Source organism: Pinus tabuliformis, chromosome X (assembly GCF_031772625.1).
Source record: "Pinus tabuliformis cultivar Carrire ecotype Pingquan chromosome X, CPIR1, whole genome shotgun sequence".
NCBI lineage: Eukaryota > Viridiplantae > Streptophyta > Pinopsida > Pinales > Pinaceae > Pinus > Pinus tabuliformis.
This window is the reverse complement of record NC_142308.1, coordinates 1,145,711,752-1,146,000,109: the sequence shown is the minus strand read 5'-3', so window position 1 is coordinate 1,146,000,109 and position 288,358 is coordinate 1,145,711,752. Positions and strand designations below refer to the sequence as shown.

Here is a 288,358-nt window from a genome sequence, read left to right as displayed (position 1 = left end):
TTTTTCTTTCAAGCTTGTGTAAAAATGAAACTGAATCGAAGCATAGTTTTTCATTTCAAGCTTGCGTAAACATGAAAGTGAATCCAAGCATAGTTTCCTATGGTTCAAGCTTGTGTAAAAATGAACCCATCTCCATTTTAACCCTCGTGATTGCCATTCTATCAGTCTCTTCCATCAGATGATCCTTGGTTTTTCTTCTTCCATCGTCACTATCTGCTTGGATGATCATATGCTTTCACTTGATTGTTTTACCCTTTTTGAGGAAACGTTGCAATGAGTGGTCTTATTAGCCAACCTCTTCATGTAAATCAACATGTTTTGAGAAGTTCCAACATCACTAGAACCAGTCGCTATCCTATACACCACTCGTTCCTCAAAGTAGAGTCCTCTTTAAGCTCTTTTCAGACTCGAAATATGAAAAGATTTTTGAGCGCTTGTCCTTTTCAGCTCGTTAACAGATTGGAAACGACATCTAATCAGTATAATTTTAACCCTTTTCCGAATTGAGATAGATTACTCACGAAAAAGGAATATGTTGATCGAACATGGTTAATAGGTTATCTCTTGTATTGTTTTACGCTTTTTCGGACTTGAGATACAAATATATGAAAAAGAACTTGTGGAGTTTTCTTTTTGTCCCTTTTCAAACTCTCTAAACATGAAAAGGACCGAATTATCATTGTCGTTAGACTCGTTAAAACATCAAATAGCGAAAAACTTGTCTATCATGACAAGACCGAGTTTCACCTTCGCTAGACTCGTTAAAACATCACATAGTGATGGATTCACCCAAAGGGTGGAATTATACAACAAGCATATGTTATCCTCCTCAATCTTGATAAAAATAAAGAGGTATTGGTCAGCAATGACTGGGGAAAATGGGAAAAGGGGTAAACCACTTTATGGCAGCAAGTCGCTCTTGAACATGACACTTCATCACTGTGACTATTTGGGTTGGGTAATCTGCTTGATGGTCATCGTACCTTGGCCTATCATACCATCCATTACTTTGGTTTTGGGTCAATGTTGCCAATCCATTTAGCGTCGCCAACATGTTCAAGAGAAGTCACTCAGTTAAAATTCATCCTTTGCAATACTCATAAACCTTCATTTTCATGATTTTCATTCCTGAACCTTGTTTTGTCAGTCACATTCTATCTCCAAAATAATTACACTCATTTTGTGTCGTTGATGTGGGATACATCAAGGCCCTCCTACAACAAGTCACTTCTTGTCGACATCAACACATTATCCAAGAAGTTGACTTAGAAACACACTTTTAGTACCTTGAGGTTTGCATACATCAATGGTATGTTTCTCACTTTTGATGATAGGTTGACATCACTGGCATTCAACCGAAAGACTTTGTATGGTGTTCGACATCAAAAACTCCATTCACACCATGCAGAATGTACTGCAATACCTTTAGGATCATTATAATTATTGGTGATTTCTCTCGCGTCTGTTAACAATTTACATCATTGGCTAGTAATCAGATGGTGTCTTCCCATGTTCAACTTCAAATCACATATTTTCATGGTTAGACTCATACTTGAGAAAACGATTGAACGAGATAGAAGACCCTAGATCTAGTTTCATCCATCTGGGCTGTGATTTTAGGAAATGTACCAAATCATCTATACAATGGATTTACATTGATGGTCATCCTATGATGGGTCTATATTTGTAGACGACTATCTTTGTACTTGTAATGAAAGGGTATACCTTCCCTCAGAAATTCATGAGAAAAAATAAAAATATCATGATATTATGTATTGTAATCGATGCAGGTCACCATCCACTTAGAAACCTCCTCATGGCATCATAAAGCATATCACTTGACATTAAAATTTTTGACTTCATGCTTTAGGGGGCAACTATTATAGATCCATTTGGGCACATCACTCTCATCATTCGGATTGGTACTTTTAGGGCTCATCAAACCCTAATTCAATTGCTACATGCCCTAGACAGGTCATCACCTTGAATGCCTCCTTCCCTGAGAGTTTCTTGGCATGAAGCCCTCCAAGGGACCAGCGTAGCCTTGGTCAGGGATAAGTGCACTTCAGTGTAGGTAGGCCCATGTTAGGGTGCTTTCCAAAGCACTTAGGCCCACTTTAACCTACGTTGGGCGAGATTGAGCGAAATCATCATAGGGTTCTGGGAATATTCTTATCTTTTGGACCCATCTAGAAGATTCCCACATTATAATATCCTATGAGCTCGAAATTGGATAGGGAATGAGTTAAGTAACCTCTTATCTCTCATCCCTTCCTCCATGGAAACTAACTCTAAGTTTGGAAGGCTATTCAATACCCTCATTTATGACCAAACCACCATCATTTTCCTATAAATTGAGCACTCATCTAAGTGATCAGGGGGCTATACTTTTATAATTTGTAAGGAGATACTATTGGTGTGAGGTTTGAGATTGAAAGCAAGTATTCTTATGCTACTGAAGTGTTGTGCTTTTGATGTGATGTTGGTTGGAACCCAAGCTGAAAGAGTGACAATGGATCGGACTTCATGGTTGTAATTCTTCCTTCTACTTAATAAAGTTTTTTACACCTTTTCCCATATTCTTTTATTTGTGTATGATGATTACATGTGTAAATGATTTCGATTCCATTTGCTTATAGTAGATAGATCTCTTGCTTTGATTGGTTTTTGTCCTCTATTTATGATTGCAGGTACTTGCCGAGCGGATTACGTTCGAGAAGGAGTGACGGTAGCCAAAAAAAGGAGACAAAGGGAAAGTGAAAGATAACAAGTAGGTCCCTTGTCTTATTTATCTTCTATAGAAAAAGGTTAAGCGCTTTAAATCTTTTGTTCTAGGTGTAGCTACCCACCTAGGGAAATTGTGTTTACCCATAGATGCAAAATTCCACATAACACTTTGTTATAGGTCAAATATACTACCCAGATTTACATATTTTTTTGTATAGTGAGGTTCAATACTACTTTGTCTCAATGGATATTATATATACCATTATAGTATGCATCATAATGTATGCTCTAATAAGAACTGAAGATGCTTCAAAGAGTAGCGCATAAAAATGCCTTCTAAAATGTTCTTCCAATTACCATAACTTAGCCTTTAATCTCTCAAAAGAGAATCCACTAATTCTAAAAAGATGTCTTTGAATTGACTTAAGACGTGCCAAGTAAAGGTGTTGTTTTCCCTTAGAACAAACTTTTAATGGTAACATATATCCTAAGTTTACCTCAAAATAGACCACAAAAGTTAATCCTCGGATCAAAACAAAACTATGAAATTTCTTCAGAAACTCAAGAAGATCGATCCTCATATATTTTTGTTATATGCGGTTGAGTGTAGTATGCAATCAGCCTTCATCTGTCTCTCAGCAATATTCCTTTATCAGGTCTAAAATGTGTCTAGTTCTTCCCTAATCTCAGAGATCTGAGAATACACTTCAGACAACCTTAAATTACCTCAAAATAGGCCTTATGCTGACATATGTGTCCATAGAAAATTATAAATATCAAGCCTAGAAATAAATGAATATCCTTAACAATAAACCTTGGAATTTTCCTCAAAAGAACCTCAAGAATAATCTTGGTCTATTTAAAAATCATATCATATCAGCCTTAGATATCAATGAATTTCCCCATAGTTGCCCTCTAAAATGATCCCCCCCAACACGACTCAGTAGGCCTCTGACATGCCAACAAATTTTAGCCTTACAATTAAATGTTATTAGGTCTCACCAATAGATGTTTCAAGTGGCTCATACTAGGGTTTAAAATTTTCCTCAGACATCTACTAAATTGATGTCAAAATAACTTCAAATTGTCAATGAATATGACACAAAATTATGTGTATAAGCCTCTCAAATTGTACCAAAATATCTTTGTTAATCTTCAAAATCGAGCCTTCAAAAAGGTGATGAAATACCTTAGATAAAGGTTATAAAAGGATCCAACTACCTCAGATAACTATGTATATGATGTGAGCCCTTGGAGGACTGAGGATGCCACATAGCTTATCCAAGTTGTCACTAATATAACCATATAGTGCCTCATAGAATGTACCAGATATACCTCAGAAAAGATTGAATGGCCTCAGAAACTGCTCAAAACCTAGTGAAGAACCATAACCAGGAACCATAAAAATTAAACCCAAAAAACTATTCTCCAATTTCAACCTCCTCTTTATCTCTGTATGGCTACTCAAGGTTGTAGACCACCTCAAAAAAAATTCACATTCAATGCTTGATATTCGTGCCAAATGGTAGGGAAGACAATTTTCTTTATATAGAGGTCATGGAGGCTTCTAAGAGGGAGCTAAGCTAATCAAGTATTGGGGGAATCTAACCTTAAATTTCAAATTTCAAATTTAATTTTGGAGCCAAAAACATATTCTTCTTTAAGGCCAACTTAATTTGGTGGCTGAATTTAAAAAGTAGACCCGTGATAATTAAATAACCCTTGAACATTTTTTTTTTCAAGCGGGATTGATTAGGATAAGCCCATCATTAACTTGAAATTAATTTTGAAATAAAGATGCCAAAAATGATCCAAACTAAGGGTTTCTTACCACATCATCTTTGGGGCTTCTTGACAACAAAAAGGTGCTCCAACTTTGATCGAGCATATCTCCTCAACCATGAGGAGTTATAAGGTGTGCCATATACACTTGGAATCAACGTGACTATGAGAATAAAATGATGATGGTCTCATGATCAAAAGCATTGTCCTTTACATCCATTTTCCTCAACAAGTGCGGGGAAAATAGGGCTTCCCTTCCTCTCTTCCAAGGCTTCTTTTCATTTGGAGCTTCCAATCAATGCAAACTAGACAAATATTAAGAGCATTCGAGGACCAATGTTTGCATCAATGACAAAATCTTTCAACAAGATGTAACATATGGGAATGGCTAGTTGAATCTTATAAGGGTTGTTATTTGAATACAAAGTAGAGAATCCATGTTCAATACTTGAACTTGATGAGTTCAAAGGAAAAGAAATAGACCTTGTAGATAAAGGATTTGTAGTTCTGCTAAAGAGTGATGTGCTTTGACAATTGCTTGATTGTGTCGGTTGTAGCACTACAATTGGTGATGGGGTATGTTGATTCTTTCTTGTGCAAGTGGTTGTTGGGTATAAAACTATGATTGAACAATTATGTATTGATTGTAAGATTTCCAACATATACATGATACATGTCATAAATGTGAAAATTATAAATTATAAAAATGGCATATGCATATATGTTAAATGGATTCTCATTGACCTTTGAGATTGAAAATGCTTTGTTGTTGTTGCCCTTAGTAAAGAGGCTACTTGTAATTTATGTTGATAGTTTTTGTAAAAGACCAATTTTTAGACCTGTGAAGCATGATTATCAAGGAACTGATATGCTCATATGCATGAAAACTCTGATTTTTTAAAAATTATTCTGAGATATAAAATATGCACATTTATGTCTTGGATTTTGGGACATGTGACTAATGAATAAAATGAGATATGTGTGTAGTTGCACAAAAACATGCTTGGTATAGAAAGGTATGGAAGAAACCAATATGTATTTTAAATTAATGACACTAAAATTTGAATGTAAATGGTAGTGCATAAATAGATTGGTAGAACAAGAAAAGAGTAGCTGGTAAGAGCTCTCAGAAACTTGAGACGGCAAGGTATAATGCTGGAAGAAAAGGAAGAGGAGTGGGAATTCCCTCATGACCCACTAATAAGCATTGAAGGATTCCTCTCGGGAAAAATTGGAGGGAAAAAACAAGTTCAAAAGGCTACCATGAAATCTTGAAAAATACTCAGGCTAAGATTTTATTCATGAACCGTTGGAAACAACAAAACTCATGGGAATTGAGTTGTTGTGGTTGTTGAATATTTTATGTTTTTCGTTCCTTGATTGATTTTATGTTTGATTTTCATTTTGACTATTGATTTATGCATGATCATGCTACCATGTATATGGCTTGTATTTTTGTTATGAATTTTTACAATTTTTCATTTTTCTTTTATTCTCGCCTTCTATGTCTTGGGGAAGAGTCTTGGGAAAATTGTTGGGTTTGGAAGCAAGGTGATATTGGAGCTCTAGAAAAGAGTTGTGTGGAATCCAAAAAGAGAAGTAAAGACTCAAATGAAGCATGGTACATGAATGAAGGGTAATGGAAGGAAGGAAGAATAAGTATAATTGTCAAGTGTGTTGGTTGGGTCCTCTTACCCACCATTTTGTGGGTGATATCCCTAGGAGAAACAATTACTCCAAGATAGTCCTCAACCAGTAACCAGTAGCCCCTTGTAGCCACCAACTAGCTCATTGTGCCATTTCTTTGCCACCTAAGCTAGCTAAGGAAAATTTTAGGGCCTAATATCTGCAGGTGAGCTAATATTCCATGCTTTTTCCAAAAACAAGATTCGCCAATTTCCATTTTTCTAAAAATGAATTCGCACAAATTTTATAGTATAAAAATTTTTTACCTTAAAAATCACCAATATTATATATTTTGTAATATAAAATAATTAGAAATGTAAACATTTTTACAAAATTATCATCAAACATTTTAAGATATGAATATTAGGGACTATTAAGATTCGCCAAATTTGCTAAAATTTAAGATAAATTTCCATTGTTAAAATTTTCCCTAGAGCCATTTGTGTGGTCCCTCGCCCATACTCCATGATCGTATGTTTGAAGGTGGGCCTCTCAAACCTAAAGGTATGCCTTGTCATTTGGTAATTGAGTATCGTAGTTTTTTTATCATGGACATTTATGGGCATAGATTAATGGGGGAATTCGGTGGAAGTAATGGGCTAGGTCTATGCTCTTATCCCCTAAACCCTTTTTCTATGTTAACCTTGGATTCTAATCTTGTGGGATCTCTTTTACTTAACCTTTGGGCATTAGGGATGGTACTTCATGCGGAACCCTGATTTTGGTTGTCTGGTCTCTCTCCGTCATCCACATATATTTCCCCCTTTCCACTCATTATGACCACAATCATCATTTATCCCACCTAGGTCCACATTCCTCCACTAGGTCCACATAGGGTTATCTTTCCCCTTTCCCACACCTTAGTTCAGGCTTGGAATGATGCCCTAGAGGTTGATGCAACTAAAAAGAAAAGTAAAAGCATAATTGGCCACATTCGACAGGAAATGTACCACAAAATGCAAAATATGGTCGGGACAAACACATTTATCACATGGGAAAAATCCAATACATGAGCTCTACCCCATCATCATGGTCATCACCCTAGTTCCTACAAGCTTTATGAGCCTCTTTTATCATTTAGGAACCCATGATTGTCCCAACCCCTCATGGGCAAAGAACCACCCTACCTTGAAAGGGCTTCACACATTAGGCTCTTACCCCTTGAGCCTCAAGCAATTAATTAAAGAAAATATAAATAAGGGTGGAAAAATCAAGTTCAGGGCACCTCATGTACCATGATTGCTCCCTCCTATACATTATATACCCAAGTGTGGGCTTCTCTTTTACTAACTAACCTTGTACCCCAACATGTGACCTAGGGTTGCCCCTTTTCACCACCGACTCCATTCATCTCTTTATCAAATGCCACCACCTTTTAAAGGATGTACCTTGGATATATTATCCCCTTTAGAATCAAAAACCACCTAATGGTATACTGGGTTAACCCCATTTTCAGCCTAGAGACATTAGCACATGCTAAAGCCCATTATGGAAGGGCATGCCATCATGAAGTCCCCACCTATTTTCCATGGTTTGTAATCTCTTTTACTCAATTCCCTTGATGAATTTTTGTATTGGAAAAATAGGGGACACATTGGATCTTATGTAGGATTGTAGATGGTCTCCATCTTGGGTTTGGTCTCTCTATACAGAGTCCTAACCCTCCAGAGGGTTACATTGGAACATGTAGGGTGTGTGTTGAGAGCCATGGGCCTTAAAAGAAATAGACAACACTGCATGGATCCCCATATATGTTCATATATTGCTCGAGATTCACCTATTGGATGAGGAAGATGCACCTGGTTCACCTTTGCCTAGCCAGCCCCATAGTTTTTCCATACACTTGGCAAATGACCCAAGACATGCATGCTTATGTGGAATCACTTACACCATCATTTGAGCCCTTAAATATGGCCTATAGGCATATTTGACTTATTTGGAGACCCATGAGGTCACTTGTGTGCCCTCACATCCATTTTGAGCACCACAGGTTTATTACGTGGAGATCAAGGGGCCAACCCTTTTTCCATTTATTTTGGAAGTGCAATTCATCATTTTGGAACTTATGGACTTCATCAGGGCTCCTAGAGAGCCCAACAACATCCATTATTGATTATCCGTCCTCTTGGGAGGCTTATTATGTTGTTTATGAGCTAGTTTGGTGGGCATGTCACCAAAAGATAGTTATTTGCACATTATTTTATTTGATGGGCTAATGTAGCCTTAAATTAGGTAATTAGAACTCCTAATGAGTGTATAAATAGGAGATAGATGAATTCATTTTGTATCATCACGTGGATTGGATCATTCTCTCTCTTGAGAATTTCACATTTCCTTCTTGGTGGGATGAAATTGGAGGATGGATGAATTTTGATGTTTGGATTGAATTTTCTTATCTTCGAGCTTCTTAATTGGAAGTTGTATTGATGGCTGGATATATTCTCTTACATGTAAGTAAAAATTTGATGTTATTTTCTTTTACTTTTTCATATACATTGATCATGGTATTTTCCCTATTTTAGGGCTAACTGATACATGCATTTATTGCTTCATTACAGAATTATGTTTCTATATAGCATATCTCTATGTATGGGCCATGTTTGTTGAATGAATATTCCTAGAGATAAAATTTATCTTGATAAGCCATCTTGATTTGCAAACGAAGTATAAATGCTTTAAGGTCACTCTCTTTCTTTGCCCTAACGCTAAACGAAGTCTCCCTTAAAGCCTCCTTGAACTAGAAAAGAGATTCATTCTCATCATTCTTCTTGAATCTATATCCCCAATGGAATTAGGCATTGATTCGCCATAAAGTGATCACCTTAAAAACTCATTTTCTTCATATTTTCCACTTCTCTTCTAGGTCTATCCATGCTAGGCCACCTAGGGCATCATTGTCTTGACAAAGTAGCCATAGAAAAATTTCAATCGCTTTGACTCTACTGCATTGGTGTGTCCTCAAGGTCTCCTCCAAATTTGAAGAAATTATGATGGTGGGATTGCGATATATCCCAAGTCCTAGCGTTGAGACTGAAATTTTCCCTAGTGTTCCCTAAGCTAGTACCTCATAGGATCAATTTTGCACCTTTAAGTGTAAACTCTTATTTTGATCATTTCCCCTTCCTTTTTTAGGTTAATATCATCATTGGCTACTAAACTCCATCCCCTTAACCTAGGCTAGGTCCACTTGGCCCCGTGTAGTCCCATTTCTCGTCAAAGACAATTTTCCCAAGGCAACGCAGGAATCCAAGTTTTGCAAGGATTTTAGGGATTCGAAAACTCCTTTACAAGTCATATTCCCTTTAATTAGCCCTTAAATCCTCACCTCGTTCTCCTATAAATCATTGTACCTTGCTTAAAGAGCAATAAAGTTCCATTCTTAACCTCCTTCTAGGGAAAGGATCATCAAGGTCACTTCACATTCATTTGTTGATTCATCCTTCACAAGTGACTTTCTATATACCGAGGCTCCTCCAATTGGTGAAAGTCTGTAAATAATAGGGAGTCTTAGTTGAGGTGATAGTGGGCTAAGTCTCCATCGTTTCCCTTGATCTAGCAGTTGTCCCTTTAGGCCCCCCTTGTAGGCCCCCTGTTAGTTTGAGCAGTAACATTTTGGCATTGTTGTCGGGGAGGGAGCAGGTCTACCTCCCTAGTGAATCATTGAGGAATTGATTCATTAAAGAAAATTAAATTATTCGTCTAGAGACTCCACAACCTCTTTCCTAGATGGAAAACCTTGATATTATGACTTACCATTGAAGAAGATATGATGAACCCCCTATTCCATTCTTTAAAGAAAGATCAATCAGTTGAGAAGGAAACACAAGATCTTTAGACCTCTAAATCTCTATAATATGGTCGAGACTCTCTTTGTTTCCATACTCGAGGGCCCTAATAAGCTTGTGTTCATAGGGGAAGAATACCCCCAAGAGCATCTTATGAAATTTAAGTATTGAACATGTGGTGAATTATACAATGAGTATAGACGAATGATTTCATTTTCCACAACCTTGATAGGAAATGCCCGGAAATGGTATTTTAACCCTTCCCCATCTTCCATCTCTACATGGGAGGGATTCATCCAAACCATTAAAATAAGGTAGTTTCCCAAAAGGGACATGATCCAAATATATAAATGCCTCTTATCTAGCGAAATAAGGCAGGATGAAACCATTGTTGAATTCAACCAAAGATTCAATAATATTATCCGTTCTCTACCTCAAGAGTTGTCTCCCCTAGAGGAAGTAGATATGGCTACTTATCTCAATGCCTTCAAAGGGAAGTTAATCTTTGATTTCCAGAATAATAATCCCCCTAGTCTCTTCCAAGCTCAAATTATGATGTTTGACCTTGACAAAGCTATGAGGCACAATTCCATCAACATGCTTCAAATGGAAGATGATTCCACCCCTTCAACTAATGAAGATATATCCCCTCACAAATATGATATGACACATGAAATCAACAATAAAGCAAATAAACCTCCTGACCTCGCCACAAGAATTCCCCTAATATTTATTCTAAGCATGACTGGCCCTTTCTATGTGACCCTTGGGATAAACGGGCACACTTTGAGAAATTGCATCCTAAACTCCAGGAGCCCTATCCATATCATGCCCTTGAGTATTATGAGAAAGATTGGAATCACCTTATCAAGGAAGTTCTTGGGCAAGATGATCCTAAACTATGAAGAAATTAGGGTGTATGGGTTGGTATAAAATAGAAGGATCTTTTTCCATACATATCCCGAGAGAGAATTCTCTATAAACATTTTCATAGTCGAAACGGATCCAATATGGGGTATGATTTTATCTAAACAACTGATTGAATATCTAAACTTTTCCATCAATTAAGATAGTTCCACTATATACATCCCTTGGAAATAAAACTCCTAGGTATCCATCCCTAGAAAAGAATTCTCTTCCCTAATGAGTTTTTCCTCCCAAGGATCTAATAACGACTTAGAAGAGGAGAATAATAAACTTGGGGAATGGAGGATTTTCAAAATGAACATATCAGTACCCCCCCTCTCCATGGGATTTGGCTAATGTATTTTGATGGAGCTCACTTTAAGGTTGTATCAGGGGTTGGAATTATCATCATATCCCCTTCTGAAGAGTACCTACTATTTTCTTTAATACTCCAATTCACTTGCACCAATAATATCGCTAAGTATGAGGCCCTCTTATTAGGACTTGAGGTGGCCCAATTAAGGAAGATTCAACAATTAGTAATAATTGGGGACTCTGATATTTTTGTCTCGCAAATAAGGGGAACTTTTGACACTATTAGTTTCAGTACTTGCAGCCTTCCACCAGTGATCAAACATGCTCTTACAAAGTGGTCTTAGGGTGTCAAAGTCAATTTTTTTCATTTCAGTGAGTCTTCAAGTAAAACTTTGGTCACTGGGTATTAGTTCTAGGACTGTTTTCACTCCTTCCAAAGTTTTCCAAGTACTGGTCCATGTCACCCCTCAGCTGAGTGTATCATAATTAAAAGAGTTTTCATCATTATTACAGGTTCCAAACTATCATTTTTAAGTGAGTGGGTCATCTTATACCTTGTTGCCTCAGTTGTGCTTTTAAGGCTCATTTCCCTCTCCTAGGGTTTTGAGGGCATTTTTCTTGGTTCCATGAATCCCATGATCAAAAAATAAACAAAACTTATATCCTAATGCTCATATACCTTCTCCTACCCTTCATATACCTTCTTAAACACTTCCCATCACTTATATCCCTCAAATTCACCATTTTCCCACAAACCCTAGCCTATTGTTACAATTTGACACTTTTTTAGGCTAGGCCTGTGTTTTTCCCTTTTGGACCCCTTACCCTCACTCAATATTTGAAATTACACTTTCTCCTATTTCTTGACATCCCTCCCTACCTCCCAAAATTTTCCTAAGAATTTAGAATCCCATATCCCCTTCATTTCCCTTCATTTCTACAAATCCCCTATTTTCCCTTCACTAAACCCTAATTTCCTCTCCCACTGAGCTAGGGCTTGCCATGTAATTAGAGATATCTAAGTAGAGGATGCATAAGGGATATCAGCAAGTATGATGCCATTTCATATCATCAACATCAGGTTTCCATCATTTGTCAAGAAGTCATTCCAAGGGACGAGTCATTCACCACACATAAGGGCCAATTTTTCTTCAAACTATGTTTCATACTAAACAGGGATGAATTTGGCAAAAGTGAGAGATATTTTTGTCCATAATAGGCCAAGAATGAAAAAAATCCTTCACTTTTTACACAGGTGTCATGGTTTTAGAGAAATTTCAAAAATACAGTTGCTACAAGAGAGTTGTTGCACTTTTGGAGTGACTTTGGAAAAATCGCTTTTTCCTCTATCTGGATTATTCAAATGACTTTCTTGATGAGTCAAATGATAGATAGACAAAAATATCTTTCCAATGAGCTATCATGCACTCAATTTGGAGTTGAGAAAGACCTCCAAACGTTTCTTGCAAGAGAACACTTCATTTTTTCACCCTCATTCTGCACTTTTTGACCAGTCTTGGGAGAATTGACTTTTCAGGGGCTATAATTGATCATTTTAAGTGCTTGATAGGCACATTATCTAGCCAAGAGAGAGACCTTTCCAACAAGCTATCATGGGCACAACTTGGACACCGGAAAAGCCTCCAAATGTGTCCTGAAAAAGGCATTGTGCATAGAGCCTGTGTGCCAGTGCATTTTTGCACGACGTTGTGCATACAACCAGAGCGCTGCACACCTGTACAAGGCACTATGCATAGGGCCATCAAACACCAAAACTACCCTAACAACCATCTAAATCACTCTTTTTTCTACCTAGAGCCTCTAAGCAAGGTTTCTAAAGCTTCAAACTCAAACATGGATAAAGAGGATAAAGATTATGAGGAGGAGGAAAACAGTGGTAGTGAAAGCATGGAAGATGAACCTCAGCATTAGAGAAAACCACATAAGGGAGGTAGAATTATCAGAGAGGGGCTAGAAAGTTGTTTTCAGTGGATAGGCAAGTGTTTACTCCACTTGATGTGGAAGGGGCCTTGCCTTCTTCATCAACTCATAGGCAAATGCTTGCTCCACAAACTGTGGAAGGGACTTTGCCTTATTCATCAACACAACAAGTACAACAGGTGCAGTAGGTGCATAAAGGGAAAGAAAAGATGTTGGAGGAAAGCCTCAATGATGAAGAGGAAAGGGAATTTGATTTTATGGAACATGATGGATCAGAACAGCCACACATTCATCATGGCATTGAGATAGTTGACTTGGAGGCTCAAGATGAGGCAACAAATGAAAATATAACCATAAGGGAAAAAGATGCACAGATCCAAGCACTAATGGACAACTTGGCGAGAGCTAAGTATGTCATTTCATACATTGAGCAAGAGAACAAGTAGCTAACTGAAAAACAAGTCCTTATGGAGCTGGAGCTTCTCAAAGCAAAGACGCAAGGTGACAAAGGCAAGTCAGTAATGCAAGAGGAAGAAACCCCAGCCACCTTGACTACAAAACAAAGGCTTGAAAAGGAGATTGAGGAGGATAGAGAAACATGGCTTGACAGGGTCAATTTTCATTTGGAGAAGTTGCTACAAAGGGCCAACAGGGACAATCAAATCATTAGGCACATGGCTCACCATTACAGGACCCAGAACAAGATTTGCAACATAAGAGTCAAGCAAATGAAGACAAGGCTAAAACAAGCACTCAAAGGAAAAATGGAGGGTCATAGGCTTATTTTCTTACTGAAGCTTCCTTGGTTAACCTAGACACTTGATGGTGGTTTTCTCCACAAATTTTGAGTAGGTTTTGAGAATTTTTTCCTTTTTGAAGAATTTTGCAATTTTTTACTCGGAAAAATTGGCTCAGTGGCGCTACACTTTTTCTAGGGGCATCCAAATAGGAAATGGTCAGCATTTTTGGGTTCCAAATGATTATTAGATGCACCCTATGCATTTTCTAATATTTTGGAGCAAAATTGGTCAACCAAAAGGTCAAAAAACACCCAAAAATGACCTTTCTGCCCTCTTTTTGAGCCACAGAAGCAGTCTTGGGAGAATCGATGTTTTAGGGGTCAAATCAACTCCAAATGGGAAAATAAAGGCGGATTTGGAAATTAGACAAGACAGGCTTTCCAATGAACTATCATGATCTCAATTTGGACACCGGAAAGGACTCCAAAATGGTATTGCAAAAAGTGTTGCGCATAGGACAATTTTATGTTGAATTTTCACTTCACTATGCCAATGACTATAATTTTGGGTTTTCGCTCATGAATGATGTTATTACTGATGTAAATGGTGACTAGGCATCTAAATATGATGGATAATAGTTACTAGAAGGTAGATTCATTAGATCAAAAATTATCTTAAGGACAAATGAATCAATTTCCTCCCTTTTAGACGCAAGTTGTTAGGGTTGCCTAGATTCCAGTTTCCTGTTCAGCTTTTGATGGATTAGTTCCTCATCTTAGGGATTTAACCCCTGATGATGGAAGGAGGTTGAGGTTTGTATCTTCTTTTTATTTCTCATTGTAAAGGTTTGGAATCAGTTGGATGCTTATGCTTTGAGCATACATCATTTTGTATCAGTTTCAGCAAGAGATTAATGAAAAATTGCAGCTATTTCTTTCGGATCCATGTGGTATGATGTTCAGTTCAGTTTTCTCTATTGTGATCATATTTTAAAAAAAAAAAATTGCTTCATCAATCATGTCATTGCTTTAAGTGGATGTTTTCAAGTTGATAGGCAAAACCCATAATATTTATGCTCTGTTTTGGGAAAATACTCACAGTTAATGTTTTCTTCAGTTTAGGAAGAATCCATGTTGATGACATGCTCTTTCTAACTCCTCACCTGTCTTGAATCACCCCACCCATAAAAATATAGAGTGTTGAGCATTGTGCCTACCTTTCCCCATCAAATACCCTGCAATTTTGACCTAATTTCCTTGCCCTAACTGTTTGGTTCCTCCTGATCCAGCAAAACCCTTCAAAATCAAATCAAACCTTGTGCTACTATACCTAGCCTAATATCATTTTATTGATCCAGTCATCTTGGTTGAGATCCTTACGAAGAGAGCCCTCTCCTAGCCTAGTAGGGATAGCTACTTGGCTAAGCGTGGTTTTTGGTTACCCTGGCATTGCCTTCCTTCAGCCTAAGGTTCAATCCAGGTGATAATAGACACAAAGGATGAAAATTTGAAACCTTATATGGAAAGAATCATTCACATGATCAAGGGATTTAAAGAACTACACTTCAAGGCTCTAGATTGATGCCTCAATGACATGGCTAATGCCTTATCCATAGCTTCATCCACATCCTCAATCATTCATAGTGATATCGCTAATAAAGGGAAGTGTATAGTTGAAACAATCCACAAACCTTCCATCCCTGACTATGAGGATCATTGGCCTATTTTCAAAGATGTCAAGACATAGCCAAATTCCTTCGAGACCATGAGGATCCCAACAGGAAAATTAAATATTTAGTAAATGAACATTATTTTTATAGTAATGACATTAGTATAGACAAACATGATGACCAAGAATCACCTGATACGTTGGACCTCAATCTTGGATTTGAGACCTCTCCCCAAATGATCAAAATAGGGAAAAAATTATCTAAAGAAGAAAGAAATGAGCTCGAAAAATTATTAAGGGAATTCAAGGATGTTTTTGCTTGGTCCTATGATGATTTGAAAGCCTATAGCCCTGAGGTCATCCAACATACCATTCCTCTCAAGGAAGGTGTGAAGCCTGTTAAGAAAAAATTAAGAAGAATAAATCCCAAACTTGCACCTTTGGTCAAGGATGAACTTCAAAGAATGGTTGATGCAGGGATAATTTCCCCTACATGACATTCATCTTGGATCTCTAATCCAGTGATCACTCGTAAAAAGACTGGTAACATTAGGATGTGCATTGACTTTAGTTATATCAATCATGTGTGTCTAAATTACAATTACCCCTTACCCAACATGGAGAATCTCCTGCAAAGGATAACAGGATCCCAAATGATGTCATTCCTTGATGGTTCTTTTGGGTATAATAAATTCATTGTAAAAGAAGAAGATCACCTAAAAACTGACTTCGCCACACCATGGGGAACATACATTTATCTTAGGATGCCTTTTGGTCTCCTCAATGTTGGATCCACCTTCGAAAGGGCCATAGATTTTTATTTTAGAGACCTCATTGGGAAAATCATGGAGATCCATCAATATGACTTGATTGTCACCTCTAAAGAAATACATGATCATTTCAAACACCTAAGAAAATTATTTGAGAATTGTAGGCAATATATCATCTCCATAAATCCTAAGAAACAAATATGGCCTTCAAAGAAATTAAGGAAATAATTTCCTTTGCCCCTATCCTCATTAGCCCCGATTACACTAAGGATTTTATCATATACACCTTCACATCTAAAGACACTATCGTTGGCATCCTCACGCAAAAGGACAATGAAGGAATGGATAGGCATGTAGCCTTCATGAGTAAGCCTCTCAGGGATGTGGAAACAAGATATACTATCACTGAAAAACAAGCATACGTTCTTGTCAAATCTCTTAATTACTTTAGGGATTATGTGGGGCATAACAAGATATATTCATATATTCCTTACCCCATCGTGAGAGATGTACTATCACAATATGATTGCCTCAGCTCTAATGGGTTTCCAAAATCCAAGAATATGACCTTGATGTCTGTCCTAAGAAGGTCGTCAAGGGACAAGGCTTAGCTGAAATGCTTATCGAAAGTAACAACAAATCCATTAAGGAAGGAGAGGAGGATCAGTTATGTGACACATCCACCAAACTCAAAAACGATGACTGATACACATACATTTTTTATTACTTATGCAATTTATCTTCCCTCCTCACCTCATTGATCACAAAAGAAGGGCCTTGATACTAAAAGCATCTAAGTTTTTCTTGACCCAAGATGGCCTTGGATGGATGAGCCTTGATGGGGTGATCCTCCAATGGGCTAGTAGGGAAGAGTCTGATAAGTTGATGAATGAATTCCATGATGGTTTTTGTGGTAGTCATTATGCTGCCCAAACCACTACTCATAATATTTTGAGGGTGGGTTATTAATGGCTTGCCATCTTTGCTAACACCTTGAAGTTTGTAAAACGATGTCAACCTTTCCAACTATTCACTGGAAAGAAACACCTTGCATCTATGACATTAAAAAAAGTTGTCATTGATGCAACTTTCCAACAATGGGGTTTAGACTTTATTGGTGAAGTCAAAGACAATTCTAGCAATGGGCATAGATGGATCCTCACAATGATTGATTATTTCACCAAGTGGGTTGAAGAAATACCAACCAAGAAATAAATTGATCATGTAGTTATGGTTTCCTTGAGGATAACATTATTACCAGGTTTGGTGTTCCTGCCAAGATTATCATTGATGATGCCAAAGATTTTGACTCCGTGGATCTGACATTCCTGTGTAATAAGTACGGCATAATCTTATCACGTTCTTCTAACTATTACCCTCAAGGAAACAAACAAGATGAGTCAAGCAATAAAAACCTCATAAAAATTATCAAAAGAACTATCGGTAATAATAACAAGGATTGGGATAACAAGATCAAATATGCCCTATGGGCTGACCGAACAACTGTAAAAGCTTCCACTAGTTTTATCCCGTTCTAATTAGTCTATGGTTCTGAGGCCAAGCTACTTATAAAAATGTAGTTACCCCTTCTTGAATGTCTCAAAGCTTTCCCCAATCAAAAAAATGCCATACAGTCTCGTATTGATTAAATAATTGAAAATGATGAGAATAGGATAGCTTTTGACCAAATTGGTCGTAGTCATGATAAAATGAAAGTTACCTTTAAGAATAAACACTACAAATAATTCAAACCCGGCGATATTATACTCATGTGGGACAAAAGAAGATAAAATCCCGACATGCAGAAAAAGTAGGACAACGTTTGGATATGTTCGTTCAGGATAAGTGATGTGGCGGGAATAAACTCATACCACTTAGAGACCCCTGATGGAGAGTCTGTTCCCCTCCCTATAAATGGACAACTCCTAAAGGAGTATTAACCTAAGGTAACTTGATATTGTATCATATGCATGGTAGAGTAGGATGCATCGCATATTTGGTTTTCATTAGAACTATTATCATATGATATTTCTCATGGTAGATTAGCTGCATTTAAATTAAAATTTGAATATTTTATTTTTCTATTGATTTTACGGCCTAACCAAAGCATGGGTGATCATAAGAAAATATGAAAAACATGCTTCCTGATGGGTTTAGTCATTGATATGTGTACGTAACAGGTCTACGGTAACCAAGATATTGTTGGATTTCTCGTGACCTCCCATTCGAGTAACTTCGTCCACTTCTTCGAGAGATAATGTCCCAGTTGGAGCAAGATTTTACCCACCATTTTGCGGGTGAAATCCCTAGGAGAAAAAATTATCCAAGATGGCCTCAGCCATAAGCCCCTTGCATCCACCAACTAGCTCATTGTCCCATTTCTCCGCCACCTGAGCTAGTCATGTGGTCCCTCACCCATCTTCCATGATCGTATGTTTGAAGGTCGGCCTCCTGAACCTAAAGGCATGCCTTCTCATTTGGCAATTGAGTATTGTATTTTGCTTATCATGGAAACTTTTGGGCATATATTAATGGGGGGATGCGGCATAAATAATGGGCTAGGTCTGTGCTCTTGTCCCCTAGACCCTTTTTGGATGTTAACCATGGATCCTAGTCTCGTGGGATCTCTTTTTCTGACCCTTTGGGATTTATGGATGGTACTTCATGGGGAACCCTGATTTTGGTTGCATGGTCTCGCTCCCTCATCCACATATATTTCCCCCTTTCCACTCATTATGACCCCATTCATAATTTCTTTCACATGGGTCCACATTCCTCCACCAGTTCCCCATAGGTTTAGCTTTCCCCTTCCCCTTTCCCACACCTTGGGTTAGGCCTGGAATGACGTCCTGGAGGTTGATGCAACTAAAAAGAAAAGTAAAAGCATAATTGACCACATTCAATAGGAAATGTACCACAAAATGCAAAATATGGTCGGGACAAATGCATTTAGCACGTGGGAAAAATCTAATACATGAGCTCTACCCCCATCATCATGGTCATCACCCTGGTTCCTATAGGCTCTATGAGCCTCCTTTATCATTTAGGAACATGTGATTGTCCCAACCCTTGGTGGAAAATGAACCACCCTACCTTAAAAGGGTGTATTTACTGCTATATCTCACACATCATGCTCTTACCCCTTGAGCCCCGAGAAGTTATTTAAAGAAAAATCATAAAAGGAAAAAGGCATATAAAGAAGGGTGAAGAAATCAATGTCGAGGCACCTGATGTACCATGATTGCTCCCTCGTCTACATTATATACCCAAGTATGGGTTTCCCTTTTACTAGCTACCCTTGTACCCTATAATGTGACCTATGGATTCCCCTTTTCACCCTCGACTCCATTCATCTCTTTATCAGTGTTTTAAAAAATGGTCAGTTTGAACCGGTAACTAGTCAAACCAGTTGGTTCATTAGTCGATCGGGTCAAACCGACATAAAATCTAGGTTTAACCAACCTCTTGGACAAAAAAACACATAAACCGATGCTAACCAACCAATTTAGGATGGAAGTAGCCTGTTTATGGTCAAACTAGTCAGTTCGCTGCCAAGGCCAAGGAGGACCCACACAACACAGTTTAAAAATGCTCCAAGGTGTTTTGGATGGAAAATAAGGGTTGTTTCCCTCCAAAAACACCCTCTCCAAGCCTTTAAAAGGATCTCACCCCCTCATTTGCCTCACACATCTCATTTGGAGTTTTTGAGAGTTTGATTGGGAGCTTGGAGAGTGTTGAGTTTTTGCTGGAGTATTAGAACAAAAAATATTTTGAGCTAAGTAGTAGTCATCGTGCCTCAAAAACACAAGGATATTTCATGGGTTCATTGTGATATGATTGATGTTAAAATGATCTGCAAAGGTTGCCAAAAATCTATTGGAAGGGGGTATTAACAAGTTCAAGTAACGCTTGGTTGGGATAAGAGGCCATGTAAAGCCATGTGGAGCACCAAATGAAGTAATAGGGCATATTAGGGCAGAATACCTTCAGAAGTTTGAGACTCAAGTCACTGAACCAATAGAGAAGTTTGTGACTCAAGCAGTTGCAAAGTTTGGGAGTCGAGACTCAACCAACTGAGTTTGATCATGATGAATCATGAGAAGTTTCAAGTGATAATGTTGATCACTATTATCATATATGTATACTTGTAGTAGGCCATTGGCCCCATAATTTTTAGGCATTTTTTTACACTCTAGAGGCCATTTAGAGCCTCATTGATTATATATTTTGTTGTTGATATGTATTGCACTTGGTGCCATTTTGATATATTCACCTTTACATGGTATATATATGAGCAAACTTTGCCTATTTTGTGTCTATTGGTTTGGAATCATGGTTTTAAATCTTAAAAATAGTTGTTTTCATTAGAAACTAATTATTTAATGTATTTTTTTAAAGACCAGTTCATTTAGACCTGACCAATCCTGGTTTGATTGGTTCTGGTTTGAAACCTGATTTATTAGGTGGACCAGTCCGGTCATCGATTCTGGTTTTTAAAACTATGCTCTTTATCACATTCCAACACCTTTTAAAGGATATACCTTAGACAGATTATCTCCTTTAGAAGTACAAACCACCTAATGGGATACTTGGTTAACTCCATTTGGAGCCCAAAGACATTAGCACGTGCCAAAGCCCATTATGGAAGGGCATGCCATTATGAAGTCCCCACCTATTTTCCATAGTTTGTAAGCTCCTTTACCTGATTCCCTTGATCACTTGTTGTACTGGAAGACTAGGGGACGAATTGTATCTTATGCATGATTGCATATGGTCTCCATCTTGGGTTTGGTCTCCCTATACAGGGTCCTAACCCTCTGGATCGCTACATTGGCACATGTACGATGTGCGTTGAGATATATGGGCCTCCATAGTAGTAGAAAACACTCCATGGATCCCTAGATATATTCATACATTGCTCGATATTCACCTATTGGATGAGGAAGATGCACCTAGTTAACCTTTGCCCAGTTAGCCCCACAATTGTACCATGCACTTACAATATGAACCGAGACTTTTATGTTGATGTGGAATCACTTATACCATCATTTTATCCCTTACATATGATCTACAGACATCTTCAACTTACATGGAGACCCATGAGGTCACTTGTGTGCCCTAACATCCATTGGGAGAACCACAAGTTTATTATGTGGAGAAAAAGGGGCCAACGCCTTTTCCATTTCTTTTGGAAGTCCAATTCATCATTTTGGAACTTATGGACTTCATGAGGCCTCCTAGAGATCTAAATGACATCTATTACTGATTATTTGACCTCTTGGGAGGCTTATTATGTTGTTTATGAGCTAGCTTGGTGGGCTTGTCACCAAAAGATATTTATTTTCACATTATTTTAGATGATGGGCTAATGGAAGCTCAAATTAGGTAATTCAAACACCTAATGAGTGTATAAATAGGAAAAAAAATGAATTCATTGTGTATAATCACTTGGATTGGATCATTCTCTCTTTATAATTTTGCATTTCTTTCTTTGTGGGACGAAATTGGAGGATGGATGAATTTTGACATTTGGATTGCATCTTCTTATCTTGGATATTCTTAATTGGAAAACATATTGATGTTTGGTTATATTCTCTTACATGTAAGTACAAATTTTATGTTATTTTATTTTACTTTTTAACATACATTGATCATGGGATTTTCGCTATTTTAGGGCTAATTGTTGCATGCATTTATTGCTCCATTGTGGAATTATGTTTCTATATATCATATCCCTATGTATGGGCCATGTTTGTTGAGCGAATTTTCCTATAGATCAAATTTATCTTGATAAACCATCTTTATTAGGAAACAAATTATAAATTCTTTAATGTCACTCTCTTTCTTTGCCCTAAAGCTAAACGAAGTTGCCCTTAAAGCCTCCTTGAACTAGAAACGAGATCCATTCTCATAATTCTTCCTAACTCCATATCCCCAAGGGAATCAGGCACTAATCCACCATAAGTGTTGTAAAATCAAAGTAATTGTATTAGGGTTTGATTCTCCTTTCTTGGTAATTACTTGTGAGTGTGTTGGCTTCTTTTATTTCTTTATTATCTTATCTTTCATCAAGAAATTACCAAATTATGTGTGTATGAAGTTCACAAAACAAGAGACATAAGATATAGGCACATGCCAGGGAAAAACCACCCTCAAGGGGAAAAACCAGTCGAGATAATTCTTCCTTCCAATAGTATTCTTTGAGACTCTTTACCCTAGACCAAGACCAAACTTTCCCTCCACACCAAGTCAGCCTCCCAGATCTTCGACCCCTTCCAGCAACTTCAACTAGGTAGCAGCTTCCAGCAACACGCATCTTCCGGCAACAGGGAAATCTTTTAAGACTTAGATCTCCCAATCCAAACCACGAAATAGAGAGAGAGAGGGAGAGAGAGATGTAACAAAATATCAATTTTCTTCCTCTCTATAGACTTCCCCAAACTCACACTTATTTTGACCTCCTGGCAACAGACTTCTCACTTCTCTAGCTCTTCTTGAGATATCGAACTTACTTGAGCGTGAATTTTCCAAATGACTTTGACCTCCTTCTATATATAGGCTTCTTGTGGGTCAAATTAGGTTCCTTAGGCCAACTTGATCTCTCTTAGGCCGACATGATGTGGAGGGTACATAATTCATATTTGACTTGATACAAAACCTTTTTAAATGATTCAAAAGCCCAAGAAGGGTCTCTTTGAATTTACAATGAATTCATAAACTTAATATTAATCCTAGGAGTCCACAATGGGGAATTTTACTAATATAATGATGACTCAAGCTTGAAACCCATGCTTTAATAAGGCATTGTTATGATAATAAAAATTATTTTCCTTTATTCTTTTGACAAGTACATTACATAATGACTCAAGTACATTATTGAAGACCAAACATAGTTACATTTTCTAATAATCCCTCTTAACTAGGGAGTTATTCATAATTTACACATACAGGGGAAGATCTCAAACTATATGAAACATGAAGAACTTTTAGGCACCGTAATGCCATGGACTAGATTCTTAACCAGGGTAATCTATCCAATCAATCACTCAAAGTCTAGGCACCACAATGCCATGGACTAGATTCCTGACCAAGGAAATATATCTAAGTTGGAATAAGGTGGACTCAATACTTTAGCCCCTCTAAGTACCATCGAGCTTACTTGCTAACCACCAACCCAAAAATACAAGTGTGTATCCAAAACAGAGCTCAATAATCAACACCATCTTTTCAACTTCGGGATCCAGAAATCAAAACAGAGTGTCGTTCAAATGTCTCCCAAGGCGATTCTTCACTCACAAAGCCTCAACAAATCTCTTTCATTTCCTTATCATCAATACAATCACCCGATATCTACCAAATCCTGCAGGTTCTTAGATATTTGAACTTCTTATTAGGAAGAGCCTTTGTTAGTATGTCTGGTACATGTTTATCTGTCGGGGCATACTCTAACTTCATGATCCCATCCTGCACCAAGTTCCTAATCAAGTGGAACTTATTATTGATATGTTCCATCCTTGAATGAAACTCGAGATCTCTAGACATCTCAATACAACTTTGATTTTCACAATTAATCACAGTAGGACCTAGAGACTTCTCGAACAAATCTGTCAGAAGCTTCCTTAACCAAACAACCTCTTTTTTACTTCACATACAACCACATATTCTGCCTCGGCACTACTCAACACAAAGGGATCTTTCTTCCTACTCGTCCATGAGATCATAGAAGCCCCCAGACTAAAACATCCTCCAGTAGTGCTCCTTCCATCGGTCTCACTGTCACCCCAATCAGAGTATGTGAAGCCAATTAGCTTAACTTCCTTACTATCATACTTTAGGAAGTGATGTATAGTGCCATGAAGATACCTCAATATATGTTTGGCAGCTATCCAGTTATCATGACAAGGCTCCAACTGAAACTCACTAAGAATGTTCATTGAAAAACATATATCTAGCCTAGTATTCACCAGATACATCAGGGAACCCACCAAATGATGATATGAGGTAGGATCCACGAGACTAGAGTTAGAGCTCCTCAACTTCTTGAGGTTGGTGATCATAGGTACCATCAGTATTACTTGCTAACCACCAACCCAAACATACAGGTGTGTATCCAAAACAGAGCTCAATAATCAACACCATCTTTTAAACTTCGAGATCCAAACATCAACACAGAGTATCAGTCAAATTTATCCCCAAGTGATGCTTCACTCGCAAAGCCTCAACAAATCTCTCCCATTTCCTTATCATCAATACAATCACCTAGTATCTACCAAAGCCAGCAGGTTTCTTAGATATTTTAACTTCTTATTAGGAAAAGCCTTTGTTAGTATGTCTGCTACATGTTTATCTGTTGGGACATACTCTAACTTCATGATCCCATCCTGCACCAAGTGCCTAATAAAGTGGAACTTATTATTGGTATGTTTCGTCCTTGAATGAAACTCAGGATCTCTAGACATCTTGATACAACTTTGATTTTTACAATTAATCATAGTAGGACCCAGAGACTTCTCAAACAAATATGTCAGAAGCATCCTTAACCAAACATTCTCTTTTCCTACTTCACATACAACCACATATTCTGCCTCAGCACTACTCAACACAAAGGGATCTTTCTTCATACTCATCCATGAGATCATAGAAGCCCCCGGACTAAAACATCCTCCAGTAGTGCTCCTTCCATCAGTCTCACTGTCACCCCAATCAGAGTATGTGAAACCAATTAGCTTGACTTCTTTACTATCATACTTTAGGCAGTGATGTATAGTGCCACGAAGATACCTCAATATATGTTTGGCAGCTATCTAGTGATCATGATGAGGCTCCAACTAAAACTCACTAAGAATGTTCACTGCAAAACATATATCTAGCCTAGTATTCACTAGATACATCAGGGAACCCACCAACTAATGATATGAGGTAGGATCCATGAGACTAGAGTTAGAGCTCCTCAAATTCTTGAGGTTAGTGATCATAGGTACCATCAGGCTTACTTGCTAACCACCAACCCAAACATACAAGTGTGTATCCAAAACAGAGCTCAATAATCAACACCATCTTTTCAACTTCGAGATCCAGAGATCAAATGTCTCCTCAGGTGATGCTTCACTCGCAAAGCCTCAAAAAATATCTTATATTTCCTTATCATCAATGCAATCACCCGGTATCTACCAAAGCCAGCAGGTTTCTTAGATATTTTAACTTCTTATTAGGAAGAGCCTTTGTTAGTATTTCTGCTACATGTTTATCTATCGGTACATACTCTAACTTCATGATCCCATCTTGCACCAAGTTCCTAATAAAGTGTAACTTATTATTGATATGTTACATCCTTGAATGAAACTCAGGAACTCTAGGCATCTTGATACAACTTTTATTTTCACAATTAATCATAGTAGGACCTAGAGACTTCTCGAACAAATCTGTCAGAAGCTTCCTTAACCAAACAACGTATTTTCCTAGTTCACATACAACCACATATTCTGCCTCGACACTACTCAACACAAATGGATCTTGCTTCCTACTCATCCATGATATCATAGAAGCCCCCAGACTAAAGCATCCTCAATAGTGCTCCTTCTATCGGTCTCACTGTCACCCCAATCAAAGTATGTGAAGCCAATTAGATTGACTTCCTTACTATCATACTTTAGGAAGTGATGTATAGTTCCACGAAGAAACCTCAATATATGTTTGGCATCTATCTAGTGATCATGACGAGGCTCCAACTGAAAATCACTAAGAATGTTCAATACAAAACACTAGTATTCACTAGATACATCGAGGAACCCACCAACTGATGATATGAGGTAGGATCCACGATACTAGAGTTAGAGCTCCTCAACTTCTAGAGGTTGGTGATCATAGGAATAGTCATCGGCTTGGAACCCATCACCCTGAATTTCTACAATAACTTGATGATGTACTTTCCTTACCCCAAATATATCTCCCCAAGTCTCTGCCATACCTCTAGACCTAGGTAATAGTGCATCAGTCCTAGATCCTTTATTTCAAATTCAGATACCAACATCTTCTTGCTTTCTTGAATTCTTCCCTCTACACCTATGATGAATAGATCATCCACATATAATAGAATAATGACGAGCTCATTATTCATGACCTTGGTGTATAGATTCGGATCAACATAACTCTTCACAAACCCAATTCTAAGTAGATATGCATCCACTCTTGCACACCATGCCCTCAGTTCTTACTTTAAACCATATAGGGCCTTCTTGAGTCTGCAAACATGAGATTCCATGTTATTCACTTCAAATCCCTCAGGTTGTTCGATGTACACTCTCTCATCAATGGTCCCATTTATAAATGCAGTCTTAACATCCATTTGATGTATATTTCAACCCATTGTAGCATCCAATGAAATTAACAATCTAATGGTAGTGTACCTTATTGTAGGTGCAAAGGTTTCTTCATAGTCAATACCTTCCTTTTGGGAGAAACCCCTTGCGATGAACCTTGCTTTTTATTTGTCTATACTTACATCAATAGCATGTTTGATATTATATATCCAATTTGATGTGACAACTGATTTGTCATTAGGTTTAGGAATGATCTCCCAAACCCCATTCTTCATGATGGATTGATATTCTTCCTACATAGCTTTATTCCAAACCTCTTCATTCTCATCTTCCTTGAATGTATATGGTTCAGCTCCAATTAAATTTGTGATATATGCAGCATAGTCATAATATCTCTTTGGTTTCTTACATTCCCATGGAGGAAAATTTCGCAGCTTCATGTCCTTCAGCATCTTCTAATGTATTTTTCAACCAATTTGGACTCTTCCATTTGGTTGGGACAACCACCGATTGAATAGGCTCACTTGGTCCTTCTTCTTCAACATTTGTAGTAGAGTTTTCATGATGCACTTCTTCTTCTTCAAATATGGGAACTTCTTCGTCATCAAAATCAATAGGAATAACCTTTGATTTCTTGTAAGCTTGATTTTCATCAAATACGACATCCCTTCTTACTTCAATGTGTATTCCTTCCTTTATGTAAATTCTATATGCTTTTGAGGAAAGACTATAACCAACAAATGTTCCCTTGATACTTGTTGAGTCCAACTTCTTTCGCTTGTATTTCAGAACATGGATATATGTTGGACTTCCAAAGATTCAAAGATGATCCACACTCGGCTTCTTCCCTGTGAATACTTCTTCAGGTGTAGTACTATCAAGACTCTTATGGGGACTTCTATTTTGAATGTATACGGCAGTCATCGTTGCTTCACCCCATAAGAACTTAGATAGATCTTGATCAAGGAGCATAATTTGAATGCCTTCTTCAATTGACCTATTATTTCTTTCAACCAATCCATTTTCTTTGGGATAGTATGGAACAATGATCTCCCTCTCAATACATGTGTCCTTACAGTATGCAATCAATTATTTAGAAGTGTATTCCCCACCATTGTCATACCTCAGAGTTTTTATCTTTATCTCAGTTAGGGTTTCCACTTCAACGCTAAACTCCTTGAATTTATAAAATACTTCATCTTTAGTTTTGAGTAAGTAGATCCATTTCTTCCTAGAATGGTTATCAATGAATGTTACATAGTAGAGATGACCTCCAAGTGATTTTTCATACATGGGCCCACACACATCAAAATGATGAGGTATAATATTTCTTTAGACCTAGTTTTACTATTATGAAACAAATTTCTAGTATGTTTCCCCAAAGAGAATCCCTTGCACACACCTTCATGATCTAACTTCATATTAGGAATACCATGAACTAGTTGACTAAGAGTAGGAATGACCTTTTAATGAAGATGACCATACCTTATATGCCATAGCTCAATGGGACTTATTTCCATATGAACCAAATCTTGAGGAGATTGTGTAATGACCTAGTAAATACTTCCTTCGTGAACTCTAATAATCCTAGCTTTATCAATGCTAGAGTCTTCTTCCCAAACCAATACTTTTCCATCAAAAAAAGAAATTATTTTCCCTTTATATTCTAAACAAGAAATAGAAAGTAAATTCTTTTTCAAACCTGGAACATAGAGATTGTTGTTAAGATGCAACTTTGGTCCATTATCTAGCTTCAATGATGTTGATCACGGGCCTCTAACAACATAGCTTTTGTTGTTACCCAATTCCATTGCATGAGAGGATGGATCCTTTGATAGTGTGTGAAGTTTCTTGCTTTCACCTGTCATCTGTCTCGATGCTCCACTATCAATGATCCATGCATTGTCATCAGTGAGAGAACCTGTAAGTGAAGCAAAGAATCCTTGACTCTTAACCTTTTTGAACAAATAGTAGATGACCTTCTTGATCCATCTTCTAGCAATATTCTAACACAATATTATGTAGTTCAACATAGAGGGAGAATCCATGCCAACAAAGTGATATTTGACTTCTCTTGACCTTAGCTATGATACCATGTTGGAAAATCAAAGTAAGTATATTAGGGTTTGATTCTCCTTTCTTGATAATTACTTGTGAGTGTGTTGGCTTCTTTTATCTTTCATTAAGAAATTACAATATTATGTGTGTATGAAGATCAAAAAATAAGAGACACAAGATATAGGCACAGGCCAGGGAAAAACCCCCCTCGAGGGGAAATCCTAGTCAAGATAATTCTTCCTTTCAAGAGTATTCTTTGAGACTATTTAATCTAGACCAAGACCAGACTTTCTCTCCACACCATGTCAGCCTCCCAGATCTTCGTCCCCTTCCAAAAACTTCGACCAGGAAGCAGCTTCCAGAAACAATGAAATCTTAGGAGACTTCAATCTCCCAACCCAAACCATGAAACAGAGAAAGAGAGGTACAAAAATCTTGATTTTCTTCCTCTATAGACTTCCCCAAACTCACTTATTTTGACCTCCCGGCAATAAACTTCACACTTATCCAGCTCTTCTTGAGATATCAAACTTTCTTGAGAGTCAATGCTCCGAATGAATTCGACCTCCTTGTATATATAGGCTTCTTATGGGTTGAATTAGGGTCCTTAGGCCAGCATGGTGTGGAGGGTACATAATTCATATTTGATTTGATACAAAACATTTTTACATGATTCAAAATTCAAAGAAGGTTCTCTTTGAATGTACAATGACTCTATAAAATCAATATTAATCCTAGGAGTCCACAATGGGGACTTTGACTAATATAATGATGACCCAAGCATGAAACCCATGCTTTAATATGGCATTGTTACAATAATAAAAAATTGTTTTCTTTATTATTTTGACAAGTACATTATATAATGACTCAATTACATTATTGAAGATCGAACATAGTTATATTTTCTAATAGTGATCACCTTAAAAACATATTTTCTTCATATTTTCCCCTTCTCTTCTAGGTCTAGCCACGTTGGACCACCTAGGGCATCATTTTCCTGAAAAAGCAGCCATAGAAAAAGGTTGATCTCCTGGCCTCTATTGTTTTGGTGTGTCCTCGAGGTCTCCTCCAAATTTAAAGAAATTTTGACAGTGGGATTGCGAGATATCCCAAGCCCTAGCCCTGAGACCGAACTTTGCCTTGGTGTTACCTCAAAGAATTATTTTTGCACCTTTAAGTGGAAAATCTTGTTTTGATCCTTTGCCCTTCCTTGTTTAGGATAATATAATAATTGGTTGCTAAACTCCATCCCCTTAACATAGGTTGGTCCACTTGGCCTCGTGTGGTCCCATTTCTCAAAAGATATTTTTTCTGAGACAACTATGAAATCCAAGTTTTGCGAGGATTTTAGGGATTGGGAAACTCCTCTACAGGTCATATTCCCTTAATCTAGCCCTTAAATCCTCACCTCCTTCTCCTAGAAAACTTTGTACCTTGCTTAAAGGGCAAGCAAGCTCCATTCTTAACCTCCTTCTAGGGAAAGGATCATTAAGGTCACTTCACATTCATTTGTTGATTCCTTTCTATATACCGAGGCTCCTCCCATTGGTCAAAGTACTTAAAGAGTAGGGAGTCTTAGCGCAAGTGACAATGGACTAAGTCTCCATCATTGCCCTTGATTTGGCAGTTGTTCCTTTAGGCCCCCCTTGTAGGCCCCATGCTTGTTTGAGCAGTAACAGGTCCATGGGAATCAATGGACAAAGAAAAAACAATCATGAGAATGGTGTAGAAAGAGGGAAGTTTCCTAAAATTTATAAATTTATAAATATGTGTGCAAATGTATTCTTGTATTTGGATGCAGTAAAGGAACAATGATGTTGCTTGGCATGATAGGATTATGGTATTGAACCATCATAGTAGCAGGATAAACAAGTTATCATTAAAAAATATGACTATGTGGGTGGAAGGAATTGCAATTGGCATGTTTAAGTAACCTAATAAAGCTACCCTATGTGTCCTAGGCAACTTGGAATAGGAAAGTGGGTTGGTTTAGTCCATTGAATAATATATGATGATATGGTGGCCATGAGAATGGCACAAGGGATGTTCTCTCAACCTTAACCATATTGACATATGTAGATATGTGTTAAGTCTATGAACATGCTAATGAATAAATGGTTTTTTAAAACACTAATGTGATTAGAGGTTATTATCAAGGATTATTCTCATGAAAGAATGAATGATCATGCTTCTAAGTCATATTGCAGGGACTAGCTTCGTGCAAAAATTGATTCATGAGAGTATGTTACTTTCATTGCAACTTTTATTATGATGAATCACATGAGAGGTATTATGTTATGATGCAAGAAGGACACTGGACTACCTAAATTTTGTCAAAAATAAGAACAACAACCACTTGAAGATAGTAGAGTGCACAACAAAAGCACTAGAGAACTGCTAAAGAACCACTAAAAGATGATTGATTTACTAGGTTCTATATCCATTTAGTTGTTGGGAAAACAATTTTGTATGTGAAAACTGAATATAAATTAGCTATAAATATAAACCTCACTTTCATTATGCTTGGGTTAAGCATGTTTTTCTTTTGCGTTGGGAATCAGAACACTGAGGATGGTGTTCCTCCAAGGGGGTCGGGATTGTGACATCCCATGTGGATTAATTCCCCTTGTAAAAATTTCCTTTTAATTATGTAACCATAAATTAAATGGCTAAGAGAAAGGGAAACAAATTCCATTGCTTCAGGAGGGAGATTACTTGAGGAAGTTGATTGTTTTAAATATCAGTCATGGGCTGACTGAGTGGGTTTTAATGGGATGATTGTGCATTAAATTTAGCTCGAAATGAATGACATGCCTATGTTATCTTTGAGAAATAGTTACAAGAAAACAAAATGACAAAAATTAATGAAGGAGTATTGGATTCAATTTCCATGAGGAGGGCATGCACGGACCCATGAAAATATGGTTAACGATTGGTCGGTTGGAAAGAAGTGGAGATCGAGAGCCTCCTAGGGAATATTTATCATTAAAGATTCATACACATAGGAAGAGGAGGGGAACAAGGGAAAAAGCGGAGGTCAAGAGGCTCCCGGTGATCAATCTTATTCACTGAGAGGGCGGAGAAGGATATAAGAACTGGGAGAATTAAGGAGAAGAGAAGATTTGGTCATATCAAAATTGAGAAACCCATGAGGCTTGCTAGTTGATAATCACAAAGAATCCCTGATAGTAGCACAACTAAGAAACCTATAAGGTTTGTTGGCTAATAATCATAAAGCAGCTTTGATGATATCACAAGAAAGAAACCCACGAGGCTTTATGGTTGACAATCACAAAGTGAGATCAGTTGATAGTCTAGATGAGAAACACAAAAGGCTTGCTAGATGATAATCACATAGTAGTGGTTATACCTTACCGAGCTAATAAATCCACTAGTGACAGTGTTGGTTGAAAACTTCTAAGAGGTGGAGGCACTGAGGGATGGTGGGAAGTCAACAATTGATGGTAGTTACATGGGGTTGGGCTAAGAACATAGGTAGAAGTTCCATTGAGAAGTTGCTAGAGAGTGCACTCTTATTCCTTCAGAGGTAACATAGTTGATAAAACCCCCTTATTGTTAACTATATCTCTCTCTCCACATCTGAATTGAGACTCTTTATGTATAAATCCCAAAGATGTTGGGATGTTGTATTATAAATCCCTATATATAAAAGGAAGAGTTCCCTGCTTCGTGTGAAATTATTGTATAGTTGGTGGGTGGAGGCAAGGTAGCCTCAAGACACCCTGTTCATAGCTAATGATTTCAGTTTTTTTCAAATTACCTAATTTGATTAGCTGGTGGGTAAACGTGATCTACCTTTGGAAAAATTGTTTTTGTTGGAAGTATTGTCCTTACCTCATTAAACGCCCCTCCTCGAAGTCTAGAATCTGGCTTGGGGGTAACAACTGCAAGAAAGACTTTGTTGAAACTTCTTTGTGGTTGGGTGAAGAGCCGAAGTCCCAATATCAATTTTCAGATTATCCATTATAAGATAAGTGTTCATCTAGTTGTATCTACATGTTTTGTGATGTAAATGTTCACTGTGTATTAACTGCATATTTTGTGATAAGTTCTTTCCTTTGTGATGCTAAACAATGGTTTAACTCCTTTGTTTTTGTGTAATAGAGTATATTATGCTTGAAGTGCAAGTGAGATTTTATATATATATATATATATATAGGCTATGTTTTTCAATTCCATTGTGGATATGAGGGATGTTCATTCTCTGTATTATAAGAATATGACTCCTGCATGGAAATGGGGTGTTTATCCCTATGTAAATATCATGGGAGTGCTTTAGCTCCTGAGTGCTTGGTGCAATAAATATTTACTTAAGTTTCTTATACTGGATAAACATGTTATTGTATTGATTAAATGTTTATGTGATATTAAAGAATGCATTTTTTGTGTGGAAGAGGGTTTTTGATCCATTGTATAAATTTATGAGGAATGATTGAGTTCCCGAATATGTTGAGAATTAGAGTCATGAGGACATGGTGAATCACTATGTTTATTTCCTTGAATTGATGAATATGTTTAGCTCGCATGTATTGTTTTTAATTCCATTCTTCACATTGTGTTTGCAAGTTGTGTTTCCTGGAAATAAATTCATGATTATGTTATGGTTGGGGAACTGGATTGAATTCCCTATCATTCTGAGAAGTTCACCTAGAGGAACATGCTTCGTGTGTTTCATGGGTATGTTAATGGTCGGAGTTCTATATTCATCCTAGCCAATTTTGGGAGTAATATGTTTGTGTAGTTTAACGAATTTTAGATGATGTTGCGAATGCACTGACTCATGGCTTCCAATTCCACAGTACGCTAAAAAGGAAATTGAAATATCTTGGATACTCGATCTCGTTGGAAGAAAGTCAATCTTCAATAGGCGGTTGAGTCAAGAAGGCTTCATCTTAGGAAAACTTCGCAAGAAAGTTGAAAAGTTTCTAAGCGTAAAGGGCTCACATAATAGTTTAAATTCACCTATGGAACCTGCCAAGCCAGGGGTCAAGTAGGTTAGTTGAAAGAGGGAACTCAAGATGATTTTGATCCCAACAAATTGATGCAAGTTGAGTAGCCAGGTGGGGCCCTAGTCGGGAGTCGAGCTAGTTAGCTCGAAAGCCAGTGTTCACATGGAGTAGCACTCAAATATGAGTTGTGGTAAAGTAGTATGGACTGACCTCTAGATCATGGTTCGAGGTAGTTGACTAGGCCAAGCAAGTCATGGGTTTGAAGAAAGTAGGAATAGGTTCAAAGCCTTCGAGACCATGGGAAATACCAGAGGTTGGGACCCTGGGCATTAGCATAGATCGACGACTGTGATGGGCCATTGATCAGATGGTGCATATGAAATACAAACCCACCCATCCAATCAAAGCGTTGGGGGTCCACACTAAACCTTAAATAAAGAATCAATTTAGGTGACGTCACGAGGACAGATGTCGTTAGGTGAAGAAGGTGGAGCCGTGTTCTAGAAATAAAAACGTGTAACCCCATATGACGTTGCAGAGATGAAAGGGGGAGGGGGGTCCACATTGCACCTCCACCATTAACTGCCACATATGTTGGATGAAATATGGTGAGCTAGTCAAGGTCGGGTGAATCGACTAGGTCCCAAAAAAATTTATAGCGAGAAATTACCATTTACGAGGACGAAAGTTTAGTGGGGACCATGGTCACATGGCGAATGTGGAGCAACAATGCTCAGTAACGAACATAAACATATATAAATTTTATTTATAATTTGAATGATGATTAAAAATGTGGGAGGCCCCTAGCTTAAATACTGTCTTGGCTGCCCCTTGGTGAATGGGAATGATATTTGATCATTCCCTTTTGCCTAATTAATTAATAATTACATATTTGATTATTTTTTATATAAGATTGTCTTCCTCTTGAAAAGATTTTTTTTCCTCAAAGCATACGTAACGACGGGTGTTGTCGAAGAAATGCTTTTGTCTCCCAAGAAGCTTCTTCTTCTGGTAAGTCTTTCAACTTGATCAGGTATTCTTTGATTACTCATGATCGCAACTTATTTTCCCTGATGGATATGATACCTTCTAGTTCTAGAATGACCCTTCCTTCGTCATCTAAAGTCAGAAATTTTGTTTGTGTTGATTGATGTTCGCCAAGTGCCTTTTTAAGGAAGAATACATGGAAAACGTTGTGAACACAACTTTTATCAGGAAGGTTTAGATTGTATGCTACTTGGCTGATCTTTTTGTTGATATGGTACGGTCCATAAAACCTTAGTGCCAATTTGTTCTTTCCCTTCTGTTTTAAGGGGGATTGCTTGTAAGGCTGAAGTTTATCAAATACCCATTCAACAACTTCAAATTCTCTCTCTGTTTTGTTTCGGTCAACTTGTTGCTTCATATGATTTCTTGCATAATTTAGAATTTCTTTTAGAGTTTGGACGAATTTTTGGGTTTTTTCTAACTGGTCTTTAACAGCTGGAAGTTTCATCTCGATGATAACAAATTCCTTCCATTTCGGAGGTTCACAATTGTATAGAGCTTGAAATGGGGTCATTTTCGTTAACATGTGGTAAGTAGAATTGTACCACCATTCAACGAGATGTAACCACTAAGCCCACTTATTTTCTTTAACAATATAGGTAGGTTTCTAAACATTTATTGACAAACTCTATTTGGCCATGTTTTTGAGGATGGTAGGCTGAACTCATGTTGAGGTAGGTTACTATATATTTGAAAAATTCCTTCCAAAAAATATTGTTGAATTTAGCATCTCTATCACTCATAATGACCTTGGGAAATCAATGTAATTTGTAAACATTTTTGCAAAATATCTCAGTAATTTGTTTTGTTGACTTTGATTTCCTCATTCCAATAAAGTGGGCATATTTGGTGAGTCTGTCGACTACTACAATAATTTTATCCTTATCATCAAACACAAGTAAACCTTCGATAAAGTCCATTGATATTTCCTCTCATTTCTGATTCGATATATTTAAAGGATGGATTTGTTCAGGCATCATAATATTTTCATTTTTATTCCTCTGGAATTTATCGCATTCTACTACATTTTAATATCATTAGTCATTCCCTTCCGAAAGAATGATTGGTGTGCATTATAGTATGTTTTAAATAATCCTACATGTTTGGATGACAGTGAATCATGTGACTCTTTGAGAATCTTGGATTTAAATTTGGAATTTAAACTCAGATAAATTCTTCCCTTGTACCATAGAATATAATTTTTCCATTCAAATTTTGAATTCTGAGGAAGGTTATTGATTATAGCACTTGTTTCTAGATCTTTTGCATATTCACTTCGAATCTCATTAAGCCATTCGGGAACAACAATTGAAATTGCAAGTAACGATGTTTCTTCATATTTCCTGGACAAAGCATCAGCTACTATGTTATCTTTCCCCTTCTTATGTAATATATCAATGTCGAAGGCAACAATTTTTTCAATCCATTTTTGTTGTTTTGTGCATAGCGTTTTTTTGTTGAAGGAGATGTTGAAGACTATTATGATCTGTTTGTATTAAAAACTTGCTTCCCAATAGATAGTGTCTCCATTTTGCTACTGTGTTCATAATAGCAAGCATTTCCTTATTGTATGTAGACTTGAGACATTCTTTCTTATTGAGCTTCCTACTTTAAAACATGATTGGGTGACCATCCTACATTAGTACTACTCCTATGCCAAAACCTGAAACATCGCACTCAATTACAAATGGTTTTGAGAAGTCTGGAGTTGCCAATACAAGGGAATTAGACATAACTTTCTTCAAGTCTTCAAAACACTTTTTTTCTTCATCATTCCATTGAAATGAGTTCTTCTTTAGAAGGTTCGTTAGGGGTACAATTATATGGGCATAGCTTTTAATAAATCTTCGATGATACCCAGTCAATCCTAGGAATCCTCTTAGCTTGGAGATATTAATTGGTTTGGGCCATTCCTTTATAGCCTTGATCTTATTAGGATCTACTTTTACTCCTTCGTATATTATATGTCTGAGATACTCTACTTCTTCTTTCCCAAAAGTGCATTTTGGCATCTTGGCATAGAACTGATGTTCTTCAGTAAGAACTTGCTCCAAATGTTGTAGATGCTCCTTCCATGTTTTACTATAAATTAAAATGTCATCAAAGAACACTAACACAAACTTCCTCAGATATGGATGGAATAGCTCGTTCATAGTAGCTTGGAATGCTGTTGGTGCATTGGTTAAACCAAAAGGCATTATGTTAAACTCTTAATGACCTTCATGTGTTCGAAACACAATTTTCTCTTGTCTTCCAACCTTATTTTGATTTGATAATACCCTAACCTTAAGTCCAATTTTGAAAAGTATTTAGCTCCATGTAGTTCATCCAATATTTCATCGATAAAAGGGATTGGAAACTTGTTTTTAATTGTTATTTTGTTTAATCCTCAATAATCAACTCATAATTTGAACAATCCATCTTTCTTTCGAACTAATACAATTGGAGTAGCATACGAACTTCTACTTTTTGTGATAATGTCTCATTTTAAAAGATCCTGGACTGATCTTTCAATTTCGTTTTTTATGATGTGGATATCGATACGGTTTAATGTTGATGGGATTTTATCCTAATTTGACTTCAATTGTATGCTTGATTTCTCTTTTAAACAATGTAACTTTGAAACGGGAACTGATATTGTTACCCATTTTGTAGAGATAGCAAAAAAGTGACCCGATTTTGAAAAGGGGCAATGCAGAACACACATTTTTTTAGAGCATAGTTTTTGGCACTTTAAATTTTTTATGTACATTACGTTTTAGAACGTTAGTGATTTGCATGCTGATTTTAAAAAGTGGTGATTCTGCATCAGGCCCTTTTTTTAAAGACCTATTTTTTGACTTTAAATTTTCTAATGCATGAAATGTAAATAATTATTTTCTAAATTTAACTATTTTTTAAGTGGTCTTCTTCTTTATATTTTCTTGTTTTTATTTTAATTTCTTTTTTTGTAGTGAGGTTTTTTTTTCATATTTAAAGAAGAAGGTCGATATTTTAAAGTTTCAATATTCTACATATTTATACATCGTTAATTAATTTTTCAATGAACATGAAATAATTGTCTGTAAAAAACAATAATTTTTAACAATTGACATAAAAATAAGCATTTTCAACATAAATATAACTAAAAAATTACACATCTTAATAATTTTTTGCTAGAAATGACATGTCAAAATCACAATTTTTGTAGGAAAATTTTAACTAAAAATGATTAAATAATAGTTTTTTTATGAATTTCATGTCAAAAATAATAATAATCACTGTTTTCTTCAAAAAATAATGATTAACATAAAAATTCATGCAAAAATCACACAATACAAATATTGAACACATAACAACATTAATTGAATATTTATTCTTCTCATAAAATTTCAAAGTCAAAACATTATAAGTATAACTAATTAATAGTTACAAAAAATGAGCTTGATTTCCAAGCTTAACTTAAATTTAATCAACAATATCACGTAATCCAAACTCTTCATTCTCTAGAGTTTCATCATTGTCTTCTTCCACAATATTTTCTCCTTCATTTTGTTCATTTTCCTCTTCTAATGGATATTTGATATCTATGAATTTCCCAATCTATGCCTTTCCAATCACTCCATGTAATAGTGGTTGAGGTTTCTTTGCCTTTTTTGCCACACGTGATTCACAAAAGTCCTCTTTTTTCAACCCAATTTCTTGCATTTCATCTAGAAGAAATTAAAGAGCATTAATTCTTTGCTGAATAAAATTGCATTGTATTAGATCTTTTTCAATGCCAATGCAATTTCTTCCTTTTTGAAGGCAACATGCTAGTGTTGTAACTAATTATCAAAAACAAAATAAATAATGAAGTAAATTAATACAATGACATATAAATTAAGAAAGAAGATATTGAAATTCAATTCCATGTAATAAAACTTACATGAATCAAAAAATAAATCCAGAACCCAATCTCCTTCATTTGAACATATGTATATAAGATAGTTAATCAATCACTGTGGTTTTTCATAAATGTTAATTATCTCTCATTTTGCTTCTTTGTCTTCATATGTTAGTTCTCTCACAACAGCATTATAAGCCAGTACTTGGCTATGACTCTTTCCATCTACTTGATTAAAAATCATAGACATATAGCTATCATCTTTTGCCCAACTATCAATATGGATGAACTCACAATCATTTATAAATAGTTGATCTTCACGGTTAAGAATATTTGACTTTTGCCTGTAACATGAAATAGTAAAATTTCAATTAACTTGTACATAAATGAATTTTTTAACATTAATCAAATATACATTTTTAACATCTTACCATGTAAGCTACATCCTTAAATTTGTTTTCCCCTTGAAGCTTGACAATAACATTGTCAATTGTGTGTCTGAATAAAATGTCACAAATCTCCATAATGGCAATGATGTGACTTCTAGAAATCTTGCAACCACCTTACTAAAAGCTTGATAAGTATAAGGGTCACTATCATAGGCAATGTTTGGGATATTGAAACCATGGGGAATATCTACAATAACTAGGGCATAATCCCTTTTAGGTATGAGTTTAGCAATGTCTTCACAGTCGCCTTGTATTACTTGATATTGAATAGTGTCAACCTGTTCCAAATGAAATGAGTAAGAGTTGGATCAAGTTCAACATTCTTAAGACGTTGCTTCTTCAATCTTTCGATCTTAATTTTTTCAATAAAGGTTCTGAAACTATCTGGTGCTCCATTTGCATCCTTCCTCATATTTAATAAAATAAACAAATATATGTATAAGTTATAAAATAAAAATAGTATACATATGAATAAATGAATGTATAAATCAACATACCTTTTTAAATTCGAGATAAAAAAAATAATGTTGATGTAGAAATTGAATCTGGATAGTTGCGTATAACATCATTCCAACTATCTTCATTCAACAATTTAAGCATTTGTTCTTGTATTTTAACGTAAACTTTTTGACTGCATAGATAAACTAAAAAAGTTAATATAATGATATGTATAAAAAATACTACCAAAAACAATATGTTATATTTAAAAGAAAATTATAATCTAGAAATAAGTAAAAATAATTCAACAAACTTACTTTTGAAATTCCTCATGACTGTAAATAAATTAAACAACTGCAGCTATTGTAAAGACTGAGAATAATTTTAAAGAGCTATTGTAAAGACTGTAAATGATTTTTTTTTAAATCAATATGAACCTGTTCTAAAATTACACAAAATTTACTCTGAACAGCATAAGAAATTTTCATGAACCTGCTCTGAAATTTAACAATAAATTTCATATATCAAATTGAATGATTTGATGAGAAGTACCTACCTGATTTCCTGCGAATGAAGAGACTTCAGATTTGCTTCAGCTTTCGCTCCCGTTACCAAAAGACCGAAACCACCCAGCCAAACTGAGCAGAACCTCGCTTACTCAGTCCAGTAAGCTTCTCAGTTGAAGCAGACAGTTCCCCCGTGAGACATTTCCTCCAATGATAATTCCCCTGACCTCACACGAGATAATATTGCTTTTACAAGTTTTTCATCATTCACTTCTTGCAATGCTCTCCAAGGTGTGATAGTCATATCTTCTAGAAACTGCTTCACTTCAGGACATGGTTTACTGTTGCTACATATTAATGGTTTAGACCTTTTGACCTTCTGATTTTTAATGACAATATTCTCCCACATGCTAAAAATCTCATTAATCAATTCTCATATCTCTCCAGTTCTAAATTCCAACAAGAAAATGTTATCAATACCTTTGAATAAATCAGTATTTACTCTGCCGCTTTTTGAATTGATTTTATCCTCAATTTAATAGCATGTTTCCAGACAACATTCCTTTTGGAAATCTACAATAACATTTATCTTATCCCCACCACATTTTTCTTCAAATTCACTATGAATAAATCTAACCCTTTGGATGAAATTCATAGACATCTTATATTCATTATCTGAATTATGATCCCATGCCACTAATTTTGCTTTTGTATCTGATAAACCAACATAAATGATACATTTCATTGTTTCAAAACGTGGATTATTGGGATATTCCTTCATCAATTTTCTTTGAGCTTCTATAGAATGGTTCCCCCCAAGCACATAATAATCGTATTCAAAACATTCTAACTTATCAAATGCTTCTTTGTTGGGAACTTGAACTGGATCAACAAGAAGCACATAATTAACCACATGAGCATATGTATTGTACCTCATCAATGTCTTTAAGTTGTGAACATGCAGGTGGTGTGGCTTTCTGATTTGATATTTACATTGCCCTTCACTTGCCGTATAGATTTGTCTCACATTAAGCTGAAATGTACAACCACCCTCAATTAAGTTTCTCTTTGTCAAGTTCTTTCGAATGACATTTTGTTTTTTTTAGTAATGTCATCCTCTAAATCAGTGCCTAGTGTAATGATTTCTCTACTTTCTTTTGAAGTTTCACTAGGATCTTCACTGTTGGTAATGACTACTTGAGAATGATCAACTTTACTTTTCTTCCTCATAACATTCTCATCATTAACTAGAACATATTGATTCTTGAGCATTGTTACTTTTGGTTTTTTATGGCTCTTTTCCTTTCTAACATCAGTTCCAATGTCATCCTCGGTAACGACAACATATTTTTCAATGTCAGTTTCAACTTCTTCATCTTCAAAAGTAACCTGTCTACCTTTGCTATATTTATCCACTACAGGCATTTTTTTCTGATCCCTTGGATGTAGTTTTGTAGAATCATGAATTACTACCTTTTGCTTGTTTTCCATATCTTCTTCTGACACTGAGTAGAAATTGTTGACAACTTTCATAATATCATGCTCTATGAAATGAATGCCTCCCAACATAGTTGAAACGCTTTCAACAAAATTATGTCAAACAAAATAACATATGTCAATAAAAACAAAGTTATAAAAATATAATGAGACAATTACAATAACGCAAAACACAAATATAAATAACAATACTTGTGATATTTTTTGTCATCTCATTTACGATTTGTTTACGCAACTTTGTAGATACCTCTCTCGTGTCATACAATGAATATAATAACTGATATTTAATCATTTCATGTGACTTGGGAAGTTTTGTAAGTATGTAAACAACTTCATTGTCTGGTACCGAACACATGTCTATGACCTTTCACATCACATCATAAATTCCATTATTGTTAGGTATATCAACATATAGATATATCTGCACATATACGCTTTCTTTTTCTTTCACATACCAGAGATTTGCTAGAAGATTCACTTCTTTTGATTTCTTCCAGTATGAAATCATCTTCTTATCATTTGAGGCACTTGAAAGATTTGTATATATCAGCTCAAGCTTGGTTTGTTCAACAATGTTTTTTGAAGATCCACCTTTAATAGTGTTTGGTCCAAAAAAATCCACAGAAATCTTCTTTGATACAATTTTCCTGAAAAAAAAGAAAAAACAAAACAAAACAAAACAAACAAAAAAAAACAAAAAACACATATATAAATTAGTAAATTACAAAAAAAATAACAGCTTAAATTAACAAACACAATGATAAATGATAATTAATTTTGTAAAACATAACAATTTAAAAAAAAATATTAAAAAATACAGCGCCCTGCCGCCCCACCCCAGAAATTGGCCGGCCACCCGAGTCGGCAATTGGGCCTAGCACCCCTACCCCACCTTGGTGGCCCAACCACTACCCCTCCCTACCAACCCACAGCCCCTCCTGGCCCCCTACCCCACCCTGGTGGGCCATTGGGCCATTGGGGTGGGGCGAAGGGCTGGTCGTCAGCCCCCCCACCCCAACTCGGCGGCCCAACAGCCTGCCCCCTGGTCGGTCGTTGGTCCGTCGGGGTGGTGGGGTGTTGGGTATCAAACCCCGCTGCCCCTCACCCATGGGCCCGTTGGGCCTGCCAGGAGCATGAGCGGGCCCACCACACCCACTGCCAATGTAGTGGGTAAATCTGATCCACCAAAATTTTTAATTTCTAAAAAAAAAAAAAAATCAGTAAACTTATTTAATTTTAAAATCTACACAGCAGAAAAATTAACTAACCTTTAAAATGCGATAATCCTCTGTTGAATATGTTGTTGATAGCAATGTAGTTGCTCCACAAATTCGCCCCAAGTCTTTTAACAAACCTCGAAAAACCTTGATGTGATGTAGGAATAGTGATAATGAAATTTATTATATAGGGGAAATTACGGAATTGTTTTACTGTACGGTTAATGTGGGATTAATTTGTTTTTATAACATGTAAATTTTGTTATGGCGATATAGGAAACTATGATAAAGTGAACATTACGGAATTGTTTTACAGCACGATGAATGTGGGATTAATTTGTTTTAGAAGGTATAATAAAAATAAAAAAAAATAAAAATAAAAATACAAAAACAAAAAAAAAAACATTCAATTGTCTAGTAAATATTATATAGTTTAAGTAATAAATTAATTTAGGTAAAAGATTTAGTTTACAATTTTAATTTTATATATATATATATATCTATAGTTAAAATTTTTCAATAAATTGTAGAAGTAAATAATGGAGGAAAATACATGAAACGAAATTTTTGGAGGGAAAAATTTTGGCGAAAATTTTTCCAGGGAAATTTTCATTCTTTAAGCTATATATTATCATTAGGAGAGTCTACATTTGGATCATTCAACCTCTTCTATTTGAAAAGAATGGATTATTCTGATAATGAAGTTTTGCTTTGTGAAGCATCAACATCTTCATCGTGTAGCAACTCTATTCATATCGATGAATATAATGGAAATTCTTCCACTATGAATAGAGAGTCAATTCTTCCACTTAGTCCTAATCCTACGGACAATGAGAGCAGCATTGATGAAAAATGGGATGAAGAATTTCAAATAAATAAAGAGCCACGGTTTTCACTTAGTCATAATCATATGGACTATGAAAGCAGCAGTGATGAAGAACATGATGAAGAATTTCAAAAGAATGAAGTGGCACGGTGTCCACTTAGTCCTACTCCTACGGACTATGAGAGCAGCAGTGATGAAGAGCATGATGACGAATTTCAAAAGAATGGAGTGTCACGGTGTCCACTTAGTCCTAATCCTATGGACTATGAAAGCAGTAGTGATGAAGAGCATGATGACGAATTTCAAAACAATGGAGTGTCACGGTGTCCACTTAGTCATAATCCTATGGACTATGAGAGCAACAGTGATGAAGAGCATGATGATGAATTTCAAAAGAATGGAGTGTCACAGTGTCCACTTAGTCCTAATCCTATGGAATATGAGAGCAGCAGTGATGAAGAGCATGATGAAGAATTTCAAAAGAATGAAGTGTCACGTGTCCACATAGTCCTAATCTTATGGACTATGAGAGCAGTGGTGATGAAGAGCATGATGAAGAACTTCAACTGAATAGAGTGTCACAATGTCCACTTAGTCCTAATCCTATGGACTATGAAAGCAGCAGTGATGAAGAACATGATGAAGAATTTCAAAAGAATGAAGTGTCACAGTGTCCACTTAGTCCTAATCATATGGACTATGAGAGCAGCAGTGATGAAGATCATGATGAATAATTTCAAATGAATAGAATGTCACAGTGTCCACTTAGTCCTAATCCTATGGACTATGAAAGCAGCAGTGATGAAGAACATGGTGAAGAATTTCAAATGAATAGAGTGTCGCGGTGTCCACTTAGTCCTAATCCTATTGACTATGAGAGCAGCAATGATGAAGAACATGATGCAAATTTTCAAATAAATAAAGATTCACAGTTTCCACAAAGTCCTAATCCTAAGGACTATGAGAGCAGTAGTGACGAAGGACAGTATGAAGCACTTAGTCTTAATCCTAAGGACTATGAGAGTAGCAGTGACAAAGGACAAGATGTAGAATTTTCAGTAAGTAAATAGTCACATTTTTGACGTAGTCCTAATCCTATGGACTATGAGAGCAGCACTAACAATTCAGATGAGGAAGAATATCCAATAAACATCGAGTCAAATTTTCAATTTAGTCCTAATTCTAAGGACTATGACAGTAGCATTGAAGAAGGGGAAGATGAATAATTTCCTCCAAGTCAGTGTTTCAAAAGCACAACTGATTATAGTGAGGATAACATTCCTCAAAATGATGATGAAAATGCTTATGCAAATGATGATCCAGTGATGGAGATGTTTCCAAGAAATATTGTATCGAGGATTAGGAGCAAACCTTTTCGTATCAATCCAAGATGTTCTAGTTATACAAGGGGTAGAGAATAATATCAGACGAGAAGAAGTTATATCAGGGCTCTCATTTCAAGTGAATGTTGTCAAAAAGATTGCTTGAAACATACAAATTTCAAGTTTTCATTAAAGAAAAGGAAGAGATATTTATCAATGAATAAAAGCATGCAAAATTCATATTTAGTTGGGTGCCTGCAATCTACATTGTCAGGTTATGATTATCATATTGGGTCTTTATTTATCTGTAGAAAGGCTTTCAAAAATTTTCATTCGATGGGTAATTTTTGTCTCTCAAGAATCCAAGAAAAATTGGAAAAAGATCCCACATTTTATTCAGAAGTACGTCATAAACAACAGTTTGGGCCATTATCAAATACTGCAATGTTATGGATGAAAGGTTTCTTTTCAAAGCATGGAGAGTGTATGCCAAATAGAGAGACAATACATATTCCAGATGTTTTTTCAAGACGGGAAATCTACAACTTATACAAAGAATATGCAGAAGGTTCTGAGGGACATAGTCGATTAATTACATATCAATATTTTGTGAAGGTATGGAAGAAAGAATTCAACAATGTTTGTATTCCTAAGAAGACAAGGATGGGGATTTGCAATACATGTGCTTCTCTTAAATCAAAAAGGGATAAATGTGAAGGGTCAGAAAGAGGTAAGCATTCATAACTTTAACTTTTAAAATTGTATAGTCATCAACTATAAAAACGTATTTCTTAATGATTTTCTTTTATGTTGTGTAGATTCTATTGTCAAAGAACTTCAGGAGCATCGCGAACAACAAACAAGTGAAAGGAAAAAGTTGTACAAGAATCGAAAGAAGTGTTATGATAATCCGAATAAATTTTTGGATTTGATAATTGATGGTATGGACCAGAGGAAAACACTTTTACCACATTTTGTTCGCACACCCAAAAATTTACAAGAGGAAAATTTTATTCAGTATCACTTGGTGGGTTGTATGGTCTTCAATGGGAAAATGTTGCTAAGGGTGTACTTCACAACTCCGAATATTCATAATGATGCAAATATGACAATAACCATAATTCATTATGTGCTTTCTCATTGGTCTGGTAATCTTCCTAAAGTTTTGTATCTACAATTGGACAACACTTGCTGTGAAAACAAAAATCAAGTTGTTTTTGGATATCTAAACATGCGTGTTGAATTGAGAATTTTTCAAAAGGTAAAGGTTGGTTTCCTTCTTGTTGGGCACACTCATAACCATATTAATCAAATGTTCAGTCATTTTTCAGTCACATTGAGGAGGAAGGAAGTTGGGAGCTTGCCATTATTAATTGAATGTATTAAGAAATCATACATGTCAGAGCCTACTTTTGATGTGTTGGAAGAAACTGTTGACATGCGAAGGTTTATTCTAGGATCACATGGTGAGGAGAAATGCATTGAACAACTTAATGGCATTAGCTTCCAACAGCAAATTCGTATCATTGATGTGAAAACACTAATATGGGGCAAGAAGTATTCAACAACTGTAGAATGGGCATCATCATCAAGTTTGGAATTTTTTAAGTTCATTCCATATCATCCAATATTTGCATCAAATATATTGTTATTACAATCAGTAGGTGAAGTTCATAATGCACGTAGACAAAATATAGATATACATTATTCTAATTGCCTAGAAGAAATTAAAAAATGTATTAGATATACATGAGTACTTTGACATTGTTGATTTATTTTGGTGGGAGTCATTTTTCAATAATCAAAGTGATATTATTTCAAGAACAACAAATGAAGATATACCTTTGAAAAATCCATTTATTTGGCCACAAAATGTGTCAAATGAACATGAAGAAAGAAACATTGTTGAACATTAACAATCTCAAGGTATTAGTAATTCTTCAAAGGCAGAGGAAAGAGAGATGTATATTGGTTCTAGAAGATATCATGCACAATGTGGAGCCATGGAAGACCTTTACAGGGGTTCAGTACAGGATATTAAGGAGGGTTGCATGATCGCAGTGCTAGCAGATGGAGATCCCAATGGCTATCCATTATGGGTTGCTAAGGTTATGAAGGTCTTTATATAAAATGAATATCTTATAGGTGTTGAAATACATTGGTATACCACAAATACACACCCATTCAATTGTGTGTATAAGCCAGAGATAGTAGTTGATAAAAAAATTGGCAAAAAGAGAAAAAGAAAGAGTACAAATATAAATCGTCATCGCACAAACCTCTTAAAATTGGAGGATGTTGACATACTTGTTTATGACTTCAATTTAACAAAGAGAGGAACTCATTGCTTCAAGACGATAGATATTTTGAAAAGGTTGTTACCAAAAGGAACAGTGTTGAGATGGGATTCTGCTGAAACCAGTTGTGGATCCAAAAGAATTTTGAAACCTAAAATGGTGGGCATGCATGTGGACTCAGATGGGGCACTAGTTGATGAAAGAGAAGAATATGGAACATCTTCGTCTGCATCCAGTCATTCATCTGAAGGCAAGAAAATATGAGTGATTTTGAATAGTTGTCTAAGACGGTTTATATAATTGATGTTTGCATCGTATCTTGAAATAAAAATTTTGATTTCCATATGGTGTTAAATCAGAAGTTATAAGTCATTTTTATGTTGTTGGATTGTATGTTTTAATTATGATGATTTTTATTGTTTAGAATATCTACAATACAACAATAAATTAGAGATGTAATGTATGTTTCATTCAATCTACAAATAATGACATTTTGATTAATTTAGTCATGTAATTTGTTCATAATGTCATGGTTCTTAATTTTATGGTTGAAAGATTTCCAAATTTTTTTGTATCTTTAATGTTATGGTTGAAAACAATTAGAATTTTAGCAATCTTTAGTGTGATGCTATTATATGTTTAACAACATGGATGAAAACTAATAGAATTTTAATGCGTTTCAGATCCCATTATTTTATCTTTATCGTCATTACTAAAACATGTTGAAATTATACGTAGAAAAGAAAAATGTTATTCTACCAAAAACATTAGTGTGTTTTTTTCCTCAAAAACAGTGTTTGTTTTGCACATAAAAATTCAGTTTTACTAGCATTTTTTAAAAATGTTGAAAATTGACCCTAAAAAAAACCATCGTTCCAGTATCAACACTTTTCGTTTTCAGGGTGTTTTTTGCACAATTGTTGCACAAAAATTCGTTTTCGCTGCCATTTTTAAAACATGTTCAAAATTGGCGCTAAAAAAAACCATCATTCAAGTATACACACTTTTCGCTTTTAGCACTGTTTCTGATGTTTTTTCAGGATTTTTTTGCTAGAGTTTCCGTTTTGAGTTTATAGTTCATGTTTCAAAGTTTACATTGTTTTTAGAAGGCAACTTCATTGGAACGTCTTGGAACACATTTTCGTGCTTTTAAATTAGTTCTTGAACTTCGAGTGACTTTCGTTAATCATAATTGAAGTTAGCATTTCTAATTAATGACATTGTACTAAATAAGTTGGTGCTCCCTTCCAAATCATTTTCAAATGATGATACAATTTGATTCTCAAGGGGCTGGGACCCATATAACTGTTATTTATGCCCTTCAAATTTAAATATTATAAATTGCTTATGATGGTTGGCAGAGTAAGTAACCACATCCACTCCTCCTAATCGTACAATGTAGAACAGAGATTCTAGATTATAGTCTTGAATCTCTAATTTGACTTTATGGCATTTCCCTACCTTTTCAATTTTCTTACCGGCTACCATAACTTTCATGTTGGGCATGGGAAATGTGAAAATGTTGAGTCCAAAAAGTTATGTGTGCTTTCAGTATTGATTAGAACCATTACGTTTCTCTTTTTGATGTGTCATTTTAACTTTAATGTATGGGGTTGAGATATACCTGTCATGGTCGATAATGACACTTACAGAATATTCTAGTTATCTTCTACGTCTAATTCTTCATTGTCTGAATCATTAGTTGCTTCACATTTATACAGGTTCTTGGTTTCTTTTCCTTTAGCACATCTATGTTTAGGGTCACACTTTTCGCCACAATATTTGCATGTGTCCTCTTTCATTCTTTGCATTTCCACGTTAGTTTTTTCTCCTTCACGAAGATGTGGTGAAACATATTTTGTGTTATCTGTGTTCGCAGCTTGGGTAAATATTTGTCTCAAATATCCTCTTTCAACTTTTGGCCACTGCATCTTTTCATGCTTCTTTTCAGCGTTTTTTGCCTTTTGTCTTGCTACTTCTATAAAAGTGATGTCATGAAGCTCAAGCTTAGCTTGGAGATGGGGTTTAAGTCCTGTGGTGTATGATTGAATGAGGTGAGTTTGTAATAACCTAGGTACTCGTGTAGTTAAAGTTTCCCATTCTTGAGTGTATTCGTCCACATCTCCTTTTTTTTTGCAGTCTGGTGAGTGTTGAGAAGAACTCTTCTTCCTTGACACCTTGAAACCTTTTAAATAATTTCCTTCAACTGATAGCAAGTGTCATATTTTTCCACCACATATACCAAATATATGCTTCGCCTTCCATTTGCATGGGTGCATGCCTGGTCTTTTCGTCATCATTGTCAATACCGTAAATCTCGAAATATTCTTTTGCTTTATTGAACCATGCAACACTGCACTTCTCGTTAGCATCAAATTTGGAGGCCTTAAGCTTTGCTCTTCGTTGGTATGTAGCAAATGTTGTAGTGAAGAAGGGGTATTGATTCGCGAGTTTCATATTTGAGTATTGATTCCAGAGCTGCATATTTTGAAAATTCGTGTTACTATTTTGTTGATGGGGCATAAACGATGCTTTTGGAGACTGTAGTTCTCATGTGAGTTTGACAAGTTTGATGTATTTGGAGAATTGAGATGTTGAGTAGCTTCATTATTCTGGGGTGTTTAATCAGGTGTTATCTTCAATTTGTCACAAATACAAGTCAACGTCACCATTGCTTGATCATGATTTCGATTCACCATATTTGAAAGGATTGCATGATCCTTTTCAAATTCATTATGGTTATGCTTGAGTTAACTCTCTATTCTCTTTCATGTATCCTGGAGTGCCTCGATTTGTCTGCCATGTCCAGTCACCTTAGTCTGAAGGTCTATCAATATTTTATTGAAATCGGCCATTGAAATTGACGAAGTCATTGCTCGAGTATGTGGTGGTGTATATTTATCCAGCGTAACCCTTTTTCTTAACTTGACCCTATTTTTTTTAACTATATATATATATATATATATATATATATATATATATATATATATATATATATATAAACTAACGATATGATAAATCGTGGGGGACAGAGGCGACCCTAGCCGACAATATATATATAAACTAACAATATGAAAAATCATGGGGGACAGAGGCGACCCTAGCCAACATATAAAAAAAAAAAAGGAGAATATAGTACGAGGAATTGTTTTCAATGCGAACAAGTGCATCCAGAATGTGGTCAGAATAGGTCGGACGATTGAGTTGCAGGAGAACTGCACACGAGAGCAATATAGTAGCGTCGAAGTCAATGGTCGGAATGATGTGCGACCAACATAGCGAGACAACAAACGCGGAATACGACAGTGGAGGTGGATAAGGTCACAGGGTTATAGACTGTTAGGAACAGGGAACAGTGGTCAACCGGATTTGTGGGTTTCACATAGCAACAAAGAAAAACAAAATTGGACAACAAATGGTAACTTGACACAGTCAAACAGGATGAAGGAAAAACAAATGGAGAGCACTGCGGTATGAACGTTGTACAGATTGACAGGCGAAGGATGCAGAACTGCTCTGATACCAGATGGAGCAACAATGCTCAGTAATGAACACACACACACAGATATATATATATATATATATATATATATATATATATATATATATATATATATATATATATTGAATGATGATTACAAATGTGGGAGGCCCTAGCTTAAATACTGCCTTGGGTGCCTCTTGGTGAATGGGCATGATCTTTGATCATGCCCTTTTGCCTAATTAATTAATAATTACATATTTGATTAATTTTTACATAACATAATGACATGTGCGAAGGGGTGATGTGGCACCACTGTGGCATGTCAAATGCCACATGGAAAATGATTTTTTAAAGGGCCCAGGGGAGGCCTTTCTCAGGTGACATGCGGCATTCCCAGAGGAGACCACGTGGATCGAGTGCCAACAAACAAAAAATTTATGCAACAATTGTCGGGATATCACTGAGCATTGCGCTGAAGGGCATGGGGCATTGGAGATAGTTAGGAAAGTTAGAAACAGACAAAATTTGGGATGAAGATTATCTTTGATAGGTGACAGCAAGGTTGTCATCCTGAAGTGCCAAGTAACTGGTGGAAAACACGAATGTGTGCAAAGTGTTTGTCGACGATGATGAGGTCGGTAAACAAAAGTATTGACAGTAAATGATGGGTATTCATCAAATTTTCAGCCACTGGGAAGATTCAATGTTATGTTAAGGTGCAAAGGATCAGGGTTCCGGTGGTGACAGACCCAGATTAACGAAAAACCCCCCATTTGTTAATGTAAATAAATTGTCATCCCGCTCTCTTGGACCACCAGTGAGATTCACATAGAGGTGTTAGGAGGAATGCATGGGAATTTAAACTAGGGTTGTGTGCCAACTCATGGTGGAAGCCACATAAGAATGATGGGGTGCTCATCTGGACGACCACGTGGGGATTGCATGGGTGCCACGTAGTAGTCAAGAAGTCATGACCAAGTCTAAGAGGCCAAATTTTAAATGGTCATGATTCTTAGTATGGAATGTGGATCAAGGAAAATTTTATATCATTGAAAAGGTCTTGATGATACAAGCACAATAGCGTTAATTTTCTTGGACTTTGAAGAGTTTGAAAAAAGTCAAAATTTTAGACCCCATCTCCATAATTGTACCTTGGAGGTTGGATCAGTGTAGTCATTGCCTCATTCTACCCTTAGCATGGGCTAGGGATAGTATGGTGTATGTTACAAATTCTCTATTATTAATAAATTCATTTAATAAGTAGAGCTCTGAAATTTTAACCTTATGAATGAATAAGCATGCTAATAGTTAATGACGTGATTGTTATTTTATTCTAATAATTGTATAATGGTTATTAATTCTAAGGAGCCTTCTCATTCTGATGAAATCTTGTCTATTAGGAAGATGCCCTTCTCTTGTCCAACTTCTAGGAAATTGCAAGAAGAGATGGAGGCTAAAATCACCACCTTAATTTATTGGAGGCAAAGTGGAATGAGCCATCCATAGTTGATCATTCATATCACCATAACATAATTAGGAATTTTGACCAGATTAGACTCACGAACATTTGCATGTATATTGCACTACAACTCACAAGTTCGTGTAACCCTTGGCTAACAATTTAAAATGAACCATGGAATTTAGTATATATTGTTGTAATTTTGTAACCTGACACATTTTATCATTGTTGCTAGGCCGGTTGCTAAAAATTACATTAGGATCATCTATTTTTTTTGTTAAAAAATACACAAATATTAGATTCATAAATAGGTTGCATGCATCAATGTAGGGATCAATTCGGATTTTTTCTATCATATACCCATATTTCTAGTGAAAATCAAGTAGGAACCAATGGCCAATCACAACAACAAGAAGATTTTGAAGGCACTTTAAGGCAACATGTTGAAGAAAATCTAATAGGTTATTAAAGAGTTTGATGAAGGAAAGCGCAATGTTGGAAAGGTTTTTACCAGTCCTTTTTACTATGATATACACATTGTAGTTAGAGAAAATCAGCATCCTTGGATATCATGGAAAAGAAGACCATCAAATGGTGTTCAATTTCCAATTCAAAAAACTAAAGAGGAAACAAGAAGGAAGATCATAAATCATTGGGTTCTTTCCCATTTCCATGGTTTGACTAATGATGAGATGGATACCTTTCTCTGAGTTTGAAATTCTTTATAGAAATTACGAATACAAAAGTTGAGACTCTTCCCTTCACAAAAGGAAGTAACTTTAAAGTGGTTCATGAATTTGGATGGAAATAGAATCAACAATTAGGATAAAATGAGGGATACTTTCTTCAACAAGAACAAATATTATTGTCAAGCCTAAGAAACTAAGGATAATATATTTCAAATGGGGCAATACTAGAAAGAATCTTTAAAGGATTATGAAAACAAGTTCCAAATCAACTACAAGAGACCTAACACCTATACATTGGTTCTAGAATCCCATCAATGGAGGTGTGAGAGAGGAATTAATGGAAACCTTAAACCTCCTTGCAAATGATGATATCTTTAAGATGTCTTATGAGAATATAAACCAATTTTTCAAAAACTACTCTAGAGTATAAGAAAAAAGAACAAAGGATGCATAATTGTTTTTGCATAGTCATCAAGGGAGGCAACAACAAGTCTCACAGAGTCTGAAATTGAGACCTAATTAGAGGACATAAAAATGCTAGTCATGTAATTAGATATTATGTAGGTGACAAGAAAACATGAAAAGGTTGAAAATGCTTTTATTGTTTTCCTAATTAAATGTGCAAGGAAGGATGCCAAGAATGAGTTTATGTTAAAAACAATATAAGTCTATGGAATTAGTGAAGACAATCATCAAGAAAAGCAATGTTCATCTGTACCTATTCTAAAGGATATGCACTAAGGAGCAGAGGAGAATATAGAGCAATTGTACTTCATCAATCAAAAGCAAACATCACCTAGATTATTCCCACCATGTATGCTTTATTCACATCCTCAATATTTCAATTATGGTTATAATAGGCAAATGTTTACTTACCCCGACGTTTGGTACCCCGCTAACCAATTGGATTAGCAAGTGAAAAATCAAATACTTCAACAATGATAACATCCTCCTCAACCTCAACATTTTCCATTTCATCCTTCACAATGGTTTCAAGGTCGATAGCCTAATTATCTATAGTCTTGGAGAGATCAAGGACAATAGCAATAAGCATTATTTCCAACTCCGCAAATCACAATCCACCAAGCTCCTAAAAAACCATTAATCCCTTCCAAACCAACACCAAACCCCAACAAAAACAAATCCAACCACTTTATAATGACAAAGTGACAAACTATCCAACTCATTCATTAAATCCATTGAAATTAAATGAGTTAAATCTTCACTCTCGAAAAGCAGTGGAAGCCCATTAGCCTCCTCTCATTCTTGAACCTATAAAAGATAGATGCCCCGAAGAGAAAAAGGTCTAGAATATAACCCATATTGGGTGTTTATATGATGTTATAGGTCTGTTTTTTACTATGAAAGTAGGAAGATGTAACCACATATATATGAAAGAGCTCAAACATAGTTGAGAAAAGTCAAATACCATAAATGTGTGGTTGTATGAATACCCAACACAAATCCAGCCAAGAGAACATGATTGAAAAAAACACTCAATTATAGGTTCATAATTTGAACACAATTGAGACAACGGAAATATAGCAGGGTTCTAGGTAGGTAATTTACCCAACACAAATGCACCTAAGAGAGCATAACTCGAAAGGAAGGTCAAATTCCAGATGAGAGGGAAATTATAAATATTCAACACCTTATGAAGGTGGCCATGGCCAAAACAAACAAGAGAGTAGGTTTGTGAATGACCAACTCAAATATATTTAGAAGTCATGACTACTAAAATACAAGTGAGTTGGTGCAGAATAAATACCCCTCTTAACAAGGGTAAACCCTATACACAACATCATTACTAAAAATGGATAGGGGTGAGGAAGAGAAAGTATAGGATTACATGTTCCCCCTTTAATTTGAAGATCTTCAACTTGAATATAGAAGCTCCCTAAAACACCATAGTACCAAAACAAACATAGTTCCACAACCTAGTATAAGGGGCTTCTTACGGAAATCTAAAAGTAGAATCCATGAAGTATGCTAGTCACCTAAAGGAGCACCAAGGAGCACAATATGTTGATGACATTAAAGGAGACATTTAAAGCGCATCTAAGAAGAAACAAGATCACAATGGAGAAAGAAAATATCCATGTGAAACAATAATAATCATGCATATAGTATGTACAACTTCATAGTGTGGAAAACAAACATCCTCACAAACAAGTTGATCCACTAAAAGAAGCTAAGAATCATCTGTATTGTCATAAATATAATAGAGTGACAGTGACAGATCCTACAAACATATAAGTGAAAAATGCATCAAAGGCACATAGAAGGGTCTCCTTCTACAAAGAAACAACCATAGGTTTGTTGAAGTCATTGTGAATCATTGCCACAAGTTGAAGAGTAGGCATTAACAATGGCATCCAATAGAAAGATAACAACACTTGAAATACGAAGGATGTCTCTTTGATAAGGTGGAGGCAATATCAAGAATATTAACCTTCAAATCCAATACAAGCCCATCTATAAAGTGCATCTCCATATGTGTGGCATAGAAAGTGTATATGCTTGAGCATAGGTTAGTATATGAACTTCTAAAGAAATCGCTAAAGGGGTAAATATTATCCAAAATCCCTAGTTCCATAGCCCTTAGAGAAAATATCACTAGTTAATAGTCTCACAAATCCATTATATAACCCCAAAATTTCTACCACCAAGCATTCTTCCAAATCAAATATGAAGGTGGGCCCCATTAGAAGCCTTAAGAAGGAATTTGATAAGTCTTAGATCCACAACCCTTTAGGGAAATTGCCTCTCATATCTCTTGTGAATGAATAACTTTAAACTCCCCTTAGTTATGTATCAGTGATGTCACTAGAAAAAATTTCAAAAAAAAAAAAAACCTAAAAACAAGAGAAATCCACACAATGCTAACGTAATTTTGAAACACAATATTGATTTTTGACTGAAATAGAGAGCAAAATGTATGTTGCCTTAGAATATGACTAATTTGCAAAAGGAGTCACTCAAATTAGCTAAAAATGCCAAAAACACAACAAAAGCAGACAACACTAGTGGTGGAAAGGGAAAAACATCCCTTAAAATTTGTTGTCTTGAAACAATGGCAAAATAAACCATAGTTTTAGACCTATAACACTAACCAATATTATTTTGAATGAAAATTGAAAAAACATTACATTGCCTTAAAATAGGGGACAACTCTGCAAAAGTTCCACGTAAACCCACCAAAAACCCAAAAGATGTCAAAGGAAGAGGCTGTTGTTGGAGAGTGTAAGAAAACCCTTGAAATCTCATCCTAAAAAAATGTTTAAAAACTTTGGTTTTAGCCCTAAAATAATGTTAGAATGGCACTTACGGAGAAGAAAGATTCCACACCATAAAATTGTAAGACAAGATATTGTAGCACAATAGTGATTTATTTGTAAATGCTTAAGAAAATAATAGATAAACTTCACTTGTATTTATACACATTATGGGCTGGGTGTCTAGGCTGACATAATTGTCTAGGTCAGCCTCGAGAACCTTGACTAATATAAAATATTGTTGACTAGGTAAACTATTAAATCATAACTTAATATTAATATCAACCTTAATGTTGAGTAACAATTACTGAAGATTACTCATCTCAACATAGCCAAGTTCATTGGCCAATGTTGTGCGTACACATTACATATAAACTAATTGCATACTTCATGTACAGTGTGCTCTTTTGCAATTTATTCAAAACCTAACTTATTTCATATTGTTTATCACAGTGTAGATTGAATTTGGATATGCAAATCAAAAGAAGCAAAATTTGTTTAGTGTGTTTCAAAAGAAGTTTCTTCCTACATCTATGTAAATATATATGTCACAATAACACTAACTTGCATTTTTCGCATTTGAAGAAGTTGATTTTTAGGTAGGGTGTGGGAGGTGCTCCCCAACTACACAAAGTCAGCTCATGAAAGAAAATTAACGAAAGAAAAAAAAAAAAAAATTTGAATTGATCAAGTCGGCCCCAAAAGTTTAGGTCGGCCCAACAAAGGGCATGCTCTTTGGGCACCTCATGAAGACCATATATAGGCATTTGACCTCCTCACTTGGACTCTCACTCATCACTCACATATTTTTCTCTCACATGTGGGAAGTAATATGAGGAAGAGGGTGAAGTTCTAAGGAGCTGAATTTCTGAAACTTGACCAACATTTGACCAACATTGACCAAAATTTATCGATACTTTCCAACATCTATTTCGACCAACTTTGACCAATATATTTGAGGTTCGTTTGACATGCGTTGACCAAGCTTCTTTGTGATTTTCTTAACCTATGATTGCCTAAGCTTGACCTCGCATGTGAGGGCCGCATTGTTTACTTGTTTGACTGAGCATTTCTAGGTAGTTTGACCAAGTTGATCTATTATTGCAGAAGGCCAAATTTTGGCTTGTTTGACTAAATTTGACCAGGGATGTGATTTGGTCTAGGTTGACCAAGTTTGACTTGAAAATATCATATTGTACTTTTGTTGAACTGAACAATTTTCCCTAGAAAAGATTGTTGGATTTTCTGTCGAGTTTGGATTTCCCAAGGCAAGATTTTGGTGTCAGTTGTGCATGGTTGTTCTGCTATGATCTTTACTGTTTCTATTGCATTTACAATTGAATTTTCTAAGCGTAATTTCTTAATGATATTCTGAGGTGTGCTAAAATAATATCTTATATCATTGGAATTAATTATCAGCGATAGAAAATTGTGCGTGTCGGATTAGCACTAGAAAACCACCATCATATCATAGACAACGTGAAGAAAGGTCGTTGGGATCACTCCTTGCAGACACATTCTACAATCTAATATGTGACCAAATCCCTTGGCCAGATGTCTCACTATATCAAGCCTGAAGATAGATTGGAAAGTGCAACAAATTTTAGAGCTTGGAGGACCAAAATGGATCTCATTCTTGAAGAGAATGATACAATGGAATTGGATAAAAAGGAAAGATAGTTGAACCTCAAGATGATGAAGGAAAAGCCAAGTATAAGAAAAATTGGGCCTATTCTCCAAAGCCATAGGGAGTTAAGAAGAAAGCCTCCCTCACCTACTTTTTTTATAAAGCAATAAATTCCATTGATGAGATTCATAAGCAGTCAATGATCTTCAAGGGTTTCAAAGGATATGATCGCACCCTATAATGGACAACATCAAATTGTTTTCAAGAGAATATGATTGGTTCCATGAGTATAGCATGATAATTTGCAGATGACAAGTTTGTTGTACTTGCAAAGGGTGTCCACAAAATTAGAAAGTATTAGGGTTTGTAAACCCTAGAATTCTAGAAGGATATGACTTGTGTTGAAGTCTTGGTCCCAAGGGTTTTTTAAAACCTAGAACGAGACCTAAAGTTTCGAATGTCAGTGGAGTCTATACTTGGTTCATCTTCTTGTTAGCATGAACATGTCTTAGCTTGTAGTTGAACCTTTGGTGTGGTTGAATAACTCAAGTATTAAGAAACCCTTGCTCACACAAGCAAGGAACGAAAGGAGAGCAACATACATTAGTAGCTAACGATGAGGACAAGGATGCACATTTCTAGCTTGATGAGATTGCAAATGGATTTTAGTGATCTCTGCAACAAGACAAGGATCAAAAGGAAGTTGACAATTCCCTACAATCCTTAGATCAAAAGATAAATACATCATATCTTTCTTCCTTAATTATTATTAGTTTACTTTTGGTCAACCTCTTGTCTTTGTATCTTTCGCTTGGTTATAATCATTTCTTCCATGGCCTCCTAATGAAGTTAGCAAGGACATTGTGAAGGCCACCAAGGCAATGAGTCTATCAACAAATGGAAGCATCAGAAACAACAAAGCAAAGTTTGTGGCAAGAGGATTCTCTTCGAATCAAGCATAAATTGAAAAAGATTGATTTGTGTTTCAAAGGGAGATTGTACAGACATCTAGAACTGTGCCAAATGACCGAAAGAGCTTCTAGTTCAGAGGGAGCAGACAGTCAAGTAGAGTGGATGAATGCAACTTACTGGAGATCCAAAGGGTCTCTCATGATGATGAGTAGGAGGCAACCAAGGATGTGGGTTCAGGTCCTTTTGTACCTATGGAACATCCTTTAGATCATCACGGACACATAGAGCTAGTGGACCCACTTAGGGTCGTTGTTCCACGAGTTCAAAAGGAGGTTGGCATGGCTTCAATGCAAAGGCACATGCAACTACCTATGGCACTTTCAGGGAAAGCAAACGCCCTAAGAACACTCAAGATATGCAGCATTGATGATTCATATCATTGATTCTGAGTCATCAAACTATGAAGAGGCAGCAAGCCAAAAAGTTTGGAAGGATGCCATGATGGAGAAATATTAGTCGATCATGCAAAATGATGTGTGGGAGATTGTGTTGAGACCTTAGGGGAAGTCAATGGTGACTTCCGAGTGGATCTACATGATCAAGCATGTGGTAGATGGTAGCATAGATAAGTAAAAAGCAAAATTCGTGGCAAGAGGGTTTCTCCAGAAAAAGGGAGAGGACTATGAAGAGACATTTGCTCCAATCACTAAGTACGCTTCTATTAGAACGATATATATATATATTCTATTATGGGTTGGAGATTACATTAGATGGATGGGAAAAATGCTTTCCTCAATGGAGTGATTGAGGAAGAAGTGTCCATAGAGCAAGCTCGAGTATTTGAGGTGCACAAGGAGTCATCTCATGTTTACAAATTGAAGAAGGATTTGTATGGACTCAAGCGAGCACCTAGGGCTTGGTATTCTCAGATTGATGGATACTTAACGAGACTTGGTTTCACCGAGAGTGATGTTAATCCAAACCTTTACTACAAGGTTGTTAAATGTGAGCCTGTGATCTTGTTGTTACATGTCGATGACTTGTTTTCTACAAAGGCAGAAAATTTCATTGATCAATGTAAGAGGGAGTTGACCCTTGAGTTTAAGATGAAGGATCTAGGTTTGATGCATTACTTCTTGGGATTAAAAATGTGGCAAAACCCAGGTGAGGCTTTCTTTGGTCAAGGGAAGTATATTATTAAAATGCTTCAAATATTTGGGATGATGGACTACAAGTCCATGCCCACTACCGTGGTGACCAAGATGAAGAAGTTGAGAGACTCTTACTCAAATTTAGTGGCTCTCTATGTATCGATGATTGATCAGATCCTTCATGTATCTAGTCAATGCCATACCTAATATTTGCTTTGTAGTGAACATGTTGAGTTAGTTCATGGTGGAACTGAGGCATGGACAATGGATTGTGGTAAAGCATGTCTTGAGGTATTTGTGTGGTATAGTCAATTGTGGATTGAGATATGTCTCAATGGTGAAGTACAATAGCAGGGATACACATATTACGATTGGGCAAATGTCGAAGACAAGAAGAGCACATTAGGATGTTGCTTCAGTTTAGGTTTTGTTATGATATCCTAGATGAGTAGGAAGCAAATCTATCACACTCAGCACTGTAGAGGTTGAGTATATTGCAACTAGTATGAGGAGTTGTGAAGCAATGTGGCTTCGAAAGCTACTCGCAGGATTGTTTGATCAAGTGTTGGAGACAATCGCGATACATTGTGACAATCAATGTTGTGTGAAGATTTTGAAAAATCCAATTTTCCATGACAAAGTGAAGCACATTGAGATACAATACCATTACATCTGAGACATAGTACAGAAGGGGCTAATGAGCCTTCAATACATTTCTACAAACGAGTAGATTGTTCACATTCTCACAAAGCCTATGTACCAGATGAAATTTCTACACTTTAGGAACCAGCTTGGAGTGGTCGAGAATGCCTCCCTCGTTGAGATGGAGTGTTGACATTGTAGCATCAAGGCAAACATTCTCCCTAAGTCAAGGGTATTCATTGAGTGCCATGTAATGTGGCTAGGGAGAATGACAAAAATAGCAACAAGGCTCAAAGTGCCCTCCCGGTCAAAAGATTATGACCATATTACCAAGGGTTATTTGGCTAGTGGGTAGTGTGAGTGCCTCAAAGCATCAAGAAAGCATTTTTACCATTCAAGTGTCGTGTAACGACATGGGGGAATGGTAACTAGGCCCAGGGCTTCACCAATGGTCAGGAAGAATTGACCTAGTTCCAAGCGATGACTTTGTTAGTTGGTGACCTAGGACTAGCTTTGCTTTTATGCTACGATCAAGGGGTACCTGACCATATCACCAAAGGGTATTCGGCTAGTGGGTAACTAGATCCTTTCCACAATGTTGATGCATGATGTTTTCCACATCGTTATAGGATAGAACATTTAGTGGATGGATACATTAACATAGCAAGCTAAGTCAATCTTTTCATCAGATGGAGAAATTTTTAGCAAAACTGGAGATTTGAGGAAGTCAAGGTGAACACTTTCTTAGCTAAGAGGGAGTGTTGATTTTTGGGTAGCCACAGAAGGTATTCCCCAGCTACACAAAGTCGGTTGATGAAAGAAAATTAAAAGAAAGAAAAATTAAGTTTGAATTGCTCAAGTTAGCCCCAAAAGTATAGGTCGACCTAGCAAAGGGATGTGCCCCTTGGGCACCTCATGAACACTATATATAGGCATTTGACCTCCTCACTTGGACTCTAACTCATCACTCACATGTTTTTCTCTCCCATATGGGAAGCAATCTAAGAAAGAGGTTAAAGTTCTAAGGAGACAAATTTCTGAAGTTTGACCAACATTTGGCGAGTGTTAACTAGTGTTCTCTGAGACCTTCTGATATATGTTTTGACCACCTTTGGCCAAGTTTTCTAAGTTACGTTTGACCTACGTTGACCGAGCTGCTCTGTGATCTATTTAACCTGTGGTTGAGAGAGTTTGACCTCGTGTGGGTCACATTGTTTGATTGTTTAGTAGAGCATTTATGAGCAGTTTGACCAAACATATCTAGGAAATTTGACTGAGCTAATATGTTGTTACAGAAGGCCGAATTTCAGCCTGTTTGACCAAGTTTGACCAGTGTTGTGATTTTGGTCTAAGTTGACCAAGCTTGACTTGAAAATATCATATTGTACTTTTGTTGAACTAAACAATTTCTCCTAGAAGAGATTGTTATGTTTTGTCTCGAGTTTGGATTTCCTAGGAAAAATTTTGGTGTCTACTGTGTGTTTATTCTACTATGATATTTAATTTTTTTTATTGTATTTGCAATTGAATTTTCTTTGTAATTGCTTAATGATGTTCTGGGGTGTGCTAAAATAATATTATATATCATTGGGCGTAATTGTCAATTGCAGAAAGATATGCTTGTTTAATTAGCACTAGAAAATCAATAGAAAATTCTGCCTTTCCCAAGTTCTTATCATTTTTTTTCCAATGGTTCAATTCTCCTTTGACATGTTTTGCTGTGTAATTTCATAACTTAGCCCATACAAACAGTGCCTTCTTTTTTGGCCTTATATCAGTCTCGACTTGACCTTGTATTGTCTACTTTCTTTAGTGAGCTCCACCCTCCTATATTTTCCCCTAGCTTAGGTCATTTGAGCATTCATTTTTCTTGTGGAATTTTTAATTTGACGCAGGCCGGTATGATTTTTTAGTTCAAGATCAGCACCCTCCATGCACTGTTTCTTTCAACAAACTGTACCTCATAATATGCAGCATTCTCCTTCTTCTATGTAACAATTTAGCCTCTATTGTTTATCACACCTGATACCCATAGTTTGATATGGTAGTCAATTCTTTGGGCACTAATATTGGCATGTACCAATGCAGTATCATATTTTGCAAGTAATTTTGTGTACTAAAGCAATTTTAATTTTCTACTAGCTCTTTTCTCTAGTTCATTGACTTCTTGATTCCATGCCTTTCTTTAGGTTTCTAGTTGGTATTTCTTGTATTCATTTCTTCTTGTTCACTATCTACCATTACTGTCAATTTCTTCATTTCTTGAATTGTTTTAAAAACTCTTAATAGTTTGTTTTTCTTAACTGCTGGGGAAGGTTAACAAGATCGATCATCCTACAGTGGGGGCTGGAATTGTGTTACAGGTTCGTTTCATACTACTAAAGTGCCATTGTCCTTTATTCTGCAATTTATTAAATCCTAACTCATGTGACGTTACTTAATGTAGTGGAGATTGAAATGCAGAGGCATATGAGAAAAATCAACATTAATTAACGGGATTTGCAAGATCTTCTGTACTACTGTTACGTATGAATTTAGTGCAGTGGAAGCATTACGGGATACCTTGTTTCGGTAAGTAGACAGAATGTTTTTAAGTAGAATGAAAGGCATTCGAGATTTCGCAAAAGAGCACTTGCGCAAAATAGATTCAACCCCAAATATTTGTTCGAATATAAATTGCATTAACTTCAAGTACAAAATAATTGAAAAAAATCCTCTTCATGTTGTACTATGTTGTAAACTCACTTGCATACAGGTGTCAAAAATTTAATGTCAACATCCCACATAGCATAAAAAATTTCAAAATTATCCAAAACAGATATAAGCATGAAGAGTACTGCAAAAGAGTTATCTTTTTGGTTCTTGATTAAAATTAAAAGATTATGTACAAACGCAGAACTAGCCAAGAAAACAGTACCTGCTATATTCTCCAATAACAAATCGTGCAATTATAATATTGTCTCACTAGACAATGGATGAAACCACTATATAAGCATATATCAATAGGAATGCAGCTAACACAGCAACAGAAATGATAGAATCAACTTCAAAGATGTGATATAAATAATCAATACGATTTGGACCTAAACAGACCACAATTGTAGCCTGTATATGCTTAAAATCATGATAGTCGCAAAAAAAGCAATTGCAAGTACATCAAATAATAAAAACGTGTTAACAATGGAAACAACACACTGCAATTGCAGTGAAATATATTTACATAAGCCACAACATAAAAAGATTATTTTCGTTTGACATTAGCTCTATAAAGAATATACATTTTCTCCTCCGCTCCCGCAGACAACAACATTGGTTATCAGGCTTCCCCTTCGTCACACAGACTTGCTCTACATTAGTGTAATTGAAACTGCTAATACTGACATCTGCTCTTTATCAACAAGAAGAAATTTAGGATAAGAAACCATAGGATAAGAAATTTAGTAGACTAGTTGGTATTTGTTGTATTCATATCCAGAAGATTTGCAACGCTCACTCGTAGTCTCCCAAAATTGCATTATAATTTTCAGTATCAACATCATTGTTATACTCAAGATCATAACTTTTCTAATGGCAGTTCAATTTGAAAAGTCATAACCAAGAACCGTTGATAATTGCACTTCTTACCACTTCAATCGTGAGGCTACCTCACCCAATAGGCTATTCAACTACCAGCCATCTACTAGCAGTCAGCACTAGTTTGCAGTTTGCACAGCCTTGGGCCCAAATGAAGGCTATAAATTCAAAGGAATTGTAGCCAAGCTTAGGAATGATCTACATGGATAAAGAAATCAGAAGGTTTTGAAGCAATTGCAAAAGAAAACCAATTAGGCCAAACAGGAAAGAGGTCCCTTGTGGCCCAAGAAAATCTCTCTTTAGGAAAAACTAGGATACAAGGAGTAATACTAGGGCATATATAAGGGCATCTAAGATACAGTTAGTGTGGTTAAAGTGGTAAAGACTTGTCTGGAGAAATGAGATCTTCCCATCAAATAAATTCAGAAAATGAAAACTGACCTCCTTGTCACATGTGAAAACTACGAAGTAGTTAAGATGACAAATTGTGAAGTTGACTTGGGATACCAAATTCGAACAAAAGTTTGACAAGGACAAGACAAGCCAGTAATCAAATAAACTTTGCGACCCTAGCCTGAGCATGCCACAGCATTAGTTATACTTTGGGGATTTCAGAAGATGAACAGTCTTAACAAGACCAGTACCCACGTTGGAAACCTCCTCCAATATATTTCTCACATCAAAAATTGTTGGATCAGGTTCTTTTCGTTTTCTCTTTTGGGCCGCATCCTGCACATACACACTCTATTGTCATATACAAATAAGATATTTAATAAACAATAAACATCACGAACTGAAAGCTCTTGATTTGGCAAGTAATTAAAAATGTAACATTACTAGAATATGTCAAGCTTAAAACATGATCCAATACTTTAAGTATGTCAAGCTTTATTGGAAGTTTTATCAATAACTGAGAAATTGACAATCTCATAAACATCTTGACTTTGTTAAATTGAGACTTCTGTGATCCTGTTAAGAGCTTCGGCGTAAATCACATATAGAAAGAGATCTTTGTCGACGCGTTTCGAGCCAGCAAGTGTGGCTCATCGTCAGGACAAGTTGAAGAAACAGATCCAGCTTTGCAAGTTAAATAGTCTGAGCAGGGCCTCCAACAGCTATCTAGAACAACGGTCAAATCTAGCCGTTGTTCTAGATAGCTGTTGGAGGCCCTGCTCAGACTATTTAACTTGCAAAGCTGGATCTGTTTCTTCAACTTGCCCTGACAATGAGCCACACTTGCTGGCTCGAAACGCGTCGACAAAGATCTCTTTCTATATGTGATTTACGCCGAAGCTCTTCTTACAATCTTGACTTTGCTCAAGCCATCAAATTGTATAAAAAGTTTTGCATGTCACATGTATCACTCTGCTTTTGTGTACTCAAAAACTAAATTTGATATCCTATGGTTGTCTACTAATTCTAGTCATGATAGCAATGGGTGTTGCTAGTGGAATGTGTAATCTTGACCTCTGGCCCTTATATGGGTGTTTTATAGTCCTCAGTCATGTATGGGTTATGTATGTACATTGTAACCCTTAGTGGTCAGCTTGTGACCACATTGGTTATTAGTAGGTGATCCTAGTTGTCCCTATTATTAGGGTTAAGGGTAGGTAACCCACGTCCAACACCTATATATATATATATAGAGTATCGTACTCAATTATAATTACTCTTGTGCATTCATTCGTTGATATACACTTCATATTTAGGAAACAAGGATACATGCATAATATTGTGTATTCAGCTTTCTTATGCCCTTTGTGTGAAGTTTCTTATCAATTCTCATGTCTCGCTTCTAACTTCAATATGATATCAATGGTAAGGGATTAGACTCCCTAATACTGACAGGTCCTTCATCAAGGTCACTGCTGGAGGTATTTTGTGCCTTATCGCTACAAAGATGATCATGAACCGTCGTCAGACTTCCAGAAGTTATCAGTCCAAACTCCAATGAGGATGTCCCCATTTATGAGTTTGACGACACTTTATTGAGGTTGTATTTACAGCATTTTATTTCTCATTCAAAGGATAGATGTTTATTTATGCACTTTGTATTATTGTACGTAATGTTTGCTGGGATATTTTTGCAACCTTTTTACGAGGCAAGGACCCCGAACAATGCCTCAAACCTCTTCCTGAAAGATAGTTTCTAATCAGATATCAGTTGTGCCCCAGGATGATTTTACTTTGAGTGGAGTTTTGGACATGCGTTTGGCACAATTACAGGTGTAGCTCAGATCACTGCTCGTGTTTGAACAATTCAGAGAGTAGCAGCTGACCTTACTATAGTGCATCTTTTCTACACATTTTATTGTTATATGGGCATGTTCTCACTGATTGAACTGGTCAACCCCAAAACTGGGAGATGGAAGAAAAATTGAACCAAAAAACCATTTTTGGGTCAACTGGTCTTTCTGGTCCAATTTCTGCATTTCTTTCTAACACGACCCTCAAACTCTGTATGCCTGATTGGACTCTTGTTGCGGACTTGGTTTTGCATGTTCTCTTTGAAGTTTGAAGCATTATTTTTCTCAGATTTAATCGTTGGGTCCATAAACACAGATTTCAAGTTTACATGTTGTAACTACCAAAAGTGGAAGCAAAGAAAGGAAGATGTGATTCATAGTTGTAACTTGTGGTGAATCACTAGGGGTAATGAAAAGGAAACTACCAATGACAATAAGAAGAAATAACAGCTTAATAAGTCAAATGAAGGTTGAGGTCTTATAGCACCCATGTTGCAGGTGAGCTGCAGTTCAATATTGAAATGCAGGAATCTCCTACAAATGGATGGAGCACTCTTTCAAGGATAATCCCAAACCTAATGAGGCATGAGTTATTTCAATTTGCTTGGAAACTAGTTGATGCATCTGGATTCGTAGGAATTTGATTGCATTAAAATTACTTGGCTCACGTCAAGGACCCATCAGTACAATTCAAGGAATCAGAAACCATCATCGAAAAAGGGGTTAGGCCAGTGTATTCAAATCATTCCCAATAAACATCATGTTCCATACAAGGTATTTGTTTCCAAATATTGCTCTACAAAGAATTCGCTTGGTAATAATGCTCCAGTTTGGGTTTCAAAAGCTTATATATTGCATTTTGATTGATAAACACAGAATGTTATAATCTGGAAAGATTGATCCCAAGCAAAAGACTCATGCAGACAAAAGGAAACAGCAGAGGCAACATTATAAGAGGCATTCTAAAAGACGCAATATGGGTTCTTAGCTCAAAAGCAACCAAAGTATCAAGGAAAGAAGTTGGGAAACAAACCATGTATGTATTGTATCAACCAGGGCATCCACAAATGAAATGCCATAAGAAACTGGCACGCCTTAATCTGAAATTTGAAAATCTGCAAAAGCAGCAAAACCATCCTAAAAGTAATGGTACAGACCTTTCTAAGGCCACTTGTAAACCGTTGCATGCTCATACTTCCTCCAATGATTGGATCATAGACTCTAGTTGTCAGTTTTTGTAGCATCAAAGTTGTTCTAGTCTCGAAACTTTGTGGAGAGGCTAAAACACAGGAGTTCTCCATAACCATGAAATCGTTTCTGGAAATTCCACCTAGAAGTGTCTCAATTAGATTATTAGCCTATTTTTTAATATTTCCTAGGTCTAAACTTAGGAAATCTAGTTAATTAATTAGTATTAATTGAGAAAGGTGTGAATCATCTAGAAACTCACACAGATCGATCCAGATATAATCTCAATCATCGATTATGTTTTAATCTTGATCGTTCGCATCCCAACTGGAGATTATAAGAAGAGGTCGATGGGTAGATGGAGGACACACACTTGAGATCGATTCCCTTGGGTAGTTCAATTTTCCAAAGAGCAGCAGCAGTTGCCGGAAGAGTTTGAGCTACAGAAGGGAAGCAGAGACAGTGAGTCCAGGGGAATTTTTTCAGTCTCGGAGAGTTAGAAAGAGAAGGCCGAAGTTTTCTCCAGGAGGTTGTGCAGAGACAACACAGAGCCTCAAATCCATCAGACTATTTCTCATGTGTAAATCCATAACAAATCATCCAAAGGCTGATCATACACCGTGTACCCCACCTCTCATGAAGCAACCCTAAACACGGTGTAAACACTTTTGGCGTAACCCTGAAAGCTAACAAAAATTTCTAAACTCTAGCAGAGAAAACTGTATTGAGAAAATTTCCTAGATGGCAAAAAGCCTTTTACCAAAAAAAATTATTAACTCATGCCCAGTGGAAAAGATTGTAGTTGGGCTGACTTCCCAGCAAGTGTGATGTCAGACTGGTACAACTGCCCACAAAAATCAGATTACCTAATGAGATGAACATCTATTTTTCTGATTCATTCCATTTCATTGCTTCTATCTACAAATTGGAAAATGTGTCATGTTGAACTAGGGTGTCACAAACTGATCACAACAGGAAACTCTGCAAATAAGCTTATTATTGCATAGGAAATTAGTTGTATCTACAGCCCTTTGACATAAAACACGCTACATTCTCAGAATTATTTCTACAATCTAATGTTCTCAGAATCAAAATATCAGACATTTAAAAGGCTTCGGCTTCAAGGAAATTATTTTACAATAACAATATTTTCTGGCCATTGTTTTCCAATAAGATTTGAAGAAAAAAATTACCAGACCTTTGAAAAGGGAGCTTCCTTGTTCCATGTTAGGCCAATAACCTCACTTCCAAAAGCATCATGCCAGATATTAAAAACTTTTGGCATGTCAGTCTGCAAATTCGCATCAAATCAGTAAGACAATGCAATAAACAAGAGAATAAGTAAAACCAAAATTTCATTGCATACATTTTGAGTGTTATTAAAAGATTGTATGGAAAAATATCAGAAACCTTCAGGTCATGCAGGAAATATTTCACTGGATCAAAGCCAACTAGCAAGTGGTTCCTGGCTTCCTGAAATCCCTTCCTAATCACCAACGGGGAAAGATATGGGAAAAAATCCATGCTTGCTTCCTGGGTGGTCACAGGCAGTGATCCTGCATGGCACTCGTACCCATGTTCAATCAAGATAAACCAGAAGAAACACTTTGGATTATGACAAAAAACTGGGCAAATATTTTATAAAAGAGAAATCTCTCTGGCCATAGTATACATGTTTTCCTAAACATGTGACCAATGTTGTCAGTGACCAACCTTGCTTAATATCAGCATTAAACAAAATTTGACTTGGATAGGCCAATTTATCTCTGTGAAGTAGAATCAAGGCATCATAGCACTGTAAAGGTGTACGAAACAAGGACTGAAAACAATGAAAATATCGAATACATTAGTAAGGAGCATTCAAAAAACTTCAAAGAATAAATTACAGCTGATGTATGCAACTGCTAGACATAATTGCAAATAAGGAATTATAAAATCAGCGCATTGATCAGAATACCTTCCACCCTTCCAGCACCTCCCCTCCAACAAGGCGAGTTAAAAGTTCAGCACTGCTTCTCGCATATGCAATAAGCCTTTTAAGACTCTGGAATTCATTTCCAGCCGCCAAATATTTGTATCGTCAGTAATTTAGCATGTAACTAATTAGTATTTACATAAAGAATCATTCAGATGAACACATAAAACATATAAAAGCTTAAATCCTGAAATAAATAACAATAAGCAAGGAGTGTTTTTCATAATAGGAATCAACCACCAACAAAATAACAAGTATTAGAACAAGAAACTTTGATTAGACTACCAAGATATTTTTGAAAACTTTGATTAGACTATCAAGATATTTTTAACAAATGTCGTTCTTTTGTAGGCCTCAAGCACTGTAAGATAAATTATTGTGCCAGCAGTATTAAAGATGCAAAAACCCAGGCGTAGGTAGATAGCACAGAACAAAATTAAGAACAGAGGAAGAAATATCTTCCTGTGAAAATATTTGCAATTCTTCCTACTGTATTTCCAATTCCGTGTTATGCTGTGTGTTCCAAAGAGGAAGGCTTCTTTGAAGAGAATGTATGAAGCCTGTGGGGCAAAACAGAATTGGTGACTTTTTTGCAGACATAGTCCTAACTTTTGCTACAAGCATTATACAATTTGAACTATTGAATATATGCAACAACTATAATTCAGCAATGACTATCTGAGACTATCCTAGTTCTACTGATTTCCTTGTATTATGCATAAATTTTCAGCCATTGAAATAAGTTGCAGTTTGATTCTGTGAATGATTCAAGCACCTAATAGTGATTGCAGGAAGTTGCATTCTAAGATTGCAATTTGTTAAATTTTATAGTATGTTCTATGCTTGCAACAATCACTTCAATGTCTTATCATCATTAACAGTAACTGTAGATAGAATATCAACAATACGTACAAGAAGATATGAGATGATTTCATTACAACTAAGGGTCCCAATTATATACCTAGGTAGGTACCCATTCACGAATGGTCATGTCCTTGGAGACATGACTCTTCAACGCTAATTATTAGTTATTCATTATTTATGATTGCTATTATTTATAGTTATTTATATTATTTCTATATATATTTTATTCATAACAAGCTTCTAGGAAGGGGAATTAGCCCCTAGTTGCACTCTTTAACACTCCCTCTCAACTAGGGAGGAATTCCACCTGTCAACATCCATCCACTTCTATGCCATTGTGTCCATCATGTGCCATCTCTGCAACTTGTCTCATCTCTACTAAAGATTTGATATCATAGTCCACTAAGAAAGAATTGAAAGAGGGTGGGTCACAAGACCCTACTATCCACACCAAAAATGACAGAGGGAAGTCCTAATGTCCACCAAAAATGATAGAGGCAAGTCCTTATGTCCAGGGATAGAACCCCTACTAGGCATGATCTTAGTTATCAAGTTGTTGAACATCATGCATCCTAGTCATAGGGAATACAATAGTACCTGATGCATTCGTCAGTAGTACTAATTAACCCTAACCACTTTTCCCAAGTCATTGGCCAGATGAGAGGTACTTCCCGAGAGTCTTAGGCAGCAAGGGTAGCATGTATGCTAGGGTATCCACCAATGTTTTTAAAACCGGAACCGGTGACCGGACCGGTCCACCTAATGAACCGGTTTACCGACCGGAACCGGTCTAACCGGGACTGGTTTGGTCTAAACGAACCGGTTTTAAAAAAATACATTAAATAATTAATTTTTAATGAAACAAAACTATTTTTAAGATGTAAAACCATGATTCCAAGCCAATAGAGACAAAATATGCAAAGTTTGCTCATTTATATACCATGTAAAGGTGAATATATCAAAATGGCACCGAGTACAATACATATCATCGACAAAATAGCAAAATACATAAGAAATGAGGCTCTAAATGGCCTATAAAGTCCAAAAACAATGCGGCAAGCTATGAGGCCATTGACCTACTACAAGTCTACAGTGTACACATGATCAATCATCAAGTTCATCACCACTACTAGACACAGGATCATCATCAGGAGCTACATAGAGTCATAGACATCATCTGGTTCAGAGTCTGAGGATGCCTCAGCCTGATCTGCAACCTCAGTATTAATGCCACCAATGACAATAGAAGTGGACCTAATGGAAGCACGAGTTTGTCGACCTGCATGACTAGTGCCTTCCATTGGTTCTTTGCCTTTCCTTGATGCCGCTATTGATCCTAGTTCTGATGCCACCACATAATCTGTATCATCCCCCGCTAAAGCCATGTCGATATCAAAATCAGCCTCAAACACAGGTTCTTCAGTCTCCTCCACCCATTCTGATGTTGGATCAATATTGTCCAACACAATGGCATCTAGATCAGGAGTTTTGCTCATCATTTGGAGCTCCGATTGCATTTATTGTTTAGCCCCAAACCATGAAATCCTGAAAACCATTAAGTCTGCTGAATTTTGAGTGAAATCTAAAATTCTAGTTTCTCCATATGAAATCCAATGAGGTCGAAACCACTCTCAAACATCCTGAGTCATTTCATGGTAATGTTAAAAATTTAAGTAAAAGGATGAAAATGAAAATTAAAGGAAATGTCACTTTTACTTTAAGAATTTAACATTACCATTAATTGCTAACATTGTTAGGGTTGAAACACCCTTAATTTCCCCCCAAAACCCCTGAAACACAGTGAAAAATATGATTTTTAAACTTTATGGTGGGCGTGCCTAAAACCGGCCGGTTCTGTCCTAAACAGGCCGGTTTTCACCGGTTAGGGCCAAAAAAAGGTGAAATGCCAAGTCAAACCGGGTTTTTTGGCCGGTTCGGACCGGCAGCCTTGCTAACCGGCCGGTTTGACCGGTAACCGGTTTTTGAAAACGGTTTTAAAAACACTGGTATCCACAGGGGAAGGTGGACCATTCATCCTGTTCTCATATAGCGTACTCTAGAGGGGAAGGTGAACCACTCACCCTACTCCACGTGAGAAGGTGAACCACTCACCCTATGTTCACATGTTGGGGTATGTACTCCATAGGGAAAGGTGAACCACTCACCCCGTGCTCATATAGCTCCAAGTAGTACCCCGAGCCCCTAGGAGCTCCCAGAGCTCAATGTTCAACTTAATCAAGATCCCTCCATATAGGGAATGTTGCTCTCTGAAGGCTAAGAACTTTGTCTTCCCCAAGGCTTTGTGAGGATATTAGCAACCTAACCATCCATCCATGGGAGCCTCAGTGCTCCTCCCAGCAGCATATAGATGTATGATGGCACACAACTCACTAAAGAGCCTCTTCAAAATACACTGCCTTACAGCTAGCCATTCTAGCAGCAATGATTTTAGCAATCCTTTGTTTCTTGTATATCCAGGATACCAAATCAAAATCATGTTAAAGAAAATACTTAACAAACCTTACTCCTTCTCAATCAGGGAGACCACAAGCCTAAGCTTGTTTAATTCATGAAGGTGCCACAGTGCCTGTTATGCACAATCAGACCCTCTCTAGTTTAAGGTGCATGATGTAATACAAAGGATACTTCAAACAAGATTGTAGTGATGATGCATAGCTCTCATTCCAATGATTCGAGAAGTCATCAATATTTAAACTTAGTTCTCACATTATAGTATGTTATGCATGGAAACCTTTATCAAGCTAGGAACCAAGTAATATGTCAAGCTGAAAGCTCTTCAATCTTGTCACCTTTTTATTGCCTATGTCACTTAAGGTTTATGAAAGAGGGTTTTAACCAATCTTATTTGAGCAAACTAACTTCAAAAGACATATGCTTGAATCATAGACTTTCACTTATGCCTTATTTCATATTGACAGTCTTCAAGAGCGTTCAAACCAAAATTACTATTAGCAGATATATACTTTATATTTCAATAATTAGACATATTTACCAATAGTTACTACCCACCATAATTTATGGAATTCTTTGCATTCTTTATATTTTGGTAATTAGACATATTTACCAAGAATTACTGCCCACCATAATTTATGGAATTCTTTGTATTCTTTATGTAGGAGTAAAAATTAAATATGGTGTACGTAAAAATTGTAACACCCCCAAAATTTTAACACTCTGTTGAGGCCTTTCTCCACCAAAGCTCTGATACCATGATAATTTTTATGGTATGTTCTATGCTTGCAACAATTACTTCAATGTTTTATCATCATTAACAGTAATTGTCGATAGAACATCAACAATGCATACAAGAAGATATGAAATGATTTGATTACCACTGAGGTTCCCAATTATATACCTAGGTAGGTACCCATTCACGAACGGTCATGTCCTTGGAGACATGACTCTTTAACACTAATTATTAATTATTTATTTATTATTTATGATTGTTATTATTTACAGTTATTTATATTATTTCTGTATATATTTTATTCATAACAAGCTTCTAGGAAGGGGAATTAGCCCCTAGGAAATTTTGGGACTGTTTTTGTGGCAATTTGACCAGCTAAGCAGGCCGCATTCTTTGACTATTGACCGAGTTCATTTGGAGGATTGTTGACCATTGACTACTTGCTATTGTTGTTGCAATTGACTTTGACCAAATTTGACTATTGGCTCTTGTTTTAGATTTTGGTTGGTTGTGTTCTTGGACAAGTCAAAAGCTAGATTTTGACTCTTGTTTATGTATTTGGATTATTGTAATCTTTGTTGAACATTTAATGACAATCTAATAAGAAGAAGAATTTGAAAGGATTTTCCCCCTTGTGGGGTTTTTCCCTAGTCTTTGACCAAATTCGTGTCTCTTGTTGATGCTCTTGATTATCTCCAATTGTCATTTCATTTACTGTTCCATCTTCGATTATTGTTGATTATTGGAAGAATTAATTGTCACTGAAAAGATTGCTTTTTGAAGAATTTATTTCGGCTAAAGTAATTGACATAGCATTAGAACAGTGGAAAATTAACATGGAACTAGAGCTAAGGTGAAGGACAAACCCAAAGGCGACAATAGCTAGAGAAATTTGTTGAAATTTCGATGCTCTATGCTATTACAATCACTTAAATCCAGAACTTCTTTATGCTGCAGAATAAGTTAAGTAATTGTAGATAGAACATAAACCATATAAACCATATGCACAATTGAAGACAGGCAAGAACTCAATGAGACACAGAGAAGTTAGGTCAATGGCCAAGGAAAAACCCACAAGGGGAAAACACAACCAGATTCTTCTTCTATTACAAATAAATTGTTCAGCAGAGATACAAAGTAAAATGAGAGAATGAAGAAGTTCACCCAAATCTGAAGAAGATCTCCGACAGCAGTGGCTGATGCAAACATTAAATCACTTTGGCTCTCCAAGATTTGCTCTTGCTCTTCAAGACTCTTTCTCTCTCTCTCAATCTTCCTCTAGACTCTCCAACTCTCTCTTTCTCAAGTTCGAATTCTCCTCTCACAAGCACAAGTAAGTGTGTCAAGTGAGGATGAGAGGCACAAATATATAAGAAGAGCAAGGAGGTCGAATTCATGAGGGAGTAACTCCTATGCCTTGAGGAGAAGTCACATATGCCAAAATAGGAGTGTAACTTATGCATTTAGAAGGGAAGTGTAACTTTGCATTAAAGAGATGTAAGAGGAATCTTTTTATGACAAGTCCTTAAATTGTGTAACGGAGTGTAAGAGGTGGATAAGAGCATTAAAGAGAGAGACGAATGAATCCATTAAGAGAGAGAGAGAGTAACATATGCATTAATTGAGGGGAGTTACATATGACATGATTCAGTCTCATGATTGAGAGACTTAATTTCTTTATAATAATAATATAATAATATCATAAAGAGGATAATAGTAGTAATAATAATAATTTTGATGATTAAGTTAAAAATTAAACAATCGAGATCGATTCGGGACAAGTTAAGTGATTTTCCATCGTATATTTATGATTATGAATTGATGGAAAGTGATTTACTATTTTTGAAAAGTCATGGTTGCAAAGATAGACATGACTTTCTATTTTTAGAAAGTTACTTTAGAAAGGTTAGAAATGCAATTTTATTCAAGGAAATTCATCCCATAGTAGTCAATTTTCAACACAATCATCTTTGGAAAAGTTGAAGGAATCTATCTAAATAGGTCAAGATGACTCCCTCAATACTTCAAGGAAGCTGAGTGTTGAAATATGTAACTAGGTTCGATCATCATAATATTCTATGCACTTTGATTTTATGTATTTGATGTAAAGAGAAAAGAAAATTTATTATTGTTAAACTTATTTTATAGCACGGGTTTCATGCTCAAGGTCAATTCGTTTTAGGTCAAGTACCCATTGTGTGCTTCTAGGATTTGTCATAGAGTCAAAGAAGTCAAAGAGTCATTGTCATATGTACTAAGACCCTATTGGGCATTTTGTATCAAGTCAAAGAATTTATTTAGAGTCAAAAAGTTTCATAGTCTCCCTCCAAGACCAAGTCGGCCTACAAGAGAACAAGTCAGGCTACAGAGATAAAGACGGCCTCGTTAAGGGCTATTCGAGCCTCACGGAAAGGGTATATATAAGAAGCATTCGACCTCACTTGGAGAGACAATCAATCAAGTTCATTGAAGCACACACAAGGACAAAAAGGACTAGCGAAGAAGAGGAGAACAAAAGGAAGAAAGATCGAAGTTTTGAAGTCTGATTTTTGGCCACATTATCTCACACATGCGAAGAAATTAGAGCACACACTGCAGCTACAAGACCGAAATTACAATCATCTAAAGAAGCTGAAGTTTGGTGTCATAAGGATCAAGTTTGAAAGTCAAGTTACTAAGGAGAAAGGAGGACCCTAAGCGAAGGAAGAAGGAGACCTATTTTACCATATTACTCCCACACATGCGAAGTTGCGGGTATCGCAGGAAGGCCGAAAATTGTAGCTCTGAAGAAAGAAGCGAAAAAGTGTTGCAGAGGCTAAATTTGAGGACTTAGAGAAGTTTGACTATAAGTTGACTTTGTTGAAGCAGAAGTACATCCAAGAGAAAGGTTGACTTGGTCTTGGAGGGATCTTGGTCTTTGGTCTAAAGGTTTTGGAATTCATCATTTAAAGATTCTATAAGAAGAGATGAATTACTTGTGGGTTCTCCTCTCTAGGAGAGGTTTTGACCTTGGCTAGCAGCCTATATCTAATGTCTATGGTGTTCTATTGATCTTCATCTGTTTGGTAGTTGTTTGATGAGTAGAAAACAATAATAATCAAGAAAAGAAGAAGCTAATAATAATAAGAACTACAAGTTGAAGAAAGGAATATCACAAGCAGTGATCAAAGTAGAGAGAAATCACACCAAATCTAGCTGCCCTATATTTCTCAACACTGAGAAGCTAGGAGACTCATCAAATTTTGTTACTTGGAAGATAAGGTTGGAAATGATATCCGATGACAATGATGTCTTGGAGTACATTAAAGGAAATGTTCCTAAGCCCCTGCAAAATGCTCCCACTACTGCCAAGAACAAGTACAAGAAAAGTGAGTTAAAAGCAAAGAAAATTATTGTTGATGATTTGCAATATCATTTACTTTTCTATGTTGGAAATTTGAAGAAATATAAGGATATGTATGATAAGCTAGTCGGCATATATGAAGTCAACAATTTGAATGAAATCATCTCCTTGAAAGATCAACTCAAAGATACGAAAATGAATAAAGGAGAACAAGTGCAATCCTATATCATGAGGATATCTTGTCTTAGAGATCAACTGCCTAGAGTTGAGGAAGTTGTACCTGACAGGGAGTTGGTGTTGGTAACCCTTAGAGGTCTCCCTCCTATCTGGGAAATCTTGATTACCACCATAAGCAATAACAACAGTTTCCCGTCATTTGATGAGCTTGTTGGAAAATGCACTCAAGAAGAATCCAGGATGATTTCAAGAGGTAAGATTCAAAAGAAGGAAGGAGAGCCATCAACACTTGTCACTCAAGGAAAGAAAAGCAGTGTTCCACGGGGACGCGTCCCCCAGGGTGGGGTGCGCGCACCCCTCGCACCCCACGCACCCGGGACGGGGAGACTCTCGGGGGTGCGTTTCCCCACGTCCCCCTTTTGGGGAGACGCAAGGGGGTGCGTTTCCCCAATGTGGGAGACTCGACTCCCCGAAAGGGGTACTTCTGGGCGTCCCCCCCAAAAATGGGGTTCTTCTGGGCGTCCCCCCGAAAATGGGGTTCTTCTGGGCGTCCCCCCGAAAATGGGGTTCTTCTGGGCGTCCCCCCTTCATTTTTGTCTAATTACCCTTTATAAACCAAAAAAAAAATAAAAAAAATGAAAATTAATTTATTAAAAAAACATAAAAAATAAAAATAAACTAAATTAACAATTACAAATAAAAAATTACATGAACAAGTTAGGGTTAACTCCACTTTTCAAGTTTTCATTCTGCCGCCATTCATTATGCTCTTACCTCAACGCATTTTTTTCTTCCATCTGCTCTCACTGCGCCCACGAGAGCTTCAGCGCATCCTCACGCAGCGGCTTGTTGTTAGCACTTAGCAGTCGTTGCCCAACAGGTGTTGGCAAAACAGAAGTAGCTAAGGCTCTTGCATCCTATTTATTTAATACTGATGAAGCTCTAGTGAGTATTGGCATGAGTGAATACATGGAGAAGCATGCAGTTTCAAGGCTGATTGGAGCACCACCAGGGTATGTGGGTTATGAAGAAGGGGAACAGTTGACTGAGTCTATACGTAGAAAGCCTTATGCAGTTATTCTGTTTGATGAAATTGAGAATGCACATACAGATGCCTTCAATATTCTACTTCAGATTTTAGATGACGGAAGGGTCACTGATTCTCAGGGTCGAACTGTAAGCTTCACCAACACTGTCATTATTATGACTTCAAACATTGGTTCTCAGTACATTCTAAGTAGGCTTGATGATGAACCTGGCTCAAAAGAGGAACTGTATGAGAGAATGAAGAACAGGGTTATGGAAGTGGCTCAAACGACATTCCGCCCTAAGTTCATGAATCGCATTGATGAGTATATTGTTTTCCAACCTCTAGACTGTGAACAAATTAAGAGCATTGTAAGATTACAGGTATGTGGTTCATCTATCGTCATTCTTTTAGTGAAAACCAAAGCGAAATAGCGGAGGTTGGTCAGATACATTAGAAGTTAGAATTTATTTATAACTTTTTGATTTAATCATATAGAAACAACTGTTTGGAATATATGTTAGTTTCAGTTATTATTTTGGTTTTCAATGTAAATTATAGAATGATGATTGATGAATGATATGGATCAATGTACATTGTATTTGAATATTTGAATTTCATATTGAATTTTATTATTGAATCTTATGGTATTGAATCTTGATGAATTAGCATTATTGAACAATGAATATGAACATGAAAATTTCAAAATTATATACATATATATATAAATTTATAATATATATAATTAAAAATTATATTATATATACCTCGACGTCTCCCCGTCTCCCCGTCTCCCCTAAATTTCCCTAAAATTTCAGGGTTCTCCCACGCGTCCCCTTTGTGCGTCTCCCCGCACCCGCGTCTCCCCGTCCCGGAGACTTGGTGGAACATTGAAGAAAAGGAAGAAAAGAGGAGGTCCATCTAATTCAAGAAAGTTTGCTCCAACTCCCCGAGACTCGAATAGAAGGAAATCAAAAAGGAACAAAGACATGTAAAAGTACATGATTTGTGTTTTATTATTGTCACAAGTTTGGCCATTATGCTCAAGATTTCCGAGCAGGGAAGGATGCTCCAAGGTTAAGGAATAACAACAATTGCGTCTTCAACAATAGTTGATTCAATAGAAGAAGAGATGATTGAAGAAGAAGAGATGATCGAAGAGGAAGAGATGATAGAAGAAGAAATAGATTCTCCATATGATCGAGAAGAAGAAGGCCATCATCCTCAAAAGAAGTCAAGGAATTCCAGGTATGAAAGTAATGCAACTACTAGTCAATCTAAATATATTCTCATTTCTTCCCTCTCTAGTTCTTCTCCTCCATATTCATATGATAGTTGGCTAGTAGATAGTGGGGCCTCTCGACACTTCTCTGATACAAGGAGGTCCTCTCAAATCTAGTTGAGAGGGAGACAAGTTTGAAGATTATTCTTGGAGACAATACTAAATATCCTATAAAGGGCTTTGGATCTGTTAAATTTGATTTGAACTCTGGGAATCCGTTATTCTTCATGAAGTGATGTATGTTCTAAAACTAAAGAAGAACTTAGTATCTATTTCTGCCTTGGAAGACAAAGGAATGAGAGTAGCCTTCATCAAAGGAAAAGTCCTAACCTAGCCAAAGAATCCCGAATGAAAGATGCCTTTACATTGGGATCTAGAGTAGAAGGACTCTATAGAGTCACTGGAAAACCCCTTCTAGCAATGGTCCATGACACTAATCATCAAAGCGAGCTATGGCATCGAATATTGGCAAATCTACATTATGAAGATCTTCCAAAACTATAGAAGTTGGTCTCTCGAATCCATGATGTTCAAGCTCAACATGATGAAGTTTGTCTAGGATGTGCCAGTGGAAATTAGACAAGGGGGCCATTCCCCTCTAGCAAGAATAAGACTAATGACATCCTCCAACTCATTCATTCTTACATATGTGGACTGATGCCCATGCATTCTCTTGGTGGCCATCTCTACTACATAACTTTCATTGATGATTTATCCAGGAAAACATGGATATATTACTTAAAGCATAAGGATGAGGCCTTTGATATGTTCAAGGACTTCAAGGCTTTGATTGAAAATCAAACAAGGAAGAAAATTAAAGTCTTCATATCTGACAAATAGAGAAGAGTACATTTTGAATGAGTTCATAAACTTTTGCAAGAAGGAAGGTATCAAGAAGGAGACTATTGTGCCCTATAATCCCGAACAAAATGGAGTGGTTGAGAGAAAGAACAGGTCTATTGTGGAAGTTGCCCGAGCTATGCTCCATGATCAAAAGTTGTCGAAGTTCCTTTGGGGAGAAGCAACAAATACAACAGTATATGTTCAAAATAGGGTTCTTCATCAAGCATTGGACAACAAGACTCCCGAAGAAGTATTCACAGGTGTCAAGCCCAACATTGGGCATCTCAGGATATTTGGTTGCCCCATATATTTCCATGTGTCGAAAGACAAAAGGAACAAGCTGGAAGCCACCGGAAGGAAAGGTACATTTGTTGGGCATTGTGAAGATTCTAAAGCATTTAGACTATATATTCAAAGGAAGGTTGATATTAGCAGGGATGTAACATTCAATAAAAAAGTCGCCTTTGGAAAAGAAAGGGACCTTCCTCTGCCTCCTCCTCCTAAGAAGAAAAATGATGATATGGATATTTTAGAAGGTCCTTCTGTGTCAGAATTTGTGAGAGACATTGTTAATAATCCCATGGAGCCCTTGGATCCTCCTCCAAGTGATCCTCCTACCAGGAAAAGACCATTGTGGCTTCGAGATACATTACAAGATGTTGAGAGAGACATTCCCGCTAGAGGGACCTTTAGAGAGAGTAAGAAGCCATGCCAATATCAGAGATACCTTCTTGCCATGAGTACAATCATTCAAGCTCAGCCACCTACCTTTGAAGAAGTTGTGAAAGAACAAGTTTGGAAAGATACTATGGCCAAAGAATATGAATCTATTATGAAGTATGATGTATGGGATGTCATTCCAAGACCAAAAGGAAAATCATTGGTGACCTCAAAACAACTATGTAAAACCAATCATGGGGTTGATGGAAGCATCGAGAAATACAAGGCAAGGTTCGTGGCCCAAGGATTCTCCCAAAAAGAGGGAGAAGATTATGATGACATATTTTCTCTCGTTACTTGCTATACAACCATTAGATCTATCATTGCCCTTGATGCTAGTCAAGGATGGTCTCTTCATCAGATGGACATGAAGACTGCATTCCTTCATGGCATGTTACACGAAGAAGTTTACGTTGAGCAGCCACAAAGATTTGAAGTGAAGGATCGAAAGACATATGTTTGTAGGTTGAAGAAAGCATTATATGGTTTGAAGCACGCCCCCAGAGCATCGTATGCCCATATTGACAGTTACCTAGTAGAGCATGGATTCAAAGGGAGCAGCGACGATCCCAACCTCTACTTCAAAGTGGTCCAAGTTATGCCTTTGATTTAGTTCTATATGTTAAATGATCTATTCTTGACACGTAGTGAGCCCTTGATGATTGAATGTAAGAGAGAGTTGGCCTCTAAGTTTGAAATGAAGGATCTTGGATGCACTATTTCTTGGGATTAGATGTCTGACAGAGAACTAGAGAGATTTTCCTATCTCAAGGAAAATATGTTGTGAAGTTGTTGGAGAGATTTGGAATGACAGAGTGTAAATCCTTGGCCACCCCGATGGAGATGAATTTCAAGAAGTTGTGTGGAGATGTTGTCGGACCTGACCTAGCTAATCCTTCTGAGTATAGACAACTGATTGGGGCATTGATGTTCCTTGTGAACACTCGTCCAAACATATGCTTTGCAGTGAACACCTTGAGTCAATTTATGACTGAGCCCCTCCATGCACATTGGGTTGTTGCCAAACACATTCTGAGATATTTGCATGGGACTATTAACCTTGGTTTAAGATATTACGCCTAAGATGTACGACTGCATGGATATATTGATGTTGATTGGGTTGGAAATGTTGTTGGCAGGAAGAGCAAATCAATGTGCTACTTTAGCTTGGGATCCGCTATGATATCTTGGATGACCAAGAAAAAGAAAGTCTTATCTTTAAGCACGGCTAAGGCAGAATACATTGTTGCTAGCATGGCTAGTTGTGAGGTAGTCTAGTTGAGAAAGCTCTTTGGAGAGCTATTTGAGCAGGTCCTAGATACTACTGTGATATATTGCAACAACAAGAGTGGGATCCGAATTGCAGAGAATCTTGTATTTTATGACAAGTCCAAGCACATTGAGATCAAATACCACTACATTCAAGACATTGTACATAGAGGAGCCTTAAGACCATCACATATCGACAGATGAGCAGATAGCGGATATTCTCACAAGGGCTTTACTGAAAGGGAAGTTCTTGGTCTTCAGAGAGCAACTTGGACTGATTGATGCAACCCTCCCAAGTAAAGGTCGCGGTCAATTGAGAACACTGAGTGTAGCTCTTCCCCCTTGTTTGAGCTCCCTAGGAAGGAATTGAGCATTGAGGGCTCCTAGGGTTGAGGTATCTTTGGACAATAGGATTGGTGTGATCCTTACCCTTTGTGGTAAGTGGATCTCACCTATTGTCACCATAGGGTGTGCATGATCTTTGTCATTCATGACAAGTTGTGTATCTCTCCCTATCATGATTGACAGACTATACCTAGTATGCATCCTACCTATTGATCTACATTGTCATTGATGTCAATATGGCAATATTTTGGGATACCAAATGATGATGTGAAGCCAAGGAGAAGCAGATCCATGAAGCAAAAAGACCAAGAAGCCAAGGAGGAAAGCCATCAAGGAAGCCATTGAAGTCAAGGACAAGAGCAGTCAAAGAAGAGTTATCGGAGGTCACAGGAAGATAAGCCACAGGAGCAAAGAAGAACACTTCATCGAAAGAAGAGCTATCAGAAGAGCGGAAGAGTAAAAAGAAATCACAGAGAAGTCACAAGAGCGAGAATCCAAGAGTAAGAGGAAGAAGTCGTTGGAAACCCTTCAAAATGCATATGCCCAAGAGGAAGAGCCGAGAGGAGTTAACATATCAGCAGTATATTATATCGACGACTTTATTACGTGTCACATTGAAAACCTACGATTGCGATACGTGTATTGTGGACCCGCCGGACCATTACAATACTCCTTAAAGAAATATCGTATCCATCGAATCGGAAGTTTCCTATCGCAAGTCTTAAAGGGTTGTCACCGCGTAAAACCCTGATTGTGATATTACTACGGACCCGAATTAGGTTATGCTAACAACCCTATACAATATTGCATCCGCTGCATAATCGCAAGTCCTTTTAAAACTATTGTCACGTTAAAACCCCAATTGTGATATAAGGTGCGGACCCAATCGCTCCATTATAACACGCCCTAAAGAAACATCACATCCATTGTATCGGAACTTTCATATCACAAGACTTAAAAGGATGTAATGTTAAAACGTCGATTGTGATATAATATGCGGACCCTACAGCTCCATTAGAATATACCTTTATGTAATATCGCATCCGCCTCGTCGACAGTCACATTGCAAATCTTAAAGATTGACACAGCCAAACAGCCGATTGCGATAAAGGTTGTGGACCCGACAGATTTATTAACGATTGTTTAATATTATATCGCATCCACTCCGTTGGCAATAGGGCAATCGACTATGTTATGAGCATGCTTGTAAGAGACCTCCAAAATTTGCAATTGCGAGATTTCGGAAAATTGCGATTGCAATTAATAACGTGGCATGTGGGACCTCCATGTGGGCCTTGGATGAATATTAAAAAGGGCCTCTCCGATATATTGTAGTAAGAAACCTCTGAAAGTTGTGATTGTGATTAGCAGTGACGTGGCAGGTGGGGACCGCCATACTTCTATTATAATATGGTTATAGCCTCTCTGGTTTCTCCGTAAATAAACAAGTCGGCCTCCTCCAATAAATGTGTCTCTCAGTTATTGGTAAACCTCGTATAAAAACGAGTTAAAACGCTTCACTTCTAAGCATCGATCGGGCATCGGACAGAGAGAAGAATTAAAAAGTTCACAACTCGTGAACTTGAAGAGACAGAGGAAGCCAAAGGTTGAGAAGCCGAAGGTCTAGCAGACGACAAAGTGTAGCAAAAGTCGAAGGCCGAGCGAAGAAGGAAGCAGAAGACAGAGCGGGATGACAATCTTTTGACCTGATTGATCTTGGAAGGTTCGGACCCAAAGTGAAGCCATAGCGTAGACAGTGAACTGTTGCAAAGACTACAAGGACAGGATTTTGTAAAGAAGTCCTTGGAAGCAGTATATTACAATCAAACATTTCTTGACAGAGTAAATCTATAGGGTCGAAGCCCTTGGGGTTGGTGCCTCAAAATTGGAAGGATTGGTGTCCTTGGAGTTGGTGCTCCTAAATTCAAGGTTGGTGCCTTGGTAAGATAGGGTCGGAGCCCTAGAGGTTGGAGCCTCATCAAAGTCCAAGTTGGTGCTTGGCAAAATTCATCAGATATTGTATTCAATCTTTTTCTATATTTAATAAAATCATTTCTTTGATTAAAATTGTAAAGAATCTAAACTGGTAATAATAACAATTGAAAAGAAATATTGATTCACCCCCCTCTCAATATTTCCAACAATTGGTATCAGAGCCAGCTTCTTCAGAATCAGCCTAACAGCTGGAAGAAGGATTCTTAGTTACAATGAAGAATCAAGAAATGACAGGAAGGCTTCCCTTGTTCGATGGTACTAATTTTGGTTTTTGGAAAAAGAGAATGTCTTACTACTTAATGTCCCTTGGACCTGAAGTTTGGAACGCTGTTTTGAATGGGTACAATGCCCCTCCCACTCTTCCTACTAATCAAGATGAAAGGAAAGTGTACATTGCAAATGCCAAAGCTCTAAATTCCATTACCGGTGGAATTATTGCTTCTAAGTTTACGAAAGTCTTGAATTGTGACTTGGCCAAAGAAGTATGGGATAAGCTGGTTAGCTTATATGATGGGGACTCCAAGGTTAAGAAGGCAAAGCTTCAAACTCATAGGAGGTAGTTTGAAAGTCTAAAAATGGATGATGAAGAAGATATTGCATCATACTTCCTCCGAGTAGCTGAAGTAGTCAACTCTCTTAAAGGAATGGGAGAAAAGCTTGAAAAAAGCATTGTTGTTCAAAAGGTCTTAAGATCTCTCCCAGACAGATTTGACTCCAAAATAAGTGCTATAGAAGAAATGAAGGAACTAGACACTCTCAAAATGGATGAACTTCATGGAATACTCACTTGCCTATGAGATGAGAAAAGGAATCCCAAGTTCCAAAGATGCAGCATTCAAGGCCTCAAAATCAAAAAAGGGAAAAGGATGGAATACCAGCAGTGATGACTCCAACGTTGAATACGACTTGGTGCAATTTGTACGAAGACTAAAGAAAGAATCCAAGCTAAAAGGTAAGCATCCTCTTATTTGTTTCAACTGTGGAAGAATAGGTCATTACAATGCAAAATGTCCTCATAAGCATGACAGTGATAATGAGGAAGGAAGGATATACAAAAAGAAAGGATTTAGGAAGAAGAATTTCCTCTCTAAACAAGATGAATCTGACGAGGATGAATATGTGGTCATCAAGAAGAAACCATCCAAAGATATCTTCCATCACAAAGAAAGTAATGATGAATCAGATGAAGAGAATGACTATGCTGGAAGCAAGGAAGTACTATTTATGTCATTCACTGAAGATGATGAACCAAGACAGGAAAACGAAGAAAATACAAATGAATTACTTATAAGTACCATTGAAGAAAATGAGGAGTTACGAAAGAAGGTTATCTCTCTTAAAACAAACAAAGAGGAAGCTAAAAGAAGGGAGGACATTATATGTGAAAGACATGAAGCTGAAATAGTATCTCTCAAAAAGGAAGTGGAACAAATCAAAAGAATTTGGCAAAGTTCTCAAACACTTGATCACATTCTCAACACTCAAAAATCTCAAAGTGACAAGTCCGAGATCGATTTTTCATCAAGTGCTAAGGATAATACAAGAAGCTATGCCAACGTACTTTGCAGCAATCCAAAAGAAGAAAATTCATCTCATCAAAGGCCCGACTCAAATCCAAAGAATGAAGAAAGAGCAACTCCAAGAAAGAAGGTTTATTCAAATCATGGCAATTATAACAGGGACCAAACTATTTTTCTTTGACATTGTTATTATTGTAAAAAAATTGGTCATCAAGCTAAACATTGCATGGCTCATAAGAATGAAGCACCAAGATTGAAGGATCAGACAAACAAACCATGTAGTCTCAAAGGGCAAGGACAAATCAAGACCTTCAACTCGTTTGATCCTTTGGCCAAATTTGATCCAATTTGCTCATTATGTAATGATAATGGACATAGCGAACAAAATTGCCCCCTCAAAAGTAGAGAAGCAAAAGATGAAAATCCCAATATGGATAAATGTGGTCTAGCTTTATGTGCTCACAGTGAGGAAAATCTTTGGTTTGTGGATAGTGGGTGCTCCAGACATATGACAAGTGACAAAAGGAAGTTTGTCTCATTAAACAAAAAGGAAGGAAATGTATCCTTTGGGAGTGGGTCTACCAAAATTGTTGGAAAAGAGACCGTTACCCTTATTAATGGAAAAGGAAAGGCTCAAAATTCTTTGTTGGTAGATGGGCTCAAACACAATCTCTTAAGTGTTAGCCAAATCTATGATCAAGGACATAATGTTGTCTTCGGCACTAAAAATTGTGAAATAAGGAACTCTTGCTCATGAGAACTTGTGGCGAAAGGAGTTAGAACATCATATAACGTCTACATTCTGAACAAAATTCAAGAAGATAAATGTTATCTAAGTCAAACAGGTGAGAGTTGGTTGTGGCATAAACAAATGGGGCATACAAGTTTTGATAACTTGATCAATATCAGTAAAATCAATGCAATAAGGGACATTCCAAAGATGTCCAAACCAGAACAAGTTGTCTGTGGCCCATGTCAACATGGCAAGAAAACTAGAACCAAGCACAACACTAAGGAGTTCTCTACTTCAAAACCTCTAGAGATCATTCATGCAGATTTATGTGGGCCAACCAGAACTCCAGCACTCCACGGAGAAAGGTATTTTTCTTTATTTGTTGATGACTATACTAGAATGATGTGGGTATATTTCATAAAATATAAATCTGAAGCATTTGAATGTTTTAAGAATCTTAAAGCTCTTGTATAAAATGAAAAGGACTCCAAAATTAAATGTCTTAGAACGGATAGAGGAGGAGAATTCACATCAAAAGAATTTGATGAATTCTGTAAAGAACATGGAATCAAAACAGAGCTCTCCGTTGTTAGAACACCTAAGCAAAATGGGGTAGTTGAAAGGAGAAACTGAACTGTTCAAGAAATGGCAAGAACTATGTTACTAGCAGCTGACTTGCAGCCAAAATTTTGGAAGGAAGCAGTCGGGACAGCAGTTTATACCTTGAATCGAACTCAACTAAGACGAAATAATGAGAAGACTCCTTATGAATTATGGAAAGAAAGATCGGCTTCAGTAAAATACTTCAGGATTTTTGGAAGCAAATGCTTCATAAAGATCAATGATGGCTCACCAGGAAAATTTGATTCTCAGGTTGACGAAGTAATATTTCTTGGGTATTCTACCAAAAGCAAAGCTTACAAGGGCCTCCAGAAAAGAAAATTGAAGATCATGAAGTTGACCCCTTTATTGAAGAAAGCGAAGAAGAACCTGAAAAGGAAGAAAAAGATCAAGAAAAACAAAAAGAAAAAGAACCATCTCAAACTCCTTCAAAAGTGAAATTCCTCCAAAAACATCACCCGGAAGAGCAAATTATTGGCAATGTAGATGAAGGAATACAAACCCGAAGAAGGATGACAAGTACAACAAAGAAATGATGTTGCTCTCCTATCTATGATAGAACCAAAAACTTTTACTCAAGCAAGTAAGGATCCTCATTGGGTGGAAGCCATGGAAGAAGAAATGTCTCAAATCAAGAAAAATGAGACATGGGAGCTAGTACCTCGTCCAAAGGATAAAAATATAATTGGAACTAAGTGGGTGTTCAAAAACAAAATGAATGAAGATGGACAAATCATCAGAAATAAGGCAAGACTTGTCTGTAAAGGTTATTCACAAATTGAAGGAATCGATTTTGAAGAAACCTTTGCACCGGTAGCTCGTATGGAAGCTATAAGGATGTTCTTGGCATTTGCATGCTCAAAAGGATTCAAAGTCTATCAAATGGACGTAAAATCAGCATTTCTGAATGGGAAACTCAAGGAAGAAGTCTACATGAAGCAACCAGAACGTTTTGATCTAGCAAAAGGAAAAGACTTTGTATGTAAGTTGAAAAAGGCATTATATGGCTTGAAACAAACTCCTAGAGCGTGGTACACAAGAGTTGATCACTATCTACAACAACAAAACTTCAAAAAGGGGGTGGCAAGAAGTAATCTCTACATGAAGATGGATGAGGATAAATTACTAATCACCCTTGTATATGTTGATGATATGATTTTTGCTAGCAATAATGATGAAATGAGCCATGAGTTTGCTCAAAATATGTCAAAAGAATTTGAAATGTCAATGATTGGTGAGATATCCTACTTCCTTGGACTACAAGTATCGCAAACCACAGCAGGCATGTTTATCTCTCAAACAAAATATCTCAAAGATATGCTTAAAAGATATGGAATGGAAGAATGTGCACCTATGAGCACATCGATGACCACAAACTGCAAATTAAGCAAAGATGATGAATCCCCCCCAGTAGATGCAACTCTTTACAGGTCAATAATTGGAGCTTTCTTATACTTAACTACTACAAGCCCCGACATTATGCAAGCAGTGGGCATGGTGGGAAGATTTCAATCAGCTCCGAAGCAATCCCACATGTTGGTTGTGAAAAGAATTCTCAGATACTTGAAAGGAACCCCTGACTTTGGTCTTTGGTATCCCAAAATCACAAATACTACAATGACAGCTTATACCAATGTTGATTGGGCTGGAAGCATGGATGATTGTAAAAGCACCAGTGGAAATGCATTTTTTATGGGAGATTGCCTGGTAGCTTGGCTTAGCAAAAAACAATCATTTATATCTCTCTCTACCGCTGAAGTCGAAAATATAGCCACAACTAACTATTGTACACAAATACTATGGATGAAGGAAGCCTTGAAGGATGTCAACATAGAAACTAAACAGCGAATCACCATCTATTGTGACAACACAAGTGCTATCAGTCTCACTAAAAATCCAGTGATGCATTCAAAGACCAAACATATACCAATCAAGTATCATTTTCTCCGTGAACAATTGGTTGAACAAAACATCTAGTTGGAATATATCAATACTAAGGAACAGATCGCAGATATTTTCACCAAACCTCTTCCTCAAGAAGCATTTGAACATCTCCGTCAAAAGATGGGGGTTATTGCTTTAGCATCACACTAAATCGATTCCGCATGACAAGGGGAGCAGTTTGACAGGGGGAATCCTTGTGCACTCCTTTGCCATTGATGTTAAAGTGGGAGAGAAAAAGAATATTGCCACCAATGACAAAGGGGGAGATTGTTGATCTAGATTGTCATTGATGTCAATATGGCAATATTCTGGGATACCAATTGATGATGTGAAGCCAAGGAGAAGCAGATCCGTGAAGCAACAGGAGCAAGAAGCCAAGGAGGCAAATCATCAAAGAATCCATTGAAGTCAAGGACAAGAGAAGTCAAAGAAGAGTTATCGAAGGTCATAGGAAGATAAGCCACAAGAGCAAAGAAGAATACTTCATTGGAAGAAGAGCTATCGAAAGAGCGGAAGAGTAAAAAGAAATCATAGAGAAGTCACAAGAGCGAGAATCCAAGAGTAAGAGGAAGAAGTCGTTGGAAACCTTCAAAACGCACATGCCCAAGAGGAAGAGCCGACAGGAGTTAACATAGCAGCAGTATATTATATCGGTGGCTTTATCACGTGTCACATTGAAAACCTGCGATTGCAATATGTGTATTGCGGACTTGCTGGACCATTACAATACTCCTCAAAGAAATATCGCATTCGTCGCATCGGAAGTTTCATATCGTGAGTGTTAAAGGGTTGTCACTGCGTAAAACCCTGATTGCAATATTACTGCGGACCCGAAACAGTTTATGGTAACAACCCTATACAATATCGCATCCGTCGCATAATCGCAAGTCCTTTTAAAACTATTGTCACATTAAAACCCCGATTGCGATATAAGGTGCGGACCTGATCGCTCCATTATAACATGCCCTAAAGAAACATCACATCCATCATATCGGAACTTTCATATCACAAGACTTAAAGGGATGTAATGTTAAAACATCGATTGCGATATAATATGTGGACCCAACAGCTCCATTAGAATACACCTTTATGTAATATCGCATCTGCCTCGTCGGGAGTCATATCGCAAGTCTTAAGGATTGACACGGCCAAACCGCCGATTGCGATAAAGGTTGTGGACTCGACGGATTTATTAAAAATTGTTTAATATTATATCACATTCGCTCCGTCAGCAATAAGGCAATCGGCTATGTTATGAGCATGCTTGTAAGAGACCTCCAAAATTTGCGATTGCGGGATTTCGGAAAATTGCGATTGTGATTAATAACGTGGCATGTGGGACCTCCATGTGGGCCTTGGATGAATATTAAAAAGGGCCTCTCCAATATATTGTAGTAAGAAACCTCCGAAAGTTGCGATTGCGATTAGCAGTGACGTGGTATATGGGGACCGCCAGACTTCTATTATAATATGGTTATAGCCTCTCTGGTTTCTCCGTAAATAAACAGTCGGCCACCTCCAATGAACGTGTCTCTCAGTTATTGGTAAAACTTGTATAAAAATGAGTTAAAACGCTTCACTTCTAAGCATCGATTGGGCATCAGGCACAGAGAAGAATTAAAAAGTTCACAACTCATGAACTTGAAGAGACAGAGGAAGTCGAAGGTCGAGAAGCCGAAGGTCTAGCAGACAAAAAAGGTGTAGTAGAAGCCGAAGGCCGAGCAAAGAAGGAAGCAGAAGACAGAGCGGGAGGACAATCTTTTGACCTGATTCATCTTGGAAGGTTCGGACCCGAATTGAAGCCATAATGCAGACAACGACCTGTTGCAAAGACTACAAGGACAAGATTTTGTAAAGAAGTCCTTGGAAACAATATATTACAATCAAACATTTCTTGACAGAGTAAATCTATAGGGTCAAAGCCCTTGGGGTTGGTGCCTCAGAATTGGAAGGATTGGTGTCCTTGGAGTTGGTGCTCCTAAATTCAACGTTGGTGCCTTGGTAAGATAGTGTCAGAGCCCTAGAGGTTGGAGACTCATCAAAGTACAAGTGGTGCTTGGCAAAATTCATCAGATATTGTATTTAGTCTTTTTCTATATTTAATAAAATCATTTCTTTGATTAAAATTGTAAAGAATCTAAACTAGTAATAATAAAAATTGAAAAGAAATATTGATTCCCCCCCCCTCTCAGTATTTCCAACACTACCCACAAGCGCGGATTATTGGAATTGCCTCCCCATCTGGCCAATGGGTTAAGAAGACTTGAGTAGGTGTGATCCTTGCATAGCAAATGGATCTCCCTCAAGACTATACCCCAGTATGCATCCTACCAACAAGCGGGGCTTATTGGGATTGCCTCCCCATCTGGCCAATGGGTTAAGAAGACTTGAGTAGGTGTGATCCTTGCATAGCAAGTGGATCTCCCTCAAGTATAGAGGATGCAAGTGTTCTACCACTTGACTCTTCAAGGTCAACTTGGGAAAATAAGCAGACATTTGGATTGGTGTGATCTCTACGCTTGTTGGTAGATGGATCTCGCCCAATTGTCATTGGACGATATGACTGGTGTGATCTCTACCCTCGCTGGTAGATGGATCTCGCCTATTGTCATTGGTTAGAGGATTGTAGCTTAAGCTCCCCAATGATGTCAAATTCTTCTTCTTTTAGAGTCGAGAGTGTTCAGCAAATGCAAATGACGAGACATTTATGATGGGGCATATTTTGCAGTCAGAAATTTCTCCCTGGCTGACAGGAAGTGTTAATTTGGTAGCTCAGGGACAAATTCCCTCCATTGGACATTATTCCTCTTTCAAGGAGACCCAAGATTGCCCCTAGAAGCACTCAATTTGGTTAAGGAAAAGTGTATCTTTGATGAAGAAACCCACATTGGCACAATAGTTAAGGTCAGCCTAGAAGCAAATTAGCCCTCCTCCAATGCTTATAAATATGAGTCAAGGAGTGATCCGAATCGGATCCATCAAGAACTGTCAAACAACCATAACTGTATCACGCCGGGACAAATATCAAAGAATTCAAAACCGTGATCAAAAACACCCCTGAACCAGTGGCAATGGCAGCCAGCGTGGAACGACGAGGACCTCGGTCAAAGCGCGCTAACCGAGGCCTATGGAGACTGCGCAGGAGGTCGAATTAGCCCCTGGGAGGCCCGGATCGGGAAAGAGAGGTGGATTTTGATGTGCAATTAGCGCGCATCGCTGGCAAACAGGGCCATAATGGGGGAAGCCCGAGCACTTGGTCACGTCGGGAACTAGAGAACCGCGGGCGAAAAGGCAAAAGCGCTAAACGTACAAGGCGGGACCCATGCTCTGGAAACCGATGGTATTGATCGGGGCGCCCTCAAACGGTAAACGGTTTTGGACGAGGATGGAGCGATCCCACTCAACGATCGACGCGTGGCGAGCGGAGGTGAGAGAAAACTGTCGTTGATCGCGTGTTATCGGTCGAGCAAGTCAACCGCGTGGGACGTGCGTATGGCGTCGGATCTGGAGGCCCCCAGATCGGACAGCTGAGATCAAACCCGATGGAGGAAGCGGAATCGACGAAGGATTATGCCGCGATTTGTGAAGATTTGGAATTCGTTGACCGCCACAGTGGAGGAAGAACGCATCCATGACATAACTGAAGAAATGAACCGACGAAGCAGGCTGGCGCTGTTAGAGGAGGACACGTGGCCACTCCCTGAGCGTTCATGCTGACGCCGAACAGGGAACTCCAAGCGCAGCTGCAGAAGGTGAATCGACAGTGGCGGAAGAGGAACTGAACCGGTATGAGTTTGAATGGCTAAAAACCATGAACAGTGAAACAGAATGGGTAGTGAAGTCCGAGAGACGAGGAAAAACTAGAATCCCAAGAGGAGGACGAAATACACAGAGAAGAAGGCGATAAAGCAAGAGAAAAGCAAGAAGGGACAGAGGGCCAAGCTGACCAGTGGCAGCATTGAGCACCAGAGGCTTGGGGAATTCGAGCCATCCCATAGAGGATCTGCCCAGGGTGAGCACCACATTGGGCTCTTGCCACTGTGGACCAGAAGGTCACAAAGCTGGTAGGAAGAAGAAGAGTCTGTGTACTCCAATGGCTTGGGGAATCCAAGCACCACCCTGCCAAGCATACCTGCTTCAGGAGAACTCACATTGAGTCCCGGCGTTGTAATTCTCTGCTTAAAGGCACAATAAAACAAGGCCACCACTGAAGCTGGACCGGAGACGTAGCCCTGGAGAATAGGGTGAACTCCTTATTAAAATTTGTTTGTGTCTTTGAGTTTGCTTACTGCATTTCTTTGTTGTCTTCCATTTTATTGTCTGTGTATTAGCAATCTAATCGATCTGTTGCTTCAATAACACAGAACACACACACACCTGCACATGAGTCTGTAATACCTTTAAACAATAAATCTTTAACTGATGTCACTCATAGGGTGAATATCAGATCAAGTGGTATCAGAGCTCTCGGTTGTAAGGTTAGACAAGCTTGTGTTGGTTTAGTTGTTGAATGCTCACTAGATCAAAGCTCAAATTAGGAGAAGGAGAGTTGGTGGAAACTAATCCTGAGATTGGGAGAGTCTATCCTCGGAAGACAATGTCAGAGGAAGGTTCTATGGGGCCAAACCCTCAATTCATAGAGAGTTTCCTAGCTATAAAGTCTATGGTAGAAGAAATGTATAGGGACTTTAGAAAGCACAAGGATGAAGATTCATCAGGTTCTAAACAAGATAAAGAAGAAGATGAGTCTCATGACAACTCCAAAGGAAAAGGGAAAGAGGAAATCTTTCTCACACCTCCTAATAGCCCTGTGCATAATAAGAAAGCATCTTTGATTAAGCTAGATGTTAAATTTGAATTGCCTATATATGATGGAGAGCTAAATGCTGAGAAGTTGGACAATTGGATTAGACAAATTGATGTGTATTGCAGAGTGCAAAACATCAACTCAGACAAGAGTAAAATTCAGCTGGCAAGCCTACGCCTAGGAGGCACTACCTTGGTTTGGTGGGAAGGCAGAACCCAAGCTGATATGAAGAAACATGGCAAGACCATCTCTGTCTGGAGTGAATTTGTTTCTGCAATCAAGAAATAGTTCTATCCATTGGCCTACATGCAACAAGCCATGATGAGTTGGCAAACTCTTTGATAGTTGAAAGGGCAAAGTGTGCAAGGGTATACTCAAGAATTTAGAAAGAGAGCATTGATGTTGGGTATCTCACTAGACTCACCAGAGACTCTTTTGAAGTACATTGGTGGTCTACACAGCTACATGAGGCATACCATCCTCATGTTTAATTCCACTAGTATAGATGAGGTATCTGTACAAGCTACTCATCTAGAAGCTAGAGGAAAGAATGAAAATCCAAAAGTTGGGGGACCATCCCAACCCACTGTAAGCAAGAGCAACGAGAAAAGAAAGCAGAAGTGGAAAGCAAGGAAGGCTAACACTGCACAAAAAGGCAAAGCCTCATGCACTCACTATAAAAAGGAGGGGCACGATGATGAGCACTGTTGGATTCTGCATCCAGAGCTGAGACCTAAGAAGTCCGAGGGCAAGAAGAAGAAGATTGTTGCAGCTATTCAGAAAGATTTGGGGTCAGACTCGGAAGATGAAACAATTATTGCGGCCACAGGTATAAAAGGTAAGAATTCTAAAGCATCTACTAGTATTTCTGCTCAAACTAGCATTGATGAAGAAAATGAGAGAAAAAGACATGAGCTTTTCCAAATTCGAGTTATTTCCAAACATCAAAAGATTGATACGTTGTCTGATAGTGGCTCTCAAGTAAATTTGATTTCTGAAACAATTGTAAAGAAATTGGGATTAGTAACTACACCTCACAAGAAACCATAACCATTAGGATGGTTGAATGATAAAGCACAACTACAAGTGACTAGACAGTGCAAACTCAAGTTTTCTTTTGGGTCAGCATTTGTAGATGAGGTTGAGTTAGACATAATTCCTTTGGATATATGTGGAATTGTTTTAGGAAGTCCTTACTTGTATGATAGAAAGGCTATTTTCTATAGAGCTAAAAACAAGTATCTGCTTGTTAAAGATGAAATCGAATACTTTGTAAGAGCTCATAAGCTCAAGAATAATTACACTCTCATCAATTCTGGGCAAATGAAAAGAATGATAAATTCATGCAAACAATTCTTACTAATGGTTGTAAAGGAAAAGAACCCTGATAAAACCAATGGATTTGAGGGCTATGATACTCAGCAGCAAGCTGATATAGAAAACATTGTTTCAGAGTATGATGTCTTGTTTCAGCAACCTAAAGGTCTGCCAACCAAAAGGGAAATAGTACATGATATTATTTTGCAGCAAGATGTTCCATTGCCTAACATTGGGATGTACAGGTTGTCTGCTTTAAAAAATGCTGAAATCAAGAATCAGGTGTAGGAGTTGCTCAAGAAAGGGTTCATCAGGCCTAGCACATCACCATGTGGATCACCAATCGTTCTGGTGAGAAAGAAAGATGGCTCGTGGAGAATGTGCATTGACTACCGAGCACTGAATAAGATAACAATCAAAAATCGTTATCCCCTTCCTCACATAGATGATCTTTTAGATCAATTGAAGGAAGTTGCTTATTTCACCAAGCTGGATTTGCACAGTGGATACCATCAGGTCAGAGTTGCAGAGCAAGATGCATGGAAGACTGCTTTCAAAACAAAGCAAGGATTGTATGAATGGCTAGTTATGCCTTTTGGCTTAACTAATGCTCTTGCTACTTTCATGAGATTAATGAATGATGTACTCAGACCTTTTCTTGATTATTTTATTATTGTGTACCTGGATGACATTTTGATTTTTAGTAAAACGTGGGAAGAACATTTAAAGCATGTTAAGCAGACATTAGATGTTTTGAAAAGAGAAAAACTTTATGTTAAACTCTCAAAATGTGAATTTGGCAAAACATCTCTAAACTACTTGGGTCATATAGTAGGGGGTGGTGAACTGAAAATAGATCCCTCTAAAGTGGCAGTCATTGTAAACTAGCCTAAACCCAAGTCTGCTACAGAAGTGAGAAGCTTCTTAGGAGCAGCACAATATTGGAGGAAGTTCATTTCTAATTTTTCCTCAATTGCAGCTCCCTTACATGCTTTAACAGGATTGAACAAGGTGTTTCAGTGGGGAGGCAAACATCAGAAAGCCTTCGACACCTTGAAAGAAAAGATCAGTACAGCACCTGTATTAGCACTGCCTGATCTACAAAGACCATTTGAAATCCAAACAGATGCCAGTGACTATGCCATGGGAGCAGTGTTGACACAACACGGTAAACCCATATGTTATCATTCTGAGACTTTTAATTCTGCAGTAGTAAACTATCCTACATATGATAAAGAATTGTATGCATTAGTTCAGAGTGTGAAAAAGTGGAAACATTATTTAATGGGCAAAGAGACAGTAATACATACTGATCATCAACCACTTCAATATCTACACTCCCAAACTAAGTTGCAACAATAAGACTTTACAGGTGGATGGGTTTTCTACAACGGTTTCACTTAGTCATCAGATATAAGAAGGGCATACATAACAAGGTTGCAGACATGTTATCTAGACCCATTATAAATGCATCTACCATACTTAAGCATAATTATGTACTACATGAAAGCTATATAGAACAATATGTTCAGGATATGGATTTTAAAGATGTATATGCAACTTTAAGTCAAGGCAAAAGAGTAGAAGAATTGGACTATCATGTGAAGGACCGACTCTTGTATCATTGTGGGAAACTCTGCATTCCACAAACAGAGAGAGTAAAGATAATTAGAGAGGCACACACTTCTCTGATATCAGGACATTTTGGGGTAAGTAAAACAGTTGCACAGCTACAAAGGTTTTGTTATTGGCCGAAAATGAATGAGACAGTTTCTAGATATGTAAGAGGGTGTACCATGTGTGCAAAAAGCAAGCCCAGCAACAGAAAACTAGGCTTGTACACTCCTTTACCAGTTCCTTCTCACCCTTGGGAAAGTGTTTCCATGGATTTTGTTGGAGGACTGCCTAAATCTAGGAAAGGTCATGATTATCTATATGTGGTTGTGGATCGGTTCAGCAAAATGTGTATTTTGATACCTTGTAATAAACAGATTACAGCTGAACAGACTGCAAAGTTATTCTTTGAACATGTATGGGTTCATTTTGGATTACCCACTTCCATTATATCTAATCGAGACACCCGATTTGTGGGGAAGTTTTGGTCGAATTTGTGGGAACTGATGGGCACCAAACTGAAGAAAAGCACAGCGTTTCATCCACAAACCAATGGCCACACAAAAGTAGTTAACAGGACAGTGATCCAGTTACTCCGGGGATATTGCAGCAAACATCCTAAGCTTTGGGATGAACATTTGTGTTATGTGCAACATGCTTACAATAGGGCCAAACACTCTTCTACACAGAGATCTCCTTTTGAGACCTGTTTTGGTTTCACACCAAGGTCACCTTTGGATTTTGTCTTTGGTAAAGATACCATGGTTGATGGACACAGTGATGTGGACAAGGAAACTAGGTTCATTGAATAGATCCAAGAGATCCACCAGGCAGTAGAGGAACAGCTGGAAAAGAGCCAAGCCAAGTACAAGGCTAGGCATGATAAGCATCGAATGGAGCATAGCTTTCAAGTTGGAGACCAGGTCTGGTTGTATATCAGCAAGGACAGGATGCAAGGTGAAGGTAAAAAGCTAAAGCCTATCAGGTATGGACCTTTTAGGATACTTGAGAAGATTGGTGAAAATGCTTTTCGCCTTGATCTACCAGCTTACATGCACATCTACTCAGTCGTAAATGCAGATTGTTTGAGATTGTTTGAACCTTCAATGATTGAGGACCCTGAAGAGCAAAGTCAATTGCCTTCTATTGACGACCTGCTACCTGAATATCTTAATGAATTGCGGGAAGACACAGTGCTGGACAGGAAGGTAAGGACAACGCGCAGGGGTGATGGTGAGTACCTCAGAATTGGACTCAAAGGTTCAAAGCCAAGCAATGCAAAGTGGATTGAGATTGGACAAGTGAGACAACAATATCCTCACTTAATCGATGCTTGAAAAAAAACCAACTTTTGGTGGTCCAAAAGCTTTTTCAGTGGGAAGGTCGTGATCCGAATCGAATCCATCAAGAACTGTCAAAGAACCATAACTGTATCAGGTCGGGACAAATCTCAAAGAATTTAGAACTGTGATCAAAAACACCCCTGAACCAGTGGCAATGGCAGCCAGCGTGGAACGACGAGGACCTCAGTCAAAGCGCGCTGACCGAGGCCCATGGAGACTGCGCGGGAGGTTGAATTAGCCCCTAGGAGGCCCGGATCGGGAAACACAGGTGGATTTTGATGCCATCGCTGGGCAAACAGGGCCATAATGGGGGAAGCCCGAGCACTTGGTCACGTCGGGAACCGGAGAACCGCGGGCAAAAAGGCAAAAGCGCTAAACGTACAAGGCGGGACCCGCGCTCTGGAAACCGGCAATATTGATCGGGGCACCCTCAAACGGTAAACAGTTTTGGACGAGGATGGAGCGATCCCACTCAACGATCGACGCATGGCGAGCGGAGGTGAGAGAAAACCGTCGTTGATCGCGCGTTATCGGTCGAGCAAGTCAATCGCGCAGGACGTGCGTATGGCGTTGGATCTGGAGGCCCCCAGATCGGACGGCTAAGATCAAACCCGATGGAGGTAGCCGAATTGACAAAGTATTATGCTGCAATTTGTGAAGATTTGGAATCCGTTGACCGCCACAATGGAGGAAGAACACATCCATGACGTAATTAAAGAAATGAACCGACAAAGTAGGCTGGCGCCGTTGGCAGAGGACACGTGACCACTCCCTGAGCGTTCATGCTGACGCCGAACAGGGAACTCCAAGCGCAGCTGCAGAAGGTGAATCGACAGTGGCGGAAGAGGAACCGAACCAGTATGAGTTCGAATGGCTAAAAACCATGAACAGCGAAACAGAATACACAGTGAAGTCCGAGAGACGAGGAAAGACCAGAATCCCGAGAGGAGGACGAAATACACAGAGAAGAAGGCAGTAAAGCAAGAGAAAAGCAGGAAGGGACAGAGGGCCAAGCTGACCAGCGGCAGCATCGAGCACCAGAGGCTTGGGGAATTCGAGCCATCCCATAGAGGATCTGCCCGGGCTGAGCACCACATTGGGCTCTTGCCACTGTGGACCAGAAGGTCACAGAGCTGGTAGGAAGAAGAAGAGTCTGTGTACTCCAGTGGCTTGGGGAATCCAAGAACCACCCTGCCAAGCATACCTGCTTCAGGAGAACTCACATTGAGTCCCTGCGTTGTAATTCTCTGCTTAAAGGCACAATAAAACAAGGCCACCACTAAAGCTGGACCGGAGACGTAGCCCCAGAGAATAAGGTGAACTCCTTATTAAAATTTGTTTGTGTCTTTGAGTTGGCTTACTGCATTTCTTTATTGTCTCTCCATTTTATTGTCTGTGTATTGGCAATCTGATCGATCTGTTGCTTCAATAACACAGAACACACACACACCAGCACATGAGTCTGTAATACCTTTAAACAATAAATCTTTAACTGATGTCACTCATAGGGTGAATATCAGATCAAGGAGCCTCATTTGGAGACATCACATCAAGCATCTCTCTCTTCTCTCATTGGTTCGTACAATATGAAATATTGCAGGTCATCTCCCACACGTACGAGCAAGAGGAAGGATAAAATTGCAGGAGGTTGAAATCTGTTTTGACCAGCACTTTGACTAGGTTTGACTTTTGGAGATTGGGCATGATTTGACTTATTTTGACTTGGTTTTTTGACTGTTTTGGAGGACCGAATTTCTTGGCACAAAAATCAAGAATTTTTGGGCACTTTGACTATGGTTGAATTCAGATCTACAACTAGGATTCCAACTTCCTTTGACTTTGAGTTTGACTTTGACCAAGATTGAAGGAAATTTTTGGGACTATTTTTGTGCCACTTTGACCAGCTGAACAAGCTACACTCTTTGACTGTTGACTGACTTCATTTGGAGGATTGTTGACCATTGACTACTTACTGTTGTTGTTGCTTCCATTGACTTTTACCAGTGTTGCCTTTGACTAGATTTGACTATTGGCTCATGTTGTGGATTTTGGTTCGTTGTGTTGTTGGATAAGTTAAAAGCTAGACTTTGACACTTGTTGATGTATTTGGATCATTGTACTCTCTACTGAACATTTTATGACAATCTAATAAGAAGAAGAATTTGACAAGGTTTTCCCCCTTGTGGGGTTTTTCCCTGGTCTTTAACCAATTTGGTGTCTCTTGTTGATGCTCTTGATTGTCTCCTATTGTCATTGCATTTACTATTCTATCTTCGATTACTTTCGATTATTGGAAGAATTAATTGTCACTAAAAAGATTACATTTTGCATAATTGATTTGGGCTAAACTAATTAACATAACATAGAACAGTGGAAAATCAACAAATCCAATACAATGAATATAAAAATTTCTCATTTCCCACTCCGGTTTTCAGTTTCACCTTATTTCTCCAAAATAGTTAAATGCCCTTTCCCATATCCATACATTTAACAAATGAAAAAAAAAAAAAAAAAAATTGCTAAAAACACAAATTTTGGAAATTTTACAGAATGCTGGAAAATGCAGAAATATAAAAATCAGCACATATAAACAACCATTCAACACATTTAAACACAGTAATTTTTGGTCAAGGTGACCCTGGAAAAACCCCCTACAACTCTTGGGGAAAACCAGTTCGAGAGCTCCTTATTTCTGAAAAATGCTTTTTACAGTGAGAAATATTCAGCAAAAAATCAGCAAGTAAACTTTTACAACTTATCTCGTTTTCCGTGCCTCACAGCCAACTGGAAAAACTTGCAAACAGCAAATCTGAACAGCAATAAATGTTGTACTTCCTCCTCGATTTTTGTGCCAATTTTCAGCCTTAAATTCTGCTCTACGGCCTACCTAGAAAATCGTGCAAGCTGCCAGAAATTCTACTGTACGATTTCCTCGATTTCTAAGCCGAAAACCGCTGTACGAACTCCTTGAAAATCTGTTGTACGGCCTCCTTGAAAATCGTGCCAACAAACTCAGATTTTTGCTCCTCGATTTTTGTGCAAACCGCTGTACGGCCTCCTTGAAAATCGTGCCCAAAAATCTACCTTTCACTGTATGCTAACTCAGCTGTATGGACTTGCTGGAATGCTGCCTTGGAATGTGTGCCAAGCTGCTGCCTCCTTCTCCTCCCTGTCCAGAAATCTCCCTTGCTCTCTTGCTCTCCTTCTCCCAATCTGCTCATGAAAGAATGAATGACCTTTTCCTCCTTTCCTCATTTAGTCTAACCCTAAGTGACTTTTGGGTGATCCCTAAATCCAATGGCTGAAATAGATTGAGATCTAGGGCTGAGATTAAATGCTCATTTAAATCTCACTTTCTATTTTTTAATTCACCCCACTTTAATAAAGACCCACTTAGTCATTTATTTCCAAAGTCACTTTTCCTTTCTAATTTTACATTGACTTTATTAAAGTCACTTTAAAATTAGACTTTAGTAACTTTATCACTTAAAGTCACTTTTAAATTAGATTTGACTTTATAAAAATTATCAAGTCACTTTAGGAGAAAAATTAAATTCTTTTGGACACTTTTCTCTAGGCCAAAGATCAAAGCCTTAGGCAACCACCTGTCCTCCGGTACCAAATTTCAACACTCCCTCTTACCGAGGAAGGTGTTCCTCACCACACCCATCTTGTCTCTGAAGTAATCATGCTTGCCCCGTGGTAAGGCTTTGGTAAGAATATCTGCAACCTGCTCATCAGTGGGAATATACTCAAGCTTCACAGCACCCTTCTGAACACAGTCTCTGATGAAATGATATTTGATCCCGATATGCTTTGGCCTGTCATGAAATACTGGATTCTCCGTGAGTTTAATGCAACTCTGATTATCACAGTAAATCACTGAAGGTCTCAACGGCTGACCAAATAAGCCAAACAACATCTTGCGAAGCCAAATGACCTCACAACTAGCTAGACTAGCTGCCATATACTCTGCTTCCGCTGAACTCAATGCTACTGACTGCTGCTTCCGGCTGAACCATGACACTACTATCGAACCCAACCCAAAACAGCACCCTGAAGTGCTCTTCCTATCAGAAGCACAACCTGCCCAATCAGAATCAGTATAACCTGCCAATCTCACTCCATCCCCCTGCCTGTAGTCCAGACCATAATCCATTGTCCCCTGCAAGTACCACAAAATGTGTTTTGCAGCCACCCAGTGAACCTTCCTAGGCTCACACATAAACTGACTCATCGTGTTGACTGCAAAACAAATATCTGGTCTAGTGTTGACCAGATACATCAAGGAACCAATCAGCTGCCTACACAATGTGGGATCCACCAACTCGGAATCCGAAGCATGAAGCTTCTTCCAATTGGTGATCATCGGTGTCGACATGGGTTTACAATCCTCCATGTGGAATCTGCCAAGGATGTCCACAATATACTTCCCCTGCCCCAGGAAGAAATGCCCCTCCTCCTACCACACCTCCAAACCCAAAAAGTAATGCATCCAGCCGATGTCCTTCATCTCAAACTCCACCGCAAGATCTCTCTTGCAGTGCTCTATGAATCTCTCTGCACCTGTAATGACCAAGTCATCCACATACAGCACCAGAATGAGAGGCTCCTCACCTATCACAATATAGTAAAGGTTTGGATCTGCCTCACTCTTTGTGAAACCCATCCCCTGCAAGTATGTATCTATCCTGGAGTACCAAGCTCTGGGTGCTTGCTTCAGGCCATAAAGGGCCTTCTTCAGTCTGCACACATGGGACTCCTTCCCATGCACCTCAAAGCCCTGTGGCTGCTCAATGTACACCTCCTCATGTATGAAGCTATTGAGAAATGCAGTCTTCACATCCATCTGGTGGATCTTCCAACCCATCTCTGCTGCTATCGATATAATGGAGCGGATCGAAGTATATCGAGCCACGGGAGCAAAGGTCTCCTCATAATCAACTCCCTCTACCTGGGAGAACCCTCTAGCCACAAACCTCACTTTGAATTTCTCAATGTTGCCATCTGCAGCATGATTTACCTTGTAAAGCCATCTGGAAGTAACCACGGATTTGCCCTCAGGCCTCGGCACCACCTCCCAAACATCATTCTTCATGATAGAAGAATACTCCTCCTGCATGGCCTCTCTCCAGACCTGCTGGTTAGCTGCCTCCTCATAGCTAGAAGGCTCAAAGTCAAGGATGTTGGTAGCCATTGCCATATAGCTACAAAACCTCTCAAGTGGTCTACTCTCTCTGACCGGCCTCTTAGGCTCAGCAACAGATGTGGCATCTCTCAAGGTGTCCTGAAGCCACTTGGGCTTCCTCTTCCCTGCGCGCACTTCTCCCAGTGGAGAATGAAACTCCTCCTCCTCATCATCATCAGGAGCCTGAACTCCTGACTATCTGTCTGTTGTCCTCCTGCCTACACCTGAACCTGTAGAAGTTGAGGTACCGTGTGAACTGTCCATCAGTGGACTCCCTAGTGAACTGCTCTGTGAACTGCTCTGCATGCTGCCCGGAGCACCACCCCTCTGGCTCGACGAGCCACTGCTCACTGACGGACCTGACATCCTCATAGATGTACCTCCGGATCCTCCTGATCCCTGTCCACTGGATCCCTGCGACTGCTCAACTGCTGCTGAGAGTCTGGCTGATCCAGATACTCTAACTCCCGTGACCTCCTAAAGGCACTGTCCTCTTCGAACTTCACATCCCGCCTGACAACAACTTTCCTCTATGCAGGAATGTAAATCCGAAAGGCCTTTGAGGTCTCACTGTAGCCCACAAAGATACCCTTCTCTGCGGTGGGCTCTAGTTTGGTCCTCTTCTCCTTGGGTATGTAGGAGTATGTAATGCATCCAAAGATACGAAGATGACCAATATCAGGCTTCTTCACAGAAAAAGCCTCCTCCGGAGTCATGTTCCCCAAGGCACGATGCGGACTCCTGTTCTGCAAATAAACAACTGTGTTGCAGGCCTCTGCCCACAAAAACAATGGCAACCCCTGATCATGTAACATGGCTTTGGCAACCCCTACGATGGATCTGTTCTTCCTCTCCACAACCCCGTTCTGTTGGGGGTTGTAAGGAATAGTGAACTCCCTCCTAATGCCTGCCTTCACACAATAGTCAACAAACTCTCCAAGGGTGTACTCTCCCCCATTGTCCGACCTCAGGGACTTGATCTTCTGACCTGTCTGTGTCTCCACAAGAGCTCTAAACTCCTGAAACCGCTTGAAGACCTCACTCTTGGTCTTCAAGAAATAAATCCAGGTCCTCCTGGAGTGATCATCAATGAATAAAACATAGTACTCATATCCACTCAAGGAAACATGAGACATTCGACCGCTCACATCGGAATGAATCAAATCAAGTATCCTAGTCGCTTTGCTGTCACTGCTGGGAAAAGGGGATTTGGCAAACTTGCCCATCGCACATCCTCTGCAAGTATCAAAGTGATCAGTACTGAAATCTGGCACACCTGTAGTGATCTCCCGCAAGGTCCTCAAGGTTCCATGATACATATGTCCCGTCCTACAGTGCCAAATCTCACACAGCTCGGAACTGCTAGCTCTGCTGTCGGTACTACTTCTCAATGCCAAAAGGGACTGGAATGCAAACTTGTACACCTTTGCATGGCGTACACCTATCACTCTAGCTAAATTAGCTGGAGTGCCCCTGGGATACATCAACACCTGTCCTCCCCTAAACAGTACCTCATATCCTCTATCCTCCAAAGCTGAGACGGATATGAGGTTCTTCCTCATCCCTGGCACATAAAGAACATCTGACACCTTCAACGAAGGATTAGACTCCCTCTGAAATGTCAGTGTCCCGACACCGACTGCTCTAACAACTCTGTCATCACCGAGTACTACCTCTATCTCAGTGCCACTCTCTGAAAGCTCTGAGAAGTACTCACGGACTCCTGTCATGTGACGTGAAGCCCCACTGTCCACATACCAGATACCCGAAGATGCTCCGCTAATCGAGGGAAAAGCATGCTCCCTCTGAACCTGTGTGGTAGGTGATCCTGCACTAGAGGACTCATACACAATGAACCCAAACTCCCGGTCAAAACGAACTACAAAGTCCTCAACCTCTGTTGAAGCTGCCATGCTCTGGTTCTTCCCCTTCTTCTTCTTCTTCTCCGGACACACAACTACATAGTGTCCCATCTTTTGACAATTCCAACACTTCACCTTGGAATAGTCCTTCTGTGTGTTACCCTGTTTACCTTTACCTTTGCCTTTGCCCCCACCATTGCTTGTGGAAGCCTGCTTCTTCCCTTTGCCTTTCTTGCCTCCTACCGACAATGCTACATCCTCATCCTGCTCAACTGGCTTGGCTGCCCCAAGCTGACCTTTCCTGATCTCAGTCTGAATGCAATCATCCCAAAACCTCTCCCATGTGGGAAGGGTCTCACTTGCACAAACTCCATCAGCAAAGTTCATCCATGAACGGGGGAGGCCATTCACTGCAATCCGCACCAACTCAGTGGGTGGAATGTCCTCTCCAACTGCTACCAACTCATCTCTCACATTAGTAATCTTTGTGAGATATCCAGCTGCACTGTCATTACCCATCTTAATGGTCTTCAGCTTCTCCTTAAGGACCATTTTTCGGTTCTCATTGGTACTCTGGTAGAGAATGGACAATGATGTCTCACATGAGGAATGAAATGGTCTTTGACTCCGTCTAAAATCAGTCTCTTACCCTTGTTGTTCTTTTTATTATACTCAACCAACTGAGTAGCATCAGTGGGCATAACAACAGGGTTCTGTGTGGTATGCACCATGATGTCCCAGACTTCTGCCTCCTCAAAGATACTCTGCATTCTCTCCTTCCAAACGTTGTAATTTGTATGCCCATCCAGCTGATCCTCCACCCTCAATCCCAATGACATCCTGTTGTCCTAAAACTAAAAAATAGCACTGCTGTAGTAAAAATAAAACTGTTGTTTGTGAAAAATCAGCTTGCTGGAATTTTCTGAGTGAAAAATCAGCAGGCTGTAATTTTCCTCCTTGCTGTCCCAAACTGCACTTCAGCACTCAAGCTCTAATACCATGTAAAAATTTCTCATTTCCCACCCCGGTTTTCAGTTTCACCTTATTTCTCCAAAATAGTTAAATGCCCTTTCCCATATCCATACATTTAACAACTGAAAAATAAATTTTGTTGAAAACACAAATTCTGGAAATTTTACAGAATGCTGGAAAATGCAGAAATATAAAAATCAGCACATATAAACAGCCATTCAACACATTTAAACACAGTAATTTTTTGTCAAGGTGACTCTGGAAAAACCCCCTACAACTCTTGGGGAAAACCAGTTCGAGAGCTCCTCCTTATTTCTGAAAAATGCTTTTTACAGTGAGAAATATTCAGCAAAAAATCAGCAAGTAAACTTTTACAACTTATCTCGTTTTTCGTGCCTCACAGCCAACTGGAAAAACTTGCAAACAGCAAAATCTGAACAGCAATAAATGTTGTACGTCCTCGATTTCTGTGCCAATTTTCAGCCTTAAATTCTGTTGTACGGCCTGCCTAGAAAATCGTGCAAGCTGCCAGAAATTCTGTTGTACGATTTCCTCGATTTCTGTGCCAAAAACTGTTGTATGGCCTCCTTGAAAATCTGTTGTACGGCCTCCTTGAAAATCGTGCCAGCAAACTCAGATTTCTGCTCCTCGATTTCTGTGCAAACTGTTGTACGGCCTCCTTGAAAATCGTGCCCAAAAATCTGCCTTTCACTGTATGCTAACTCAGCTGTATGGACTTGCTGGAATGCTGCCTTGGAATGTGTGCCAAGCTGCTGCCTCCTTCTCCTCCCTGTCCAAAAATATCCCTTGCTCTCTTGCTCTCCTTCTCCCAATCTGCTCATGAAAGAATGAATGACTTTTTCCTCCTTTTCCTCCTTTAATCTAACCCTAAGTGACTTTTGGGTGATCCCTAAATCCAATGGCTGAAATAGATTGAGATCTAGGGCTGAGATTAAATGCTCATTTAAATCTCACTTTCTATTTTCTAATTCACCCCACTTTAATAAAGACCCACTTAGTCATTTAAGTCCAAAGTCACTTTTCTTTTCTAATTTTACATTGACTTTATTAAAGTCACTTTAAAATTAGACTTTAGTAACTTTATCACTTAAAGTCACTTTTAAATTAGATTTGACTTTATAAAAATTATAAAGTCACTTTAGGAGAAAAATTAAATTCTTTTGGACACTTTTCCCTAGGCCAAAGATCAAAGCGAACCACCTCTCCTCCGGTACCAAATTTCAACAATGAACATATCCTCTATCTATATGAGGAGTAAGACTAATGATTAGCCTAACAAAGCCCCTAAAAGATGTTTGATGCTAAAATGTCCTTGGGTTACAAGCCAACCCACTAGCTTTATCAAAATATGCCCTAATTAGCTCAGACTTTTGAGTCGTAAGCTCTCCCATTTTGACATCATCAACAACAAATGCTCCAAGTGCCATGTCCAGTGACGAGGCGTCCAAGAAGGTGTAGACGCTTGTGAATCCAAGATTTGAGGGTTGGCCCTCAAATTCACCCCATTACCTCTTGTGGGGTACCAAGCTCTAGTTTGTGTGCCACAAAGTGGTTTCCATGGGTATCCATCTACTAAGTGAGGCATCCTCTGCTCCAACGTTAGGGGCTCTTCTGGTGCAATAAGCCCTCCCTGGTCTCTCAGTGTGAGACCATCCTCATATGGGCTTTGAATCAATTGTTTCCCATTGAGTTGTGTCAAGGCCTGCCTAGGGGCATGTTAGGTCCAACTATGTCATCCTGAAGAATCATCATTTTTTGGGTCAAAGTCAACCAATGTCCTAGGTTCTTGACCTTCTCTGGAACATGTGCCCATTCGATGATACTGCTAGGAGGCTCGTGACTCTCAACGCTTCACTTGTTTGTGCCAATGTACTCCTCTAAAGTGCTTGGGTACCTGTGGAGTGGGCGCCCACCATCTGGGTTGTTGAACCACCTAGCAAGAACAACATGGACTCTAGTGAAAGGAACCAATCATGAGGGACCAAGATTAATAATGCATCTAAGTGAACCAAACTTGAATGTTAAAGGCAATTTAATACTTCAAATAAGGATACCTTTCAAAAACCTGGACCATGGTCTCGCAAAGGTGTTTTCTCCCTAGGTAAGCGTGGCTAAAGGCCAACCCTATTAGGTGCTTCTAGCCCCAAAAGGGAAGCAAAAGTTCCTCAGTTCACCCTTCAATTGATAGGTGTTAGTGAATAATAATGTGGTAATGGAGGTCCCTTTGTGGGACGATAAGGTGGTTGGTTCATTGGGATGTTATCTCCTCCACCTAGTTTCAAATCCCTTGGAGGAACACCCTTGGCCCGTTATGATAAGGCTCACGGATTTGGCTCCCCTTCATATGTGGAGTCTTGGTTCTTGCTAAGTTATAAGTTCCCAATATATCTGGTTTGCCGGTTGTTGGATATACTCTTGGTGTTATAGTGGCAGCCGCTAGGTTTGATCTTAAGCCTCGCATACATTACTCCAACGAGTTACCAATTCACCATGGTTAAAAATAAAAAGAAAAAAAAATGTGGTAATGGAAGGGAGAAGGCTTCGTGGCCAAGTGCCATGGCCAAAGGGACCAGTCGATGGGGTTGTCCACATCCCGGACAAGGGAGCATTCGTCGATGCATGAGTTACCATCTCGTCCTTACTCTTTCCACCCCTCTTATTGGACTTTTACTTCTTGATTTTTCCTTGTATTATTACATATAACTCAAAGGTTAGAGCTTGCTTTATAGGATGTAGCAGTTTTATTACCCCTTTAAGATGAGTCAATTTATCACTCATCGAGGTTGAGACATGCAAGGGTTCCTTCTTTGGTGTAATGGATCATCATGTACTCAGGAACAGGGTGATGGCCATATAAGTGAGGTAGAGCTGATGTTAGGTTTTTGCCAATGTGCTAATCTTTATGTCCTTGGCCATCTTTTGCATTTTAACTTTTCTTTCTTTGTTTTGTTGTGCCCATGATATGCTCTTTTTGTTTCTTTTAGTTGTATCAACCTCCTAGGGCTAAGTTTTGAGGCCCTACTCAAGGTATGTGAACATATGAGTGTCAAATCCCTAAGAACCAATGACAAGTTGTACTCAAAAAATGGAGGTGAAATATGGGCGTGTAACAGTGTTCAACGGGGACATGTCCCCTAGGGTGGGGTACATGCACCTGGGACAAGGGGGTATCTGGGGAAACATTTCCTGACGTCCCCCTTTTGAGGAGACTTCAGGATACACAAGGGGAAACATTTCCCTAGTTTGGGGGATGTGTCTCCCCAAAAGGGGTGCTTCTGGGTGCACTCCCTTCTAAGGGGGTGCTCATGGGTGCACCCACTTCTAAAGGCGTGTGCCCAGAAGCACCCCTTCTAAGTTTCAAAAATGTTGGTGTGGGGAACCCTAATATTGAAGCTTAAAGCCATATTACTAATGCAATTCATGGTAATATTCTTAAAGTAAAAGTGGCATTCTCCTTTATCTTTCCTTTTCATCCTTTTACTTAAATTTTTAACACTACTCAGGATGTTTGAGAGTGATTCCAACCTTGTTGGATTTCATATGGAGAAAGTAGAATTTTAGATCTCACTCAAAATCCAATAGACTTAACAAATTTTCAAGATGGGGGAGAATTGCAACGTTTCCATTGGATTTTGTCATGTACGAGGGCACAAAGCTAGTATTTAATCAAAAGGAACAAGCCCTCTAGGTATCTTGATGTTAGTGGCATTGGTTGTCGAACTCCTCTATCATGACCCTACTAAAAATATACCCATCACTCAAACAAAATCTTGACTTTACATGCTACATTTTTCAATTGTATTTTTATCCTTAAAGGGTGATATTGATTATGAAAATCCCGATATAGGTAATGATTTTGATGATATGTAAGCATTTGTTGTAGCATGATTCTTTCTTTGGATGTTAGAGGCCATCTAGAGCCTTGATGTTAGTGGCATTGGTTTTCGAACTCCTCTATCATGACCCTACTGAAAATATACCCATCACTCAAACAAAATCTTGACTCTACATGCTACATTTTTCTATTGTATTTTAATGCTTAAAGGGTGATATTGATTATGAAAATCCCAATGTAGGTAATGATTTTGATGATATGTAGGTATTTGTCGTAGCATGATTTTTTGTTTGGACATTAGAGGCCATCAAGAGCCTATATGTTGATGTATTTTATGTTCAGAGATCAATTGCACTCGGTGCTATTTTGGTTGTGGACCCTTACATGTTTATATAAATAAGATTTTTTGCTTATTTGTGTATAAATGGTTTGGATTCATATGGATGCACATGAATATATATGTTTTTCTTTAAAATTTGAATATTTTAACTATTTTTGTACAACCAATTTTTTGGTCCAATTTTTTTTACCGATTCCAACTGATTCTCAATTCAGAGGGTTTTCCGGTTCGGTTCTTATAACATTGGTATCTACTATAGTCTATTTTAATTAGTACTAATTAGATTCTAGAATGATGAGTTTAAATTTTAAATCAATCTGCATTCTAGAATGATGAATGATAAATTTAATTTTTAAATCAATATAGATTCTAGAATGACGAATGATGACTATGGATTAATGTATTTCATTAGTGAATCTCGAGGTGTATGGATAAATGACGAGTATGAATGATGTATGTACCAGTCTGAATGATGAATATGGATTAGTGTCTTTAATTATCCAATTCAATCATGTATGAATCAATATATTTATGCTTTCATTTTTTTATTATGAATTTGAATTTGTTAATTTTAGACAACAATGGTATGTTCTATACTTTAGAGCAATTTTACTTCAATTTCTTTATTAGCCCAGTATCAATATTCAGATTAGCAATCACATCAACATGATAGAAAAATGCAGATAAAGCATAAACATAAATAGTAAAAGACAAGCCAAGACAAGAGGACACAAGATGCGCCACCAGCGAGGGACAAACCCCAATGTGGGGAAACCCTTGATCAAATCTTATTTTAGTCTTCAATAGTTCAGCAGAGAGAGATAGTACAATTTACAAATCTGATCATTTATAACAGCAGCAAAAGAGCCCTAACCAGAAAAGTCAATGTTGGTCAACAAGGCAGATTTGACCCTCAGCAAATCGGTCAACTTCAGTCAACTTATGCCTTCAAACAGCAAGATAAAACAGCCCTCAAAATAGTCAAATTAATCCCAGTCAAAGTCTGGTCAAACAGCCCACTTGCGGTCAGCCCTAACTGCAGTCAATGCTGGTCAACGTTAGCCTCGATTTTTGTGCCCAGAAATGTGGCTTGCCCAAACATAGATAGCCCTCACAAAAATGCAGTCAAAAGAGGTCAACATATGCTGGTCAACGCTTGGTCAAACTGTCCAGAAATTTGGTCTCCTGAAATTTCGCTCCTAAAATTTTGGCCTCCTAAAATTCCAGACGTGTGGAGAGAGAGAGGCCCAGAAATCCATACCCAATCAATGAGGAGAGAGAGAGAGAGAGAGAGAAGTGTGAAGATGAGTGTGTCCAAATGAGGCTAAGGCATCATGTATTTATAGCAAACGTGATTGTTGGGCTTCTGAGCCTACATAAGTTTGTTGGCCAACCTTGACAATTTGTCCATAATCAAAATAAATTCATAACTTCATTTGTACATGTGGGAATCGGATGACCTTTAGATAAATCCTACACCTCTCAGAGAGAGGAATCCAAGAAAAATATTAGCCATCATAAATAAGATGACCCATGTGGAGTTTGGCCCTAGTTGCCAATTTTAACAGAATTATATATATATATATATATATATATATATATATATATATATATATATATTTGTGTGTGTGTGAGTGAAAAAAAAATTATATACCTCAAAGCCTCCCCGTCCCCACTAAATTTTCCTAAAATTTGAGGGTACTCCCACACATCCCCCTAGTGCGTCTCCCCGCACCAGCATCTCAAAGTCTTGGTGAAACATTGGCTTGTAATGTAGGATGAAAGGTGTTAAGTATGACATAGGAAAGATGGAACACGCTATCTCAATCATAGCTTTCCCAGTAGTGCCCCTCCTATAACCCTAAAGCCTTAGAGGAGGTCCCAGTGGACCAGGGCTAAAGACTAACCCCCCCCGGTAAGGTGAGAGAAAAAGGTAACAGTCAAGATCAGTGAATCATCCAAGTCATTGCTTTATCCATGTTAGAATTCCTAAAATATTAAGTAAAAGCACTTGTTCGCAAAAATGGTTGAAGTACCTACCATGTGGTAGCCCACCTTCATGCAAGAGGCTGTGTCACACGGTTCAGGTTCGAATTCGAGTTCGACAACAATTAAGTTCGATTCGAATTCGAATTTTCTGATCAGGTTCGTATGAGGTTCGACATTAGGTTTGACTATACATATTTTTCAATATATATATATATAACAAAATTATAAAAATTTCAAAATCGGTCCATAAACACATCAATACAAATTCTTATTAGTAAACATACATGAATAATGTAATCATTCTAACATCTAGTTAAATGTAAACATGCACAATAGTAGTTTGCAAATGAAAAAATGAAATATAGTGTTTGAAGACAATTTATGAAAAAGAACATTTACCAAATTTCAAGGTAGGTAAATGTGAATTGACACAATCTTGTAAACAATATAGTGTTTGATTCTGTGTTTCCAGAGCTCTGAGTGATCACAAATACAATAGGGATGCACAAGCAAAAATGGCAGGTGCTTGTATGGTAACAATTGATGAACAGAGAGAAGGTAATATTATGACTCTACCTCTCATTTACTCAGATAGGAGAGTCACCGATGAAAAGACGAATCAAAAATTTCATAAAGACGTTTCTAAATGTTCTGATAAGAAACCAAGATGGACACAAACTTTGCTTCTCAATGCTACAAGGGATGTTTTGTTTTCTATTCTTGATGTAATATTCCAACTTTGTGAAGAACAGGTGGACCCTCTTTTCCCGTCATTATTTTAGAATTTGGAAGATGAGATTTGGAGGGAAAATGAGGGAAAGAGGATCCTTCAGTCATCCAATGACATACCAATCTAGCAAATGTTAGAAAACAATCTGCTATACAATCTCAGGTTCTTAGGTTGTTTGCCATTTATATATGGAGATTTCTTGGGGTCATCAAAATTGCTAATGAATCTTCCTACCCCTGGAAAATATTTTTCACCATTTAAAGATCTTTAGTCAATGCTTTGATGCTTTAACACAGTACCTCAATCTCACTGTCAAGAATTAGTTTCACACCCAAGATGCATTTCGAATAAAACAATTCTGTCAGAATAATATTAAATGAAAAACTCCCTATTGGGCTCAACAGAAATTGGATTGATGAAGCACTGGAAAATGCAAAATTGGGCTTTGGTGACGAATTGGTTATTTATGCTACATAAATAATTGCAAGGATTTTTGCAGGGTTTGAATATCAGAATATGACATTTGTTTGCAGCCTGTGGAACTAGGGTAAGTTTCATCCCACATCGTTCTTTTGCTCAAGTTTCAGTGCTTCACTCCAGTATGCAAGACGCAGCACGCAGGACTCAAGACGCAGCACACAACACGCAAGACCCAGCACGACTCACGTAGCACGCAGCACGGAGTCAAAACTCAAGTTTCCAGTTTGCAAGATGCATGAGACTCGAGTCACACTCAGATCGATCCTCACGGCTACGGCCCACGGGCTAAGTTCTAACCATTGTGTGCCCATGGTTTTTTTCTAAACAGTTAAATAAAACCCACGAACCCTAAGATCGAATCCCAATTTTTTTTTTCAAATTCGATAAAATTCGCCTTCAAGTTCGCGTTGAGGTTCGAATTCGATTCGGTTCGCATGGGGTTCGAATTCGAATGAGGTTCGCCTTCAAGTTCGACCTTCCGGTTCGGCGAACCTGAACGAATTTAAATTTTTTTTTGAGATTCGCCGAATTTCAAACCTGAAGGTTCAAGTTCGGCGAACCCTGTGACATAGGCAAGAGGAATGCCAAATGGTTAAAGGTGCATGACTGGTGAAAATGGCAGAAGAATTTGGCATATCATCATAATTGAACAATGTATAGATCTGCTGGCTAGCTGTCCAAGATAGGAGAAAAGTTTTCTCCTATGGGGTTACCCACTTTCGGTGGGTAACAGGTGTACAGCTAGGAGGATCGAATTTTGCAATTACAGTCCAACATCTGCTAGGGCCAATTCAAATACCAGAGCAGCCATTTTCAGGGGGCCAAATTCTTCCTTGGGCCAAAAATCTTAGGTACATTTCTAGGTTCTAATATTGCCGAATTTTCTGTGTAATTTCTCTGTGGGTCTAAAAGCTGTAAATTGTCCATATTCCAATATAAAGTGAAGGGAGATTTATTGGGTTGAATTTCAGTTGTCTTGCAGTGATTTCCTATTTAAATTTTCTGTTTCATATTTACTGTTTAAATGTTGAGAACACCAGCGTATTTATTTTCACAATTTCGGATTTTAGTTTGGTAAAATTATTTTCTAGGTATAAATAATTGTGAGAAAAATAAATCAGATCTGGTGTTAAAAGTTCAACAGAACAGAGTAATGGTTGTCAACCGTACTATATTGTCCGGAGAGACTGAGGTCCAGCTCTCAGATTCCCAATCATATGGGGTTGCTATGTACATTGCTGGTCCTGTCCTATTTGCACCAGATTCTCCCAGAGAGTCTTTTCGTTTAGCAATAAACTGGGCCTGTAAAATTTTACAGTATGATGTTAAACAATTGTGGCAGCAATAACTGCATAAATTGAGACTGCCTATAACGAACAACATAAAGTCGAGTTTCAATAAATGCTTATTGCATCAACATAACAATTTTCTGTTCACTGACCATAATTTGTCCTTCTTCCTTCATTGTTAAGTCTCCGTTGACATCAACAACTAAAGGAGATAAGGCCCAGTCATGATAAGCAACAAGGCGCAAAAACCTGCAAATCACAGTCATGATCCTCCAAGATTACCATCCAACTATCAATATCGATAGAAATTTCTTGCAGTAGAAAATTATTGGAAGCAATAACGTTAAGGAACGTAATTGAATTGAGAAAAAAAAAAGCTTATTATTCTGACAACGAACATGACAAATTAAACACATACAGAAAGATGGGATGGTAATCAAAAGTGTTTCTATTACTTTTGATTAGGTTACCAATGAAACTTTAAATGGAAAGAAAGAGTAGTGACCAGAACGTGTACAAATGTGAAATCTAGCAATTCTTGTTGTTAAATTGCAGTGGTCTGGAATCTGACTTCAGAGAGGTAGTCATTGATGCAGCAACCTGGCCATTGAATGTAACAACCATTTTCTAAAATTGGGATCATTCAGTCCCAACAGTTCCACCCTGCTTAAATATGTTGCTTCTAATTGTCATAGGATTCCAACTGATTATGCAGATCAGTGACATGAGAATTAGGGAGCAAAGAGTTGCAAATTCTTGTTCAAAAGCAGCACAAAGTCAGAGAGCTGTGTCAGTTTTGTTAGAATGTGTAATGTAATGATATCTAGTCAATAATGGCTACATTTGAAGGTGTGTGATATCAATATGATCATCTTAGGAGCATTGTTTAGACATATTGTACATATAATGAAGCATCATTTACCTCCCTAATAGGTCCATATTATCACTATTTAGTCACAAACCCTAGAAGTGACTCAGTCCCATATTTCAGGTTGCAGACATTTTTAAACAGGACCTTGAAGTCCTTTATGCTGATTGAGAAATTGTATATGGATCCTGTATGAACTCCAAACTTGAGTGCTTATGAAGAAAGAAAGTGAATAATAGACAGCCTATTTAAAGTGGGTTTTCTCCACTCTAGGTTTTTACCTCTATAAATATCTTTCCCCACTCTCTTATCTTGTTATTTTGATTCATAGTTTCTTTTCTATAGTAGTTAGTAGGATAAATAATTATTATTCATGCACTATGTCCTAAAGTTTTAATATTAAGTTTCTTCGTTGCAAAAAAACCATTGGCTAACTCCTTTGTGTTGAAGAATGTAACTAGTGTTGGTCTTCATAATTGTACGTGAGTCATGATGTAATATATTTGTAAAAAGAAATTTATTATTATTATTAATTTGACTTATTAAAGCATGGGTTCCATGCTTGGGTCATGTTACCCACCATTTTGTGGGCGATATCCCTAAGAGAAAAAATTTCTCCAAGATGGTCCTCAGCCAACAGCCAGCGGCCCCTTGCAGCTACCAACTAGCTCATTGTGCCACTTCTCTGCCACCTGAGCTAGCCATGTAATCTCTCACCCATCTGCCATGATCATATGTTTGAAGGTGGGCCTCCCGAACCTAAAGGTATGCCTTGTCATTAGGTAATTGAGTATTGTAGTTTACTTATCATGGACACTTCTGGGCATGGATTAATGGGTAGATTTGGCGGAATGAATGGGCTAGGTTTGTGCTCTTTTCCCCTAGAACCCTTTTGGATGCTAACCTTGGGTTCTAGTCCCATGGGATCTCTTTCACTGACCCTTTGGCTTAAGGGATGGTAATACATGGGGAACCCCGATTTTGGTTGCATGGTCCCGCTCCCTCATCCATATATACTACTCCCCTTCCACTTATTATAATCCCATTCATCATTTCTCCCACCTTGGTCTACATTCCTATGTTGGGTCTCCATAGGGTGAGCTTTACCCCTACCCAAACATTGGGTCCAGTTTAGAATGATGCCTCAGAGGTTGATGCAACTGGAAAGAAAAGTAAAAGCATAATGGGCCACATTCAACAAGAAAATGTACCACAAAATGCAAAAGATGGCCAGGGCAAACAGATTTAGCACGTGGGCATAAGCCAATACATCAGCTCTACCGCATCATCATGGCCATCACCTTGGTTCCTACAGATCCTAGATGAACCTCCCTTATCATTTAGGAACCCATGATTGTCCCAACCCTTGGTAGGCAATGAACCACCCTACCTTAAAGGGGGTATCCACTGCTATATCTCACACATCATGCTCTTACCCCTTGAGCCCCGAGCAGTTAATTAAAGAAAAATCATAAAAGGCAAAAAGCATATAAAGAAGGGTGGAAAAATCAAGGTCGGGGCACCTCATGTACCACGATTGCTCCCTCCTATACATTATATACCCAAGTGTGGGCTTCCCCTTTACTAGCTACCCTTGTACCCGGCATGTGGCCCAAGGTTGCCTATTTTCATTCCCTACTCCATTCATCTCTTTATCACATGCCACCGCCTTTTAAAGGATGTACCATGGACATATTATCCCCTTTAAAAGTAGAAACCACCTAATAGGGTACTTGGTTAACCCCATTTGGAGCTTGGAGACATTAGCACATGCCAAAGCCCATTATGGAAGGGCATGCCATTATGAAGTCCCCACCTGTTGTCCATGGTTTGTAAGCTCTTTTACTCGATTTCCTTGATGACTTCTTGTATTGGAAGGCTAGGGGACGCATTGGATCTTATGCAAGATTGCAAGTGGTCTCCATATTGGGTTTGGTCTCCCTATACGGGTCCTAACCCTCTAGAGGGCTACATTGGCACATGTAGGGTGTGCGTTGAGAGCCATGGGCCTCCACAGCAGTAGACAGCACTCCATGGATCCCCATAGATGTTCAAATATTCATCGAGATTCACCTATTGGACGAGGAAGATGCACCTGGTTCACCTTTGCCCAACCAGCCCCACAGTTGTACCATACACTTGGTAGATGACCTAGGACATGTATGTTGATGAGGTGTCATTTAAATCATCATTTGAGCCTTCTACATGGTCTACAGGTATCTTCGATCTACTTGGAGACCCATGAGGTTACTTGTGTACCCCCCACACCCATTGGGAGCACCACAGGTTTATTATGTGGAGAACAAGGGGCCAACCCTACTTTTGGGAGTCTTATTCATCATTATGGCACTTTTGGACTTCATTAGGCTTCTTAAAAGGCCCAACGACATGCATTATTGATCATTTGACCTCTTAAGAGGCTTATTCTTTTGTTTATGAGCTAGTTTGGTGGGCTTGTCACCCAAAGTTAGTTATTTTGCATATTATTTTATTATAGAGGCTAATATAGGCCAAATTAGCTAAATTGAACTCATTAGAAGTGTATAAATACAAGTTATGTAAATTCATTTTAGTATCATCACGGGGTTTTGACTTGTATCTCTCTAAATATTTTCGCTATTCCTTATTGGTGGACGAAATTTTGGAGCATTCATGAATTTTGATGTTTGAATTATCTTTTCTGATCTTGGAGCTTCTTGATTGGCAAGTTTATTGATGATTAGATATATTTTGTTACATGCAAGTACAAATTTAATGATATTTCTTCTTTTACTATGTCACATGCATTGATGATGAGATTTTCGCTATACTAGGGCTAATTGTTGCATGCATTTAATGCGAAATTGTGGAATTATGTTTCTATATAGCATCTCTCTATGTATGGGCCATGTAGGTTGAACGAATTCTCATAGGGATAACTCTTTGGCTGAATTTATCTTAACAAACCATCTTACCTTGCAAAACGAAATGTAAAAGCTTTAAGGTCACTCTCCTTTGCCCTAATGACAAGCGAAGTTATCCTTGAAGCTTCATTGACCTAGAAACGAAATCCATTCTTATATTCTTCTTGACTCCAATCTCCCCAAAGTATCAGGCCCTGGTCTACCATAAGGTGATCACTTAAAGAACCATTTTTCTTCACCTCTCCTTCTTTATTCTAGGTCTAGCCACATTAGGGCTCCTAGGGCATCATTTTCTCGACAAACCACCCATAGAAAAACTTCGATCTCTTGGCCTCTACTACGTTGGTGTGTCTCCTATGCCTCCTCCAAATTTGAGGGAATTCCGACAGTGGGGTTGTGAGATATCCCAAGCCCTAGCCTCGAGATTGGTTTTTGCCCTAAGTTTCCCTAGGCTAGTTCCTCATAGGGATCATTTTGCACCTTTAACTGAAAATCATTTCTTTGATCCCCTTCTCCTTCTTGTTTAGGCCAAGTTCATCATTGGTTGCTAAACACCCACCTCTTGACCTAGCTTGGGTCCACTTGGTCCTATGTGTTCCCATACCTCATCAAAATTAATTCTTCAAAAACCACTTGGGATACCAAGTTCCATAAGGATTTTAGGGATTGGGAAGCTCCTTAACAATTCATACTCCTTAAACCTAACCCTTAAATCCTCATCCCGATCTCCTAGAAAGCCTTGTACCTTGCTTAAGAAGCAAGCAAGTCCCATTCTTGAGTCTCCCCTAGGAAAGGGTTCCTGAGATCACTTCACATCCATCTTAGTTGATCTATCCTTCATAAGTGATTCTCCATATATCAGGTCTCCTCCCATCAGTGAAAGTCCGTAAAGAGTAGGAAGCTTTAGCAATCGGGACAGTGGCCTTTAGTTTCATTGTTGCTCTTGACCTAGCAAGTGCCCCACTAGGACCCCTTGCTAGTTTGAGCAGTAACATTTTGGCACTGTTGTCGGGGACACGAAACGTGTGTTTTGTTCCCCATACGACATATTGAACGAAACCCTAGTTCTTCAACAGGAGTCTCGATGTGTTGATGCATTGATGGACAAAGGATCAACGAGAGCAAATTGGGTAGTGGAGGTTCAGTGGCCAGATGAACTTGGATCGCTGATAGAAACAGAGTTGTAGTTCAGGAGCCGAAGGACCAGGCAGGTACAGGATACGACCAAGAGGAGCCGAGAGAGTGCAATACATCAGCCAGATGGTCGGAGTGTCTTGTTGAGGGTAGATTGGTGCCGATGGACTGACACCAAGCCCCAGTTTTGTATTCTTGTACTTGTGGATATTTGAGGGCCATAATCCCTAGTATGGGAGCGCTAGATTGTTGTATTATTCAGTTTGATTAATATAACGAAGTTGGGTTGTTCTACAAAATTGTGTAAAAAGTTGTCTATATTATGTGAACTAGTAGATTCACTGTTGTTTATATTTCGTTGTGCAAAGTAGTTTCGTTGTGATTCTTGGTTTGGTAGCGTCAATGAATTAAGATGCTATCTTAAACACCAGGATCGTAGAAAAACAACGGCAACAACAAATTCATCTGAATCTAGCTGACAATGGGTACAATTATTCAGTCAATCAATGACCTTTATACATATACAAGACATTTAGATTTTATTAACCTCTACAAAAATTATTTTATTCCTAATAAAAATGTTCTTTCTCAAATCCCACCAACTATTTGGCTATGTTCATTTTCAGGAAATGGAGTTTTGAGGTTATTATGATAAGGACTAAAACTGCTGAGGAAAAATATCTCTCTCATCTTCCAACTTGTAGTCTCATGATAAAGTAGATCATGCAAATTAGCAGCTACATGTTAAGTCCCAATCCTTGATACAATTAAAATTGGCAATCACAATGTAGAATCTATTTGATCAACACTTCATATTTGATCAAGTCCATGTGATGAAAATTGCCAAAAGAAATACCTTAAGAAGCCTGTCACTCGTGAACAAGGAGCAGAGAATGGGAACGGCCTGACAAACATATATGCAACCAATAGCTCCACCGCTTCATCTGCCAAAATTCCAGAAAACATATGCGAACAAATCCATCTTTTGGCAAGCCTGCAAGTTGAGAGAAACAAACAGGTATATTCTTCAGCCACAAATCTGCCAATCAAGGCATGCAAGATTTTGCTTAGGATAAATATGTGTATGTATATATCAGAAATCTGGCATTAGAGGCTTACCGCACAGTTGGCCCATAAACTGGATGCAAACCCTGCAATCCATTTAACATGCTCGAATGCTGGCTACGAAGTAGAAAATCTTTCTCCAAAGGAACACAATTGGTATTTTGTAGATTTCCAACTGGTAGGACACCAAAAATACCTAAGCACAGTTCATCTTCAGTATCTTAATAAGAGATTTTGGACACATGACATGCTAGAACACATGCCAAACATGTGTTGGACATGTGCCCTAGACATGTCCTACCTGCTTGACTCTAAAAAACATATTCCATTGCTATTTTCTCACTTTCACTGTACAGAAAGAGTTCTTACTGTCTCATTGTGCATGTGAACGGTAAAACGAGATTTGAAGGGATTGCAAGTGTTTTGGAAATGTTCTATTTTCTAAAATAGGTACTTTATGTCTATATTTTATTTTTGTATCTGTAATTTGTTTCTGGGGTCACCATGTCCTATGTTGGACACTTGAATTTTTGTGTCCTGTGTACTTTGTGTCATGAGACTTGGAAGAAAACTCATAAGCGACAATTAATTTAACAAGCTTAACAGATAAAATGAATGGCCATGTTGTGATCCAGACCTTGTTTCTTTATCAGACTTTTGTCTTTCTCATACAAAATCCTGAGACGGAATGCAAACCCAGCCATCAGTAAATCTACAGCATCTTCAGCAGCTACATACAGTATGCCCCACCGCTTCTGCATACTAGATAACAGAATTAAAAATAAAAGCTGAGAAACCATATAATTTAAGAAATCAAGTCTCCATTTATTGCCTTTGTATCCACACATGCCAGAAAAACATAAATTTATTCAACGATCGTCATCTGTCTTATCATTTTACCATTTATGCTATGTCAAAATAATCGTATGTCAAACACCTACCCAGTGGACGAGTAAAATAATTTTGATATGCATGCAATTAATGCTTCTAACTAATATATAATAAGCAAACTTAACCTACCTCTCAGCAATTTTGAGACAGAAAGCAGATTTCGTTTTCTCAATTGCTATTTCACCAATAGGCCACTTCCCAGAACCTTCCAACTAAATCCAGAGATTAAGCATCAATAGAGGAACTAAATACTTCTAGAATCAACAAAAACATTTAAAATTGAGAATTCTACACCCATTAAATAACCAACCATCGCCTCTAATATCCATTATAAATTTGCAAAAATAATGGGATAGCTGTTCTTACTTGAATCATGACCTCCAGAGTTTGGATACAGGTTGGCACTAATATGTCAGAATACTGCCATTTTTCTTTATCTGTGGCAAGAGGATGAGGCATTGGAGGGAATACAGAAGTATGCCTAAATGCTGAGATCATACACCAAAGCAAAACAAATAAATCCACTGTTAGAACACATTTTAACTAGTCAATCTAGTAAAATCATACATGATTAAGCTTTGTCAGTAATGAAAAGAACAAATAGCACTAGGACTATTACTAGCCATATTGGAAAAACCTATGTTTGCAAATGAGAGTGAATTGCCATAATAAGCTTTATATTCATGGATGGGAGTTGAACACATATCCTATATCCCTTTTATATCATCATTGTTAATAAACCTAACCTGTATAAAGAAATTAATTGGTTTACTTGAGCATTTTATTTCTATGCTCAAAAAGCTTGCAGAAAATCTTTCCTAAATCTCCACAGCTTTCATGATTAGAAGGACAGTAATGCTACAAATCTTTTAAAATTGAGATCTACTGGGGGTATTTGCAGGCATTATAAGATAAAGTGTTTCTCATTCTCCACTTCTTAGTATCACAAAGACAACAAATTTTTTCATCCCATGGCATTTTAGAAATTGCGCAAAGTGTTATATAAAAAATTAGTTAGTCTATAGTTATTAGGCACAGGGCATGACCATTCACCAAGAGGCATGCAAGGCAGTATATAGCCAGGGCCTCCCACAAAATGTAAGCATCATCTATTCAATTATTAATAAAATATTTATCATGGCCGTCAATTATTAAGTTCGTTTATTTCCCTTACCGAATATGAAGGTGATGGTCGCTGACGGTAAGAAGATTGAAAAGGTAGGGAAATGACATAAGGTTAAATTGCAGATACAAGACTTTAATTTAGAATCCCCGTTCTTCACTGTACCATTAGGAGGAGTAGATGTGGTCTTAGGGATCCAATGGCTACGAACTCTAGGCACTTATGCTGCCAACCATCAAGTACAGTTCATAAGATTTAACTGGGAAGGGCAGAGGTACAAGTTATACGGATTCCAAGCACCATAGAATCAAATCGTATCGTCATCTGAAATGATGAAGATGATTTGAAAAGGAGCACTAGCTTATGTAGTACAATGTCACCAATTAGAAATGTTATTTAAAAACTTGATCAGTGAAGAGTCACCAGAGGTACAAGATCTAATCCAGAAGCATGAAAAGGTATTTCAAGACCTGCCTATGAAAATGCCTCCTAACAGGGAAATTGAACATACAATAGAAGTCAAAACAAGGTGAAACCCCGTCAACATCAAGCCGTATCGATATCCACATCACCAAAAGACGGAAATTGAGAAATTAATCCAAGACCTTTTAAAGTGTGGGATCATCTCAAAAAGTAAAAGTCTATATGTTGCTCCAGTGGTATTGGTAAGGAAGAAGGATGGTTCATTCAGGGTATGCATTGACTATAGAGAATTAAACAAAATAACGATTAAAAACAAATTCCCAATCCCCTTTATCGACGAAATGTTGGATGAACTACAGGGCGCAAAATACTTCTCAAAATTTGACTTAAGGTCAGGGTATTACAAAATCAGAAACGGGTTGGAAGACATACCAATAATGGCATTTCGAACACACAAAGGTCACTGTGAAGTTAAAGTAATGCCATTTGGGTTAACCAATACACCAGCAACGTTCCAAGCCATTATGAACAAATTATTTCGTCCATATCTTAGGAAGTTTGTATCAGTGTTCTTTGATGATATTTTAATTTACAGTAAAACTTGGAAGGAGCACTTACAACATCTGGATAAAGTTCTTACACTACTGAAAGAGCATCAGTTCTACGCAAAAAAATCCAAATGCACCTTTGGAAAGGAAGAAGTAGAATACCTCAGACACATTATATCCCATGAAGGCGTAAAAGTGGACCCTAATAAAATCAAAGCTATAAAGGAATGGACCAAACCGGTTAATATATCCAAGCTAAGAGGGTTCTTAGGATTGACTAGATATTACCAAAGATTTATTAAAAACTATGCACATATAACTGCACCTCTGACAAACCTTTTAAAGAAGAATTCATTTCAATGGGATGAGGAAGTAGGAAGGTGTTTTGAAGAACTAAAGGAAGTTATGTCTAATGCCCCAGTATTGGCAACTCCAGATTTCTCTAAACCATTTATCATCGAGTGTGATGCTTCCGGATTCGGTATAGACGCAGTGTTAAGGCAATAAGGGCATCCAATAGTGTTGATTTGGGGTAGCATCGGATGTGCTCCAGCCACGAAATTTGGTAGAGAGGTTAGGGCACATGAGATCTCCAATACTCAGAAAGAGTTTGGGCAAATTCTAAACAATTTGGGAGATATTAAAATAATTAATATTTTTAATGGCGTCCCTAAGTCTAAACATAGGGAAATTAAAATATTAATGTGAATTAATATAAAGCTATGTTAGAAGGTCCAAAAGACATGGATCAAGCCAAATCTAATCTTAGTCGTCGATTAGGGACTTAATCTCGACCATTGATTTTTCAACGAGAAAAATATAAGAGGAGGCTTGAGGGTCACTTGGAGAATACACCAGAGTGATCAGTGATTCTATTCTCTATAGCGAGGTTTGCTAAGAGAGATAGAATTAGTGATCAGCTGCAGCAAAGGGCAATGAGTACGAGGCAGGGACAGTGCTGAGAGACCAGTGCAGAAGCAAAGAGAGGTAGACGCAGAGGCAACAGAGACTGCGCAAAGCCAAAAGGGCCTGCGTCATCCACATAGAGGCTGCAAGAGTGACACAGAGAGCCAGAGAGGCTGTGCCCTCAGTAGGTTGACGCAGAGGGTTTCAGGCTAACACAGAGGCCAACAGGGTTGACGCTGGGCTTCAGATTGTGCTGGAGAGGGATTTCGTGGAGCAGGCTTTTTGAATACCTATTTACGAAGAGAGGTATTGCTGCCAGATTTTTTATCTCTGTTGGTTAGCCAGTTTGGCACCCAATGTACTCAGAAAAGAACTGCCTAATAATAAAACCCTCAGATAGTTGCACCAGTTTTCCTGCATTGGGGTTTTCCGGGGACATTAGTCCAAAAATAACGGTGTCATTTGTGTGCATGTTTTTGTTTCCTTCAGTTGATGATCTATAATGTGTTGAGCATGCACTTGTATTTATTTTTCAGTGTTTACATGGTAAATAACTTGTTAATTAACAGAACAAGTAGGTAGGAATAAATCAGTAAAGTGCATGGAGGGTTTCTAACTGGCAGACTTAGAAACTTCAACATGGTATCAAAGGGAGGTTGCAGACCACAGGAGAACTGAGGACATCAGCAGAGCAGAGCAGCAGCAGCAAAAAACAGTTGTCCCGAGTGACAGAAGTTGTTCCTAGTAGCAAAGTAGCAAGGAAGGGGTGGCGCAGTGCCTGCATCATCAAGTTCGAGCCACAAAGAGGTTGCACAAAGGCTAAAGGAGGCAAAGACAAGCTCATCAAGAGCCACGCAGAGGCTAGGAGGGTTGACGCAGTTGGCTGAAGGAGCTAGTTTGTTGGTGCCGGGATTGCGCAGAGCCTAGAAGCTCTCACCTTCAAGTTGTTGGGGTTTAGGAGGCTATGCGTAAGTTGCAAAGTGGAGCTGGTGGGGTACTGTAGTCAGAACAGTACCTAACAGGGCAAGGCCAAGGAGGAGGGAGTTGCTACCGAGGGTTTCTAGCCAAGAAATACGAATCAGTGGTGCATTTGCACAGACGATCAGAATAGGGGGCATCTCGAAATCGGCAGAGGGGTTTCCAAGAGGGAAATCAAGGCTCAGAGGGAGTCACATCAAGAGCTTCTAGGAGGGAAGTAGAAGAGCAGCATGGCACTACACGGAGTAAGAGACTAGAACAGACAGGACGGAGCCTCAAACTTTGCAATCTGGAAGGCCATAATCTTATCTGTACTTGACAGAAATCGTGTCAAGCACTTCGCCTTCAGGATGATAGCGATCCCAGTTGACCCAGCTGATTACGACAAGTACAAGGAGGCAATGGCGAGGGCCAAGAGCATCATCCTTGACGGGGTCAAGGACCATATAGTACCACATAGGAAACGGCAAATGAGATGTGGGAGGCCCTAAAGAAATTGTACCAGCATACTTCTATGCAGAGAAGGATGTTACTAGAAAATCAGTTGCAGTCATACCAAATGAAGAAGGGAGAACCAATCGACACCTTCCTCAGTCAACTGAATGAGATCCGGGATCAGTTGACTTCCATAGGGGCCACGCCGGATCAAAAATTGATGATGAGAAAAGCCTTGAACGCAGTCTCAAAAGACTGGGAGGTATTTGTCTAGAGTATACTAGGCAGAGCAACCCTTCCACATTGGGAGGAAATGTGGGCGACTCTTCACCAAGAAGAGATCAGAAGGCTAAGCAAGGCGAGAAGCAGCAACAAGGGGATCAGAGTCAAGAAGGAGGAGGAGGAGGATGTTGCCCTAGCATCTGAGGGAAAGCAAGAGAAACGGAAGGAGGACCTCCCCAAGATCAAATGGTTCCACTGTGGGGAGTTGGGTCATTATGCGACCCAGTGTCCAAGGAAGAAGAACAAGTGAGAGACCTCCGAGACCAAGGCAGCGCCAGCAAGGGCAAAGAATGAAGTGGAGACAGACGATGATTATGCCATGAGTGCACACACGCCACTTGAGCGGAAGTGGGGAGACATCGAGTTGTAGTCAGTCGGACTACAGGCGATGAGGGGCAAGATCCTCGAGGTACCCAGCCTCTTGGATTAGACCATGCTACAGGAGCCCCGAAGAGGAGTAGTAGGACTGGCGGATGTGGGTAGAGACGGATGCGGATCAAGCAGTAGAGAGAGCTATAGTGCAGAATTCCCAGGATAGCACAAGGCTAGCAGGCTGCAACAGTGCGAGATGTTATCACTCTGATAATTCTTTTGAAGTAAAAAGAAAGAAAAACCAAAGGTAACCACAAACCACTTTTGCAGATCAGGACCTAGACTTCCAGATGCTCAGAGAGGGCTCTCTCTTTAAAATTTAACTTTGTTTTAGTTAAGATGTTTTTAGGCTAGTTATGATTGTTCAAGGGGTTTTTGATTTGTGTTTGAGATTGGGTGGTGGGATCTGCTTAGACAGATGGATAGAATGATGTCTTTTAGACCATTGGGCTATGGAGTCAAACAAAAAGGAAGCAAAATTGGATTAACTCACTAAAGGGAACTTTCAAAGGGCAAGATAGCAAAGTGTTTTTCAGATCTTTGAGACAGAGGGGTGAAAGGGTTTCACTCGGGGTGAGAGAGCAGTTAAGGGTTCTCAAACCTGGATAATGAATGAGGAATGAAGGGGTAATCAAGATCAAAGGGCAATTAAGAATCCTTTAATCTAGATATTCAAGAAATCAATCTAAACCAAAGAGCAATTAAGAATTATTTAATTTAAATATCAGAAGAAAACATTTAAATGCATAATTGTTAAGACAGAGTGTAATTAAACAAGTTTTGAAGTATTATTCCAGTTATAACATTTAGATTTAGAAAAACATTAAAGATTATGAATAACTTGAGAAAAATGACAACAATACATGAAAATACTCGTCTGAAATTCGCTTAACACATGAATCATTTGAAATGCCTGACCTTTATTCATCAATCCAGCTTACTGGCTCAGCAAATGATACAATAACCCTCTGGGTTTTCTTATCAAAAAGTTTATAGAAATGTCTAATAGAATCCACACCTAATACTTTGAATTTTGAAGTATTTATACAAAAGTTTATTACAAAATATCTCAAACTAATTTGAGATTTAATCTAGGAAAGAAAAATATCTTCTTGCAAGAAGATAGACACAGTTATTGAACTGTTTCATTCTGCCCCTTTTATTTTGGTACTGTTGGCTTTGATCTTTTGCCTTTTAATCTCCTTTGTTGTTTGATCTTTTACGATGGAAGCTTCATTTACTTTAGGCTTTCATCTGATACACTTTGACTCTGTTGATCTGTCCACATCCTTTTACCATGTTGTTTTACTTTTACTGTACATTAACCTTTTTACTGCATATTTCTATAGTAAATCAGTTAATTTCTCCCATGTTTCAACATCAGGTAATTGGATTTTTAGCATCTTTCCATATACTTCATCTGCTTCTGTGTATTTGGCAAAAGTAGGCTTATTGATAAACAAGTGTTTTACCTCATGCTGGAGGTAAAACAAGTTTTCAAATGTTTGGTAGAGTACTTTGCTTGTTGGTAATGCTTTTATTGATGATGTATTTACCTGATCCTTTGCTACCTCTCTGATTTTCTTGTTGTAATCCTCCTGTGTCATCAGCTTATCATTTATCACTAAGGGATTGGGTAATCCCTTTTCTCTCAAAATCTGGAACTTAGCCATAAATCTGTCAATGGCTAGCTGCATATTCTGACACTTATCCTCCAAGTTTTGCATCAAGTTCCTCTTGGAGAGGACCTTTCTGACCTCCAAAATTGTCTTTGTTCTGTCCTCTATTTCCAATTCTTGAAGCTCATACTTATTCTTGATGTTAAGGAAATGGATAATTCTAGTAGCTTCTTCTGGCATTTGTCCTAATTCTGCTTTTACTTTCTAGATGGCCTTTGTAGCCAGCTTAATCAAATCTACTTGCTCAAAAATCACCTGAGAAGATGGCCAAATATCATTGATAGAGTCAATGATATTGGCCCATAGTTGTTCCTAAGTCCTTTTCCAAGGCTTTTAATCTTTCACTCAACCTGGTAGCTTTTTGCACTTCTTCTTTGTGCATGATTTTGGCAAACTTGTAATCAGTTTCCAAGCTTGTCAGTTTCTCTTTGAGCTTATTCATCTTTGTTGTCTGTGTGGACATTTTTTCCATAGCTTTAACCAATTTTTCTGCCTCATCACCCGATGTACCTAATGCAGATGTAGATGCTGAAGAAACCAGTTGTGTTGTGGCCATTGGAGCTGTGGGAACCAATGAGGTTGCCACTGTGGAAGGAACAGTCGTGGTAACCGCTGGGATGACATTCACCGAGGTAGTGCCAAGATCAGTTTGCTTTAAGTGGATTAAGCTGTCCAATTCCTTTTCTATCTCCCTCAACTAATCATTTAGTTTAAGGACTAAGTCCATCAACTCTTCATACCTTGTTTGGTTTTCCAATACTTCTTGTGTTTGGGGAAGCTGTAGTTGAGGTATCTTCAACTATTTCTTAAGCGTTGCAATGTCATCATTCTTCTTTTTGATTAATTGTTCATGGCCTTGATGTCTTTGGGGTCATGTCCCAATTCAATTACCAAGTCTTCCAAAGACTTGATTCTGGTATCTTTTCCCTGTGAGGAGGCCTTTTCCAACTGATATTGGGCCGAAATGTTATTCAGTGAATTTTGCAACTGATGGGCAGCTATGGATTTTCCTGTAAGGGTGGAGTAAATCATTTCTCCAGCCTGCTTGTGAAATTCAATTTGGTCAATGGGATGAATATCCCTTGTCGATACTTCAAAGTTTATCTTCTTGAAATCTGTTGATGTTCTTGGTTGTTCTACAGTTGGCTTTATGAAGGACATTTGCATCTTTCCTTGATGTCAAAAGCTGACATCAACCTACTTTGGTTAGGGGGTGTAAGCTTGAGATACTATACATAGGATTATGCCTTCAGTTTCTCATTTCTTATTTTAATTTCTTTGAACTTGTCCTTAATGTCCCTATCTCTATCAACAGGCTTATTGAATGAGGAGACTTCTACATTGAGCTGCCTTTCTAAGATTTGAGTTTTTGATGTAGATGGCTCCTGTGTTTCTCTAGATGGAGTTGTGCCCTTGCTCATGTCCAACTCAGTATTAGTTATTTCTACTGAGCCTTCTGTGTCTTCCTATTCTGAAACAGGATTGAGCCTAGGCCTTTTGCTCTGGTTGGCTTCACACTGTACATTGGATGTGTCCATACCTAAGTTGGAGGCTCCCTCTCTATTCCTTCTGGGATTCTTTTCCTCATTCTGAGGAGTCTGCAAAACAGTAGGGGTACTCATGGTTCCTTCTTGCTCTGGTACCTGCAGGAATGGGCTTTCATCAAGCTATCTCTCTAAATCAAACGAGGTATTTTCAACATCTACCTTTGTACTATCCCTGTCTATGATAGTGTTTTCCAACCACTCAGATTGATTGGCATATCTCTCTTTCTGGTATGGGGTGATGAATGTGAGGTCCCAATTTGACCTTTTGTCTTAGTTTGGTTATAAACCCTTGAGGGTCATACCTCCACATGAAATTGTTCTGAAACTTCATTTGTTGCAAAATTTGATCTGCTTCTTCTCCTGCCTCTCTAGAATTGCAAATGAAAGGGCCTAGCTGATTTTTGACCTTGAACTAAGTTCTTTTCTTGGTTGAGACAAAGTTGATATCATCAGAGTTCATTATCTACCTATAATATTCCAGAGAAAATAACCTCATGGGGAGGTATTTGGGCAGTTTGTATGGGGCAAGCTGGCAACCATAGATTCTTATTTCGGTGTGATTTTGGTAAAGGTACCAATCTCCCACCTTACTTTGCTTGGACAATTGGAGCACTCTTTTGATTTCTTGGCTTATTCTGGGTGGAGGGCTTCCTGTCAGCATGGTCATGACTAGATGGACAAAAGAGTCAATGAAGTCTGTGTAGGTGTATGGTGATGAATACCTGTGGAATAGTGGTGTCCAAAATATAACAGACCTGGGTTGGCCTTTAGTATCCAACTTCTGGATGGTGAAGGGAAATCTGTCTGACTAATAATACAAAAACATGTGGTAAAGTACAGATGAGTACTTGAATACTCTCTCATTGTGCATTCTGGTAAATTGTTCATGCATCCTTTCAGCTATGAACTGGGCATAACTGTACAAAGTAACAGGAGGCTTTTTTGGGGTGAGAATGGACATGAAGGCCAGGATGAGCTCATCAACAAATTCATCTGTGGTATAGCCCAATATACATGATATCATGGTTATAATTTGCTTGCCCCTTTCAGAGAAAATGGCAGAAACATATGGAGGGGCATCTATAGGAATGTGTTTCTCCTCTACAATAAAAGTTTGGAATATTTGGGCCAGTGTAGACAGACTCAATTTGGTGTACTGGTCTAACAAATCCCCAATGGAGAGTGGGGTCAAGTTTGGACCTAGTTGGACTTGCAACATTTCATTGATTGACTCAGCTATAATAGTGAACAAGACTTTTTGGTTTGGGGACATTACAACTCTCCGGCTAGGAATGTAACAAGCATGGCACATATGGACAATCTCAGGAAAGACATGTACTTGTGGAAATTGGTATTTGGGCAAATTGGAATCCCAAAGGCCAATGTCATCAGTATGGTTTAGATATCTGTCCTTACTCAAACAATGAATTTTGAGCAGGAGTGTATAGGCACTTGTGTCTTTGATTTGAAAATCCTTGTCCGCCAAGGGAAAGTGGTCAAGGTCCAAATGGGGGGTTATGACAGGTCTGACATCCATGGCGACAGGGGCAGCCATAATTCAGTTCTTGTGGATTTGAATTTGACAATACAGGTTTATATCAGAGGTTTTGAAGGTAATTTGGAAGCTTTCAGAAGGGTTTGGGCACACACTTTAATTTTAAAGTAATTTCAATTAATTTTACTTAATTAAAACACTTTAAAGACTGAACATTTTCAAATTGAAAGGGTGTCTGGTAATTTCTCTTCAAATACCTAGAATTTGGGTGAATTAACTTCAAATTTGGTGTTCTCGACAACTACAAAAGTTTGAATGGGCTCTGGTACAGACTGAGAGCTTGATTGGGGTCTCTACAACTTCTTCAAGAGTGAAATTGAGGTCAATTGGCGATTTCAGCGTTTGAAGGTGTCGCAATGGTTTGCAGAGGTTTACAAAGAAATTGAGTGAAAAAGGCAAAATAGGGCTTCTCGACCTTTTTATTGAACAACGATCACTTTTTGGCAAGTAAATTACAAATGAACAGTGGGTGGTTTTTCGAGTTGGGCGGGGAGGTGGTTTCCCAAGCCATCGCACTGCTTTTATGGAGGAGGCGGTATTTTGGCAAGGTCACCCGATCTATCTTAGCGCTTGACACGTAGCAGATGGGGGCCCGGGCAATACCGCTTTATCAGGCGGGTAAAGGTCGGACATCGAGTGAACCTAATATGGCTGTGAACCGTTGGATTTGGGTGTTGACGATCGGACGGCAATCGAGTGACAGAATAGCACGGATGAAATGGGCAAAGGTTTCGAGGGGGACCGGGGCTTTAATCCATGGTGGTTTGGGATTATTTACGAGTTAAACATGGGATTAAATGATCGGGCGAGGTTAAAAGGGTTTTGTCGAGGGGATGGGGTAAGAATATAGTTTATAGTTAAACTAAGGGTTGGGGTATTATATACGGGATTTACATATATATGGGAAAACGTATATCAGGAGCTATATTATTATGTTAAAAATTAATATGAAATGAAATGAGCGGAGTGAACATACTACTAAGCATAATGTAATATTTGTGCATTTTCTTCATATACACTTATACTTGGGATAAAATCTTTTTGTGGGTATTTTGAATGAAATGGAATTTAACATGGGGTTGTTTACTTTTCATAAGCAAATGGAGTTTAACCTTAGGAAAAGGGGTTTTATTAGGGTAATGAAGTAAAATGACTTTTATGAAGGGAATTCTAACACTTGATGTCCATAAGTCATTAAGCCGAGGGTCTGGTCCCACCAAAAGTCAGAAAAATGCTCCGAGCCTTTATGACTTGAAGGATTTTTAATACTAAAACATACTTGTGGATGGGGAAATTAGTAAGTATAGGGATGAAATGAATGAGGGGGAGTTAATTAAATCAACTTGTAAACCAATGTTTTTGCTTTCTTAACTGCTCATGCACATTGAAAGATATGATTAAGCATGATAAATGTGCTTTTGTCCAATCAACTTTATACTTCAGCAACCTATCTTCTACTTACCCTAACATTTTTTCTTCATTTATTTGGGCGCATTTAGACTAGCAGACCCTTATCATTCTTTTTTCTTTTATATTTTAAACTATCTAATTCTAACCTTATATCTTCAAAGGGCTCAGATTAAACTAATGAGCTCCTTTTATTTCCTCTACCTATCTAATGATCTGCCAAGATTAAGTTGTTTGGTCAGATTTTATTCTCTAACTATAAACATAAAATTCAAAGCATGAAATAGTCAAGATTAAGCAGTTTGACTACCATGGGTTGTGGCATGTATGACAAGCTACACACAACCATTATTTAAGACAGTAAAGCAGTAAAATAATAGTGGCATTTAGACTTGCACACTTTCATGATCTATTTTTGTGTTTGGGGTTCATATATTTTCATTTTTTGATCTTTTCTTATTCTTTTTGTCCTTCGATATTTCTTTTAGGACATACCCTCTTTACATTTTTTAATATTTAATATGGAAAACATTTGCAGAAAGCAAAGGTATGTACAATATTACAAGGCTTAACCTTAGCCAATTCAAAATTATGAATCCTATCACTATAGGACTCTAACACGAGAGGCATGGGAGTGTTGCACCACTGCAGGATGGCACAAAGAGGTGTGCAACAGTGCGAGATGCAGGGAGTTGTTGCAGCAGCACAGAGGTTAGAGAGGTAGCACTTGTCAGCGATAGAGGGAGCTTCAGCGTCAGGCGTACTCTAGCTTGACAGAGAGGTCAAAATTGGGAGATCAGTTACTTACTTCTCAGTAACTGAGTTGCAGTGCAGCGATTAGTAGTGGCAGTGGCAGGGCCATGGGCAATAGCACAAATGCAGAGGGAGTTGTCGTACAGATGCAGCAATGGCAGTGGCAGAGCTATGGGCAGCAGTACAGGATGCAGCAGTGCAGAGGATGTTGGGCAACAGGCCTAGCATCAGCACAGGGACCAATGCTAGATGATCAGGGTGATACTTAGTAAGGAGTATTGCTAGAGCACAGTCCTCGCTAAGAGGGAGCGTTGATTTGGGGTAGCATCGTATGTGCTCTAGCCACGAAATTTGGTGGAGAGGTTGGGGCACATGACATCTCCAATACCCAGAAAGAGTTTGGGCAAATTCTAAACAGTTTGGGAGATATTAAAATAATTAATATTTTTAATGGAGCACCTAAGTCTAAACTTAGGGAAATTAAAATATTAATGTGAATTAATATAAAATTGTGTTAGAATGGTCCAAAAGACATGGATCAAGCCAGATCTAATCTTAGTCGTCAATTAGGGACTTAATCTCAGTCGTTGATTTGTCAACAAAAAAAGTATAAGAGGAGGCTTGAGGGTCACTTGGAGAATACACTAGAGTGATCAGTGATTCTATTCTTTAGAGTGGGGTTTGCTAAGAGAGATAGAATTAGTGATCAATTGCAGCGAGGGGCAGTGAGTATGAGGTAGAGAGGCAGGGACATTGCCGAGAGACCAGCGCAAAACCAGAGAAAGGTAGACACAAAGCCAAAAGGAGCCACGCAAAGGCAGCAGAGACTGCACAGAGCCAGAAGGGCCTGCGTCATCCACGCAGAGGTTGCAGGAGTGACGCAGAGAGCCAGAGAGGTTGCGCAAAGCCTCAATAGGCTGACGCAGAGGGTTTCAGGCTAACGCAGAGGCCAGCAGGGTTGACGCTGAGCTTCAGATTGTGCTGGAGAGGGATTTCGTGGAGCAGGCTTTCCGAATACCTGTTTCCGAAGAGAGGTATTGCTGCCAGATTTTTTATCTCTATCGGGTTAGCCAGTTTGGCACCCAGTGTACTCAGAAAAGAACTGCTTAATAATAAAACCCTCAGATAGTTGCATCGGTTTTCCCGCAATGGGTTTTTCCGAGGACATTAGTCCAAAAATAACGGTGCCATTTGTATGTTTGTTTCTGTTTCCTTCAGTTGATGATCTGTAATGCATTGAGCATGCACTTGTATTTATTTTTCAGTATTTACATGGTAAATAACTTGGTAATTAACAGAACAAGTAGGTAGGAATAAATCAGTAAAATGCATGGAGGGTTTCTAACTGGAAGACTTAGAAACTTCAACAAATAGCTTTTGAAAGCAGGAAGCTCAATAAAAGAGAACGTCTTAAGTTCACATACAGCAAGGAAATACTCGATATTATGCACGCACTGGCTAAGCGGAGACAATATCTTTTGGGAAGTAAGTTCTCCATACAAACAGACCATAACAGTCTCCAACACCTCCTCCAAAAAAGAACACTTTGCAAAGAACAACAAAAATGGATTGAAAAAATTGTCGCCTTTGACATGGAGATACTACATAAAAGGGGAAAAGACAATGTAGTAGCAGATGCCCTGTCTAGGAAAGACGAAGAACCAACACTACTTGCAGTCTCGATTGTTGTTTCTAAATGGCTTAATGAGATTCGAAGTGAGTATTCCAAGGATCCAGAAATAACTGCAATAATCAATAACCTTCCAGACAACTCAAAATTTGAATGGAAGAATGATATTCTATGGTATAAAGGAAGAATCGATCTGAATGCAAACTCCAAGTTTAAATCCAAGATACTCAAGGAGTCACATGATTCACTGTCAGCCGAACATGTAGGATTCTTTAAAACTTACTACAATGCACGTCAATCATTCTTTTGGAAGGGGATGAGTTGCGATATTCAGAAGTATGTAGAAGAATGTGACACATGTCAAAGAAACAAAAATGAAAATATTATGACACCTGGATTACTTCACCCCTTAAACATTCTGAATCAGAAATGGGAAGAAATATCAATGGACTTTATTGAGGGATTCCCTGTATCTAAAGGCAAGGACAAGATTTTCGTAGCAGTCGACAGACTCACCAAATATGTTGACTTTATGGCAATAAAGAAATCAGACTCAGCGAAACAAATCACTGAAATATTTTGCAAAAATATATATAAATTACACGGTTTTCCGAAAGTCATTGTGAGTGATAAACATGCCAAATTCAAGGGTAATTTCTGGAAGGAATTGTTCAACCAAATAGGAACCTACCTAAATATGAGTTTCGCTTATCACCCTCAAACAAATGGATAAACAGAGGTTGTCAATAAATGTTAGGAAGCCTAACTACGTTGTTACGCTATAGAAAAACAAAATAAGTGGGCTCAATGGTTGCATCTCGCTAAATGGTGGTATAATTCTACTTATCATACGTCAACAAAAATGACTCCATTCCAAGCTTTGTATGGAAAAAAACCCCCAAAATGGAAGGATCTAGCTGTCGTCTAGACAAATCTACCTGTTGTTAAAAACCAACTAGAAGAAACCCAAAAATTGTCCAAACCCTAAAAGAAAATTTGAATAATGCAAGGAACTGTATGATGCAACAAGCGAACTGAAACAGAACTGAAAGAGAATTTGAAGTCGGAGAATGGGTATTTGTCAAACTCCAGCAGTACAAACAGTTGTCCTTGAAACAAAAAGGAAAAAATAAATTGGCACCGAAGTTTTATGGACCATATCAAATCAATAAAAAGATCAACCAAGTTGAATATAGTTTAAGCCTTCCAAAGAAAAGTCGTGTTCACAACGTCTTCCATGTCTCCTGCCTTAAAAGGGCACTGAGCAACAATCAATCAGCGCAAACAACGCTTCCATCCCTAGATGATGAAGGAAGGGTCATTTTAGAACCAGAAGGTATCTTATCAACCAGAGAAAGGAAGCTTTGATCTCGTGTAATCAAGGAATACTTGATCATGTGGAAGGACTTACCAAAAGAAGAAGCTTCTTGGGACACTGATGCGTTTCATGAGCAACATCCGTCGTTACGTATGCTTTGAGGACAAAGCATTCTTTTGAGAGGAAGACAATGTTATATAAAAAATTAGTTCGTCTCACCAAGAGGCACCCAAGGCAGTATATAGCCAGGGCCTCCCACAAAATGTAAACATCATCTATTTAATTATTAATAAAATATTTATCATGGCTGTCAATTATTAAGTTCGTGTTTTCCACAAAGCCTGTTTCACTATGGAGCTCTCAGAGTCCATCCTTCTTTCGGCAATGTTTATTTTCTTCTAAATATAATGAACAGATATATTTGATCTTCTGAAATGGGATTAATGACCTGGTTATGGTATCTTAATTTTCTCTTATCCTGTATTATGTAATGCTCCTAGGTACATTCTAACATTTTCCAAAGAATAAGAAACAAAATTAAAAAATCATGATCCTACTTTTGCAACCTCTCTATAAATTCTGAATGCCTATCCTCCCCTACTAAAACACACATTCATAAAGCTCCCCTACTAAAACATGCATTCATAAAATGTTCTAGTTTCTTTTACACACCTTGATTATACTTGTTATGCCATTATACAGTCATAACTTCCAAGTTCATATTATGAAACACTTCTCTCCTCTAGGAGATGCTCTCCAAATATTTCCCAGTTCCATTTTCATGTTTAAAAGACTAAAGGTTTTATTCCCATCAATGTCTACACAAGTCCACCTAGTTCTACATGTTAGATGCCATTATCCATATTAAATCATTTTGCAACCAAAAAAGTCTCAGAACCACTCAGATGCACATGTTATGCTATTAAATTTCTCAATGATTATAATACATCACATCACATGGATCTCATCCCCTAGGTCTCTTTGCACAAAGCTGGCCATGCTAAGCATTTCCAATTATTTCAACTGGTATCATTATTCTTCCTTGATATCTCAAGAAAAATGCTCTTATTGCCTATTTCATCTAGGCAATCATCAAGATCCTGATCAACCAAAAGTCAAAGGAAAAACATCAATTCCCAAAAATCAACAATGCTGCAAACTTCACTCACTAGAAGCAGCAAAAGAAAAGAAACCTAGCCTTTAAATGAAGTATACGATGTGATCAGCTGGAGACTTTATTTTCTCTCCCAGGATTTAGGAAGATAGCTCACAATTTTTTACATGTACAAGAAATAAATGAGTGGCCCTATTTTGTATATGTTAGGAAAAGGGGATTTGTGGACAAAGGCATCCATATGATTGGTTAATTTTTCCATTTTTACTTCCTACTATCAATCAGTTACACCTATTGGCCAATAAAATGATAGAGATCTACATGACCTCATAACTCATCCACCAAATCTATTAAATAACAAATCCAATCTCCTAGTAGGGGCCCTTGGAGCATCAGATTTGAATGTCCTAAGAGGCTTATCCAAAGCCTTATCAATAATGTCCTAGCTCTCAAGGCTTTAGAAAAGCCTTGAATGTTTAAAAACAAAGTTTACTTAGCTTTTCAACATCGACAACTCTCATCCAAAGTTTTGAGACTTGGACTGGCTAAAATCTCAGCTACCTTTTGGCTTGAAAAAATTAGGTTCAAAACTCGGAAAATAGAAGAAAAACTCAAAATACAGGAAATTTTGTGCAGAAAAAATAATTTATGGGTTTGAGGCCAGGTATGGTGAGTTTTATGAGTTTGAGGCGAGTTTGGAAAATTGTGACTATTGCATGAGCACTCATCCTAGAATACACTGGTCAAAAGTTGTGACGACTCATGAGTCTTCCATGAGTCTCACAACAGTAGTCTCATCTATGCTACCCCTACCAAACCAAATCTATCATTTAAAATATGATGTTAACAATTCATGGCATTCACTAAAGTTATTTCCAAAGCATCAAAAAGAATCTTATAGTATGTTAAAGGAACATTATACTATGGCCATCAGTATGTGCAGAGTCATAGGTTTAATTCTGTATGCAAACAGATTCAGGTTGGGCAAGTTCAATAGATGAAAGGAAATCTACCATCAACATAGCGTCAAGTGTAGTTATACGGGGTAGCAATAAACAACTTAGCACATACCATGCCTTGCTTTTCTCATACTCAAAGTTATCCAACTCATAAAGAATATTGTGGTTCATGCCAACAACAAGAATATTGAGGTTTACCAATGCTACAACAAAGAGCAAACTTCCGATCAAGGAATTTAAATTGATCTATTGCAGGTCTCGAAATCATTCAGCAAATATTTTCAGTAAAGTATCAAGCAAAATCAAATTTGAAGGCCTCAGGAAGGTGCTTGGTGTCAAAGAAAATAGAACTACCACCAAGGGGTGGATTTGGAAATGAATGCCCATTTTGTATATAGGTTACCACATCAACATTATCATGTGAGCATTGCATGTTAGAACTGTGACATCGACAGTGCCACATCACTAGTCTTGCATTAGTATTGCCATGTCAACATCACCCCGTCAATGGCGCCACATAAACATTATGATGTCAGTGTGTGACACAGCTATAACATAAAGATAAACATCAGAAAATTAATTAATTCCACTGCAAGCAAACTCCATGAAATAAGACATGCACATAGCTTGCATGAACCACAATTAGTTAGGATAAGGATGTATAATACAAACACGTAAGAAGCACATGCATAACCGTTAATAAAAGACTAGATTAGATCTGACTATAAAAAGGTTTGTATTATATATGTGATATTGTAACAGAAGGTGACAATTCAATTTTAAAAGCTTTAATATTTGTTATTTTTCATTAATTCTTGCTTTAAAATTTAACACAAAGGAAACTAAAATGGCTCCTATAATCAAGACAAATCCAGAAAAGCCACCATCCACATCAAAGGCCAAGAATAGGGAAATTTAAGTTGCAAAAAATCAGCAATGAGTCAAGACAACTCCTCTAAAGCCAGAATCAACCTCAAGCCATACTCATGATTTTGACTCATCCGTACAACACAAAATTGAAACTCAAACTGTAATGTTCCTTCCTAGAATAATTTCCCTGAATTTAATTTCACAATTTTGGCAATTTTGACTATTATGGGACCCACGAAATTTTTGGACTAAGACTTAGGAGATGGAGGCCGAAATCATTTTGTTAGTGGGATGTGGGGGTGACACCCACATGAATTATGCACTTCCTTGGAGGAAAAGTCGAGTTGCTAAGGTAGGAGGTCGAAATGCTTGATGGAGGGGCCCACATGGGAAGGCAAATCAAAAATTATAAATAGAAGGGGCCTAGCAGCTATTGGGGTCTTTTGTCAATCTAACATTTCTCTTGTTGCTCGAGCTGCTTAGCCGGGTCACAGTGTTGTTCAACGCAGAGCTTTCCAAGGGGAGAGATCACCCTTCTTTCGGTGGACTACGAGTGCCACCCTAGGAAAGGAATATTGTGCCACATTGGAGGGAGATTTGTGGAGCTCAGGGTGCATCGTACAGCCATTTCACTTAGCCAATTTCGTGCTCTAGGAGGCCGCAGTAGAAGATCACATGCCATTTATTTCAGCGACTTTCTGGGAGGCATTTTTCGGGAGAAATTTAGCATAGTTTCTCCAAGGGAAGACCAAGCTTGGTGAGGAGTTTTGGGGCCAGAGATTGCTGCCTTGAGCCAGGATGAATTCCTCTTGCCCAACGCCTACGTAGGAGCCAATTTCTGGGCACACGTGGGGTATTGAGGGAAGGAGTTTGGGAGCTGGTTAGAGCCGGGAAATTGAGGAAATCATCTGGGGAGTGAACCTCAGCATTTTTGGAGTGATTGGAGGGCAGCTACAGTGAAATTTCCAGACAGGCCGTATTTTCCAGCCAGTAGAGGAGGATGTGGTAATTGGGGCTAATTTTCAGAGGTCAAAACTAGGCCAAACCCTTTCTGGGATTTGGTGGGTTTGTTGAGAAGAGCCTGGAGCTAATTTTGTAGAATTTTCTGAGCGCCGGAGGTGGGATTTTCAGCAGTTTCTTTCCAGCAGACAATGCAATTCTCCAGGGCAGCACAGGGCATATTTCTGCAGCTCATTCTTTCATCTAGGCATTGTAATTTCAGACCTGGGGCAAGCCCAGGTGCATTCCTTCCATACCATTGTACTATTGCTCCAATTATATAATAAAATAGCTTAGTTGGATGGTGTTTTTGGAGATTTCATGGGTGTTTACCTATGTTGCACGGGTTCCCGCACCCAGGGGTGGGGTTCTCGAACCCGTCCCGGGTTCCCGCACCCAAGTACTGGATTCGGGTACGGGTTATTCCCAGAAGAACCCAAAAGAACCGGGTTCTTCAAAAAAAAAAATTGGGTTCTTTTCCTTTAATGGGTTCTTGGTTTCTTCGGGTTCTTCGGGTTGGGTTCTTCGGGTTATGCTACTTATAACTTTATAAGTTATTTCAAAAATTCAAACATAAAATAAGAATTTACATGTAACATTGTAAGATACTAAGATGTCTAATGCCAAAGCAGCGAGTCCAACATTTACTTAACTTAAGTAAATGCTAGACTCAGCTATTTTGGTGAAACTTGGGACAGATTTTGTCACACACAGCTGACTGAGATACACTAGCCAAGTTTCCTACAAACTCAGGAGTACGCTCAAAAATCCTAAAGTATTCTGAGTTCTCAAAGACTCAACATTTTAAACTTTATTTTATTGGGTTGCCTTGTGTGTTTGGTGGGACAACAGTGAAATATATGCTGCCATCAGCCATAATTTATACTTTAATGTAGCCACAAGCCTAAAAGAAACCACAGAGTTTATATGTAATGATTCAAAATATATATAGTATAAAAAACGCTCTCGATCTGGAAGCTTCTAAAAATTGTGTCCCCCACTCTGGCTCCCACTTCCAAGCAGCCTTGGTTCTTATACCTATTAGTTCTTTTTTAATAAAAAGGGATGCAATAATATTGGAGGTCAAATAACTTGTATTTTCCAGTTTTTTGGTCTTTGAGGAAGCCATTGTTCCTTAGGCTTTAGCTATTTAGTATTTTTATTTTAGTATTTTAAAATTTCCTAGTTCATGTTTGAAGATGCCTTAAGGCAAATTTTGAATGTAGTATGACAATGGACATATATCATGATTCATGATTCTTATTAATATGTAAACAATGAACAGTTTTTTGGTGATAAATTTTGAAATTTCAATGCCAATGTTGAATGTTCAATGATGTGCATATTTAAATGAATAAAGTTTTCTTGTTTAAAGTTGAAAAAATATACAAATTCAAATTTCATATATATTATTAATTATAATTTATAAATTTATAATTTATAAAATTTAATTATTAAAATTTAATATTATTATATTACCCGACGAACCCACGCACCCTGTTTCCAAAAATGTTGTCCCCGTCCCCGTCCCCGTCCCCGAACCCACGTTTCCTGGCAACATAGGTGTTTACATATATTTATGAATTTTCTATATGCATGTCAGTGTTTGCTTTGCTTATCATTGTTTTTCCTAATTCGGAATATTACACAAACATGAGTCAAATTGATTCCAGAAGTCAGAAATGGTTTGTACCTAAAACGTAGAGAAAATAAAATAAAACACTCATTTTGCATGTTTTTTTCCAGAAAAAACAGCAGATAACCAGACCAGGGTTGCGGGGGAGCGCCCCCCCTCACGCTCCCGCTTCCAATTTCCACTCCGATCGGGAGTGGCTCCGGAGCGCGCTCCCTTAAAAAAACGCTCCCTGCGTTATTCGGAGCGTTTTGTCTTTTTTTGCAAAAAAGAAAATTACAGTAATATTCCAAATGCAATTTTTTTCAGAGAAACAAATAAGTTTTGAGTGGGGAAGCCTAATGATCAAGCCCATGGCCCGAGTATTGATATGTGATTCATGGTAATGTTAATTTCTTAAAGTAAAAGTTTTACTTAAATTTTTAACATTACCATGAAATGACTCAAGATGTTTGAGAGTGGTTCCAACCTCACTGGATTTCATATGGAGAAAGTAGAATTTTAGATTTCATTCAAAATCCAGCAGATTTATCAGTTTTTCAGGATTTCAAGATTGGGGGGATTGCAATGTTTCCATTGGATTCATGTATTAAGGTATGGAACTCGTACTTAATCAAGAGCACCAATCCCTCTATGTACCTTGATGTTAGTGACAATGGTTGTCGAACTCCTCTATCATGACCCTCCTAAAAATGTACACATCACTCAAACAAAATCTTGACTTGACATGCTATGGTTTTTCTATCTTATGTTAATGCTTAGAGGGTGATATTAATGACAAAGATCCCTATACAAATCCAGAGGTAATGACAAAGATATCTCTGGATATTAATGCTTAGAGGGTGATATTAATGACAAAGATCTTGATTTTCCAACAAGACTAAAAAGTAGACATTTCTCTCGTGACAAGAGGCCCAAGCATTCGCAATAGATAATAGATTTATTTGTCTTTTCTAGCCTCTAGTAGTTTTTATAACTAATTGACTCTTTCATATTTATTATGATATTTTTTGTAAACAATATATGACAATTTAAGTTTGAAGTTTGAATTTGGCAATTATAACTCATTAGTAATGAATTATGAATATGATGCTTCATGAAAGTTGAAACTTGTTTCATTTCATTTCATTTCATGTTAGATATTATTTGTTGTAATGGTTACACTTAGCTTACAAGTACAACTTTGGTGATCAATGATGATAAATGCTATATATTGAATTTTGAAAGCTTGAAACTTTAAGATTGATGAATCATGAGACTCAATATGTTGTATGTTACTATGTTACTAACTTGTGGACGTGGTTGATGAAGATTATAACTTCTAGATGATTGTTGTTATATGGTTCTATCTATGTTTTTTATATTTTTTATATCTAATTCATCATTCTACATGCTTTTGTTGACATATATGCATCAAAATATAGAAAATATATATTATATAAAAAATGCTCCCGGAATTGCTCCCAAACCGGGAGCTTCTGAAAATGTTGCTCTCGCTCCCCGTTTTCACTCCCACTCCCAAGTAACCTTGAACCAGACTTGTCAATTGTCCAAATCCATGAAGTTTTGTAGTCTATAGTATCATTTATGTAATTTGAAAGAAGTTATTATCAGACTTTTGCACTCGTCGGAGCCCACTCTTACCCCTCAATATGTCTGAGCCAGTCTCCAAGTCAAGTCTAGTAACATTGGCCACAGTGATAATGAAAAAGACACCACTATTAATTGCTACCGTGGTTCAACACATGAAGCAGTGGAAAAGACCATAGATTCCTGGAAACAATAATAAAACCCCTCTGAATTCCAGAAATCATGTCTATTCAGCCTTGGTAAATATTTCTGACATCAAAAGCATATCAGGACAAATATTGGAAATATCATGTCAGTGAATATATCGCCAAGGGTTCAGAAATAAACTTATCAAAAATATCAGGGAAAATATTGAAAAATATCAGCAAACTTCATATTCATATATATATATATATATATATATATATATATTTTCAATTTCTTCATTTTTTAAATCTAAAACAACCTCTCCTACCCCTGTTATGGACAAAGATACAATTGAATAACACCTTCGTTTCTGACCCCCTGCTTTACCCCTTCAAAATGAACAAAAAATATTAAAAATCTCCTAACCCAGCCGATATTTTCCATCAACTCACAATATGTTTACACCCATCAAAATATCAAAATTTCTTTGGCCAATCTTATCAAGTTCAAAATCTCATGTTATATTGAAAATATTATGAAATATTGCTGATATATCCAACTATGATCAAGAGCATAGTTGCCAGAGAGTGGGAGTGTAGCAGGAGCACATTGTAGTGTACGTATATGTACACACTACAAAATATATATATATATATAGTAGTGTGTACATATATACACACACTACAATGTATATATAGGAATTTATACCCCAAAAAGCATGCAAAATGCCAAATGAGTTGCACAATATATGAAAACACACATAATTGTGCTACCTATAGATGAATACTACATTACTATGAAATTAGAAATGCCATCCATATACATTAATGATTAATCATCCACACCTTAATAATCTAGCAATTACAAATACAACTTTTAAGCCATATAATAGGAAGGAGACTATTATCCACCATCTATCAACATGACCAAATGTTCTTTTTACAAAGTAGTCCATTTCACCCTCAATGGTTGCCTAAACGTGAGGAAATAGCTAACAATCTAGTTATTTCCATCTTAAGTAATTGCAAACCTAGAATGGGTGTCACTTGTATGCCTAGTAACATCAAGTTACATAAAGGGCTTTGGTGCTCTTGATTAAATGCCAATCCCATACCCTTGTGTGCGATAGAATACAATAGAAATGTTGCAACCCCACCAATTCTGAAATCTTGTAAATTCTTGAGTCTATTGAATTTCGTATGGGTTATGAAATTCCACATTCTCCATATAAAATTCGATGACGTTGGAACCACTCTCAAACACCCTCAAGCAATTAATGGAAATGTTAAAAATTTAACTAAAAGTTTAAAAATAAAAGATAAAGGAAATGTCAACTTTTACTTTATTTTTAACATTACCAGTGATTCAAGCACCTTCCCTCATTACCATGACCACTATGAGAGAAATTGTAAGCACATAGACCATGGCAATCAAAAAATTGTAAGTGGCATATGAGGACCTCATAAGCAAAGTGAGAATCTGGGTGCCTAGTGAGCACAATGTTATGCTTGACCCCTAAACTTTGTCATGCCAAAATCAAAAGGCCTAAACATCTAATTGAAAAGCTTTATGGCAACATCAATCCTCTACTTTGTGAGACGCTATATGACAGGCAACACAAAAGTAAATTAATATTAAACATCAAATTTTCAGGGTAATTAGATATTAGACATAGGGATTTAATAAAGTCACTAGGACATTAGATTATTTTATACTTTTACAATTGATTGATTCAACTAGCTGGTAACTCTCGATAAGAAAGCGAAAATCAATGGGATCTTCATCTTCTTTATGTGTTCACGTTATCATTGTATGGTATCAGAGCCCAGCATTCTCAAAACTGTATCAGGAGTCTTGAGAGTTTGAAAGACAAAGATTCCACCCATGCAAGTTCAACAGTCTAAGTACCATGAAGTCCATGCAAGTGTGAAGACCTAGGAACATCTACCAACAGAGACAAATCAAGGGATCGCTAGCATGAAATATAAAAGAGCTAAAAGGGTTTTGGACCATTTGAAACTACATGTTTTTTGCTTTTGATTTCAAAACAGTGTTACAAACAAAAGAATTAATACATACATACATACATACATATATATATATATATATATTGAATCAGACTCCGGAAAATCAAGGTTAACAGAAGAGAAAAGGAAGAAAGGGAATCTAGCCACTGATTCCAGCCACCAAAACAAAAACTGGAGATGTACAAACCTGCTCTTCAGTAAAATTTCTGAAATTTTTCCAATTCATAGGATTATGGAGCAGATTTAATCTATGCTCACCTGTATTGATACACAAATTTGCAGATATAGAAGAATTGGTTTTTGATTTATTGTTTTCCAGCAAATTCAGATACAAATGGACTAATTTGGTGATGGTTGCTAGCAGATCTGACTGTTTTAGAGCTGTTTGAGAGAAGATCTGTCAGATCTGTCAAGACCTCTGTGCTTTTCAGCTGTTTGAGAGTAGATATGGGTTTTATTGGGCTGTTCTTTGAGTGGATTTGGCAAAATTCGAATATTTCTGGGCTGTCATTGGGCATATCTGTGTTATTCAGTGATATGTCGCTGCTACAACAGTTCAGAGCTAGAATCCAGGTGTCCTTACCTCAGGATTGCAGACTGGGGGAAGGAAGAACAGGCTTTTGCCCCCTCTATTTCAGTATATTCTTTTTGCATTTTTAAGTTGTATCTATGGCTAAGTCACCTGACACGGGGATTCGGGACACGTAGGATTCGAGATTCATGGTGTCGGATTCGGACACGCTGACCCCCGGAACAGGACACGTTAGGACACGTTATATATTATTTTATTAAAAAATATATATATATATATATATATATTTAAAAAAAAAAAAAAAATATATATATATATATATATATATATATTATATATTAAAAATTAGATATTATCATATTTCTTACACAAATTTTAATTAATGATACAAATTTATTGATTTCAAACATAGATCTTCATCTATAGCTATTAGCATGCATAGTACATACAAAATTCAAATAAATGTCACTGGTATTGGTCACATAAATGATAAATCTATTAAAAATTTAAATCATGATTCATAATTCATAACTGAAAGACAACTTACAACTACAAGATAGTAAGATAAACACACTGACAACTGTAGTTTTCTCATTAAGTCATCAAATCAAAATGTGTTACACCGGTAGTGTTGGTGCAACGCCAATGGCAAATAGAAATAGAAAATATAAAACAACTACAGGTATACAAGCCTCAAGGCATCAATCAGCATCACTATCCCCATCATCATGGTCCCCACTGCTCTCCTCTACATCCTCCTACTCTGCTATATCCATAGTCACCTCTGCATCTGCTGGTATGGAGGTTGACCCCTCTAAGTCATCAAATCTAACAGGCTCTAGCACTGGATCATTGAGATCCATGTTGGCCAATGCCAACTCAACAGTGGTGTCCAGACCCATATCATCAGGAACAGTGTTACTTGGGAGCGGGAGCGAAACCGGGGAGCGGGAGCGAAAACGGGAGCGGGAGCGACATATTCAGAAGCTCTTGGTTTGGTGCTCTTGATTAAATACGAGTTCCATACCCTAATACATGACAAAATGCAATGGAAACATTGCAATCCATCGAATCCTGAATTCTTGAAAAACTGTTAAGTCTGTTGGATTTTGAATGAAATCTAAAATTCTACTTTCTCCATATGAAATCCAATGGAGCCGGAACCACTCTCAAACATCCTGAGTCATTTCATGGTAATGTTAAAAATTTAAGTAAAAGGATGAAAATGAAGATTAAGGAGAATGTCACTTTTACTTTAAGAATTTAACATTACCATGAATAACATATCAATACTAGGGCCTAGACTTGATCATGAAGCTACCAAAATGCTTTACTCCTTGCTCCAACAGCACAAATCACTTGCCAAATGACAATTTTAATGAGCAAACACGCCCTTTTCATTCCCGCGCTGAGCTTAGCGAGTCCTGGAAACCGGACACGTGTCCTAAAATCGCGACACGCTTTTGAAAATCGGGACACGCCCTTGGACACGACGTGTCCGAAACAGACACGACGTGTCCTGTGATTTGGACACGAATCTAGACCGAATCGTGTCGGATTCGCCGGATTCGGGATTCGCAGGGGGTTTAGGACGAATCTGGTGACTTAGATCTATGGCCTCTTTACCCAACATCAAACTAGAAGGAAATCATAGGTTCTTTGGCAAAATCTACAGTATTGTCAAAACAACATATGCTGGCCATTTTTTAGTACAGGTGCTTGTATGCTATTGTCCTAGGTCACAATACCCAACCAAAAGTTGCAAGTACAGAAAAGGATAAGTTTGATTAGACAGACAAAGAAGCGGTAATGCAGCCTCGGTTATCCGTGAGAGACAAATGCTTCCTAAGGTTGAGACAAGCAAGAGTTCTGTAGGGATTTGAAAGCATTTGAAAGAGTTTCATGAGACTTCAAACAACGGCAAAGGCTTCTTCCTGAAGAATATGGTGTTTTTCAATCACAATGGATGAGACCAGTGTTCCACAGGGAAGCGTCCCCCAGGGTCGGGTGCTCGCACCCCACGCACCCGGGACGGGGGGGACGTCTGGGGAAACGTTTCCCCATGTCCCCCTTTTGGGGATACGTAGGGGGGGGGGGCGTTTCCCCAGTGTGGGGGACGCGACACCCCAAAAGGGGCCCCCTCAATATGGGCTATGCGTCCGCCGTTAAATTTTCTTGTAAACAATGATTTATGACAAGGAAAACCTGGTATTTGACCATATTTCCCTACTAATGCTATGCAATTCATGGTAATGTTAAATTCTTAAAGTGACATTCTCCTTTATCTTTCATTTTCATCCTTTTACTTAAATTTTAGATAAAGGAGAATGTCACTTTTACTTAAATTCTTAACATTACCATGAAATGACTCGGGATGTTTGAGAGTGGTTCCGACCTCATTGGATTTCATATGGAGAAAGTAGAATTTTAGATCTCACTCAAAATCCAGCAAACTCAACAGTTTTTCAGGAATTCAGGATTCGATGGATTGCAATGTTTCCATTGCATTTTGTCATGTACAAGGGTATGGAGTTAGTATTTAATCAAGAGCACCAAGCCCTCTTTGTACTTTAGAGTGACTTTTAGACTCATCACTCCACTGTTTTTGAGTTTTAGTTATATCAATTTACTATTCAAGTATTCAGATTTCAGGATATATTATAGTCTATTATGCTTAGTACTAATTAGATCCTAGAATGATGAATGATGAATTGTAATTTTAAATCAATTTAGAATCTAGAATGATGAATTTAATTTTTAAATCAATGTAGATTCTAGAATGGTGAATAATGAATAATGAATATGGATTGGAGTATTTCATTATTGAATCTCGTGGTCTATGGATGAATCATGTATGTATTAGTAAGGATGATGAGTATGGAATCTGGATCAATGTATTTCATTATTTAATTCAATTATGTATGTATCATTGTATTTATGCTTTTATTATTGAATATGAAGTTTGAAATATATATATATATATATTAAAAAGGAAAAATATATATATACCCCGACATCCCCCCGTCCCCCCTAAATTTCCCTAAAATTTGAGGGTACTCCCACACGTCCCCCTTGTGCGTCTCCCCGCACCCACGTCTCCCCGTCCCGGAGTCTTGGTGGAACATTGGATGAGACTGCATTATTATAGGAGCATTTAATCAAGATCAAGTATATCAGAGAACAGTTTTCTGCCATTGGTAAGAAGATAAAAGAGGAGGGCATCGTGATAATCATACTGAAAAGATTACCACATGGTTATGAGAATTTTTTTTAAACCCTGAAGATCGTGTTGATTTTTGTGTTGCATCGGGTGGTATTCCCAAATGCCAAAAGGCCTCCCAAATCGGCCAAGGAAAATTATGAAAATGAAAAATTAAAATTTATATTATTTGGGCTTCATGTAGACCCCAAACTATCAAGTCGGCCCCACCATGAAAGGGTGTGACCCTTGGTCAAAAGGGCACCTATTTGACAAATAGAAATACATAAGTTGATTTCCTCATTTGAACAATTTGAATCACACACATTCTTCTACTTTCTGGTCCACACGTGCGAAGTCAAGAGGAAATCTGAGGTTTGAAGAAGATAAAGAAGTTTCCATTTGACTTTGACCTGCTGTTTGACCAAGAGTTTGACTGAATCTGACCACAGAGAAAGGGGCAAGTTTGACTGCAGAAGACGAAGACTTTGGCTGCAGATTTTGGCAGCAGTCAACGGCAATTAACCGCAGAGCCTTTGAGCGCAGGACTGAGCCTGACCTCAGGCTGAAATTTCAGACTGTTGACCAGCATTGACCAGCATTTATTTTTTGTGGTTTGACCAGCATTGACTAGCTGGTATTTTACCAGGTTTGACTGGTATCTTGGAATTGGAACTGTGGCACAGATTTCTAGAATATTCTTGGAATTGTAAATATTGTTTAGAACAAAATTTTCCTAAAAGAAAAGTCACTGGGTTTTTCCCAAGGTTGGGTTTTCCCAGGGTAAATTTGTTGTCCTTTCAGAGCATCGTACCATCTCTATATTTTATTCATAACATCTCTATTGTGTTTGGCTGTCTCTTTATGATCATACTGTTTTCATTGCATTATTGTTGAGATTTTCTGTGTATAATTACTTAATGATATATGTGACATAAGATAACTTGATTGGAAATCATTGGAAAGTAATTATCAGATCAAAAGATCAGTTTCTATTGTGCATTATTGTAGAAAATTCAGCATGCTAAGTACTGATCTAACATGAGCCGAAAGGAATCAAATTTCTTAATGTATAAACTTCTTTAGAGTGCAAAATACAATGTGTTTATTCTTCATTGTTTAATGTTAAATGTGTTATTTTTCATTGTATTTTTGAATGCTAAATAAAATATATATAGGACCAAATAAATGTTTTAACCATAAAAACTTAATTTTTTCATGATATATACATAATTTTTTTTAAATGATATATAATATATACATAATTTACATTAAAATATTTTACATCACATGTACATGGAGACATTTTATCACGCAAATTAAAATGGTTTTTTATTACTAATATATTTTTAAGTATATTAATTCTTATTAAAATATTTTATTGATAACCCACATTGAATATTTGTTTATATACAACATTAAAATATTTTATTTTAACAAAAAAATTCTATATTTTTTTTCTTAACAAATTTTGTTACGAACAAATTTCTCCTAAAAAGAAAAGTTGTTGGGCTTTTCCCAAGGTTGGGTTTTTCCAAAGTAAATTTGTTGTCTCTACTGTGTTTGGCTCTCTTTATGATCATGCTATTTTCATTGCATTACTGTTGAGATTTTCTGTGTATAATTGCTTAATGATATATGTGGCATAAGATAACTTGATTGGAAATCATTAGAAAGTAATTATCAGATCAAAAGATCAGTTTCTATTGTGCATTATTGTAGAAAATTCAGCATGGTATTAGAGCCTAGTTGAAAGAGAAGCCATTAAAGTCAGCCATAGATACTAGTGTCCAACCAGCTTAATTGGATTTTGGGTCTCTTGCCTAAAATGGCACCAAATCTTAGAGTAAAAGACAGGTTGGATTGTGCCATCAATTTCAGATCTTGGAATGTCAGAATACACGCTATTTTGAAAGAAAATGAACTTCAGGATCATGTGGAGAAAGTCATTCCAAAGCCAGAGGGAACCGAAGAGAAAGCCAAATATAAGAAGAATTAAGCTAAGGCCAAGAGAATGTTGGTAGATTCCATAAAAGTTCACCCGATTCATCGTGTCGTTGGATTTAAGACTGCCAAGGCAGTATATGATGCTTTGGTGAAATTGTATGCAAGCAGCAATAGCAACAGGAAGTTAGCGTTGAAAGATCATCTCCATAAAATCACAATGACTAAATCAGATTCTGTTGTCTCATATCTTATGAATATCTCATTGGTTTGAGATGAGCTTGTAGCCATTGGAGATACCATTGAAGATCCAGAGCTTGTTACAATTACTCTCAATGGATTTCCACCCTCATGGAAGCCATATATTCAAGGAATCTGTGCACGATCAAAACTAACCATATTTGATGGGTTATGGATTGATTGTGTTCAAAAACAATCAATATTATTGTCCAGATATAACTCACAAACTCCACAGAATGAAGAAACACAAGCCCTAGCAACTCATACTAGAAAAGGAAAGGGAAGAAGGAACTTTGGAAACATTAACAAGAAGAATTTAGGTAGAAGACCTACTCCTGCTCAAGATAAGAAGAAGGACATGTAAAAAGTGAAGTGTTTCACTTGTCAAAATTTTGGACACTATGCATCCAATTGTCTTGAAAGAAAAAGGAAGGAAAGGGAGCATGCATCAGCAGCCAACATTGATAATCATGATGATGAGCAGCCAGCTTAGAAGAAGTCAAAAGAATTTTTTTCTTTAGATCTATCAAGGAATTGACAAATCCCTGCAATTCTCAACTGTTTCTTCATAAATTATAAGATAAATATTTTTTCTCTTGCTTGATTATTATTATTGTTATTTAGTCAGCCTTTTGTCTTTTCATTTTTTATGGAGTTGACATTTCTTTCTAACTTCCATTATGAATCTTCTTTTTCCATGACCTCCCGAATGAGGCTTATGAAAAAACAGGTCCATTGTGAAGACTGCCATTACATAGGTTGCATCATCATGAAGTACAAGACAAGGTTGTGACAAAAGGGTTCCCCCAGTAAGAGGAAGTGCACTATGAGAAATTTTTTGCTTATTGTTAATTTTTCAGATTGTTTTATTCTATTTCAATTACTTTAGCCCAATTCAATTTTTCAATTATCAATGCTTCCAATTATTAACAATGTTTCCAATCATAAACAGTAATTGAAAATAGAACAATAGATGAAATGACAAAGGAGACAATAGCACAACCACAAGAGACACTAGATTGGTCAAAGACCAAGGCAAAACCCCCACTAGGGGGAAAACCCCTTTCAAATATTCTTCTTATTAGATTGTCATAAAATGTTTTAGCAAAGAGTACAATGAGCCCAATACAAAATCATCTAGCAAAGATTTACCCAATAGAATCAGAAACAGACTTCTACAATCACTATACAACTGAGAGAAACCTTCTAGACTTTGGTCATCTGTAGTCAACTGCGGTCAAGAGTCAAACCCTAGCTCAGAACCCTAGTTTCACTCATCAACTTATCTTGCAAGTTAATGTGACTTCTCAGTCACTCCCTGAAGCACTGTGAGTGAGCGACTATGACTTTGGTCGCTTCCTGAGGCACTACGAGCGAGTGATTGCGGACCAGAACTATCTCAGAGCCTCGGTCGCTCCCTTCAAGATGGCATGCGAGCGACAATGACTTGCCAGTCGCTCTCTAAGTCACTGCAAGCGTGCGACTGCGATCGGATCTGCCCTGTGACAAGCATGCAACCGAAAACAGAAACCCTAAACATGTTTGAGCCTCAGACCTATAATTTCAAACCTTGTGTGAGCTTCCACCGTTAGACCTGTGCGAACCAAACAATAGAAGAAGAGAAGAAGATGCTTCATGATGATGTCCAAATGAGCTTGAGGTCTCTTGTATTTATAGGCTTCCATGGGGGTCCATTTGATGTTGAGGCCGACTTGTCCAAATGTACATGAATGGGTACATAAATTCAAAATCCAACTTCTGCTTGTCCAAATGAGGTGATCTTTAAGTCGATTTTGGTCCTCTCGAAAAGAGGAATTCAACGCACCCATCATCTTCGTCATATGAGTTGTCCAAGGTGGAATTTGACCCTAGTTGCATAAATTAACACTTCTATCACATATGGTCAAATTCTTAAGAATGTTTGGTGTTTAAAAGGAAGCAATTGTACAGATTAACATCCACGATCATGTCCAACAACATGAAGAGCTTTCAGTTCCGAGGGAACTAACAATTAGGCAAAGCGAAAGGAGTTGCCTTCTAAGAAGATGTCATGGGATTGAGGTTGTCAAACCAGATGTTCAGAATCATAAGGTCTTTAGGAGCAATGTGCCTTCCCTGAGGACACCATAGCAAAAGGACTTGCTTACGTGAAAAAGGGAGCAGCTATAGCAGAAGGACTTGCTTGCATGAAAAAAGGAGCAGCAGTGGCAGGAGAATTTACTTCCATGACAAAGGGAGCATCCAGGACTACCAAAGGAGAACCATCTTCAATGTCAAAAGGAGTTTGGCCTCGAAGATTGAAATGAAGGATGTCAGCATATACTCTATTTTTGTTGAAAAATGCATCAAGAAATTCTCAATTTGATTTTTCCTTGATTAAATTGCAAAAATTTGAATTTCCACATCAACAGACAAATTGGATGATTCTAACTTGTGTGACATGGCTTGTGTCACCCAGTTTACTCAGTAAATTCGAGTTGGAGGAGTTAGAGTTCAGTTAAGCATGTGTGATTGCTAATTTGTAGCAATCAAGGTCAATTATCTAAGGTTGTTTTTAGTTAAACTAGTTATAACTGTTCAAGGAACTAGTAGAGGGTCAATTGTGCAGCAGGACTTCCGTCAAACTCAATGATCATCCAGCTAACTGATCAATCAGCCCAAAATAGCTAGTGCATGCAAAAAATTCAAGATTTCCAGGCTTGGTGGAGATTCCAAGGCAGTGTAACATCAGTTGTAGACTAGTCTTGAGTGTACAGGTGTTGCATGCAGTCAGATGATCAACCTAAGGAATTGCACAATCCATTTTGGAGAAATTCCTAAATAATAGGGGCCTAATTTCTCAAGGAACAACACAAGGAAATAGGAGCTCAAGCAAAGGCAGAAATTGACTAAGTCTGGGTCAAAGATTCTCAGTGAGCATAGAGATAGGTTATGCACTTGCAGGTTGTGCTCAGTTGAGCAAAGCAATTGTAATACATCTCTATTAATCAGATTAACGCAAGCAAGCATTGGGGTTTTTAGCAAATTGTTTTCCTCAGGAAAATACTATTTGCATGTGAGTGATTTTTTATTGTATGTCTGAGATTTTTGTTCTAAATTGTGAATTACTTTCCACAAACCAGTAGAGTAGGTTTGTGTCTTGTGATTTTGATTAAAATTTCATGAGCAGTTGCAAATCTATTTCGTAATTTCTACATGGTATCAGAGCAAGATTCACATTAGAGCTGAAATTTCGAAGTTGTTTCTCAGAAGGTTCGAATTTGAAGATCAGTGTAGCGGAATTTCTTCAGAGCTGAGAAGATGGCCTTCAATGGACTAAGGCTAGGATATGCCTTGGAAGGCATCTCTAATTTTATTGCTAGGAGGGATCGCATGGAGGCGGTATTGGATGACAATGGATTGCTAGAATACATCAAGACAGATGTTGCAAAACCACTAGATTCGGATGCCCAAAACCTTGCTCGGTGGAAGAAAGGCAAGGAGAATAATATTGGAGGGAGTATGGGATCACATTGTCTCAAATCTCCATGGAAAGGAAACTTCGTTCGCAATGTGGAAAGCACTAACAAAATTGTTTGAGAATAATAGTGACCATAGGAAGCTAGCGCTCAAGGATAAACTTTGAAGTATCAAGATGCAGAAGAATGACACTATTCCGCAGTATCTGAGCAAGTTCACACAATGTCGTGATGAACTTGGCGGGATTGGTGTCAATGTCCCTGAAGAAGACTTGGTAAGCCTAGCCCTTCTAAGCCTTCCCAAGAGTTGGCATAGCTATCAAGATTTGGTGAATGGGAGGGAGAAACTACTGAATTGGGAGCACTTATGGTCCGATTTGGTACAGGAGGAAATAAGGCGGAATACCAGAGATGGGACTTCATCCAAGGGTGAGGATGAAGAAAACTTTGCATTGGCTAGAAAGGCAAAGAAGAGAAAAGGGAAGAAATCTCAATCCAAACCAGAGTCCAGCGAAGGGGGCAAGAAGAAAGATTTGTCCAAAATTAAATGCTTCCATTGTCATGAATTCAGGCACTATGCCACGAAGTGTCCACACAAAAAGGCAAGCAAGAAGACCTCAAGAGGAGCAGCAGGTGAAGCTTTGGCTTCACATTTCGAGCTTGACTTTACACTCATTGCATGCATGGCCAGCACAGTGATGGGCAACGTGTGGTACTTGGAATCAGGTGCATCATTCCACATGACAAGGTGTAGAGACTTTTTCAGTGACCTGGAAGAAAAAGATTTCCAGATGCACATCGAGATGGGGGACGACGGAAGGTATAGCGTGACCAAGGTTGGTATAGTCACCTTTCAGAGGGAGTCGAGCTCCCCCTCAAGCTCAAGGATGTCGTGTTCATTCCGAGCCTAAAGAAAAATCTAATCTTTGATGCAATTTTGGAAGACCCTAGTTATGATGTGATCTTTAGCAAAGGAAAGGCATTCCTGAGACACATAGCCACAAGATAGGTGAAGCAGATCGAGGTTCATGTAAAGAACCTGTATAAGCTAGATGTGGAAGATTGTGTTGCATTAAGCACTAAGACGAAGAAAGTGCAAAGCCGTGAAGTCGGTGAACTTTGGCACAATTGGCCATTTTCATCATGGCGCCCTGAAGATTATGCAGCAAATAACCACAGCCTCCCCAAAGGAGCACTTGAGCAGCAAGATGTATGCAAAGGATGTACTTTGGGGAAGTACACAAAATTCACATTCCATGATCGAGACAACAAAGCACATGCAATCCTAGAAAGTATCCACTCTGATGTTTCTGGACCTTTCTCGATAGCGTCCACTCCTAGGCACAAATATTTTGGATCTGTCACACTTCAAGATTTTTGGGGCCTCTGTTTACTGCCATGTCTCCAGAGAATCAAGGGAGAAGCTAGAGCCGAGATGAAAATTGGAGGTATTTGTGGGTTACACAGAAAATCCCCACAACTACCTATGTACTTTCCATCCCTCAAAATGATAGTTGTGTGAAGGGATGTAAAATTCCATGAGGAGAAACCAATGTGGTGCTCTCTTGAGCGGGAGCTTCAGATCCCACCAGAAGAGGTGCTTTTAGCTCCAAAGGAGAAACCTCAAGAAGTTGTGGAGCAGCCACAAATTGTGGAGCAGAGAATTGAGACCACCACACAAGCAAAACCATCCAGAGAAGGGAGAAAAAGGACCAAGGATGCTGAGAGACTTGTGTAGGATACGACTAAGAATGTGGGTTCTCCTTCAAATGTGCGCAGACAGAGACAGTCACTAGATCGGTACATTGGCTACATGGCTTTGAGCTTATAGAGACTGAGCCATCCTCTTTCAAGGAAGCAGTAGAGCAACCTATATGGCTTGATGGAGGAATATGAATCCATTTAAAGAACAGTGTTTGGGAAGTGGCCCTAAGACCAGCAGATAAATTAGTTGTGGGTTCGCAATGGATCTTCAAGGTAAAGCAAGTAACAAACGGAAGCAAAGAAAAGTACAAGGCCAGATTTATGGCCAAGGGGTACTCTCAAGTTGAGGGGATTGACTATGAGGAGACCTTTGCTCTTGTAGCAAGGTACTCATCCATTAGATCAATTCTTGCTCCAGTTGCTAAGATGGGGTGGAAGATCCACCAGATGGATGTAAAAACAGCATTCCTCAATGGATTTATTGAGGAGGAGGTGTGCATTGAGCAACCAGAAGGCCTTGAGACTTTTGATCGGGAGTCTCATGTGTGCAGACTCAAGCGAGCATTGTACAGTCTTAAACAAAAACCGATGCTTGGTACACCAGGATCGATAGTTATCTCACTTGTTTGGGATTCACCAAAAGTGAAGCAAATGGAAACCTCTATCATATCTTGGTAGAAGATAAATTGTTTGAAATGAAGGCCTCAGATTGGAAGTATGGCAAGGCGACAGGAACAGTTTGTCTCTCAAGGCAAGTATGCAAATGAGATACTGCAGAGATTCTGCATGGAGAGTTGCAAACCCATGGAGACACCTCTAGCGACCAACTAGAGGAAGGAGGATGCCACTTCAGGTGAGGAAGTGGATGCTACAATTTATCAGCAGCCAGTGGGTCCATTGATGTACCTTATGAACACACACCCAGATATGTGCTATGTAATCAACCAGCTGAGCCAAGCTATGGTTAGACCAACCAAATTATTTTGGAGGGCAGCAAAGCATGTTCTACGGTACCTCAGAGGCACTACCCAGTTTGGACTATGGTACAGACGGACAGAGGGAGTGAATTTGTGTGGCTTCACAAATGCAGATTGGGCGAGGAGTCCATCAAACCTAAAGAATACATAAGGTGGAATTTACAGTGTTGGGTCTGCAGTTGTTTCCTAGTACAGCAGGAAGCAAAGATTTGTGGCACTCAACTCCGCAGAAGCAGAATACATGGCTATAAGTCAAGCAACATGTGAGGAAATCTGGATGAGAAAGATACTTCTTGGATTGTTTGGTCAGATGATGGATAAGATTGTGATCTACCGTGATAATCAGAGTTGCATCAAGCTCTCTGAAAATCATGTTTTTCATGGTCGATCCAAGCATATAGATATTTGGTATCACCATTTGCGGGACATTGTGTCTTGTAGTGACAGAACTCACCGCACCTGAAGCACTTGACCTTTGACATGTCCTTCTTTTTCTTTTTATGCTTCCCCTGCGTCTGACTAGGACCCTAAGATGCCAGGGCCACATTCTCCTCCTCACTCTTCACGCCCGTCTTGTTGTTGTCGTTGATGGTACTCTTTAACAGAGCCTGCCTCAGATCCTCCTACTACAGATCGGACCACATCTTGTCCCACCTTCGCAAGGTATCTTTGCCCAAGATATTCTGGACAAATACTTGCCAATTCTCTAAGACATTATTCAATGCCAATCGTACAAGCTTCATGGGTTGAGGTGCTAACCCAACAGTTGCCAACTAATCTCGGACTTCCTGAATCCGAGTCAAAAAGGCATCTATGCTTCGCCCTTCTACATCCTCATGTTCCTCATTTTCTTCTGGAGGTACATCTTTCGCTGCTCAGAAGAACTCTGAAACATCTTAGACAAGGCATGCCACATCTCCTTAGTTGTCCCTTCTTTTGCCACGAGAGATATTAGATGATTCGTACACCATCCAGAATCATCCACTTGGCCTTCGCCATTTCTTTCTTGTACTCCTTATGTTGATCGGCATCCTGGGGTACTGCTACCACACTCTCTGCGTAGGTCTTCAGACCATATTCATCTAGAAGGAATAACATCATTTCCTTCCAAGTGACATAGTTGGAGGCTCCCTCCAATCTATTTGGTCCCTAAACCCAGTTGTGGCCATCTTTGAATCTGATCTGCAAACTCCCTCTTAATCTACTCGGCTACTGCTCTGCTACTCGCACTCCCTCCTAAAATGCACAGTTCTACTAGCTATTACTACCACCTACAATTGGGAAAATCAGATTTCTTGGCTAGAAACTCTCTGAGAGAAATCTCCCTCTGTGTGTACAATTTCTCTTCCACCCGACGTTGATTCTGCTACTACAAAACCCTCCACATCCAACAAGAAATATGCTCAGCGAAAATTTGAGTTGTTGTTGCTCCCTCTGACTATTGGAATCACTATTCTAGGAAAATTGATTTTTTTGCAACCCTACAACTGAAAATCAAACTCCTGCCTCAACAATTTGCCCTGCCTGGTGAGGTACTGTACAGCACCAAAGGATTTTGGCCCGTTGCTCCTTCTGAACAACAAAATTCTCTCCTCCGCTTTTGAGCTTCCCAGTTGATCACTCACTCTATAATACCCTGTGAAAATTTCAACTCACTGCTAAAATCCTATTGTAGAGACTGGAATTAATTCTTCTAATTGTTAATTAATTTAACAATTTATTTGCCACATCAAATATTAAATTAATCACACTGCAACCTTCACAAATAAACTGCGGAAGAAAAAGTGTTGGAAACTGAGAAAATCTAGTGCGCACACACATAAATTTTATAAAGTTATTTTTGGACAAATGTCCCTGTAAAAACCCAACTTGGGAAAACCGATGCAGCAGTTGAGGGTTTTATTATTATGCAACAGTGAGAAATTCTGAGTACAATAATCTGGATACCAAAATCTAGCCATCCTGCAGGGAAAATATTAACAAAAATACTAGTACCCTCAATCCGGACAATTCCGGCATTGAACTTCCTCTGAAAAGCAAGTCGTCCAACTGGGCCTGCGCTGGTTCTGTGTCACACTGGAGCTACCAAGCACACGTGCCACCCAAATCAACTGCCAATCTAGCTATCATGCCTGCTACTGGCTAGGAAAACATCTCTCCGGCAATCTGGAACTTCTATACGGCCTTTGGAACTGAAAACGTTTGGCCTCTTCGGCAAATCGAACTACCTTCTTGAGGCTTTGCGCAGCCTCTTGGAGAAATCTCGGCCTCTCTGAAAATGTACTCGTTGGATCTGGAAAACTTCATCCAGCCTCACTGTCCCTGCCCCTCATTGTCTCTGCTTCAATTTTTGGCTCTTCGGCCACTGTTGTTGCTCTCTCTGGAAATCGATCTGCCAAGGAAATCGAACTGCTCAAGTGTGTTTTCCAAGTGCCCATCGACTTCTTATAATCCTTTGTTGGGGCTCCAACGGCCAAGATTAGATCTTAATCAAGGGCTAGGATCATATCAAAGTCGATCTGTGTGAGTTTCTAGAGAATTCTCATCTTGACTTAATTAATTTTGATTAATTAACCAGTTTTCCTAAGTTTAGACTTCGCAAACATTAAAAAATTGGTTAATAATCTAACTAAGCCATCTCTAGATGGAATTTCCAGAAACAATTTATGGGTTTTGGAGATCTCATGTATTCTAGCTTATCCACCAAGTTTCGTGACTAGAACACATCTGATGCTACAAAAACTAATAGTCTCGATAGGATACATGGTGAGATGGGTTAGGAGTTCTAGTGGATCAGTGGTGAACTTGGTGCACTACAATATGTTGTGTGGCGGTTTGCAAATCATGGAATTCCTATGACTTTTCATGCATGGTAGGGATGGCTCCAGGACTACTTTGGCATGAACGAGATCGGTTTGATCAAGATTGCTTCATGTGATATATTGCAGATTGGCAGGATAGCTTCATCATCGGATCGTGATGTTGCATATCTGAGATTGGAGGGATTTGCACGAGTTGTATTTGATACAAGAGGATGAGTGCTTGCAGAATTAAGCCAGTGAAGAACATGTAAACTCAGAGGGAGTTTGGCTTCAAAGGGAGCAACCCTATGGAGTTTGAGGTTTTCAAGCTCAGATGTGATGAGGCAAAGGCCATACTTAGATTACAAGGTTCATTCTATAGAGTATGCGACAATGATGGATGCCAGATGCGCTAGTGTCGTCGGATGATGTTGACAGAGACTTCCTAGTATTGGAAGTACCTCCCTCGCTAAGAGGGGGTGTTGAGATTTGTAGTTTGGGAGGTACTCCAAACCCTAGGGTAGTGGGTTTTGGAGGAATGGGCACACAAGTATGGCTTGTGGGCTTAGAACCCAAGCCTGTGGGATTTGCACCCAAGCATGTGGGTGTGAAACAGTGAGGAGATTTTGACATGTCATGATCTGTGATGATAGAGGACCCCAAGAGGAACTAGAGGCAATGAAAATCATCCAAATCCGAGGTCTAGAAGTCAAGATATTAATTTTTGAAGTGAAGTATGGGAAAATTGTCTAGAGAAGTCAGCTCATCATTAACATGAGGCGACCCTTTGTTGGGCTAGACGTTGCCCTAGAAGAAGATATAAATAAAGGACGTGTGTGAGGCTATTTGATACATCCATGGAGCAACACGTCTAGGAAGAAGCTCTATGTTTTTGCCGCAAGTAGGAGGACTCCAAGCGAACGTGAGCAGGCGCAGGTTGCATCTCTTCCAGACTTTTTTGGAGGTCAGAGTAGCATAGGCAGGAGACCAAATTTTGGAAGGGGAAATTTGAGCAGAAACAACGAAGATTTTCAAGGTGGATAGGCCGAGTTTCTCGTGTAAAGTGAAGGCTAGAGCAAGGACTATTTTGGGAGTCGAGTTGCATTGAAGGCTTCCCAAAATAGGGTCGATTGTCCTTGTTACATTTGCGCAAGAAAGAAGGGCATTCGTCATAGTCTCCTTGTGTTTTACAGGTTGGAAGATGCCCTAGATAAGGTCGAGCAAGTGCAAGAACAGACCGAGTTGGTAGAGAGAAGTCTGGGCAGATTTATGGCGAGTTCAAGTGTTGTTTACCTCTGTTACAATATGCCGCAACTTTGAGGAAGGGTACATACCAAGTAAGGTTATGTTCTAGCCTATCGAAGGGGGCCATAAGGCCTATAATAAGGTGCAGAATAGCCTTGGGTACCAGCAAATTGAGGAAGCATTGAAGGAGAGGTAATCCGCAGCTGAGATAGGGTGATTCAAAAGAGGGTTAGGGTTGGCATAAGCCCTAACTAGAAGCAACAACGTACACCAGTATCACACGAGCCCTAGAGGTATGTAATTGAGATGTGTTTAAGTTGAGTTTGATGCTAGATGGATGTGGCTCCAGGTTGGACAGTTTGTAGGAGACAGACAGCAGCCAAGAAAGGGTGATCCTAATGGTCGGATGCCTTAACCAGTGAGTAGATGCTACAACATGTATTGGACGCTCGCGGTCTATTGTAGGGCAACGTGAGAGTGGACCAAGTGTGGGATTAGATAAGGCAGAGTTGGAGCAGGCTAAAGAACAACTTGGGAGGATTGTAGAGGCTTGCTTCAAGCCCTAAGGAACAAATCCCTTGAAGGACTAAGGGATTATTAGATGTGTCAGAGGAAGAGCTCATAGGTCTAATCAGCCAAGAGCAATTTGAGTAGCCCTAGACTTGCCTTGTGGAGAAGAACATCAACAACAGAAGTTGAGCAGTCCTCCTAGCCCGTGTTCATTGTTGAAGGACTTCTAGTAGCGATAGGTGGCAACCCTTTGTGCCCTATGTTAGTCTTCATTGGAGCAACGCAAGAAGACCTTTAGTTGGTTGAAGTCCCTAAGTAGTTGAGGAACAACCGTGGGCAGTTGAGAATTGTTTACAAATGGTGTTGTCAACAACTCAATAGGAGTCTCGATGTGTTGATGCATTGAAGGACTAACGGTCAGCAAGAGAGCAGGATGGAGCTGAGATTCAGTGGTCAGATGGACTTGGTGCATTGATAGAGGTAGGTGTTGTAGATTGGGAGTCGAAGGACAAAGCAAGATGTGTACAAGGTACGACCAAGGTAGTTGTGAGGAGCTCTACATCAGGTAGACAATCAGAGTACTTTGTTCTAGGTAGATTGGTGGTCATCATGATAGACATCAAGCCCTAGTTATTGTTGTTGTCTTGTATCAATGGATGTATGAGGGCCATTATCCCTAGTACGGGAGTCGTAGACTATTGTATTATTAGTATGATTAATATAACGAAGTTGGGTTGTTGTATAAATTTGTAAAAAGTTGTATATATTTTGTGCACTAGTAGATTTACTGTTGTTTATATTCCATTGTGCAAAGTAGACTCGTTGTGATACTTGATTTGGTAGCATTAGTGATTTAAGATCCTATCCTAAACACCAATGTCGTGGAAAAAAAACAATTATCAGATTAGAAGATCAGTTTCTACAGTGCATTATTGTAGAAAATTCAACAGATCACCACTATGAATGTTGATTTGAAATTTGATGAACTCTGCAATAGTGAGATAAAGGGTCCAAAACAGGCCTTTCTAGCCAATGTCAAGGGCAAGGGTAAATGGGAAAAGATGAAAGGTCAAGGCAGCAAGAAAGATGCAACAAAGAGCCTGAAACCATCACCTATCATTATTGTGGCAAGGTGGCCATATAAAGAAGCATCACAAAAGGGTGTGTTGATTAGAAAACCAACTAGGGAGAGCCTCAACAGAAGGCTCATGTCACAATGCATATAAAGGAAAAGAAGTCGGCCTTCTTTGATTTTGTGGCCAAGAAACAAGCCAACCAATGCAAGTCATCTACCTGGTACATTGGCTCGAGCCCATCACAACACTTCACCAACAAGAAACAATTGTTCGCGGACTTCATTGCTTGTTCCTAGAGGCAATTAGTGATATTTAGTGGTGGGTAGAGTACACAATAGTTGGTAAAAGGAATGTGTAAATTTCCTTTGGAGAAAAAAGGTCGATTTTCCTTAATGTATATTATGTATTGAGCTTAATCTACCTTAATGGGTCAAAATATCAAGCATTGCCCCCATATAAAATCCAATTTTAGCAAACATGAATGCTATATAATTAACCAGGGGACCAAGAACACTATTGTTTTTCATGTGGAATATCTTCAACTATTCAGATTGGTTGATATTGGACAAGCCAAGGAGCATGCATTGGCAGCCAGAGTGCATCAAACACCACTAATGTTTGCATCAACAGTATGTGCACCTTAACATGAGCTATCTCTCTCAATTGAATCGAGAGAATCTAGTAGATGGACTTCCTAATATCCAATAGCAAATCCAATTGTATAGAGCTTTTTAGGCGAGCAAGTAGCACGGGACCTTGTTACCCACCCATTTGGTCGAGTAACCTTAGGGTTAAATTATTCTTCTATGTAGTTTGCCAACCAACAACCATATCATGATCCATAGATAGCTAGCCTCAGTTGTCTCTCATCCACTCTCTGGTCATTGCTTTCTTTGATCTAGCCTACTCATCCAATGAAGGTGGGTCATCCATTGTGACGTACATTAACCATTCTTGTAATCAAGTGCTTTCATTAATGTTTAAGGCTATTCCAGTATGGATCACAAGTTGAATTAGATGATAGACTGTGATTGATTAGACACTTGATCACTTGCTTCACCTTAGTTATCACTTGGCCATTGTCCAATGTTACCTTCGTTGAGGCCTTTCCTTCACTATCTATAAAGGGCACAAATAGGGGGCTTTGACAATGGTAGCATTCCATGATATCCATACTTAACATTTTTCATCATTCCTTGTTTTTGTTGTCCTAACTTTTGACTAGTTGTTGTCAGACACTTGTGCAAGTTCACTATTGACCTTGTCCTATGAGACGAAGGGGTTGTATATACACAACATTGATGCAACTATATAATAAGAAAATGCATCAGCCAAATGTTAAAATGCAAATGAATGGCAAGGGACGTAAAGCAAGTAAAAGCCAAAATATAGCTTGAGCTCTAACCCCTCTTATATTGCCACTCATCCCTGATAGTAACCATGCATATCATGCATATCAAAGTAAAAGGAACTCTCTTTAAACAACATGGCCCCATCGAAGCGATAAACTTTCCATCACAAAAAAAGGTTATTTCATTACTACATGACTATGAAAGATACATGTTAAACAAACTATCTAAAGAAAAGTAAAAAGAAAATATGCGGGCATGGAAAAACAAAGGTGAGGAAGGTAACTTAGGCATTGCTAAGTAATCCTTGTACAAAGGCGCTCATGGACAAACTAGTTATATAACCTAGCATAAGACTATGACTCCACTCATGAAGTAATCCACAAATCATAACACCTTTCACACCTATCTTCTAAAAGGGTCAACCAAGGAATTGTTCCTCTCCTTATGTTGGAAGCACCCAATAGGGTCTTATGATGCCTCCCATACCTAAGCATTGTAACTCATTTACAAACAATAAGCTAGGAAGACATTCGAAGATGATGCTTGTGTGAAGTACTTTGATGCCTTTAAGATTGAATATGGCCCACTCGAATACTCTTATGGTTCTTGCACCCTTGATATTGATCTCACTTGATTCTATGAGTATGTGTTAGATATTCCATCCCAAGTACAACTACCATCCCTTGAGGGATTGTAACAGGCTTCTCCACAACTTCAAAGAGGACATTGAAAGGCACTTAATGATTGCACAAGACACTTTGACATAGAACATTGGACACTTATTGAGGAGTGTTAACCTTGTGATGCTTTACTGCAATTGATAACCTCCTCGCCTTCCTCTAAAACATTGGACACTACCCTTAAGAGCTACGACGTTGCCATGAGAGCAAATGTACCCTAGAGATGATGAGATGCCCCTAGGCTGGAATTACACCTATTTGATGGATGTTGCCATGCTTTTGAGGATGTTTAATGATGATGATGAATGGAGACCCCTCTAGAGGGGATGATGCACTATTCTCCATGATGATGTCATGCCCTAGCGTTGAAGAATGTAACTAGTATTGGTCTTCATAATTCTATTTGGCTCATGACATGAAGCACTTATTATTGTACCTGTCAAAAGATAGAAAAATATTTTTTTTGTAAAAGGAAACTATTTATTTAAAGCATGGGTTTCATGATCAAAGTATTTGGGTCCTAGGTCAAAGCACCCATTGTGTGCTCTAGGGTTTTTGTCTTGAGTCAAAATCAATTTTAATGTAAAAGACCCCATTGGGCACTTGTAACAAGAAAGAAAATATTATTTTGTTAGAATAGTCTAAAAAGACCCCAAGATCAAATCGGTCATCCACTGTTTAAGTCAGCTTAGAGAGACCTATTCCAGCCCAACAAAAGCCTATATAAAGAGGACTTCGACCACACTTGGAAACACACTTATCTCTCATCTCATGATATGATCTGCATTCAAAAGAAAGTGAGAGGGTCTTGAAGAGAAAGAAGCCTAGCAAAGAAGGAAGAGGATGTGGATCTCTTGTTTTATGAAGTTTCTCCTTTGATCAACTCTCATGCGAGTTTTTTGTTTCTGCAGTCACTAGAGTTTCATCAGGTTTGAAGAAGAGCAGAAGCAGTTGATGACATTATTAGGAGGACAAATCTCTTTGTTGGTGGTTGGCTTGATCTTGGTGAGTCTGGTTTGTGTCTAAGGTCTTAGAAGTCTTCTTTGAAACTAATTCTATAAGAAGAGAGTTCTTTGGGTTTTGCCCTTGGAGGGGTTTTGTCCTGGCTTGGAGCCCATCTCTGGTGTTCTCTTGCCCATCTCTGGTGTTCTCTTGTTGTGTTTGTGATATTCTTTTTTGCAATTGTCTTGATGACAAATACATAATAATAAAGAAGAAGTAACAAGAATATCACAAGAAGTTGTCAAGATAAGAGAAATCAAATTTAAATAAGCCCTTACTAAGTTGCCCTAGATTTCTCAACACTAGCACTATGACATCCCTATTGGAATTTTGGGTAGCTCAGAAGGTATTTCCGAGAAGGATACCCACCAAAAGTGGTTGGTTGGGCAATTTACCCCAAAGATGGGGTTTTGGACCCAAAGCAGTGGGTTTAGGACCTAAAGAAAAGAGTTATTTATTCTAAGAGTAGAGAGACTAAAACACTAAGATCTAGAGGTTTCCTAAATGACCTAAGGGAAAGAATAAATAAAGGAGACCTAAGGTGAGGTCTCACACAATTGTAATCGCATCCTTATGGAAGATGTAGCCCAAGAGGAGAGTCGAGATCGTCAAGGGAATCTGCAACTAGGAGCAGATGTTTGAATGGTCGGATTTTTTATTTTAGGAGAAGAATTCGGCCCTAAAAGTAGGCAAACTTACCGATTGTTGAACGTGGAGGATATGGTTCACTATGCAAATGAAGGGAGGTTGTCGTGTACATTCCAAATTTACCCACATGGTTCTAAGGGCCAAGGTTCTACTAGTGCCCTAGGAGGAGGCCACAAGCCCCCGAGTCTGCTATAGCAACTGTTTTGTGCTAGTAAATGGGGGACCAAAGCTCTAGAAGGAAGCAGCAGGCCTCGACCTAGTACATGCCAATTTTTGCACAACTCTTATAAGACCCGTGAGTACCCGCGGGTCTTGACAGGTTCTATAGTGAGATGGGTCACTTGCATATATCCCGCGATCTTTACCCGTACTCGCCCAAACCCGCATAGAACCCGTCTACTCATATTGAACCCGTGAAGAATCGCTGTGACCCGCATAAGACCTATGGACCCACTCAAAATTCATATTTTTTTATTTTATCTGGAAATCGTATTTTTTAAAGTTTTTTTTTGTATTTTGCCAAGTCTTATACGGGTTGCTCCCGAATCTTATACAAGTCGTCGAGTCAATAGCCAGACAAGTCTTATAAGAGTACAAGTCGTGCAACATTAGTACACACAAAGAATTAGGGCTATTGGCCCTCCGCGTTGTGCACAGGAAGGACACAAGCAGACAAGTGGGTTGCATGTCGAATCAAAGGAGGAGGTTGTCGTGTACATTCCAAATTTACCCACATGGTTCTAAGGGCCAAGGTTCTACTAGTGCCCTAGGAGGAGGCCACAAGCCCCCGAGTCTGCTGTAGCGACTGTTTTGTGCTAGTAAATGGGGGACCAAAGCTCTAGAAGGAAGCAGCAGGCCTCGACCTAGTACACGCCAATTTTTGCACAACTCTTATAAGACCCGTGAGTACCCGCGGGTCTTGACAGGTTCTATAGCGAGATGGGTCACTTTCATATATCCCGCGATCTTTACCCGTACTCGCCCAAACCCGCATAGAACCCGTCTACTCATATTGAACCCGTGAAGAATCGCTGTGACCCGCATAAGACCTATGGACCCACTCAAAATTCAAATTTTTTTATTTTATCTGGAAATCGTATTTTTTAAAGTTTTTTTTGTATTTTGCCAAGTCTTATACGGGTTGCTCCCGAATCTTATACAAGTCGTCGAGTCAATAGCCAGACAAGTCTTATAAGAGTACAAGTCGTGCAACATTAGTACACACAAAGAATTAGGGCTATTGGCCCTCCGCGTTGTGCACAGGAAGGACACAAGCAGACAAGTGGGTTGCATGCCGAATCAAAGGAGGTCGTGAGGACTTAGGCTAAGAAAAGGTAGGGGTGAGGGGTAAAGGAGGGCATCCAAGCCCTTAAGTCAGTCACCAAAAGAAGGTTGTAGGCAAAGAAGTGTCATGTGGCTAGGCCATAGGAAATAAGGGTTTATGAGATAGGCCATAGGCCTAAAAGGAGGAGGGCCAAACAGTTTAGAACCGTAGGAGCAAAGGTTGAGAAGCTTAGGATTGGTGGCTATGTGTGTGAATGTCTTAGGTTTGTGTAGAGGCCAGCAAGACACAAGAAGAGGTTGGTTGTTCAAGAAAGAAGATGGATTACAAAGGTTTATTAATGAAGTGTGTTCACAAATGACATTGTGAACATGTTTCGAAAGGCTAACATGCAACGCTTTGAAGGACAAGAACCACTGAGTTTTGATATTTTGAGGGTTGATATACAGTGAATTAAAGGGCTAATTCGTTGTGAGTTGTTGAAGTATTTTGAGGTTGATATATGCAAAATACCTTAAGGAATAGATCATTGTGAGCAGTTGATTTGACAAAGATATAGAAGGAGCTAGATCAATGTGTGAAAGTGGCAAAGGACAACGAGGTGACATTAACAAATGAGGACGGAAAGGGTTCGTGCTAAAATGGCAACATCAGCAAGTAAGTCATGTGTACTTGTTCTTGTTATTTTTGGGCAGATGTAGATCTGAAGAAGCAGATAGCAATCCCTAGTTTTGTATATTATGTATACTAGTTGTACTAGTGATCAAAGGCCATGATCCCTGGTATGGGAGCCCCATGATTCTTTTATTGATGGACTAATAAAAAATCATGCTTTGGGCTCAAATCTCTGTGTACTTAATTGATTTCAATATTGAAGATTTCCATTCTGCAAAGTGCTAGTAAGTTGAGGGTTTCTAGTGTGTTTGTGTGTGTGATTAGCCTCGGACTAGATCTAAGGCCTAAGGAAAATCCAATAGCACCCTTCATGATCCTTGAATTGATGACGTGGGCACATTTGAGGATGGTGTTTAAGTGACGGAGAATTTTTTGATGATTGGACATCCATTTGATGAGGAGATGTGACCTTTGTTATGAGATAAACCCCTTGGAGCCATCCATTACACCTTTTGGAGGATGGTATCACGATTGGAGGGAATTTAACCAACACGAGTGGATTAATTGAGGCATAATTTTATGTTCTACCATTGATTTAGCCATCTTAGGGGCTTCGCTTGCAACCTATCCAACTTGTAATCGTGATTTAATATTATTTTAGGGATTTCTAAACTAATTTAGAGAAATTTGACTTTGTTACCCTCACATAATAGAGGGAAATTGATTTCTCTTAACTCATCGTCATACTTAGAGATCAACTTGCATTATTGTCGAAGTTTCCTAACTTCTCTTCCCCTCAAGCGAGTCATAAAGTTGATCCATCAATCTGATCTCCTCAAGAGTAAGCAAGTCTAGAAGGCCCAAGATCTACATTGGTTTACACGAGTTCAATCAGCATAAATTACTATGCTTAATTATTGAGACTCGGGGTAATTACACAACTTGCACAAGGCTATCTAGCGTAAATGGTAAAACCAAGTCAAAGTCAAAGGTAGAGGTTGTGCATATACTTCAACTATACAAAGGGAAATCTAGTTGACTCATATGTGGCTAAATAGATTGATAACAGAGTCTATTCTCTCTTCTGTGCTATAGAGCACTAGTGTAAAGAATTTCTCTTGGACGATGTTGGATGGTTCTCTCCCTTGGATGATTATTGATGATTCTTTGTTGGTGTATATTAATTTAATGTATGTTATCTTCTTACATCCTATGCTTGTTGTTGAATTAGGGTTTAATGAAATTCTCACTTAAGTTTTGTTAATGTTATATGGCTCTAAAATCTCCTTGCACAAGATTTTAATCAAGATTCTCTTAAGGAACCTAGGTTTAGCTTCCTCCCTTTGAATCTCCAAAGAAGATAGAAGGATGCTAGGGTTAAAGATGTGAGGAACACAAGTTTGTCTTTCTAATTTTCTTTGAATCGGCATCCATCTTTATTCTTCCATATATTTAAACTCCTAAACTCAATTAGCTCTTGGTTGTGAAAGGCATTAGTCTTATCTCTTGTGCCATTCCCTTAAAACAAATAACTCCTAAATCTTTTCATTTTATGTTTTCTAGGGTAAATAAGGGTGAGGTTACAGCAAAATCATTTATTTTCAACGTCATTTGCCTTGGCTATTATTTCCTAGGGTTATAACTTGTAGGCATTCATTTGTATAAGTAAAAATATCATTTTACATTTATAATTTAACCATAAATTAGGGTTGACGTCTAGGGTTTTTTAATGTTTTAAGTATTTTCCACCGTAAAAAGATGTTGTAATTTATTTCCTTGTTTATTCATTCATTAGCCCTAATTTTTCACATTTTTATCATAGATTCTAGGGCTATTTTCTTATTCTTGTTATAAAATATTTGTGTCGTGTAAATCGTTGATTGAAAACCCTAGTTTATAACAAAAAAAATGCAATTAATTTATTGTGTGTGTTTGGGAACCTTTTTGAGCTTTTATTGGTCAAACTAAGTCCTCTAGATTTAGCCACACACTTTTGTGTTGATTTTTGGAGTAGCATCAGACAGGTGTTCTACTCTCTAAGGTATCAGAGAGGCTAAGGAACTCGAGATCTCCAAAATGTAGAAAATATTTCGAGAGAAAACACTTAGAAACCTCTCAATTAAATTAATTGATCAATAATTAAAAGGTTCCTAAGACTAAAGAAAATCGATTAATTAATGGACGTTAATTAAGGAAATCAATTTTGCACTAGAGAATTCCATAAAAGTGACCTCACGGAGTCTAAGATGATCTGAGCCATCAATCATGATTAGATCTTGGTCGTCGATACTCTAGTGAGAGATTATAAGAGCAGGTCCAAGAGATTGGAGAAGACACATCAGGTGAGCAAGGCAGTTTGAATTACCCAGTTTGCAGTATTCAGTAGGGTGCAGTTCAAGCCAGGGAAGAAAAAGTAGCAGGGGTTGCAGCAGTGAGAATTTTTGGGAAAATTCTCAAGAGGTTTTCCAGTGATCCAGAGTTAGGGAAGGAAGCTGAATTATCAAGTAGAGGAGGTTGTATTATGTAGTGCGAGTTAGCTAAATTCTCAATGTGAGTCCGCAAAAGGAGGATCGATTCAGTTGCTAGTGCCTGGATCTAGTCCCGAGAGGCAAAGAAAAATGTTTCGAGAGGCAGAGGGAGGAAAGTCAACTTGCCTAGAAGGGTTTCCAGGGCAGAATGAATTTTTCTAAGGCTGCAATGTGCATTTCTGGGCGGAGGTGCGAGTGTCGAAAAGGAGTGTGAGTAGCACATCGAGTTGCTACGAGGGAAAAGCATTTTCCCATAATATTTTAAAATGTGTGAAATCTTATCAGTGGTGCCTAGAATGTAGGGAAGGTGAACCTTACCGGCATAATCATCCATATGTTGTTTGTTTCTGGGATGTCACCGTGGGTTTAACGCCTTTTATTATTAAAAATTTAATAATAAAAATTTTTAATAACAAAATTAATTTAACTAAAACCATAGCATTATCAAACATGTCGGCTCTTTACATTACCATCCCTACCCTATCCTCTATTTATTACACATCAATCTCTGACCTTTTCACATATCTAATCCTGATGATGAACCACAGAGATTGGTTTGAAACGTCGATACAAAAAACAGTAATGCGATGACTCTGAAAGATATAACCACATATATGATGTAGTGGATGTAAAATAAAAATGATACATCAAAAGCGATACCAAATCCTATGATCCCTGATAATTGTCCAATCAAGGACTCAAATGTGGAGAACCAATATAAAATAACATCACATATATAAAAGTATCTCAGCATCATGAGTTATATGTAGCAAAACAAATAAAACTAGCAACTAGCTATCTGAGATCAGTGGCCTATCCCCCTTTTACGAGAAAACATGATCGGTTGTTTGCTAGGCATGCCCCTAGCAGTAACAGGCCTTGACCCTACACCTAATCGTTGACGCTCCCACAGTCTCCTCCTCCTCCTCCTCCTCCTCCTCCTCCCCCGAGTCCTCCTCCTCTTGCTGCCCCTGTACTAATGGTTCCTCCTCTAACCATGTAGGTGACTCTTTGATGGGCACCTCAGACTCCACCCTCCACTGAGACAATACATCAATATTGTCTAAGGAAATGGCATCTGGATCTATTGGTTTCTCTATTTGCTTCACTCGAAGTCAGAGATTGTAATGCACATACACTAAATCATTGAGGCATGAGAACTCCAACCCGTATGAGTGTCAAAAAAGTTGATGAGTCTTGACACTTGAGGGTCCTAAATTAAAATTACAATAAATGTAATTGCTCAATTGAAGGCTGAAGCTCAAAGTTATACACGTTGCACTTATTTGAGTGTATTTTCTCAAATAGACTCCAATTGTGCTCACATCTTGAAGAGCTACGGGTTTGACTCAGGATTCTTATGACAAATTTCTGCAAATTTGGTGCCCTTGCACTATAGTTTCCCCACCAAATATCTACAACAAAATAAAGAAAAAAAAAAGTTAAAAAATTAAAACATAATTGAATTTTAAAAATCTAGAATTATAAATTAGTGAATTGAAAATTCTAATGAGTCATGACTTGTCACTTACGTGGCATGAAAAGGGTCCTTTTCTAAATAGCATCATCAAAGCCAAATCAGCCCACACAATCCCGATAACACTATATCTAGCAATTTATTTTGCTATGAAGCTCAGAATCAAGTACCATCCTAATACAGAAATGGAGCCCCTCCATCAATTTGTTATCAAAATCAAACCCGCATTTGCAAAAAATGTGGGGTTGAGGAAGAGTGTTGTTGCATGAATGGGTCGATGAAGCATCCTTGTCCACCGACTATCAATCGCATCCCATAACATCATTTGTCTATTAAGCCCAACAGAATCCTTGTCTGCATAATAAGCATGAATGGTCTCCTTGGCCCTATCCATGGCCTCATACAAATAAGCCATCACAGGTTTCTCCCCATCTACAATCTCAGAACCTTTATTATAGGTTCACTAACTGAGCACACTTCTTCTACTCCATGCCAAAATGTGTCAGTGTACACCATTTTTGCAATGGCTCTCATATCCTGTCTCTTGTTGTATCTACAATCACGCCACTCATCAAAAACAAACATTTGCTTCAACTCAAACTGGCATCGAAGCAAAGACTAAAGAGTAATGAAGTTGGTGGCAAAACATGTAATTGTAGGACGCCACAACTCCCTGTTTCTAGTGTATCTCCTCATGAGGCTAAGAACAAAAGCATGGTTATATATAAACTTGGGGATGCTCCTAGCCATATCAAACACCTCCTTGATGAAGGAGATATTCCCCATATCCTCAAACAACGAATCGATACAATGTGTTGCACATGGAATCCAGAATAATGTGTGGTGCCTCTTCATAAGCATCTTATCAATAGCCACATAATTAGTTGCATTATCTATTATGACTTGCACCACATTCTGCACACCAATCTCCCAGATGGACCCATCTGAAAACTCATATCAACGTTGCATCTTCTATATGTGTTGATGCATCCACTAATTTGATAAACATGGTACCTTTAGGACAATGTACCAAGAAATTTAGAAGGGTCCTACCCTTCCTATCCAACCATCAGACATCACTGTGCATCCAGACACCTCCCATGTTTGCTTCAACTCTGCCAATCTAGAGTTGATGTCTTGCTTTTCTGCTTGAAGGATTGGCCCCCGCAACTCCTCATATGTAGCACTTTTGTACCCTGGGCCCACAATAGCAATAGCATCACACATTGGCTGCCAAAATGGATTGTTTTTGGTGATGCTGAGAGGTAAGTCACTCTAGAAAAGACACCTCCCCATAACTCTATCTACTTCTTGCTTCTCCTTTTTTTAACAATTGATTTTGTGGAAGGTTGTGCTCCATGTCTGGTTTGTGGAACAAAAAAGGATGACCTCCCACTCCTAGTAACATCAACATGAGACACTGTGGAGCCCCTCCCACTACCCTCAGCGTCAAACTCAGAAGCGGATATCCCGAAAGATCTCCCTGCACATTCAACTTTTTTTTTTCTGTCTTTTTCATTGATTGTTTCAAGAGCTTTTTGTGTAAGCTTTGCACTAGAAACTGTACAAAGCCCAACATCATGTCCAAGGAGTCTAGCTAGATGGTATTTCAATTGTGTAACCCCTCCTGTCATCTTGGTCCCACACAATTTGCATGATAGATATGCTCGATTTGTCCCACCATCAAGTTCCCCATACTCCCAAAATGGGTCCAAGGGATTTGGCATATTTGTAGTGGATTAATGGACAGCATCAAAATTCAAACCTAGGGCACCAAAAAACAAAAAATTGGCATTAAACCCCTATACACAAAAAATAACAGCCACCTCATTTTAAAAAATAAATTTTTTACTACATTATTTGCAATGAAAAATGGCAATAAGAGGGTGCATAAGAAAGTTTAAAAAAAAAAATGAAGCTTGTTGTCCAAATATGGAGAAAACCCTTGCATTGGCTCATGGGCATGAAAATCATAGCAAGCGGAAATTAATAAAAAAAAAAAAAACGAAGCAACAAAATGTTGGTAGGCAAAGAGGCAACCAAGCATAACCCTAAATCTATGAAAAAAATCATTAACATAGGGGTTTTTAAGAACATACATGCTAATGGAGGAAATGAAGTTTGTCTCACTAATCCTGAATCTTCGATCCACAAAAAAGTTTTAGTTGGTGATGATAATGGTTTTTTAATCCTCAATCCTTCCTTGAAAACCACCACACAGCGCTTCCCCTTACTTCTCCAAGAGCAAGAAAGCAAAATGAGGAAATAAAACTCAAAAATTCAATTTTGTAGTCGAGACCTAGCTTTCCCGACGATAAATTACGTATGACATATTTTGCCGAGATATCACTAATATTTCAAAAATATCGTGATATTTTTAAAGTGGAAAATATCGCGATATTTCCTCGGCAATATCTTGTTTTACCTAAAATATTGTGATATTTACGAAAATCGACAATATCTCATTGATATTATCAACACTAGTCAAGATAAATTGTCAGAGCAAAACCATATTCGCTAGCAATTGTAATTCTCTACTTTCATTGCATAATAATAAAACCTTCATCTGCTGCATTGGTTTTCCTAGTAGGGTTTTTCTAGGGACATTTGTCCAAATATAACGGTGTCTATTTTATTGTGTGTGCATCTATTTCTCAATTTTGTGTTTTATTGTGAAGAATTACAGTATGAATTATTTGCTATTTGTCGTTAATAACTTAACAGAAGACAAATAGACTATTAAAGTTAGGAGAATAATTTCCAGTTGCTGCAATTTAATGAATTTTCACATTTTGAACTTGCTCTCATGAAATTATACGTTAATCACCCAAAACCTGAATTTTGCATTCTTGTCTTTTGGTGAGTCTTGTTGTAGAACACTCAAGGGGCATTTAGCCTAAGTCTATTTGGGTTATTTGATCCCTAAGATCCACCAAAGAAGCCTCCCTTGTGGGGATTGTATCCAACCACAAAAACAATGAGAGCAGTAAGTGAGATGATAGTGGTAACTCTCCCACTGTTGAACTCAATCTAGGTTGCTTAGTGAGGCCTTAAACTAGGGTGCTAGATAGCACAGTAACATGCCCCATTTGATGAAAGACAAACTTGAAGAGCGAAGAGTGTCCTTCAATTGGTTCATGCAAACTTTTGTAGGCCATTGAACACAACACCCATCAACAGTGCCAACTATTTCATTATTTATTTTTATGACTATAGTACGAAGACATGGGTATATTTTTTCAAACTGAAATTGGATGTGTTTAATGAGTTTCAAAAGTTCAAAGCTTTAGTAAAAACAAAGTTAGTTTGTCACATTTCCATTCTTAGGTCTAATAATGGTGGGAAATTTTGTTCCAAATAATTCAATAACTTGTGTGATAAACATGGGATTAAAAGATAATGCACTACACACCACAGCAAAATGGGGCGGTTCAAAGGCAAACCACACAATTATAGGAATGGCCTAGTGTATGATGCAAAACATGTTCCAAATAGGTTTTGGGTTGAGGCAATGTTCATAGCAATATACCTATTGAATAGATATCCAACGATGGCAATGAAGCAAAAAACTCCAAAGGAAGCATTATTGAGAGGAAGCCTACAATTAGTCATCTCAAGGTCTTTGGTTCTATTGCTTATGCTCGAATGCCCCATGAGAATAGAACCCAGTTGTACCCAAAGAGAGAACCAACTTGTTATTTCATTCAACAAGTTATTTAATTAGATAAACAGTGATGTAAACACTACTGCAGACTACACTAACATACAGATCATAATCTAAAACAATAGATGAGACAAACACACAAGGGACGCCATTATTTTTGGACAAGAAGTCCCCAGAAAAACCCAATGCGGGAAAACCGATGTAGCAAATAGAGGGTTTGTATTATTAAGCAAGCAGAATCTGAGTACAACAGGTTGTCTCTCACACCGGCTAACCTTACAGAGAAATCACGGCAACAAGAAATACATTCGAGGGTTTACCTCGCTCCCCAAGTCACAACTGATCTAATGAGTGATCTGACACCCTCCAACAAACATTGTGAAGTCCTTATGCAATCACTACGTGCGCCAGCGTCATGCCTCTAGAAGACTGTGTCACCCCTTCTGCTGGATCGATTTTCTTCATGAAGACTATTGTTCAGCCCTCCCGGCTCAGAAACTCGCTTCTCCAGTAAAATCTTGGACTATTGACGAATACTCTGCACTGCCACTGTAAGAGCCTCTCTGGACTGTGTCAACTCTGCGAGAGCCCCTCCTGGGTTACGTAGGCCTCTGCGCTGCCTCCCTGATGCTCCAGCTGCCTCTCTAATACGTACTCTTTGGCTCGGAACTTCCTCTCCGATCCAAATCTCTGCTTCTGCCCCTCTCACTACAACTCAGATGACCAGTTTGATTTTCTCAGCAAACCACGCCTAATGGATTCATAACAAGAGAAATAGAGAATTGATTTTCATTTGAAGATCGAAGTCATTTGCGCCAAAACATTTTTCCATTCATTTACCATTGACAAATTGACAGATTGTTGTTTCTTGAAACAGATTGATATTCTCTGAGGAACAACATTGCTGCAATTAAAATCATAGCCGTTGCAACTTGAACTATTTATTTATTTACTATTTTTCAATAAAAATTTTGTTTCTTTTCTTATTTATTTTATGATGTTGTTTTCTCAAAATAAATGGAGTTCGTTCTCAAGGTTTCATGATGTTTCTCCATTTTTTCCTGAGTCTTATCAGTGTATGGTTTCCTTAGATCCATTGGGTGTTGTTACTCTGCCACTGCTGTTACTCCCGAAAATTTTCTAAGTGTTGGATGTTGTTACTCCTTGGATGTTGTTACTCCTTGGGTGTTGTTACTCTGCCACTGCCGTTACTCCCGAAAATTTTCTAAGTGTTGGATGATGTTACTCCTTGGCTGTCGTTACTCCGCCAGTGTCATTACTCCACCGGTGTCATTTCTCCGCAAGTGTCGTTACTCCGCCAGTGCCGTTACTCCACAACTGTCGTTACTCCGCTAGTGTCGTTGCTCTGCAATTGCCGTTACTCTGTCGGTGTCGTTACTCCGCAACTGTTGTTACTCCACTGGTGTCGTTACTCCATAACTGTCGTTATTCCACTGGTTTCGTTACTCCACAACTGCCGTTACTCCGCCAGCGCCATTACTTCGCAACTGATGTTACTCCGCCAGTGCCGTTACTCCGCAACTACTGTTACTCCGCCGGTGCCGTTACTCTGCAACTGTCATTACTCTGTCGGTGCCATTACTCCGCAACTGTCGTTACTCCGCCGGTGCCATTACTCCGCAACTGCCATTACTCCACCAGTGTCGTTCCTCCACAACTGTCGTTACTCCGCCGATGCCATTACTCCGCAACTATCGTTACTCCGCCGGTGATGTTATTCCGCAACTAACTCGTTACTCTACAACTGCCATTACTTCGTCGGTGTCGTTACTCCGCAACTGTTGTTACTCCGTCAATGTCGTTACTCCGCCGGTGCTATTACTCCACAACTGTCGTTACTCCGCCGGTGCTGTTACTCCGCAACTGTCGTTACTCCGTCAGTGTCGTTACTCTGCAATTGTCGTTACTCCGCCGGTGTTGTTACTCCGCAACTGTTGTTACTCCGCCGATGTCGTTACTCCGCAACTGTCGTTACTCTGTCGGTGTCGTTACTCCACAACTGTCGTTACTCTGCAATTGTCGTTACTCCACCGGTTCTATTACTCCGCAACTGTTGTTACTCCGCCGGTGCCGTTACTCTGCAACTGTCGTTACTCCGCCGGTGTCGTTACTCCACAATTGCCATTATTCCGCCGGTGTCGTTACTCCGCAGCTGTTGTTACCCCGCCAATGTTGTTACTCCGCAACTGTCGTTACTCCGTCGGTGCCGCTACTCCGCAACTGCTATTACTCCACCGCTGCTGTTACTCCGCCACTGTTGTTACTCCACCAATGCTGCTACTCCGTGGTGAAATATTTTCTAAGTACCTAGTGTTGTTACTCTACACATGTTGATACTCTGCCAATGTAAGTCTTCAGGTACATCCCTAATAAACTCTGTGTATTTGATTGATGTTTCAATTATGACCGAGGACGGTCATATCTTAGTTGGGGGGAGGTGTTGCATTTGATAGAAAATGTATTATATTTAATATCAATGATGTCATGTCATCATTGTTATTAAAATTTCACGTCAACTCATACATCTCACGATTATTACCACCATAATCCATAACAATCTGTAACCCCCACTTATCCACACACATTGGAACTTGAATCATGCACGATGACATTAATTTGGTGAATGGGGAAATACATTTAATTTTCTAGGTCCTCTTTGACATAGTGATTGGGTAGTCAATTTATCTTTGTTTATCTATAAACATAATTTTATTTTTTTAAGGAATAATTATGAAAAGATGATTTCATCATGGCAACTTTCAACTTTCCTAATTTGTCAAGTCCCTGATTTTGTAAAATTTATGATGATGACCATAAAATTGTACTTAAATATTTCCATCACTATCTAATGAATTATTCCTCAAACCCCAATCTTAACAAAGCAAAATATATTTATCAACAATCATTTGAAGGTTATTAGTATTTGAGAAGCAAAATTACCCGAGTTGAAAATAGTTACTACAAAACGTTTTATGTCATCCCTAGCTCTTAAGGAGCTGGCGTGCCACCCCATCTATTAAGTGATCTTTTGTTGATTAACAATAACCATAGTTAAATTTTAAAAATAAATAGTCAACTAGAGGATAGGAGGTCTCATCACGAGCCGACCTACCATGATCATAGGTCCTAATAGAGTGACATTACCACTACTGGTCACCAAGCCAGGGTAATGGCCTTCAGTCATAAAACTGAAGGACAAGAGGTCTCATCACAAGCCGACTTGTTCACTTTTGTTAGTTCCCGTGAATGGCATTGTTATTAACTGGTTACCAAGCCAGAACAATGATCTTCAGTAGACATCTAAGTAAATTGAAATGATTTTGTAACTATGTACTTATTTCTAATAGATGGGACACTGGCATCTCAATGGGTTAAAAAGGCATCCCTGTTGAGGCTATGGACGCCTGCTGGCAGCAGTGGCCATGCCTATGGTATAGAGGTTAATTCAATACTATGATCTACTTGGTTACCTTGTTTTCTCAAAACTAACTGCCGTTAATGCCATTGTTGCATACATAAGGTTTGCTAGAACTCATGGTTCATGAGGTAATATTTAATAAATTCTTAGATAATGGTGGTCATGGTTTATATCCATTATTGAGTTATCAATATTTACTTTATATGTTACGGATGAAACTTTTAGGATATCTGATATTTGACATTTTGTATCATCTAATCTATCATTCCTTTATTCTACAAGTTTCATATCTTTAACCAAAGATAGTTGCTTTACCCAATCAATATCTATTTAATCCTAGCTTAACAACACTACTATTATTTTTGGGAAGGATGAAGAGGCCTAATTCTGATTTTGAATCCTGATGAATTACTGATTGACGATACTCATAAGATGTGCTATAAAAATCTTGATGACAGGGAAACTAATCAGTTAGAGGGAAGGAAATCCTGCTACACTTTTTGATTACTTTCTTTGAGCTTGCATGGCTTCCACCTTTCACATCATTTACACAAGCTCAACCTACATTAGCTTCAACAATGTTAATCCAAAGATGTCATTCCACGTTATTTTGTTGAAAGCAACAATTGAGGTGAAATAACATGAGTGTTTGATTTATTAAAAGTTTAGGAGAATATCATAAACAACCACTGAGCATTATTCACTCTTATTTTTCAAACCATTATTTCCCCTACTTTATACAGAAGCATTGGGTTGCATGTGGACATGCAAAATATTCAGTTTGGGGGAATGTTGGGCTCTTAATTGGTCATTATTATTACCACTTCTTAACATTCATTTCATCTATTTCCACTATTCTTTTATCACATTATTTACCATAATTTCTTATATAATTCCATTTCATAATCATTTATGCCCTTGTGGATAAATAATATCTGATCTCATTTATTTTAATAATTCATGATTATTATGCATGATTTTGGTTTATTCATTCGTTATAACCTCACTCATGATTTTAGCCTCCAAGATCTCTTTCAAATTGCAGATTTGGTCTTCAACAGATAATTAGATATTCCAACTCAGGAATTCGCTAGCATAAGAAGCGATCGTTTTGCGTTGGACATTTTGGGCAAATGAAAGCGAATCTGGAAAATCCGAGACATGGGTTTTGTTCAGAACGGACCAAATCAGTTACCCAATGAGCTGTTTTCAGAAATTCGATTTGTATTGGGAGAAACGCAAGGTTCTTCGAAGGACATATTTGCAGATTTGCTGTTGTGGCCGTTTTCCAGAATTGCCCAAATTGTAATAACCAAATTTGACTTGTTCCAACTGAATCATGATGGACAGATCTCTCAGATCTCATCTTTAATATTGAGATCAGTTTGTTGTAACTTTCCTTTGGATGTTTGTATATTTAAAAGACACAATTCAAAGAGAAAGGGAGCTAGCTGATGGAAGAATTGAGCTTTGTAACAGTGGAACTCTTGTTAATGAAATTTCCAAACTTCTGATATTTTTCTCAATATGTGAGTTAAGCACAGCCTTGACCAGGGAGTTGGGCCCACTCTTCTGATCAGGTGTTGTGTGTGTGTCATTTTTATGTATATTGTTTTACTTGTTGTATTTTCTTTATTATTGTTACAGAATTCCATAGGTTGTTGTGAATGCTTTTCTTTCTGCAATTTAATTTCCATTAATGTTACAACGATGCTTTGATTTGTTAATCACGAACCCTTGATTGATGTAGATTGTAACCTTGCCCCTGCATATACTTTGCGCATTACCTTGAAAAGAGTACGCACCCAGATTGACATATTAATGTAGGAAATAGGATTGAATAATTTGTTCATACTCAGACACCAACAACTAGATTAAAAGGTTAGTAATTTTTGGAAAAGAGGAAGGGGTTTTTTTTTTCAAGTCACTGAAGCTTTGGAGTGCATGCTTACTTGAAAAAGCTTTTTTTTTTCTTCAAAACAAAAAACACAAAACCCAACACGGACATACAAAAAAAACAAACCTTACGGCTTGAAGTTAGCTTTAGCCAGAAACTAAATATTTTCCTCAATGTTTCTGATTTTCCGAGATCACACTAAGGCGTGGCGAAAAAGAGCATACGCATGAGAAAAATCCTTCCTTTCTGTTTCTGATTTGCCCAGATCGCACAGAGTCGCGGGGCAAAGAGCATACGTAGAAATGAAAGGTATAGATCCGGTAATAAAAAAACAAAGAGCTAAATAAACCAAAATAAACAGAGAGAAAATAACTAAAAACTGCAAATAAACACTGTATACCTCCAGATCTTAAAAAAGACATAGCTAGGGCTACCAGAAACCTTTGCGCGTGAAACGAAAAGGGTTCCTCACTGGAACAAATGCTCCTAACACAATAGAGCAGTCCTCTCGGCCCGAAAAAGCAGTCAGAAACAGTAGATCTAGGAAACGGCAGTCGGATGCAGTTCTACCGATTTCAGATTTGGATCACCAACGGATGCGGCCCTCAACTTGTCTCTAATACCAAGTAGGAATTTATAGGGTAAGTTCCTCAGACAGAACACCAAAGGACACCGCTCACAAACAAATCACAGATCAATACACTAGTATTGTTGACGTAGTTAAAACCCTCAAAGAGGGAAACAGTCCACGGCCTGAGCCAACGCGGCCACTTCAGGCAATTTATTAATAAAAGAATGAAAATTTACATAAGCTTCTCTCATGAACGGTTACCCTACAAATGACCCTCCATGCTCTTTAAATAGAGATCATGGACCAATCGATGTTAAGCCACAGATCAAGTGTCGGTAATACCGAGGAGAGAATGAACCGTCGGATCACTACATATCGTGACCGTCGGATTGTAAGTTACAAAAGTACATAGTAAAGAAACACACTTTACCTAACTCTACACTAGACCAAGTTATACTTAACTATTTCCTATGTGTCAGAATATCCTAACATGATCCTCTTCCATAATCTTCGTCCTTCTTTCAAATCACAAGCAGAGATTGGAGTAGGGCATCCTCTAGGGATAATTTGAAACAAATTAGCTTCTTCAAGGCCACTCTTTAACCCATGCTCTAATGCCATGTTGATTTTCTATGATATCCTAATCTGATAATTACTTTCCAATGATTCACTAACCAATTCATCTTATATCACATTCATCATTAAGCAATTATACATATGAAATCTCAACAGTAAAACAATAATGACATTAGGATCATGAAGAGACAGCCAAACACAAGAGACAAAAATTTACCATGGGAAAACCCTCTTCTAGGGAAAAACCCAACAACCATTTCTTAGACAAATTATCCAATTCAACAAAGGATACTATCTGAACTTTCCAGTCAAAATGACCAGTAACCAAACCCCAAGTCAAACCTAGTCAAACTACCCACAAATAGTCTCAGTCAATTGTGGTCAAATTGCCCAAGGAGGGGCCGAATTTTGGCGTCTTGTTGTTGCCTACAAATTCGACTTGGACCCAGAATCCAGTTTTCCCAAAAGCTCTGTCTGACCAGAAACTTAGTCTACCCACACGTGTGAATTTAATAGAGTCAAACAGCTGGAACAGGCTTGAACAGATTTCGGTCTCCTTCTTTTCCTTCTCCTTCGTATGAGTGAACAAAAACAAATATATTGATGATAATCCAAGTTGGTGTCTAGTGGAGGAGGCCAAATGACCTTTTTATAGAGGCCTAATGTGCCCCAAGTGGTGTGTTACTTTAACTAAGTTAACTTGATTTTGATGGATCCGATTTGATTTTGGGGAAAACAAATTAAATTTAAATTATGAATTCCCACTCTTGATTTTGTGAACTAAAACAAATGATGAAAATTGACCATAGCTACTAAAAAATCAACATTTTTGAGGCAAAAGAGATACCTAAATTGGAGAAGGACATGGCGATCAGACATGATAAATTGATGAAAATTTAAACTTGAGATCTCATAATTATTCCACTAGGGAAGAAACCCATTGGCTGCAAGAGGGTATACAAGGCAGATTGTACACTCGAAAAGTACATGGCACAGTTGGTTGCAAAGAGGTTCTCCTACCAACAAGGCATTGACTATGAGGAGACATTTGCTCCTATAGAAAATATGAGCACCATTCTATTAGTTCTAGCGATGACAACACAATTTGGCTCGTAAGCGCAATAGACGAATGTGAAGAGAGCCTTCCTCAAACAAAATTTGGAGAAAATGTCTAAATAGTTTATCTTTCATCAAGCAATTGCCAAAATATGTGTATGAACATCACAAGAACAAGAAACACAAGATGTAGGTGCACAACCAGCGCAAAACCCCTATTAGGGGAAAACCTAGTTAAGAACTCTTCCTTCAGTAGATTCAATTCAAGATGAGACACTTCTAGACTTGACCTAGACAAAGACCTCCTCCAACCACCAACTCAGCCCTTCCCTGCAATAGATGATCTTGACAAAATACTCTAAGTGATAGCTTCCCAGTAACAGCTTCAGTCCAAAATTTCGGCCCCCCAGCAGCAGAACTTCAACCCCAACTGCAAAATTTCAGACTTGCAGTAGACACAAATTTTCGGCCCCAGCAATTGCTCAGAAAACTTCACACATGTGAGAGAAAGATAGCCCAAAACTTCTATTTAGGGTTTCCTAGCAAACTTCGTCCTTCTCCAACTTCTTCACTCTCTTTTTCTGCTTCTTTATCTTGTAGATCGAACTTGTTGAGTGAGTGAATGAAATACGTCAAATGCCTCTTCTTATATAGCCTTTCTACTGGGTCAAATTGCCCTCATGTAGGCCAACTTCCCTGGGACAGGGCCAACTTGGTGTGGAGGTGACAAATTACCTTTTTGACTCAAAAATAATTCTTTTTACATGATACAAAAGCCCAAGAAGGGTCTAATAAAAATGACAACGACTCTAATGACCCAAGACAAAACCTAGAAGCCTTCAATGGAGGTTTTGACATAAAAAACATTGACCCAAGCATGAAACCCATGCTTTAATAATAAATTTTCTTTTGACAAGTACAATTATGAAGACCGACACTAGTTACATTCTTCAACACTCCCTCTTAACTAGAGAGGTTGTTCACACCTAATCCGAAGGCGGTTGGGTAAACTGGAACGTGAACAGTCATCAAGAAGATGAACTGTTCCGTCCCCTTTGTGTATATAAACAATTGTTCTCTAATGAAATAATATCTCAGTTTTCTTCTGTTCATTGAGGAGTTACCCTGGCCTGACATGGTATCAGAGCACAGGTCCCAGGTTCTAAGAATAGTTGTAACTCCTGCCTCTCTCCTGAGCGCTGCTCAGTCCTGAGCGCTGCTCTCTCCTGGGCGCTGCTCTGAGTGTCATTGATTTTCTGCATCATTGATTATCTACGCCCTGTCCTGCGTCTCAATGATGATTCTCTGCGCTCTCTGACTGCCAGAGACTGCGCATTGTTTCTATGAACATATCTTACCGTTCTAGCGTCCATAAGCATTGAGCTATTCAAACGTTACACATACAATCGCCTCCTCTGAATCCGCTCTGCGCCTCGGCACCAATCTTCGTCCATATGCACCATCCTTCTGCTCAACAGGTTCACCAGCAAAAGCACAAGCTTCCTGTATAACTTCCAAGTCTTTGCCTCTGTAATCTTTAAGTTTCTTTACTAGAATTCTCCGGCTTTCATCAAGCTCGGCAAGAGTTGCATCTCTTTTCAGTCACTGTCGCTGCCGCAAGGCCTGCAAACATGCTAATTGCTCTTCCAGTGAATCAAGAGCGTCTCGAATGTTTATGAGGCTGTCGACCTCAATATCTCTGCCCGTTTCCAGCCATCTCCTCTGCTCTTCATTAACCTTAACAAGTTCAGACATCTTGCCCGTGGTGGTTCCACTTCCGCCCTCAAATATGTCATCGTCCTCGTCCTGTGCAGAGGCCCTCTCGATGCAATTGTTGATTTGTTGAAGAGCCCAGAGACCCTCTCAGAGGAAGATCGCCGAGCGTTGCGCCGTAGCCGCTTTTCATCTCTCGCCCAAACTGCCAGTTCTTCCAAATCCGACAAACCGCAGTCCAGTCCCAGAGTTGCGCATCCGAAGGCCCCAGTAGTAAAGAATACCGCGGTGTTCACTGATAACGCTCATTCTCTGCAAAATTTCCGCCGGCAAAGAGTGGAGTTATTAGCGTTCCAAGTCATCAAAAGCATTGGATTCGACCTGACATCGGCCTTCTTGCATACAAGGTTATCCAAACGCCGACAATCAAAGACATTTTCGCAGAACGCAACAGTTGCCAGTAACGCTGGGTATTACAAAGACTGCAAGGGCTTTAGTATTATGCAGTTAATTTTTAAAAACTTCAGTATGGCGGTTTCTATATATCGTTGAGCAGTTTGTTAAATTCATGATATACGCAGTTTATATGATTCAAAGCGTTCAAAATATTGCGGTGTTTCCAGCATTACATATATATTTGATATATTGATATATATTGAATATTGCAATGATATAAGAAATGCTGATATAAGAAATGTTGATGCAAATGTTAGAAGAAAATAAAGTGCATAAGGCTGTGTCATAAGGATTTTTTCAGCAGAAGTTTTTTTTTTTACAGAAGTTTTTTTTTTAGCAGAGATATTCTTTTACAGAATGCATTCAATCATTTCTATGGTAGGAATAGTTCTCACTGGCAAGGAGAACTATTCTGAATGGTCTCGGATGGTAAAACACACCCTCATCTACAATGAGTTGTGGAAAGGAGTGTGTGTCGGAGAAGAAGACAAAGACCCTGTGCAGCCTACATCAGATAAAGAACTTGTCATTTGGGAAAACAAGAACAGCAAAGCCTATGCATTGATCGCAGCATCTGTAAATGAAGAAGTAAGTCGTCATATTTCATCCTATTCCACTGCCTTTGAAGCTTTACAAAAGCTGAAAGAACTCTATGATACACATTCTGCACTTGAAGTTGTTCAGCTCATGATTAAACTCTTCACTCTTGAACTGAAAAATAATGATCCTCTTGCTCTTGCATCTGAAATAAAGTCTATAATGCATGATATTAAATCCACTAAGGTTGAGCTGGATATCTCTCTTATTGCCTTTCTCAAAGCACTCTATCCTACCTACTCCAATTATCTTGAGTCATTACAAGCAAATGGAAATCTTAAAGATATAACCTTTGACTCTCTTGTGAAAAAGTTTGCTGAAAGAGAGAAAGCCTTTGGAAAGAAGACAGACAGTCCCTGAATCTTCTGAAGAGACTGTTTGCCTTGCTCATAAAGAAAAGCATCCTGCTCAAGATTCTACAAGAGGAAGAGGTGGACGAAGAGGAAGAGGAAGATACTTCAGAGGCAGGGGGGGCAGACATTCTCAAGGAGAAAAGGCAGATCTGCATTGCATTCGTTGTAGACGAAATGGATCACATGATGCTTCTACATGCAAGCTACCATGGGACAAAATTGAGCAGAGAAGAAATCAGCAGAAAGGTAAAACTGATGACACAGACAAAGGTAAAGCACCTGAATCCGCTCACTAAATTGAGGCACAATGTAACATTGGAGTAAATGAAGATTTGTTTAATGCTTCACTTGCTTCTTCGAAAAATGACTGGTTGCTTGATTCAGGAGCAACCTGTCATATGACTCATAGGAAAGAATTTTTTGAAGATTTCACTGACAATGTTGATGGAGCAGTATACTTTGCAGATCAGTCAAAAATCAAGCCATCAGGGCTTGGCACAATCAGGCTTAAACTGCCTGGTCTTCCAGACTTTCTTCTGGATCATGTTCTATATCTCCCACAGCTCAAGAGAAACTTGTTGTCCCTGGTCCACATCCGCCAGCAAGGTCACTCCATTCATATGTTTGATGGCAAGCTTGAGGTAAGAAAGGCATCTGACCACTCACTTGTCATGAGGGGTATAGAAGAAGAAAGACTTCTTAAACTGCAAGGAACTTCTGCTCATGCACAACATTTCTCATATATTTCTCATCATGAAGAAGGTACACTTCCGTCAAGTTTATTATGGCATGCTAGATTTGGACATTTAAACTATGATAGTCTCCGCTTGTTGAAGAAAAACGGTGTTGCTGGTTTGCCTACCATTCCTAGAAAACATAGGCAATGTGATGCTTGCATTCTAGGAAAGCATAGCAGACAGTCTTTTCATGATTCACATTCAAGAGCACATAGGAAGCTTGAACTCATTCATTCAGATTTATGTGGTCCAATGCCTGTTTCTTCTGCAAATGGAAATAAATATATCATGACATTTATTGATGATTACACCAGAATGTGTTGGGTTTATTTATTGAAGAACAAATCTGATGCTTTTCAAACATTCAAGAATTTTCATAAGTGGATTGAAAATGATGCACAATCTCATATTGGGTGTATTCGCACTGATAATGGAAAAGAATATACATCAAATGAATTTGAACACTATCTTCGCCAACATGGGATTAAACATCAAACAACTGTACCTTATAATCCCCAACAGAATGGTGTAGCAGAAAGAATGAATAGAACAATCTTGAATATGGTACGATCCATGCTTTTGTTCAAAAATGTAAAGACAATGTTTTGGGCTGATGCTGTTCTATGTGCTGCATATATAAAGAATAGATGTCCATCTAGTGCTATAAGAAACAAGACTCCTTATGAATTGTGGTATGGACATGTTCCTTCGGTAAAACATCTCAGGATCTTTGGTTCCACCTGTTATGCTTTAATACCAAAGGTACATAGAAACAAACTTGGTGATAGAAGTCGTAAGTGTATCTTCCTGGGGTATTCAAACACATCTAAAGCATACCGCCTCTATGATGAAGTAAATAAAAAGTTTGTTTTATCTAGAGATGTCATTTTTCTTGAATCATCCAAATCTGACAGTGTTGTTGAGCGGCAACTTGATCGCTTGGATAGATTCACAAAACCGAAATCATTTCAAGAGTTTGATAATCAGATTCCACATCTTGAAGGGGGGATTCCTATACTAGATCAACATGTGGAATCTTCTTCTGAAGAACAATCTCCCCTGCATGACACTCCAACAACGGATGATGCTTTAAGTGATGTAATTGATAGAATTGGGAGACTCAATCTTGATTCAGACCCAACTCAATCAACAGAGCAGCCTGGACCATCTCAAAAAGGTCCCCCAAAGTGGCTGACAAAGACACTTGAAAGTGTTCATCCTCATGAAATTGGAAAAACAAGAACCAGAAATACAAACCAACAAGATGGAGGTGATGTAGATAACTCTAATTCACCTGTTGATATGGATGTTACTTATGATTGTGAATTGAACTTGTCTACAGATTTTGAACCAACTTCCTTAAAAGAAGTTGCTTCTCATGATGAATGGAAAGAAGCGATGCAGAAGGAGTATGATGCCCTCATAAAGAATGGCACTTGGAAGCTGGTTGATCCTCCATTTGGAACCAAACCAATTGGCTGCAAGTGGGTCTACAAGAACAAGTACAAAGCTGATGGCTCACTTGACAAGCACAAATCTAGGCTTGTGGCAAAAGGTTTTGCACAGAAAGAAGGGGTCGATTATGAGGAAACTTTTGCCCCCACAGCAAAATGGGCCACCATCCGGACACTCTTTGCACTAGCTGCTCAAAACGGTTGGAAAGTCCATCAAATGGATGTAAAAACTGCATTCTTGAATGGAGATCTAAAAGAGAATGTTTTTATGTCCCAGCCTGAAGGATTTGCTGTGAAAGGACATGAACACAAAGTATGCAAACTTGTGAAGTCCTTGTATGGCCTCAAACAAGCACCACGAGCCTGGTATGAAAAACTAACTGAGCATCTTCTGAAACTCAACTTCAAACATTTTGATCTTGATGATGCAACTTTATTTGTCAAGAAAGTTGGCAAAACAGTTGTATATCTTGTGGTATATGTAGATGATCTTTTAATGACAGAGAGCAATGAAAGCTATATTGCATCCATAAAGAAAGAATTAGGAAAAAGTTTTGAAATGACTGATTTGGGCTATGTTCATTACTATCTTGGCATTGAAGTAACCCAACATCCAAAATCCATATTTCTTTCTCAAACGAAATACATTGGCGATTTGTTAAACAGATTTGGCATGACAGAGTGCAATCCTCTTTCTACTCCAATGGAACAAAACTTGAAGCTCACATCTATTGAAGGAAAGGAATTTGAGGATGCAACAAAGTATAGACAGCTTGTAGGAAGTCTCATCTACCTCACTACTACCAGACCAGACATTTCATTTGCTGTTGGAATCCTCTCCAGGTTTATGCAAAAGCCTTGTGAGGGACATTGGTCTGCTGCAAAAAGAATTCTAAGGTACTTGAAGGGAACTCAAGACCTTGGAATCAAGTATACACAGGTGGACGACTTCAGCTTGATTGGATACTCTGATTCAGACTTCGATGGAGACAAAGAAACTGGGGTATCTACTTCAGGATATGCTATGAGTCTTGGATCAGGAGCTGTCTCCTAGAGATCACACAAACAATCAGTTCCAGCAGATTCCACAACAGAAGCAGAATACGTGGCAGCAGCTGAAGCAACGAAAGAAATTGTGTGGCTCAGGAAAATTCTTGAAGATTTGCAGGTAAAACAAGTACAATCAACTCCACTCATGATTGATAACACCTCTGCAATAAAGTTGGCCAAGAACCCAAAGTTTCATGATCGTACTAAGCACATCAATACTAAATATCATCTGATCCGACATCATGTTGAGGCCAAAACAATCCATCTCCGTCATTGTTCCACAAATGAGCAAATTGCAGACATCTTCACCAAAGCGCTTGGAAGAGAAAAGCTTGAAAGATTCAGAACGATGCTTGGACTCACCAACATCCCTTCAGATTAAAGGGGGGAATGTTCACACCTAATCCGAAGGCGGTTGGGTAAACTGGAACGTGAACAGTCATCAAGAAGATGAACTGTTCCGTCCCCTTTGTGTATATAAACAATTGTTCTCTAATGAAATAATATCTCAGTTTTCTTCTGTTCATTGTGGAGTTACCCTGGCCTGACAGAGGTATTCATAATTCAATATATATACAAGTACATGGAATGTTTCAAAATGACATGAACTACAAAGAGTTCTAGCACACTCAGTGTTGCGGACTAGATTTCTGACTAGGGTAATCTATCTGGGTGGGACTAAGATGGACTAAAGCTTTCAATCAGTCTAAGTACCATCAGGGTTACTCACTAACCATCAACCCAGGGATCTAGGTGTGTATCTAAGGTCAGGGCTCCAAGACCAATGCCACCCTCCCTTTTCGAGATCAAGACATCAACACATAGGCTGGCCAAATATCCTCCCAAGCATCCACCATTAGATGCTTCATCTCTCCCTATCAACTAAATTTGTAATATCGACCAATCTGAGCATGCTTCTAAAACATTCAAACTTTTTATTTGGAAGAGACTTCGTCAGCACATCAGCTACCTGGTCATATGTTGGAATATATTGTAGGTTTACGACCCCATCTTGCACCAAGCTTCTAATGTAGTTGTACTTGTTGTTGATATGCTTCATCCTTGCATGGAATACAGGATCTTCAGACATCTTGATGCTGCTTTGATTATCACAATTTATCACCGTAGGATCTACAGGCTTTCCAAACAAATCGGACAAAAGTTTCCTTAACCATACAGCTTCTTTGCCTACTTCACATGCAGCAACGTATTTTTCTTCTCAACTTCTTGAGATGAGTGATCATGGGAGTGGTCATAGGCTTGGAATCCATCACACTGAATCTCTGCAATATCTCGATTATGTATTTACCTTGACCTAGATATATCTCTCCAGGTTTGTGCCAGACTTCCAAACCCAAGTAATAATGTATAAGTCCCAAATCTTTCATTTGGAATTCGGTTGCTAGCAGTAATAAACAAATCATCCACATATAGTAGTATAATGATTGGTTCATTTCTCACTACCTTGATGTAGAGGTTCGAATCTGCAAAACTTTTGAAGAACCCAATCCTTAAGAGGTATGCATCTATTCTTGCATACCATGCCCTAGGTGTTAGAGAATCTAGAGCAAAGTAGTGTTGTGATGAAGTCTTTTTAATTTTCTTGTTAGCTTATTCTTCTTCTTATTATTATTAGTGCATATGTCTGTGCTTCATCAAACTGCTACCAAAACAAAATAACAAGAACATAAAATTTGGCTCTCTCCCAGAGACAAACCCTCTCCACTCTTGAGAGGAAAACCCTTGGTAAGTTTTCTCTTATTGAAGCTTCTTATTTGAACAACTACGAAACCCTAGACCCTTGACTAGGATATCCTCGATGCATAAGTCAAATCCTTCCTCTTTCTGCATTGTCACTTCCGGCACATCTTCCGGCATTGTCTTCCAACACTTTGTCTTCTAAGTTATGAAACCCTAGAACATTAAGGCTCCTCTACTTCGGTATAAGGAGGACCTTCTTTGATGTTCATGGAGACCTTGTAGGCCTTGTTCTACATCCAAATGAGGTCTCTCAATATGATGCCTTCATCTGTTGTCTAATCTGTAAGTGTTTCTTGTTGCACGTGTGGACAAGAGCCTTAAGACAGTGCTCTTATCTTTGTCTATTCTACCTCTCTTCCTCGCTGGAGAGAGAGGCCTTGTAGGCCTAATTCACACCCAAAAATAGTGAGATATGATGACCTGAACCTTTCTGTTGTTATAGCCGCAGACAAACCTTCCTTGACCTCGCATGTGTGGTTGTACCTACTTCAAAAATGACCTCCTTACCTTCGTTGTTCTGTCTCCTTATCTTCGTTGTCCTCGTTATCCTTTTTCTACCTTGTCTTCGTCCTTTTAGCCCTCCTCTTGTATGCAGATTTCAGAGTGAAGTTCCACGTTGAATGAGGAGTGGACAGCCTCTATAAATAGAGGTTTGTCCCTCCTCTTTAGGCCAACTTGACTGTCTTTAAGGCCAACTTATAGTTTGCACTATAATTCAATTTTTACCCATCGGTTTGCTGCTTGGAGACCATGTTGATGCTAGGAGAGGATTTGACCATGCTTGGAGGTGTTCCATTGACCTTGTATGATGTCATACATGATGTAACATGCTCTCAAAGGGTCTTATCATAATTACATTTTGACTTTGACTCTCTAGAAGCACTTCAAAATGTGTTTGACCTATTTTCAATGAGCAAGAAACTCAATGACATATAATACAAAAATAATTTCTCTTTTCTTGAATAAGTACAAATATAAAAATTACATTTATGAAGACCTAGCCTAGTTACATTTCCTTCAACACTAAGAGCTTGCTTCAAGCCATATTGGGCATTCTTAAGCCTACAAACATGTGTGTCCATGCTATTTATTTCAAAGCCTTCTGGTTGTTCAATGTATACTTCTTCATCGATGGTTCCATTCAGAAATGTTGTTTTTACGTCAATTTGATGGATATTCCATCCCATTGTAGCAACTAGCGAAACCAAAGATCTTATAGTAGTATATCTTGCAGTAGGTGCAAGGATTTCTTCATACTCTATACCTTCCTTTTGAGAGAAACCCCTTGCAACGAATCTAGCTTTCTATTTGTCTATACTTCCATCAACAACATGTTTCATTTTGTAAATCCATTTTTAGGTGACAATTGATTTGTCATTTGGTCTAGGAACAATTTCCCAGACTCCATTCTTCATGATGGATTGATATTCTTCTTGCATCGCCTTTTTCCATTCTTGTTGATGAGCGGGTTCTTCAAATGTAGTTGGTTCAACTTCTATCAATTTTGTCATATATGTTGCATATCCTGAATATCTCTTTGGTCTTTTTCTTTCTCTAAAAGTTCCTTTAGTAGCTCCATGTCCTTCGACATCTTCAAGAGTAGCTTTTAACCAATTTGGCCTCTTCCTTGTTTCGGGTATGATCACAGGTTGAATAGGCTCACTTGGTCCTTCTTCTTCTTCTTCTTGGTTTGTAGTTGTCTTATCATGATGCTCTTCTTCTTCAAATAGTGGTATATCTTCGTCATCGGAATCGATTGGAATATCCTTGGATCTTTTGTAGGCATGATTCTCATCGAATATAACATTCCTGCTTCAATTTGTCTTCCTTCCTTGATGTAAATTCTATATGCTTTTGAAGAAAGACTATAGCCAATGAATATTCCTTTAATGCTTGTAGAATCTAATTTCTTTCGCTTGTCCTTTGGAACATGGATGTATGTGGGACACCCAAAGATTCAGAGATGGTCCACACATGGCTTCTTTCCTATGAATGCTTCTTCAGGTGTCATATTCTCAAGGATTCTATGAGGACTTCTATTTTGTATATATATTGTTGTCATTGTTGCTTCGCCCCATAGAAACTTTGGTAGATCTTGATCAAATATCATAGTTCGTATACATTCTTCAATTGTTCTATTTTTCCTTTCTGCAACTCCATTTTGCTCAGGATTGTAGGGAACAATGAGCTCCCTCTTAATACCTGCTTCTTTACAATATGCAACTATTTCTTTTGAAGTGTATTCCCCACCATTGTTGGATCTCAAAGTCTTTATCTTTCTTTCGGTTAAGGTTTCCACTTCAAATCTAAACTCCTTAAACTTTTCAAATACTTCGTCCTTTGTCTTGAGAAGGTAGAGCCATGTCTTTCTAGAGTGATCATCAATGAAGGTCACATAATAAAGATGGTCTCCAAGAGATTTGTTAGACATAGGCCCACACACATCGGAATGAATGAGGTCTAATATTTCCTTAGACCTTGTATCACTACTTGTAAAAGGCTTCCTTGTATTCTTTCCCAAAGCACATCCCTTACATACTCCTTCACAATCTTCCTTGATGTTGGGGATGCCATTTACCATTTGATTAAGAGAGGGAATGATCTTGTAATGTATATGCCCATATCTTCTATGCCATAGTTCGATAGGATTGATCTCCATGTGAACTAGGGCTTGAGGAGATGGTGTTATAACTCTATATAGCCTTCCTTCATGTACTCCAATAACTTTTGCCTTATCAATGCTTGAATTCTTTCCCCAAACCAGAACTTTACCATCTACAAAGGCAACCCTATCTCCTTTATCTTCTAAACAAGAAATTGAAAGTAAATTCTTTTTCAAACCTGGAACATAGATTATATTGTTGAGGTGTAGCTTTGCTCCATTTTCCAGCTTCAATGATGTAGATCCTAGGCCCTTGACTACATAACTGTTGTTGTCCCCTAGTTCCATTACATGAGATGATGGTTCCTTCGATAGAGTATGAAGTTGTCCACTTTCTCCCATCACATGTCTTGATGCTCCACTATCAATGATCCATGCATTGCCATCATCAAGAGTGTCTATGAGTGCAGCCAAGAACCCTTTTCTTTTCACTTTCTTAGATAAGTTGTAGATGATCCGTCCAATCCAGCTTCCTGCAATTCTTATAATATTGAATCCCATCTTCAAGTAACTTGCCATAGAGGAAGTAACATTTTCTTTTAAGCCAACAAAGTGATCTCCAACCTTCTTTGACCTTAGCTCTAATACCATGTTGAGAAATCAATGCTAGTAGGGTTTAGGGTTTCATTCCTCTTTCTTGATAATTACTTGTGAATTATGTTGGCCTCTTTTACTTCTTAATTAGTTTATCTTTCATCAAGCAATTACCAAATTATATGTGTATTAAGATCACAAGAACAAGAAACACAAGATGTAGATGCACAGCCAAGGCAAAACCCCTATAAGCGGAAAACCCAGCCAAAAACTCTTCCTTCAGTAGATTCAATTCAAGATGAGACACTTCTAGACTTCTTAAACCTAGACAAAGACCTCCTCCAACCATCAAGTCAACCCTTCCCTACAATAGCTTATCTTGACAAAACACTCCAAGTGACGGCTTCCTAGCAGCAGCTTCAGTCCAGAATTTCGGGCCCCCAGTAGCAAAACTTCGACCCCAGCTTCAGAAATTCGGACCTGCAATAGACACAAATTTTCGGCCCCAACAATTGCCCAGAAAACTTCGCACATGTGAGTTTAAGATAGCCCAAAACTTCGATATAGGGTTTCCCAACAAACTTCGTCCTTCTCCAACTCCTTTGCTCTCTTTTTTGCTTCTTTGTCTTGTAGATCGAACTTGTTGAGTGAGTGAATGAAATAGGTCGAAGCCTCTCCTTATATAGTCTTTCTACCGGGTCGAATTGCCCTCATGTAGGCCGACTTCTTGGGAACATGGCCGACTTGGTGTGGAGGTGACAAATTACCTTTTTGAGTCAAAAATAATTTTGTTTACATGATACAAAAGCCCAAGAAGGGTCTAATAAAAATGGCAATGAGTCAAATGACTCAAGACGAAACCTAGAAAATATTGACCCAAGCATGAAACCCATGCTTTAATAAGTCATTTTCTTTAATAATAAATTTTCTTTTGACAAGTACAATTTTGAAGACAGACACTAGTTACATTCTTCAACATATGGCATCTTGTGATTCGACTTACTGACAGAGTTGTGGCAGATTTTGGAAGGCTGACTTGGCTTGTGATCAGAGTTATTGACAGAGTTGTGTCAAAGTTCGAGGGCTGACTTGGTACTTGGGTAATCAGTCTATTGGTCAGTTTGTATATGACTTGGATTTCTCTTGTTGCCTAAGATTCTATAAGGAAAGGATTACTAGGCTTTCCCCTTGTGGACTTTTCCCTGGCAGCTGGCCTAACTTCTGATCCTTCTTGTCTTTTTGTGCATTGTATTTGTATAATTGTTTGATGACCTAATTAAATGAAGCAAATGCTAAATGAAAATCACATATAACAGTCACAAGTAATTATCTTGATTAGAAATTCTAGATTGCACTTGAATTTCAACAGATTATTGGTGAACTTTCATGATATGTGTTATTCAATGTCAGTTATTCTCTTCCAATCTTATTTATTGTTAATAGATAGGAATTATTAAATATTCACCATAATTTTGTGACCTAGGTTTAGCTCCCTCCCTTATCTATCTAGGAAAGTAGAAGGATGCTAAGGTTAGAGGATTAAGGGATACACAAGTTAGCCTCCCTTAGTTGCTTTGAAGTCTGAACCCGCATCCATCTCTTTTATTTCAATTACTCCTACACTCCATTACCCTAGATTGAGAAAAAAACTAGTCTTATCTCTTGTGTCAATCATTTCACTCGCTAAAAAACATTTTTCTTTTTGTTCCAGGGTAAATTAGGGTTTAGTTAGAGCAAAATCATATATTTTCAGCATTAATTGACTTAGATGTTAATATCCTATGGTTAGAATTTGTATGGAATATAAGGGAAAATCAAAAGTGTCATTTTATGTATATTTTCCAAATATAAATTAGGGCTAACGTCTAGCGTTTTATTTGTTGGTATGTGCCTCTAAACTGTTGAACATTGTTGTAATTAATTCTTTTGTTTCCTCATATTTTTAGCCCTCATTTTTCACTTTACTATCATAGTTTCTGGGGTTAAATTTGTTGCTGCTATAAACTAGTCTATTACCACAATTTCTGATTTTACATGCTTTTTTACTCCAGCAAAGTGCAATTTCTTGGTTGTGTTTAAAGGCTTTATTTGAGCCTTTGTTGGTTAGCCTAAGCCTCTAGAAGAGCTACTTAATTTGATTGAGCCATTTGATCCCTAAGATCTACTAAGGAAGCCTCCCTTGTGTTGGATACATATCCTTCACTAAAACGACGGGAGTACTTGCTAAGGTGATAGTGGTGAAACTTCCATTGTTGCTTATTATCTAGGTCACTTAGTGAGGCTTTGCACTAAGGTGCTAGATTTTGCCGTAATGGGACATTTATATAACTTAGTTTTGTCATTCTTCTTTAATTTCATGTAAAATCTGTTCTCCTTACTTCCTACATTAAACATTCAAATTATGTGATACAATTACTAAGATGCAAATATTGAAACCAAAAACTAAACATATGTCGTCAAGCCCAAGAAGGCACAAAATTAGGAAAATCCATGTGCTCCTTCAAAAACCAAACAGGACAAAGGTAAACCATCCAAATGCTACAAATATGAACAGAATTTGAACCACATAAGGCTGAGAATTGTGATCAACCTAGTGAATTAGAAAGTAAAACATTTTACATATATGATTGTCTCGACCATTTAATAAATAAACTTCAAGAAGAATAAGGAGGGAACAGTCATTCAAGTAAACATAAAGAAATAATAGCCTCACATTTTGACCTGAATCTAGTGGCTGAACACCAGAGATTTGCAATGGCAAGTCCTAAAACCCTAAGCCCTAATTCCCTAACCCATTTAAGTGTTTAGAACCTTCAAGGGGCTCTTAACTTGGTTTGATTGAGCGATTTGATCCCTAAGATCTACTAGGGAAGCCTCCCTTGTGTTGGATATATATCCTTCCCTACAATGAGGGGAGTAGTTGCTAAGGTGATAGTTGTGAAACTTCCATTGTTGCTTATTATCTAGGTCACTTAGAGAGGATTTGCAGTAAGGTGCTAGATTTTGCTGTAACAGCACATTTATATAATTTAGTTTTGTCATTCTTCTTTAATTTCACGTAAAATCTGTTCTCCTTACTTCCTATGTTGAACATTCAAATTATGTGATACAATTACTAAGATGCAAATATTGAAACCAAAAACTAAACATATGTTGTCAAGCCCAGGAAGGCACAAAATTAGGAGAATCCATGTGCTCCTTCAAAAACCAAACAGGACAAAAGTAAACCATCCAAATGCTGCAAATATGAACAGAATTTCAACCACATAAGGCTGAGAATTGCCATCAACCTAGTGAATTAGAAAGTGAAACATTTTACATATATGATTGTCTCGACCATTTAATAAATAAACTTCAAGAAGAATAAGGAGGGAATAGTCATTCAAGTAAACATAAAGAAATAACAGCCTCACACTCTGACCTGAATCTAGTGGCTGAACACTAGAGATTTGCAATGGCATGTCCTAGAACCCTAAGCCCTAATTCCCTAACCCATTTAAGTGTTTAGAACCTTCAAGGAGCTCTTAACTTGGTTTGATTGAGCGATTTGATCCCTAAGATCTACTACGGAAGCCTCCCTTGTGTTGGATATATATCCTTCACTACAATGAGGGGAGTAGTTGCTAAGGTGATAGTTGTGAAACTTCCATTGTTGCTTATTATCTAGGTCACTTAGAGAGGGTTTGCAGTGAGGTGCTAGATTTTGCTGTAACAGCACATTTATATGATTTAGTTTTGTTCTCCTTTAATTTCACATAACATCTGTTTTCCTCACTTCCAAGGCAGAACATTCAATTTATGCAACACAATTACTTGGATGCAAATATTGAAACCAAGAACTAAACATATGTCGTCAAGCCCAGGAAGGCACAAAATTAGGAGAATCCATATGCTGCTTCAAAAACCAAATAAGACAAAAATAAACCATCCAAATGCTGCAAATATGAACAGAATTTTGACCACATAAGGCTGAGAATTGCCATCAACCTAGTGGATCAGAAAGTGAAACATTTTATATATATGATTTTCTCGACCATTTAATAAATAAACTTCAAGCAGAATAAGGAGGCAATAGTCATTCAAGTAAACATAAATAAATAATAACATCACGCTTTGACCTGAATCTAGTGGCTGAACACTAGAGATTCGCAATGGCAAGTCCTCCACACCCCGCAGGCATTTGGATAGAACATCTAATGCATCCAGCAAAGTTGGAGTGGAAGCAATTGGGTCTGCAGAAGTAGGAGCTACAAATTATGTCATACAATACTTAAGAATAGCAAACAAAAAATATATCCATGAGAATAAGCATGGCAATAAATAAATCATACGATGATCTTTATGACATCTTTTTGCTGTTGCTATTCTGTAGCACAAAGAATCTTGAAAAGATCGTATTACAGAAGGACTCATAAGAGATTGACCAAGAAATGTAAAAAGAACCTACCTTTGCCTCCCTGTAATAATGTAAAATCCAACTGATCTCCAACAATAGAAATATCTTGGGAGGATAAAGACAGATGTCGACAGAGAGTGTATTCCATTATCTTCTTTATTATTAAATGTTTCTCCCAGTATTCACATTCCCATACTGTCCACAAAACAAAGCAACAGTACTCCAATTTTACTTTTATGAAATGCAACAGTTTGCATTAATCTGCTAAAAACTGTCCTAACCAAGGCAGAAAGTACCTGCTGTTTCTGCAATTATTCCATCCTTGAACCGACGCAATTCAGATTTTTCTCCCCAAAAGCTTCTGAACTTGGCAGACTGTTCCATAACACTAACAGGCTATTACATGGGTTCAATTAAACTAATGAATCATAAGGCAGAAGCAATAAACCTTTAATACGTATATGAATACCTCAATTTTGTTGTCTGCGCTTGGACCCACATCAATCATTCGAAAAGCTTTCTCAAAATCACTTATCAATATGCCAACAAGAAGGGGAACTTTTCCTAAACATGCAAGTCCCTGCAGATTGTTCCAAAGAGGATTGCAGAAAGATAGGATGAAAATTTTAACCGAAGTTATCACTAATAGGAAAAGGCAGGCAATGCAGCTGAGCAATCTCATGCACTGAACAGTATAGCTGACAAACAGCACAAACCTCATCTATATGCCAATTTTCAGGTATGCTTCTATGAAGAACTCGAACAAGACATGCCCTATCACCCAAGCACTTGGAGAGTAATAATTCAACTTGTTTTTCATAGACTCTCGAGTGTTCCTTGTCCATGCATATATTTGGTGCCTTCATATGATCTTTATCCACTGGAATGATTCTGTACAATAAAAAGCAACCAGCAATCAGCACCCCTTCTTAAATCCAAACACACTATAATAAGAGAATCAGATAATGATATACAGAGAAGCATTATCTAATCCCAGTCAGCTCCATAAATTTTACAGGTAGCAGCTGCATTGCCTGTTGGACATATGGCTCAAAGGGCATATCAAAAAAGAAACATCCTAACAGCCAATAATTCACATAACATAACCTGAAATTATTTTTTCAGCTAAAAGCATACTCTCATGCAAAAGATTCTTACAAAAGGACATGCATTCTTAACTCCAAACATGCTACAATTAGTGAAAGAGAAGCATTATATTAATCCAATAAGTCACATAAATTTACAAGCAGCAGCTTCATTGCCTGCAAAGGGCATATCAAAAAAGAATCCTAACAGCCAATAATTCTTATCGCATAAACACATGCACCTGAAATTGCTTTTTCAGCTGAAAGCATACCCTAATAATGATGCAAAAGATCCTTATAAAAGAATACCCATTCTTAACTCTAAACAAGCTATGATTAGACAAAGAAAGAATGATATCTAGAGAAGCATTATCTTCTTCCAGTCAGTTACATAAATTTTACAGGTAAAAGTTCCATTGCCAGTTGGAAATATGGCTCAAAGGGGATATCAAAACAGAAACATCCTAACAGAACAATTCACATTACATAAGCACGTGAATCTGAAATTGCTTTTTAAGCTGAAAGCATATGATGAAAAAGATTGCTACAGAAGACTAACCCACCCAGTCTCAAAAAGAAAAGACTATTTGGCAACCATACAGAGCATAAATAAATAACACTTGCATACAAGGTATAGAAAATATATTAAAAACAACAAATCAAACTAACTATTTTACAATTGGCAAAAAGTAAGGATTGTGGCTAAACATTAGAATCCCTTTTCCAAGATTTTTGAATGTAAGTTTCTTTAAAGTCTAATCAAGAAAATGAATAGCGTGTTAAGAGACATCAATCTTGAGCTTCAATGGGTTTGTAAGATGCAAATGTGTATGTCTAAAATCTGCACCAACCTTATTAACATTTCAAAATGTGTTTCAACTTTCAACTTCCTATACCAAAGGATTCTGCACTTTATCTCATAACCCATATTTATACAAAAATTAAAAGGGCGCTAAGGCCTTTTGGGGGTTGACAACGATCTCCCACCATACCGTTGGAAATACTGAGAGGGGGTGAATCAGTATTTCTTTTCAATTGTTATTATTATCAGTTTAGATTCTTTACAATTTTAATCAAAGAAATGATTTTATTAAAATATAGAAAAATATTGAATACAATATCTAATGAATTTTGATTCTAAGCATTTCTTTAGACTCACCTGAAACTTTGTTGAAGTATATAGGTGGTCTACACAGCTATTTGAGGCACACCATTCTCATGTTTAACCCTACTAACATAAATGAGGTATCTATTCAGGCTACCCATCTAGAGGCTAGAGGCAAGAATGTGAACCCAGAGATTGGGGGATCATCAAAACCCACTGCAAGCAAGAACAAGGAGAAGAGGAAGCAGAAATCGAAAGAGAGGAAGGCAAACGTTGTACAAAAGGCCAAACCTTCATGCACTCACTGCAAGAAGGATGGACATGATGATGAGCATTGTTGGTCTTTGCATCCGAAGCTGAATCCCAAGAAGTTCGTGGCAAGAAGAAGAAGATTGTTGCTGCTATACAGAAAGATTCGGGGTCAAACTCAAGTGATGAAACAACAATCGCAGCCACAGGTATAAAAGGTAAAAATTCTAAAGCATCTACTAGTAATTCTGCACAAACTATTGATAGTGAAGAAAATGAGAGGAAAAGACATGAGCTTTTTCATATTAGAGTTATTTCCAAGCATCAAAAGATTGATACTTTGTTTGATAGTGGCTCACAAGTAAACTTAATTTCTGAAGCAATTGTAAAGAAGCTGGGATTACTAACCACACCTCACAAGAAGCCATATCCATTAGGTTGGGTATGTGATAAAGCAAAGCTACAAGTGACTAGACAATGTAAACTTAGGTTTTCTTTTGGGTTAGCATTTGTAGATGAGGTTGAGTTAGATATCGTTCCTTTGGATATATGTGGAATTGTTTTAGGAAGTCCTTACTTGTATGATAGAAAAGCCATTTTCTATAGAGCTGAAAATAAGTATCAACTCGTTAAAGATGGAATCGAATATATTATAAGAGCTCATAAACTCAACAATAATTATACTCTCATAAACTCAAGGCAGATGAAAAGACTTGTAAATTCATGCAAGCAATTTTTACTAATGGTTGTAAAGAAAAAGGAACCTGAGAAAACCAATGTATTTGAAGGTTGAAATGCTAAACAGCAAGCTGATTTAGAAAAAGTTGTTTTAGAATATGACATCCTATTTCAAGAACCTAAAGGCTTGCCACCCAAAAGGAAAATTGTACATGATATTAATTTGCAGCAAGATGCTCCATTTCCTAACATCAGAATGTATAGGTTATTCGCTTTAGAGAATGCAGAGATCAAGAAACAGGTACAAGAGCTGCTCGAGAAAGGGTTCATAAGACCAAGCACATCACCATGCGGATCTCCAATCGTGTTGGTGAGGAAGAAAGATGGTTCGTGGAGGATGTGCATTGATTACAGAGCACTGAATAAAATAACGATCAAGAATCGTTATCCCCTTCCTCGCATTGATGATCTATTGGATCAGCTAAAAGAAGTTGTTTACTTTTCCAAGTTGGACTTGCATAGTGGTTACCATCAGGTCAGAGTAGCAGAGCAAGATGCATGGAAGACTGCTTTCAAAACAAAGCAAGGGTTGTATGAATGGCTAGTTATGCCTTTTGGCTTAACTAATGCTCCTGCCACTTTCATGAGAGTTATGAATGATGTACTCAGGCCTTTTATTGATGATTTTGTAATTTTATATTTGGATGACATTCTTGTTTTCAGTAAAACATGGGAAGAACATTTGAAGCATGTAAAGCAGACTCTAGATGTTTTGAAGAAAGAAAATCTCTATGTTAAATTATCAAAATGTGAATTTGGTAAAACATCTTTGAATTATTTGGGTCATATTGTAGGGGGTGGTGAATTGAATATAGATCCCTCTAAGGTTGCAGTCATTGTAAACTAGCCTAGACCCAAATCTGCTACAGAGGTTAGAAGCTTCCTAGGAGCAGCATAATATTGGAGAAAGTTTATTGCTAACTTTTCCTTTATTGCAGCTCCCTTACATGCTTTAACAGGATTAAACAAGGTGTTTCAGTGGGGACGCAAACAGCAGAAAGGCTTCAACACCTTGAAAGAAAAAATTAGTACAGCACCAGTACTAGCATTGCCAAATCTTCAACAACCATTTCAGATCGAAATCGATGCCAGTGACTATGCCATGGGAGCAGTGTTGATGCGACATGGTAAACCCATATGCTACCGTTCTAAGACTTTTAATTCTGTAGCAGTTAATTATCCTACATATGATAAAGAATTGTATGCATTAGTCCAGAGTGTGAAAAAGTGGAAACATTACTTAATGGGCAAAGAAACAATTATACATACTGATCATCAGCCACTTCAGTATTTGCACTCACAAACTAAATTGCAGCAATCAAGACACTATAGGTGGATGGGTTTCCTACAGCAGTTCCATTTAGTCATCAGATATAAAAAGGGCATACACAATAAAGTTGCAGATATGTTGTCCAGACCAATCATAAATGCATCTACTATACTTAAGCATAACTCAGTCATGCATGAAAGCTACATTGAACAATATGCTCAAGATATAGACTTTAAAGATGTATATGCAGCTTTAAGTAATGGCAAAAAGGTAGAAGAATTGGATTACTATGTTAAAGACCAACTCTTGTATCATTTGGGAAAGCTATGCATTCCACAAACTGAAAGAGTCAACATAATTAGGGAAGCACATACTTCTCTGATATCAGGTCATTTTGGTGTAAGTAAAACAGTTGCACAGCTGCAAAGATACTGCTATTGGCCAAGAATGCATGAAACAGTTTCTAGATATGTAAGAGGGTGTACCATGTGTGCTAAAAGTAAGCCCAACAATAGAAAACTAGGCTTGTACACTGAAACAGTTGCACAGCTGCAAAGATACTGCTATTGGCCAAGAATGCATGAAACAGTTTCTAGATATGTAAGAGAGTGTACCATGTGTGCTAAAAGTAAGCCCAACAATAGAAAACTAGGCTTGTACACTCCACTACCAGTTCCTTCCCGTCCTTGGGAAAGTGTTTCCATGGACTTTGTTGGGGGATTGCCAAAATCTAGAAAGGGACATGACTATTTATATGTTATTGTGGATAGGTTCAGCAAAATGTGTATTTTAATACCTTGTAATAAGCAGATTACAGCTGAACAAACAGCGAAGTTGTTCTTTCAGCATGTCTGGGTGCATTTTGGGTTACCCACTTCCATAGTATCTGATCGAGACTCCCGATTTGTTGGGAAGTTTTGGTCAAGTCTGTGGGAATTGATGGACACCAGACTAAAGAAGAGCATAGCCTTTCACCCACAAACCGATGGCCAAACAGAGGTAGTCAACAAGACAGTGATCCAGTTGCTCAGGGGTTATTGCAGCAAGCATCCCAAGCTTTGGGATGAACATTTATGTTATGTGCAACATGCTTACAACCGTGCTAAACATTCTTCTACACAGAGATCTCCTTTTGAGACCTGTTTTGGTTTTATACCAAGGTCTCCCTTGGATTTTGTCTTTGAAAAAGACATAGCAGTTGCTGGACACAGTGATGTGGACAAAGCAACCAGGTTCATCGAACAAATCCAAGAAATTCATCAGGCAGTGCAGGAATAGCTAGAAAAGAGCCAAGCCAAGTACAAGGCAAGGCATGATAAACATTGGGTGGAGCACAGCTTCCAAGTTGGTGATCAAGTCTGGTTGTATATCAGCAAGGACAGAATGCAAGGTGAAGGAAAGAAACTGAAGCCAATAAGGTATGGGCCTTTTAAGGTACTCGAGAAAATTGGTGAGAATGCCTTCCACCTTGATTTGCTAGCATACATGCACATCTATTCAGTAGTAAATGCAGAAAATTTAAGACTGTTTGAACCTTCATTAATTGAAGATCCCGAAGAGCAAAGTCAATTGCCTTCTATTGATGATCTGTTGCCTGAATATCTCAATGAGTTGCAAGAAGATATAGTTCTGGACAGGAAGGTGAGAACTATGCGCAGAGGGGATGTTGAGTACCTAAGAATTGGACTCAAAGGTTCAAAACCCAGCAGTGCAAAATGGATAGAGATTGGGCAAGTGAGGCAGTTGTACCCTCACTTAAGCGATGCTTGAAAACCAACTTTTGGTGGTCCAAAAGCCTTTTTCAGTGGGAAGGCGTGATCCAAATGGATCCAAGAACACTCTCTAAGTCTTGAAAACTCGAAAAATCATGCCAAAGATCAAAACAACCGCATGCCAAGAGCCCTTAGAATGGCTGAAAAACACTATCGGGAGGTAAAAACTAGAGAAAACCGTGAAAAAAACAGAGTATGGAGGCGTGGAACAATGGATGCACAGTAGCCGTCAGATCTGGCCGATCAACGGTCCAGATCTGATCGGCAATCGCAATCGGCACTCACAGACAGGGATATCGGCGCTTAACATATATGTATGGCGATGGCGATTGGCGGAGTTAATTTGGACCATCGATCAAGCGCGCAGATCGATGGCCCATATTACATCGCAGGATCGCTATCGGAGATTGCAGGAGCGCTTACAACGGCCCGAGGGTTATTGCGATGAGCGATTGCGATATCGCAATTGGGGAAACCATTATGTGTGATCCGATGAACCGGACCCGATGGGTTTATCAGTAATATTTCATAAGATTTGAGATCCGTGGAAAAGCCAGTTTTAATGTATTTTCGCAGTTTTCGGTTATTAAACGAAATGTGAAGGATGAAGGCCGATGCGATAAGCCAGACCCGAAAGGGTCCCTTAAGGCTATTATATATTGTTTCAAGTCCGAAGAAAGGCCATTTTAATGCATTTTTCGCGATTTTTAACATACTTCAAAAATACAAAGGGGAACCTTGGAGCAAGGCTGAAGCGACTTGCGATAGTGATGGAGGACGGACCCGATAGGGGAATAGACCATATTTAAGGACTTTTGAAGTCCGAAATGAATTGTGTTTTGGCGGAATTTCACAGTTATGCATGCATTTTCCTGTGTTAGCAGAAAACGACCGCGTTTGGGATTCTGAAGGATTTCAAGGGCCGAGGCACTCTTACGTTGCGAATAGGTGGCCACCTCCCCTTTAGGCATTATGCAATGATTGTGTAATGCTGGAAGAGGGATTCGAGCGGACAGAGGCCCGGGAGACAGAAAGTCGAGCAGGAGAAATGAACAGGCAGCGTTGTTTTGGCTTTAAAGCCATAGCAAACAGAAGATAGAGCAGGCAGTGTTGAGACAGAGCTAAGACAGAGACAAAGAGTGATTCAGAGAGTTTGTGTACTCAGAGAAAGCTTGAGAGGTTCAAGCAAACTCTTACTGTTATATATATTGTGTATTGAGTCTCAAATTGAGCTCATACTATTGTAAAAACTTTGCTTGAAGACATAATAGAGAGGCCACCACTGAAGGCTGGACCAGGAGATGTAGCCCAAGAGTATTGGGTGAACTCCTTATTAAATTTGTTGTGTTATGTGTTGTCTATTATGTTTTGTTTACTGCTTCATGGTCTGTGTGTTTCGCAATCTTATCGATCCATTGCATAAAATAACATAGACAAATCCATACACATGAGTCTGTAAAACCTTATTAATTGTCTTAGATTTCATTATCAGATCATGTTCACAGAGGGGTTAGTTGAACCATTGCATGGTTGGGTCAAGGCATTTAAGCCTAGCACACTACAAGAGGTGTTGAAGAATGTAACTGGTGTTGATCTTCATAATGGTATTTGAGTCATAATGTAATGTATTTGTCAAAAGAAAGAGAGAAATTTTATTGCAAAAGAAATTGACTTATTAAAGCATGGGTTTCATGCTTGGGTCATTGGTCAATAGGTCAAAGCACCCATTGTGTGCTCTAGGATTTTTGTACTAAGTCAAAGTGAAAGTCATTATGCAAAAGACCCTTCTTGGGCTCATTGTGTCAAAGAAAATAAATTTATTTCATGTATTTTAGTCATGTAAAATCCTCCACCATCAAGTCGGCCCAAAGCACTTAAATTCGAGCTCAAGAAGATGTCAAGTTGGCCTCTTTCAAGGGTCACGTCCTCACACAAGAAGAGTATATATACAAGATTTATTCGACATATTGAGGATGTGATACAAGTGATCTGCAATTAGTATGAAGAGAAGAAAGTGTGAAGATGTCTAACTTAAGTCTTTATCATCACAAAGAAGGAGTTGTTATAGCAAAGGAAAGAGAGATCTATGGAGTCTAGATTCTGCCTCAAAACAAAGGGAATAATATATATTGCAAGAGTTGAAGGTGCAGGATGGAGAACTTAGACCAAGGACCATAGAAGGAGAAGGAGAAGGTTGACATGATGGTTTGGAGTGAGAAAGATATTTTGTTTAAATGGTCTTGGTTGTCTCAATCTGATATGAATTTACTAGTGGAAGAGTTTGACAAGGTTCTGTTGAGAAATCTAGGGGCGGCTAGAATAGGTGATTTCTCTTACTTTTGATAATGGCTTGTGTTGTGTGTTTACTTAACTTGATTAGCTTTTTTCACTTGATTATAATTATTGTTCTTATCGTCAAACAGCGACCAAACAATAAAGAACAGTGAGACAAGAGGACACAAAATATAGGTTATCAGCCAAGGTCAAAACCTCTCCTCTTGAGAGGAAAACCCATAAGAACTCTTCTCTTCTTATAGAACTTCAAATGACAAATTCCAAGACCTAAGACCCTTATCAAAGTCCCCTCCAAGACCAAGTCAATCCTTCCTCCTTGATGAGCTTTTCCTTCCAACAACTTCGACCCAAGCAGCCTCTGCAACTTTGGCCCCAAGCAGCTTTTTCTGCAACTTCGACCCCAGCAGCTTCTTCTGCAACTTCGACTTCCATCAGCTTCTTCTGCAAAAACCCTAGATGGCACATGTGGGATAATAATGATGAATTTTACTTCCTTTCCTTCTTCGTTTGGATAGCCTTCTCCTTCTTGACAATTAGGCTTGCAAACTTAGTCCTTTTCACACTTGATTTCGATCTTCTAAGGTAGCTACAATTTCAGTCTTACTGCTGCAATTGAAGCCCTAGTTTTCTCGCACGTGTGAGGTGCAAATGACCCAAAACAATCCTCTAATACTTTGCTTTCCTTCCTTGGTTTCTTCTTCCGTTCACTAGGCATTCTATGCTCTTCTTGTGCTTTCCATGAGTTGCCTTTTTCCCTCCCAAATGAGGTCGAGCTCTTCCTTATATATAGGTCTTTCTCTAGGTCGAATTGTTGCCCCTAGGTCGACTTCTTCACTCATAGACGCTGACTTGTTCTTTTGATGATGACAAAGTCTTGGAGGGTCTATTTGACACTTTTGACTTTACATAAATTTTCTTTACAAGATGTAACATGCCCAATGTAAAGATGTAACATTGACTTGTAGACTCAATGACAAGCCCTAGAAGCACTCAATGGGTGCTTGACCTATAAATAAATTTAGGTTTCTCTTTACATCAAATATATAAAATCATGATTACATGTCATTATGAAGACCGAACCTAGTTACATATTTCAACAGGTATTCCCCTTCATGGGGGTTTTCCCTTCACTGAGTGCCTACATCTGGTGTTCATTATGTATGATCTTCATGTTTTTGGCATTTATTTGATGATGAGAACACTAATATAATCAACATAAGACAAATATAATATCACAAGTAAATGTCAAGTAAGAGAAATCAAGAATAAATATTGCCCTAATGGATTTCTCAACATGGTATCGAGCTAAGGTTAGTTGGACAAGGCAGCTAAGAAGGTCACTTCTAAAAAGAGTTTCAAGTCTACCTTTGAAAGATCGAATCATCTAAAAAGGGAATCAAACTAATGTGGCACATTTTTGGGCATGATCATAAATTCTTACCTCTGCAATTAGGTCGCAGACCAGAGAAAGGAACCAAGGAGCATTTCAAATATCTGAATTACTAGACTACTAGTCCATTCTAGGCCGAAATCTTTACAAGGCTAAGTGAAGTCCTCAACATAAAATTTAAGTCCTAAAAACACCTCTAAAATCCAAAGGACTTGTGTCATCTCAGGAATCCAAAATGATCGAATTTTGAAAGGACTAAAGATAGTCCCTGTAACCAGCAAAAAGTTCAAGAATTAAAAGCTCAGGGATCGAATTATTTAGAGATACTATAGGTATGTTATAAAATCACAGTCACTCCACAAAAATCAATGGAGCCAAGACCACTATAGAAAAGGGACAAGAATATGTGAATATGTATATAAGATTTGAACTTCAATAGTGACAGAAAAAGTTGACTTGGAGGATCTCATTTCTTGACAGAATAAGATCTACTGTGAGAAGTCAACTTTAGTGAAACTTAATCCATCAATCTTGAAAAAAGCAATCGAGCCCTATATTCCTTGTGGATGTCTAACCAAATAAAAGAAGACATTTGTTAAGTAAAAGGAAGCAGTCTATATCAGTGTAAGGTGTAGCCTATTTGAAGAGACTTGCATAGCAAGGCCGAGACCTATAAGTGACAAAGAAGCCAATCTCTGTTGTACAAGACATTGAAGAAAGGAAGACCTTGATAAGCAATCTTAGCATCCCTGTCTCAAGAAAGGAAGAAGTCTACAAACTAGTTTGTCTTACACCAGCTTGTGGAAGTAGATTTGAGGATCTCATCAAAAGTCAAGTAAGTATTGTTTATTTTTGTTTCTTTATTCATCTAACACTATGACTATAGTTTGCAAGAAGAGCAATAAGCTCAATGAAGCATCAAACTTTCAAGCATAGAAGGCTAAGGTATGTAATCTTGAGGTATATCATTTGTTAAAAGGTCTAGCATGAAATGTTTTAGGGTTTGGTTACTTATATAATTCTAGGGTTGGCTAGTTTTATTGTAATAAAGATTGTGAATATTTAGGATTATAAACCCTAGATAATACATATGAAAAACCCTCACCTTATTTGCACGTTCTCTCTTTGAAACCCTAACTCATGATATCTAAGATTCGCGGATCCTTTGCAAAATAAAAATTAAATAATTGCTCTTTAGAGCTAGTTAGGGTTTGTACTCAAAAATCTTTAGTAATTCATTATCATCCCACTCTTGTAATTGTATATTTTGGTTGTGCTTGTACATAAATATTGCAAGTATATATTGAAGGAAGCAAAGATAAGGTAAAAATGCTAATAACAAGTTGGATCCTTAAGCACAAGTTGACTCATAAGTAGATGAGCCATGAAGATGTTGACATAATTCTGAGGGAGCGGTTCATTAAGGAAACCTTACCATGTTTGTAAAAGGAGTAACTCAAGGTATGTACAAAAATTTATAGTAGATCTTCTTCATAGTACAAGGTAAGGTCATTTTAAGATTTGTTCTATATTACTAACTCTTTCAAGTATAGGGTTTTGAATCATTAAGTTTCTTGTTTAAGGCGATTAATCTTTAGATTAAATGAACCATGTTATATTATATATCTTTTGTTTACTTTAGTAAAACCCCAACCTTTAGGGTTCACTACAGAACCCTATCTTTTTTATACTTAGGGTTTGTTGATAAATTATCACATGATAAAATCCTACTCTTTTTATTAGGGTTTTGATAATATTATGATAAAACCCTAGCCTATTTAGGGTTTGATGTTGATATCTAGGTTATATGATGAAACCTTAGATTTTTAGGGTTTGGTGAATTAAGGTTTATGACAAAACCCTTAAAATCGTTAACATAAAATCCTAAGAAAGAAAACCTAGGTGTATGGGCTTTTGTATGATTGGAAACCTAGCCTGGTCAAAATTGTCGTATATTTAATTTTGGAGTTTGATGTTTGTATCTACGGTTTTTGATAAAACCTTAATAAAAGATTGATACAAGGAAATAATAATGAAACCCTAAATATGTCCACCTGGGGTAGCTCAAGTGGCAGTGGCAGTGGCCGTGGAAATGAAGTGTCACCGAACCGAAAGTCTTGGGTTCAAATCTTGTGCTACCCTCCCCCCGTAGCGGGTGAATAATGGACATGTAAACACGAAAATCGGAGTCCTACCAAGATTACAAAAAAAATAATGAAATCCTAGATATGAAATTCTAGTATGCTAACTTAATTGTTGATATTCATGATTTAGTTTTATTAATGAAATCTAGGGTTTGTGACAAAACCCTAGTAGAATTTGACATGAAATTCTAGGGCATAATATTGAAGCCCTAGATGTAAAGTGCTATGATTGGATTGCTAACTTGATTTAGTTGTTGATATCTAAGGCTTTAAGTCTCGATAATGGAATCTAGGGTTTGCAACAAAAACCCTAGCAAGTTGTTGAATTCCAGAATATAAAAGATGTAACCCGTGTTGACTACGAACCTAACTAGGTTTAGTTATTTGATATCTAAAGCTTGATTATTTTGATGTTTCCATTGTAATGACATGATTTTGATATAGTTGACTTCATGCTTTTGTATAATTGTACTTGTTGTTGAAGATTTGCAGGTACATAATCTTCAAGATGTTGAAGATGACTTAATGATGAGGATGATGATGGATAAAGGACGTTGTAAGAATAATGATGACATAAAAGATGAATAGACGACTTTGTTGTCATAAGAAAGAATGATATTCCTAAAGACATGAAGCTTTGGAAGGTTGAAGTTTCTTCAATGTTATGAAATTGTTGATCTCCCTAAGTTGAGATGGAGCTTGGATGAAAGAAAGTGTATATCTCCCTAGTTGAGAGCAAGGGCATAATGTAACAACTATAATAAAGACCTTGAAAGAAAGAGTAACGATCATGGTTGAAGCATTATAGATGGTAATTCATGAATGGAAAAGTTAACAAGACTTGGATGTTCTGGAAGAAGTGCCAAGGGTGAGTTTGGTGTTGATGTAGAAGTTAAAAGAAGAAAGCTTCCAAACAAGATGTGTTGGAAAATATGAAGATGACCTAAGAAGCATCAGTATATTTGACAACCCGAGAGGTTTGTGTAACTTATATATATATATTGAAATTTTATTACTAATTGGGGTTGTGATTGTGCAAGATCTCTTGATAAGAATGTTGAACGTTTTGAAGCATGCTTGGACTGGTGGATATACATGATATAGTTGATAAGAAGAGATGAAACATATTGAGGCGACAAGATGCTTGGGAGGACATTTGGTTGGCCTATGACGATGTCTAGATCCAAAGTAAGGAGGCTATTGTTGGTCTTGTGGAGCTTCGACCTTGAATACAATACCTAGATCCCTAGGTTGGTGTTAGAGTTGAAGTATGATGGTACCTAGAGTGGTTAAAGCTTGGAACACACCTTAGTCCCAACCAGTTAGATACCTTGGTCAAGTATCTAATATGTAGCATTGTGTGTGTTGTGATTCTTCATAGAACATATCATTTTGAGATCTTCCATGTACCTTTGTATATATGTAATTATGACTACCTCCCTAGTTCAGAGGGAGTGTTGAAGAATGTAACTAGTCTCGGTCTTCATAATTGTATTTGACTCATGATGTAGTGTATTTGTCAAAAGAAAGAAAAGGAAATTTTATTGTAAAAGAAATTGACTTATTAAAGCATGGGTTTCATGCTTGGGTCATTGATCAACAGGTCAAAGCACCCATTGTGTGCTCTAGGATTTCTGTATTAAGTCAATGTCAAATTCATTATGTAAAAGACCCTTCTTGGGCTCATGTGTCAAAGAAAAGAAATTTATTTCATGTATTTAGTTATGTAAACTCCACCATCAAGTGGGCCTCTTTGAAGGGTCACATCCTCACACAAGAAGAGTATATATACAAGAGCTATTTGAACTATTGAGGATGTCATACCAGTGATCTGCAATTATTATGAAGAGAAGAAAGTGTGAATATGTATAACTAAAGTCTTTATCATCACAAAGGAGTTGTTATAGTGTAGGAAGGAGAAATCTATGGAGTCTAGATTCTGCCTCAAACCAAAGGGAATGATAAATATTACAGGAGTCGAAGGTGCAAGATGGAGAACTTAGACCGAGGACTGCAGAAGGAGAAGGAGAAGGTTGACTTGATGGTTTGGAGTGAGAAAGGTCTTTTGTCTAAAGGGTCTTGGTTGTCTCAATCTGATTTGAATTTTACTAGTGGAAGAGTTTGACTGGGTTTTCCCCTTCATAGGGGTTTTTCCCTGGCTGATTCCCTACATCTAGTGTTCATTGTATATGATCTTCATGTTTTTAGCATTTATTTGATGATGAGAACACTAATATAATCAACATAAGACAAATACAATATCACAAGTAAATGTCAAGTAAGAGAAATCAAGAATAGATGTTTCCCTAATGGACTTCTCAATAGGAAGTTATTTCTAGGACAAGAGATATGGAGGATGTGGTACCTAAAAGTAAAGCACCTCCCAACTCACACCCATTCCGCAAGATAAAGATAAGATACCTCCCCGAGAGGAGGAGGCCAAAAGAAGCAAGTTGTATCCTGGAACTCGAGATGAGTTACAAAGAAAGAAACTTTGTTATAGCTGCAAGGAGCCTTGGGAGCCAAGGCACAGATGCAAGGGAAAGGGAAAAGTGCACTACATTGAGGTGCTCTCTGAAAATGAGGGAGAAGAAACAAGACCAATGCAGAATGACAGGCATTCTAGTTTAGAGGAGGAGCAGTCAAGGGTAAAAGCAGTAGGTGGCACCATACCTACACTTTCAAGAGCCCCTTCAAGAGCCCCTAGCTACAACACCTTCAGAGTCAAAAGTTCCATACAAAGGCACACGGTCATTGTCCTAATGGACAGTGGGGCAACCCCCAATTTTATTGACTTGGCATTAATAGCTAAAAGAGGCATCTCAACAAAGGACTCTGAAGGCATTAATGCGGAGATGGCCAACGATTTCATCATGGCATGCTATCAGACAGTTCCAAAGGCAGATTCAAAGATGGGAAACTACACTATGCTTGACAATTTCTACGTTGTGAAGTTGCCAAATTTGGACATAGTATTGGGTGTCCAATGGCTTATCATCATAGGGAAGCATTGGAAAAACTACCAGACCATGGAGACAGGATTCATTATGAAGGGAGGTCCGGGGGGGGGTCATCTTGAGAGGCACAACTCACGATACCCCAAAGATTGCTACACTCAAACAAAATGGCGAGCAAAATCAGGCAAAAGCACAGGACACCATCACAAGATACTCAGCATATTAGCCACTAGTCCAATTCAGATGACAAGGAAAATTCGCAGCCAAACCTAGGTTTCATGACTCAATCAAAGCCTAACCATGTTGATATGCTAGTAGGAGTGCTCAGGAAGATGACGCAAGACCAAATAGGAAGGGCATCCACAGCTAAGAGGAGTAAACAGTAAAGCCAAACAACAACACTGGGACAAGGAGTATCAGCTAGTAAGAGATAAACCAATGGAGGAAGGGTATTGGGAGACAAAGAAATCATAAAATCACCATAATCTCTGCTAGGGCAGTTGGTTTCCCAAGATGAAATAGGTGATCCAACGAAAATATAGTTGAATAGTGAAGCAGATAGGCCATTATGAAGAGTCATGCACTTCAACTTTGCACGCTAAGTTGCACGAAACGGGGAAACGGAAACGAGTTTCCGAAACGGGAAGCGAAACGAAACGCGACCTCCCCAAATTTTGGAAACGGGGAAACGAGAATATATATAATAATATATATTAAAAATATTTAAAAATTATTATTATATATATGTGCAATCATAAAAAATATATAAAAATTATTATATATATGTGCAGAGAATGAGCCAAGCTGCTCTTTTATAACTTTAGAATAGGTTTCTAGAACTACCTGGAAACCCTAAAAAAATTTAAAAACAAATTTTAAAAAAAAAAAAAATTAAAAAACAAGTGTTTTTTTGGGGGAAACGTAGCACATACGGCCTGGAAACGCATTTCCGGCCGTACGGCCAAGTTTCCGTTTCGGGAAACGTGGTCGTACGGCCGGAAACGCGTTTCCAGGCCGTACGGTACGGGGAAACGAGTTTCGTTTCGTTTCCCCTGGGGAAACGGACCCCCTGCCCACGTTTCCTGCAACTTAGGTTACAGGATTTGCTTCATGACATGATGATAGGTAGCAATGTTAATGAATTGGGCAACCATGAGATGACGTGGAAAATTGTTGCCAAAACTTTTAGTCGACTTGTTTGGTATCCTAGTACTGGATGGAATTTGCTTGAGGACAAGCAAAATTTGGGAAGGTAGGATTGTAATGTCCTTTTCTAACCCTTAGAAGTAAAAGGAGGCTGAGTCTTAGCCTATCTAGATCCCATGGGCTATTGACAGGAAAAATAAAGGGGTCACCATAATAAAATAGATAATAATTAAATAAAAGGGGTAAAAAGTCACTTTCGAGAAATTAAGTGACCCATTGTATTACATATGGTTTTTAGAGGAGTAAATTATTATAAAAAGGGAGAAGGAGATTGAAGGAGAGGGTGGGGAGAATTGTTGAGAAAATTGGCAAGGAGCTCTAGGAGTTATCATGTAAAGAGAAAACCCTAAATATTTCCCAGTTTCAATATTGAGAGGCATACCCTAGCTGAAGATCGTTGGTTTCGGTGTTGAGAGACACACCCTAGCCAATTCTTGTACGCAGGTTGGTCCTGTGGCCACGGAGCTTATTCAAGAGAACAAATTCCTAATATATTTACGGGACAAGTTTTATTAAACAATTAAAGTCGAGACATTTGTTCAGAGGGTCAAGCCTATCAATCGCAATGCATTCATGAAGGTTGTGAAGGTTCATTCTACTATCATTCAAGGACCGAATTTATTGCAAGAATATGGGTTGAGTTCCCTTCCCTGCGTGGGCCAAGTTTATTGCTAATAAGGGTCGAGTTTACAACAATGTTATAAGGACCAAACCATACAGGCCAGTTCAAATCGGTCTGACCATTTTTGATGCAAAAACCAGTTTGAACAAGTGACTTGACCTATTTTTGTCTGGTTCAGTACAGTAAAGTCACGTAGAAAGCAACAAGTGGGGCCTGTTTTGCTTCTTTTTCTTTAATGTTTGTCTTAGTTGGGCACTAGCCCAAAATAGGTGCCTAATATTCAAGCATATGGTCCTCCCATTGCTATGCATTTCATTTTCGTTTATCTTTCATTTTCATCCTTTTACTTAAATTTTTAACATTACCATGAAATGACTCAAGATGTTTGCGAGTGGCTTCAACCTCATTAGATTTCATATGGAGAAAGTAGAATTTTAGATCTCACTCGAAATCCAACAGAGTTAACAATTTTCCAGGTTTTTAGGTTTGGGGGCGTTGCAACGCTACATTGGATTTTCTCATGTACAAGGGTATTGAACTAGTATTTAATCAGGAGCACCAAGCCCTCTATGTACCTTGATGTTAGTGGCATTGGTTGTTGAACTCCTCTATTATGAGCCTACTAAAAAGAATACCCATCACTCAAACAAAATCTTGACTTGACATGCAATGATTTTTCTATCTTAATTTAATGCTTAGAGGGTGATATTGATGACGAAGATAACAATATAGGCAATGATTTTGATGATATGTAGGTATTTGTTGTAGCATAACCTTTTTTGGATGCTAGAGGCCATGTGGAGCATGTTTGCTAATGTATTTTCGGTTTAGAGATGGATCGCACTAGGTGCTCTTTTGGTTATGTGCACCTTGTAAGTGAGAACTTTTGCTTATTTGTGTGTAAATGGTGTGGATTCATATGGATGCACGTGAATATATATGTTTTTCTTTAAAATTTGAATATTTTATGTGTTTTTGGTTGACCGGTATTTTGTTCCAGGTTTTTTTACTGGTTTCCGTACGGTTCTGACCAATTCCCGGTCCCAGGGGTCTGCCGGTTCAATGACTGATCCGGTTCTGATAACTATGGTTTACAGTGTGTTCCTGGAGGCCGAAAATTTACTCAGAAAGAGAGTAATTCTCCATTACTTAGGGACTGAATTAAAGTTTTATGAGGTGGTTGAATCAGAGCTAGGATGGCCACAGCACTGTCTGTCAAAAGATCAATTCATTATCAATTTCCTTCATTCAAGGTTGAATTGATTACTAGACAGTTGAATTTAATCCATCCTCTCAAGGGGCAGCGGTATCATCTGTTAGAAGGCCGAAGTTATTACCTGTGTATGTGTTGAATACAGTGACAGCCACAAGGGTCGAGCTTGTGGGTAAACAAGGAGTGAATATCCCAGATTGCTAGGCCGAATTGCCATAGTCAAAGCAAATCGACTGAGTGGGTACAAGAGAAAGGACATGAATCGGTCTGGTGTGGAGATCGGAGATCGGAGATCGTATTGCTGCTAAGGACGAAATCTCTGTCACAAGCCAAGTTTTCTATTCGCCAGAATATCGAATTGATTCACAATTCCTTTGAAGTCATGTTGAATGACTTCTTGAGGCCAAGTGAATTGTTGGAATAAAAGGCCGAATCCAAGGGTGAATGGATTCAACATCTTTGGCAAAGCGATCTCTCTAGAGTAGTTTGTCAGGTTCTACCTTAAATTAATATGTAAATTTCCTCCTACAAATATCTGCAATAAAATAGTGTTGGAATTGCAATATTTTTTCCTGGGATTTGCACATTTTTATGCTATTTCTGGTGTTCTCTATTTACAAAATTTTCATGGATTTATGAGATAAAAATCTTCATGTCATAATATGCCAAATTAAACTCTTGAATTCTTGCAAACTAAATCAAGGGTTATTACAACCATCCAAGAATAGCTAACGTGGAATGTAGGTAAAAGGGTGCAACACTAGTGGAATAAAGGAGACACATAGCAGTCATGTATGAGAGAGATAGAGAGGGGATATGCATGCACCAACCCTAGACTATTTCCAGAATTAGAGCTGTTGTTCTGATTTAGCTTTCAATATTATTTCTAAAATGACAACTATTGTTTGAATTTAGTTACAGTTTCAATTCAATTCTATATATTTTCTAATTCCTATTTGCTTTTAAAGGTTTTAGAAATAACCACATGAGTTGACTTAGCCCAAGCAGGGTGTACATCACTAGCAGCTAACACTTGCTTTTATGCATGCATGTACTCCTAGTTTAGGGTTCTAATTTAGAAACTCTCTCATGTAGGCATAGGGCAGACTTTCAGAAGCCGGAATTAGAGTAAAGGTTTAGTCCTCTAACCTAGGCACACTACAGGGATGGAGTGCATTCATTGTAAAACTATCTCATTCTAGTCTATAAAGGTGTAAGAGGGTCTTCCATTGTGTTATAAAATTGAGGTTTTGAGACATAGCGTGAGAATTTACTGTTTTTTCATAATAAAACAGTGATGCATATTTGAGATTTCAGCTTTCCTGTATTTTCTGTTAGTGTTTCCAGCAGCATCCATTTGCAGATTAGCATATTCAAATATTGTTGTTTCGATAGATTTCAGTTTTAAAATTACCTAGAATTTAGTTATTCTTTGAGTGTAGAATCTCTTCATCCAAGTAATCTAATAAATTTCTCAGAGAAGCACTTGAAAAGAAAGGTTCACCTTCTAGATATTGATTATGTAAAACATATTTGCACCTTCTAGATATTGATTATGTAAAACATATTTGCTACTGTAAATTTGCAGTCTCTGTCTGCATAAATTTGTTTCTCATGGGATGATTTATTATTTTGCTAACAAAATCTATCTTGTACACAATTTCTTTGCATGAGTTTGAGAAATAGAATTTAGTTTCTTGTTTTTATTATTGATATGTCTGTTTATTGTGCATTTCTGTTTGGGCTTCCAACTTAGATTTTCTTTTGTACAAGTCAAGGTAATCTATTATGTCTGCAGTTGTCTTCTAGGTATGCATCTATCTTTCACATCTAGATATGTGATTATGTTGGGTCTCTCTATACTATCTTTCAAGTATGCATCTATGTCTGTTATCTTTCAGGTATACATCAATGCCTCTGCTCTACTCTTCAGGCTGCATTTGTGCTTCTTGACATTATCATCACATCTATGTTGCTCACATCTGCGGTCAGTAGGTTGTGCCTAGCCTAATATGTCTACTTCGTGCAAGTTCTGAACTATGAAAACTCAGTCAATTTCTTATGTGTATTTGTTTGTGCCTACACCACAGATCTGTCTCTATTTCTTATGTCTATGTTTAGCTTTTACTCTGTATTGTTGGAATATGACAAGTTTCCTCTAACAGGCATTTCTATCTCTAGCTCACACAGTTTCATGTCTGGCTCTAAACTCCTTTTTACATTGGACTCTATGTGTGATTTTCCATCGCGCTTTGATCCGTCGCATCTATGTGTTTCTATTGTGTGTCAATGTATCACGGTCTAATGTATGGTAGACTGTCAAGATCTTTCTCTATTTTTTCTTTCTTATTTCTTCAAACTATTCTAAATTAAAAAATAAAAATAAAATAAATAAATAAAATTCATCTATAGTTTGAACTTGAGAAAACTTTAAAATAAACATTCACTTACCTCAACCTTTTAAAGTTTTAATTTGACATGCATCTCTCTCTCTCTCTCTCTCTCTCTCTCTCTCTCGGACCCATGCAAACTTCGGTTTGGACATCTTCTTTGATATGATACCATTATTGCAATTTAAAGATCATGATCAAAACATGACAGAGGCAAAAGGAGAAAGTGTATTATTAAATGTAGTAGTATACACAATATAATAGAATTCCTTTCTTCATCCACTAGGTAGTACCGTAGTTGTGCTACCTAATTATGTGTAGTTGTTCATTCACCTAGTTGGTGACTTAACACATATATGACCTTTATTACATGATAGCATTTTAGGACAACTCACAATATTTTAATTGGGAATTATTACTTTGAACATGTCATAGAGGGAGATGGTATGAGAGACGAAAGACTAGAAATCAATTTCCCTCGGGGGGGAGGGCATTGCTTTCCTAGAGAGTTAAGCATGCCGAAAGGACTAAAAAGGAAGTTTTAAGCATTGAAAGAAGCTCACATTTTCTCAAAGCAAGAAAAAGTAGACCCTTCAAAATTGTGTACCACAAAATAGGAAAAGACTTTGTATTTAGCAGCCACATATTCAATAATAATTTGCAAATTACAATTACTTATCCAATGATTAAAGTAAACCCTAACTGGCCTTTTGCACAAACCTTTTGTGTATCCCTTCCGGTATATTTTCTAAACCAATTATAACTTGCCTACATTTGTTCCCATTGTTTGTTATAGTTTAGTCAATATGCTTCAAACTAAAATTTGTTTAGGTGCATGATGCATCAATCAATTATAAGACATGAAGAGAAATTTGGACTATCTTCACTAATTCATAGACTCCTATCAAGTCATAATTAGTACAATAAAAGAAGGCATGAATAACAAGTTCCTATTCAATATATTAGCAGATTGAAACTTATCCTAAAAGAATGATTATTTATCAATGTTCCAACTTCTAAACTATCGTTGATTTTAAAGTACGGTGAGTCATCTCAGGACACAAGTAAGATTTAACCGTAGAGAGAATGTGGAGTACTATTTGTACATAAAACTACCTCGCGTGGTAGTCAAACTTTGCAGGGAAGTCTACTCTAGTCATGAACACCTCTTCAAATCCTTTGTCCTTGCATTTGTTCATGTATCTCAGGGTACGTGCTGCCTCATCCACAAGCTAGAGTACACAATAGTTTTGCACAGTCAAATTGTACATCAAGATAATATGCAAAGGAAAGTAAGATTGCATACACAACATTACAAAAAATTGTGACTACTGAAGTTACTAAAAGACAATCTTTAAATTACCTCAACCAGTCCGCTCTTGGTCATACGAAATGCCAGGTTAAGATATCCAATTGAATCGCATATTACAACGTCAAAGAATTGTAGAAGCCTTCTCTTTAGCTAAAATTCACGAATTTTCACAAATCAATGGTTTTATTACCAAATTTAATGTTTTAAGTATTGCATGTAAACTATTTGACAATTGTAAAGTGACTATCTACATCAAAAATTAAACATAAATTTTGAAAAATGACTTCTATCTTGTTAATCTTGAATTGGTTGTTAACATTGTAAATATGATGTTATGAGATCATAAACAAGTACTCCATCCACCATATGTTGTATTTCATTAATAATATAAAATGAAATTACTAATTTCAATCAAATTTTTAGATTTATTAACTTTTGTTTAAGTTGCCAACCATCACGTTTTTAGACTACACAGTATGTATAGGACATTATAGTTTCCACTAAGGGTTTTGAATTTTTGATAATGCTTATACATTCTGTGTTACCAAATCTCACTTTGTTGCATTCAACACCACAATATTTTAAACATTCATTATGAACAGTCTCTCATCAAAGCCACTCAATCACAACTAAACATCCACAATAAAACTCCTATTAAAATAGCTCAAGGACTCAAATATTTTGCCCAAAAAAAGTCTTATATTCAAATTCACTACAACGAACAACATGATAGCCCTTACAATGCAATACTTCCCTTCCCACCCAAGCAAGAATAGAAAGCATATCCGAATGGGAAAACATATCAGAAAAATATATTTTAAAAAAACACTTTCTAAGTAAAAGGGATAGTAAAGCAACCATAGGTTGCTAACTCATCCAACTATCTACAAAAGTTCATATTACAAAATTACTCTTAGGAGACATGAAAACTTGTAGCACTATATCTCCAATGCCTAGGATAAGAAAGAGTAGTGATCCAAAGAGCATAGCACAATAACCATGGAAAGTAATACCTCCAAGAAATATCATTCAACTGGTAGCTAAATGTGAACACAGTGGTCTAGCAATCATACAATCCCAAAAGATGTGTGAAATTCTTAGGATAAGAAACACTACAAAAGTAACACTGCATCTTGCATTCCTAGGATAAGAAAGAGTAGTGATCCAAATAACATCACACAGTCACCATAGAAAGTTATAAATTTAAGAGCCACACCAAAGCTAGCTTCACTCAATTAAGCATACCTCCAAGAAATATCATTGAACCAGTGGCTAAATGCAAACACGTGACCTATAGTTCAGTCACCGAAAAGAGCAATTATGGCCAAATGTCGTTTGCTTGCCGATCCTTGAAACAGAACCTGACATTGAAAAACCCTAATCTAAAATCCACGAGTAGACCAAATGATATTAATAACCAACCCTCCTCATCAGCCACAGTCATACATCTGCAATTCAATTTCTTAGAAATACTAGGCTTCAGGCTAAAGTCATAATATACAAATAAATTTTCTCTTAGGCCACACACAATCACTCTAATGAAATTAGTATCCTTAAGGGTTGCTTTAAACCTATGATCCAAGGAGGTTGGCTTATATTTTTAGTGGATAATCAAGGTCCTAAATCAAACCTTCCACAAAAGCTGATCACCCCATCATGAATGCCACATATAATTCAACTTGCAAATACCGTTACAGTAAAGATACTTTCCATTAATACTGGGAAGAGAACAAAAAGAGTTCATAGATGTCATGAATCACCAAATACCATCTCTATATCCCTATAAATTCCATCACAAAAGGATAGAGAATACTGACCAGGATTTACAAATCCTCTTCTCGAATAGGGAGCAACTAAGATCAGTTAGAAACATTCCAAATCACATCCAAAGCAAAATGGAGCATTTGGACCAAAACTAGTCTTGATCGACTGGATTTCAATGTATAATCAAGATCGTCAAATCCCGTTAGCATGATTGGATTTCAAAGATTTCGTTTTGTAAGGCAGCCAAGGTTTGAACTTTGAAATTTGCGCTAGTTGGGAGAAGATGCAAAAAAATCCAACCATGTTAAGGGTTGGAGTGGCCCAGGCTAGTGCAATCCCTTGGCTATTTTGATTGCTTACATGCCCCTGGGTCACAGTTTCTTAGACCACAGGCTAGTCCTGCAAGTCAGGGATGAATCAATATATTTATTCTTTATCCTTAGGGATCTATTTATTTGTCATGATGTGATCTTAAATATTGTGTAGCAATCTATGCATGTTGAATACAAAGCTGCCAATTAAAATGTACAAGGATCACACTAGGAAGGGTGAGTTGTTGGCCAAAGGGATGGCCAGGACGTTAGAGCTAATGATGAATCTGAATGCCATTTCTGATTTGGAAAGCATGACATCAGTTAACTGATTTGGGTAGCATGACATCGGTTAATAGAAGAAAAGATACCATTAATGAAATGCTAAATGAGATGAGATGTGACAAAATAACAGCGTTTACAACTCTTTGACAGCTCTAAGAATTTTGACTTCTATATACATGCAAGAATATATATGTAGATCAAGAAAAAAAGTTGTAAAGATGGACATATCTCAAAGCCACATAACAAAAAAACATTTTAATCAGTCTAGGGAGCTTGTGAAGATAGGAAAAGTGTTAGTGCTATAGGAAGTTTAAGAAAGGGTAGGAGACAGTCAAAGGGTGGAACAATCAGGTCAAATGGAATTTGAAAATCCTAGTCTCTAGATCTACGAAGAGGCATGGTCAATAAAATCCGTGTCGAGCAACATTCTCACTGGTTATACTACATAGGAGTTGGGAAGCATGTGGAAAACAGCAACCCGGGTTGGAGGCTTAGAGGAAGAAACAGGAGATTTTACAAGAAGCTTCACAACCAATGTTGCACGAAGCGGGAGCGAAGCGGGAGCGAAGCGGAAGCGGAAGCGGGAGCGCGGAAGCGTCATTTTCCAAAAATCTAGGAAGCGAAGCGTCCGCGGAAGCGTCTGCTATATATATATATATTTTTATATTTTTTTGCATTTATACTCAAAACAAACATCCCAAATACCAAATTAATTGTAGAAGACATGAAAACATGCATATTTTTGCATAAATCAAGATAGATATGGCATCCATGATTCCATTGTAGTTACTAGTATGTACAACAATCATCTATATTCTAGCTATTACAAACATACATCAAATTTTTAAGCATATTATAAAACATAAAACATTTAAGCATATTATAAAACATAAAACATAGAGCATATTATGATTTATCTAGCAAGTGAGCAACTGTCAACATTTGTCATGTCCAAAATTCAAATAATAATGTTTACAAAATATGTCACTTGGTCACCGCCAAGCCAAAAAGGTTCAAAATTCAAATTCACAAGTCTACAAGTCTAATGAGTAATCTATGACAAAAAGTAGTAGATTGTGAATATATCTACTAATCTCTCCTCCTTCCACCACGAATAGAACGTGGTGGCAATGAAGAAGATGGTCCCTGTGTAAGTCGTGGCACTGAAACTGATGAAGAAGAACCCCCTGCTGTTGGTGTTGAACCATGGAACCTAGGAACCAAGGGACCAGATGGGGGTGGGGGTGGTGGCATATCAACACGGTCATCATCATCCTAGAATCACTCAAAAAATTCATGCAAAAAAAAAAAAACACTAGTTAACAAAAAAATTAAAAACATGAATTAGAGAAATGCTTTATAAGGGAAAATTGGAAAATTCATACCACAATGGACATACCTGGATAAGAGCATCCTCTAATTGCTCTAGTCGCAACACTCCATCCTCCAAATTGGGCTCCTCTGGATTCTTGTCCCAAATCAACAAGTCTTTATTAGACTTTGCATCTTCACAGTAATGGGACAACAATCGCAAGTTGTAATGAACATAAACCAAGCTCTCTGCCCGGTCTAAATTCAACCTGTTCCTTTTAACACTGTGGATGAAAGAATAAGAGCTCCAACACCTCTCTGCAGAAGAAGTGTTTACCACCTGTGATAGCACCCGCAATGCCAAACTCTGTAGAAGTGGAGTACCCCCTCCATGCATGTTCCACCACTCAAGAGCAGAAAAAGTCTCTCGATCTTGAATTGCATGCATGCTCCCAAATGGACCAGTGTTGAGCGTATAGTTGCTCACCTGTCTCCGTACCAATGCAGCCTCCTCCTCATCAGGGATTAATTTACTCAATGCAGCCATATATTTTTCGTGAACCTCTCTATCTTGGTGTGGCTTTTTCCTGCTTCCCCCCCCCAGGTGCTGGTGTTGAAAGCCATGATGGATGATAGTATTTAGGTGTCAAAACATATGCTAATGCATGCAATGGAATATTTAGCATTTCCCATCGGTTTTGCACCTCTACACGAATATAATTGTACAAGGTGGTATCTCTAGGCTCAACAATGTCTTTAATCTGCCCCAACATGCTATCCATTTGCTCATACACCTCCCCAATTACTGGTCGATCTCAATCTGCAAACTTGATCATGTAATAAATTGGTTTGGTGAATTGCAAAACATATTTAACTTGTGACCAAAAGTAACTGTCAAGAACAGTGTCCTTGACTGCATTAGCACCATCTGTGTCAGTGTTAATTTCATCCCATGTTTCAGCACACACCAGATTAGTTAAAGCTTGTCTCACCCTCACTAGCCGCCTAAAGGTGAGGTAATAACTAGCAAATCTTGTCTTTGCAATTTTAAGCAATTGCAACTTGGAGTAAGTGCCATAGAAGTAGTTTACCCTTGTATGCCCTGTGATGAATTTAATGAGCTGCTTCCCTTTCCTGTAAACCTCAGCAATCCACCCACAATCTTTGTGTTTCACAATATCATGCATCAAAAGGTTCAATGTGTGAACCAGGCACCCAGACCAAAAGATGTGTGGATGAGTACGCTCAATAATTTTTCCTGCTGCCTTACAATTTGCTGCATTATCTGTGATCACTTGAACCACATTATTCGAACCAACATCTTTGATTGATTTCAATAGGAGATCTGCAATGTTTTGTGCAGTTGCACTGATGGAGGAGGAGTCATGACATGCAATAAATACTGCACCACTAGAAGAAACACCAAGAACATTTATCAAATGTTGGTTTCTAATATTTGTCCACCCATCTGATACAATGGATACCCCAAAATCCACCGACTCATGTGTAAAACGTGTCAAAGCTCTTTGAACCTTAGCTTTTTCTCTTTCTAATAACACTGTTCTAGCTTTCTCATAGTTGGGGGCCTTGTATCCTTTTGGGGCTTCATTGATGGCCTTTACCATGTCATGCCAATAGGGAGAGCGAAGCACATTGAATGGTACACCGCAAGCACAAAGAAAACGGACTATCTTTCCATCCACATCATCCCTCCCAGCAACATTAAGGAAATCCCCTATTGTTCTTCTACCTCAAGAGGTTGCAGAAGTACCATGAGGAGATGGGCAACTACCAAATTTAGAGGTTGCACTTGATTCAGAATGAGTTTTTTGTTTCTTGTTTTTTTGTTGTGCAGCCATCTCTATTTGGATGTATTTTCTTCTTTCTTCAGTTGAAATGTTTGGGCAAATTTGTACCCCCACAGAACCCTTTTTTTCATCACTGTCCAGCACCCCACAAAGATGCCTCCTCAGACGGGTATATGAACCACAATATGGTTTTCCTCCATGACAACCATGAGGGCACACAAATTTGTAAGATCCACCACCCTTTCCCCCATCAAGTTTGGTCACATAGTTCCACAAGGGTGTTGATGTACCTTTCCCATCTTGTGCTTCAGTGTCCCCTTCAAGTTCATCCCCTTCCTCTTCAAACCCTTCCTCCTCATCATACATTGGATCACTACTATTAGGACCAAGTTCATCCCCTTCCTCTTCCCTTCTATTCCTCACCCTTGCCATCATTAAAACCAAGAGTGGAATGATACATAGAAGCCAAAAGAACACCATCTTGGAATATGGATATAGGTGGTGGACAACCTGTAAATAAAGGAGCAAGTAGAAACAATGGGAAAGAGTAAGAGAGGGAGGAGAAAAATACAAATTTTTTTTCAAAAAAACAAGGGAGTTTGGGGTTTGAACTTACCTCTTTAGCTCTTGTAGATGAAGTCCTCCAAGCTCTTGCTCCAAGCTCCTCCTCCTTCTCCTAGCTCCTCCTTCTTCACTCTTCCAAGCTCTCCTCTCTTCTCCTCTCCTTTCCTCTCTTCTCTTCTCCTCTCCTCTCTTCTCTTCTCCAACTCTCATAAACTCAAAGTGAGAAAATGAGGAATGAATGGGAGCTTTATGCTTTTCATTCCTCACCCTAAACTCACCCTAACCTCACCCTAACCCACCCCCTCATTGCTAAGTTAAGTTAACTTTAAAAAAAAGAAGTTTTTTTCCTTGGCCAGCGCGGTTTTTTCGGAAGCGCTCGTGAAGCGTACGCTTCCGGGCGCTTCTCAAAAACCAGGAAGCGCATAAAAAATTAGAAATCGCGCTTCCTTTGGCGCTTCCGGAACGCTTCCGTACGGGACGCGATTCCGGCCTAGGATCGGGGGGAGGGCGCTTCCTGCAACACTGTTCACAACTGCAACAATTGAGGCCAAACTGGATAAGTCATATGCAAAAACAAACTCCACTGGCCAATAGGCCCAGTTAATTTGCTACAAACAAAGTTCATAAACGCAGCATAACACTCAGAAGATCTGATATATTTAAATATCCATGATAGGACAATAATATTTATATAGAAATGTATAAAACATATGAGATGATTCATTGTTACAAATGAGGGCCCACTTATATACCTAGGCAAGTGCCCTTTCATGAACGGTCATGTCCTTAGGGACATGCCCCTTCATTAACTAATTACTATTTAATTAACTACTTTTTATTATTATTTATATATTTGTATTTATATTATTCTTATATAAATTATATTCATAACATTGTCTTCCTCTTTTTGAGCTTTGTCCCCAAAGCTTATTGTTGACAAGGTGTGTCATCTGTTTCTTTGTCTTGTAATCTATTCGCATCTTTCAGAATTCTTAAGTTGTCATCTTCGATGATACAAGATGATAGGATTCTCTAAGTAATAAACAAAATTTTCGAACTGTTGAATCTTGCAGTTATTGGAAACTCGAGATGAATTGTTATCACAAGGTTGGATTATGGTGACATCGATATTCTTTAGAATGTGAGTCACTTGTTTTTGGTCTAAGTGATATGGATTTGCAGATTGGTTGAGATTTCTTCTTTTGTGATTTGGGTGTCAATAAGGAGTTCTAGTGATTTGATTTCCTTCACATACAGAAGTTGCTTGGTTAAACATTGGATCTTCACTTTAAATTTTCGTCGTTTGAACTGCAACATTTGAATATGTTTTTACCTCCACTGGTTTTTCATCTTCTTGAGTTGTGATATTGACTAGATCAGTATTCGTTCTTTTTTTCTTCAACTTCGACTATTACATCTGAAAAACATCCTTCGTGATAACTTATTCTAGTTTGGTTTTCAATGATTTCTTATCATTTTTAAGTTTCTTAATTTGAGAAAATAGATTTTAATTGTGATTTCTGAGACGTAAAAGTTCTTTAGTTTCTGATTCATCAACCTTATTTTCAGAGTTTTGACGTTCAACCTTTTCATCTTTTAAACATTTGATCTGTTTTAATAACCTCTGATTAAGGTCTTTTAAGCGCAAATTTTCTTCTTCCTTCTCTGATAGACTCTCATTGAATTTCCTCTCTAAACATTCTTTTTCTTGTTCTGATTTTTGCTTTGTTAACCTTCGCAAGTAATTTTTTACTATGGTGCTTTGGACACCAAATTTCTTTGTTACTTTCTATTGATTCTTCTTAAAACCGATCTTTGAGATCTTTATATTTCTTTTCCAATGCCTCATTTTTTTGTTGAAGTTCTACAAGTTGTTATTTTAATCTTTTAATTTGTGTATGTAGACTACCTTGAGATTTTTCCAAAGTAAACAATATTTGACACACTGGTCAAAAGATTGTGCGATTTGTAAATACCAACGAATACTCAAATTATGTTGGAAAAGGCAGACATCTAATCCAAAACATAGAATTATGTATGGAATCCATAGTTTCTTCATTCGTTTTCGAATTAAACATTTTTTTTAGATGAACTTAGGGTTAGTGATAACCCTTTGTAATTTTTTATAATAATATTTTTTTCCTAATTACAAACCCTTTCTAGAAAATGCTTGAACCTTATAACTCCCTTTATAAACTTATAATTACTTCAATGGCTACAATTTATCTTTAAGGTTTCGCCTTATAAAATTTTGATATATCTTATATAACAAATTTCAACTCTTAGCTTTTCGGGCTTGGGCTTGGGCAACCTTGTGTACGCCTTTTGTAATTTAAGAAAGAATATTTACATATTATCTCAATTGACTTTTTTTGTAAGCTTAAATATCTTATTTTCCTTTCTATTTATTTTTAACTTGTATATAACCTTTACACTTTGACATAGCCTCACTTTAATGTAAGCTCTTAAATTAATTATTTTTTGGCTTATAAGATATGGTTTATAGCAGTGTTTTAAAAATCGGTCGAGCCGACCAAGTTGGACCCTTGCTCGAGTCGGGTCAGTACAAAAACCAATTCAAAGGCCGGTCTGTTACCAAACCGGCCGAATCGATCACCGACTCAGTCGATTCAGTAATAGACCAGTTTGCTTGACCGAGTCCAACTTAAATCGGCAGCGGCGGAATTTGGAGGGAAAGCGGACTCCAACTTGTTTTTTTTTTGTTTTAGGTTTTTTGCTTGTCCATTTAACCTCTCCCAAGCCTATAAAAGCTACCCAACCACCTTTATTGTGCCTGCTAGTGCTACAACTTCTACAGTTGCAATTGGAGATTGTGATGAGGAGGAGGAGCCATGGGTTTCCATGTCTGACTCTGATTCAGAATCCGAGCCAAATGATGTTGGCTTCTCTAGAAGTAGCTAGTAGTGTAGTGACTAGTGATGTTTTCGTTTTATTATAGAGGTCATTTAGACCCTCCTTGGTTATGTGTTTTTGTTCTGATCTCTCTATCATGTATGTATTGGACAGTACACTGGGTGCCATTTTGATATAATGGATATATTCATGAGCCTACTTTGATCATATATTGTCTTCTCTATATTCTAATGCTTTGTGTTTGGAAACATGAATGAAAATTTTTAAAATTATGTTTTTTCATAAAAAAAAATAAAAAATAAAAAATAAATATATTTAATGTATTTTTTACAACAACAGAGTCATTGAAATCAAACCAGTTAAGTCGATATCGAGTCGGAGTCGACCCTCGGCCGGTTCTAAACCTGAGTAGAAGTTTTAAAACATTGGTTTATAGTAATATAGTAGTCATCCTATTTTAGGATACAAACTTCTTTTATGAGTAGGGACTTTGAAATATCGGAGAGGTTGTACGAAAAATAGCGTAAGGTTACGATTTTAATAGATGTAGGACCAATTTGATATCTTGGATGGTTTTCGAGTTGAGTATGCTATGTAGAATAGTTCCTTGTAACCCTATTTTAATAAACCCCTTCATTAAAATTTAATATTATGAGATTACCATGTGGATTTGTTAAAATTGGCATCTAGGGCCAAATTCCACTTTGGTCTACTCCTTTGAGGAAGATTATTGTGGCATTGAATTACTATTTTCGAGAGGTCCAAAATCGACGTTCAGATCACCATATTTGGATAAGGGAAAATACTTATTCACCTAAAATAAATTCTACAAGTCATGACCTTATTAAGGAGGGAAAATTGAAAATTTGAAATTTGAATTTACCTCCACAAATATCATGTCTATTTGTATATATAGGTGTCCTCCAACCTCATTTAGAGGACATCCTATGAGCACCTATATCTAAAATAGGGCAGCGGATCTGAGGCTAGGGCAAGGAGGCAGCTAGTACGAGTTTGGGGAGGAGGTTGTCTTCCTCTTAGGTGGGGAAGTCTAGCAGAGAAAGGCAGCAGCTACCTGGGTCAGCGAGGAGGTGTTTCAGGTTGATTTAAGATGATTTAGGGCAGAGGACTCCTGGCCAGATCAGGACGCAGGAGCAGAGGTGAGTTGGGTGTGTTTGTATGTTTGTTTTTATGATCTATCATCTCCGTTTAGTGGGATGCAGGGTTGAGCTTCTATAGCATCACTGTTGGGAACTATTATGAGAGCCAAGAAACCTTATTTGGGAGTGTTTACCCTAGCCGCAGTCAACCTACAGCAAGTCGTTGATGTTCAGAGGTAGCGAAGGTTGAATCAAGGTGTTTTCACACCCTAGGTAGGCTGCATACAATATTGTAACATATCTGTTCATTATGGAGTGACTTGTGATGGTTCCAAGGCCTACATAGTGCAGGAAGGCAGCGTTGAAGGGTTGTTAGTTTGAACAAAGAATCACAGCGTCTTGGAGCTGAATTAGGGTCACTGCAATGCCCTAACTAAAGCTCAGAAGTTTGCATAGAACCCTTGGGCAGCAACAGCATATGTCACCAGCTTCAGAGGACATTATGTGACTGCTCTAGAATTGCAACTGTAAACAGGCCATCTATTTACCTAAGGTCAGAGTTTGCCAAGTCAATTTTGACTTTGAATTGATGTACTCTCTCTCTCTGCTAAACAATTGAATAATAAGAAGAATTGATCTAGGGTCTTCCCCATCTTGGGGTTTTTCCCTGGCTTATGCCAATTACTGTGTTCTCTTGTCTTGGCTTGTCTTCTACATTAATGTTGAATGGTCTTTCATCAGTTACTGTTATAATTCAATGATTAATATGATTGCTAATGGAATAAAGAATGGGCTCATGAAGTAACTAACCTAAGCAAAGAACATGTTAAAATTAACAGGATTTGTATGGACACATGGAAATTGTTTGTACGGACGTGACTGTGTGATTAGACAAAATACACTTAGTTGTTTCAAATGATGCGATTATTCCCCAAAATTGTTGTGCGGCTATCAAAACTCGTTTTGATGACTATAGGGTAAACATAATTCAGTGGTTGTTCGAATTAGTCGCTGGTAAAATACTGACTAGCCCAAGTGGAATAATGTATTGTCATGACTGAATGCAGCATAGCGTTGGCGGAAATGAGACAAGTAGTAGCGGAGAGTTGAGTTGTAGCGGACCGACCGAGACTATGGTGGCGGTTGCTTCTTCTGTGGTTGTTTGTTGAACGACAACTGCAAATGTTGCGCCGACAGCCATAATGTTGATGACGGGGCGATATGCGATTGTGGCCCAAACAGATCAAAAGATTTGAATTTCGTTTTTATTTGTTTTTTTAAATAATATTTTGTTATATCACATTTCTTCTTTTTTTAATTTTTATCTGACCCCTTTTTTTTCAATTCTTTTAATGAATATATATACTCTTCTTTTTTTTCTTAAAATATATTCTCGTTTTTTTAATATATTTTGACTTTTTTTTATATAGCCCTTTTTTTCTCTCTCTCTATTTTTTTCTTTTTTTCTTTTTTTTTTTTAAACGGCCAAAGGCCTCGTGGTAAAATGGAGAAACTCCAAAAGTTGTGTAGTGAAACGCTAAAATTACGACGGCAACAAAGTTGACGAAAGTTTGATGGCCAAAGGTCGGATCAAACTGGCTCTATGTAACAGTTGAGCAGCTAAAGGATCGAACAGCTCTAATACCAATGTTATGAACAAAGTTCATAAACACAACATAATACTCAAAGGATCTGATATATTTAAATATCCATGATAGGACAATAATATTTATATAGAAATCGTAGAAAATCCACGAAATTTTGATCTACTATAGTGAACAATCTAAAAACTGAAAAACTAGTTTCTTTTCACTAAAACACAGAATTTCTCTACTTCAAATTTGCAACGAAATAGGAACAGAAATAAATACAATTCAGACACAGAATTTTTATAGGGAACCCAACTGGGAAAACCCTCTGCTTGTTTATTGATAAAAATTGGGCAATTGATCTCTTACAAATACAATTGTTTCACTTGGAGAATACACCCCTCTCTCTTCTTATCCTAGGCATGAAACCCTTGCAAGAATGTTGATCATGTTGCTCTCTTCCCTTGCTCCTCCTCTCCTCTGAATTCCTAACGCAAACCCAAGGAACCAACTCCCTAATTCCTTGTGCAAGAGCTGATCCTTTAGCTCCTAAATTCTAGCGCATGAACCAAGGGAAAATTGCCTTCTACCAACTCACACAAGCCTTCGTCTTGCCACGCTCACTTACAAGCTTACACACAAAACTGGTGCAAATAAGGGTGAATACAATAGTGTCTTCGTTCCTTGTATATAGCAATTTGAATCGGTAAAATTAGTGAATTTTCTAATTAAGGAATGATTTTGTGATTGATTGAGTTAGCATGAGTTAATTGCTCATGCAACTCGTCCTATTTCAAGTCAACCACTTGAAAATCAATCACTTGTGTTTTTCCTCAATTAACTCACTAGAAAATCAAGAACTCAACCTTTAATTTCAACACATCAGTTAACTGCAACCTAATTCATCCTAGTTTTAGGGACTGATTCTTAAATTATAGGAACTCGTCCTAAATTTTAGGGAATCTCCTAAATTTTAGGAAATCAAGAATGACAAAGAAGAAACTCGAATTTGACTCCTTGAATTAAGGCACAAATCAAGGAATCACTTTCTCGCTACTATTTTCAACATGCCCTCTTAGCAAGGAAGATGTTCCTAGAAGAACCTCATCCACCTGGATCTGTCTCCAACACTACCAAGTTCTTCGCTGCTGCAGTTGCTCCCTCTGCACTAAAAGACTTCCCTGCTTTCTTCTACAAAACCTACTTTGAAGACCTGTTCTTTCCCACCATGCTCTGTGAGTCCACCACTTTAGTCGTAAGTGCCATGTACCCTGTGTACATTTGTGTTTGCTTCTTGATGTCGGGAAACTCAACTCTCTTCTAATCTCCCTTAACCAAATCCTCTACCCACTTGGCTCAAAATCTCCCTATATTGGCTTCTGATCTCCCTTAACCAAATCCTCTACCCACTTGGCTCAAACTCTCCTATATTGGGAGTATCTGATTTAGTGGTTGTCTCCACTCACCCTGGACTATGGTCCTGATCATCTTGTTGGTCGGCCTAACTACCAACTAGCTTAGAATGAAACTGAGATATCGGTTGAGGCTCCATCTTGAGAGCTCTATCCTAATCTCACTCAACCACCACTTCTCTACTCTAAGTACCCCCTGGCTTGCTGCTCAAGGCTACACTTGTCTCTACCTACAACTTGTAGAGATTCTTCACCCTCACACCTATTTGCTTCTTACATCTAGAAGCTAAATGTTGGAGGTATGCCTTACCTCTGCTGAAGATGATATCATATCCCTTGTCCTCAAGGGTAGCTACCAAAACAAGATTGTGTCTTAATCCTAGAACATAGAGAACATTTCCAAGATGAAGAGGATTACTTGACTCCCTATGAAAACTAACAATACTAACTCCTCTAGCTGCATACTAACCATTATCTCCTAGCTCAATCTAAAATTGCATGTCCTTCTCCTTCAAGTGGCTGAAAACCTTCTTGTTCCCGATCATGTGGAAGGATGCTTCTAAATCAATATACCATATATTGCTCTCTATTGAGCTTGCCATGCAAGCAATCAATGAAAAATCTTTCTCGAACTGGGCAGAAAATGCATCTACCTCCGTTGATGTAGCAACATGATCCTTATTGGACTCCTTCTTCTGATTAGGACACATAGAAGCATAGTGCCCAAACTCATCGCAATGGAAGCACTTGATCTTGCTTAGATCCTTCTTCTTGCCCTTCTAACTAGACTCAACCTCTCCTTGGACCTTCTTGCCCTGGGCCTTGCTACTCTTTGCCTGTCAAGGCACAGTTCTCCTCATCCTCTGTCATGACTCATAATTGATCTTCCTTCTATGGTTCCTCTCTAGATCTCTTCATGTATGGAGTTAGACCAAAACCTTTCCCAATTTGGGAAGTTCTCTCTCCCACTAAGAGCATCCTGGAACCCTTCCATGACTTGTGAAGTCCAAGTAAGAAAAAACTCACAAGATCATGATCAAATACAACCACGCCCACCCCACCTAATTCATCTTGTACCTGAGTGAACCTTGACAAATATGGACAATGAGCTCATCCTTGCTCATCTGAACACTTCTCAACTTCTCCTTAAGAGAAAGCTTCCTAGTATCACTGGTACTCTAATACAACTTCACGATTGTATCTTACATCTTATACATTGTCTTCTTCTCATGGATATGAGACACTATATGATCTTTGACCCCTTCTAGAATGATCCTCCTTGCCTTGATATCATTCTTATTATGTTGGGCCAATTGTTGCGCATCATGTGGTGGTAGGATAGCTTACTTCACGAATTCTCCCACACCATTATCCTCCAATACTATCATAATCCTTCCTTTCCAAGAGATGAAGTTTGATGCTCCCTCTAAACAGTGATCTGCTCTCAACCCTTGGTAAGCCATCCTCCTTCCCTCGAGAGCTCTCTAAAACCTACCCACTAACAGCGTGTAATCCTTCACAAAAGATTGTACTTAGGGCTTGGAGGTTGCCAACTTCACTGCTCCTTTAGTCCTTCAAAGTCTGCAGACTCTTGAGCTTCAAATTTTTTCCATTGCTAGCACTCTTGTTGTCCTTCACAAGATCTGCTCTCTGGCCACAATTAGGCACCTACTAACAGCCCTCCACCTGTACTTAAGTTGCCCACAAAATTATCCAACAAGACCTTGTCCACTTAGCAACAAAATCAATTTGAAAACACCATGCTACATAACTTTTTATACTTTTCTGGGCTTGAGCATCTATTGTATGTTCTTGGCTTGGTTAGGGCTTATGTCAGTCCACTTTAGCCCTATCTACCTGCTCCCACAAAAACCCTCCTTAGGCTAAGGTCCTCCTCTGCTTACAAGCTCCTCTCATGTGCTGATTTCTAGGGTTGGTTCTAGCCCACTGTTAGAAATTTCGGCCCTCCTCAATCTGAAGTTACAAGGCACAGCCCTCTTGCCCAGACTACACAAAATTTCAGCCTGATTTCGGAGAGGTATACCACTAAGAAACTCGCACAAAAAGTTTCCCAGAATTCCCTTCAACTCGGCATGCACTTCTGATCAAACTCAGCTCACTAGCAGTCAAAGAAATCACCCCAAAAAGATGTCTTTCACCTTCGCTGAGCTCCTTGATCTGCGGTCTGCCTCAGATGATGTTTTCCTTATGATTCATTGCACTTTGATGTGCCAATCACCTTGTGATGGTCTTTATTCCGACCCACGCTCTGATACCATGTAGAAAATCCACAAAAATTTGATCTGCTATAGTGAACAATCTAAAAACTAAAAAACTAGTTTCTTTTCACTAAAACACAAAACTTCTCTACTTCAAATTTGCAGCGGAATAGGAACAGAATTAAATACAATTCACACAATTCAAGATACAGAATTTTTATAGGAAACTCAACTGGGAAAACCCTCTGCTTGTTTATTGATAGAAACTGAGCAATTGATCTCTTACAAATACAATTGTTTCACTTGGAGAATACACCCTTCTCCCTACTTATCCTAAGCATGAAACCCTTGCAAGAATGTTGATCATGCTGCCCTCTTCCCTTGCTCCTCCTCTGCTCTGAATTCCTAGCGCAAACCCAAGGAACCAAGTCCCTAATTCCTTGCGCAAGAGCTGATCCTTTAGCTCCTAAATTCTAGTGCATGAGCCAAGGGAAAACTGCCTTCTACCAACTCGCACAAGCCTTCTTCTTGTCATGCTCACTTACAAGCTTACACACAAAACTGGTGCATACAAGAGTGAATACAATTGTGCCTTTGTTCCTTCTTTATAGCAATTCAGATGGCTAAAATTAGTGAATTTTCTAATTAAGGAATGATTTTGTGATTGATTGAGTTAGCATGAGTTAATTGCAAATGCAACTCGTCCTATTTCAAGTCAATCACTTGTGTTTTTCCTCAATTAACTCACACTAGATAATCAAGAACTTGACCTTCAATTTCAACACATCAGTTAACTGCAGCCTAACTCTTCTTTTTAGGGACTGATTTGTAAATTATAGGAACTCATCCTAATTTACAGGGAATATCCTAATTTTTAGGAAATCGAGTATGAAAAAGAAGAAACTCGAATTCACCTTCTTGAATTAAGCCACAAGTCAAGGAATCACTTTCTCGCTACTATTTTCAACAGAAATGTATAAAAAATATGAGATGATTCATTGTTACAAATGAGGACCTGCTTATATACCTAGGCAGGTACTCTTTCATGAACAGTCATGTCCTTAGGGACATGACTCTTTGTTAACTAATTATTATTTAATTAACTATTCTTTATTATTATTTATATATTTATATTTATATTATTTTTATAAAAATTATATTCGTAACATAATTTAGTATAATACCATGAAGGCCATGGCTCGGAGCCATTATTGTGTGCAGGGAAAGTTTGTATAACATGAAGGTGTCCTAGAAGAAGAGGTTATTTCTTGAAAAAAATACAACATTATCTTCATATAAAAAAAACATATTTTACTATTCTGAAGTTTAATGTGGAATGAAAGAACCACTTGAAAACCATATTTTTTGCAATTTGAAGTATTTGAAGTTTAATGTGGGATGAAAGAACCACTGGAAAACCATATTTTTTGCAATTTGAAGTATTCTCCAAACTCGTATTTTCTTATGAATAGTGTAGATCTAGGAAGTATCCTTGCCAACGTTGCAGATACTCTTCACATGCCCTGAAAATATTTTAAAATATGTAATAAACAATCAGAAAGTAGAAAGCGGCAAATATGCTTTGACAGGTGAATGTACTCACCCTACAATGGTGTGTGTGCGTGTGTGTGAGCTGATAACAATTAATCACAGCTGGCCTATAGCATGGAAGCAAGAAGCCTTTGTCAATACTACTTGAGAAATAAAAAACTCCCTAAAAGGAAAAACATTTGTTGATAATGATTTTCCCATCTGTTTTCGTGAGGCAAGATGTATCCTCGCTTAAATTAAAGTTGTATTTGTTTTGTATGGAGTACTGCTTAGCTTTCTTCAACACTGAAATTAAATCTAGATATAATGCAGGGGAGCAATAGATCAAAAGGATGATTGTGCCATGCAAATAGTGCAGATGGGAGATAAAAATTTAGGACAGGAACACCATACCTCCAATGACACATTGCCAACAGACTGAGATTGCATGAAAATACCCTTCTCTAAAGTACTGGAAATTGCTGGAACAATGACAAGACACAAAATTAGAACACTCAATCAGAAATTCAAGTAGACAAAGCTAAAGAAGAACATAATAAAAAAATAAAAATAATAATAATAATAAATATATATATATATATATATACTTAGAAAGCACTTCAGCAACACAGTTAATAATCATAGATAAAAGGGAAGGAGAAAAAAGGGCAAACAAGGCAGACAGAAACAACACTGTTGACTGTGAACTAAACAATACAAAGTGACTCGACATTTACAGAATGGACATAAACAAGCATAGGTGCCATCTCAAATGCAAGCCATTACCCTCACTTCATGAAAGAATCTAATATTTACTAAAGAAAAACCTCCAGAAGATGTGTTGTCTGCTTATAATGCTAGAAAACGACAACAATACACTTGTTTGTCTTTATTAAAAAAACTGCAATAAACAACTGATGTTCAAATGGAAAAAGCCGAGGAAATGACTTCGATATCAATGCGAGATGTAAAACAAAATCAAAAGGTGTACTGCTTATAGTATATAAGGAAATCATTGGGATCCATGCTGAGAATCAAAATTTGCATACCAATTATCCAATTTATTTATATATAGATAACCAAGGTTATTCCATGTGGAAAAGTAACTGCATTCACTAAGCATCCAAGCACTAAAGAGCAATCAGTTTCACTTAGAAATTAAAACTCTGAAGAGACATTAAAATCCAGGTAGATTGGGTAATTTCTATTGTTGATTGGCCTACAGTTAGAAGGATCTGATTAATGCATCAATAAAAAAATAAAAATAAAAATAAAAAAAATCCACTATGCATGCCTGCACCCCCTCCTTGAAAAGAATTTTAAATGTTTATTTGTTTATTCTCTGCCATAACCTTCTTTTTATTACAGATTAAGCATTATTGCCAAATGCTATTAAATTCCATTTCTCAAAGTTGTGTCTTCATAAGAAAAAGAAGAATAAATGCATAGGAGGAAAGCTTTAGTCCATTGAACCCAAAATGTCCATCCCCGATCAAATTTATTGTGTAATGGAGGAAATTTAGAAGAGTAAAAACTTAATAATATTTATTTTTAATGTGTGATCCTAGTGGATGTGTTAAAATCGGCAACTAGGGCCAAACTCCACCTTGGACAGCTCATATGATGGAAATGATATATTTATTGGATTCCTCTTTTCGAGAGGTGCAAGATTGATCTAAAGATCATCTCATTCTAACAAGTATAAATGGAATTATGAATTTATTTCTTCTATGGACAAAATGTCAAGGTCGGCCAGAAGTCTGATGTAGGCTCATGAAGCCCAACAGACATGTCTCTTCACCCTCAACGTTGTGTATATATAGAGCAGTCATTTTCCTCATTTGGTCACTCATCATCACACATCTTTCTCTCTCTTCATCTGATTGGGTCATACGAATTGCAGGCAACCTGTTCTTCTCCACACGTGTGAAGAGTTGACTGAATATTTCTGTTCTCTGCGTTGACAGAGTCGCAGCCAGCTTTGACCAGCGTTGACCGGGCAGTGTTTGACCTCATTTGACTGCAATTTTTGTGGGAGAATTTATGCTTGGGCAGGCTGCATATTGTGGCACAGAAACCGAAATTTTCTGGGCAGTTTGACCAGCGTTGATTGCAGCCCTTTGACCACAGAATTTGACTGTGTTGACCAAGTTTGAACAGATTTTTTCAGGACTGTTTTGGGCTGATTTGGACTATCTTTGGAGGCCGAGTTGACTCAGTTTGACCGAGCTGAATTGTTGGAAAATTTATGCTGGTTTGACCAGCGTTGACTGTCTGGTTAGAGCATCCTGTTGACTGCAGTTTGACTGGACAGTTTTGACAGTGTTTGGGCAAGTAAATTTTGCATATTGTACTCTCTCTCTTTGTTGAACTTTTGAAGAATAATAAGAAGATTTGATCAAAGGGTTTTCCCCACATTGGGGTTTTTCCCTGGCATCCGCCAAATATTGTGTCCTCTTGTCTTGGCTTGTCTTCTGCTTATTGTTTATGTTCTATCTGCATTTACTATCAATGTTAATGTGATTGTTTATCTGAAAATTGATATTGGGCTAATAAGAAAAATTGAAGTAAATTGCTCTAAAGCATAGAACATACCATTGTTATCTAAAATCAACATGGTATCAACGCTGAGGTGAAGACAAAGCCCAAGCAAGAGTGAGAAGAGCAATCACTGAGATTTGTTGAACAAGGGAAAGATTATTGAACCTCCTTCAAATGCACCGATTGCCGCTAAGACAAAGTACAAAAAAGGTGATGTCAAAGCTAAGAATATCATCAAGTGTTGAACCTCAGAATTACCCTCTCCTTGACATTTTTTCACCTTTTTCCCTCACTTTCTCATAAGATTACAGACCCAATCAATGATAAATGCTAGGTTTTGTCTTAATTTAAGCATTAAAATGATCGTCATATTATATTTTCATGTTCTTGCTATTTGAATAGATTTTTGCAAATTAGCTACAGAACGTAGCCTATTCTGTAGCTAACTGTGGATTCCGTAGCTACTCTCATGGTTTGGCAGGTTCCAGGTGTCAAATGAAGAATTGGGCCACATGGGCATTTCTAGAATCATCTCCACATGGATTCTATCCTATTCACTCGGTCCAGATCGACGAAAAAGCAAGCCTAAGGTCATGGTCAAAGATGGAGTCAAAGTACGTTATCCAAAAGCAGTAGGACTCTTGATTTGCTCTTTCGTAGCTAATCAAGAGTCTAACAGTTCTGTTGCAAATCTAATTCGAATTAGCCACCTGTAGCTAATCAAAAGTTTAAACAGTCCTATTGCAATTCAAATTAGCCACATGTAGCAAGTTTATCTCATAAACAGTCATGTTAAATTTAATTCGAATTAGCCACCTGTAGCAAGTTTATCTCATAAACAGTTATGTTATTTTCCTTTAAATATCAGTTGCATGGAACCGTGAGGAAGAAGTTAGAAAGAATTACGTGTTAAGTTCAGGGTTTTTGCTGATACTCTGTATTCAAACTTCGTTTTTTTCATAATACAAATTCGTGTTGCCAATGATCATTTAATGTGCATCCTTAACTAGCTAGCATTCCAGCCACGTCAGTTGCAGAGGGCCCTTGCACCTTAGTCACCAGATTCGGCGAATTTCAACGATTAAATTCGAAATTCGGCGAATTTTAAGCAGAAACGAATATATTCATTCGAGTTCGCCGAATTTTATGGCGAACTCGAATTTCAAGGTGAATTCGATTTTTTTCCGAACAAAATCGTTTGAAGTTCGATGAAATTCGCTTGATGTTCGATGAAATTCGTTTCAGTTCATTTTTTTCGCGCGTTTTAGCCCGCGGGTTTTATTGCTCGCCGGGTTTCATTGTTCATTCAACATTGTTACATTGTTTGGTTGTGCGAACGTCGAAGGGTTTCATTTCATTGCGGTCCAGACTCCAAACTCACAGCAAACAGTCCAGTCTACAGCTGCAGCCTGCCGGAGGGTTTCATAACTTTCATTTCAGTGACCAGTCTACAGACTACAGCTGTCGACGCATATCACAAGGCCTCAGCGTTCAGGTAGGAGTCGTAACTGTAACTTGTAGGCTATAATTTGAGGTGTAAAAGGTCTTCTCGTAGAAGTCATTCATATGCCGAGACTATATGATCCTCTCCATTGTAGATACACCAAGACTGCGAGATCAAGACTGTGACTGTGTATATATATAAGCCGAGACAGAGTATGACTGAGGTTCTTCGTATGCATACCGAGACTCTAACTTCCAAGACAGTAGTCACTGAAATCGAGAAGAGACCTTTGTCACGAGACTGTTAAACTTATATTTCACTGTGATCATCACCAAAGATAGCAGAGGTATCCGAAGTCCTTTTTCCCACAAAAAATCACAGAGAAACCCGAGATTATGTGTCACTGTGCTTGCCCGAGATTTCAGAGATCTTAAGCGATGATGTTACTGTGCTGACTCATCATGTCGAATGTAGGGGGCTTCAACTTTTAACTTATGGTTTGTGCTATTTGTCTTCCACATCATGATTTAGTTACATGGTGAAGGCCTTAGGCAATTGATCTCCTGAAAATGCCAGGATATAAGTTATAAGTTTGTAAGGTGCACCGTGCACCTTGGCTGTTAAACACTTTAGTAGTGAACACTGAACACTTGGCTGTCAAACCTATTAAACTTTTGGCTGTTAAAACTTAAAAGTTGTATCAATATGTAGACTGTGGACTGTTCCAATCAAAACATTTTTATAATTCTATTGTTTGGTGGGAGAAGTATCCTTAGTCCAGTTTGTCATTATCTGACAGATTTTCTTGAATAAGAGATTTACAGAAATCAAGGATAGAGTCAGCATCTGTCTTAATTGTCATGGAATTAAGACACCTATTTTTACCTGCCCTTAATTAAAATTTAAAACAGATATAAATCCTAGCAGTAAACCATGAAGTGAGCCCTCAGCCAATAATGGGAGCAATTAATTGTCATGGAACTGGAAGTTGAACTGTTCGTTTTGTTTCTTTTCTTGCCTTCAACAACATTTATATTTACATAAATCTTGTAACTTATTTCCACTTGCTTGGAACTGGAAGTCACGTAAAACAAAATTGTGATGCCTGGCCTGTGTAAGAAAATAAAAAGTTACAGCCTAGTAGCCTACAGCAGTACACTGTTTTGAATCACTTTTGTATGGCCTGTGTAAGAAAACTGTTTTGAATCACTTTTCCTTTTTCTAAATTCTAACTAACGAAAATGTAATTTCAAAAAAAATTGCAGACATTTCAGACTTCAAGTCTTCACCAGTTTTCAACAATCAGAGGTTTAGAACCTTCAAATTTCAATGGCACCCCCAAAATCAACTGTTGTAGCTTGGAATTTTGTCCAAAAAGATGGTTTTAATCTTTCATGTCAGCTGTGTGGACATAATTTCACTGGCACTTTAACTAGAGCAGTGGATCACCTTCTCGGTATTAGCAATGGAAGTGGAGGTGGTGTTGAAGCCTTCACTAAGATCACCGATGAACAAAAAGCCACAGTGCAGAAAGACCATTCCAATTCACAAATGCAAAAGCAGAAAAGGGTAAATAAGAGGCAGCGAATTAAGAGGGAGATTGCCATGTCTTCCTCCAGCACCATTAATTCAGTTTCAAACATTGGTGGATCAAGTTCTACTCAAGCAAAAACAGGTGGAACCAAAACATTAAATCAATTCTGGAAACCTGTTGAGAAACAGGAAGTTGATGATGTTGTTGCTGAGTATTTTTATGCATGTGCAATTCCCTTTAATGTAGCGAGGAGTCCATATTTTAAAAATGTAATTAAAAAGGCCATTGATTTTGGGAAGGGCTATGTTCCTCCTGGATCTGAAGCTTTAAGGACAACTTTGCTAAAGAGAGTGAAAGACAGAGTGACAGGAAAGTTGGCTGATATTAAAGAGTCTTGGAAGCTTATAGGATGCACAATTTTGAGTGATGGTTGGTCAGATTTGTGTCATCACCCATTGATCAATGTGCCTGTTTATTGTCCTCAAGGGGTACTTTTCTTTAAGGCAATAAATGCAATGGATCGAGTGAAGACATCAGAATTTATTTTTGGAATTTTGGATGAAGCGATTCAAGAGGTTGGGGTGGAAAATGTTGTCCATGTTGTTACAGATAATGCATCAAATTGTGTTGGTGCAGGGAAGCTGATTATGGAAAAATATAATCAGATTTATTGGACCCCTTGTGCAGCTCACTGCTTGGATTTAATGTTGCATGACTTAGCCAAATTTCCTTGGGTCAATGAAACAATCCGAAGAGCCAAAACAATTTCAAACTTCATCATCAACCATCGTCTCACTTTGAGCATATACAGGAAGAATGCATCAAAAGAGTTGTTGAGGCCTTGTGATACAAGGTTTGCCACTTTTTATATTACTCTGAAAAGAGTTGTTGAGGAAAAAGCGAGCCTAAGAGCTGTTTTTTGCAACACTGAGTGGGAGAGATCTACCCTCTCAAAAGAAACTAAGGGGAATAATGTTGAACAAACAGTGCTCAATAATGTCTTTTCGGAAAATGCAAACAAGGTTTTAAAAATTTGTGGCCCAATTGTTAATGTGCTCCGCATGGTTGATGGTGACAAACCTTGTATGGGTTTTGTTTATGAAAGCCTTGATCGTTGCAAAGAGGCCATTGCAACTACTTTTAATAATGTGGAAGCTGATTACAAGGAGATATGGGATTTAATTGATCATAGATGGAAGATGATGCATAGTCCATTACATGCAGCAGCATGCTATTTGGACCCTAGATTGTTTGGGTTACCAAGACATAGGGATGAAGAAATCATGAATGGACTTATCCAGTCTATTGAGAAGCTAAATCCAAATCCAGAGATTGCAGGTTTGATCAGAAGTCAGTTGAGGGCATACAGGTTAGAAGAAGGGTTATTTGGAACACAATCAGCAAAGTATGATAGGAGCAGAAGTGATCTAGCACTATGGTGGGAATTTTATGGTTCAGGGGCACCAGAATTGCAAAATTTTGCAATTCGTATCTTAAGCCAGGGAACAAGTGCATCAGCATGTGAAAGGAATTGGAGTTCCTTTGACCACATTCATTCCAAAAAAAGAAATAGATTGTCATCTGGAAGATTAGAAGATCTTGTTTATGTTCGTAGTAACTTGCAGTTGGCATTGAAGAATGTGGCTAATAATAATAATAATTAGCTCATAATTAATCATTTTCATTAGTAATTATGATAATAGCTATCACTATTATCATGATTATTAAATCTTAATTAAAATCTATTAAATAGTTAAACTAATTATAAAATTTAAAATTTACTATTTTAATTATTAATATTAATTATTAGATATTGATATTAATTATTAATTATTATTACTAATAATTATTAATTATTAACTATTTATATTGATTCCTAATATTATAATATCATTTTTAATATAATAATTATTATTATCAATACTAATTCATTTTAAACAAATTTTAATAATTTTAATATCAATATATTACACTAATATTATTAATATTAATTATGATCAATATTAATATTATTAATACTAATTATTATTATTAAGTATTATATTATTAATATTAATTATGATCAAAATTAATATTATTAATACTAATTATTATTATTTATTATTATATTAGTAATAATAATTATTATTAATAATAATATTAACCATTAATTTTAATAATTTTTCAAAAAATAAATAAATTAATTAACTAATTATTTATTTATTTAATTAATTAATAAAAATTAATAATTAATATTAAAATTAAAAGTAACCAAATATTAAAAATTATAATTAATTTTAATTATGATAATGATCATCAAAATAATAATTTATAGCAATCAAAATTATTATTCAAAAAAGAAGAAAGAGCCGACATCTCTCTTCTATTAAAATAAATAAATAAATAAATAAAAATAAAATAAGAGAGCCGACATTCATCTCAATTTACCCTCCTCATTACTATTTAATCTCTCCATTAAGCTCTTCTTCTATCAAGCATTCAAGTTGTCCTGATGATGGATCCCGATTGGGATTTGAAACGTTGGCAGAAAATGGTTCTTACTGTGGATTCTCCGGTAACAAAGTCAAAAGTAATAAACCACAGAGGTCTTAAATCCAGAATCATTTCCCTATACGGAGGGGATACCTGGAGTGAAATTATTCTACTCGAAAATACTAGAGCGAAGATAGCAAGAAGAGCTGCAGACCTGCAATTTCTTAAGAACTGTCGTGACAATAATCTCATTCCCCCATTTGCACAAATTAATCATAGATTACAAAACAGATATAATAGCAAAGCGTTTTTTCAGCTAAGCTTGTCTCTAATAAGGGCGGAAATTAAAAGGGTTAGGGCTGCTTTGGATTATCTTGGACGCTCGGCTCTCTCAGCACATCTAAAGCTAGCCAGCATCATCAGCGAAAATCTCTGGTCTATTATTGATGCCAGGGCTGCTCTGAAAGCCATTAATGAAGGACGCATTGCTGAAAAATGAAAACACAAGAAATTATCCAATTTATTATACAAATCGCATTATAAAGTTAAAAAACCGAACATTGCCAATGAAAACGCAATAAACGCAGAAGGATCAAGCACAAATAACATTCTAAGTCGTGGTTTATCAGATAAAGACCCGGGCATAACAGAAGCCACAAAAACGCATAACTCAGGTGACATTGGCAGCAGTTTAGACAGCGTTTATCATCATAAAGCGGTGGAGAGCATTAATGCGCAGAACGCAGGTGGCTTCGACAACATGGTAGACAGCGTTTGCATCAATGTGCTCACGCAGAAGCAAGACTGTTATATACAAGATCTGGTGGGCAGCATTAAACAGAACGCAGATGACATTGGCAACCTTTTAAATAATTTCATTAACGAACCAGATCAAGACCTAATCAGCGATAATATGCAAAACTCGGTGGTCAGAAATCAAAATACGCAAAACGTTGTTGTAGACAGTTATTACATCAATGAACTTGAGCATAATCAAATCATTAATCAGAGAAATACGCAGGAAGCATTTGGCAGTGGCAATCTTTTAAATAAATTCATCAACTTAACCAGCGATAGTAATACGCAGGAAGCATTTGGCAGTGGCAATCTTTTAAATAAATTCATCAACTTAACCAGCGATAGTAATACGCAAGAAGCATTTGGCAGTGGTAATCTTTTAAATAAATTCATCAACTTAACCAGCGGTAGTAATACGCAGAACCCTGCTGTGGACAGGAATTACATCAATCGACTTGAGCAGGATCAAAACATTAATAATAGAAATACGCAGAAAGGCATTGGCAATCCTTTATACAGTAATTTCATCAAGCAACCAACGCAGAATCTAGACCTAATTACCGCTAATATACAAGACTCGGTGGGCAGCAATCAAAGAAGTCATAAGGAGAGTGCTGTTGTGGACAAGAATGACATTAATATGAACAATGGAAGGACTTCAGTTAACACTTCCGAATCAAAAAGGAAAGTGGTTAATCTGTCTTCCCAAGAATTAGATCCTGAAGTTATCAGTGTCCTTAGCAGAGGTCTGGGATTTGCAGTTGCGCCGAAAAGACTTCCTATTGAGAATATGATATGTAGCATAGAGGAGGGGATTAATAACCTTCCTTTGGAAGAGAAGGAAACATTAAGACAAGAGTTCTCCCTCATTATGAGAAAGGCCAAAGCTCCCAAAAGTAATTTGAGTAAAGAAGAACAAAGAGCCTTCAAATCCTTGCGGAACAATGATAAAATTGTAGTTCTTAAGGCTGATAAGGGAGGAGCAGCAGTGATCTTGGATAAGGAAGACTATGTATGCAAAATGAATGAACACCTCAGATGTGGCAGTTATAAGAAGCTAAACAATAATCCCATCCCCAAGATTATGAAGGAGGTGAAAAAGACAATTTTAGAGTCCAACCTTGAGGAGAAATTAAAGAAGAAATTAATCCCCTCTTGTGAAACTATCCCAAGAATTTATGGGTTGCCCAAGATCCATAAAGAGGGAGTTCCTCTTAGACCAATAGTCAATACCATTGGATCCCCAACCTATGAGCTTGCTAAGTATGTTGCAAAAATCCTTAAGCCCCTTGTCGGAAATACTGATTCTTTTATCAAAGACTCCCATGACTTTGTGAATCTTATTAAGAATGAGAGGATAGAATGTGATGACATCCTTGTTAGCTTTGACGTTGTGTCCTTATTCACCAAGATTCCTCTTGATGAAGCCATTCAGGTTATAAAAGATGTTACTGATCCAGGAACTGCAAGATTGGCTGAAATCTGCTTGCGATCAACTGTTTTCACCTTCCAAGGAATATATTATGAGCAGACATCTGGAGTGGCAATGGGATCACCCCTTTCGCCAATCGTGGCCAACTTATACATGGAATATTTTGAAAAGAAGGCCCTAGAATCTTACCCTTTGAAGCCAGCATGGTGGAAGCGATTTGTCGATGATACTAATATAAAATGGACACATGGTAAAACAGAGCTTGACAAGTTTTTTATTCACCTAAATTCCATCTCGTCAGAAATAAAATTCACCATGGAGCTTGAAGAAAACATGAGCATCCCATTTTTAGACGTTCTCATCATCAGGAAAGAGGATGGCTCCCTAGGGCATAAGGTTTTCAGGAAGTCAACCCACACAGAAAACTACCTCCACGCTGATTCCCACCATCACCCAGCCCAGAAATTTGGTGTTCTAAACACTCTTGCTATTAGGGCCCTTCGAATCTCTGACGCTGAGCATCTTAATGAAGAAAAGAAGCATTTGGTCTCAACCTTTAAGAGTATAGGCTACAAAGAAAATGAGATTAAAAGAGCCATGGAGAAAGCCGAGAAAAAGATGTTATCTCATGAACCTAAGGCTCAAGACCAACCTCAATGTGGTAGGGTATTTCTACCTTACATTCATGGAGTTACAGATAAGATTGCTAAAATCCTGAGGAAGAAAAACATAAACACGCAATTCTCAGCACCTGGAACCATTAGGCAAGGTATGAGATCGGTAAAAGATAGTATTGATAGACATCAACTTAAAGGAGTCTATAAAGTTGATTGCTCATGTGGTAAGAGCTACATTGGTGAAACAGGTCGCTCCCTGCAGACCAGACTCAAGGAACATGGGGCTGATATCAAGAATGAAAGGTCTCGTACTTCGGCCTTGGCAGAGCACTCTTCAAAAACTAAACACCATGTCTGCCTGGAAAGCGCCTCAATTATCGCTAGAGAAGAACAACATCATAGGCGAAAGATTAGAGAAGCTCTTGAGATTATCAAACACCCGCATAATCTCAATAGAGACAATGGTATGGAGATTAGTGGAAATTGGCTTCCCCTAATCAGAGAAATTAAAGTCACTAATACTTCTCAGGGCTAGCATTCTGTGGAAATATTACCTCCTTCCCCGCTTTATTAATCTAAGTATAATAATAATAATAATTAGCTCATAATTAATCATTTTCATTAGTAATTATGATAATAGCTATCACTATTATCATGATTATTAAAACTTAATTAAAATCTATTAAATAGTTAAACTAATTATAAAATTTAACATTTAATATTTTAATTATTAATATTAATTATTAGATATTGATATTAATTATTAATTATTATTACTAATAATTATTAATTATTATTACTAATAATTATTAATTATTAACTATTTATATTGATTCCTAATATTATAATATCATTTTTAATATAATAATTATTATTATCAATATTAATTCATTTTAAACAAATTTGAATAATTTTAATATCAATATATTACACTAATATTATTAATATTAATTATGATCAATATTAATATTATTAATACTAATTATTATTATTAAGTATTATATTATTAATATTAATTATGATCAAAATTAATATTATTAATACTAATTATTATTATTTATTATTATATTAGTAATAATAATTATTATTAATAATAATATTAACCATTAATTTTAATAATTTTTCAAAAAATAAATAAATTATTTATTTATTTATTTATTTAATAATAATTAATATTAAAATTAAAAGTAACCAAATATTAAAAATTATAATTAATTAATTAAAAATTAATATTCATTTTAATTATGATAATGATCATCAAAATAATAATTTATAGCAATCAAAATTATTATTCAAAAAAAGAAGAAAGAGCCGACATCTCTCTTCTATTAAAATAAATAAATAAATAAATAAAAATAAAATAAGAGAGCCAACATTCATCTCAATTTACCCTCCTCTTTACTATTTAATCTCTCCATTAAGCTCTTCTTCTATCAAGCATTCAAGTTGTCCTGATGATGGATCCCGATTGGGATTTGAAACGTTGGCAGAAAATGGTTCTTACTATGGATTCTCCGGTAACAAAGTCAAAAGTAATAAACCACAGAGGTCTTTAATCCAGAGTCATCCAATTCTTCTACTCCGTGGATCGATCCTGTTCCAAATGCAACAATGGATGATGCTGATTTGTACATTGATAGTGACATAAACACTAACAGGGAATTCACTGATGAATCTGGTGCTGAAGCATCTAGTGGATTCACAGCTCATACTGCTCTTGATGACATAGAACTTTTTGATATAACAAGTGGGCAACAGAAACATCAAGAATAAAACTTGTGTTCCTGTTTTAGATTTCTAGTGTAGTTTTTGCATGAACAATTTTCTAAAACTGCCAAGCTACTTTAAAGTTTAAACTTTTGGGTTTATATATAATTATATTTTAATATATTGAGGAACGAATTGCTCCCATTATTGGCTCACTTCATGGTTTACTGCTGTCATAAATGATAAAGATTCTTGGCATCCTTTTGAAGGTTATTTACTATTATTACTATTATCTCAATCCTTTTGAAAATGCTCAACTTTTTAACAAAACAAAAAAGTCTTTTGCATGTGAAATAGAGTTACCTTTATGCAGTTCTGTTTGGTTTTTTCTGCTTCTGATTTTGCTGCTATGCAGCTATTTCACTGCTTTATTTCTCATGTCAGCACAAAAGCTTTTTCTTGGGAAATGCACAGTGAGGAAAGCATACATCTGTCAGACGGTTTTGTATCTTATAATGCAGAGTTTTTCTTTGAACTGCCGAAAGAATATCTATTTATTGACAAACTCATTGAAAGTGGGTTGATGATCATGTGGCAAATTGCAAACACCTAATGTCAATGCCAAACACAATTGTGATAGAACTGAATCAACCCTGCAAGGCTCCAGCATAAGAACAGTAACTCCATCTTTAGTCAACAGGGGTTTTAAAGGACAATGAAAATGCTTTAAAACTGTTTTTTGTATATTTTTTATGCCAATCTATCTTTAAAAGATTGAAGTGCTTTTGATAAATAAATTGCTTTCTTTGAGCGATCTTTCATACTCGAATTTCAGTTTTGTCTCTATCAGAATTCTTTAGGTTGTATGTCTGATTTATCATTTTCTTTTATGTGGTCATAAATTGTAAGAAATGTCCCAAAGTCACAATTATTTTGAAGATTCATAAGGCAAGAATTTACACGTCTTTATATTGAGGCTTTTAATTCTAATCTCCATTGACAAAATCAAGGGCCTAGTTATTAACGGGGAGTTTCTTTTTTAAATTTTTTTGTGTCGATACATAATACATTGCTTCATTTTTCCTTGATTTTACCGGGGTTCCAACTTCCAATGTATTCTCATGCAATCATCATGCAATATTTTGGAATGTGAGTTGAATTTAAAACACCTTTTGACAATCATTTTTTAATGGTACTTAAATCAATTTAATACAGTTTTTACCTCCAGATGAAGCAGGGAAGATTGCATGGCATCTAGAGGTTGCAGGCTGCAGGTGACATGTCTAAGTGGAAAATGCTCATATCGTATAATTTGGCCACAACTGCAAATTTAGGAGCATAAACCCACGCATGATGCAGCAGATCCAGAAATTTTGAAATGTGAAATAGGATGTTTGCTGCCATACCATTTCTCATATGGAGTCTAGCCTCTGTTCTCTTGCTAAGCCAAAAATTTATTTGAATTTGACTTTAAATTGATTTTATATATATATATATATATATACATTTTTTTTCGAATTTCTATATGTCGAATTTTATTGACAAAATTTTAGTTGCCGAACTTTATTCGAATTTCATGGTCTCCGAACTCGAACTCGAACACGAACCTGGTGACTAAGCCCTGCACTGAAGGAGGTTTTTCATTTGTTGTTTTTAGTTCAATTTCCATTACTCTGTTTTCTAAATTAGGATGATATTTCATTTCAGTTTTTAATCAATAGCATAATGATAAATCACAACTGTGCAGCCTTGTTCTTCTAAGATATTTCGTGGAGAAAAACGACTCTGTTTCCAAACTGAATTAAGATTGAAGTAATAAGAATACACAGTTGCTTAGTTTTCTTACTGTTTTGTCATTCATTTTCTTAGAATAGAATTGTCAATTAACTGTGTTAATGGATGTTTTCAAAAGCCATTTCAAGATGATGATGATCCTAAACTAAATGGTTAAATGTCTAATTCATACAGTGATTGAATTTACTCAATACATTGTTATTTTCCTAGGAACTAAGGTATAATTGATTTCTTGCATAGCACTTCAAGAGGGTTATGCTTCACATTTGAATGTTGGAGAAAGTCAAAAATACATTAGTTGTTTACAGTTAGTTTTACATGCTTTTATTTTTTTTGCTTTCAGATCCTCACTTAGTTGCATCACTGATATTCCCAATAATCATTTCAAGGACATTGATTTAATCAAATTCCAAAATTGAATGGTTGAATGTTTAATGAATGCATTTACTAAGTTACCTTCTGCATCAATTTCATTCTTGGTTTTAAGAATTAGATCCATGGATTAGGACAAATGATAAGATAAGATAGATGCTCTGTATTTTTTATTAGGTTCTAACTAGCCAATAGTTCTTGGTCCATTTTTAGGAAATTAGATTAACTTAGGAATATTTCCTTTCCTTTAAAATTCATTAGATTCACTTAAATTTTCTCATAGTTTCAGGTTGTACATTCTTAGACATCAAAGAACAGAAACCCCCCAAAAACAACATAAATTACAAAACAACGAAGTAAGAAAAAGTTTTAACTAAGCACATATTGTGCACCACACTTCATCAGCTTACAAACCTCGGTTGATAATTTATGCACGCAATTTAGGACACTAAACTGACTAACATTTTGGCATCGTTGACGGGGAAGTGTAATTAGGTAACCTCATCTCTTACATCTAAAAAATGATATGCATAGAGGAAGAGACTCTAGGGGTAGATTCATAGCTAGAGGCGGGAGTTTAATTCCTACAACACCACTTACTCCACCAAGACTAAGAAGAGATACACCTCCATCTCAAACTCATATTCCACATTTCACTAGCCATAGACTTCCTGAAGTTCTAAGGTCAGAAATCCAATTAAGAGGATCTCCTACTTCATCTACTGAGGCAGTCCTAGAGGAAGAAAATCTTGGATCTCCAACAGAAGGAGTAGCCTTTTTCACCTCTACAGGGGAACATATTTTCGCTGAAGTGGAGAGGGAGAAGTAGAACCTTTCTTCCACATACCATTGACAAAGGAACCAGAGGAAGAGCAATTAACCTTGTACGTTGAATCTCATATTAACTCTGAAGAATCTATAATGGCAGGAAGAGAAGAAGGAGAGGGAGTTTTGAATGGAGAATTTGCACTATTTGGAGGAGGAAGAGGTAGAGGAAATGATGGAGAAGGTAGAGGAAATAGGGAAGTTGATAATTCTTTTGGATTCCCTATAGTTGATGAAGAAACAGATGCCACAATGAAAAATATCTCACCTTCTGTCCTCCCAAATTTTCATGGATTAAAAAGTGAAGATCTTGAAACCTTTTTATTTGAATTTGAAGTCTTGTGCAGAACTTATGATTATCTACAAGACTCTCAAAAACTTAAATTGTTTCCTTCAACATTGAAAGGAGTTGCTTTAAAATGGTTCATGGGATTGATCACTCAGTTTATTAAAACATGGAATGACATGAAGAGAGCATTTTTGAACAGGTCTTTGGATTATTGCATGCCTATCAATCACAAAGATGAATTTTTTAAAATGATGCAAAGAGATGATGAAAATTTGGAGGATTTAATTGAATGATTCAACAATAACTTAAAAGAGCAAAAATGGATAACTTAGATCAAGATACTTTAAAAGCTCTTTTATTAAAAGCCATTAGAGATGAGTGGATAGACATCCTTAACATGATGGGGAAGGGAGATATCTCTCAACTCCCATTAAATGACATTGGAGAATTATGTGTTCATCTCTCAAGAGGAAAATCCAAAACTGGGAAAGGTCCAAGAGATCCTTCTCTTGCTAGAGTGAATAAATCTACAACTGGATCAGTGAGTAGGGCAGAAATTGGAAACATGCTTGATGAATTTAAAACAGATATTCTAGGGAGCCTTAGTGAATAGATAGACACCCTTAAGTTACAAAACAAGCAGAAAGCCGAGACTGATGCTTTAGCTATTTTCTGTCCCAAATGCAGAAAGAAGCATGCTTTAAGAGAATGCCCTTTGGATGCAAAAATCATAGAGACTTGTGTGATTTGTTCAGAAAACCATGAGACCAAGAGTTGTCCTTCAATTCCTGGTCTTAAGGCTATTTTTCAAGAGGAAACAATTTCAAATCCAACAGAATCTCTTTGCTTTGTCTCTAGAAGACCTTGGAAGGGGCCACAAAACCAGTGTTTTAAGAACCAAACGTATATTCAGCCCCCACCAAATTGGAATTCGTGGCAGCAACCTTGGCCTCAATCTCAATCTCAACCTGATGAGTCGATGCCCAATGTTGAAGACCCGACATTGATCCACCTCCCCATGAACCCTCCTCCTCAAAAAGGAGACCCTCATGGCTTAGGGACACTCTCAAAGATGCCGAGAGACATATTGCACTGAGGGGGACATTCGTGGAAGTAAGAAGTTGAATAGGTACCAAGGGTACTTAGCTACCATGAGCAGCATTGTTCAAACTAAGCCTTGCACATTTGAAGTTGTGAAGCACCGAGTTTGGAAGGATGTTATGAACAAAGAGTATGAGTCGATTATGAAGAATGATGTCTGGGATGTGGTCCCTAGACCCAAGGACAAATCTGTTGTCACCTTGAAATGGCTCTACAAGATCAAGCATGGAGCTGATGGAAGTGCTAAAAAGTTCAAGGCCAGGTTTGTTGCTCGAAGCTTCTCTCAAAAGGAAGGTGTGGACTATGATGAGATATTTGCACCAGTTGCCCGATATACCACCATCCGTTCAATCATTGCCCTTGTTGCCTCTCAAGGATGGAATTTACATCAAATGGATGTCAAGACTGCCTTCTTGCATGGTTCACTTAAGGAGGAAGTCTATGTAGAACAACCCAAGGGGCTCGAAGTTCTAGATCGAAAGACACGTATATGCAGGTTGAATAAAGCCCTCTATGGGTTGAAGCAAGCTCCCCAGGCTTGGTATGAGAGGATCGACAGCTATCGGATGAAGTTGGGTTTTACAAGTGAAGTTGATCCGGGCATTTATCTTAAGGTTGAAAATGATAGACCTCTCATCTTGGTACTTTATGTGGACGATCTCTTTTTGACAAGTGCAGACCCTCTTATTTATCAATGCAAGAGGGAGTTGGCTTCCAAATTCGAGATGAAGGACCTAGGATTGATTCACTTCTTCTTCATCGTGGAAATCATTACACCTTTGACACCAAAGAAAATCCTTTTGGTTTATCATGGGCAAGGTATTAGGCACACTATTGAGATGCACTATTGTGATCACTTGGGTTTGGTTCCTTTTAGGAGCCCTACCATTGTTGAATTAAGGCTCAAGGAGGATAGTTTGTATGAGACCCTCTTTCTTTGTCCAAGATGGTTAACTTATTCATCACAACCATTTGTCCATTGTATTAGCTCATTAGTGATTTTATCAAACTTTCGAGCAAAGGCTTGCAATGTGGGGTCAACTTGTGTAGATGGCTTAAGCTTTGACCTCCACTTTGGCTCTAGGATAGGATAGAAAATCAATCTTAGATGTGGTCAAATTGCAGTGATAGCAGCATAAGCTTTGGCTTGCTCATGGTTTGTTGGGTAAATACATAAAAATGAATTTCAATTAACATGCATTAATATAAGCCAACTTTAATGATGACAACAGCCAAAGCCCTCTAGCATCCTCTTGCTTCACAATATTTTCATGCACTTGCATCATCTTCATGCACCTATGCACCTGACCACATATTCCAGTAGCACATTCTTTGACACTAGCAACATAACCAATAACATACATCATCAACCTCTGTTCTCTGTTCTGCAACCTTATCTCTGTGGCTGCAACATAAGTTCAACAATATATCTCTGTCAACATCACTAGCTCAACAATATTTGCCATTGCCTTGAATCACAACTTCTTCACAACACCTTTATTATGCTATCAAGTCACTGTCACTTCTTCGTTGGAGCATATCACACTTCTTTTGCATTCACATCACAACATACCTTGCTACTCAGCACATCAGCAACTATAACATCGCAACATCATCAGCAAGCAATCAACATCTTCATACTTACTCATACATAGCAAGCATAACAAGCATACACAACAAGTATATCATCAACTTGAACTGTGCATATATCAACTGACCCTTTGCCACCCTTTGCCATCAATGACAACTTTGCCAATGGGAAGGAGAGTGTATATTCATTCATTCATGCCACACTTGTATTATAGAAGTGAGAAGTGGAGTACACTAGTTTCTCTCTCTTGCATGCTCCTCATTGTATTATCTCTCGTTGTCTTGGCGTGCCAAGGCTCTTGGAAAAGTTCAAGGGAAATTATAAGGTTAGGAGTTTCACACTAAGGATGCAAAGAATATAAGATTTATAATAAGTCTTATGGCCTAGAGGAATTAAGGAGAATTGTATCTTGTAGCTCTTGTGAGAGAAGAGGACTATGGTTTTCGAAACCCTTGTTCTACTTAATGTTGTGCTTGTTGAGAAGGAGAAGAGAACAAGACAATGCACATTAGCCAAGGAGGACTTTTCGATGAGGATTCCAACTTGTTAAGGATTGTCGTTGGGGTCACCAGTTTTGGTTAGAAGTGATTTCTAAGCTAAAAGGAGTTGATAGTTAGGGTTTTCAACTTTTCTTGGTTTCCCTACCTATGATTTGGAAAGCCTCAAATTGTACCATCTTTTGATAAGTTATGACTCGTGAGTATGTATATCTACTTTATCTCTTATTTATAGATGAAGCATTTTAGTTGTCCAGTCATTGTGTACTTGCAAATTTGACTTTCAGTTTGTGTTGTCTTGTTGATTGGTAATTTCCAGCATTTGTTTGTTCATGATATTTGACATAACATAACGCTATGTTATTCAGAATTACTGTTGTAAATTCTGCAGTAACAAACTTATTTCAGAGTTCTTATATGCATAAGATTAGTATGCTCCAAGGGTTGTAAATTGTTGCAATCAATCTACACAGTTTGTTCTCTTTTCTCTTGAATCACCTAGTGATTTGGAATGAAGTATTTGGTATTGTCCGTTGAGAAACCAAGGCTAGTAGAATTAGGGTTAGATTTCTCTTTCTTGATAATTACTTGTCAATTATATTGGCTTCTTTTATATCTTTGTTATATTATCTTTCATCAAGCAATTACCAAATTATAGGTGTATGAAGATCACAAGAACAAGAGACACAAGATGTAGGCACTCTACTAGGGCAAAACCCCTATCTAGCGGAAAACCCAGTCAAACTTCTTCCTTTAGTAGTTAAGATGAGATAATCCAAGACTCTTCGACCTAGACACAGACCACCAAGTCAACCTCTCCTTCTAGCAACTTCGACCTTGCAGTAGCAGCACTTCGACCCAACAAATCCAGACTTTTGACCTTCCAGCAGCAGAAACTTTGACCCATCACTTTTAGAACTTCGATCCTTCCATAGTATCACTTCGATCCAGCAACAAGCCCAGTAACTTCACATAAGAGAGAGAAAGAGATAGCCCAAAAACTTTGACTTGTATTTCGTCCATATTCACCTTGAACTTCGCACTTTTCTGCGCCTCTTTGATGTAGATCGAGCTTCTTGAGTTGATGTCTCCAAATGAAATCGAATTGCTTGTATATATAGGCTTTAGGTGAGGTTGAATTGCCCAGATTGAGGCCGACTTGATCTCCTTTAGGCCGACTTGGTATGGATGTGACAAATACTTTATTTGACTCAATAATAAACCCTTTTACATGATTCAAAAGCCCAAGAAGGGTCTCTTTAAATGGAGAATGACTCTAATGACTCAGAATAAATCCTAGAAGTCCTCAATGGGGACATTGACCTAAAACATGATGACCCAAGCATGAAACCCATATGAAGACCGAACCTAGTTACATTCTTCAACACTCCTTCTTAACTAGGGAGGTATTCATAAATCACACATGTATATACAAGTACAAGGAAGATCTCAAAACACAAGAACTACAAAGAACTTCGGCAACAAGGTGCCACGAACTGGATTCCTAACTAGGGCAATCTATCTGGGTGGGACTAAGATGGACTAAAGCTTTCAGCCAGTCTAGGTACCATTAGGTTTACTTGCTAACCATCAACCCAGGGATCTAGATGTGTATCCAAGGTCAGAGCTCCATGAACAATGCCACCCTCCCTCTTCAAAATCTAGACATCATATATATGTCGGCCAGATGTCATCCCAGGCACTTTGTATCACACAAGATGCCTCCTCAAGTCTTTTCCAAACATCTTTCATTAACGAAATCAGTAATATCAACCAAACCAAGCATGTTTCTCAAATACTCAAACTTCTTATTAGGAAGAGACTTTGTCAACATATCAGCTACCTGTTCATTAGTCAGAACATACCATAGCTTCACAATCCCATCTTGTACCAAACTTCTAATATAGTGGTACTTATTGTTGATATGCTTCGTCCTTGCATAGAACATGAGATCTTTAGAAATCTTAATGCTACTTTGATTATCGCAATTTATCAATGTAGGACTTAGAGGTTTTTCAAACAAATCTGGCAAAATCTTCCTTAACCATACAGCCTCCTTTCCTACTTCACATGCAGCCACATACTCAGCTTCAGCACTACTTAAAGCAATAGGATTTTGTTTTCTACTCATCCATGAAATCATCACAGACCCCAAACTAAAACATCCACCAGTAGTGCTTCTTCCATCGGTCTCACTACCACCCTAATCAGAATCTATAAAACCTGTCAGCTTGACTTCCTTGCTATCATACTTTAAGCAGTGATGAATAGTACCTCATAGATATCTCAATATATGCTTAGCAGCAATCCAATGATCATGACGAGGCTCCAACTGAAATTGACTAAGAATGTTCACAGCAAAACATATATCTGGTCTAGTGTTTACTAGATACATCAGAGAACCCACCAACTTTCGATAGGAGGTAGGATCTACGAGACTTGAGTTGAAGCTTCTTAATTTCTTGAGATTGATGATCATGGGAGTAGTCATGGGCTTCGGATCCATCATCCTGAATTTTTGCAACAACTTGATTATATACTTTCCTTGCCCCAAATAGATTTCCCCAGGTTTCTGCCATACTTCCAATCCTAGGTAATAATGCATTAGACCCAGATCCTTCATCTCAAATTCGGCTGCTAACATATTCTTGCATTCTTGTATCCTTCGCTCTACACCTGTAATAAATAGATCATCCACATATAGTAGAATAATGACTGGCTCATTATCCACAACCTTGATATAGAGATTTGGATCAACATAAATTTTGACGAACCCGATTCTTAGAAGGTAGGCATCCATTCTTGCATATCATGCCTTCTTGAGTCTACACACACAAGTATCTTTTCCATTTATTTCAAATCCTTCAAGTTGTTCAATATATACTTCTTCATCTATGGTCCCATTTAGAAATGTTGTTTTCACATCCATTTGATGGATATTCCATCCCATTGTTGTAGCCAACGAAACCAAAGATCTTATAGTAGTATATCTTGCGGTAGGTGCAAAGGTTTCTTCATAGTCTATGCCTTCCTTTTGAGAGAAACCCCTAGCAACGAATCTGGCTTTGTACTTATCTATGCTTCCATCAACAATGTGTTTGATCTTGTAGATCCATTTGGAAGTGACAACCAATTTGTCACTAGGTCTAGGAACAATTTCCCAAACCCCATTCTTCATGATGGATTGATATTCTTCCTGCATAGCTTTCTTCCATACTTCTTGATGAGCAGCTTCCTCAAATGTAGTTGGTTCAGCTTCTATTAGCTTTGTCATGTATGCAGCATATCCAGAATATATTTTTGGTCTTTTACTTTCTCTAAAGGTATGTTAACAACTCCATGTCCTTCGGCATCTTCAAGAGTAGCTTTTAACTAATTTGGCCTTTTCCTTGTGTCGGGTATGATCACAAGTTGAATAGGCTCACTTGGTCCTTCTTCTTCTTCTTCTTCTTCTTGATTTGTAGTAGGATTGTCGTGGTGCTCTTCTTCTTCGAATAGTGGTATGTCTTCGTCATTGGAATCAATATGAATATCTTTAGATCTTTTGTAGGCATGATTTTCATCAAATATAACTCCCCTACTTACTTCAATGTGTCTTCCTTCTTTGATGTAGATTCTTTCGTTTGTCCTTTGGAAGATGGATATAGGCGAGACATCCAAAGATTCGGAAATGGTCCACACAAGGCTTCCTTCCTGTGAATGCTTCTTCGTGTGTCATATTATCAAGGATTCTACGAGGACTTCTAGTTTAAATATATACAACAGTCATTGCAGCTTCTCCCCATAGAAATTTGGAATGTCTTGATCAAAGATCATTGTTCGAATACATTCTTCGAGTGTTCTATTGTTCCTTTCTGCAACTCCATTTTGTTCGGGATTGTATGGAACAATGAGCTCCCTCTTAATTCCTGCTTCTTTCCAATATGCAATTATTTCTTTTTAAGTGTATTCTCCACCATTATCATATCTTAAAGTCTTTATTCTTCTTTCGATTAAGGTCTCTACTTCAAACCCGACTTCCTTGAATTTTTCAAATGCTTCATCCTTTGTTTTGAGTAGATAGAGCCATGTCTTTCTAAAGTGATCATCAATGAAGGTTACATAATAGAGATGACCTCCAAGTGATTTGTCAGACATAGGCCCACATACATTTGAATGGATAAGGTCCAATATTTCTTTAGACCTTGTTTCACTGCTTGTAAATGGTTTTCTTGTATTCTTTCCTAAGGCACATCCCTTGCATATTCCTTCACGATCTTCTTTAATATTGGGAATGCCATTTACCAATTTGTTGAGAGAGGGAATAACCTTGTAATGTAAATGACCATATCTTCTATGCCATAGTTCAATGGGATTGATTTCCATGTGAACTAGGGCTTGAGGAGATGGTGTCAATACTCTATATAAACTTCCTTCACAAATTCCAATGACTCTAGCTTTATCGATGCTTGAATCTTTACCCCAAGTCAAAACCTTTCCATCTACAAAAGCAACTCTATCACCTTTATCTTCTAAGCAAGAAATTGAAAGTAAATTCTTTTTCAAACCTGGAACATGTAGTATATGATTGAGATCTTTTTCAAACCTGGAACATGTAGTATATTATTGAGATGTAGCTTTGCTCCATTGTCCAACTTTAAAGAAGTTGATCCCAGGCCTTTAACAACATAGCTTTTGTTGTCTCCTAATTCCACTGCATGAGAAGATTGTTCTTTTGATAGAGTATGAAGTTGTTTGTTATCTCCTGTCATGTGCCTTGATGCTCCACTATCAATAATCCATGCATTGTCATCATTGAGTGAACCTGTGAGTGCAGCCAAAAACCCTTTGTCTTTGATTTTGTTGAATAAGTTGTAGATGACCCTTTTGATCCAGCTTCCTACAATGTTGAGCCCCATTTTCAAGTATCTTATCATAGAGGGAGCAGCCCTTTCTTTCAAGCCAATAGAGTGATCTCCAATCTTCCCTGGCCTTTGCTCTGATACCATGTTGAGAAATCAAGGCTAGTAGAGTTAGGTTAGATTTCTCTTTCTTGATAATTTGTGAATTATATTGGCTTCTTTGATATTTTATTATATTATCTTTGTTAATTTTAGATATGTTATATGCTGAGAGCAAATTTACTTCAATTTTCCATATTAGCTCAATATCAATTCTAGATTAGCAATCACATTTAGCATGATAGTAAAATGCAGATAGAACATAAACATAAATCGCAGAAAACAAGCCAAGACAAGAGGACACAAGATGTGGCGCCAGCCAGGGACAAACCCCAATGTGGGGAAACCCTTGATCAATTCTTCTTATGTTCTTCAATAGTTCAGCAGAGAGAGAGATAGTACATATACATCAGAAGTCAACATTTTGACTTATCAAAATAAGAGCAGAGATCTTCTTTATGAAGATAACACATGAGGTAGCTGATCTAAACTCCGGTGAAGACATACTGCTTCAACTGATCCTACAAGGTGACTCCATCACCATGCTGCACCCATCACTGTGTTGCACCTCATCATCATGCTGCACCCGTCACTATGTTGCACCCAATCACAGAGCAGTACCTCATCATCATGTTGTACCCATCATCAACAAGTTGTTGCAATACCATGTTATACCATTGTGTTGCACCATACTGCACCCATCCTTACTGTCACCTATATGCTACACCACTATCATTGTACTTCACCCAATTACAGAGTTGCTGCAATATATTATGATGCACATACAGCATCCAATATGTTGCAACCATTTACACTTATCAGCCTTAGTTGCTTGCTATGGCTTGCAGCCTAGCAGAGCAGCTAGGCTATGGTTGTTTAGGCTTCTTTCATATTCAGGCAGCGGAGAGCTTCAGTCCTCTAACAGTCCTTAACTGCATCTAACAGTTTTCTAACAATCCTCCTTAACTGCCTCTAACAGTCCTTCTAAACTGCATCTAACAGTCTTCTAACAGTCCTCCTTAACTGCCTCTAACAGTCCTCTAACAGTCCTTCTAACATTCCTCCTTAACTGCAGATTAAGGCCTCTAATGATTGTGTCCTAGTGCACATTTACACGTTGTTGTTTGGAGCCACCTTGAGCTGCCTATAGCACCCTCCTTAACTGCAGCTTAGTTCCCTCCATGGATTGTGTATTGACTGCATCTAGGGCACTAGCTTGTGACACATAAGACTGTGGTTAGGGCATGCTTGAACTGTCTTCCTTTTGACTGTGTCTAGGGGTAGTTAAGGGCTCCTCTGCCCAGCATGAAAGGATCCTACATCATGCTGCATAGAACCTTCATTTTAGGGCAGCATATAGGCTTCTAGTGACTGCAGTTAGGTGACATCTCCTTGCTGCGTGGACAGGTCTCCTCAGCTGCATAAACTCCCTTTAGACCTGCGGCTAGGGCATAGCATGATCCTCATATCTCAGCGTCTAGAAGTCTTTTACTTAGGTCACTTCCTTGTTGTGATATCACCTTCTTCCTTGACTGCATTAGGGCTTCTGCCTTCATGACTATGTGTTAGTTAGGGCATCATAAGGCCAGCAGTTAGGGCTTCTTCATACCAGCGTTTAGCCTTCTCCATGATAGCATAGAGCCTTCTCCAGTAGGGCAGTGTTGTCTCTTAGGATCTCTCCTCCCACCAAAACCCACAAGTGGAGAGGAAGAGATCACAAGAAGAGTGTGTGTCCAAATGACTAGCAAGCCACCTCTTTTTATACTAAAGCGTCGAGCACAAGTGGGGGTAATTTGGTTGTTGGCCGACCTTGACGAATTGTCCCATAACACAAATAAATTCATATCTCCATGAATACATGTCAAAATCAGATGATCTTTAGATCAATCCTACACCTCTCGACAAGAGGAATCCAAGAAAAATATCAGCTGCCATAAATAAGATGACCCACATAGTGTTTGGCCCTAGTTGCCAATTTTAATAATCTTTCATCAAGCAATTACCAAATTATATGTGTATGAAGATCACAAGAACAAGAAACACAAGATGTAGGCACTCTGTTAAGGCAAATCCCCTATCTAGCGGAAAACCCAGTCAAACTTCTTCCTTCAGTAGTTAAGATGAGATAATCCAAGACTCTTCAACCTAGACACAGACCTCCTCCAACCACCAAGTCAACCTCTCCTTCCAGCAACTTCGACCTAGATCTTCGACCTTGCAGCAGCAGCACTTCGACCCAGCAAATCCAGAATTTCGACCTTCCAGCAGTAGAAACTTCGACCCAGCACTTTCAGAACTTCGACCCCTCCAGCAGTATAACTTCGATCCAGCAACTAGCCCAGTAACTTCGCATAAGAGAGAGAAAGAGATAGCCCAAAAACTTCAACTTGTATTTTGTCCTTCTTCACCTTGAACTTCACACTTTTCTGCACCTCTTTGATGTAGATCGAACTTCTTGAGTTGATGTCTCCAAATGAAATCGAACTGCTTGTATATATAGGCTTTAGGTGAGGTCGAATTGTCCAAATTGAGGCCGACTTGATCTCCTTGAGGCCGACTTGGTGTGGAGGTGACAAATACTTTATTTGACTCAATAATAAACATTTTTACATGATTCAAAAGCCCAATAAGGGTCTCTTTAAATGGACAATGACTCTAATGACTCAAAATAAATCCTAGAAGTCCTCAATGGGGGCTGTGACCTAAAACATAATGACCCAAGCATGAAAACCATGCTTTAATAAGTCATAATAATAATAATAATAATAAAATATATTTTTCATTCTTTGACTCAAATATAAATATGAAGACCAAACCTAGTTACATTCTTCAACACTGTCCACTGTTGTAATTAAATATTTTAGAACATCCCTACGGCTGAAAGCTCTCAGGTATTAGACCTGGGAAACCTTTATTGAGAGGTGAAATTTCAGATTTGCAATAACTGCCCTAGGTTCAAACTTTCTACATAAAAGAGTGCTTGGAAAGACTTAGTTTCCGAATTATTGTAGTGTTTGGAAAGCCTTGACCTATATCACATCTGTCGTGCATCTATCAAAAACTGTATGTTTATCTTTATTGAAATGCCCTATCCAAGCTTTTAGACAAAAACTTAAAGCAACGTCAAATGGTACTGAACTCTTCCTCTAGGTCAAGCATCAACGCAAATAGATTATCAGAATACTCAAAGAAATACAGCCACAAGCAAACTACAATAAACTGATGGATACTTTACTTCAGCCTGTCAGATTGCATTGTTACCACATTTTCAAAATAGGGCAACCAAAGAAGATCAACGTGAGCATTAAGGTTGTCAGCTTATTAACATCAATCACTCAACAAAGATGAAACCTTTCCTTCTCGACAAATAGACAATGAGCATATGGCCATCAACGATTCAGGCACCCCAAAATTGTCAGAAAAATAGTAACAGAGCTTTCGTAACTAGACTCAAGGGCTATCATAGGCTACTAATGGATTGGTGGAATACCATAATGCAGAAAATATAACTGATGAGTGCACACGCATACATAGAGAGGTGAGCAGCAGTGCATGGGAGAAGAAAGAGAGAGAGAGAGACAATAATCTGAGTTTCCTACAAATGAATATTTTCACTGACATCATAAGTGCTGAGTTGTACATCAACCAGAACTAAGGACAAAATAACTAAAACTATGAAGGAATACCAATGAAGTCTATGACAACACGAAAGGCCTGAAACCCTGTCATTTGGCTTGTGATGCGCTTTCCACCTCCTTCTGTTGTTAAGTATGCTAAAATTATAGATATAATGAATCCATTCAAACAATCAGGTCCAATGATAGAATTTCTCTGTCTAGCCCAAACCTGAAAGAAATTTGCCATAAAAGTCAGACAAAAAATGAACTGCAGCAGTTAAACAGAAATATCCAAGGAGAAATTAACAAAGAAACCGATAACCAAACAATGTCTCTTGATAACCAAGGTAGGATTCATTTATAATTTGCAAAAAATAACCAATTATCTGTTAGATAAAAGTTAAAACTATAACCAAGTCCACAAAGAAAATAAATGTTGGTTGAATAGAATATTCCATGCTTACTTTAAGTAATAATAATGCTTCCACAAAAGTTTTTGATCCAGAAATGTTCTTTTTAAGGAATGCACTATGATCCTCGATGAACATATCTTCCAAGATACTCGCATTGTAATCAGGTGTAGGTTGTGTCATGCCTCCTGTCAGAATAAATTAGAAGAGCAAAGTTCTTAAGATAACAATTTACATTTACCATATCTTCTATTTGCAAGAAAAGAGAGAGAGGAAGGAACCATGGAATTGAAAGAATCAGAATCAAAAAGCAATAACATCAGATTGCAGGCTCTTCCTGTCAACACATAAAAGCTCAGGTTTAACTTCAAAATACCCTGCTGGAAATCTCGAACATTATTGCGACCAGGGGCCAGCTTCGAAATGTCAAATACTCCAGCTAATACTGTTGGAATGATCCGTATCACGAAGTCATTTGCAGTGTCATTGTCCATCTCTCCTGCACATGAGGGAAATTCAATTATAAACTATCAAAAGCAAACAGAATTTTTACTCAGTTTTTATTACAAATAAATTATAACTAACTAAAAATTTATCAAACATCAAAACAACCATAAATAGAATAAACATGTAGAGTAGATAACAGCCATATTCACATTGCTGAAAATAACAACCAGTGAGGCATGACCCATATTAGACCCACGAGTACCTGCGGGTCTTGGCGGGTTCTATACCGAGCCAGGTCACTCGCATAGAACCCGCGTTTAAGACCCGGACTCGGCGGGTATCTTATAGAACCTGTCTACCCATATAAAAACCGAGGGTATTCTATAGAACCCGTATCAGTCCAATATAAAACCCGTCAAGCCTCAAAAGTCACAAAATGATCAGTGTTTTCTTTTTTTTGGAATTGAGGTGGAGGGAAAGGGAAATTAGAGGGAAGAAAATGCTTTATAAGCACCTCTCTCCATTCCATTTGTCATTCACTTGCCATTTGAGTGTTTGGCTAATTTGTATGAGTGTTGAGTGACCCCATTGCACAATGAAGGAGCTCTTGGAGGAGGCTAAAGGAGGCTTCATCGGATCAGACCCAGCTTCAGGTAGGCTTCATGAACCTTGTTTGAATGTTTTCCACGTAATTTTTTTGTATTCAATTTAGTTTTTTTTTTGTTTTAAATATTTTTTGTTTTTGCAATTTTTTTTTAATGTATTGACCTGTAGCTAAGTTTCTCAGCGACACAATGACCCTGTGTGGCTGAGAAATTCAGCCACAAGGCCAAAACAAATTGCAAATTAAAAAAAAAAAAATCTTCCAGATTTTGTCACCATGCCACCAAAGGGTTCTAGAAAGTCTCGTGATCCAGCATGGGCACATGGTCAATGAATCAATGTCGGTAATGACCACCATATCAAATGCAATTATTGCAATGGCACAATGCATGCAGGCATAAACAGGCTGAAATACCACCTAGCCAGAATTCATGGAAATGGTGTGGGATGTTGTCAAAGTTGCCCTGATGAAGTCACTACTGAAATGGCAACTGCTTTGGAATCCATTAAAAAAGAAAGTTCTAAGGGGGTCAAAAAGGAAGGATGAGATTGTTGGGATAGGTAGATCTTCATCTCAAAGTGAAACACAGATTCAAAGTCCAGGTATTGGTAACTCCTCTTCAAGTGTTGTGGCAAACAGGAGTATAAACTCTTCTTTCTTCAGTCCTCGTACAATTCCAAGAGAGGGAAAAAAGGAAGGATGAGATTGTTGGGATAGGTAGATCTTCATCTCAGAGTGAAACACAGATTCAAAGTCTAGGTATTGGTAACTCCTCTTCAAGTGTTGTGGCAAACAGGAGTATAACCTCTTCTTTCTTCAGTCTTCGTACAATTCCATGATCTCAACCAACCTTGGATAGTTTTAATGAAAAGAAGAGGAAGGAGGTAGATATGGCAGTGAGGAGGTTTTGGTACCATAACAGTGTTTCATTCAACTATGCAAAGTCTTATTTTTATCAGCCCATGGTGGATGCCATTGCAAGTGTTGGCCCTAGATACAAAGCCCCATCTTATAATGCACTTACGGGGGAAGAGCTAGATCATGGGCTTGAGTGTGTCAAGGAACAATTGGAAAGCATTAAAAGCTCATGGAAATTTACAGGCTGTACAATTATGTCTGGTGGGTGGACAGATCAAAGGGGTAGAACAATAATCAATTTTGTTGTAGCTTGCCCCTAAAAGAACCATGTTTCTAAAATCCATTGATGCATTTGCAAATGTAAAAGATGCACATTTGATTTTTTTCATTGTTGGCTGATGTGGTGGAGGAAGTTGGGGTTACAAATGTTGTCCAAGTAATCACGGACAATGCAACAAATTATGTGGCAGCTAGAAGGTTGCTTTGTGCCAAATATCCCACCATTTTTTGGACTCCATGGACTACCCATTGCATAGACTTGATGCTAGAGGACATTGGGAAGTTGGAGTAGGTGCAAGATGTTGTGCAAGAATGCAAGCAAATTACCAAGTATATTTATAATCATGCTTGGGTGTTGAACCTTATGAGGGAATTCACACAGGGTGAACTTAGTCACCCAGTTGTCACACAGTTTGCTACAAACTTTCTTTCCCTCCAAAACCTTTTGTATGAGTACCAAGCTTTGAGAAGAATGTTTTGTAGCCAACAATGGGTATTTTGGAAAGATAGCACAAAACCAAAAGCACTGTCTATGAAAGCTTCTGTCTTTGGTGATAGTTTGTGGGACAAAGTCACTGAGATTGTCAACTTCACTGAGCCCCTTGTGAAAGTCTTGAGATTGATGGATGGAGATATACCTGCAACGAGATATATTTATGAGGGCATGGACAGGGCCAAAGAGGCCATCAAGACTTTCTATAAGGGAAAAGAATCTAAATATCTCCCTATATGGCAATTTATTGATTCTAGGTAGGACAGGCAACTACATTCACCATTGCATGCAGCAGGAGCATATCTCAATCTGAGCTTATTCTATAATGAGTCTAACATTCAAAGAGATCCCGAGGTGGAGAGGTGTTATGATATGCATTGAGAAGATGTTCTTGGATCAAGATATTCAGGACAAAATGAACATACAACGAGATATGTACAAGGAAGCCTCTGACATGTTTGGATTTAGCTCAAACCAACGTCTCAAGGACAAGAAAATGCCTTGTAAGTGCAAATTGTTAGAACTTAGCTTGTAATTTTGCTAGTTCTCTTTTATATGTTTGGCATTCCGAACTGATAATCTTTGTTGTTATTTTTTTACAGCTCATTGTTGGATAGATTGTGGCACTGAGGCACCACAATTACAAGAATTCACCATCAGAGTTTTGTCAACCCTGCAGTGCTTCTTCTTGTGACTGCAATTGGTTAGTGTTTGAGCACATCCAGAGCAAAAAGAGAAACAAGTTGGAGCATAAGAGGTTCGAGAAGCTGATTTTCATCTACTACAACCTTCGAATGCTCACAAAACAAGTGCAAGCAAAGGATACAGATCCAATTTTATTGGATACTATTGATTTAGAGTCTGATTGGGTTGTGGAGGAGGAAGCTCCTAATTTAAGTTGGCTTGATAAAGAGACTTAGGATCTCTCTAGTTTGCCATCTCAAATGGAGACTCCAAATACACCTGCATCACAGTTGCTTCAACCTTCTGATGTTAGCACTAGCTCCACAAGGGCTTATTGTAGGCGTGGTCGTCCATGAGTGATGAGACTCAAGATTGTTATGAGATAATCATTTATCATTTATGACATATGCATTTGAATTTTGAACTTGCTGACAATTTCTATTTTAATTATGGAATCATGAGTCCTTTTCTTATTCAGTGTCTAAATGTTTTGCTTACAAAAATCGAATATGTTATGTTGTACTTTTATAGATATGAGAAGATGTTATTAGTTATTGCATATATTGTGGTTTTTAAAACTTATAATGATTGGAATCATCATTAGTTTCTTTTTTGTGCTTAAAATTTACCATATTTTAACCTTTTTTTTGTATTTTGACAAGTCTTATAAGGGTTGTTCCCGAGTCTTATACGAGTCAACGAGTCAATGTCGTGACAAGTCTTATACGAGTACAAGTCGTGCAACATTGATAACAACTACTAAGATTTCTATTGCAAACAACCTGGTCATAGGAGAAGGATTACTCCATTGGTGGGCCTAGAGGGTTTTCGAGGAATTTTATGGGTTCAACTGGGATTGCTTACCATATTTCATCATCAAGATCAATGCCGCACAGTTTGCTCTTGGTTCTGTTGTGTTCTGACGATTTCCGTAAAATGGCGTTAATAACAAGCATATTTTAATTATTTATGCTTAAGGTATTGTTTCAAGCTTACTACTTGGAGAAACGTCTTAGTGTAATAGCTCGTTGGAATCGGGGTGAAAAGATCTACAAGGCAGAATGATAAAAAGGGGCTTTGGGTGGCCAGTGTCACCATAGAGGCGAATTAAGCATGTTCCAGTGTTAAAAGTGACTTTAATTAGTTTATAAAAGTCACTTTATTAATTAAAGAAAGGAAAGTGTTTTTAAATATTTAATTGGAGGGAAAAGGTATGTGAGATAAAAAACAAAGAGAAAAGAAAAAAGGGGAAGGTAAAGGTGAAAAGACAACGCTAAACTCATTAAATAAGGAAAATGAAGAGACTATCCTCATTCGTGAATTGTGTGAGTTTGAAAAGAGGGTTTGAAGAGAAAGTTGAGGGCTTTGGAACCCAAGCTGAAATAGGAGACTTTTGTGCAGCAACGAGACCCCCTAGTTTGGATGTGAGAGTGAAGTCATTCAAATTTCACCATTGAGCTTCAATGGAGAATAGGATTTTCGAGAAATAAAGAGATATATTAGTGTTCCAGTTGATTTTATGGTCTCATTAGTTATTTTCCATCTCATTGTGACAGGCTGGGAGATACCAGTGAAGATATCAGGTGCCAAGCCACTGCTGGGATCAATTTGATAGTCAAATCTCATACAGGCAAAGGAAGTCTAATGTCTGGTGCAATAAGACGAGTTTTGGAGCTTGAACAGACCCCAAATCCTTCATTTCCTTGCTGGTCGAAGTTCTATAGTTGAGACACAAATTTTGATGAAGAGGAGGGAGGTTGAATCCCCTCTCATTTTCTGCTATATGAGTTCTCTTCCTGCTGGGAGCATTTTGCTGCCATTTTCTGGGTCGTTTTGCTGTCTACATGAGCAAGTTTAGCCGCTATTTGGGTGTCACAAAGCTGCTGTGTATTGGGGCTGCATATTGTCTCTAGAGGTGTTCGATTTTGTGTCTATTTGGAGCTGCATTGGGATGAGAGCCTCTGCTGGTGATTTGAACAGACTGTGGACTCTTTATGGTGACCAAATCTGCTAGTTATACCCATCTATAAGCTGCTGGTTAAGTGTGTCTCTATACCTGGGAGTTCTGGTTTGATTTCCTGTAAATGGGCATTATCTTGGTCTTCCAACAAAGCTGGTATATTATTCAAAGAGGACTGACATTTATTTATATGCAGCCTACTGTTTGCTGCCACTACTTATCATGTTCTTTCTTCTGTCTAATTCACTATATACTCAGATCTTGAATGTGAGAAGGTTGTTTGTGGATTATATTATTATTGTATCAACTGTGTAATTATTTCTGAGTTGCTATAAGGAGTGTATTTGTGATTTGAGAAGTCTTTTGGTTCATGTTAGTCACTGGATGCAATGCCCAGAAGTTAAAAAATTTACAGTGAACACCTGCAGCAGAGTGTAGACAACATGTTTGAAGAAATTCATCACTGAAAACTCAAACCAAAACTCAGAAATTTTTAAGAAAAACTAGCAGTGTTACAGTTTGGTATCTTACAGTGGTATCAGAGCATTGATCTTGGCTCAGCCATGGGTTATCTTTGAAAAGCCAAGTTCGAGGACTTTATTTTGAAGGTGTCAAGATACAGTTGTTGGGTTCAAAGGGCAGATTATAACAAGGGAACAATGCTTCTAAGTCAAGAAGAATTATTTGCCAAAAAAATTGAAAATTATAACAAAACCTTTGCAAAGGTGATAGAGGACATGGAAGCATGGGTGTCATCAAATGCAGTAAATACAAAAAGGAATAGCAAATCCAAAGATGAAAAGGTAGTCAAAGATCAGGAAGCAAGGATTGAAGATGAAAACCATAAACAAACTTCCCAGGATGAATTGAGAAAATTCACACCCGTTGAAAATGAAGCTATCACAGATTCACCCCAACAAGTTGGAACGAGAGTTTGGGATGAAAAGGAATCAGAAATTGCTATAGAATGTTTGTCATCACTTAGCAAGATTGTTGAGTTAGATGATGAGTACAAAGAAAATCATGAGGCCACAACAGTTGATGATGATTCCCAAGAGGTGTGCAAAGATGATAACACACAAGTGGTCGACGGTGCAAACTCAGTCCCATCAGTTGATGAGGTAAATGTTGCTCACAAGTCTACTTATGCCTATAACTTGGAAAACCAATTGAAGATGAACGCAGACAAGATTAGGGCAGCCACAAGGCAATATGATGATGCACTGGTATTGGTGACAGATTATTGCCAGAGAAATGCAGTGGCACATGACAGTTGCAGATTTTCAGACTCTAAGGAAGGCATTGGTTGGGATGAAATCTAACTACCTATACCTCCTTTCAGATAGAGATCACCTACTCATGCTTACTTAGATATATCATGATGCACTAGTAGGGAAAGAGGAGGAAGTCATTAGGCTTACTTATAAGCTTGAGATTTCCTAGGAGTCCTTGAAGAGCACTCAAATGGCCCTTCAAGAATCAGAGTTTCAGGTCAAGCAGCCTTGTATGGAGTTGCATCGTGTACATTCTTCTAGGGCAACCATCACCAAAGAGGATGTTTGGGCCACTCATGATTTGATGGAGGAGCCTCCTGTGATAGTGGAGCACACAGAGCACTTAGAGGAACAGGTACTTGTAGAGAGGTATGTTCCAAAGGTTTCTGATTATACACACATAGGATGTGGATCCAGATATATTTCAGATGAGCATACGTACATTTGGGATCCAGGTTCGGTTGACACGAGTGAGGTGGACACTGGAGACCCCGGTTGGCATTGGGATCCAGGTGGAGTTTCCAATCAGTTACTAGGTGTGAAGGATGACTATGGCATTGACAGGGTGATTGACCCAGTGACGAAACATTCACGTTCCTTCATACTTCCATCAGAGTTATGGTCATCACTAGTGGTTGGTTGGTTTGATGCAGGAGTGTGCAAGCTTCGGGAGATGTCTTGGCACATCATTCATGCATGGAGTGGTCGGGTGGTCAGCATGCCCCGACGAGAGTTATTTAGATGGGATGGCATTTATATGCCACCAGATAGAGTAGTATATGGGGATGATGTTCTTTCGTTGATGTATTGGGCACATGAGCCATCGAGGATCTGCACAATAGTGACATCCCCATTAGCATGTGAGGAGTCATGCCACTCAGGTCTACCGGGACAGAAGAGATATGGCTCACATCATGATGGGTCCACTAGCAGGATGGCAGATACATTGGCGCATGCGGGATACCAGAGAGTACAGGGTGCGTCAGCAACAGGCAGGGATAGCTAGTGGGGTATAAGGATATGCCATGGTGTGCAGGGGTATGTAGAGGAGTACGATGATGCATGGTTTTATGTAGTGGTGTATGGTGATGCATAACAGAATCTCAGAGCATTGCTTCTGGGGAGACAGATTGATTGGGACATTGGGCATACCAATGGGCCTGGCTTAACCAGGATTGATGAGTGGATGGATGAGCGTCAGGGAGCATTGCATTCCTCGAAGTTTGATCTTCGATTGGAGCATCATCTAACTAGTGTCAGAGAGCAGGTTAGCCGCAGGACTACCCATGGGTATCCATATGGGTTCTTGATCACGCCTTTGGGATTGACCCATGCATCGGTCACTTTCCAGTCCGACATACTATTGCAAAGGCTTATGTTATTGTTCTTTGATGCTCTCATCACATATAGCAGGACACACGGGGGTCACCTGAGATAGTTGGGTGAGACACAGTGCATCATGGATAGGATAATGACTTCCCAGCTGAGGCATATGGTAGGAGCGCGAGTTGACAGATACATGATTAGGGATGGCATGACCCACTGCAGAGGCAACATATGTCCCACCCCTGAATACACACTTAGGAAGATGATCAGGAGAGAGTTGCATGACACACCTTTGATAGGACATTTCGAGGCATTGTACGAGCATGGGGCACAGTGGATGGTAGGCCTCTTTTACAGGAAGGCATGTGGGCTCCAGGCAGTAATTGGGTACATCACCAAGAGACAGGATAACATAGTCTGATGTGTGATTAGGCAAGAGCAGGGCAGTTTAGCGTGCACCAAATTGATTCATGATACATGGTGTCCATCTATTGGTTGCATACAAGGATTAGTGATGGGGCACAGATGGGCACCAACAATTAGTAGTGCTTCGCCGCAGCAGTAAGTTATGATCAGAGTGGCGCAACAGCAACATGGCAACTTTCTTTTGGGATTACCATGGGACCCTGGCATTATAACACTTGACAACTCAACCACCATTATGGGTGAGTTGGTCTTTACAGGGGAAGATCACTCAGATCTTCCATTGGACTTCAATTTGGCGGAGGGCGTTTCACTTCTCAGTGATTCATTGGGGGTATCAAAGGTGGTAGTGGTTAGTTCCTATGGGCGAGGATCCTTTTTAGCAGGTTTTGGAAGGTACTTTCAGGAGTTCACTCATGAGGTGCACGAGATTGGTTTTCTGGTAGAGCAGCTTCTTGAGGAGTTGGTCGGACTTTCACATTATCGAGATGCTCTACTTATTGGCAGTATGCAAAGGGCCTCTAGTGTCTATTCCTTGTTGGTGAGTGAGTGGAGCGAGAGATGCTTCACGATGACTAGGATGGTTTGGGACCCTGGTATTCACTTGGATCAACTTGTGGAGCGACAACATGTGATGGCATTGCTTGAGGGCAAGCAATTTTGGGGAGGGGAGACTGTAATGTCCCCAAATTTTGGATTACTAGGCGAGGTGGTTAGAAGGGTTTCCAGAGCTTGTGTCAGCCTGGTCATAGGAGCAGGATTACTCCATTGGTGGGCCCAGAGGGTTTTAGAGGAGTTTTATGGGTCCGACTGGGATCGCTTACCATATTTCATCATCGAGATCAATTCCGCACAATTTGCTCTTGGTTCTGTTGCGTTCCAACGATTTCTACTTATGGTGTTGTTTCAGGTTGATTACTTGGAAAAACACTTTAGTGTAATGGCTCGTTGGAATCGGGGTGAAAAGATCTACATGGCAGAATGATAAAAGGGGCTTTGGGTGGTCAGTGTGACCACAAAGGCGAATTAAGCATTTTCCAGCATTAAAAGTGACTTTAATTAGTTTATAAAAGTCACTTTATTAAATAAAGAAAGGAAAAGTGCTTTTAAATATTTAATTGGAGGGAAAAGGTAAGTGAGTTATAAAAAAACAAAAAGAAAAGAAAAAAAGGGAAGGTGAAGGTGAAAAGACAACCCTAAACTCATTAAATAAGGAAAATGAGGAGACTCTCCTCATTCGTGCATTGTGTAAGTTTGAAGAGAGAGCTCTTGGAGAGAGTTTAAACAGAAAACTGAGGGCTTTGGAACCCTAGCTTCCATAGCAGACTTCGGTGTTGCAACAAGGCCCCCTAGTCTGGACTCTAGATGTGAGAATGAAGTCATTTAGATTTCACCATTGAGCTTCAATGGAGAATAGGGTTTTCGAGAAATAAAGAGGTATTGTAGTGTTCCGGTTGATTTTATGGTCTCATTAGTTATTTTCAATCTCATTGTGACAGGATGGGAAATACCAGTGAAGATATCAAGTGCCAAGCCACTACTGGGGTCAATTTGATAGTAAAATCTCATACAGCCAAAGGAAATCGAATGTTGGTGCCATAAGACAAGTTTTGGAGCTTGAACAGACCCCAAATCCTTCATTTCCTTGCTGGTCAAAGTTCTATAGTTGAGACACGAATTTTGATGAAGAGGAGTGAGGTTGAATCCCCTCTCATTTTCTGCTAGACAAGTTCTCTTCCTGCTGGGAACATTTTTCTGCCATTTTCTGGGTCGTTTTGCTGTCTACATGAGCAAGTCTAACCGCTATTTGGGTGTCACAAAGCTGCTGTGTGTTGGGGCTGCATATTGTCTCTAGAGGTGTTCGATTTTGTGTCTATTTGGAGCTGCATTGGGATGAGAGCCTCTGCTGGTGATTTGGACAGGCTGTGGACTCTTTATGGTGACCAAATCTGCTAGTTATACCCGTCTATCAGCTGCTGGTTAAGTGTGTCTCTATACCTGGGAGTTCTGTTTGATTTCCTGTACATGGGCATTATCTTGGTCTTCCAACAAAGCTAGTATAGTATTCAAAGAGGGATGATATCTATTTATGTGCTGCCTACTGTTTGCTGCCACTACTTATCAGGTTCTTACTTCTGTCTAATTCACTATATACTCAGATCTTGAATGTGAGAAGGCTGTTTGTGGATTAGATTATTATGGTATCAACTGTGTAATTATTTCTGAGTTGCTATAAGGAGTATATTTGTGATTTGGGTAGTCTGTTGGGTTCATGTTAGTCATTGGATGCAATGCCCAGAAGTTAAAAAATTTACAGAGAACACCTACAGCAGAGTGTAGACCACATGTTTGAAGAAATTCATCACTGAAAACTCAAACCAAAACTCAGAAATTTTTAAGAAAAACTAGCAGTGTTACAGTTTGTTATCTTACATATTGGCTTGGGATAAAATGGTTTTCATTCTATTAAACTTGGATTTAATAAAAATCCTCGCAACTAAATCACACATTGTTAACTATCTTGTAAAGTAAATTAATGATAGAAATGAGAAACAGCACTGCATTTACCTAACATATGCCATTATGAACAATAGTAGAACTATATAGGCATCTCCAATTCAATTAGTGGGTGTGCCAGCTAGTCGATGTGCCAACCAATGATGTATCATTGTGAATGGAATAGGGATGTCTTGAGTGGAGCTGGAAGGTCGATATAATAGATGATAGTGCAGGAGAAAGAAAACTAGCACTTGGTTATAAAGTAAGTTGCGGGAGAAATCACATAGGAGGAATGCAGAACTATTAATTGTGACTTGTGAATAATTGCACTCCCTCGAATAAAAAAAATCAATCTAGGAAACAATTCGTTGACAAGGTACTAGACAAAATTTACAGTGTGTCTAGTAGATAAAACATGCACATACAAGTTGAACACAACGGTGGAGATGATATGAAACATTATATTAATGCTGCAGCAAATACACATGACAGAGTAGCCCAAGATAGGCTGCCCATATTGTTACATAAATGTATAATGGAGCATGGACATATTTAATTCTTAGGTATTTTGTAGTGTACTTTATAATAAAGTTGTGCTGTAATCATGCTATATTGTAATGTTAAGCCATGACTTCCCTAATAATGTTATTAAATAGGTGATTAGCTGTTTGTGGAGTCACATCAGATACCAAATTTACATTTGGGGAGTTACATCACACATACCAAACGTACATTTGGGGAGCTACATCATACCAAACGTACACTTCCCATCTCATAAATATGACTATTTAATAAAAACCATTTTTTAAGTATTGCAATAATCATAACCCAGATTTATCTCTTCTGTATTTATTATCTGCATGAATTTCCGATATTTTATCAGAGCCACAGAGGAAAGAACCCAGGAAGCACAGTGAAGGAATCTGAGGGACTGTGATACGCAAATCAAAGCAAAGAAATCAGAGCAAAACTGGAAGTAAGGCAGGCCAACATACAAAGTAATTTCTTTAGGAGAACATATTATAAATGCATAGTTAATGTCTCCAGCCTAAACCACCAAGGAAATCTTTATAAAGGCCAAAAACCAAGATTATCAGGGGAATGGCATGGAAATTCCCATTTTGTAAAATATGTTCTGTATTATTAAAAAAACATCCACTGCTCCCACATCACAAAGCACAATTTATAATTTCAATTCTATTGTGAAACCACTAGTGTCACATATTGTTGGCCAAAATATGAATACAGAATATTAACTGTTAATAAATGCATTTGCAAATTGATTACTGTTTTATGTAAAATTATAACATCGTACCTTTATGATCAATTAACACATGATCAATCTACAAAGCTAAATCTTTTGACATTATAGTTATTGTAAATATTCAGAAAAAAATACAGTGTGTATACCTGGATGTATAATCAAAATTGGTTTTCTGGCATCATCTTGAAAAGTTGACCAGCCAATGTTCTTAACAACAGAACACGAGCTCAGATGCTTTTTAATCACTACGAGATACAGACACCTCTTGGCATGATAGCGATGATTCAAAAAATCTTTTTCATGAAAACAAGCCTGCATAATGTCACATAAAAAAATATGTCAAGCCAATTTGATTGCAGCAAAGTGCCCTGAAACATTTATGTGACTTCTGATTGAAACAAAAGTGCCTGGTAAGGATTGTAAAGCATGGAAAATCATAAAGAAAACACTCACCTTGGGTATTCGCACAGCAAGGTCGATATTTAAGAATGGTTTTGCTGCAGCCTTAAGTGGATAACTGCCTATAATTTCTACAGAATCCGGCTTCCTGAATTTGAAATCAAGTTTATCACCAGGAGCCCCTATATCTTTAATAAAAGCAGCTGCTGCTGTTGGCTTCACCTGAAATAATCAGATCATATCCAATTAGAATGCACCTATATTGCTCAATCACAACTTGAACTTCAAAAATTATCTTTTTTAAAGGCTTTCAAAGCATCTGAAGATAGAATGATGAATATATACGTAATCAGAGAATGCTTGAGAAAAATATATTCCGCTTCTCATTAATTCAAAATTTGAGTAATTTAGTCAATCTTGGCATTGAGCATTTAAAAAATTAGTCAGAATTAGGAAATTTTTAGACTGGAAATTATTTTTTGAGCAAACGCTTTAATATGAAGTTTGAACTGAATTTATGTTGAGCAAAATACATCTGTATGTCCAAAAACGCACAAATGCATATCATTTTTTAACTCGATATTTTGGCCTTATCCATAAGGTGGGTTCATTCACTCACATGATTGTTTTCAAAAATCAACACTGTATAGGAAGTTTTGACCAAAAAAAGGTCATTGAAGGCAATAAAATACTGGCCCTTGGTAAAGCAAGAGATATCAACGGCTTACAAGTGGAGCACCTAAAATGGGGGCAGGATTATCTCAACCATTATCTAGAAGCATCAATGAACCAAATGACTCTGCAAGGATTCGAAAGATTTGGCAAAAGGCCTCGTTCAACAAAAGAATAATCCAAGAATCTATACAGCCATAATAATGAGCCCAATCTTGCCAAATTGACTATGGGGAAACATGGGAGAAAAAAATCAGTAAATGGGTGGCAGCGTTACAGAAGCACGCAAAAGGACAGGCAAGGTTCAAGCCAAAACATTCTACCATCAACCACTGCCTTACCCTAAAGCATACAATTGAAACAATGTGGGACACCAAGGAAGGCTTTGTAGACTTCGAAAAAGCCTTCAACACAGTCCCTAGAGAGAAATGATGGGAGCAGCTCATAGGATTAGGAATTCCAAAGGAGTGGAGGGCTGCAGTGCAAAGGAGGTAAGAACATGTCAATGCTAAGATAAGAGGCCAGGCAGGTGTATCAAAGAATTTCAACAGTGATGTCAACGTCAATCAAGGATGTTTCCTATTACAAACACTATTGGGGCATTCCTTAGTTATCCTATGTGGGAATAAAACAAACCCAATAAATCAAATATTAAATATGAGACCAAAATATAGAATGTTCAGTGGTTGATCCCCATGGCTCCATGCAAGCAAATCCCCGCCCATACATTCAGGGTGTAGAATAATGGCAGATTTCCTTGAACAAGGTTATAGCGATGGAGTGGATACAAATGGGTTCATGATTCTTTGTGCATGTGGCATACCATTTTGTGTTCTTTGTTCACCTTTTTGGCATGAAATGGTACATCCCATCAACAATGGCCCTAAAGGATATAGCAGCCCTAAGTGTGAAAAAGCCAAAACCATGGGACTTGGCAAGAAAAGAGGGAAAACCCATAGTGCTTTGATTAAGATCATCACAGCTTACACTTACTTGGGAGTCATGTTCAGTGAACCTCGCTTTGGGTTGCAACAAGCCCTTAAGCCTTGATTTAGTAAAGTGTATGGCTCCCTAGCCCTCATTGAGAGAATGTTTCTAGGGGCAACTTGAGAATATCTCGACTAAACTCTACCCCATGGAGGCAATTATTAGACCCACAGTTCTCTATGGCTCTGAGATATATGGACTGTGTTGTTTGCAAACAAACTAGACTAGGATAGAGAGAGTACAGACCTTGCCTTTCAAGTGCATCATCAAATGTAAGTGGATATTTCAACCACCCATCATCCAAGCAGAGTTTGGTGTCCACCCCTTCCACCTTGAGGTTATTTTCGGATTGGTTTCTTTCCGAATTTCTCAAAGACTACGCCACCAAGAGAGAAAGGTATTATACCTCGCACTCTGCTCCTCAGAGGCTCGCACTTCAAATCCTCCCTTAGGTTGGGCATGAGGTTGGTTCTCATAGACATCTCGATTTCTCCAATCAATTACTCCGTCTCCTAAGCACCTACCTTGTTCTCCCTTGATGCGCCAAGCCATCTCTTGCCACCTAAATAGGTACTGAACCAAGCCATCAAAGAACACATCTACAGATTGTACAATCAAGTCACCTAGACCTCACCTTTGACAAGTTTGGGCTCAAAGATGTCCTTCCACCTAGAGCACTTTTTTGGAGCTATGTGCTAGCATCATAGTTTGCCTCCCTTATACATGCAAGCATGGATGCATTTGCTCAAGATCCCGTTGGGACAGCTTCAAGTCAGCGTCCATCGACTCCGAACAGAGACAAGTCACCATATACCTTGATTTATAGGATCTGCCAAGTGTGCCACCTCCAGGATATGGAGACAGAGATGCACTTATTTTTCAATGTCCCTACACTATGAGATCAGAGGAAGTTATCATTGCCTTTACAGGGACTCAAGGGGCACCCTCTCTACTTTCTTTTAGTGTCGAGATCGGAGATGCTTAGCCCTCTTCATCACGAAATTCTTTTGCCACAGATCTCAACTCTTGTACGCAATACCTCGCCCTAAGATGACAAAAACAATCGCCTCATACTTCCCTATTGACTCGTCACATCAAAAAAACAAATGGCAGGCAACGTTCCAAAGTGCAACAATAACATAATGGTGAGACCCCGGATTTCTCCTCCCCCTCCCCCTCAAGGAAGCTAACTAACCTTATCAAGATTAGTTCATCGATATCAATTTGTACATCATGCCACACATTCGCAAAGTGTTAGAGAGATAATAGATCCAAACAGTCTCAGAGTAAGCTACCTTCCGCTTGCTAGACTATCTCCCAACCCCAGATAAGTAGCCAGAGATCTATTTAGATTTTCCTTCTTCTTACCTCAAATGTTAGGAGTATCCCTCTCTCCTACATGCCCCACACCCTGGATCATACAATCAAACCCCCTGATAGTTCCAAAGGACTCTGATAGCAAGCCAATGCCTTGTTCACCCCCTCACCCTCGGCCATTAGAGTCAGGAGTTGTTGACATCATCGGCCTCATTGGTTGGTCTCTCTCTCTCTCACTCTAGCTATCGTGATAGGTTCTTGAGTTGCCCAAACTCACTTGGTATTTTGTAACATTGTACCTTTGTCACGACTTTAGACATTTCTACATATGTTCTAATGTTACTCCTGTTGACCACTGGAGTGGCACCTTAGGATTATCTAAAGACTCCATGGCCAAGGATGTACCAAAGGTTGCTTGTACCATCAGAGATCATCATACTACCAGAGTTTTTCAACTCTACTTCTTCTTATCATTTTCTGTTGTACTCAAATTCCACAATCCCTGCGGGGACAATGTAAAAGTGATACTAGTATGAGGAGTCGAGTCATGTAACAGGCCTGGGTAGCCTGGGACCTTATCATCAAGTGAGTATTACTCTGGGAGGTTTTTTTCACTTGGTTAATTATCATCTCCTTGCAAGGACTTAATAATTAATTGAGTTTTTTCCTCCAAATATACCCCAAAGCCGGAGTACGGCTTGATGGTGAGGCCTTGGGTGAGTCCTAGTGTCTAGGGTCAATGTATATTACCATACTAGATCACACAAAAAAATTCGTGGAATTTGATTAAGTCTAGGGGGTCATTTTTTAATTTTTTTAATTTCTCACACGGCGAAAATTGGAATAAAATTTGTATCTGAAATGTAATAAATGATGTCTAGAGAAGTTGTATGGGGTATGAGTAATAAAAATTGCACCTCACCCTCAACTTTCTACTAAGACACAATTTGAGGGGTCAAAAATGTCTTCTAGACCCTCAAAACCCACTCTTCATAAGTTTAGTGGAAAATGTGGCAATAAATTAAGCCAGCAATTAAATAAATGGAGAAAAAAAAAATCCACATATGTCAAATGATGTGGAAATAAGGTGGAAAATCATGGAAGAGTTAAAGTGAAGTCTCAAGGTGATGCGGACTCCTAAAAACAAGGAAAAGAAATGTGCTCAAGGAAAATCGAATTTTTTGGAGGGGACCACGAATTTCCCAAGGAAAAATGCATTTATGAGAAGGGGAATTCGAAATTCCTTGATGAGTCAACTTTTTGGTGGGCTTTGACTTGGAGTTTCCCTGGAGATGAGTGGAGAGTGGTCTCCTACCACTCCACTCCAATGTTTTAAAACTCCGACTCCGACTTCGACTCCAACTCGGTATCGACTCGGCCGGCTCGATTTCAATGACTCGATCGTTGTAAAAAATATATTAAATATTTATTTTTTATAAAAACACATAATTTTAAAGATTTTCATTCATGTTTCCAAACACACAGCATTAGAATATAGATAGAAGACAACATATGATCAAAGTAGGCTCATGAATATATCCATTATATCAAAATGGCACCCAATGCACTATCCAATACATACACGATGATGATATAGAGATCAAAACAAAAACACATAACCAAGGAGGCTATAAATGGCCTCTACAACAAAAGTCTGTGACCAGTACTACTGGCTACTGCTAGAGTTGTCAACATCATCTGGCTCAGTGTTACTTGGGAGCGGGAGAGAAAGTGGGGAGCGAGAGCGAAAATGGAAGCGGGAGTGACATTTTCAAAAGCTCCTGGTTTGGGAGCGAATCCCAAAGGAGTTCGACAACCAATGTCACTAACATCAAGGTACATAGAGGGATTGGTGCTCTTGATTAAATACGAGTTCCATACCTTAAGACATGACAAAATTCAATGGAAACATTGCAATCCTCCAATCCTGAAATCCTGAAAAATTGATAAGTCTGCTGGATTTTGAATGAAATCTAAAATTCTACTTTCTCCATATGAAATCCAATGAGGCCGGAACCACTATCAAACATCCTGAATCATTTCATGGTAATGTTAAAAATTTAAGTAAAAGAATGAAAATGAAGATTAAGGAGAATGTCACTTTTACTTTAAGAATTTAACATTACCATGAAATTTGAATAGAATATCAATACTAGGAGAGGGGAATGGACCCCAAATAGCATTTAACTAATTTAGAAAACACCTTGGAGTCCAAACCAATCAGCAAACACTTCAAAATTTCATTAAAAAAATGACAAATCGTTGTTTTGATGGGGTTACGGGCCGCAGGTTATGACTCGGCCAAGTCAATACGAAAACGGCCGAGTCATAACCTGCAGCCCGTTCCCGAACCGTTTCCTCTCGCTGACTTGGCCTCCCGAACCGTTTCCTCCACCGAGTCACAATTCTGGGCATTGAAACGGATCAACTCGGCCGTTTCCATTTCGAATCGGCCGAATTTTAAAACTATGCTCCACTCCCATACACACTTGTCCCTCTACAACAATGAGTTAGCTCCTCCCATGGACTGTGTGGGCCTCTCTAGGGAATTTGAATTGCATGGTTGATCTTTGGGATTGTCATCATCACACTTGGCATTTGGTTCTTCATTGAGATCTCCACTCATTCTCCTATATAGATGAGCCTTGGGCTCTCACTTTGTATCTTCGCAACGAGCTATTGTGCTTGGGGAAGCTCTGCTTCTATGTACTTGTGTTCTTCATGTGAATAAAAGACTTTGGAGTTCATTCATGATTGTTATTCCATTGGAGCATTGCTTGGTTCATTGATGGATATCTCTACTTGTGCCTTTGATTTATATTTCATTTGCTCATACGCTTTTGTTGAATTGTAGATGTATAGCTATCTTACATTTGCAATTTGTTATTTGATATGCTCTAGGCTAAACAACTCTATCTATTTTCATACAAATTATAGAGTTATCTTGCTATTGTTTATTGATTTAATCCATTTGAGCTAATGTGTGTTGGAGATTTTGTAGAGGATCATTGTTAAATCAACTAGCAAGTGTGAATGGAAGTCTTCAAGAGACCAACCCACACTTGCCATTGTTTTCAAGGAGCTCTCATCGTTATTTGAATTTCATAGATTTAATCTTTTGGAAGTACTTTTTCTTGCAGGTTTCTCCTTTACATAGTTTATGCATAAGTCAAAATATTGAAAAACAATTTACATCATTTAATTTGTGCTTTCATTTCATTATCTAGCTATTCAAGAGTTTTTCATAAGCTAGACAAAACGATGGGGATCTTTTCCCATCACTTGATTTAGCCTTTGTACATTATTTTGTAGTATATTCACATGCTTCATGCTCTCTTTTCACACTAACTTTTGTCTTAATTTTGCAGCCCTAACATTCTTGTTTGTAGGTTCTCTCAAGCTTCACATCTCATCTCAAGGAGGTCGTGGGCATTAGGAGAGCTTGTGGAAGAAGGCTAGGTCGTACACCACTTTAGAGCTTGTATTCTCTAATTGTAGAACTTCTTCATCTCTTTTGAGGCTCCCATACTTGAAGGGATTTCCTTGTTATCTTGCATTGTATTCTCTCATCGATCCCTTGGGAAGCCCTCCAAGAGGCTCTAGCCTCATTGTAACACCATAATAATAAAAATTTATACTTTTTGTTGTGGGAGTGTGGGTTTTACCCATTGGCATCCCTATCTCTCCATTTTAGGGAGAGAATTTGTAGGTGGATTTGACCTGTTGGTTTTTATTTTTCCATTTTCTTTCACATCACATATGCATGTTCTAATTGGGAAATAACACAAATCGTATTTCTTTTTCCTCAAGTTTGCTACATGCTTTAAGCTTGCACCATTTATCATTGTGGCTACAAGTTTCAAGTTTACATTTCCATTTGCAAAACAATTTACTCTTACTTTGTGCAACCATCTCTATTATTTTTAGCAAACTTTGATACATTTAGCTTGGCACTTGTCTAAGTAATTCATGCTTTACTGTTATACCACATTCTCATTTTGAGAATATTAAGGCATTGTGTATTTGACAAGTTTATCTTTCAAAGCAACCACTTATTTTTATGTCAAGCTAATTTTCTCAAGTTTAAAGTTCCTTTTGCAAAGTTATTGTGAGCACAAATCTCAATTTTATTTTTCAAAGCATTGCAATTTACTTTACATGCAATTTAGTTGCTCATAAACTTCAAGCTTCATTTGCTATAACTTGTTATTGGTTCATCATTTATCTTTAGCAAGTCACAATTTTAATTGTTCTTGAAGCTTATGCATCTTATGTTTACTTGAGCAAATATGCAAGTGATCTTGTGGAACATTCTTATTTAAAGCAATTCCATTCTTTACATAGCACTAGCAAACTCACTTGCATAACCATAACATGGTTGCATTAAAATTTACCTCCAAGCATAAGCTTGGTTAATAGAAATCATAAGAAAAAATATTTCCAATTGGTACGAAGCAAGGTAAAGAGTGTGACCCTACAGTTATGGAAGTGGCTTGTCCCCTCGTAGGAACAAAGGCACATGCTGGCTCATAAGACTGAGGGGAAGGGTATCGTCAATGACATCATCGTTTTCTCAGCCCCTCTTTCTTACAGTCACACCAATTTTTACCCTTTGGTAAGAGTTCAAGAGGAGGATCTTTCATCTTGAATAGACATTTATAGTTTAAAAGTAACCAAGATAATTGCATCCAATCTAGTTTAGATGCATTTCATATTAACACATCTTATTATTTTACTTGCAAATAATCCATATACTTGTCATTTATGAGTATGTGTTGAATTGAGTATTTTGTTTTGACAAGTATCATCTCATTTATATTTTGCAAGTAGAATTCTAATTAGTTTCCTTGTGCAGGATATTCTTTCCTTGTATGCTTTGATTTACAAATCATCATATATCTTGAAAGCATTTTTTATCTTGCATTGATATTTTATTGTGCTAACATCTTTTGTTTCATTTTCAAGATTGTTTGTGCTTCCATTTGAAGCATTTTATTTATTTTGAGCAAGTATCTTTTATTTTAGAGCAATATTATGAAGGCACTAGTTTTACATATGCTTATTACTATCCCATGTGTTGATGGTTATTAAAATTGATTTTAGCTCATATTGCTTATATTATATTTGCTTGTGATCTCAAAAAGTAATCCATTTCATTCTAACATCTCCTAGAAACCTCACATCTTTTAACTTAGTTTTCCATTTAGGGACCACCCCCCATAGCTAGCCTAAGAGATAGCTTAAACAAAGAGAGTTCTAACATCTCCTAGAAACCTCACATCTTTTAACTTAGTTTTCCATTTAGGGACCACCCCCCATAGCTAGCCTAGGAGATAGCTTAAACGAAGAGAGTTGGGAATAGGTGACAGCCCCTTCTCTTAGTTGTGCCACCAACCACACCTTGTGGTGTTAAAGGCATTTCTCGCTAATTGGTAGGTGTCTATCAAGCAGCAAGACAGCAGCAGGTGGTGTGCTTGTTGTTGATTTTTGTGTAGCATCAGGAGGTATTCTCATATGGCTAAATGGTTTTCAAGTAGACCTAAAAGAATTATGAAAAAAGTAATATTTTAGGTGACAAGTCGGCCTAGGAAAGTCAAGTCAGCCCAGCCTGTGAAGGGGTGTGTCCCTTGGGTTATTTCACTTCATTTGACAAGTATAAATAGAGGGTGTGATGTCCCATTTTCTCCACTAAGCAAGAGGGATTTTCTTCTCTCTCTTCATCATTTCTCTTATCCCTCTTGGACAATTGCACGTGTGGCGCAGGAAGGTCGTTGGTTGTATGTGAAACAAGGCTAAAGATGGGCTAAAGGGGCTGACCTCAAAGGATAGTAGTGTGGCCAAGTTTGACTGGTATTTTGACTTGGATATCGGCACAGATTTCTAGATAAATATCTTATTTGTAAACCTTGCTAAAGAATAATTTTTCAAAAAGAAAAGTTGTTGGGCTTTACCCAAAGGTTGGGTTTCCCAAGGTAAAATTATTGTCTCTATTGTGCATGGTTATCTTTCTATAATCTTTATTATT

General features: G+C 38.0%; 1 protein-coding gene across 1 annotated transcript; it reads right to left on the bottom strand.

The window, feature by feature from the left end:
- Window positions 1–63,603: 63,603 nt before the first annotated feature.
- On the bottom strand, window positions 63,604–284,748 carry LOC149143929 (uncharacterized). Its single transcript, XM_089451980.1, has 26 exons — window positions 284,647–284,748; window positions 279,412–279,579; window positions 279,105–279,270; window positions 267,224–267,346; window positions 266,902–267,035; window positions 266,507–266,666; window positions 239,281–239,348; window positions 222,151–222,249; window positions 221,904–222,019; window positions 201,068–201,242; window positions 200,821–200,931; window positions 200,648–200,726; window positions 200,403–200,546; window positions 200,074–200,202; window positions 122,258–122,379; window positions 122,021–122,103; window positions 121,638–121,762; window positions 121,055–121,196; window positions 120,792–120,929; window positions 115,183–115,279; window positions 114,912–115,043; window positions 69,335–69,421; window positions 69,091–69,196; window positions 68,788–68,933; window positions 68,576–68,668; window positions 63,604–64,672 (listed from the first exon to the last, which is right to left on the bottom strand). Exons 1-26 carry the CDS (start codon window positions 284,746–284,748, stop codon window positions 64,535–64,537), a joined length of 3,183 nt encoding a protein of 1,060 aa, XP_089308106.1. The 3' UTR covers window positions 63,604–64,534.
- Between the last annotated feature and the right edge of the window lie 3,610 nt (window positions 284,749–288,358).

Bases quoted from the DNA above. Each gene is read 5' to 3' on its own strand.
- LOC149143929 (XM_089451980.1), bottom strand. From the start codon at position 284,748: ATGCCCAGAATTGTGACTCGGTGGAGGAAACGGTTCGGGAGGCCAAGT. The intron at 222,250-239,280 runs GTATGGTGTTCC...CGTGAATTTTAG, and splicing joins TTGGCAATGTGTCATTGGAG to CTAAAGAGAAGGCTTCTACA. The intron at 115,044-115,182 runs GTCAGTGAACAG...AAAATTTTACAG, and splicing joins AGGAAGAAGGACAAATTATG to GCCCAGTTTATTGCTAAACG.